General features: G+C 40.0%; 1 protein-coding gene across 1 annotated transcript; it reads right to left on the bottom strand.

The window, feature by feature from the left end:
* Nucleotides 1-91958: 91958 nt before the first annotated feature.
* Nucleotides 91959-235595, bottom strand: LY86 (lymphocyte antigen 86). Its single transcript, XM_036739112.1, has 5 exons — nucleotides 235446-235595; nucleotides 144144-144230; nucleotides 138435-138563; nucleotides 98151-98203; nucleotides 91959-93786 (listed from the first exon to the last, which is right to left on the bottom strand). The coding sequence occupies exons 1-5, from the start codon at nucleotides 235564-235566 to the stop codon at nucleotides 93703-93705; spliced, it is 474 nt and encodes a 157-aa protein (XP_036595007.1). The 5' UTR covers nucleotides 235567-235595; the 3' UTR covers nucleotides 91959-93702.
* Between the last annotated feature and the right edge of the window lie 52763 nt (nucleotides 235596-288358).

Here is a 288358-nt window from a genome sequence, read left to right as displayed (position 1 = left end):
ATGAAGAAGTCCTGTAAGATACACAACTGAAAACCATGGGCACAATCATGAGATTTTCTGAGTAACTGACAATGAGGAGTAGCAGAAAATCATTCAAAACAAAAGCACACAGTGTTATCAGAGATATTTAAGTCTCCATGAAAACACGTGTTTATATCCAATATAAAAATATGGGTAAAGTAGGTTTTGGATATAATGCCTCTAAACTTACCCAATTGATCTACTTTTTAAAGATTTGTTATTTAAGATGTTACAGGTTAACCCAGTGAGTTTTTCCATGCTTACTGTAGGGGTTCTCCATACCATAACCCAGGCCCCATTTAAGATGCAATTTTAAAACAATTTGGCAGGTCAAAGCAACAAAAAGCACCATGCAGATAACTTAAATTTTTTTAAAAAAATTAATAGTATTTTATTTTTTCCAATTATGTGTAAAGACAATTTTTAACATTCATTTTTTTGTTTGTTTTTTTTGGAGTGGGGAAGGCAGGGCAATTGGGGTTAAGTGACTTATCCAAGGTCACACAGCTAGTAAATGTGTCAAGTGTCTGAGGCCAGATTTGAATTCAGCCCCTCCTGACTCCAGGGCTGGTGCTTAACATTCATTTTTGAAAGATTTTGAATCCCACATTTTTCTTCCTCCCTCCCCTCTGCCTCCCCAAGACAGCAAGTAATCTGATATAAGTTATAATTGTGCAATCATGTTAAACATGTTTCCACATTAGTCATGTTGTGAAAGAAGAAACAGAACAAAAGAAAAACTGTAACACCCCTCCCCCCTAAAAAAAGTGACAATAGTATGCTTTGATCTGTATTCAGACTCCATAGATCTTTCTTGGAATGTGGGGAGCATTTTCTATCACAAGTCTGTTGGAATTGTCTTAGATCATTGTATTGTTGAGAACTAAGTTAATCATAGTTAATCATCCCACAATGTTACTGTTACTGTGTACAGTGTTGTCCTGGTTCTGCTCACTTCACCTAGCATCAATTCATGTAAGTCTTTCCAGGTTTTTCTGAAATCTTCCTCAGTGTGTAATAGTTTCCTTAGCAGGACCAGGGAAAATATCAACTCAGTTGTTAAGCGCTTTGTTCGTAGTAAGGGAATCTTAATGGTAGGTAGGATAAAAAGCCTCTCGGTAAATGGGGTAACAGGCCATTCCTAAGGTGGGCTGCCAAGAAGAGGCCACTTGTTTCTTTCCATATCTAGACTCTTAGATACACTAAGATCTCCCCAGCATTATGGTCCTGCTTACCAGTATCACAGCATAAAGTCATCTTTTGGTAATGAACACAATAGCTAACATATTTAGATAGCACTTACTAGGTACAGGCACTGCACTAAATGCTTTAAAATTACTAACTTGGGTGCTATTATCATCCCTGAGGAAACTGAGTCAAACAGAGGTTAAGCGACTTGCCCAGGGTCACACAGCAGTGTCTGCGGCTAAATTTGAACTCAGGTCTTCCTGACTCTAGGCCAAGCGCTCTACCCATTGCATCCATGTATGTAGTTCATTCGTTAAAAACAAAACAGAACAAAACACTATTTATTATGTTTTTCATCTGTGTAAATTTTAAAGACTCTCAATGTCTCTCATATATATGTTAGTATCATATAAGATTCTTTAACAGATGGGAACATAGAGAAGGTTGCCTAGTGGTAATAATACCCAGTATTTGCATAGTGCCTTTAGGTCTGCAGAGTGTTTTGTGTGTTATCTCGGTTGATCTTCACACCAACTCTGTGTGGTAAATGTTATTCATATTCCCATTTCACAGACAAGGAAATCGAGGCTGAGAGTATCTGTCCTAGGATCACACAGCTAGTAAGTATTTAAGGCAGGATTTGAACTCAAGTTTTCTCAACTCCTGGTCTCAAACCCTATCCTGTATACCACTTAGACTCTTACCAAAGGCATCTGTTTGCCAAAGCTGTTCACCAGGGTCATGGAGGATATTCTGTTCAAAGTACAAATGGATGAGGGATTATCTGTAAGTGGTGAGATTTTCCAGGGGCTCCTATTTGTGGATAACACGCTGATTGCAAACAGGCCCAGAATACTGGAGGCCCTCCTCCACGAGGTCCGTGGCCATTCAAAAGATAAAAAACAAGTAAATGAATAATGTATATTGCTCATACGATCACGAGCAGTCCCATGAGCAGTCTGTTAGACCATCAGGGCTCAGATGGAGTATTCTCCTGCTCCTATTTTTATGTTTACTAATTGGGAAACACCGATGTCTCAGAAGAATAAACATTTCTGGTGGCCCAAAGTACACGGGAGGGATTGGTTGTTGTCCTTTGCTCCTGAAGAGGACCAAAATGACATCTCTATGTTAGAGTCAAGTCACAGTGTGTCCGACTGGCGCTGATCTGACCATTACAAGGTCAGAATGCTGTACCACAGGTCAGGCACAAATAGCCCATGTGAACATTTGGGGTGGATTCTCTAAATTTGCACTTTTGAACTACTTCAACACTGTTTTGCTCATAGAGCACAGTGCCTTCTTTGATGAGGGCCTGACATGCTGGGCAGTCCTGTGCCAGTGTCTCCCATGTCACACAATCAATCCCGAAGTTCCTAAGAGAGATCTGGAGAGTGTCCTTCTTGTGTTGCTTCTTCTGACCACCATGTGAGCACTTGCCCTGTGTGAGTTCTCTGTAAAACAGTCTTTGGTAAGAGTATGTTTGGCATCCTAACAACATGGCAACTCATTGGAGTTGCTCTTTTTGCAGCAGAATTTGAATGCCTGGCAGTTTAGTTTGAGAAAGCACCTGGGGTCTGGTATCTTATCCTGCCAGGTGATCTTCAGAATCTTCTTAAGATAATTCAAATGGAAGCGATTCTGTTTCCTGGCATGGCGCTGGTAGACTGTCCAGGTTACACAGGCATTCAACAATGAGGTCAGCATGATGGCTCTGTAGATCTTCAGTTTGGTAGTCAGTCTAGTGCCTCTTCTCTCCAACAATTTCCTTCAGAGGCTCCTAAACACTGAACCAGCTCTGGTTCTAGCATACGTCCCTGGAGAGTACACTACCGAGGTAAGTGAACTTATCCACAGCACTCAAAACTTCTCCATTTGCTGTAACTGGTGGTTCCATGCACGGATGGTGTGGTGGTGGCTGATGGAGTGTCTGTGTTTTCTTGGGGTTAACTGTTAGGCCAAAATTAGCACAAACAACAGAGAATCGATCCGTACTTTGTTGCATCTCCGCTTTAGAGGCTGCATTGAGTGCACAGTCATCTGCAAACAGAAAATCAAGCACCAACACTCCCTCCACTCTGGTCTTGGCTTGTAGCCTTCTCAAGTTGAAGAATGTATGATACATGGAAATAGGCTGCAACATATTACCAAATGAGATGTCATTTATAAAGCGCTTTGCAAACCTCTCACTGCTATATAAATGCCAGCTGCTATTATTATTACAATGACGATTAAATGTGAGAATTGAGTATGGGCCAATGGAAAGCCCCGTGGCTCTGAAGAAGGTGGGGTCCGAATCACACCACCGAAATTCACTATTTGTGTGAGGCACAATTTTCCCAGACCTCAGTTTCTATATCTGTAAAATGAGAGCGTTGGACTAGATATCCTCTGAGGCCCCTTGCACTCTAGTTCTTTCACCTAAAAGATATCAATACATAACTGTATTATCAATTACGTGACTATAAAAGGAGATAGGTTGGTAGCTTAGCGAGAGTGAGAGACAAAAAAGTAGACAATGCAAATATTGTCCTGGTCTTGTTGAAATATAAGAACCAGAGAAAGGCTGATAGCACAGAGGAGATCCTGTAGAATAAGATGACTGGAAAGAAGGCATAGGACGAGAAAGCATGGATTGGTTGTAACTTGCACAGGAGAATGCTTCTATTCAATCCAAACTTTTGTTTTCTCCCCAGTCCCACAGTTCCATTCCAACCACCACAAAGCATCTCTGCAGGTGTTTGAAAGAGATGTCTCTTTTCCAGCTTACTCTAATGGATCTCTGGCTCCCATTCCTCCATTTCTCCAGCTGGGCATAATGGACCTCTTCCTCATGTCCCCTGAAAAAATGACTCTTGGAATTATGCTTTTCTTCCTCCTTTCCTCCTGCTTGACTAGGCTGGCACCTAAAGATTGCCCAAAGCTAATTCTATTTTTTTTTTTTTTGCTTTTTGGCAGGGCAATTGGGGTTAAGTGACTTGCCCAAAGTCACACAGCTAGTACGTGTGTCAAGTGTCTGAGGCTGGATTTGAACTCAGGTCTTCCTGACTCCAGGGCCGGTGCTCAATTCTCTGTGCCACCTGCCCTGGCTATTTCTTTTTTAGTTGTGTCTGACTCTTGGTGATCAAATTTAGGGTATTCTTGGCAAAGATACTGGAGTGGTTTGCCATTTCCTTCTCTAGCTCATTGCACAGATGAGGAAACTGAGGCAAACAGGGTTAAATGACTTGCCCTGGGTCACACAGCTAGTAATCATCTGAGGCACATTTTGAACTCAGGTCTATCCTGACTCCAGGCCCAAAGCTTTACCCACTGCACCACCTAGCTGCCATTTCTTAAGGCATTTGGTGTTTGTTCATCCTTCTCGAAGAGGATCAATGAGGTCCCGACTCTGGGAGGAGGGAATAAGGCTGAGGACTTTGCACAGCCCTGTCTTACTTAAATCTAATGGTACTCCAAAAGGGAGCCTCCAAAGAGGCAGAAGAAGCAACTCTAGGCCACAATATCCATGCTGGGGAGAAAGGGTCCAAATTCCCAGAAGGGAGAGGTTTTTGTAGTTCCTGTTTAGCTATCAAATGGAATAGGCTACGTAGAGAGGTGGGGTGTCCTGTTAGAAAGATCATAGGATTTAGAGTCAGAAAGAATCTCAGAGAGAACATCTACCCCCAACTACTTCAGTTTACATATGAAGAAACCAAGGCCTAAGGAGGCTAAATGAGTTATCAAAGGTCACACAGGTTGTAAGTAGCTGAGCTCTGCTATAGCATAGATTGGGACCAGTAGGCTCCTGAGAGCAGGAGCCTTCGGAGGAATGATTCCTGGTTGTAATCTGTCCATGACTGTCACTTGGTCAGACCATTTGGGCCACATAATTTTAAAAATTTTTGCTTGATTATTGTTTGATTTCTTAGAACTGTGGAGCAGTAGAACTGGAAGGAACCGTAGAGACAAGCTTTCCCACTTTAAAGATTAGGAAACAGACCACAAGAGTCCCAAATTAACACCGTGAGTTTACAGTGGTCAGGTCTAGAACTCAGGTCTTTTAGCTTCTTGTCCATTGTTTTTCCAATTAAAAGCAGCTTTTTCTTTTTGGTCTGTTAATTCATCTCAGGTCCTGTTCCTGTTATTCCCTCTAATTATCCTAGAACTGATGTTAATAGTACAATTAGAGTATTACACCCTTTCTTTCCATGTCTCCATCTCCTCTGATGCTGGCCAAAGCCCTTCCCTCAGCCTGACAGCAGTTCTGAGGTGAAAAAGAAGAAAAAGAGGCAGAGTTAGATCCTTTTCTAGCTCATTCGTTAGAAACCCTGTTTAGATCTGGCTCAAGATGTGCCTGTCAGTCAGTCATTAGTCATTATTGAGTGCCTACTCTGTGTCAGACCTGGTGCTGAGCTCTGGTGATACAAAAAAAGACAAAAGACGGTTCCTCCCCTCAAGGAGCTCACTAATCTAAATCTAATGGGGGTAGACAACATGTAAACAACTATGTACAAACAAGCTATATGCAGGAAAAAATGGGAAATAAGAAAAGGAAGGCCCTAGAACTGAGAGGGGTGGGAAAGTGAGATTTTAGCTGAGCCATGTAGAAAGCCAGTGAAAGAAGGAGACGGTGATGAGGAGAGAGAGCATTGCAGGCCAGTGAAAATGCCTGGAGTTGAGAGATAGAGTGCCTTGTTCATGGAACAGCCAGGAGGCCAATGTCACTGGATCAAATTGTGCATGATGGGGAAGTAAGATGTAGGAACAGTGGCAAGGTAGGAAGAGGGTGGATTATGGAGGGCTCTGAATGTCAAACGGGACTTTTGAGTCATTCTGGGAAGACTTTCATAACTAAAAATCCTTAGGGAGCATTTTGTTTAACCATTCAGAGAGGATAGGAGGCCCTTGGGTTCAAATTCCTCCTCAAGATGGGGAAAAAAGTCTCAGACTAAGACGAAGTCAGTCATTCAGAGGAACTGAAAGGCAGGCAGGAGTGGCTGCATCCTGTGGCAGGATCATGCCATTTGGAACCCTGGGACTGTGGGAATCTTCAGGCAACACATGGACTATGATGCTTCCCCACCTTCCCGGGCTGTGGGTTCCTTCTCATCTTTCCATTTCCACTCCCTCTTAAGCAGAGATTTCCTCTGGCTTCACACTTATTATTGCCCTTACTGTGTGACTGTAGGCAAATCACTTGCCCTCTCTGTAACTCAGTTTGCATATCTGCAAGATGAGAGAATTGAACTGAGGTACTCTGACCTCTAAAGCTATGATCTTATGACTTTCTTACTGTATAGGGGAGAAAGTCAAAGCAAAGAGAGGTTGTCAGTTAAGGAAACACAGTTAGCAGGAGAGCCGGGAGTAGAATCTGGGTTCTTATACCATCAAGCATAGCTTTCTAGAGATGACTTTTAGGAAGCCATTTTGGGGCTGGTCTGAAGGGTTGTTGAGTTCCCGCCTGCCACCTCCTGGAGCCAGCCAGTTATGCTCTGGGGTACTTGTTTAAGGCCAGGAAATCAGCAGTTGGCCAAGAATCTCTGTATTCATTTAATTGTCCCAGCCTGAAAAGGATCAAGCAGCACCCTGGCATGCCAGCATTCCAAAGACTATCCCCACCCTTCCCATTGAGGGGGGTGGGGGAAGGAGGAGGGGGACCAATCCTCCGCATTCCCTTATCTAGCCTGTGTGGCTGGCCGCCACCACTATCCTTTCTCATGCATCTCCAGCTAGATCCATATTAAACTCAATTTCCTTATGGCCCTAATCTTCCTCCCAGTTCAGAATCCCATGTTCCGTCTTCACTCAAATTTATCTGAATTTCACTGGGGTGGGGATGGGGGAGGGAACGTTGTTCTTCTAGTTGTTTAGCTGGAGGGTGGATCCCAGAGCAGCTGTCCTTGGGGGATGTGGGTGAGGTGGAAGGAAGGCTCTGTTTAAGAGGGAGTGGAGATGGAGAGATAAGAAGGAGCTCACAGCCCCGGGAGGTGGGGCAGTGTCTGAAGGCTGCCTGTATCGCCTGGAAGATTCCCACAGTCGCAGGGCTCCAAATGGCATGATGCTGTCGCAGGATGCAGAGACAGACCTCTGCAGCTTCTGCCTGCCTCTCAGTTCCTCTCACTCATTGGCTCCATCTTAGCCTTGGGGATTGCCTTCCCCATCCTGTTAGGCTCTCAGGAAGTCTCTGTATGTGTCTCTGAGGTGGTCTTGGCTGCTGGTCTGGGCCTCAAAACCTCCTTCAGGAAATTCAGTAGACATCAGGGTAAAATACAAGTGAGGGAGAATACAGCTGGGGTTCTGCAGGATTAGGGCCGGCCCTGCTGCTGATTTTAGACAGTCACTTAACTTTTCTAGGGCTTCTGGTAGTTCAGGGCTTAAGTGGGAGCTGGGGTGGCTACTTCGGCTTTATAGTTTCAGCACTTGAGGTTTAATACATTATTTTTTCCCCTGAAATTAGAGCATGTTACCATCAGGTAATGGTGGTGCTGTGAGCTCAGTCATAAAGTCTGAATGGTAAAGCTTAAGCTATAGGAATAGTTTGCCCAAGATAAAGAAAGGCATGCTCTTTTCTCACTCTCCTCCAGTCCCTGTTTGATTTATAAAAATAGTATCCTTTTATTAGATGATAAGAGTGATAGCATGGTGTGAAAACCTGTTTTGGAGTGAGGAAGAGCTGCCTCAGTCAAGTCCATATTGTGTGGCTATGGACAAATCACTTAACTTCTCAGTTTACCCCCAGACAACTTTCTCAATTATAGATGAGGTGCTGCTCTGTCTTCTTGGAGGGAGTTTCCACACAGGGAGTTTCCCTCCTAACACTGATGAAATCATAGGTTTGAACCAAAATATGCATAAATCATTATTTTACATTAACTGCCATTGAAGCATAAAAATACTTCTAAAACACTTTTAAACTTTTTGAGTATTTTAGGCTTAAAGAAATCCTTTAAACACTGAGGTACAATTTGTTGCCGAGGGTAGATTAATACTGATAGGTTATTTGTGGGAGTAATGGTTCATAAGAATATATTGCCACTGCTTACAGTTTTCATTGATAGAATGTAAAAAAAGCACGTAGTCTTCAGCACTTAGAGCGGGGAAGGGCTCAGCCAAGAACTAATGACTTGTAGTGAGTTGGGGGAGTGGTTAGATTTTTCTCTGAAATTTTAAAAGGGGATGTATTGTATTTATTAGTTCCAGAGTTCCTTCATAGCTCACCTTGAGCAATGAATGGGAAGCTAGGATAGGGATGCAGTGGAGTAGGGTTAGACCTAGAAAGCAAGTATAGTTGGGAAGGAGAGGGGAGACCATACTGTGAGCAGCATGGGAACTCAGTCTCTGAGACTGTGGCCAGACCATATGACCTATGTAGGGCATAAGTGGAAGAGATGACCAATAGTGGTACCAGTGAAGAATGTCTAACTTTTGGAAAAAGTTTCAGGGGGAGCAGACAGAATAAAAAAATCACATTGAATTATAGGATGGTGCATTTGTGGGTTAGTTTGCTGTTGTTGTTTTTAATTACATTAAATTAATTAAATTAAATTAAAATTTAATTTTTAATTTAAATTTTTAAATTTTCATTTGATATTGGGTTTCCCTCTCTCACTGAGACTAGAAGTACAGACACACAAGATCCAATGAATTCCAAACCTGATCACCCAGGAAGCTTTAACCCAATCCATTTTTTTCTTTTCTTACTTGGACTGGTTTGCCCCTCCATAGACAGCCTGATGCACCCCTGCTCCTGGGGACTCCTCATATTAGTACCAGACCCAATATAGACACTGGAATGGCATTAGCCCTCCTACAGCTCAGCAAACTCCAGTGATCCATCAGCCTCAGCCTCCCCAGCAGGAGGGGCTGTAGATATGTTGCTACCATGCCCGCCAGCAAAGATGGTCCATTTGGAAGATACAAAGGCCACTACTCCAACCCGATCTAAATAAGAATCCACTTTACAATATACACAGCTGATGGCTATCCAACTTTCACTCAAAGAACTCAAACAAGGCTGAACTTAGCACCTTCCAAGGCAGGACATTCTGCTTTTGGATAGTTTTAATTATTAGGAAGTTTTTCATTATGTCAAGCTCTGCTAGGAGGCCTGGAATGATGTGCTAATCCTGGGTATCAGCATGGTGCAAATGATTGGCATGGAATAAGAGAGACATATAAAAGAATAGGTTGATTAGCTTAGAAGGATGCAATTGTCGAATGCTAAGCAAGGATTCATATTTTTAGCTTATAGGTTAGTGCTTGTGCTGGTTAGTGCTGAGCTTCCCTCGTTTCCCTTTCCCCAACAGAGGCAATACTTACAATGGTGGCTAGAATGGGCCTGCATGGAGGGGGCTTCACGTGCCCCCATGGGGCCTTTTTATAGGGTCAGGAAGATGTAAGGGACCACATCACCAGTGCATAGCCTTCCATTATGCACAAAAGAAAGAAACCTTTATGGTCTATCTGCCTAAGTGGCAGGGGCTGCTATCCATGAGCATCCTCAAGTTCCCAATGGTGTGTAATCACATCTGCTCTACAGGCTGGGGACTTTCCTCTGGAAATTCTGTCAGTTCCCCAGAGTGTGCTCCTGTCAGGCAGACCTGGCCATTGTCTACCACACGAGCCTAAATCTCTCTGCAGTTCCCCTTCATTCCTCCACATTCTGTCCTCTGGGGCCAAGCGGAATAAGTCAAATCCTTCTTTTTCATGTCAGTGCTTTAAATACTGAAGATGAAGCTTGGCTCAAACTTACCTGGCACCATGTGACCTTTCCTGATCCTCCACTGACTGGTGCCTCCTCTCAAAATGGAATTTATTTTCATATACTTACATGTATACACGCTGTTTTCACCAAATTGTCTGTAAGCTCCTCGGAGTTAGGGGTGGTTTCATTCCCCCCCCCATTATTTCTCCAGAACCTAGTATAGCACCTGATGCATAGAAGATTTTTAATAAATGCTTGTTGATTAATTTATCCCAAGCCTTTCCTTTTCCATATACCGCTGCTGCTGCTACTACGATTACAATTACTACTACAGCTACTACTATTACAATTACTACTATTGCCACTACCTCACTCTCTTCCCTGCCTTGCTTTAGAAGCTCTTGTGTCTTCCAGAAGCAGACGTATTCGTTCGGATATTGCCTGACCAAGGCAAAGTGCATGTAGAAGGACTATCGTTGCCCTAGTTCTAAACACTAGGCTCATCTTAATGCAGGCCAAGACTGAGCTAGCTTAAACCCCAGAGTGGGTGCTATCTTTGGGTCAGGATAATGAGAGCTAGTGGCATTTATGTTGTGCTTTAAGGTTTTGTGTAGATGATCTCATCTGGTCCTCACAAGAATCCTGTGAGGTGGGTATTATTATCCCCATTTTACAAATGAGGAAACTGAGACCCAAAGAGGTTAAATCACAAAACTAGTGAATATTTGAGGGTAGATTAGAACTCAGGTCTTTCTGGCTTCAAATCCAGTGCTCTAACTGCTGTGCCACTTGGCTCCCTCTTTGTTGTTGTTCAGTCATGTCCAACTCCTCATCACCCCATTGGGTTCCCTTGGCAAAGATACTGGAGTGGTTTGCCATTTCCTTCTCCAGCTCATTTTACAGATGAAGAAACTGAGGCAAACAGTATGAAGCAACTTGCTCAGGGGTCACACAGCTAGTAAGTGTCTGAGGCCAGATTTAAACTCAGGAAAATGAGTCTTCCTGGCTCCAGGCCCAGTGCTCTAGCCACAAGGGTCACCCAGCTGCTCGGCTCCCTTTATCCAAGGGTCTTTCCAGATAGTAGCCAACGATCTTGGTTTAGTTTTATCAAGAATGGTCAAATTAGGAGGTGATAAGAGCAATATAGTTGCTTATAAGTCAGTCTCCACACTCATAAGTGAGAGCTAGAGAAAAAAAATGATTCTAGAACAGGGGTTAATAAACTTTTTTTGTTTCCTAGATCTCTTTGGCAGTCTGGCGAGGCCTTTGGACTCCTTAGAATGAGATTTTTGAATATTTGAAGGAAATGCTAAATTTCAGTTAGGAGTTAGTGAAAGTAAAGGTGTAGTTTTTGTTCCCAATCAAGTTCACAGACCGCTTGGGAGTTTATAGACCTCAGATAAAGAACTTCCATTCTAGAAGGCTGTGATATGATGAGTAGCCTATTCAGCCAAAAGCCTGACATGAATTAAAATTTAATTACCATCAAGATCATCATGCCTTGTGTAGCTGAGTGGCATAGTGGGCACATGGTGGGCCCATAACCTAGAGGCTGAAGGATGGAAACCATCTTCTGTTAAGCTTTTTTTTTTTCTTCTAGGCAGCTAGTTGCTATGATGGACAGAGCACTGGAATTGCAATCAAGAAAACCTTCACTTGAATCTCGCCTCAGGTACTTACTTGCCTGTGGGACCCTGGCACTTACCTGACTTCTCTCAGGCTCTTCTTAGGCCCTGGTCTCTGTGTGCTATTCTGACACAACTTAACTGTAATAAACCTACTCCAATTCTAGTTTTAGTCATAGATTTGGATTAGATTTACAACTTTCTAACCTATCCTCAATTCCTATCTTAGAGCCAAAAGTCTTTCCTATAAGTTAGTCTCATATTTAATGTCTTGACATTAAAAATCACTGTGGCTTCTTTTATCATACAGTATTAATTATTAATGATTATTTTCATCATCATTATCATCATTAATAGCTTGCATTTACATAGTACTCTATCTTAGAACGTAAAATGTTTTCACACCCATTATTTCATTGGATCCTTACTGGCCTCCCTGGCTTCCTTTAAGTTCCAAATAAAGTCCTATTTTTTTTTACTGGAAACCTCCCCCAAACCCTCTTAATTTTGTGCCTTCTTCTGTTAATTATTTATTCTCTATATAGCTTTCTTTGTATATATTTGTTTGCATGCTGTCTTCCCCACTAGATTATAAGCTCATCGAAGGCAGGAACTGTCTTTCGCCATTTTTTTTTTCCATATCCCCAGAACACTTAGCTCAGTGCTTGGCCCATAGTAGGCACTTAATAGATATTGATTGATTGATTACTATCCTGTGAGGTAGGGCAGCACAGTATTTTTCTTTTAGTTGCTCTCTCTCTTTCTCTCTTTCAAAACCTATATCAGGTTGAGAGGAGGGAAAAATCTCCTCCCTTTACAGATATACAGACATGTGTTAGATCACTGCCAGGCAGAGAAAGTCACACCCACCTCAAGAAATGCCAACGGCATAGGCATTTGCTATGCTAGCAGATAATAAAGTTACAGGCTGGAAACAGGAGCCACACCTGCCTTTGCAGGACCTGTAGTAAAGGCAGTTGCAAAGGATGCTGGAACATGGTATATGGTTGCACCATGGAAGAGGAGTTAAAATCTGCATTGATGTAGATGGGGCACTCATTCCTCAACTGATGCCCCTTTCTTTCTACAACAGTTTGCCCAGACTCTCAAAATATTCTATAGCAATTTATTGTTGGTGATCCAATATAGATCTTAAAGCTGCCTTTTGATGAAGCAACATTGCTAGGTTAAGTCACTCTTGTAGGAAAGCTGCACAAATATGCAGACAAAAAGATGTACAAGGTTTATGCCCCCAAGGGAAATTTCTGCCCATAGTATTTCTTGTTACCTGCTGCTGCCTGAGTTTGTATCTTCTCAAAAGAATTAGTGCCAGGAAAGAGTGTCCCTTCTGCTCCAGGGAAAATGGAGAGCCCTGCTGGGAAGGTCTATGGGTTAATCTTTTTTTTTTTTCAACAGGGTGCTTTTAGTTGGTCTTATAGCTTAAGAGAAAGTAGAGAATGAACTATGGCATTAGGTTAGCTAATCCAGGTTGTGACAAAAAGTGTGTCCTTAAGGTTCCCCCTGTCGCCACTTTTAATAAACTACACCTGGGGAAGACAACTTCCAGGCAGCTTGTTGCAGAAGTTAAAATTCCCCAAAGGTTTCAGCTCCCTCTTGTTTCAAGCTCTGTTTTGTCTCCTGCACACATCTGAAGCCTAACAAAAGGAGGAAAAAGTACCATGTCAGGCATTTGGACATGGAGAGCAGAAAATTTACTCTCCAATTAGAAGGTAATTTTCTGTTTTATTCTTAAAGACAAGTAAAAGCCTCTCTCTCATCAGCTATAAAACTGAGAGTTTGTTGAAGCAAATTTGCATATGATACATTCCTTAGCTTCTCCGTAGTAATAACTTGGCAACCTCCAACTTTTTAAAACTGCCGCTGTGAGAGAGGTCTTGAAAAGCTTAGCAAGCTTCTTCCTGTAGAATATTATAAAACAACAAATTTAAACAAATTCAATCAAATGCAATTTATCAAGGATTTATTAAGAGCCAATTATGTTCAAGGCATTGTGCTAGGTGTTAGGGGAACAGTACAAAAATTATACAGGCTCTGCCCTCCAGGAGCTTACATTCTACTGTGGAGAAATATCGTGAATGAAGATAAGTAGATACAAAATATGCAAAGTAAATACAAAGTAATTTTAGGGAAGGGGATTGAGTTCTAATAACTAATATGGGTGGGAAGAGAAATCAAGAAAGGAATCCTGAAGAGAACCAGGGATTCCTAGAGATGTAGGGGAAGAGGAGGAACATTTCCATACAATGGAAATAGCCTGTGAAAAGTCCAGGAATGGGCTGTATACAGGGAACAGCCAAGTAGGACAATTTAGATGGAAGATAAAAATATGTGAGGTGAAGTAATATGAAATCATTCTGGGAAAATGGGCTGGAACAGTGACTTCAGAAGGTTGATGTTGAATCATGTCTTCCATGGGTGGTGGATGAGGCATAGATTGTCACATATAGACAATGGGCTTTGTTTGCCTAACTATATTTTGGTACTTGGACAGCGAGGTGGTGCAGTGTATAGAGTGCTGGGCCTGGGGTCAGGAAGACCTGAGTTCAAGTCTGGCCATCACTTACTGGCTGTGTGACTCTGGGCTAGTCACTTAACCCTGTTTACCTCAGTTTCCTCATCTGTAAAATGAGCTGGAGAAGGAAATGGCAAACCACTTCAGTATCTTTGCCAAGAAAACCCCAAATAGGGTCATGAAGAGTCAGACACAACTGAAAAAACAACTGACCCACAATTTTGGTACAAGGTAGGGTTCTATAAGTGGGGGAGGGGACTGAGTAGGGAAAGTGAGGTGGTTTTTTTTAGAGTATCAATGAAATTTTTTTTAAAAAAGAGAAAAAGAAAGGTAAGCTGGTGTTTTACTGCAAAGGACTTTAAATGACATAGGAGACTACATTTTCATTCTAGAAGAAAAAGGAGCTGCTGAGGTCTGAACAGAGGAATCACATGGTTATGTGATCCAATGTGTTGGATCAAATGAGAGTGGGAGAGACTATAAGCAGAAAGCAATTAGGAGGAATTGCAATAGTCCAGGCCAAAGTTGATGAGGGCTTGAAGAGGCTGCGTGAGCAGGGAGATGGGGATAGATGTGAGGTACCGTAGAGACAGAACTGACAGGATTTGGCTGTTGATGGTTATGGGGGCTTAAAAAGATGGTGGAGTTAAAGATAATCCTGGGGTCATGAAGCTAGGTGATTGGAAGAATGATGGTGCCTTTGACAAACAGGATGGTAGGAAGGGGGAGGGGAGGGTGGGAGTGGAAGGGGAGTTCTGTCTTGAACGTGTTTTGATCGTAAGATGTCTGTATAGAAATGTCCAGTAGGGTGTTAGTGATATGATACTAGAACTCAAGAAGGCAATAAGGGACGAATATGAGATTTCAGAGTCATCTGTTTAAATATGACATTAGACCCCATAGAGCTGATGAGATTACTTTGAGAAAGGATGTATGGAAAGAAGAAGGCCCTGGACAGATCCCACGGGAAGAAGGAAGAAGAACAGTTAGACGCAGTGGAGGAGAATGAGAATAGAGCAGCGGACCCAAAACCCTGGGAGGAGAGCATCTAGAGCAGGGATGGGGAACCTGTGGCCTCAAGGCCACATGTGGCTCTCTAGGTCCTCAAGCGCAGCTGTTTGACTGAATCAAACTTCACAGAACAAATCCCCTTGGACCCAGTCAAAAGGCCGCACCTGAGGACCTAGAAAGCCACATGTGGCCTGTTCCCAATTTCCCTAAATACCACTCATGTTATAGTTTCCTTCAATAAATGTTTATGTTCTCTCTGCTAGCTCCTGTCTTATTTTCTTTTCTGTCCTGTGCTCTTCCTCTCAGACAGCTTTATCCTAAGCATCAGCTCTGTCCAGGGCTGAGACTAACTTGGTCTTGGCAGCTGCCCCTACTTACCAAACAGGCCTTGGGAAACCAGAAACCCAACAGTAGACTTCTCCCCTTCTCCCCCAAAGCAGGCTGTGACTAGGAGCCTCGTGTTGTTTTGAGAAGTGAGTAGGTTGTGAGAAAGTGGAGACAATGAATGTAGATGGCTTTTTTTTTTTAAACAATGTAAAGGAGGAGTGATATAAGATGGTAACTTTAGAGTCCATTACTGTTTGAATGGACTTTTTTTTAGTGATGGAAGAAATTGGGCATATTCATAATGTAGTTGTTCAGTCATTTCAGTTGTGTCCTACTTTTGAGGCTCTATTTGGCATTTTCTTGGCAAAGATACTGGAGTGGCTTCCTATTTCCATCTCCAGCTCATTTGATGAGGAAACTGAGGCAAACATGGTTAAGTGACTAGCCCAGGGTCCCACAACTAGTAAGCATCTGAGGCCAGATTTGAACTCATGAAGATGAGCCTTTCTGGCTAGAGGTCTGGCACTCTATCTACTGTGCCACCTAGCTGGCCATATGTTCATAGTAGAAAAGTAGAAAAGAAGCTCACAGATGCAGACAACAGGCAGGCAACCAGCAGTTATTAAATAATTACTATATACCAGGCATTTTGCTAAGTGCTAGGGATAAAAATACAAACAAAAAAAACCAAAATATAGTCCTTGCCTTTACGAGGCTTACATTTTAATGTGGGAAGGCAATGTATAAAAGGGAGCTGAAAAGAAGGGGGAGCCAGGAGAAGGTGCTTGTGTGAGGATGTGGTGGTGAAGTCTGGAGATTCAGATGCACATCTGGGAGGAGAATGAAACATGGCCTGTCTGGGTCTGCCTCCAAATGGAGGCCCCAGAAGGAACTCATCAGTCAGAGAAAGAACTCAGCAAATGGGAATAGTGGAGAGGTGTTATAGGATGAGAAAGCAGCTGAGTTATGGCCGTGAAGTCTAGAAAGACAGTTAAACTGATAAACAGAGATTTAAGATAAGAAAGAGAGGGGGGAAAGCTAACCAATGAGACAGTGAGGATGAGATAAAGGGCACAAGTAGAGAAGCTGGCCTTGCCAAGGAGAAGGACTGCCTCTTCTGTCAAGACTAGAACACTTACACCAATGGAATCAAGGGTCCAATCCTCTTCTCTTCCAGAACAATGCTCTTCAGCAGAAAGCAAGTAGTAATAAAGGAGTCAGGAGGCAGGAGTAATCCTGGGTTGGGGCTTGGAAAGAGATGAATGGTAATAGGCCAAGTGGTAAGGTATTTTCTGGTAGAGGACAGCATAAAGTTAAAATGATTAACTGTAGAACCAGGATTTCCAAGGAAGAAAAGTGAAGCTTTCTTGTCTTCATGTAGTTTGAGTCAATTTTTGGACAGTACAAGGAGGAAAGTCAATCTCTCTTATTAGCCTTTTATGTTGCTAGAAGGAAAAGCCCGAGGGGCACATGGGAGGCTTCTAGTCACAGCCTGCTTTGGAGGAGAAGGGGAGAACTCTGCTGTTGGGGTTCTGGTTTCCCAAGGCCTGTTTGGGAAGTAGGGGCAGCTGCTAAGACCAAGTTAATCTCAGCCCTGGACAGAGCTGATGCTTCTAAAGGATGAAATTGACTAAGAGGTAGAGTACAGAACAGAACAGAATATAAGACAGGAGCTAGCAGAGAGAACATAAAAATTTATTGAGGGAAACTATAACATGAGTGGTATTCAGGGAAATTGGGGACAGGTTGGTTTGCTAGGGTCCCTGGAGGAATAAGGTGCCCAAATCAGGAAAGTCTGGTGGATTTTTGTAGGGTTCTTTATCTGGGTCAAGTAGGACCAGGCATTGAGAAGAGGGTATGAGGAGCCTGGCCAGAGTGTGCAGGTCAAAGTTTGAGGGGCTGCTGCTGATCCATGATGAGCAGAGACCTGGGGCATCAGTGGAATAGTGGATATCCCACCCCGCCTACAGGCAGGCAACAGGGCTTTTGGCTGTTACTACAGACCTCTCTTTGGCCTGGTGACTCAGGGGATTTGAGCTTCCCTGGCTTCTTCATTTAGTGGGTGGGGAAATCTCTTCAGGTCCTTACAAGCCTGAGTAATGGTGCTGGATTATAAGAGCAGGAGGGCCAAGGTGATTGGTGGTTTCTGTGAAGACCAAGAATAGGGTGGGGCACATTAGGAGAGATGAACAGAAGATTGTAATCAGATAGAAGAATTTCAGAAATCTGGATTGTGGATGTGAGACACTTAGGGGCAAAGATGAGACACAGGGCATGATCTTCCCTTCACTCTAACCCCTACCTGTGGGTAGGGCAACGAAGGTGCAGGTGATTGGCATTGATACTGTGAAGCCAGAGTTTTTTGAGAGGACATTTAATATGTATATTGAAGTCCCCAAGTATAAGGTCAGGGTTAGAGACAGGAAGTCTATTAGCTGGGAACTGAACTTGAGAAAGGATAGGAGTGACCTAGACATAAGGTAGATAACTGCCACCAGAATTTGGAGAGAGACGTATATTTGGATGGACATGTTTCTGAGTGATGGTGGAAGGAGAAGAGCTGGAAGTGGCAGTGACGGGTTAGGACAGGGGTGGGGAACCTGCAGCCTTGTGGCCACATGTGGCCCTCTAGGTCCTCAAGTTTGGATTCAGTCAAATTTTGGATGCAAAGGGCCACACTTGAGGACCTAGAGGGCCACATGTGGCCTGGAAGCCGCAGGTTCCCCACCCCTGGGTTAGGAGTATGTATACTCTTTCTCTGGACCTACTGGATTAGTAGGTGGCTGTTGCTGCTCCTGCTGCTGCCCGCTGTTTGTCTTTCATTCTCCAAGAGGACAATGACATCAGGGTGGTGATGCCATGACTTGGCTAGTGAACTGGATTTAAGTGAGAGAGGGCTATGCAAAGTCACCAGCCTCATTTTCTGCTCTGGAGCCATCTGGGTCCAGTTGCCAAATATAGATTAGAACTACTGGAGATGGCCCTAGATGCACTGGGGACCTTGGCCTTTTCAAGCTAAGGTCTTTAAGAGGTCTCAGTTTGACTGAGACAAAGCCCATTCAGTGACTAAGGCTTAGTAAGAAATGAGGCAGAAAATGGCCTCTTCACCTGTAAAAAAAAAAAGTCAGTCTGGGAGGGGAAGATCCTCAGAGTTTCTGGCCAAAACCAGAAACAATGGCTATTTATATTCATTCTGAGCCAATCAGGGCCCAGTCAGTGGGTAAGAAAGCAGGTACGTCTAGTATTGGGGAATGTGACCAGGGATGCAGTGTTTTCTGGGTGGAGGGAAGCTATGTTTTCATAACTGCTAGTAGATGGAAGTCTTGTGAGATAAGGAGTTCTCATATGAAAGGCAATTCCTTAACAATAGATTGGGCTTCCTGAATACACAATGAAAAGAGAGGGCAGGACTAGAGAGCTGGGGCTGAACTAGATGAAGATGAAGGAAGGAGAATTTTCATTGAGCCTGCCTTTGATTCTGAATCACTGGGGTTCAGGAAGGAAGAGGAGAGAGTTTGTGAGCCATAGGTCAGTAGACAGTCCTGTTCTTGCCAGTCGCCCAGGGAACCATGCCTCAGGGTTCAAGCTGGGACACACATTTTTGAAAAGAAATTTAAACCAGCTTCATGACTAGGATAATTGTACCATTCATAAGATCATATGATTTAGAGCCAGAAGGGTCCTTAGAAATCATATGGTTCTACCATTTCAGATGATTAAAAACTGAGGTCCAATGAGGGGAATGACTTCGTCAAAGTTGCAAGAGTATGCCAGAAACACTGTGCTGGGGCCTGGATGAGATGTGACATTTAGATAAGCAATAGGGTCTGTATTCATGGAGCTGACAGTACAGGACCAAGCTGCAGCCCAGGGAAAGTGTGAGCAATAACTAACAACAACAAAAAATAACTTTTAAAGATTAAATGCCGTAAAGAACTAGAGTGGATAGAGAGGTAGATTAGAAGGTGAGAATAACCTAAGTTCAAATCCTACTTCTGACACATTGACTACATGATCAAAGTCACTTAAGCTCTTAAGTCACTTAAACTCATTGAGTCTTAGGTTCTTTATCTATAAAATGGAGATTATATCTATTCCACCAGCTTCACAGGGTTATTATGAAGCTCAAATGAGATAATGTCTATAAATTATCTTTATAATTTTTAAGGCTAATTATTGTCATTAATAATAAATCTGATTCAGAAATCTCGCTGGGTTAGCTGACCAATAGACAAATGGAACCCCCAAATGACTTCTTATCTGTCATCTTGAAATATCTTTCTTGTGTTGATTACAGGGGAGCATGTGCCAATGCTACTATTCTTCTATTCATGTATCTTCCTGCAGTTATTTCTTTTGCCACTTCTTTTGTGCAAATCTTCCTTGGTAATGCTGTTTGCCACAGCCTATTCGTGCTCTCCATGAGCCTTTCTGTTGTTGGGATAGCCACAACTTTAAATATTCCATGACTCACCATCCTAAAGCATCACTGAAAGAATGTTGATGATAACAAGGTGGGCATTTTTTCTTTTAAAATTGTTTTTATTGATATCCTTTGTTTCATATCACCCTCATTTCCTAGGATAGATTCTTCCTCCCCTATCCAGAGAACCATTCATAATAAAGAATAAAAAGAAAGAGAACCAAAGCAGTTCAGCAAAACTAATACATTAGCCAAGATCAGCTTTATATTTAATGTTTCATACTCTTGATCCCCTACTTTTGCAAAGAAATGAAAGAGGTCTACCTGATATCTTTTCTTCAAATCAATCTTGGTCATTTTAATGACCCAGTGTTGACTTTTAGGTTTTTTCTTCCAATACATTGTTACAGTCACCCTATATCTTTTACCTGCCCTGCTCACTTCTCTTTGCATCAGTTTAAGATATTTTCCCACACTTCCAAGTATTCTTCTTTTTCTTTTCTTTTTTTTTGGAGGCAATTGGGGTTAAGTGACTTGCCCTGGGTCACACAGCTAGTAAGTGTCTGAGGCTGGATTTGAATTCAGGTCCTCCTGACTTCAGGGCTGGTGCTCTATCTACTGTGCCACCTAACTGCCTGGCTTCTACATATTCTTCATTTTCATAATTTCTTATGAGACAATAATAGTTTACTATCTTTATGTACCCCAACTTGTTTAGCCATCCTTCAAATAAGGGGCATCGACTTTGCTTCCAGATATTTCCTACTACAAAAAATGCTGCTATAAAGATTTTGGTGTATATTAGACTTTTCTTTCTATCTTTGACTTCCTTGGGTCATATTTTGGGTCGTGGGATCTCTGAGTCAAAAGATACAGAATTTTAATCACTTTCTTAGAGCTACTTATTATATTTCATATTCATTCAGGCCATCATTCCAGGCTATCAAGATCTTTCTGGGTCTCTGTTTTGTTGTTTGATGTATTTGCTTTCCCTCTCAGCTTCTTGCCATACGCAAATGTGATAACAGGAATGTCAGGGCTCCACATATCTTTCTGGAACTCTGATATTTATTGGCAAAATTAAATGTCCGTGGACAATTTTCATATTCTAGCTCGAAATGGAACTTCTGGGTGATTTCTAGGGTAGCTCATATTATCTCTGAAATCCTTATCCCAACTCTCACTTGTACATTAGCAGGTTGGTTTCCTAGATAGAGGCTGGCTATATCTCCCTATCAAGGTTCTAGAGGTACCCCTGAAGCGTTGGGATGTCTTTCTAATGCTATTGGCATTTTCTTGTATTTTTTCAAATATCAAACACCCGTTACAGTTAGTATCTCCTCAATAATCCTCAACCAGGGCCAGTAACTAGCACCCTGATATAATTTAACCAATTTAACTGATTAACACCAACTAGCTTTGACAAAGATATATTCAATGAGAAGATATAGCAAGAGTCAAAGTACACACATCGGTGTATTGAGTGACTGGCCAATGAAAGCTCAATCTACATGAGCATTCACAACATGCTCTGCCTGATGGCAAAGTCCATATGGACTTTGGAGAATATGATTGTTTCCTACTTAGTACATGATGAAGAAAAGGCTTTTTGATTGGTTGATGAGACGAAACTGTGCGTACATTCAAATGGACAAATCATCCCCCTTTTTCTTGGCAGTGATTGAGGCAAGGGCTGCTGAAAACCTTGGTGTGAGGAGAGAGGTAGTAGAAGCAGCGGCCATGGCCATGTCCTCCTGCTACCAGCCGTCTATTCTCCCTACCTGGGCCAACATGGTGCATTTCTTTTCTTTTTGGTGTTTATTTTTCTTGATCTTAGGTGCACGTGTTTTGGAGATAGAACATACAAGGCTATGACCTTGTGAAATCTCAACAGGTCCAGGAATCGGACTCTATATCGGAGGTTTCTGGCCATTGAGCCCGCTGAAAAACTCCATATGGGATTCAGCTAAAGAGTGAATCAGATTGGGCAGCTGGGATGCTGGTTGCTGTAATTAAGAAAGAGTCTTTATCTGTTGGATATGCCACATTTGGAAGTGAACTCGGGGAGGGGGGTAGCAGGGAGTGAATGCCTTGTAGCAACCACTTGAACTTCAACTTACTCTTGCAGGACCAAGGTGGTTAAAAAATTAGCATTGTGAAAGCTAATTTATGCTATAATTGGTTAATTAAGTCATACTGAGCTGCTGATCATTGGGTCAAACGCTGTTATAGGAGAAATACTAACTGTAGCTGGCAATTGATATACTAGTGAGAACACACTAGAATGGGACATTGAGCTGATAGTATTAGAAACATACCCCACTTCCTCTCAGGGGCATCCTAGAACCCTAAGGGGGAGATATAGCTAGCCTTGCTCTGGAGCACCCAACTCATCAGTGTGAGTTGGGATAGGGTCCCCACCCCCCTCCATAGTCTATATGGGTTGTTCTCCCCTAAAGTAGCAACATACTCTCATCTATACCACCTTGGTCCCTGGAGTAAAAAGGTTTAATCTGTTTGGCATTTTTTTTTGGAGGGGAGAAGGCCAGGCAACTGGGGTTAAGTGACTTGGCCAAGGTCACATAGCTAGTAAGTGTGTCAAGTGTCTGAGGCCGGATTTACACTCAGGTACTCCTGACTCCAGGGCCTGTGCTCTACTCACTCCACCACCTAGTTACCCCAGAAAAGCTTAATCTGAAAGCAGTTCCTACAAAGCATTCTCCCCATCAAGTTCACTGAAGAATGTAGCTTGTTGAAGCAGGACATGGTATCTCAGAGTCGATCCATTGCTGGCTCAGGCAGGTCACTCCTCAAGGATGTCCTGATGCTTCACACAATGTAGCTGCTGGCAACCTTTCTGACTGGTCTTTTTTCCCACCTTTCACAAAGTCCACAGACAGAATAGATACAACAGAGACAGAAAACAGCCACAGCATCATGTGCTCCAGGCTTCATGGCAGCCCCAGGTGAGAGACGGCTGGAGGCCCCTCCCTCACCCAGAGGTCCATAGTAGTTTGTCCTTCCTGCTCCATATCAAGGAAGGAAGAAATTGAGTTGGCTCTGTGGAAGTCATCTGAAAAGCCATTCTTCACTTCACAATAAATGGACAGGAAATAGCCAAAGCATAATTCTGACTGCTCTGAGAGCAAGACTCTCTATTACACATGCCACCAAACAGCCTGAGGCTGAACCTTCACTGGCCATTTCTCTTTGATATCAGATTTCTCTTTTGGTCACTTTACCAGACTTAAGGCTTAAGGTCATGATTCATTCTGAGAGATACTGGGCAATTTATAGCATCCTGGTAAATATATTCACAAATATATGTACATATATGCCATTCATATAATGCAAATTCACATAACATACAATGCATATATATTTCCAGAAATGATACCTTTAGCATGTTATTTTTAACACTCTTTTTCTAACTCTCCACCTCGCTCTCATTTTCTCTCTTTCCCTTCTCTTGTCCTCTTCTCTTCTTTCCTGCCTTAGTGAGTAGCCATTATACCTCCAAGCAGGGGAAGTAGGCTTCTTGGGAAAAATAATGCAGAAACTTTTGGCAGGAAAGAACATCTTTCTTTGGACAATAGTTCTCATACTTGTTAAGAGATTGGAGATGCGAGGCTGGGAACAATTGCTAACCCTTCCAGTGTTTAGTAAATGACCAAGGCCCTGCCTGAATTCTGTGTCCAACCCTTCCTTAATGTTTCATTCCAGATCAGGGTGCCTTGAGGCACCCAAGAAACTAGTACAAGGGAAAGGAATTAACAGTAGCTGCTAGTTTCCTGTCAGGGAGCCAAATGAGCAAGACTGAACCTAACAGGCATTTCCCAGGGAAGATGAACCCAACTAAACAGCCTGGGACCAGCTTTCAAAGTCAGATTCTTCCTTCTATTTTTTTTCCTTTGGGTTTCAGCTCTGCATCTGCCTGGATGCCAGCCAAGAATCTGCGAACATTGAGGTGTTGGTATGCGAGGGTGAGGCTCACTGCCATAGCAACAGGCTGGATTCCTTGAGGAGTGAGCTCAGCGGTAGAAAACGTGGCTCCACCTGACTCTAGCATCAGGGCTGAGAAAAAGAAAAGGTGAAAATTCCATCTCCTCGTACAGTGTTATTGCTGCTATGCAACATAAATGCATCCTCTAACCCCTATGGGTCAGACTGAGGAGGTCAAGAAAATATCCAGAGTTTGGCTCCTCCACTAGGGAACCACAGCTTAGATGTTCTCCCTCCTCCTCTGCTGAGCAGGTGTCTTGGATTTTAGTGACGGGGACTATACTTAGCCCATTATCTTGTTTAGTTCACTTCAGTTTAATTCAATTTGATGAATATTTATTGAGAATCTACGAGTAACTGAGGCCATAAGGCCTAGTTTACAGAGAACTGAACTCAGAGTCAGGAAGACCTGATATTGACACACACCGTCTTTGTGACTTGGCTCTGTCAAGTCATTTAAACCCTCATTGTCCCATATAACTCTTCAGGTATTTAAGTCTCAGAACAGGTGATGATTCATATTGGTAGAAGGATTTTCCTTATAGGGAGTTTGCTACATCATATTATAGGTCTGGACTCTCTTGTTTTATTCTTTCTTCTCTCACACAAATTCTCATTGTCTCTGCCTCTCTCTCTCTCTCTCTCTCTCTCTGTCTCTCTGTCTCTCTCTCTCCTCTGCTTTCTCTCTTCCTCTCTCATTTTCTCTTTCTTCCTCTCACATATTCTCTGTCTCTCTATTCTTTCATTTTCTCTCTCTTCCTCCTTTTCTTCTCTCATTCTCTTTCTTTCTGTCTCTTCTCTCATCTCTCTCCCTTCCTCTCTCCAACTTCTCTTTACATATGTACATGTGTATAATATGTGTGTATACATATATAATAAATATAAATGTGTGTATATATATGTATATATATATATATACATATATATACTACATATACTAAAAAGCAAAAATATCACCTTGCCTCCACAGGTCGGCATAGTCAAAGTTATGGTTTTTCCAGTAGCAATGTATGGCTGTGAGAGTTGATCTATGAGGAGAGCTGAGCACTGCAGAAAAAATACTTTTGAGTTATGGTGCTGGAGAAGGCTTTTGAGAGTCCCTTGGACAGCAAGGAGAGCAAATCAGTCAAAATTAAAAAGAAATGAATTCAGGCTATTCACTGGAAGGTCAAATACTGAAGCTGAAGCTTAAATACTATTGGCTACATAGTGAGGAAGATAGGTCTCATTGGAAAAAAATCCTTATGTTGGAACAGAATGAAGGCCAAAGGAGAAGGGGATGGCAGAGGATGATATGGATAGTGTTATGGAGACAATGAACATGAGCTTGGGCAGACTTCAAGAGATAGTGGAGGATATAGAGGGGCTTGGCATGCTGTGGTCCATGGGGTCACAAAGAGTGGGACAGAGCTGAAGGACTGAACAACAACAATATACACATATATACATTCCAACATATAAACACATTTATCAGTTGTGTGTGTGTGTGTGTGTATACTAGTACTTGTGGAAGCTCAAGCTGTGTTTCCCCATTTCCTAGGCATGCTATACAACTAGATAAGAAAGGATGTTTTTCCCTGGTCTTGGGGGTTCCATTTGAATGCTGGAGTGAGGATACAAGTCCCATAGGCTTCCCATGAGTATTTAATAAATGCTAGCCAGCAGTGCTAAATGCAGGTGATACAAAGGCAAAAACAGCTCACACTCTTAAGGCCTATGGTGGGCTCTGCTGTACTGAGATACTTTTTGGCCTTCTCTTTTATGTCTGTTCACTGCCTATCCTATGGATCACCTGTTCTGAGTAGGGAGCCCAATTTCTCAGTGTTTCTCACTCTGGACAGTAAGTCATCTAACCCAACTGTTTTGTAGTTAGAATATGGAAAAAGTTCACCGATTAGATGAGGTTTGAACTTGAAGCAAATGACTGGTCTACAAGTACTGATCAAGGTGGTTGCAAAAGAATGATAGGAAACTGAAGACCCTGACTCCCCGTTTTCTACTTAGACTCCTGGACTTTGCCTTTCTGTCTGCAAAGCTTCCCCCTCAATGTTTCCTGGCAGCCTGTCTGTAAAAAAGTCCTATCTCTATGAAAAAGTGAAGAGTTGCTTGATGAAAGTGGGGACAGTTGCTTCTATATAAGGCACAGAGAGCACCCCATGTCCCAGTTCCATCAATCTACTGTTGACCTCTAGAGCTTCTTAGTCTGGGCAATTTTTCAAGTTGGAAAGGAAAAAAACTAGCAATGGCTAGAGAGGTTCCAGGTCAGACTCCACTATCCAGCTGGGGAATAGGGTGACTGCAAACGATTATTTTTTACTTCTAGCCATACCTACCACCCTGATAGCAGTGTGGCTACAGCTGATCCAGAGGGTGACTGAAATATCCAAATGCTGTAAAACCTGTTATTAAGGAAGAGCTAAGCTGCTTTTGACAGGGAAATAAAGGGTGACATTCTTGGTACTAAACAGTTGCATCTTTCTCCACCCTCATTTGTATCTTTCTTATCTTACCCTGAAACTCTAGGATCAAGGTACTTGTGATTCATTCTGGGAGGTCCCTAGAAAGGTCTGTCGATGAGGGATAGGGGAGTGAAAGCACTGTGAATTAGATGAATGCTGAAGGAAAGACATCGATAGAGATATTCAAGCCTTTCCTATTGCTTCAGTTTGGTGATGGCAAAGGAGCCTGGATGGAGGTGCCCTTTGGCTTGCATGGTCCCACCTGTCCGTATAGTATGTGTTTGAAAAACAAGGGCAAGAGGTAATCACATGAAATGGGAAGACTTGGATTTAAAAGAATCATCAAAAAAACAGATTATACTATATGTGTCACTCAACCTGGAGGGGGAGATAATTCAATATTTGCTTGCCGGACCTGAAATCAGAAAGACCCGAGTTCAAATGTGACCTCAGACACTTAGTAGCTGTGTAATCCTGGGCAAGTCACTTAACCCTGTTTGCCTCAGTTTCCTCATCTGTACAACAAGCTGGAGAAGGAAATGGCAAACCACTCCAGTATCTTTGCCAAGAAAGCCCCAAATGGAGCCATGAAAGGTTGGACATGACTGAACACCACCACCACATAAATAGTAACATCTAGAGTAGGAAATGCAGCTACCAGAAGTCCTTCAAAACACAACTGCTATTTTTCTGAAGGATTCAGCTCTTCACAACCTGGCCCCAACCTAACCTTTTCAGTCTCATTACATATCCATCCTTTTATATTATAAATATAATTATTACATATAATAATATAATTAATAATATTACATATTATTTTAGTCTCATTATAGATCCACCTCATTATATATTCACCCCTTCTTACATTCTCTGGTCCAAGTCTTCTTATTGCTCCTTATACCCAACACTCCATCTCTCTATCTTTGCACTGGCTGGCCAGATCCCATGCTTGAAATGTTCTTCATCCTTACCTCAAACTCTTAGAACCCCTTCTCTCCTTCCCCAAAATTTTAAGACTCAAAAGCCCAAGATGGGAGTTATTGAGTACTGAAGGTCTTGAAATGAGAAGTACCACCTCTTACATGAAGCCTTTCTCAATCTCCCACTTCCCCGCTCTCCTCCTGACTGTATGTCCTCCCTTCTTTAACTAGTATCTATATTTTATTCACACACATGTGTCCCTATATATGCATATATGTATCTGTGTGTATAATGTATGTGTATGTATATGCATACACATACCCATGCTATTTCCCTCAACATAGGCTCCTTGAGAACAGGGATTGTTTCATTTTTGCCTTTACATTCTTAGCACCTAGCACAGTACCTGGCACATAGTAGGCATTTAATAAAATGCTTAGTTGCCTGACATTGATTCCTGGTTCTCTTCACTACAAGATTTCCTGTGCATGTAAATACTATGACAAAAATTTAAGACCATAAGTTTGTTGAGGACAGGAAATTTATCATCAGCCTTCTGCTCTGCTGCTTTAAGCCAAGTAGGTGCTCATTAATTGTTTGGTGCTGATGATAAATTTAAATTCTGGGTTCAAGGGCCCATAATTCAGTTTGTTGTTGTTGTTTAGTTGTTTTCAGTCATGTCTGACTCTTCATGACCCCATTTAGAGTTTTCTTGGCAAAGATACTGGAGTGGTTTGCCATTTCCTTCTCCAGCTTATTTTATAGATGAAGAAATTGAGGCAAATGGGTGATGTGTCCAGGGTCACTCAGCTCGTTTCTGAGATGAGTCTTCCTGATCTTTAGGCCTGGCACTCTATCTACTTCATCACCTAGCTAGAGTCTCGGGCTTCAGAAAAAATTCTTTTTTAAAGTTTCAAAATGTTTTGAAGAGGAATCTTTGTCAGGCCAAAACACCTTGCTGTTTAGAGCCACAGGCACTGTAGGGGCTTAAGGAGCCCCTAGGTGGTAGCTGAGCCTCGGTTTTTAGGTATTCTCTTGGGGCATTACTTCCCAGCTCTACAGTGAAATAAGTAAGAGAGGATGCAGAGGGGAGAGGCCATAATAGTTATGTTAAGTGAAAGGAGGAAAATTGGTATTGTATGTGTGCCTATAAAAATAAAAAGGGGCTGTTGATGTGCACTGGGGATGGACACACAGAGGACAAGAGGAGTAGCTGGTTGACCTAGATGAGGTAGGATTAGGTTCACTTTCCAGAACATCTCTGAAAGTGCAAAGGTTTTCTCCCAGACAGATTGGGAACTATGGTGCTTAAAACTAATCGTACTAGAGAGGAATGTGGAGATGGGCAAAGGGAAATGCTTTTGCTCTCTGTCATCTCTTGCTTTCCTCTGCCCCTCCAAATCTCCATCCTATCCCTAAATCCTCAGCTACTAAGTCAGGCATGTAGAGGATGGTTCCAGATGGAATGGAGTTGGATTCTCCTCGTAGCAGCCTGCTTTGGGCTCTGATGTGCCTCATACAAAATGGTCACAAGCCTTCCCAGCAGCTGTTGGTGTTACTTGTGGTGTAAGGAGACTGGAAATATTTCCACGGACAATAAATCTCTCCAACCAATGTGGTATATTAATAGCTCTCCAGCCTGTCACATATTTACAATGTCTGACAATGACAACATCTCACTTTTTTTTTGAGAGAGAAAAAGAGGAAATGGGTTCTAATAGCTCCTTTGCCCCCCATGTGGCCCATCCCCACCCCCATTTCCCATAGCCCTGTGCAATTTTCCGTTTTAACCCTTTGTTGATTGGGAAAGTGATTCCTGAGGGTACTGCTTTCAGTCACACTGTTCCTTCCACACTTTCTGGGTTTGAGGGCCTGTGTTTGCTCTTGGATGCCCAAGAAATGTGACTATGTTGCCAGTCCTGTACCTTCATTCTTGGCCTAGCATCTTAACTGAAGAAATTTTATGTTATGCATGACATAATAACGGAGCTCGCAAGTGACCGCTGTATTCTTTTCTGATTTCTGTTGTATGGAAATTTAGGATTGCATTTCAGGAGTCTATTTATTTCCTTTTCTCCTCCGTTGATCCCTCCATGACAGCAACTTCCATTCTAAATGAAACAAAATGTTGATTTCTTTTTCCTCCTCTCACACTCCTACTTTACTCTGCCTTGAAAAAGCACAAGTAGCGTGTGGTAGGGGAGGACCAGGAGAAGTGTAAGAAGAGGCTCGACTAGTGATTTCCTGGTACTCAAGTCCTATATTAATACATACTAGAAGCCTGTGGTTCCTCAGAATTCGAGAGTAAGGCCTGAGATTAAACTAAAAGAATCTCTCTCTCTCTTTGTAGGTGGTATAGTCCATAGAGTACTGGGCCTGGAGTCAGGAAGACCTGAGTTCATATCTGGCCTCAGACACTTACTAGTTGTGTGACCCTGGGCAAGTCACTTAACTCTGTTTGCTTCATCTGTAAAATAAACTGGAGAAGGAAATGGCAAATCACTCCGGTATCTTTGTCAAGAAAACCCTCAATAAGGTCATGAAGAGTTGGAGACAACTGAATGATAACAATAATAAGGTTCTGAAGAGTGGAATCACACAAAATCATTGAGAACCCCACTGGGTTCGGGTTGGTCCAGGGGTAAGGATGCATCTTTATGCCAGCAAGCTCCACAAAAGAAGCTCATGCCTGGAGGTGTACAAAAGCTTAGGTTTTGTGTTTATAAACACAGACCGTCTTCTACTTTCATACAGCTAACTCATCCACGAGTCCCATATGCTAGCAGCCACCTTGGAACGGCGCCCTAGCTCAGTGGTCCGATGGCCGCAGGAATTCTCTTCCCTTAACTCTCTCCTTGGCTTGCTGCTGTCTCCCTCCTCCCCTTTCCTGCTTCTTGACTTCTCCCAGGATGATCTGAGGGGGAATTGAGGGGAAAAGCAGGACAACTTCTCCAGGAGGGTTTTCCTCTTTCTTCCCGTACTGTTACTGCTTCTTCATTTTAGCATCACCCCTGGGGGCCATTTCACTACATTTCTCTTACCCCTTTAGCCCCAAAGTTCCCCTCACTCCCTGAGATGAGATATTCAGTACAGTCTGAGTCTAGTCTGCTTTTCCTTTGAAATGTAGATGAATTTTCTATCCTTTCTATATACTAAAGCCCACTAGTACCTGTGTGAGGCTTTCTCTATAGTGAAAAAGGAAAGGGCATGGGGTAAGTACAGAAGTGAGGCTTTCAGTCTTGTTTCTTATTGTTGGTGGCAGAAAATCTCCAAAGGGCTGTGTGCTTACTTTAGGGACAGGAGATCAGGAGAGATAAAGCTGGAAGTCTGAGTTCTATTACACAGTGGAGCTGGGAAGTAACAGGTGGTAAGCAATGAAAATGGAGGCCAGCAGTCTGGTCCCTAGGGACTGTGGAAGAAAAGAGAAAGTGGGTCATTCCGAGAAGCATATCTGGAGATTGTAAAGGCAGGATCTGATCTCCCCATGGTTTTGAAGAGATTTTATCAAACGGACTGTTGGGATAGAAAGGAAGATTGGGAAGCATTTTATGGACATCACAATATAGTCCCTTATGTGAGAGGCCTGATGAAGACGATTTGTGTGAAGACCAAAGAAGAAAGAAACAGGTGATTGGGAAATAGTGTGGTACAGTAGAAAGGGGGCTAGATTTAGAATCAAGATGACTGGAGTTCAGATCTCCATACTACTTGCTACCTGGTTAGCTTTGGGCAAGTCACCCTCTCTGTGACTCTGTGTCTTCTGTAAAATGATAAAGTTAGACTAGATGACCTCTAAGGAACTTTCTAGTTCTAAATCAGTGACCCTGTAACATTTTGGTGGAAACTGACTGCATATTCCCGGAGACAAAAGTCCTAGACCTTCACCTGCCTCCAATTAATCTTTCTGCTTTTCACCAACTCTGGCCTCTGCCTTAGACTATGGGTTATAGGCTAACGCAGGTGGCCTGCAGTCAAGGGACTCCCTGCTTCCATTTCCTACAAGTGGAGAGAATGAGATATGAGGGAGTCCCATCCTGGGTATTCTCCCACATATCTCCCTACTGTTACTATTGGGATTGAGTGGATGTGTTCTTGGTGGCCTGGGTTAGAACTCCTGAGTGTATTTTCCTATAAAAAAATGTACTATACATATTAGTGTTTCGATAGTACTATGACTCAGGTCCATTGAATTAAAGAGGCTTTTGTGGGCTGGCCTGGAAAATTACATACAATTTATATTCCTGGTCCTGTAGGAAAACACATTCTAGATTTCAGATAAAACCTAAGCTGCACACTGCATTTATTCATTTTTTAAAACTACTCTTGTGTTTACTCTAGCTAACCTGTTCATTTTTTTTAGTAGAATGACCAAAATTGATTTATTTTTCCTTCATTCTTCAAGAAAGCTTTGATTCAATCCTGTTATATAGGCTCCTTTTGTTACTTCTTTCAATACCTTAAAGTTTGTGATCATATGTATGTGGGAGGCTCCCTTACTGGTGCAGACTGAAAATGTTTCACAGCCTAATAGATGGTCTTCAAGAACATCCGTGGCTCCAAATGTCATCATCCCCCTGCTACCAAGCTGGTGATGAATCTCTCCAAACAGTCCATTCCTGGGCCTGTACTCAAAGCCTTTTCCCAGACTTGTCCTCTGTTGTTATAGGCTGCAAGAATTCAGGCTTCAGTGGAGGACTCTGGACTTTCTCTGACTGTTACCGACACAGATTATCAAAAGGAGAAGTGGGTAAGAATTGTAGATTGGCAGGTGTGGGTTCAATATCAGGAAAAACCACCTAACAATTAGAATGACCAAATAGAAGACAAGGCTGCTCTGTGTGGTAGTAGATTCCCTCTTACTGGATGTTTTCAAGGTGAGGCTGGATGACCATTTGGGGATGATATACAAGTGATGCTTGTTTAGGTGTGAGTCAGGGAAAATCAACTTTGAGACGATTTCCAAAGGATCATCGATCCAGAACTGTGATGGACCTCAGAGGTCATCTAGCTCCTCCTTTCCCTCCTCTGCCCCCCCCCCCGCCCCCATTTTATAGATTGGGAAGCTGAAGCCCAAGAAGGTTACAATACTTACTGAGAGCACACAGGTAGTGTGTAATAGAACTACAATTCAAACCCAGATTCTTTGATTCTAGAGCCAATATTCCTTGCATTGAGCCATGCTGTCTGCCTCTCCTCCCCCTCCCTGCCCACCCAGCTACAAGATCCTTGGATTCTTTTGTACTCTCCGAGTTCATTTAGAGTTAGATCATTGGCCTGCTCCCAGTCATAATGAGCTGTAAGCCAACCCAGACCAGTGTATGCTTGTGATGGTTAAGAGAATCACCAGCGAAAGGAACAAGGTACTTAGAATGAGCCATAGTGTGGCAGGTTGGAAAAACAAAAAGCTCTGAAAGGAGAATTAGAGTTGAGTGTAGCTTGGAAAGGCCAAGATGAAAACCAAGGTACCAATTATCTTGGTGAAGGATGACATCACATCTTCAAGTCTAGGAGGATAGGCCTACAACAAATGAATGGCTGTGCCAATCTTAGGGATCCTATAAAACATTTGAAATGAGAATATGTATTTGAGGAGGTTGTGGAAAGGGTGATGAAACCACCTGGGTTATTCTCCCACAGAAGATCCTCTGCAGTTGCTGTTGACCCCCTTTGCTTTCATTGCCCAGGGAATGGGGGTGGGGTCCTTCTTCAGACCAAAGCATTGGCGCCATAGTTTAGCACATGCCTAGTTGGCGGTTGAGAGAACAAAGCTGCTTTGTTACTGTACAAGGACATATTGGGTACAAACTATCATTGTTGTTTTTCAGTTGTTCCAGTGATGTCTGGCTCTTTGGGACCCGATTTGGGGTTTTCTTGGCAAAGATACTGGAGTGGTTTGCCGTTTCCTTTTCCAGCTCATTTTACAAATGAGGAAACTGAGGCAAACAGGGTTAAATGACTTGCCCAGGGTCATACAGCTAAGTAAATGTCTGAGGCTGGATTTGAACACGTGAAGATGAATCTTCCTGACTGCAGGCCCAGCACTCTATCCATTGCTCTAACTGCCCTACACACCACCTGGTTGACTTACTAGACAGGTCTTCCTGACTCCAGGTCTAGCATTCTATCCACTGAGTCACCTAGCTGCTTCCAAAATGTAAGTGGATGCTAATTTTAGAGGGAAGGCACTAGCAATACCTGGGAAGGAGGTATGTAGGGAGAGGGGGAAAGAGAGGGAAAGGGCCTCTTGCAGGAGATAGGGTTTGAGCTGAGTCTTAGAAGGAAGCCAGGGAAGCCAGGAGGCAGAGGCAAGGAGGGGAAGAATGCTAGGTCTGGAGGACAGCCAGTGGAAATGCTCAGTAAGGAGTTGGAATATTATGTCTGAGGAATGGCAAGGAGACCAGTATTGCAGAATTGTGGAGTACATGAAGGAGAGTGAACTATAAGAGACTAGAAAGGTCGGAAGGGGCCAGGTTGTGAAGGTCTTTAAAAGTCAAATAAGGGAGTCTATATTTGATCCTGGGAGATAATGGGGAACCACAGGAGTGTATCGAGTAGGGAGGTGACATGGTTAGACTTGGGCTTTAGGAGGATCACTTTGGAAATTGAGTAGAAGATGGACCCGAGGGCGGAGAGACTGGGGTCAAAGAGCCCAACCAGAAGCCTATTGCAATAGTCCTATCGCAATGAGATGATAAGGGTCTACACCAGGCTGTGTGGGTTAAGAGAAGGAAACATCTACAAAAGATATTGTGAAAGTAGAATCAACAGGATTTGGCAACATATTGGATATGTGAGGTGAGGGAGTAGATGATGCTGAAATGTCAAGCCTGTGTGACTGGGAGGATGGTGGTACCTTGGGTGGTGTTCTGTTTTGAATTTGTTGAGTTTGAGATGTCTACAAGACAGGACCTTCGGTGCTCCAGGGGGCTGGTATGTGATGAAACACTATGGTAACATCTAGTGCTGTTTCAGCAGCAGGAAATAACACCCCTCCCTCCATCCCCCTTTCATATTTTCGGATTTGCTTTGGGAGGTCAGGGAGGAGAAGACAAAATGGAGGGGCAGAGAATATTCAGAATCACTTCAAGTTGCCTCCTTTTGGCTTCAGGAAATCTCATCAATCATTGGGGCTTGTCATGGACTATTGAGACCAAAATGGAGTGTGAATGAAGTCAAACAGACTGGGATGTGGAAGCTTGGCCCAAATATGCAAGAAGCCAGACTGTTGTACAGACAGTCCTCCCAATGTGGTAAAGAGATTTGAGATCAGAGTAAGGTTGGGAATTTTTGAGACATCTCTAATGGACCACACTCAACAAGGCCAAGTTATAGACAAGATAGGCACATCTAAGCTGGATTCTTTCTTCCTTCCTTTCTTCCTTCCTTTCTTCCTTCCTTCCTTTCTTTCTTTCTTTCTTTCTTTCTTTCTTTCTTTCTTTCTTTCTTTCTTTCTTTCTTTCTTTCTTTCTTTCTTTCTTTCTTTCTCTCTCTTTTCCTTCCTTCCTTCCTTCCTTCCTTCCTTCCTTCCTTCCTTCCTTCCTTCCTTCCTTCCATCTATTTTAGGGGATAGGGTTAGGGACTGAATCTTTGATTTCATTAATACAGGGAACTATCATATGACAAAACTACAAAACTCCTTTTACTCATCCAGGTCAATACCTTTTCTGCATTTTTTTTTTTAATCTTAGAGAGTTGCCTAGAGGAGAGACAGCAAACACAAGGCCCATGGGCAACACTACCCAAGTGTAGCCTGGACCAGATTAAAAGGTAATCCCTATCTAATTTTAATGTATTGATATATTAATAAAAAGAGAAATGCTTAGGCATATGTGATTTTCTAAGTCAATATGCAGCTCACAGAGATCTTTATGTACAGTTTAGTGGCTTCATTTCTAATTAAGTAGAACACCTCTGAGAAGTTAAATTACTTACCCAGGACCACACAGTCAGTATGTTTATGAGGCAGAACTTAAAAATAGGTTTTATTGGTCTCTGTCCAGGACACCACAGTGTCTCTCTTCCTTTGTTTCTCTTTTTTAATCACCTCTAAAAGAGGAGGTGAGACATTGGACAATGTCAACGATCTTGACAACTCATTACTTTCCAGTTATGACAGTATTCTAGCAGGACTATTCTAAGGGGGAGCTTTCTAACTGGATAAGTTATGAAGCATGAAAATAGGTTAACAATGAAGGTTATTAAACCTCATCTGTAAAATGAGTCAGAGAAGGAAATGACGAACCACTCTGGTATCTTTGCCAAGAAAACTCCAAATGGCGTCATGAAAAGTTAGACGTGACTGAAACAATTGAACATTTTATGTCAATAGCTTGCAACAGGAGTCTGCAGACTGAGCACTACCTATATTTGGATTATGCCACAGAAATTGGCATTCCTTAGAGAAGTGGTATGTGCCAGCAAGGTGTATGCCATGGTCCTGGTATGTCCACACCCAGCAAACTTTTGGGGGATTTTAGCATTGACTGGGACCAGTTCCAGCCCATTCAAAGTATCAACAGTGCCAAAGTATTAGGCTCAGTTAGTGAACATTCTGAAAATCTGTTCCTTTAGTGCGGAAGACAAAGGTAAAGACTTGCAGAGAGCATCAAGGAAGCACTAAACTCTTCAGCTCTGGGGTACATCCAGAGAAATTTCACTTTGTAGGTTCTTTAGTGTCTTAGTCACAGAATAATTACCTGAGAAAGAAGTTCAGTATAAAGGCTTTTGTGTTCTCATTGCAAAAGTGGGATGTGAGCGGTGCCCAATGAGAGATGAATGCCATCCACTTCACTGACTCCTGATGTTTTAGACAGAAGTGTCAGAATAAAAAAAAATCTGTATCTATATATTCTCAGGAACATTTATGAAGAAGCTAATGGTGTTCAGTCCAGTAGTTTTTAGTCCACACCCATAACTCTATAACACAGGTATAGAGAAGGCTGGAAAGATTAGGATGTATTTGCACTATTAGACTTTAAATAAAGGAATAAGATAGCAGTGTTCAGCAAGTCTACTGAATTTACCAGTAGGGAATTCACTGTCAGCAAGACTGGTTATCTCAAGCCAGGAATTCTTAGCTCTGGAGAGAGCTGTCACCGACAAGATCCAAGACTGTTTCTGGAGCTTGATTCTAAATATGGATGGACAACAATCCTCTGATATGTTCTCACAAACGCTAAGCCAGTTGTCTCCAGCCAGAGATGGGGAGCAGTGCTAGGTAACCATGAGCTAGTGTGTATTCCTGGCCTAGGAAGATTAATACGGATGCAAATGTCCCATCCGATGGGTTTTGTGTGTTCGAAGTCTTGGGAACCATCATGAAGGGGTGAAGATGACCTGTGAAGTGAAATGACACAAACAGCTACTATAAGATACCATAACACAAGTGTCTGGGACATTCTCTCATGGACTATGCTATCAGTTGAAGTAAGTGTTATGCAACGAGAACACAAAAGCATTGTTGATACTTTGATCTGGAACTGGTCCCAATCAATGTTAAAATCCCCCAAAAGTTTGCTGGGTGTGGACACACCACACCATGGCATACACCTTGTTGGCACATCCTACTTCTCTAAGGAATGCCAATTTCTATGGCATAATCCAAATATAAATGTTAGGTTTTATATAGCACCTACTGTGTGCCAGGTACTGTGTCAAGCACCTTACAAATATTATCTTATTTTATCATCACAACAACCTTGGGAGATAGGTGCTACTATCATTCCCATTTTATATTTGAAGAAACTGAGGCATATAGGTAGAGGTCAGGTGATTTGCCCAGGATCACCCAGCTAGTAATTATTTGAGGTCAGATTTGAATTCAGGTCTTCCTGATTCTAGGCCCAGCTTTCTATCCACTGCACCACCTAATAGCCTCTCAATATATTCTAATATTAAGAAACTGCTTGGCTGGATCCACAAGGGCTAGAGACCTGAATCACTCTTTGTTCTCTATTCAGCCACTATGGTTTGTGGACCAGGTTCAGTTTTGGGGAAACATGACTTGTAATTAGGGGAATTACGCTCCCTATTCTTATACCTTTCAGCTTATTAAGTTACTTGTGGTTTGAGTTGTGGCTCCAAATAAAGGTGTGGTATAAAGATACCTATAATACAAAATGAATCAAATGCAGGACAGGTAATTTATTCCTATGCAAAAAAGAAATGCTAACCATAGAAAGAATCACAGTGTGCATTGCCAGAATGATTTAAACAGGATTTAATAATTTATCACTACTATTAACAATCTGCTAGGAGGCTGTTTTAGTTAAATCTTATAAGGGCATAAAACAATTTGGAAGGCTTCTAATTAGTCATTTTACATCAATCAATCAATCAATAAACATTTATTAAGTGTCTGCTATGTGCCAAGCTCTGTGCTAAGTGCCAGAAACACAAAAAGGGGCAACATACAGTCACTGCCTATAAGCAGCTTAAAATATTACAATTTACCATGACTTGGTATTATCCTGATCAAATAAGATAACATTCATAAAGCACTTAGCACAGTGTCTTGCACACATTAAGTCTTTAATGCTTCCTTCCTTCTTTCCTTCCTTCCTTCCTTCCTTCCTTCCTTCCTTCCTTCCTTCCTTCCTTCCTTCCTTCGTTCTTTCCTTCCTTCCTTCCTGATCAAATGGCAAGATTCAGTCAATCTTTCTGGTGGCCACTCTTTCTGATGGAGAAGATGGACTAGATAATGGTCATTCTTCCTTGCCACCAGTTCATTTCTGCCACTGGAACCAACTACTCTAGCGGAAGCTGATTTAAATGTCAAACTGCTTGTATGCTTTCAGATGTTTCAGACTTGCCAGGTCACCCACTCAAGGAAAGGAAACACAGAAAAGGTATTGCTGCTGTCCTTAGTCAGGGAGACTGTTGATGGATCACTCAGACTCTACTTTGCCATATTAAAATGCCAACTCCTTTCAGTAATGGGTTATTACATGACTGTAAGCAGCCCCAAAGCTCCCTTGGAGTTGAATGGGCCAGGCAGAGAATATCTGTCAGTGCTCAGTATAACCCACGTTACCGAATATTTGTCAAATAAGTGAAGAAATGCCCCTTGTATATGGGAGACTAAGCAGGAAGGTTATGTAGACATGATGAGCTTTGAGAGGCTTAAGTGAATGACTGCACTGTGGTGTTCCTATGTATTAATCATCATGCTGGTATTTTAGCAGTTTATACTTCTGATTTCTGGCTTCTCCCATTTTACAAGGTCACTGGTTCGAATGTGTCCTAAGTAGCTACCCACTGGATTGAAAGCAATACCATAAAAGAGGGGACCATTTTCTTTACTCTAACGTGTCTGCTTTCCCATTGTCCTCTACTTGTTGATTAACTCTTGGGTCCTTTAAAAAAATCCCTAAAGCTTACCTTTTCCTTCTTTTCAGTAAAATATTTTTAAATCAGGAGTATGTGCTAAAGATTTATGTTTTGAGAGGGGATATATATATATATATATATATATATATATATGTGGAGAGAGAGTGTATATTTGTGTTTAGAGAGGATATGGTTTTCTTAAAGTTTTATTTTGATTATTTTGGGGATAATTTGGGCTGACACAGGGACCAAGTTTGTAGCTTGTTATAGAATAAAACTTCTTTGTATGGCATACACACACCTGAGGAATTTGCCCAACAAAGTACGAATAGGTTTGAAAACTTCTCAGGTGTACTTGATTATACAACAGTTCTCCCTATGGAAATTTGCTGTAATGTACTTAGAAAAGTAGAGAAGAGATTCAGTTACAAATCCCATAAGAATCTCATTAAAGGAAATCTCCTGGGGAATTTATACAACATTTTTGCCGAGATGTTTACATCTTTTCAAAGCAGTTGAGATATGCATAGCTGATATAGCTACTTTTCCCTTTCTGCTGATGACAGCCGGCTGCTAGATCAGCTGAGTCTTTTTATAAAAGTCAGGACAACAAATACTGATTAAATACCTACTATGTGGCAGACCTTGTACTAAAAGCTCTGAGGAGACAAAGAAAGGCATAAACAGCTCCTGCCTTTAAGGAGTTCACAATTTAATACAAAAGACAATAGGCAAACAACTATACACAAACAAGGCATGTACAGGAAAAATTGGGGGGGGGGGTGATCTCAGAAGGAAGGCACTGACCTTGAGGAGGACTGGGAAAGAAAGGTTTCTTGTGGAAAGTGGAACTTTAGATAGGACTTGACAGAAGCCAGAGAAACCAGGAGGAGGGGTTGAGGAGGGAGAGAATTCCAGCTGTGAGTGACAGCCAGTGAAAATGCCTGGAGTTAAGAGATGGAGGAACAGTCAGGAGGCCAGTGTCACTGGATCACAGAGTGCATGGAAAGGCATGAGGTATAAGAAGACTGGAAGAGTAGGAAGGGGTCAGGTGATAAAAGACTCTAAAAGACAAACAGAGGATTTTATATTTGATCCTGGAGGCAATAGTGAGCCACTGCAGTTTATTGAAGAGGGAAATGACATGGTCAGACCATCACTGGCCAAGTTGAAGTCACTTGTCTGGTTCTCAGCTGTGTCATTTGTATAATAAGGGAGTTAGACTAAAATTGCTTCAAAGATTGCCGTCTGTATTTCACAGTGGAGAAAAGTGAGGCCCAGGAAGTTCCTGTGTGACTTGCTATGCATTATACAGTTGGTACTTGGCATAATTAGGGTTTGAACCAAAGGCACCCCTCCTCCCCAAGGTACAGCTAGGTGGCACAGTGGATAGAGTGGAGTCAGGAAGACTAGAGTCCAAATCTGGCCTCAGATACTTATTAGTTATGTGAACCTGGGCAAGTCACTTAATCCTGTTTGCCTCAGTTTCCTCATCTGTAAAAGAAGCTGGAGAAGGAAATGGCAAATCACTCCAGTATCCCTGCCAAGAAAACCCCAAATGGGGGCGCAAAGAGTTGGACACGACTGAAACGACTAAACAGTTTTCGCCCTACTGCCACAGCCAAACAACAACAACAACCCAACAAACCAAAAGTAATTTAAAAAAGAATCTAAAACTGTTTCTGATGCTCAGATCCCATGATTCCACCGTTTCTGTCTTTGCTGCTATTGGAAGAAAAGATGGTATGTGTATGTATGTGTTGAGGGGAGGTAGGGAGCTGCTTTACCAGCTGGGCCTGTCCTTGCACATATGTTCCCTGCATTAGGTGTGCACAGGAGAATGGGAATCCAGCAGCTGGAATCTGCTTTAGAGCTAACTTCTCAAGAAGTCACAGGCAGTATTGCATTCCCTAAAGGAAGGTATACCCGTATACCCAACCTTAAAGGCCTCACCTTTTCAAGGAATTCCCTTCTATTGTTCCTGGTACTGTGAAATGGTCTATTGGTGATACCACAATGTTTGTGTGTGTGTGTGTGTGTGTGTGTGTGTGTGTATGTGTGTGTACATGCACAAACTCCAGGAAATGGAATTTCACAACCTCCCTTGTAAATCCATTTATCAAGATTTCACCTAAGTCCTTTCTCATCCATTAATGCTCAGCTTCCAGGCATTGTGGATGCCTCAAATTAAAAAAAAAAAAAGCTGAAGTGGCTGGCCCCTTGATTGGGGAAGCCCATTTGTTCTTACAGATAAAAATCTGGTTTGGCTCTGCTTTTTCTAGGATGGCTTCAATCCATCCCATCCCCCAAATCCTCCGTGGAAGTTTAAATCTGGATTCAGTTTTGGATGTGTCTGGAGGAGCACAAATGCTGGACTTTATGTTCAGTAGGAAGGGTGCAGCCTGGGGCTCCAGATCCTGCCTGTTAACCCCTCTCTTTCCATCTTGGTTGCTTATTCACTTTCAGGACACAAGCAGATAGTTCAGAAACAACACCTTGACCTGTTGTTAGTTACACAATAATCAGATCTTCAGGTGATGGAGCGTCGTCCTTACCTGTTTTCCCTTGGGGATGCTTGGACAGTATGAATTTAAAGGACCATGTGGGGAGGGAGAAGCCAGGCCACCAGAAGCAGCCTCAGCTCAGGATTCATCCACCAGAGAGTAGCACTCATTGTCCCACCCATTATTTAAACAAACAGACAAACAAAAACAACCCAGTTTACAAGCCTTTTTGTTATAACATACCTGAAGTGGAGGGAATTTGCTATTCTTGTTACACAGGTGGGGGAATTGAAGCAGGTAGCTAAGTGGCTCAGGGTGATAGAGACTGGAGTCAGGAAGACCTTGGTTCAGTTCCAGCAGCAGACACTTACTAGATCTGTGAACCTGGGCAAGGCACTTAAACTCTGCCTGCCTCAGTTTTCTCATTTTTAAAATGGGAATAATAATAGTCCCTACTTCCCAGGGCTGTTGTGAGTCTCAGATGAGGTAATATTTGTAAAGCTCTTAGCACGGTGCCTGGCACATAGTAGTTGCTTAATAAATGTTCTCCCTGAGGCCACAGATGGATATTCTCAACTATGTTGGGAACTGGATTCTGCGCTTCCTGATTTCGGTTACTGAGCCTGGCCTCTTACGGGAAAGAACCCCAGGGGAGAAGGAGGTGCCCCGTTTGCTCACCTTCCTGGTGTGCAGGGGCTGTGCTTCTCTCACAATGAGGAAGGCCATTTCTTGTGAGGCAGAGACAGGAATACATTACAGCCTACGTTCCAAGAGCAAGGGAGGGGATGGGGATGACTCCGAGGACGGCGCAACATCAAGGATCGGAGCTGTGTCATCTGTAGCGGCCTCTCGTTGACTGAACTTGCCAGGGAAGCCCCCGAGCGCCCAGAGTCCATCCACATCCAAAGGGTGGATCCCATTCATTTCTGCACAGATTCCAACCTCTCTAAGGTCCTATTCTTTTAAACATGCTTTTAAAAATTGCCTTTTTCCCTCTTCGGTAGAAAACCGCGTAACTTAGCCAAAAATAACTCCAGAGTCTGGTTTTCGCTTTTTGGGCGTGTGAAACCGATGCTATGTGAAAATATTTGATTTGCATGAATTTTGCCTGCACACAGAAATCGGGAGAATTAGTACAAGAGAACATGTTTCAACTCAGTGCCTTGCTTTTTCCCTGGGAAGCTCCGTTTCATTTGAAGTGGTAGAGGTGAAGCCTGGGGCGATCAATTCTTAGGGCTCTTAACCCCATCATAGCCAGCTTTCTACCATCCAGTCCATGACATCTACCGAGCTCCAGGTTATCTTCTCCTCCTTCCCATTCCTGAGCATCCCAGGCCTGATGGAGAAAGAGGGGAAGCGGCTCCGATGTATTCCTCCAAACTAATGCTATTGAAACTTTACACCATAATCCTTTTGTTCATTTCTTATTGATACCATATTAAAAATACCAATCCAGAACCAATGTGGAATAATACCAGTCTAGGACAACTTTTCTGAACTTTTTCTATTGTCCTCAGTCTTCCAACATTGTGCTCAATCTCTTTGCTCTCCAAGGATGATCTAGTGTCCTACTTCACTGATATCAAGGGGAAGTCAGCATCTTTACTCCCCCTATTCCTCTTCCTCAGCACCTTTCTGGTTCTTCACAAATCTTTTCTTCCTTTCCTCCTGTCTCAGCAGAAGAGGTGGCCCTGATCTTTGCCAAGGCCAATCTGGCTACCTGGGTTCTTGACCCCCAACTTCTTCCACCTCTGTTGGAATATTCCTCCGTTGATCAACTCTTTTCCTATTTTTGATCTTTCCCTGTCCATAGGTTTCTTCCCTTCTGCTTAGAAATATACCTAGGTCTCTTCTATTAAAATGAAATAAAATAAGAAATTGCTTCTCCCCTGCTACCTTCTCAAGTTACCAAAATTTTAAATTCCTTCTCTGCCAAATTCCTAGCAAGGTATTCTACAATCTATCTTTCCCTTCTTAGCACCCACCTACTCTTCACAAACTGGCTTCCATCTGCACTACTCTATTGAAATTATTCTATTAAAAGTCAGCAGTGACCTCATAGGTGCCAAATACTAAGGCCTGTCCTCAGTCTACCTCTTCTTCAACTTTTCTGTAGCACTTAGCACTAGTGTCTGCCTTCTCTTTTCTTATACATCTCCTGTCTTGGTTGCCTAAGCTGGCACACTTTTCTAGTTCTCCTCCAACCTCTCTGATAGCTCCTCTACCGTCTCTTACTCTTCCGGTTTTCTAAATGTGAGAACCCCCAAGAACGAGACAGCTTCTTCCTCTTCTTCCTTCACTCACTCCTGGTGATCTCAACTACTCTCACTGTTTCAATGACCATTTTATGTGAATCACTTTCAACTCCCTTTCTCAAAGCCTGACTTCTCCCTAGATCTCCAGGTCTGGTTGGCTTGATACTTAAAACTCATCATTTCTCCAAGAATATTGTATACAGTAACAGCAATATTATTTGAAGAACAAGTTTGAGTGACCAAGTTATTCTAAGTATTATGAATACTCAAAATAACTGTAAAGATCCTATGAAGGAAGATGTTTGCATCCAGAGAAAGAACTTTTATATATTTGTGTGTATATATATATATATATATACACACACATACACACACACATACACACACATACATACACACACATACATATATACACATATATGTGTGTATATATATTTACACACACATATAATATACACACACACATATTTGGGTCTAATGCCACCCATCTTGGAGGGAGGAAGAAAAAAGAAACATGATAACTTTGTTATATATTTAAAAGGAATAGCAAGTTGCAGTTTTGGATGCAATCCTCTTTTTTCTATTCTACTTTGTTATGAGGATGCTTGTTTTATTTCTTAAGTTTGGAATAATAAAAAAATAAAAAAATTTAAAAACCTTATAATTTCTAAAACTGAACTCGTTAATTCCCCCAAGTTCCCTCCCTGTCAACCTCTTAATTTTTTTTCGTTTTGTTTTCTTTCCAGTTATTTAGACTTAAAATCTCATCATTGATTCTTTTCTCTCTCTCACACCCCCTTCTCCCCCCAATGAGCTACAGAAGAGGTGGCCATAGCCATCTGTGTTTCTGAACTCATTCCCTTCTATCTCCTTTGGGACATTACTCCATTGATCATGTCCTCTCATATCTTCAGTCTCTCCCTGTCCAGTGTTTTTTTTCCTTTCTGCCTAGAATATATATTCAGGTCTCCCCTACTAAAATAGAATAAAACATTATTACGGATTTTCACGCTCCAATATCCAATATCCATATTTTGCTTTTTTCCCCTTCTGCTACAAGCTTATTTCAGGACCTCATTACAACTCATCTGGGTTAGCAGTGTTGTTGTTCCATCGTTTCAGTCATGTACAACTCTTCAGGGCCCCATTAAGGGTTTTCTTGATAAAGAGACTGGAGTGGTTTGCCATTTCCTTCTCCAGCTCATTTTACAGATGAGGAAACTGGCAAACATGGTTAAGTGACTTGCCCAGGGTCACATGGCTATTAAGTGTCTGAGGCTGGGTTTGAACTCAGGAAGATGAGTCTTTCTGTCTCCAGGGCTGGCACTGGAATATGTACACACACACACACACACACACACACACACACACACACACACGTGCGCGCGCGCACACACACACACACACACACACACATTTGTGTCTAACGCTATCCTTTTTGTGTATATTTAAAAGGAATAGCAAGTTATGCATATCTTGCTCCACCTAGCTGCCCTGGGTATAGCTTCCTAATTGGTCTCTCTGCCTTTAGATTTTCCCTCCAATTTATTCTATATATCACTATCAAAGAAATCTTCCTAATAAACAACGCTGATTATATTACTTCCCTTCTCAAAAGCTTGCAATGGTTCCCTATTACCCACTGAATAAAGTCCAAACTTTTTATCTTAGCATTCAATCAGACTTCAACCTACTTTTCCAGCCTTATCGCTCTATTCTCCTTCATGTGCTAAGGTTCTTGCCAAATGGACAACTCCCCATTTTTCAAACTTGTCCCATCCTTTTCTTGTCTTGGACTTTCTCATGTTGATTCCTCATGCCTAGAATGACTCTCTTCCCCACACCCTTCCATCAGATCTACTGCTCATAGCCTCAGACTTCTTGAGAGATGCCTTCCAGGAAGGCATGAATGAGCTGACTCCTTTAAAGTTTCTCGTGGCTCTTTCTTTGTACTTCCTCTGTGCTATCATTACATGTTATTTGGATAACTATTATTTGGATCTCTGTCTCTTATTAGATTGTAAACTCCTTGGGGACATTATTAATATTAAGATAATGATGAATCTCTTATTCATCTTTGTATTTTCTGCAGTGCATACTCAATAAATATTTATTCATCCAAATTGGACTCCAATATGTTATGGAGAAAAGAAAGAAAGACTTGGACTTGAGTATGAGCTCTGCTGTTCACTATCTATGTGGCCCAGGGAAAAGTTACTTAACTTTTCTGAGGCTCCATTTACTCATCTGCAAAATGGCGACAATACTATTTGTACTATTTTGCAATGGTGTCATGAGGAATGCACTGTGCCTACCTTAAAGTACTCTGTAAATGCGAATTGTTGCTCCTATAGCTTCCTTGCTAAATACTTACAGAGCTGTTTTGGTTGTTAGTCCTTTGTTTTTTAAGAGGACCAATGGCTTCATGGGGGGGTGTCCTGACTTGAGTGTGAATTGGATTTAAGTGAGGCAGAGTTGTGCAAAGTCACCAGACTCACTCTCTCTTCCAGAGTCATCAGAGTTCAGTGGCAGGACAAAAGTCAAGATGACAGGAGACAGCCCGGTGCAGTGGATGATGCTGGTGTCTTTGACGTCTGACCAAGCTGTAATGACTCCATAGCACCTGCTTCAGCTGCTTTCATAGCTGTTGGAATAAATTATTCTTAAACCCCCATTCTGCTGGGGAAGTCTTCACATGCTTGGGGTGGACACCCCCCTAACTCATCGACAGGTTTGAGGCCTGTTGGTTACCATCAACCTGGTTTAGCCTGACTGCTGAGACAGTTTTACTGGGGTGTAGCCCTGCACATGCTCCAGCTTCTTTGAGCCACAGGTGAGAATTGGGTGACAGGTGGACACCAAAGCTGGATGAGCAGCCCTGAAAAGGACTTGGCAACCCCTACACCAGAGCTACTAATTATCCCTGTACCCCATACATCCCCAAGCTTGTAACTTGAAGAGCTATAAAGCTGACAATTCTCTGATGAACTGATTATTTTGCTACTCCCAAATCATGAGCTAGCCTCATTTTCATGGAACCATTTTTATCCCTTTTATTTTGAATGTCATATGGACCATATTTGTCTCTATCATCCAAAGTCATCATCATTTAACCCAAATATTTAGACAGAGTCTAATGAGGGGAAAAAAACCCACTTTGTGGATAAATCATCATGAGCTTATATTACATTTGAGTTGATTTTTCTCTATTAATATTTTAATCCTTCTAAGTCTGTTCCTAATATATTCATGGAAAAATGTGTGAACCATCTTGCAATGAAAATACTACTTCTGAATTCCTGTGGAAGCCTGCCAACATTTTTGTAGCCTAGTTAAGAAAGGCTCAGCTTTTGAGAAGGGAGAGTTTTGATCTTGTCAAGGTTGTGTTCTGCATATATTTTGGTTAATTTTTGTTAATTTTGGTCTTTTCTGAGTGCATAAAAAAATCATCAAATGATAGTCGAGTGACAAAAATGTGTCATGTGCTATGAAATGTACAAGCCGGAAATCCCATTAATCCATTCACTCATTCACCATTTATAGAGCACCTTCTATATGCAAGTCACTATCCTAGACGCTAGGGGATAGACGAGGATAAAGTCACAGTCTTAGTACTCAAAGAATTTATAAGATGAGGGGACACATACGAAAACAAAAATAACACAACCTAGAATATAATTCACAAATAAGAACACAAAGGGTCAGAAGTTCAGATGATGGAGAGATTATTTAGAACTGGGGAGTTTAGGGAAGGATATTTGGGAGAAGCAGCAATTGAGATGGGCCTTGAAGAATAGGTAATAATAATATCTGGTGTTTTTTTTTATATAGTGTTTTCAGGTTTACAAAGCACTTTGCAAACGTTATCTCATTTAATCCTCATGACTACTCTGGAAGATAGGTGCTCTTATTATCCATAAACAGAGGCAAACAGAGTTTAAGGGACTTGCCCAACAGTCACACAATTGGTAAATGTCTGAGGCTGGATCTGAGCTCAGGTCTCCCTAACTCCATGGCCAGTGTTCTATCCGTGGAGCCACCTACCTGAGTATAATGCCATTTGGCAGAGATGCTCATAAATGTATTACCTTTCTAAAAATGGTTCGCTCAAAAAAACCCAAAACCCACTGATTTAAAGAGGCAAGTTACAGTTAGGGTCCAGTAGGTATTGTCCTCCTCAATTTGGTGTCCTATGTTTTTATTTATTATATTTTCAAATTTATTTTAGTTTAGAAATTTAATAGAAATTTTGATGTTCCTCCTGATTAGGGCGTATTTATTTACAATGCTTCCAACAAAATCAGAACAACCACTATTCTACCATAAAGATTATTAACTTCAAATGACTTTTCATAGGCATCAAACTGCATTCTTCTAATGCCCATAGTGTACTTTGAGACAGGGCACTGGTATACTCTGTTTTAAAGGACAATAGACTTTGGCTTTGTGACTATCGGAAATAGCAAATTCCATAGTTGAGATAGATCCATTGACTCCACTTTGTCTCAATCTTTTAATTTGGAAGCTATTTGTACGCACATTCTGTCAAGATCACCTCAGCTTCTGGGCAGTGGTGCTTATAAGAGGCTAAATCCCTGAAAAAACAAGAGAGAGGCACCTCCTCTACCTCACCCACCCTACAAAGGGGTTGTAATCCAAAGGTTTTCAAGTCAGTTATTTGGAACTCAGGACATATTTTCCCAGAGAAATAGTGTTCTACATCATGGTTAGGTTCTCTGGCCAGCCCACAAATGTCTACTTAGTCCATAATTATATAAAATATAAGACTATAGAACCTAACCTAGTTCCTATGTGAGAATACTTTCCAAGTTGTAACTTGGTGAACCCCTAACATCTCTTCTTAGCCTGAAAATGCAGGTAGGAACTCATTGGGCTGTAGTAACAGAAGTTTATCTGGGGGCTGTAGTGGGAGGAGGGTAGGTATTTCAGAAGGAGGTGAAGACAAAAAAGAAGAGTGTGTACATCAGTGATGGCACTGGAAGTGGGGAAGTAATTGTAATTAGAGTTACGGACCTTGATCTGGCAGGGAACTCAGGGTCATCTTCATTTACGGATTAGGAAATTGGAGTATAAGGAATCTGCTCATACAAATCATACAAATAAGCATCAGAAGTGGGATTTAAACTCAGGTTTTTTGGTACCAGACTCAATGTTCTTTCAACTATATTATACTGCCCAGGAACAGGAGTAAGATCGTGTCTCTAGACTGTAAGGAACCTTAGAGGTCATCTAGCCCAAGACCCTCATTTTACAGATATGGAAATTGAGGGCCAGAGAGATGAAATTATTTGTCTGAAGTCACACAAGTATGAAGTAGCAGAGCTCTTATCCTGTGACTCAAACTTCATCACTCCTTTTACGGGTCTCAGGGATGCGCTGGTAAATGTTTAACACCCAGCTCTCTGGAAAAAAAAGGGGGGGAGGGGAAGTGCGCAACAAATTTTGAAGTTTAGTCTTTTAATCTATTAAATATTCATTAAACTTTTAAAAGTCGAACATTTCATCCATCACTTTCTTTAGTCAAGACAAAAAAATGATAAATGAAGTCCTGTTTTATAGCATTTGCTGATTTTCAAGGTGTAAAGGCTCATATGGAAAATTGAACAACCAGCTCTCCTGAGATAGTGTGAGCCGGCTCCTGCGCCTCCTGACTACCCCTTCCTGCCCAAGTTGCTGAGTAATGGCAGTAGGTAGAGGATCTGGAAGAGGTAACTAGGAGCACAGGGTAAGACTACACCTCTTTCTTTCAGGTCCTATATGTAGAAGCCACAAGAGTAAGAACAGTGAATACCTGAGAAAGTGATAAGGGATGAAGCGTCATTCTGAGGGGACTGGGTTTTCCTGAGAGCAATGAATTTTGTTGCCAATAGTGCTGGGTTCTAGAAAGCACAAGAGAAAGGGCATTGACTTGGGAGGAGTAGGATTCAAGTGCATGGGGATGAGAAGTCAGGGTTTTGTGATCAGGAAAGGGGCTTTTTTTTTTGCCTCAGGAGGTTGAAACTGAATCACTGGGATCAGGGGAGGAAAAGGTGACAGCTGTATCGATAGCCATAGTTTGGGCTATTCGCCAAATGACTAGGGCACCAATTTTCTAGAATCTTATGGTGGCAAAGTATAGTATCAAACTAGACTCTCACACACAAAGGAAGAAAAGATTGAACCAGGAGGGACCTCAGGCAGGGTCTTGTCTCAGTAAATACCTAGGAATTGGGTCCCTTCAGGGGCCAGACTGAACTCACACCAGGCTACAGAATTCTTTTGTTTATCCCAAATGATACATACTCACACAGAGGAAATCTTGAATATCCTTCCTGTGGGGCCATAATAGTAATAATAGCAACTAACATTAAATAGTACTTTAAGGTTTGCATAGTTCTATATATATTTTATCACATTTGATCCTCACAACAGCTCATGAAGTAGGTGCTATTGTCAGTTCCATTTTACAGACGAGGAAAATAAGGCCAAGAGAGGTTAAATGACTTGTCCAGGGTCGCATAGTTATTAGTATCTGAGGCAGGATTTGATCTCAGGTCTTCCTGACTTCAAGTTTAGAGATCTGTACCACGTAGCTACTCCTAGCGTCTGAGGCTGTGCTTCTGGATGTTATCCTGGTTTCAAGAGAACCGGAGTCTGGGAGTTTGATGATTATAGAGGGCTGGTAGGTTGACGCTTTTTTCAGATGGCGTGTTGAAGCAGGGAGAAGGGAAGGGAGAAGAGAACAATCATTTATTAGTCACCTACTATGTGCTACACTGTGCTAAGGGCTCTACAAATACCTCTTTTGAGAGTAGGTGGTATTTGCAAATGTGGCAGAAGTTTCCTATGTGAGGAGGCTTCCAAACCCAGTACCTGGGATGGTCTAGGGCTAGCATCTCACTCTCCTTCTCAGACAGGGTAGTTAATGTAAGAGGCAGGTCCCGCATGCTGGGATGGTCAATACTCTCAAATATTCAAATGCACTTGGGATCTTATTAGTGGAATATTCTATCTATGACTGTCCATCCCACGTGACTCTTGGCCATGTCTTCCTATGTGTGTTCCAAAAGGAGTTCACCCAGTGTCCTGAGGGCCTTCCTCACTTTCTCCTAAAATCATGAGAATCCTAGTGGAATACTCAGCCTGTCTACCTTGTCCTTACTGTGTGACTAGTCCATCTTTTTTTTTCCTTCCCTCAGACATTTTTCCGATTACCTCTCTTACTTCTGTTCCTTTTAGAAGTTCCTTATTTGTTATATGTTACATGCTACTTATACCCACCACACACCTTTCCATTGCTCTGTGTTTGATGAGCATTTTTCATTCTTTGAAGACTGTAGTAGTCCCTGTCTCATAGATATCTAATGATATTGGAAAAATATTGATATTGAAAAGATAGACTTTTATTTTGGGGAGAAGTTTGGGATCATTAAAAGAACTTTGTAATTTCTTAAAGATAATCCAGCTTGCTCTTCTCCTTCTGCTTAATTCTAAGTCCAAAGCCTTGTTCATTTAGAATAACAGGCCAAGATAAATTAAATCTGGTCAATTGGCATTCTTCATCCACTTAGTTTTTCCCAAGTGCATAGATAGTTAAACCCCCTTTTTGAATAATTATGGATCTCTTCCAAGAGGTCCTTCAGTGATACAGGGCTTGCCGCAACCAGTGTATTGCATGCAGATAATTTGGAGGACTATTCACAGGGAATCCTGCTTCAGCTCGTACTTCATGCTAGATTGTCAGCAAAATAGTGAACACCTTTGTTTTATGCTTCACCTACTGTTTAAGGTCATTCAGGACTATGGGTTGCCTCTATGCCATGATAAAGCATCAGAATAAGACTTTGTGGAGGCTCAGCACTAATGGAAATCTGGTGTATATATTTGTTTTCCATCACACAACATATATTTAACCACCAGGTGGCATTGCTAGCCACTAACCTGATCCTATCCACTACAGAGGACCCTGGCCCTGGGAAGTCCTACATTCACCATGAATGTAAGCACTCCATCCATTCTTTGGGGGTATTCTAAACTCTTTATGGTTCTCAGAGAGTTGGTAAACTTATATTCCTCAAATTCATATCTCTCTGGGTGGCTGTACTTTTCTTATTAGTCAAAGGGATGCGATTAGTGTGGATTTATCCAATTATAATTAACTCTTGAGTCTCCATCTAATGGAAACCTTACCTCTTCCCTTAATCTGTTATATTTTACTCAAACTTAATTACACGACCGTGGTGGTATTATGGAGTCAGCCACCAACAGAAAAAGACATGCTTACTGCATATAGTGGTTTTTTTTTTTAGGTTGGGGTGAGGGATATACAGAGTCAATTAGAAAAATAAGACAATACACAATAAAAATATCTACCATATAGCTGCATACCTGTAGCTTTCTGAAATCTAGGCAGCCCTAACCTTGTATGAGGACTGGTTCAAAATCTGGGAGTTTTAGGATAAATTCAAGGTATTCAGGTTCAGCCTTGAAAATTCCCAGTGGCAGGTATCTCAAATTTGAAAGTCATTAAAATCTACCCAATGCAGAAATTAGTACACATCTCCGGTACTACCACCAACCCTCTGTACCCCATAGTACAGCCTACCTGGGTACAATCTGGGTCTGGAGGGTGTATGTAGCTGGTGTTTTTCCATTTGATGTTCTGCAGCTGGCAGGGATCCTTGACTATTTCTCACCATGGCTAGTTTATTGCTTATGGAGCAGGGGGAATGAACTCAAAGGCAGGCCCTGGCACAAAGGATGGCTCTTTCAGCTGTCATTCATCTTTCTCCCATCCCTGACCTTGAAACCGCCCCACAACACATTCCCTTTGGCTTCTGTGTCTTGTCATTTCCCTCTCTGTCTCTTTGAGTCAGCATCCAGACTCATCTAATTCTCAGTCAGGGAAGTGAGGTTGCTACATATATATAGATGACTTAGAAATGTCCCATACACTAACTGAACCCTAATTAGGGACCCATCTTTTCACTGTAGCTGTTAGAATCCTTGCCCCTAGTCACCCATGTGCAACAATCCCTAGTATCGAGGAGCTGTAATGGGTGAGACAAAAGGCTGGAGAAATAGAAGATAATCTCAGAAGGAAGGTAGTATTAATAGAGGAGACTGGGAAAGGCTTCCTAGAGAAGACGAGATTTTAGCTGGGACTTACAAGAAGCCAGGAGATAGAGATGAGAAGAGAATTGCAGGTATAGCTGATAAATACCAACCAAAACCTATATCTTTCCTATCAGGGCTGATTAAAATTGGGATCATTCTCTACTCATTGCTACTGAAGATTCTTGGGATCCTCCCTTGTCCCCATCCCCTCTCTGATAAAGAAAGAGGAGAAGGGGGAGATTGTACTTCTACCTTTAAGATTTAATAGGGAGAAGGATGGGGAAGATGTAGTGGTGGGGAAAAAAAATTTCTGGTATTGAGAATTGGGAAATGGGAATGAGTTTTCTCATAGAAGTAATGTTACAAATGAAATTTAGGTTTTTCTAGTACTATAATAATACTATTCAGTTATACCATAGATTACCTAACCACTTTTCTGGGAACCTAACCACCATTATTTATATGGAAAAACAATAATTTCACAAATGAACTTCTGGGACCCAATTTGTAAGTTTGTAACTATCTCAGTAGGCCTTAGTAAGTGAGCTATGCCTGGTATACAATAGGCATTTAATAAATGCTTGTTGAATTGAGAAGCAGTATGGCATAGTGAATAGAATGCAGGCCTTGGAGTCAAGAAAACCTGAGTATGTGTCATCTGTGACACATATCAGCTTCATTTAGCCTGGGCAAGTCGCTATCTCTCTTAAAGTTTCAAACAGCTCTGTAAGACTGCTAAACTGCGGAGAAGGTGCTGATCTGTGCCGGTAGAGGGAGTTTCCTCTTCTGGGATAGCAATGAAAAACATAGGTCCAGTCCCTATTCTCATGAACTGAAATAAGTTCCATTAAATTAGTTTGACTGGATTGGCAGCTAAACCTCTTATTTTTGTAGGGCCCCTTTTATAGCTTTGGAAGTTCCCACGTGGAAGGTTGAATCATTCTATTCCTCACTCGACTTATTTGGATGTGAAGTCATTTGGAATAGGTTCAGGCAAAAGTTGATGCCACTGGCTTGGTGCTCGCATAAAGTGGTCTAAGTTCTCATGAGAGTGCCTGGAGAACAAGGTCAACATAACACATTTCCATGACTCAAAACAATAGACAAATGGCACACCTAGTTAGTTCATTTATAAAGAACACCTGGTCCTGCTTGGAAGCTGATTCACAGAAGGTAATAGGTGTGAAATTGATATGTACTGGCTCTCCTTTTTGGCTCTATCACTTCTGTTCATCCCAAACCACTTCTGCTGTCTTGCTTTGGCATAATATTAAGATGTATTTATGGTTATGTTAAGGGTTACTAGTGCCCATGTAAGGAAATATTTTACAGGATGAGTTTTAATGCTGAGGATAGTCATTGAATGGAGATTTTCATCTGGTTACAGGGAAATCTACTGATTTCAGCTAAGTAAAGGAATGGAACCTAGGGGTGCTGGGTCTGGAGCAAATCACACCCTGTGCCAGCCCAAACAATTTTGTACAGGTGAAATCAAGTTAGAGCCAGATGGGGTAAGGAAGTCACATAATAGGAGAGCCTGAAGGGAGTGTATGTGGAAAAGGGAGGGGCTGAGCTTTGGAGATTGGAGGGCAGGGTGAGGGTGGGGAGGTCTTAGGGTTGATTGCATGTAATAAGCCTCAAGGTTTTTTTTTTTTTTTTTTTGAGATATTAGTTGGCTAGAGCTACCTACATCCTTCTTCCCTGACCTGCTGTCTTCCTGCCCTACTACTTAGGGAGAATGTGCCCTTCCCTGGCCACTCTACAGTAGTACCAGGCTTGAGGCAATACCCTCCTTTGTAAAATAACAGAATCTCAGAATCAGAAAGGGCATAAGAGGCCATCTAATCCAACCAGTACATAAACAAGAACCTCATTTACACTATGCCCTGTCCATCCGGCTTTTGCTTAAAAACCTCAAGTGAGGGAGAACCCACTATCTAAGTGTGTTGCATTTGGAGCCAGAGACGATGAGTTCAAATTCCTGGAATCTCACTTAGTAGCTGTGTGAGCTTGGGCAAGTCAATCAATCCTTCTGGGTTTCCATTTCCTCATTTGTAAGATGAAGAGGCCTCTGGAGTATCTCTAAGGTCCTTTCCAGCTCTAAGTCTATGATACTGTGACTTCAGATTATCAGTCCACATTTGCACAGCTCTAGAACTTAGGCAGCCAGGTGATAAAGTGGTTAGAGTGCCTGGCCGGGGGTCAGGAAAACTCAAAGTTTGAACTCAAATAGTTTAAATCTGGCCTCAGACACTTAATAGTTGTGTGACCCCTGGACAAGTCACTTAACCTTGTTTGCCTCAGTTTCTTCATCTGTAAAATGAACTGGAGACAGAAACGGCAACCCCCTCCAGTGTCTCTGTCAAGAAAACCCCAAATGGGCTCACAAAGAATCAGAGGACTGAACAATATCAAAGAGTTTAAGAAATTTTGTCAAACTTACTTTTGCATCTTTGCCACTTTCATAATTTGGTTCTTCCCCTGAGTCTAGACAAAACAAATTGAATCCCTCTCTTATACCACAGTCTTTCACGTCCAGTGCTTCCTGTTCCCTCACCTAGTCTTCTCCAAGTTAAACCTCCCCAGTGTCTTCAATTTTCAGATCTCTCTCTCAATCAACATATTCATCCTTCCTACCACAATCCTATCACCACCACCACCACCATCATCATCATCTTCATCCATAAAACATTTGAAGGTTGGCAAAGCACTTTACATGCATTATCTGCTTTGAGTCTGTGAGGTAGGAGTTACTATTGGGGCCATTTTATACATAAGGAAACTGAGACTCAGAGAAGTTAAATTACTTCCCCATGTTCTCACAGTTAGTCCAGGCCCATCAGCATCCTCATTGTGCTCTTTTGCATGCTCTCCAGCTTATCAGCGTCCTTCTTAAAAGAGGCTCTCAGACTAGGACAGCAGGATTCTGACCCTTATCTAGCTACCCCACCGAGTTCACCCAGAAGCAAAAAAAGGTCTCACTAAACCCAGAAATCTCCAGCCTGTTTGATGGCCGGGGCGGGGGGCGGGGGGTGGGGGGGTGGGGTAAAGAAACACAGTGCTAGCAAAAAGTGTTGTGGTTTCCTCTGCTCTCCTTTTACAATATCATCAGGTCAGAAATAAAATTAAAATAGATGCAGCTGAATGCTGAACCTCTGGCAGAGACCTGGTTGAATCTGGCAGGGTCCAGTTAGTGACAGTTGCTTCGGAGAGAGAGCTCTGATACTTGGATGGGAGTGACAGCTTGGAAAAGGGTTTGGATTCAATGACTCAGGAGTCTCCCCGCAGCGAGGGAGGTGCTGGGGGAGGGGTGTCCTAGTAGAGCCTTAATCTGTCCTTCAGGGTCATTCAAAACCATCAATAGCCCAACAAACCAGGCAGTGGGATTCATCTGTCCACACTTAATGATAATGTCCGTCCCTTCTGCACAACCAAAGGCTGAGCTGGTGATGAAGGGTGATGGGTTTCTGCCCAGGAAACCATTTTACAGGGAAGACCTCAGATCTTAGCTGTCTGGTGAAATACAACATGGAGGGTGGCCTGGGGACAGAAAGGTTCGGGGACTTGTCAGTTCTGGCTTCTCTTTAGCTGCAGGATGGAGTGAGTTTCTGTTTGTTTGGGGCTGGTGTTTTTGAAAGGATGAAAACTGCTTTCACAATCATCAGATCAGAGAACCAGGAAACATCACACACACAATGAAAAACTGGAGGGCTTCACAATGGCAAGACTTTGTCTTTGGGTCACTCCTGCCACCTACTGGATCCTATCTGAACTGCAGAATAGATTGCAAAATTCAGTTCAATTCAGTTCAATCAACTTTTGCTAAGCATCTGCTGTGAATCCCATGCTAGGCTGTGGGAGGAAATAAAGTTTTTAGCCTACTTTTCCATATTTGAGGATTGTAGATTTAGAGATGGGTAAGGGGTAATATGGTCCAATCCCTTCAACTGAGACCTAGAGAGGTTAAATAACTTGTCTTAAGTTATACAGGTATATATATGTATATATATATAAATATACATATATAACATATATGTGTGTATATGTATATGTGTGTATGTATGTATATTTATGTGTATATATATATATATATATATAAAATACATGTGCTGAAGATAAAAAGACAAAAATAAAAGCCTGCGGGTGGGTAGAAGGAGATGGTTGGGATATAATTTATAATCTATATACAAATAAGTAAATATGGAATAGTTTTAGTGGGGAAAAAGGCTTAGTGGGGGGAAGGGGGAAGTAGGATACTGGATTCATGGAGAACGTGGCATCTGAATCAAGCCTTGAAGGAGGATAACGATTCTTAGAGGCAGAGATGAGGAGCGAGTGAATCCTGGGCACCTGGATAGCTTGCTAATGTCATGTTCCATGAACATTTAGTCAGTCCAGGTTGGTAGTGCAGAGTATTTGAAAGAGTAATGTGAATGAATGAAGCTAGACAGGTAGATTAGCTATAGAATGTGGAAGCTCTTAAATGTCAATTTGGGATAAATGCGAAGTCTTACACCTATATTTAAAAGAATAGGAACACTACAAGTATGAGAGAGCTGGTATGGCGAGATAGCAATTCACCTAAAAAAGATGTGAGAGATTGGAAGCTCAGTGTGATTCAAAAGTATGATATAGTCAGGGGTGTCATGAGGCTCAATGCGATAATGGAAGCAAGACACTTTGCAAATTTTAAAGAGCTATATAAGTGCCGATTATTATTACTATTATTGGCATTAGCCTACAATCACTTCTACAGGCATCTAGTGGGATGGTAATTTCATTCCCCAGCCTTCTATTGCACTCCTGCTGAGCTCAAGCAGTGTTTATAGAGCAATAGAGGGATGCTGGTAAATGCAAAGAAAAGTATCTATATTTTAAAGTTTAATCTGCATTATTAACATCTTCTAAAAGCCTAGACAATCAACAAAACAGTAATTCAAGTCCTAATTGGTAGTGATGGCCAATTTCTGAGGTACAAATGCTCACACTGAAAATTTAACATCTCCAAGGTGTGCTAGCTGTCTCCATAGTACCCCTGGAAATAATCATCAGTGAAACGATGTGATCATACGGTGCATAAACAAAGCATAGCGTCCAGAACACCGAGGTGACATATAGTCTCAGAGGACTCTGCCCTCATCAGACCACATCTAGAGTATTTTGGTCAGTTTAGTCAATTAGATTTGAGGAAGGACATTGATAAGCAGTCAGAGGGTGGTGACAAGTGTGGGGAAGCAATCATACCATATAAAATTGATCAAATAAAATTAGTTTACTTAGTTCTGAGAAGATAAGACTTGGGGACAGGGGATAGAAACACGTGAGAGTTGGCTTCAAATGCTGGAAGGACTGCCCCTATGAAGAAGATCAGCTCAGCTTGGCTTCAGAGGGGAGAACCAGGGGCAATGCATAGAGGTTACAAAGAAATAAGGAAATAACTCTGTAATAATTAGAGCTATCTCAAAAATAAAAATGTATGCCTTAGAAGATAGTAGATTCCTCCTCACTAGAGGTCTTTATAGGAAGACTGCATGATCGTTCATCTGTAATGGTGGGAGTCAATCGAGTCATTCAATCAGTCATCCCATTTCACTTGAAAAACAAGATGCTTTGGTCCTGATACCTTTATCAGTTGAGAACACCTCTATTGATTCACTCACTCAAAGACATCAGATTGTTGTTGTTATGGGTTGATCCTGTCCAACTCTTTGTGACTCCATGGACCACAGCACGCCAGGTCCTCCTATTCTCCACTGTCTCTCAAAGTCTCTCCAAGTTCATGTTTGTTGTTTCCATGGTACTCTGCCATCTCCCTCTCCTTTTGCCTTCAATCTTTCCCAACATCAAGGTCTTTTCCAGTGAGTCCCATCTTTTCATTATGTAGTAAAAGTATTTAAACTTCAACTTTAGTATTTGGCCTTCCAGTGAACAGCCTGAATTAATTTCAACAAGTGATGATTGATTTGATATTCCAGCTGTCCAAGGGACTGGTGAAAGTCTCTTTTCTCCAGCACCACAATTCAAAAGCTTTGATTCTGCAATACTTAGTTTTCCTTATAGTCCAATTTTCACAGCCATACATTGTTACCGGAAAAAAGAACACATAATTTTTATGGACCTTTGTTTTTGAGTATGCCGTCCAGATTTGCCATAGCTTTCTTTCCAAGGAGCAAGCATCTTTTAATTTCATGGTTGCAGTTGCTATCTGCAGTAATCCTTGAGCCCAAGAATATAAAATCTGACACTACTTCCATTTCTGCTCTATTTGCCAGGAAGTGATGGGAACAGTTGCCAAGATCTTAGTTTTTTTTAATGTTAAACTTCAAGCCAGCTTTTACACTCTCCTCTTTTACCCTCATCAAGAGGCTTCTTAATTCCTCTTCACTTTCTGCCATCAGGGTGGTATTGTCTGCATATCTGAGATTGTTGATATTTTCCCAAGCAATGCTAGTTCCAGCTCTTGATTCATCCAGCCTGGCATTTCACATGGTGTACTCTGTATATAAGTTAAATAAATAAGGTGACAATATAAAGCCTTGTCATACTCCTTTCTCAATCTCAAACTGATCAGTTGTTCCATATTCAGTTCTAACTGCTGCTTCTTGGCCTGTACACATGTTCCTCAGGAGACCAGTAAGATGATCTGGTACTCCCATCTATTTGAGGACTTGCCACACTTTGTTGTGATCCACAAAGTCAAAAGCTTTAGTGTAGTCAATGAAACAAAACCAGATGTTTTTCTGGAACTCCTTTGTTTTCTTCATAACTCAGTGAGTGTTGGCAATTTGGTCTCTGGTTCCTCTGACTCTTCAAAAATCCAGCCTGCTCTTCTGATAATTCTCAGTTCAACTATTGCTGAAGCCTCACTTACAGAATCTTAAGCATAACCTTGCTGACATGTGAAATGAACAAAATTGTTCTGTAATTTGAACATTCCTTGTTGGAAGTTCATCAAACTTAATCCTTAACCAATTTGGAAGAAGCAAAAAATATCAAATGGAATGAAATAATTCTATATAGATAGTATATCGGGATTGGCTGGGGGAGATTCATTCATGCCATGTGGGGCTTATATGAAAACAACAAGCTAGTTTGGAATTGGCTATTTCTAGCATCCAACATATCAGTGGAAAGCAGTTCCAAGCTATGCTTTTGAGAGGGAGTGCCTAGGGGGAAAAGGCGGAAAGAGAACTTTTGTTTCCTTTCTTATACCCTCAACCAGAGCATGACCTTGTAAAGTTCAAAGGGTTGGAAGATTTGGAACTTCCCAGAAGGTGTCCTAGTAGTATTCTGGACACAGCTGTGGCTGATGGCATCATCTGCATGGGGTGGTGAAGATAAACTAAACCAGAAGTGGCAAACTACAAATGTAAAGACCAATTTGAACTTGTGGGCTACACAAAAAACAGATGGCAGGCCATGGCTGACCCACAGGACAAAACTAGTTTGCTGATGCTCAACTAAACACACTGAAGAAAGGCAGATTCAGGATTCTATTAGATGCCAACAGAACACTATATCATGCTTAAGGGGAACTTAATGAGAAGCCTATATGGAGAGAAAAGAACTTTCAGCAATTGGGACCTTTTTGATAGATTTGCTCTCTGGCTTTGGGCCCACTTTCCCATGGACTCTGTATATTTGTGGAACACTGTGCCTCCAGTTTGGAAGGATGTTTTGTACTACCTCTTCTCAGTATGTGACTTTAGTAAATGCCCATTTCTAAATGCTAATTGTTGGCCTGGCTAATTAATATCAACTGATAGTTAATAAGGGAGCATGCTGATAGGGGTTCAAGTACAACCCCAACTCCTCAGGGTTAATGCTAGAATTCTGAGGGGAACAGGGGCATCTAGCCTGCCAGTTTGAGTTGGCATTCAGAGAGTGAACTCAGAACCTGTGCTATATGTCAGTTATGTTATAGAAGGGATTCTTGATCAGGTATGGATGGGCCTAGATGATCTTAAAGATTCTATCCTATTATAGGATTCCATGATTCTTTGATTCTGCATTTATGTTTTGATCTAGGAGAAATAGGGAGCTACTGAAGATATTTTTTTTAACAGGTGAGTGATATACTAATAAGCTAGGTAGAGAATTGTTTGTCTCACTTTGACATCAACAAAACAAATCAGGTCATGAATTCTGAATAAAATGGTCATTAGGGACTGTCCTCATTCCTGATAACTAGGGACTTCTAAGTGGTCATTTTAATAGTTATCATTTCAGCATCTGCTTGGACACCAACCAAATCTCAGAAGAAACATACTTGTAGTTGACATTAAGGGTAATGGAAAGATGAATAGTGGGCACAAGTAAGTCCGCAGCCTATCACCAACAATGAATTTTTGGAGATAAATATCTAAAACTAGGAAATAAGAGACACAGGCAATGGGGCGCAGAAATTTATCTTGCCCTGCAAGAAAGGAAGGCAAAAGGGGATGGGAGGGGAGTGGGGTGACAGAAGGGAGGGCTGACTGGGGAACGAGGCAACCAGAATATACACCATCTTGGAGTGGGCGGGAGGGTAGAAATGGCGAGAAAATTAATAGTTCAAACTCTTGTGAAAATCAATGCTGAAAACTAAATATATTAAATAAATTGAATAAATAAATTAAGAAAAAAGAAAATAAACAACAGTGTGCCGGGCTTGCTGTTGTAAAGGATGGGATTCAAATCCCTCCTCTGACATCTATTAGGTGTGTGATCCTGCAGCTATTTCCTTTTTAAGACCACTAGCTTTCTGAGAACTTTCACATATTTTGGGGCCATATTATAAATAACAATAAGTAATAAATAATAGATTTTAGTAAAAAAAAGTACATTTTCTTTTTTTTTTCTTTTTTTGGGGAACGGGGTAGTATTCAGGGTCAAGTGACTTGTCCAGGGTCATATAGCTAGTAAGTATCTGAGGCTGGATTTGAACTCAGGTCCTCTTAACTCCAGGGTTGGTGTAAAATATATTTTCAAGCATTTGCATTTCCAGAAAAGGATGTGGTTTAGTCATATAGCAAGAGTTAACAATAAGATACGGGTAGAGAGAATGCTGTATTACTACCCCTGAAATATAAAAATAATCAGAAGGCCTTAGGTGTGTTGAATGAACCTTTAATGGAATCTTGATGGCAAGACTCAGAGAAGAATCTAACAAGGTCGTGGGATCTTGTAGGGTCATAGACTTCAAGTTGGGAGGGACCTTAGTGCTAGAAGGGGAAAGCGAAATCCAGAGAGGTTACTGACCTGCTCAGGAAAATTAAAGTGGAAGAGCTAGGATTTGAACCCAGGTCCTCTGACTTCAAATCCTATACTTTCCAGCATACACTGATGATGAGAAAGTGGAGAAAAGTTTTCATCTGCACTGGTGGAAAGAAAACCACCAGTGAGGCTTTAGCTAGATGTGCAAATGTGGGGACAACACTCCATAGGTTTGACATGGAGTATGAATGCCTTTGAGGAGGAAATGTTAGGTACGCTGATGTTTCTGTGAGGACTGTTGGCTTTCCTGGGCCAGTTGCACAGAAAACTGTGATATTGCCAAAAGCTTCAGTAATTGTTTCCTCTGTTACAACTCGGTACGGTGGGCCGTGTAATGGATTTGGAGTTGGAGGATGTGAGTTTAAATCCTGGCTTTGACATTTAGTGCCTTTGTGACCTTGAGCAGGTCACTTGACTTCCTCTGTTTCCTCATCTGTGAGATGACAGTGTTGGACTCAATGACTCTTAAGGATCTTTCCAGGTCTAAATCTGTGATGCAATGAATTATGTGGTAGGATGATCACACTGGAAAAATGTTTATTGCATTATACTATCAATTTTTATTTTTATTTTATTTTGTGACTTTGCGAATAGTGTTGCCTTCTAATGGAGGTCTTTCATGATTCCTCACCCCTCCCCAAAGTTGTTAGTGCCTTCTCTGCTAAGATTTCCTTAAATTAGATTTGTATAGGTCTTGCATATTTCTAGCTATCATTTGTTGTTTTTGTTGTTGCTGAATTGTTTCAGTAGTGTCCAACTCTTTGTGACCCCATTTGGAGTTTCCTTGGCAAAGTTACTGAGGTGGTTTGCCATTTCCTTCTCCAGCTCATTTTACAGATGAGGAAACTGAGGCAAACAGGGTTAAGTGACTTCCCCAGGGTCACACCACTAATAAGTGTCTGAGACTGGTTTTGAAGCCAGGTCCTCCACACTCCAGGGCCAGTGATCTATCTACTCTGTGATCCAGTTGTCCCTTATCTATCATAGAGACGCTTATTGACTCAGACTAGCAGGGGCAGACAAACTGCATCACTCCCTACCCTATTTCCATCCTGTAGCCATTGAGGTTTTTGTGGGTTTAGCTCTGGAGAAGCCTGGCCTCTAATTAGGGAGATTAGGCTCCCATTCTCGCTCTCCTTGACTAACACCTCCTCCTCCTCCCTAGTATCCCAAGGTTAATTATAGTTTGAATTATGGCTCATGTCTGGGTCTCACCAAAGAGGAAAATAAGAGGGATTTCCAATGTAAAATAAGAATCAGGTATAGGACGGGTAATTTGTTCCTATAGAGAGAGCAAACAGTAAAGCTAGATAAATCACAACATGCATTAAACAGAACAATTTAAAAAGGATCCAGTGACTTTACATATCTGTGGGAATCTGGTAGATTCATTAAGACATAAAATAATTTGAAAGGCTGCTAATTAACCATTTTACATTCCACATCAGCACCAGGCACTGTCCAATCCAATAGTTAAGCTTGATAGTCTTTCAGGTAGCAGTGGCCTTTCTCTCCATACACCAGAGTCCATGCTTCTTGAAGTTGCTTCCTTTGTCAGTTGACTGACTTTCTGAATTCTTCTATCCTTTCTGTGTCTCCCTGCTCCCAGTATAGATACTTCCCAAAGGAACTCCTTCTACCGCCAGAGCCCACAATCTCCAGACTTTTGAAACTTATAAGATTGTTGCCTATCTTGAACATCTCCCCCACAGGATGTGAGTTCAACTAAGATTGTTGTTGCTGAGTCATTTTCAGTTGTATCCAACTTTTTGTGATGTTGTTTGGGAGTTTTCTTGGCAAAGATACCGGAATGGTTTGCTATTTTCTTCTCCAGCTCATTTTACAGATGAAGAAACTGAGGCAAACAGGGCCACACAGCTAGTGTCTGAGGCCAGATTTGAACTCACAAAGATAAGACTTCCTGACTCCAGGTCTGGCACTCTACCTGCTGTGCCACCTGGATGCCCAACTAAGATTAAGAAAGAACAAACAAAGAGTCAGAGGGAAAAGACAGCCCAGCTTCAGGAAGGCAAGAGAGAGTGACAGAGATGTAGTTTGCAGTCAGTAGCCAATTAGGGTACTCTTCATCTTTTTCCCATGGCAAGTCCTTAAGTCATAGCCAGAAGAAGAATTACTCTAAGTTTCTATGTAATCTTCAGGAATGGCAACTGAGCATGCTCCAAAGAGGGCGTATGTATTGTCTTCCCTACTAGAACTGCTTGAAGGCAGGGATTGTTTCACTTTTGTCTTTGTATCCCCGGTATTCACAGTTTGCCTGGCACATAGTAAGAGCTTAATAAATGCTTGTTGACTGATTGATAGGTATATATGTATATTCCTTTATTATGCACTTCCTGAATTGGGGATGGAATTCTAGGAACAGGATCATTGTATGCTGCAGATGACAGAAATACTCCCTAAGCAGACCTATGATTTGGACACCATTTACATAAAACCTGTATTAAGTTAGAAATGTTATTAATCGGGGCAACTAGGTGGTGCTGTGAATAGAGCACTGACCCTGGAGTCAGGAGGACCTGAGTTCAAATCTGACCCCAGACACTTACTCACTATGTGACACTGGGCAAGTCACTTAACTCCTGATTGCCTCCAAGGGAAAAAAAAGAAATACTATTAATCAACTACTTTTCATTACTCTCAGTAAGTCAGTCAACAAGCACCTACTATACATACCAGGCACTGTGCTAAACCTTGGGGATGTAAAGAAAGGCAAAATACAGTCAGTCCCTGCTCTCAAGGACTAGACAAATGGGGGAAACAACATGCAAATAACTATGTATAAACAATCTCGTTAAATAGGAGATGATTGATAAATTGGAGATAATCGACAGAGGGAAGGCAGTCGCATTATGTAGAATTGAGAAAGACTTCTTGCAGAAGGTGGGACTTAAATGGAGAGCTGAGAGAACCCAGGGAAGCCAGAAGGCAGAGATGAGGAGGGAGAGAGTTCCAGGAATGAAGAATAGCAGCCAAAATGCCCGGAGTCAAGAGATGGAGCGTCCTGGGCAAGGAGCGTTGGGGAAGCCAGTGTCACTGGATCATAGAATAGGTGGAGTGGGGCCGTATCGGGGCAGGAAGACTAGAAAGATAGGAAGGGGTCAGATTATGGAGGGCCTTATAAGCTAAAGGATTTCATGTTAGATTTTGAAGGCAGTAGGGAGTGCTAGAGTTTTTTGGATGGGGGGATGACATGGTTAGACTTGCACTTTAGGAAGATCATTTTGACAGCTGAGTAGAGGATGGACTGGAGTGGGGAGAGACTTATGGCAGGGAGAGCAACCAGCAAGTTATTGAAATAGTCTAGGTATGAAGTGATAGGGGCCTGCATCAAGGTGTTGGCAAGGTCAGAGGAGCAAAGGGAGTATGTATAAGAGATGTTAGAAAGGTAAAATCGACAGGACTTGGCAATAGATTAGAAATAGGGAGCGAGGGAGTGAGGAGTCAAAGATAATAGCTAGGTTGTAAACTTAAATAACTGGAGGATAATGATACCTTCTACAATAATAGGGACGTTAGGAAGAGGGGAGGATTTGGGGGAAAAGATCAGTTCAAATTGAACTCAAAAAGTAAGTTCAGTTTTGGACTTAGGATGTTTATGATACACCCAGGCATGAAGATAGATGAAGATGTAGCAAAGGAGAATGAGGAGAGGTCAGAAGGGTAGAAGGAGAACCAGGATGACAAAAACCCAGGGAGAAAAGAGTAATAAAGATAAGTGGGTGATAGTGTCGAAGGCTGAAGAGAGGCCAAGAAGGATGAGGACTGGAAAAAAGCCTTTAGATTGGGCAATTAAGAGATCATTGGTTATTTTGGAGAGAGCACTGTCAGTGGAATAAAGAGGTCAGAAAGCAGATTTCAAAGAGTTAAAAAGAGAGTGAGAAGAAAGGAAATGGAGTCAGCTTTCTCAAGTTTAGCCACCAAAGGGAGAAAAGATATGGGACAGTGGCTAGAGGGGATAGATGGATCAAATAAGGGCCATTTTTAAAAAAAGGATGGGTGAGATATGAGCATGTTTGCAGGTAGTAGGGAAGTGACCAATACACACACACACACACACACACACACACACACACACACACACATATACACACAGAGAATGGAGATGCCACCAAACACCTATCATTAATCTCGATGATTAATCTTTAAATATAAAACTTGAAGAAGGTATCCCTCGCTTAACATCATTCTGAACTTAAGGAAAGTGATTAAGTCCCACATATATTATAGAAACCAGATCCAATGGCTTCCTCTTGTTGTGGTTGCCATTTTCTCCTCTGTTGCTGCCAGCAGGACTGCTTGACTTGATTACCTCCCATGACATGTACTTTGACACAAGCAGTTGGCAAAGATATGACAAATAGCAAATAATTACCAGGTTCCAGATTCCTGGCTCCAAAGACCCTAAGAGGATAATAGCTCTCAGTCAAAGAAACCATTAAGTTGGGAAAGACATTTGTCTGACATCAGAACAAGTTTCTAATTTGTAAAGCATTGTTGAGTATTCCCAGGTAGCTAGGCCACCAACAAACAATTGGAGTGAGGTTCCGCTGGCAATCAACAGATGTCTCAGTTTTTGGCTTTATATTGTTCCCATTCTTCCTGTTCAAAGTTCCTGTAACATATTCTGTAAATTGGCCATTATGTTTAAATGATGGCAAAACCACAAAAGCAAAAAACATCAGCAACAAATTGTAAATGAATTAACTTGGATGTCCACATTCCAAATTTCAAGATCAGAGCCAGCTGGGGCACATGGATGGCAAAAGCAGTTGCCTATTTATACTATAAAATTTACAGGCTACTTCAAGACCCCTATGGTATGAGGGTCTCCCAGACACCGAGCTAGCTCTGGCAATGAGCGCCTCAACCTCATGTGTACATTTCTGGGAAGTATACTGCCAAGGTAAGCGAACTTATCCACAGCATTCAAAATTTCTCCATTTGCTGTAGCCAATGGTTACACATACGGATCGTGTGGTGCTGGCTGATGGGGCACGTGTGTTTTCTTGGTGTTAATTGTTAGGCCAAAATTAGCACAAGTGGCAGAGAATCGATCCATACTCTGCTACGTTTCAGCCTCAGAGGCTGCATTGAGTTCCCAATCATCTGTGAACAAAAAATTGTGCACCAACTCTCCCTCCTCTTTAGTCTTGGCTTACAGCCTTTTCAAGTTAAACAATTTATAGTCAGCGTGGTAGCTATTCAATCCTCATTGAAGGTGTCTGACAACATCACTGAAAAATTATACTAAAAAGCACGGGAGCGAGCACACAGCCCTTCTTCACTCCACTGGTGATTGGGAAGTGCAAGAACGTTGTCCATTATCTAGGACCCGGGCAAGCATACTGTCATGAAACTGACATACAATATTGATAGATTTCTTGGAGCACCCAAATTGCCATGATCATTCACAAGCCCTCACGACTCACAGTATCAAAGGCCCTGGTCAGGTCGATGAACATTGTAGACAGACCTCTGTTCTGCTCCTGGAGTTTCTCCTGGAACTGTCAAGCAGCAAACACCATGTCAACTGTTCCTTGGCCCTTTCTGAAGCCACACTGGCTCTCAGGTAGATGACCATCTTCCAGGTAAAGGATCAGCCTATTAAGGAGGACTCTGGCAAGAATCTTGTCTACAATGACTAAGAGAGAGACCTCTCTATTATCGTTATAGGACAATCACACAGTTAGGGTCACACAGCTAGTAAGAGTCCGAAGCCTGATTTGAACTTAAGTCTTTCTGACTCAAGGGCTGGCACCCTATCCACTGTATCACCTAGCTGCTCCTGATAATATTTGGGTAGGGTTCACACTACTAGAGTTTAATTTTTCCATTAAATATATAGTTTAAAAATATAACCAAAATGAAATTGGCCGCCTCATGAGGTAGTGCCTGGTATTTAATAAATGTTTATTGAGTGGTTTGCTAAATTTAAGTGTGATTTATCAAAACAAGGGCCAACATTTTTTTTTGATACCCACAATATGAGTCACTTTATGACTGAAATCAGTAGGGAATGAAGAAATGGGAGATGGGGATTCATTGAATAGGAATTAGATGTGATTAGAAATTTTATTAAAGCAAGGATTGCCTATGGTCATCATTAAGTCTTTGTGGCTGTTTTTATTTTTAAATAGGCAGTCGAAGTTAAGTGACTTGCCCAAGGTCACACAGCTAATAAGTGTCTGAGGCCTGATTTGAACTTAGTCCTTCTGCTCCAGGGCCAGTGTTCTATATGCTATGCTACTTAGCTGCCCCTCATTTAGGTTCTTACGCAAAATAATGCAAGGAACTACACCAGAAAAAAAGTTCCATCTATCTATCTATCTAGTTATTTATTTTTTGGAGGCAGTATGCAGAATGGATAGGGCATTGGGCTTGGAGTAAGGGATCAGGTAGATTTCGATTCAAATCCTGTGTCAGATATTAACTAGCTATATGATCCTGGACAATTCCTTTAATGTCCTTGTGACTCAGTTTCCTTATCTATAGGATGAGGGGGTTGGAGTCAAAGATCCTATGACTTCTACTATTGCTTTTATGATCATATATATGTATATATACATATATATGTGGGGAGAGAGAAAGACACAGAGAGAGTCACTTAGAGGAAGAGAGAGAGAGAGAGAGAGAGAGAGAGAGAGAGAGAGAGAGAGAGAGAGACACAGAGAGAGACAGAGAGAGAGAGAGAGAGAGAGAGAGAGAGAGAGAGAGAGAGAGAGAGAGAGCGCACAAAAGGTAGGGCAGAAAAAGGAATCACAACTGTTGCTCCTGAGGGTCTTTCAAAACTTTGTCATAACAGCCTGAAACTGAAAGCCGTTAAAATACCCCATTGGGTATAACAACAGGGAAATGAGTTCCAGGAGCAAACTGGGTTTGCTGAACTGGGAGGCGAAGAATGTTGTTTGGAAAGAGCTTTTTATAAGTATCTTCAGTTTGGTTCTATCAAGCCTATAAGAAATGCCTCTAAGGGTGAGACCAGTTATCCCTCTCTGGACCTTTTAAAACACCAAGGAAAACTTTGTGGAGGGCATCTTCTTTCATGTTTTCTCTAAACCAAGGCATGATGAAGTCCTTAGTAGGTCTGAGACACTTTTGTTTCATAATTACTTTGGTGGAGTTATTTTTATAAGTATATCTGGCTTGGGCAATCAGGTGGTGTGGAGGATTGGTACAGTGGATACAGCATTGGGCTTGCAGTCAGGAGGACCTGAGTTCAAATCCAGTCTTAGACACTTAATAGCTGCATGACCCTGGGCAGGTCATTTAACCTTGATTGCTACACACACAAAACAATAATAAATATATCTGACTTTACAGGACAGGTTGGGAACTGAACTTGTGATTTCCTTAATATAGGGAACTTCTTGATGTGTAAACTCCCAGTATCAATGAAAGTCAGTATCTTTTCTGCAACTTCTAGTCTTTAGAGAGTAGCCTAGAGAGGTGGTGTCAAACTTAACCAGAAACAGAGGGTCACTATTCCATACATAAGAATATGTATAGGTCACATATTGATTTAGTCTTAAAATATAATGGTATCTATGTTTTACTATATTTTTATTTATTTTGTTAACTATTTCCCAATTACATTTAATTCTGGTGTGGCCGCACTGGGGAATGTTGAGGGCCACTTGGTTGAATGTTTGACTTCTCTGGCCTAGGGGATGGGAGAGGTTAAGTGACTTACCCCAGGACACAGAGTCAAGGGAAGACTTGTACTTGGGTCTTCCTACTTTCAAAACTTTCTCTCCATCTACTCTAGCACGCTGCCTTTTATCTGATTTTATAATAAAAATGAATCTGAAAAGTTTATCTGTATTATAATTTTTATCATAATAAACTGTCCTGGCGTCATTTTCGGAGGCCCTTAGACACAGTCCCTACAGAATAATAGATAGGTCTTGCCCCTGACATCCAAATTTCCCGTAATAAGCAGTTATGGTTATATAATCTCTAAATATACTTAATCTGGTCAAGCTCATCTACTCTTTGAGATAGACCTTAATCTTCTTGTCTCACAGCCTCTACTACTGTTTGTTGACTTCCAATGGCCTACATTCTTCTTTCCAACAAAAAGAATAAAGCCAAAAATTGGAAATATTTAAAAGAAATTTAATCTTCTAGAGGCATAGAAACATCACAGAGAATGGCATGTAACTGATCTGAATTTATTGTCTAAACTGCAGAGACTTGGAAAGCTGTGGCTATCTCTTCACAGGCCTGAATGGCAGGCAGAAATGCTGTACAGGGAAGATTGGGAAGAGGGGGTGATTTAATATTGAGAAAAGCTGTAGCAACAGACATGGAGGAGTGGAGGGATCTAGGAGTCTATGGAGAAACTAACTGAAATGGGGAAAAAAAAGAAAAGAAAATCAGGTTTATCAGACCACAAGGCAATGGATGACCTGTTGGGTGAGAAGCTCCTTGTGAAGAAACAGTGATGCTCAAGTAACATTAATCTATCCTTAGCAAAAAAGGTGGCATTTTAGACCAATTTAAGGTACAATTTTACTCACTTATTCTTGACTTTTCCTTTAGGAATTCTCCCTGGATTTTAGGTTGTGATCAAAATCCCTACTTGGTAGTTTTGCCTCATTTTTTCGAAGACTGGTTTATAGTAAAAACAAACAAACAAACAAACGAATGAATGAATAAACAAACAAACAAATACATAAATAAAACATCCTAGGATGCTTATTTGTGTTAGACTAGAAAGGATGGTATAGTAGAAAGAGGTCCAGAAGTCTTGGGTTTGAATTCTGCCTCTGATACTTTCTAGGTGTATGATGGGTAATTAATTTCTTTAACTTCTGATCCTCATCTGTAAAAATGAGGCTGATAGTAATGATAATAATGATTCAAAGTTTGCAAAGCTCTTAACCAATATCTCAGTTTATCCTCACAAAAGCCCTGGGAGGCAGGTACTGTTATAATTCCTATTTTATGGATAAGGAAACTGAGGCAGAGAGAGGTTAAGTGACTTTCCCAGGATCACACAGCTAGTAAGGTTGGATTTGAATTCTGGTCTTCCTGACTCCAAGTCAAACATTCTATCAACTGTACCACCTAGATGTCAGCATAATACCTGTATAAGACATACCTCACAGGGGTCATATAAGATTAAGCGCTATGTAAATGTCAGTTATGATGATGATGATGATGATGATGATGATGATGATGATGATGATGATGATGTTGGTGGTGGTGGTGGTGATGTGGAGGCCATCCTGTGAAGCTAAATTACAGGGCCTTTGGCCCCTTCTGGTTGGCTCAGTGCTGAAGGACTCGGCACCTCGAGACAATGGAGTCTTCTTACTGGCCACTGAGCAGGAAGAGCTGTTCCTCAGTTCTGTGGACTTAAAAGAAGAACAATTCCTACTATTGCTTTTTCTCCTACTCGCCTCGATGTGTGGACTGAAACTCTTCCTGGGACATCCTGTGAGGGGTAGTCCTCGAAAAAATGGAGACCACTCACACATAGCATGTGCTTATTCAGGAGCGCTCTACCTGAGATCAGGTATGTTATAGTGGGGATGTAGAAGTTGGATTAGATGACAACCGAAGACCCTTCCCAAGTCTCAAATTCTGTGATTTTTTGTGTGTTTTTTTTCACCTGAGTCCAGGTGACCAAACATTCATTCTTAGAGGGATGTTCTTAGCTTTGGTTTTACTCCATTAAAGGAAATATTTCTAAGACTTCTGAAGCATAGACTGAAAGTTGAAAGAGACCTTAGATGTCACTTATTCCTCCCCTTTCATTTTAAAAATGAAAAATGTGGGGCCCAAAGGGGAGAAGTGGCTTACCCGAAAGTCATGCAGCTAGTAAATATCAGAGGCAGGATTCAAACCCAGGTCCTCTGGTTCCAAATCCAGTGCTCCTTACCCTGCATCGGGCTGCCTCCAATCCAATCTGATGACAAAAGTCTGAAAAGATTTGTATGCTATTTTATGTGTCAATATCAATCATGAGAATACTGGGAAGAATAAGCCAAAATATTAAATAGTCATGGCTCTATTCTCTTCTCCTTAATAAGTAAGAAAGTTGGGGCAGCTAGGTGATATAGTGGATTTAGGAGGACCTGAGTTCAAATTTGACCTCAGACACTTACTAGCTTTGTGACCCTGAGCAAATCACTTAACCCTGATTGCCTACAAAAAAGGTCAGTTTTAAAAGTCAGCTTTTCCGCCATTTTCCAGGCATACTTCTCCAAAATGATTAGAAAGTAAATGTAAGCTCTTTTTGCTTACGTTTGAAGATAGCTCTAAATTTCTTCTATAGATTTTGTGTCCTCATTTGAATGCAAGTAATCACAACTAATTTAGTTTGCTTAAAGTAAGAAATTAAAAACAGGAAGGATTTCAATTAGACACCAAGAAGATTCTGACTCTAAGAGTTGCTAGGAATTTACATTGTCCTTTTCAGAAGAACTTAAAGATTTCTTTGTTTGGTACAGTTTGGTATAGTATCATCCTGTCTAGCTAGATCTGTGTGTGTCTATATACACATACATGCACACATACATGCACATGTATGTATACATATGTATGTCAACATGATATAAACACATGTATATGTAGATAATATATATTCCCATCTATATTATTAAACCTGTATCTATCTAGATACATATACATAGGATTATATGTATATATAAATAAATACATATATACATACATGAATATTTACATGGTATAAACGCATGTATGTAGATAGATACATTTATTTCTGTCTATATTATTGTACCTGTATCTATCTATATACGTACATGTATAGTGTTATATGTATGTATATATAAATCAATATATGCCTATATATTATTTTGGAAATCTTAACATGCTATATAAATGTCAGTTACTTTCGGTGATTCCAAGTTAGAAGACCCTTTATTTTCCTGCCATTTTTTTTAATGGGAAAAGTTAACTTTAGTTTGGACAAACAGCAAGTTAAGTCCTTGTAGATAATCTTACTGTTTTCTTTTCACCCTTTTTTTCTTACTCTAGTCCTGTGGGAGTAGAGCTCTGATTTCACCAGCACAATGAATGGACCACTTGTATGAAACTCAGGTCAATAAAGTGTTCACACTATTGTGAGGAGAAGAGGGATATTCAGTGGGGGCAGTCTGCTCTTAAACGTGATTGGTCATATCACAGGATCATCTTGAAGCACATAGAGATTGAAAAGGTAACAGATGGTTTCCTAATGAATGTATGGACAGGAGGACAGTGTGGCCAGAATTGTGAGAAAAGCCTTATCTGTCATCTTTGATAGAAAAGACCAAATCTCTGACTGTTCTGGCTCATTTTTAACTGAATTCTGATAATAACCCCTGTAACTAATGTTTTCTAGAACCAGTTTGTTACCTTACTGGGTCTGGTCCAAAAGAAGAACAAGGAAGGAAGTCAAGTCAGGAAATGGGGAAAAACATCATGGGTAAGAACAGGGATCATCTCACAGAGCAAGGAAGTTAAAGTTAGACACTTCTTAGGTTTACAAGATGGGCCATTACTCAGGGGATGTGGATTATGACAAACTAGGAGGTGGGTGGCTTCAGTCCAGTAGAACTACTGCATATTCGTTTCTCTAGAGTCAATTTTCAGACAGATTCTCAGCTGTGGCACTGTCATATTAGGCATTTTGCCAGGAAAAGACTTACTCAGGGAGAGGAACATCCTAAACATGGTAAGTGTCCTTTGCATAGCTCTCTTTACCCTTGGCAGATGGAATGTGGCAGGAGAGGAATCCCAAGCATTGGCACATTGGGTCCTGGTTTCATCACATCAGAGAGTTCACACTCTTTGAAACAAAGCCAGCTGGACACCAGGGTAATACTGCACAAGAAGCACATATTATCACGTTGCAGCCTAGAATGGTGACAAAGCTTCTTGATGTCACAGCCAGCTTATTTACATATTCCCATCTGATTGGCTTAAGTATGCTAATCCTAGTGTGCTGGTCTGATTCTCTGCTGCATGACTTTGGTCTCATCTGTCTAAAGCTGAAAATATTCTTGAGGCTGTGACACCGGATGGATGGCCAGGAATAAATGTGTTTCCACAGAGTGGGTTTGAAGATGAAAGGAGAGAGAGGGAGATAGTTGAGAGCGAAAGTACACAAAATGGGCCTCTGGTTAATATTTGCTAATGTATGAAGTTCCAAGGGGAAAATTCAGGCTGAAAAGTTAAGAAACTTGTGTTGTGGCTGGCAATCCATCCCTAAGTCTAATGGATTAATCCAGTGTTAGGTAACTCTTCAAGAGAAAATGGAAAGGGCCATCGAGTGACCCTACGTGCTTAGGGCAAGTTTTCCATGTTGTAGCATACAGGTAGTAGTGAAGATTCAATCATTTGCCAATGATGGGTGAGAATACTAATAGAAAAAAATACTAATTATATCATATTTACATGAAGTACAAGAGAAATATTGTAAAGGGTATCATCAGAGAGATGTATGACTGGAGAAGTAGATGAGTTAGTCGTATGTCAAGAATAAGGGATAAGGGATGGATATTCATGTGCACCATTGGTACCCACATAACATCAAGAGAACCATAGAACTTTAGAGTAGGAAGGAATTCAGAGCCATATAGTCCAACTCATGCCTCCCCTAAGAATCCTTGCTACAACATACTTCATAAATGATCAATCAACCTTTTCTCAGACTTGGATCTCCCAAGGAAGTTCCTTCCATTTTTAGACAGCTGTAATTGTGAGGAAGTTCTTCCTTACATCAAGCCTAAAATTTGCCTCTTTGGAACTCCTACTCACTGATCCTTGTTTCTGTCCTCTGAGGATAAACAGAACAAGTCTAATCTGACAGTCCTCTGATTACCTGAAGACGTGTCCCACCTCCCTCCTCCACCCCAATCTTCTTTTTTTTTCCAGGATCAATATCCTCAGTACTTTCGTTTGATCCTCATATAACATGAACTCAAGGCCCTTTGCTATCCTGATAATGATGCTCCAGTGTGGAAATACTATCAAGGCAACCAGATGGTGCAATAGCCCTTGAAACAGGAAGGTCTGTTCAGGAAGACCAAATTTGGCCTCAGACCAATGTGGGACCCTGGGCAAGTCCCCTAACTTCTGCCTCAGTTTCCTCAACTGTAAAATGGAGCTCATAATAGCATGTACCTCCCAGGGGAGTCTTAAATGAGATAATGCTTGTAAAGCAGTTAGTGCAGTGCCTGCTGCATAATGGGCACTTAACAGATGCTTTTTTCCTTCTTAAACTAGGACAACCAGAACTGAATATCATACTTATGTTGTCTCCTCCATTAGAATGGGAGCTCTTTGGCAGGGACTGTTTGGGCTTTTGTTTGTATCCCTAGAGCTTAGCACATTCCCCCGGAACTTAGTAATAGATCAATAAATGCTAGCTGACTGATTGATTCTCTTGATTTAAAGTTTAGTTACTTAGTCAAAAAAGAGAAAAAAAAGGTTAGTCTGGTATGACTCATTCCTTTTTTCCTTTTTATTCTTTTTCTTAAGGTACTGACTTGTTTTTTTACTGATACATAAAACTCCCTATGAATTTGGGCCTGGTTTGCAGCTTAAAATCTTCAAGACTTGCCTAGATTACTAAGAGGTTATGTGATTTATCCTTGCTCATGTAGTCAGCATGCATCAGACTTGGGGCTTGAACCTTGGTCTTCTGGACTCCAAGACCAGATCACTATCTGACATGCCAATGGGCTTCTCACATGACTTTTTTTCTGAAGAAGGCATGCTTGGATCTCTGTGATCAGTGTGCTTTTTTTTTTTTTCCCAGAGAAACAGAAACTTCATTAACCACCTCTTTAATGATCTATTCCATTAATTTGCCAGGAATCAAAGCCAAGTTTACTGGCCTATATTTTGCAGACTCTATTCTCTTTTCTTTGCTTTTGAAAATAAGGATATCTGTGCTTCCCTGGCCCTGTGGCATTTCTTTCTTTCTCCACTATCTTTCAAATATCACTTATGGTGGTTTAGCAATTACCTCTTCCAAATCTTTTAGTATCGAGATTGTAGCAAACCTGGTTGATCAAAGGTAGTTATCTCCTAATATTCTAGGAAGCTATTAGTCCAAAGGTCACTCTCCTTGGCAGAGAAAACAAGCAAAACAAAAACTGAACAATCCTACCTCTCTGTTGCCTTCCACCCACCCTGAGCAGCAATCTTCTTACTTCTTTGATCTTCTTTCCCCTAACATTGCTTATTAAAAACTCCCCAAATCCTCCTTGTTGTCCTAAGCTTTTCTTGACAACCTAAGCTCATTCTGAGTTCTAGCCCTCCTTATTTACATGCAATTTAATACTCATTGGTTATATGTTGCAGCCTGCTCATATCTACCATGTACCTCTTCAGTGACCCCTGTGCAATATTCATTTACAATTCTTTGGAAACTGTTGTATTCCTTGTCTTTTTGCCATATAGCAATATTGGCATGAAGTTCATTTAACACCTTTATTTTCTCAGGAAACTGCATCACTGACTTTATACAGTTGGACTTAGAGCCCAAGGCATTGCACTATGCTTTGGGGGCATAATTGCAACATAAAACTTGAGTTTTAAAGGCAAACAATGAAAATAGGCAATGAATGCACAGGGAGCTCCTTCTCCACAACTGTAGGGTGAACAAGATGAGGGAAGCAATTAGTAGGATGTTGGCTGTTTCACAAACTTGTGCTCATCAGGCCTCTATTTTTTTCTCTACTGTACATAGCCACGAATGTGTACAGTTGTCAATATGAAAGTGAAAATGAAGTTGCTGATAAAATCATGTCAATGCCCCCCAAATTAAATGCACAAATGTTGAGGATTTTCTGTACTTTCTGCCCTTGTGTGCTTTCCTTTGGATTGGATGGTTCCTCCCAGAATCTCCTTGTGAGGAGGGTGCCCAGACCACCCGTAGCTGCATTCCTCTCCAGGTTGTACTCCAGACTTTCTCTACTATGCCCCCATGTAGTGTACTTTCACGTCCTTCTCTCCCTCCCTTTTCAATATTGTCTTCTTTATTAGAATGTAAACTCTTTGAGAGCAGGTAGTCCCTTCCTTCCTTCCTTCCTTCCTTCCTTCCTTCCTTCCTTCCTTCCTTCCTTCCGTCCTTCCTTCCTTCCCTCCATCCTTCCTTCCTTCCTTCTTACCTTCCTTCTTTCCTTCCTTCCTTCCTTCCTTCCTTCCTTCCTTCCTTCCTTCCTTCTTCCATCCTTCCTTCCTTCCTCCTTCCTTCCTTCCTTCCTTCCTTCCTTCCTTCCTTCCTTCCTTCCTTCCTTCCTTCTTTCTTTTCTTCCTTCCTTCTTTCTTTCCTTTCTTTCTTCCTTCCTTCCTCCCTCCCTCCTTCCCTCCTTTCCTTCCTTCCTCCTTTCTTTCTTTCCTTCTTCCTTCCCTCCCACTTTCTTTTTTTAAAATGTTTTTATAGATGTCTTCAGTTTTTTACATTATCATAGTTTTCCCCAGTATTCTTCCACCTCCCAAAGAACCATCTCATATAACAAATAATATTTTTAAAAGATATAAAAAAAGAAAAAAAGAAAGAAAAACCCAGCAAAATCAATCAGTATATTGAAAAAAAGTCCAAATATATGTGTAACATACACCTGTGGAGCTCCCACCTACTCAAAGGGTGATGTCTTCTTATATCTCTTCATTTGAGTCCTGTTTCATATTTGTCATTTTGTTACATTCACTTTTGATGAGTGTGTGTGTCTTTTCACTTCCATTGCTATGGTCATTTTGTATAATGTTTTGGTGGGGTTTTTTTTGTTCTGCTTGCTTTACTCTGCATCAGTTCATGCAGATCTTTCTATGCTTCTGTTTTCATCACATCTGTCATTTAGCACAGTAATATTGCATTACATTCATGTACCAAAATTTGTTGCTGCTCTTCAGTTGTTCAGTCATGTCTGACTCTTTACCCCCCCATAGCATGCCAGTTCCACTGTTCATCGGGTTTTCTTGGAAAAGTTGTTCAGAAGACCTGAGTTCAAATCTAGCTTCAAATACTGGATTATCCTGTGCAAGTCATATAACTTCTTTTTGGCTTAGTTTCCTCAATTGTAAAATGGGAATAATAATAATACCCCTCCCCCAAGGATTGTTATGAGGATCAGATGGAATATTTGTAAAGTGCTTAGCATAGTACCTAGCACATAGTAGGCACTATATAAATGTCCATTCCCTTCCTTTCTTCCTTTTCCTTCCCATTCCCCAATAGGTGGGCATCTATTTTGTTTCCAATTCTTTGCTAACACAAAAAGTGCTGCTGTACATATATGGTGTATATAGGAACTTTCTTTTTGCCAATGGCTTCCTTGGGGCATAAGCCCAGTAATGGAATCTTTGGTTCAAAGGGCATAGCCATTTTGGTTACTTTATTTGCATAATTCCAAATTACTTTCCAAAATAGCTGCACCATTTCTCAACTCCACCAACAATGTATTAGTGTGCCTATTATCTTATAATCCTTCCAACATTGACTATTGCCATTTTTGTTATCTTTACAATGAGCTGGGTGTAAGGTAAAACCTCAGAGTTGTTTTGATTCGTGTTTCTTTTATCATTAATGGTTTAAAGCATTCATTCATGTGGTTGCAAATATTTTGAAATTCTTCTTTTGAGAACTATTTGATCCTATCCTTTGACTACTATCTTTATTGAGGAATGACTATTAATTATATATATTCATCTCTTTTATAAGGATCATATATAGATATATAGTGATCTTATACAAAGATAAAAATTATAAAGATTTATGTATATACATAATACACATATATATGTATATATGATTTAAATGTCTTGGATACCAAACCCATATCAGAGAAATTTGATATAAGATTTTTTTCTCACTTGATAACTTCCCTTCTTATTTTAGGTGCATTAATTTTATCTGTGCAGAAGCTTTTCACTTTCATGTAACTAAAATGATCTATTTTATCTTTTGTAATTGCCTCTATCTCTTGTCTGGCTAAGGATACATCTCCTGCCCATAGCTTTGAGTGGCATATGACCGACTTCTCTTCTAATTGTTTTATATTATAATCTTCAATATTAAAGCCACATTTCTATTTAGATTTTATTGTGGAATGTGGTATAAAGCGTTGATCTAAGCCTAATTTCTGACAGACTGCATTACTGTCTTTCTTCTTGAATGTATTTGTATTTCTGGCACTTAGCATAATCCCTGGCACATGGTGAGTGTGTAATAAATGCTTGTTGACTGACTGAGTATCCAGGGTGGGGTGAGAAAGGAGGGACCATCATTAAAAGAGATGTACAATTTCTTAAAGGCAATCCTGACTTTTCTTTTCCTACTGTTCAACTCAGGGCATGGACTATTGTTCATCTATACTGTCTATTCAAGATTTACATATTGGCATGCAAGCTATATAGGCTTTCCATGCCAATTCATGTCATAATCTGAACAATCCACTTGGTATTTCCTGTGTGGATGGCTAGGTAAAACTTTCTGGATCTCTTTTTGGAGGCTGTGTAGTGTTCCAGGTTTGATTCAATTAGTGCAAAGCCATCTTCAAACAGGAGCATAAAGTGGACCGCAGCATCCTTAGAGAAACCCTCTTCAACTTGGACTCTGCTCTGGATCTTCTTTATCACAGTTGTAAACAGTTGTTGGTGAGCATACATCTCACTACTTCGTGCCCCTCTTGATAGTTACACTCAGAAGGCAATTGAATAGGCTTACTTCTGTTGCTATTACTTTCGGGGAATCTTAAATGGTTCTGATGGATAGATGTATAACCCTTGACCGAAATAGTTTTGCATGGGATTCTCTCCACATTGGGGGAGGTTGATTATTCAATGTTCCACGCTTTTGTGTGGAGTGGAATTAGTGAAAGCTACAGGGAAGAGACATTCTAGTTTTTTGGGCTTCCAGCTACAAGAGAAAAGATGCACTATTATAACCTCTCTTGAGGTCCCTGAAGGGAGAAAGATTCTGGGATGAAACTGACAAGTGGTGAAGCTGGAACTTCAATCATGTCCCTATTCCCAGCTTACTAGGTTTGAGACTTTGGGGAATTTCCCCTTGGGTGAGATTTGAGAGCTCTCTCTTGAGTTATCTTATTCCCAATGGGATAGCTCATTCATTCTGTATTGTTGGATATATATTCTCCTTCGTATACTTTCTTTGATTTCAGTTTGTTATCTTTTTGGATAAATTAATATATTTGCTATTTGCTGTGTGTGTTCATTGTGGAAATGGTATCTACTGGGAAGGGAGTTAAGTTTTGGATGTATGAGTTGGGGTGATTCTTTCCTGTTAAGAAATAGCATCCAAGAGTGTGGCTCAAGCCTAAAATATAATTTTCCCAAGAATATTTAAGAGAGCCTATATAATTCTAGCCTGGTATCCCCTCTCCCTGAGAAGAGCAGAGTGGCCACCGTTTGGCCCCAACTTCTTGCTTCACCTCCTGGAATAAATCAAAGTTTCTCTTGCAGGAGGGTGAAGGGAGATGCTAGAGATATATATTCTTGCTTCCCTGTGAACCACATCTACACACACCCATGTGGACACACACCTACATGGACCAAGCAACAACAATCTCACTCATATTCTCATATAGATAGAAGATTTTTATTGGCAAAAAAGTCATTAAAGTAATGTTTTGCTCTACCTAATCAAGTGCTCTTTCATAAGCAACAAACTATTGTTTGTTGTACTAGTTAGTACAATGGCAGCTAGGTAGCACAGAAGTTGGACTGGGGCAGAGTGCCTGGAGTCAGGAAGACCTGAGTTCAAATCCAGCCTCAGATACTTACTAGCAGTGTGACCTTGGGCAAGGCACTTAGCCTCCGTTTGCTTCAGTTTCCAAAACTGTAAAATGGGGATAATAATGTAGGGCCTTTGTGAGGATCAAATGAGCTAATATTTGTAAAGGGCTTAGCACAGTGCCTGGAACATAGTACGTGCTATATCAATGCTATGTGCCATTATTATTCTTACAATGGGACCTTACATTCTCTACATGGTCCAGTCAATTATTAAAGTGGTAAAGATATGGTTCGTTGTTGAATAATGCTTGAGAAAGCCTTTAAGATGTTCTCCATCTATTGGTGTATCATTTAACAATGACTTCTAATCTTGAATTTTTTAAACAAGTAATTAGAGATAAGAAATGGGAAATGGAGATCAGAAACAGTATTGACACTGATTTTTATTGTTGTGTAGTTGTGACCCATTTGAGGTTTTCTTGGAAAAGATACTGGAACAGTTTGCCATTTCTTTCTCCAGCTCATTTTACAGATGAGGAAACTGAGGCAAACAGGGTTAAGTGATTTGCCCAGGGTCACAAAACTAATAAGTGTCTGAGGACAGATTTGAACTCAGATCCTCCGGACTTTAGGTCAGGCACTATATCCAATATGACACTGATTATAATACCTATATACAGAAATTTAAACACTATAGATTTGTTGCTACAACAAGACCAGAAAGTCCTTTAATAAATATTTGATGTACTTGCTAAAGCAGATGGTAGGCAAAGGTGATACTAGTTTAGACTATGAAGGGTGATACATAATGATGAGTACTATTGTCTCACAAAGTCTAGAGAAGCAGTGCAGGATGAAAACAGTTTAAAGAAAGCTTGGCAAGAAGTCCAATTAAGTGCAGTTATCCTAAGGGTGAAAATGGAAGGAGAAATAGAAGGAAAATGGAAAAGATCCATAATGCTGATTGCAAGAAATTGTTTTTACCATCAAGTTGTGGTAATTAAACAGGTTCAAGAGACATAATTTCTGGGTAATTTAATCATTTTATTAATAATGCCAGCATTTTAATAAAAGGATAGTCATTTGGTTGTCTCTCTTAGACCAAGGACCATCATGGGTGGGTTAACAGTGTATATACCATTTGAAGAGTAGGTGCTCCCCAGGGTGGGAATCAACCCTGATTGGTTAACAATTAATGAGAGAATGAATCATGTCACCCTTGGATAGAGAGACCATCTTTATAGCCAGACCACCCCCAGCCTAGGGTAATTTAGACAAAGGGTCTATCTCTACCCAAGCTTGATTGAATGGAATTCACCATAGATTAGAGATTCTTTGTAAGGTTGGGTGGGATTGGATATAGAAGAAGGTTGACTAAATGTTCAGAAACTGAGGTCTTGAAAATAGAAAAAAAGGGAGAACTCAGAATCTCCCCAAATCATTAGTTATTAATAATTGTTTCTCTCAAAGATCAGTGCAGCCTCTGTACTTGAACCTTAAAAGTCCCAGATATGCCTTTAGGGGAGCTAGAAATAGTTCTAAAGAACACAAAGATGGGAAAAGCAGCTGGATTGTAAGAAGTATATGTAGAAGAAGTCAGTGCTAGGAGAGAATCAATTCTGATATGCAAGGTGTCTGAGGGAGTGGAAGAGTCCAAAAGCATGGAAAAGATGGTGGACAGCTATTAAGTGTCACTTCTGAGCTTTGAACCCATGTCTAACTGAGCCAGGTGCTCTTGCCAATACAAAATAACTAACATTTATTTATATACAGTACTTTGCAAAGTACTTTGTGCACATTACCTCATTTGATCTTCACAAAAGTCCCATCCTACTATACATAAATGGTAGAAGGACTAACAACAAAGTCATGTTGCAGGAAGATGTACATCTAAATGGAAGGCTAGATTCTGTGAGTGAAAGCATAGGTGAAGATTTGAATGATGATCAAAGGAGGAAGAAAAAGGGGGTGGTATTGTGGAACTATATTACATGTAGCCTGGCCAGACGAAAGATATGGATAATGTTTTCCTTTGAGGGGTATGAATAAAGTTTTTGGAAGACATAAATGATGCTTTACAAATCACTGCCCTATACAGACATATCTATGTCTGTGTCTATGTCTATGTCTATGTCTATGTCCATGTCTATGTCTATGTCTATGTCTATATTCGTGTCTACATCCATATCCATATCCATATCCATATCCATATCCATATCTATATCCATAACCATTTATACATATACCTAGCTACTCTATACATACATATATATGTATATGTTTACATATATACAAATGTATACGTACACAACTACATGTACATATATGTATACACAAGCACACAGATAGGATTATATATGCATGCATGCTTGTATCTATGTATATGTGCATGAATGTTCATGTGTACATGCAAACACAGCTATACCCTCCTTCTTTATGTGAAGTAGTGAGTCTTTTGATCAGAGGAGGCACCTCTGGAAGCACTGGAGCTATGACCATTCTGGGGAAGGAAAATAAGAACAGGAGTGACAAGTCCTAGCACAGGGTGAGAGATTACAGTTGGGGTGCTCGCATTGCCAGGAGTCTGGTATATGTTTCAGATGGGATGGGAAGAAGCAAAGTCCAAATATGTAAAACATTAATGAAATGCAATTAAAAAAACCCTTTTTTGCCAATGAAAAACAAACTGCAGAGGTAGAGAGAATTTGGGTAGTCTTGAGAAGGAAAACAGGGCACCAAATAGGATGATTCCATTGGAAGAGACAATGAGTAAATCCAGGATGAAAAATGAAAATTTATAGCCCAGTAAACCAGCCAGAGGTAACAAGGACTAGACATTTATTTGGCTCTGGTATGATTTGCCTCCCCAAATCTGTGACTAAAGGAGAAAACTCTACTGGCAGAAGAGGTGCTCAATCGAGGTTTGGATTTCCAGTGAAAACACCATTACGACTGATATCTCTTCAGCTAAGAGTCCTTCATGCTTTTATTCTTTTTCCTTCCCAGGATGTTATACTGTGTTGCTTCCATCCACCAAGATAGAAGTTATAGGGAAAGGAAGGAAAAGTAGGCAGTGAGCAAATTTTTTGTGTGTGCAGAGGATCATTATTGTTGATTGTTTCTTGCTAATGACTTTATGGTGTGTCCATAGCACTTTTAAAACACAGGAAGTGGAAGCTCAGCTGTCAAATCTGGATGACAGATGAAACACAGGATGAGGTGAGGCTGCTTGGGGGAGAAAAGAACACAAAAGGAACAATTTAAATAGGTTCCCAAAGTGGGTGATACCACCCCCCGGGGAGCACTAGAATGATTGGGGGGGGGGTGCCATAGTAGCCTCAGGTGCAATTGGGGGGCATTGAATTAAAAAAGGGGGCTGTGGAAGCATAAGAAAAGAAGAGAAGAAAAATTTGAAAAACCGTTGGAACATGTTTCATCTCTTGTATAAGAGAATTAAAGTCATGGTGATTACATTATTTTTCAAATAAACACACAAAATGCAAATTATAACCAATCAGTGGTCGAGTCAGCCAATAGGTCTTAATAAGCAAATGTTGGCAGGCGAGTGTGTCTTACACTGTTGCAGAGTCCAGTATGCATCATCAGGAATATGAGCATGTAATGACTTGTTTACAATACGATACTATGTGGTTACATGATGCAATATTGCATCATCAGAATTTCAATGCAGGAAAACCCCCACAAATTTACAACAAATTATTAAATTTGAGGTGTGTCATTTTTAAAAAAAATTGATGTTTTTTGAAATGATGCAAATTAAAAAAAATTAAGTGGTTAAAAAAAGTAGATTTCCAGGGGGGCACTGAATAATTTTTTTTTTTGAAAAAGGGGCTGTAGGCCTAATAAGTTTGGGAACCTCTGGTTTAGAACCATGAAATGGAAAGCTCACAGAATCTCCCGGTTAGAAAGGCTCTCTTTGGCCTTGTGGTCCAATCATCTCATTTGAAAAGATGAGGAAACTAAGAGGTTAAACAACTTACCCAAGGTCCCATTGGAAGAGAGGAAGCAGCAGGGGTAGAATTTGAACTCAGGGTAACTCCAGAGTCCATGCTCTCTCCTTTGTGCCACACTGGCTTCAACCCTGACCTCCAAAAGAGTGCCCACTGCAACATGCACCTGATAAATGGTCATGCAGCCTCTGCTTGAAAAACTTCAAATAGGAGGAACCCACTACTTCCTGAGGCAACCTGCTCCATTTTGTTCCTGATTTCCTCTAGTTCAATATGGAAACCTTCTTCCTTAATGCTTTTAGTCAGTATTATCCTTTTACCTGTCATTTTCAAAATTTCCAGATTTACTATAAAGTTCCCTTCCTTTTCTTCCCCTTCTTCCAACCTTCTCACCTTTCTCTCTAGGATCCCCATTTTCTCATGAACATTACTGTTTTTGGAATATCTCAATAGGATTACTTACTAATTATTCGCCCCACTCCCTTCACAAGCTTTTTGTACCTAATGGGTTACTCCTACCCCAGGTTGAGAACCCTTGTCCTATGGCCAAGTGTGTTGCAATAGATAGAATTTCGAATCGAGTCAAAGATCTTGGTTTAAAGTTGGACCCTGCCACTTACTGACTAGGCCTTGGGTTTCTCAGATGTAAAATGAGCGGGTTGGACTAGGTAACCTGGAAGTTCTCTTTCTGCTCTAAGTCTTTGAATCTTTAAATGTCTAATCCTTTTTTTCTCATCACAGACCTTAAAATACTTGAAAATCTTTATTACCCACCCTGCTCCTTAGAAAAGAGAGGGTAACCCAGAATGGCGACAATAGCAACAGGGTGTGTAATGATTGTCATAGTAATACTGTGCATTTATACAGTGCTTTATAATTTACCAAGAACTGTGGACATAAATTAGGGCCATTCACTGCAGTAATTGGCTCTGAGACTTCAAAGAATTTTAAAATGATAAGGGGATTTGATCAATCTCTCCTCCCATTTCGATTCCTTTATTTGGCAGCAAATGCCTCTCCAATCGAGGGATTGTGGGATAACCTAAGAGCCTGTACTAGGGGAGAAAAAGGAAACCCACACACAACACTGATGTGTCCAAAGGAGATTTATTAAAAGATTTTTTTTTTAAACAGATCGAGATGGGAAAGGGATACTGAAGGTCTCCAAATCTCTGCTGAGTTGGGGGCTATGGTGCACCAATTCTCTATACCGGAGTGCTTTCTTAGCTCCAAAGACTACTTCCTAGATTTCCCATTTTGCATAGGAAGAGTCATGTTTCTCACGTGTATTAGAGATGCTTCCTCCTTTTGGGGGTTTCCAGGATTGCAGTTTTGGAGAGTAGGAAGTTATTTGCTATCTCTGTTATCTATATGTTGGGATCTTTGATCTTACTAATTGATTGAGGGGAATGGTATCATGACACTGATTTACGCAAGGTTAGCTAATAAGCAGGGTGTGGAGGGTCCTCTCTATGATTCCAGATTCTTTGGTGACATCTGGGCCAAGGTCAATATTTTTAGCTTCGAGGTTATTAGGTAGTGAGGTTGTATAGTGATAGAGTGCTAATCCTGGAGTCAGGAAAACCTGAATTCAAATGCAGCCTCAGACACTTATTAATTGTGTAACCCTGGATGAGTCACTCTGTCTGCCTCCATTTCCTCATCTGTAAAATGGGGATAATATTAGAACTTACCTCAAAGGGTTGCTGTGAGGACTAAATGAGATAATATTTGTAAAATGCCTGGCACATAGTAGGAGCTTAATAAATGCTTATCTCCTTCCCTTGTTATAAAAAGACAGAGAGAACATTTTGTCTTCTTTTAGTGGGGAAATGAAAAAGCAAGGGGCAACAAGCATTTACAGCATAATTGTCTATATCTGTCAGGAGAGTGGCTTTGAGTTATTCTCTCAGTTCAGGAGTGAAAGGGTTACCAAGGAGCTTATGTGTTTTTTTTGTTTTTTTTTTTTTTTACTAATGTTGTTTGTTTTGCTTTTATCTGTTTGGTATTCTAAATGGGAAACATCATCTCAGATTCCCGAGGTGAGAGAGAATAAACTTCCAATATACATAAGTCCTGAAAAGGTTTTACTAATTAATATTGCTGTGTAGAAATGTATGTGGGCATGTATATGTTCCATATAGTAAGAAAGAGATTCATTTTCATTCATCTAAGGGAAGGACAGGCAGCACCGGAAATGACACAATTCTAAGAAGCAAAGAAAAAGCAAAGAAAAAAAACAGAAGCAAATATAGTTTCCTCTCCACTAAGTTAAGCGACCTGTCCAAAGGTACAATAAATGCTACATCAGGTTCCACGCAAAGAGTTAACAACCACTTGTTGAGTATGTTGCAGAGGAGAAATAATAATGATAATACCCAACATTTATATAGTGCTTACTATGTGCCAGGCACTGTGCTAACAACCACCCTGGATGCTGTTATCATCCCCATCTTACAGAACAGGAAACTGAGGCAAACAGGATTAAGTGGCTTGTCCAGGGTCACACAGCTAGTGAGTGTCTGAGGCCAGATTTGAACTCAGGAAGAAGAGCCTTCTGATTACAAGCCCGGCACACTATCGCCACTGGACCGCCTAGCTGCCTCACTGTTGACTTTAAACCAATTTTGTGCTACTTAGTATTTTCAATTTATGCAATCTTTCGTGATCATAGAATCAGAGAACCTCAGAGTTGCAAGGGGTCTCAAAGTCTGTCTAGTCCAATGTGTACCTGAAAAATCCCCTCTGCTGCAGACTCAAGTGGTTTTTGAGTCTTTGTGTGGAACTTGATGAACTTATTCTATCTTTGGAGAGGAAATTATATCTGTAGTCAGGAGTCAGGAAAACCTGGGTTCAAATCCTTCCTTACGTACTAGCTCTGTGACCCCAAGCAAGTCACTTAACTTTTCTATGCCTCAGTTTGCTTATCTCAAAAATGAGGGCATTAGAGTTGGTAGCCACTAAGGTCCCTTCTATATCCAAATCTGAGATCATTGTCAATTATTGGGAAGTTGTTCCTTAAGCCTAATTTATCACTCTGTGAATTCTACACATTGCCCTTAATTCTGCCCTTTAGGGACAAGCAGAACAAGCCTATATTCTATTTTCCATGTGTTACTCATTATACAAGAAACCCCTTAAAGACTCTGGGCTTACACAGTCTAGCTCAGATTCTGAGGGCTGACCCCAAGTAGGTCATTATCTCTCCTTGGCTTTTTGCCCCTATACCCTTACTGTGTGACCTTGGGCAAGTCACTTAACCCTGTTTGCCTCAGCTTCCTCACCTGTAAAATGAGCTGGAGAAGGAAATGGCAAACTGCTCCAGTATTTCTGTCAAGAAAAGCCCCAATGGAGTCACGAAAAGTCAGACATGCCTGAAATGACTGAACAACAACAACCTGGAGTTTTTACTCCCGGGAAAAATCTCCCACCTAAAGTTTGTGTATGGCCTATGTCATACTTCCTCCAAATGTGAACGATAGGATTTTTGACTTCCCACATAGGATTTCAAAGTACAATGTGAATTTTGGGTATGAGACAGTCTTTATTTCACTCCACAGAGAATTTATAAGGCAGAAAGGAATACTTTAGACAAACATGTAAAACACAAAAAGCATTCAAATCAGCCATGAGCTCCCCCAGGAGGGGAACTGAACTTGGGGCTGCTATCGAGGGAAACCTCTGTCATTCTAGTGTTTTCTTCTTCCCTATGGAGGGTTACATAGTCTCTACAAGACTTGTACCATGTGATAATTTAGACTCCCCCAAGAAGCATACATTGGAACTTGCTAAACAAGCCCACTCCTTCTGTTTTGTCCAAGAAACCAAAGAACCATGTGTTCTTTTTTTTCTGGAAGCATACTGTAGGGGAAATTGTCTTTTTTGTCTAGAAAACTTTTCTTCTTTCCCCAGAATGTCTTCTATCTGAACCTTTGAACCGAAGCACTCTACAACTTAGGATGTCACCCAGTACCATGTGCTTCTGCTGTTAGTCACCAATACCACACACTGGGCAGGGTAAGAAGAAGGGAGGAGTACTCTGACCTCTTTCTCTTGATGCATTGTAGAAGACTGTTCAGGGGTTTAAAAAAAAGCAAGAAAAAAAAAAAGAGAAGTCTTGGAGAGTGAGAGCATGTGAACAGCTTGTTTTTAATTTTATTTAAAAAAATTTATAGGAAGGCTGGCTGAACCTCTGTTTATTCCCCTTTAACATTAAAAGTAAAGGACTAAAGTCTCTTCTACCTCTGATTCTTATGAATCTCTGATCTTTCTCTGACACAGCAGCCCTCATTTACTTCTGTAACTACTTAGATGCAGGACTTTTCCTTCCACAGTGGGAATAAGGCCAAGAGGCTCTGAAATATGAATATGGTCTTGAGGTTACAGTCAAAAGAAAATCAGGGTGAAAGACAAAAGCTCTCTTGAAGGCTAGCACCTTTGAAAGATAGCTGAAAGTTCTTAACCTTTAAAGTGGTTTCCAAACTAAATGTTATGTTTAAGAAATGCGAAACCACCAATCATTTCCTTTCTAATTTGTGTAAACCTCTTAATTTCCAGATAATAGAGACTCAGAAGTTCAGAAGACCTTGTTTTACTGAGAGAGGAACAATTATATAGTGGAGCTTTGGTGGTGATATACTTTCCCTTTTTATTATATCGAAGTTATCATCAGAATGTGTTTTCAATTTCCATGTTGGCCATTACCATCATTTAAAAATATGTAAATGAAGTTAAAATTTCAGGCATCACAGTTAACTCTTTCACTTCATGTGTGTGCTTCTTGTACTGTTAGGAAATGGAGGTTTAATTGAAAACAAAACAAAACAAAATACCAACCTTATGTCAAATAAATCCATTTTCCTTGGGTAGGGCAGGGTTGAAAACATTAGACTAGTACCTTGACTGTTATCATTTAATTAATTTAATCTGCATTTCATGAACTGATCAAAGAACATAGTGCAGAAATACCCAGGACATGAGATCTGTAAATCCATGTATATATGATTGTATGTATGTATGTATGTACACACATGTATCTATGTCTATATATGTGTGTGTATACATGTCATGTACTCATCATATATGTATATGTGATGCATATGAATATATATTATCCAATGCATGTATATTACATCTATATAACATAATCTATGTATCTGTATGTGTATAATATATGTAAACTATTCACTTATTTATCTATTTAAAATATAATCCATAGATAAGCAAATATATGATACAGGCATGCGATTTCACTAGGGTAGGGATCTCTAGGTGAGTGCAGAGGCTCTACCAGTGCAGATCAGCAACTATTCTTGAACTTATAGTCTTACAAGTCTTATATCATCTTATATAGTGAGTTGCCTTTGGCCCTGAGAGGTTATAACCTGTTCATAATCACATGCCCAGTATGTATCAGAAGCAGGATTTAAATCCTGGTTTTCCTGACTCAGACTAGCTCTCCATCCCTACACCACACTGCCTCTCACACCTTCTATAAACTGAATAAATAATACCCACATATTTGAATACATGTATTACTATTTTTCAAATGTATGTAGATGTTGTTGCTATTAATGTAAAAAGGACAGGGATCTTTAATTAGACAGCAAGAATGCAGAGCCAAAGTGGCCAGTTTCATCCGTCTGCTGTTTAATTTTATTAAATGTTTCCTCATAGCCTTAGAAGCTTAGACATTTTGCATATCAATCAACCAATCAATAAACATTTATTAAGTGCCTGCCGTGTGACAGGCACTGTACTAAGCTGTGTCCTGGGCACTAGGTGACTGGGACAAGATGGGAGCTGAAGAAGCAAAAAGATAAATAATGCATGTATTTATCCCCAGCGCTGATAGACTTAGCAGGAGTCTGCACTTTGTGGTCAGGAATAGGTGAAAGAAACTTATTCATCCTAACCAGGCTGGATGGGGACCTTTCTAGAGGAAAGGGTGGGGTTGGGGTGGGGAGGGTATAAGCAGTAAAAGGCCTTAAGAAGTTCTCTGAGAACATCTGTGGGATTGGCTAGGCTTAGTGAATCCTTTCTAACAAAAGGGTTGACTCATGTCCCTGGGCAGTCTCACAAAAAAAGTCCCACCCAATGATAACTGTCCTGAGTAAATGGAGGGCTGTCATGTAGAAAAAGATACTGGACTTATTTTGGTCATTCCCATACGGAAGTAGGAGCCATGGGGGAAAACATCAGAGGCAAACTTAAGCTTCACACTAGAAGGACGAGGCCCATGGAAATTTTTTTTAATTAATGGAAATGAAGTTAAAATTTCAGATGTCACAGTTAACTGCTTCAAAAAGCAGAAGTTTTATTATAATTTTACTTTGAAATAAATGTTTTCAGCCTATATTTTCTCTACTATAAGGACAAAAAATGCATTGCATCAATGGATGCATTTTGGTCTTCTGAGATACTCTTAAATTTTAGTCTTTGTAAAGAAAAACTTTTTTAAATAGAGTGATCACACATCCCAACATCTCGTGGTGCAAGAGGTCCTCCTTCACTTGAAGTCTTTACACCAAGGTTAGATGACCATTTATTGTTTGTAAGTTATGAAGGGATTCTTTTTTCATGTATGGGTGTAAGGTTAATGGGGAATAAGATCTTCCCCATCCATCAACAGTCCTCATGTGGAGCCCATTAAGGAAAGCTTGCGTGATTGTAGGAAGGCTCACACACCTTTTGCTAATTAGGCACTGAGTATGAGGGTTGTGATGCCTTCTGGCTCTGAGCCTATTAGCTGGAAGAGTGTATATTCTGAGAGGTGAGCTTTTGCTTTGGGGGCTCCCTTACAAGAAGGATCTTGTGATTCCCTAGTTGAGACTCTGAGTGGCCATACGTTCAGAGCTCCCCTACTGCTCAGAGGTAAAGGCTCTCTCGATCCAGTGGTGAATGTAAAGTATATGTAGCAGTAATGTTTTGATTCAGGAAGTAGAACCCCATCTGTTGGTCTTTATTTCTCTTCTCTGTATTTTCTCTGTTGTGTTTGTGTAATTAAAGAAGATTGTTGACCCTTGAAACAGCTGTCTTTCCTAGTAAAGTGGATAAAAGAACCTGCACTAGCAGTCATCCTGGGTATGTCAGTGTGGTTGCCGTTACAATGGGTTAGGGTAGATGGCCCTTGAAGGCTCTTCTAAATTGAAAATTTTGTCATCATATGTTTTCTGAATCAGTGGGCACTACTGGTACAACCAAGGAGCTGCTGGTAAATATTTAACATCTGACTCTCTCCCTACCCACACCCTGTCCCCCCCCAAAAGAAAAATAACACCCATGACACACTTTTAAGCTTAATCTGGAAAAATCTGATGATTTTCTCCATCGATTTCTTAAGTCTAGAGAGCAATGAAACAACAAATCAAGACCTGATTTGTAGCATTTACTGATTTTTGGAGTATAAATTCTCACACTGAAAATTTAACAATTGACTCTCATGAACCAGTTTGAGCTGGCTTCAGCATACACCTGGGGACAACTATTAGTTGTTGGAATCTGAGAAATTTCCTGATATTGAAACAAGGCCTTTATACTTTAAAAAGTTGGGAACCATTGTGCCATGATAAAAGGACCAGAGCATACACATTTAAGGTATAGATCATATGGAGAAGCTTTATTGTTATTGCAAGACACAGCAGGGAGAGATTAGCTCATTCACAGCTTTCCTCTGTGAGCCAAGTGAACTCTCAATACAAACAATCTCCTACCAATAAATATAATGTAGGAAACAGAAAGAATGGAGGGAAGTCGGTCTGGGTTTTGGAGGCTGGCCAGAGGTTTGCTAATCAGGCATTGGTCCCTGGGGGAGTCAAGGCAAGGTAGTTTTGCTGTGTGAACATACAGTAGGTACAGCTGGGCTTGGAGTCAGAAGACCTGAGTTTAAATCCTTCCTTAGATTCTTGCTAGCTGTGTGACTACAGACCAGTCATTTAACCTCTCTGGGCCTCAAGTCCCTTCTCTGACAAAAGGAGTTGGATTAGATGGTCTCCAAGTTCCCATCACATGTTAAAGCTATGAACCAATGTCTAGTACAGCATGGGAACCAGAAAAAAGTAAGATATAAACAAAGAAAGGGGAGTGTCTGTTTATCTTGTGCTGAAATGAAGGCTAGTTTGAAGACAGAGTCACTTGTATACAAAGAGGTACAGGGCCCCCTCTTTCTTTATCTTCACAACTGGTAGCATATGCCCATATGCCCAGGGTTCAGCAAGGGTGGGGAACCTGCAGCCTTGAGGCCTTCTAGGTCCTCAAGTGTGGCCCTTTGATTGAATCCAAACTTCACAGAATAAATTCCCTTCATAAAAGGATTCATTCTGTAAAACTTGGACTCAGTCAAAAGGCCACTCCCAAGGACCCAGGAAGGCCACATGTGGCCTTGAGGCCACAGGTTCCCCCCCCCCACCCCTTCCCGGTAAAGAAACTGAACCAAATAAAAAAAATTCAGGACAGAGAGAGTTAAAAAAAAAGACAAGAAGTTCTCTTTCTTTCTTCCAGGGTTTTGAAGAATATGGGTTTGTGGGAGAATAAATTTGTCATAGGGAGAACCTTGTGTTCAAAATCACACTGACCTATGAGAATGAAGATACATGGTAAGTACATTTTGAAGGGAAGGAAGGAATTGCATTTATTAACTAAACATTCACCCTCATATATTATCCTTCGGGGGTCTCCTTTGCCTGTGTGAAAAAAGTTACAGCTGAATGGGAAATTCTACAAATGAGCATTCAGTCTGTGGTGTCATTTCAGATTTACCTCTAATACCCTGATGATAGCAGATTTATCCCAGACTCTGTGGGTGATGGGCCTCTGGCACCGTTTCATTTGCAAGAATGGTAGGCATCTCTGTAAAGCCCCAAGTTTAGTCTGAGATCTGGTTGCACTCCTTTAACACCAGGCATTAGGGAGATGAAATTAAATTTCAAATCCAATATAGTACCAAAATTCTTTGAACAAGCCACAGGTTAACACTGTGGGCTGGATTCCTCATTCTATTTAACTCCTTGGATAGATCCCTGAGGACTCAAAAAGGATGAGCATTTGGTCTGTGATGATCAATTAGGAAACAGCAAATGAGGACCTGGGAGTGTTTAACTACTATGCTGGGCTCATTTGAAACAGATAGCTAATTTCATGGGATTAATTACACCTGAGGGTTCTGGGGACATTTGCTCTTGGGGTTTAAATCAGCACCTGAGGCTTCTGGTGGAAATTGGTTCTTACAACTCCTCTGTTGCTGACATTGGGGTTTCTTGGATCGTTTGCTTCATGGTAGGGATTTGGGCTTTCCATACGGCCATGCTTGGCCATTCTCTTGAGCTTGAGAAAAGGGTGGTCAGTCAGTAGCTAATGACAGTAAAGTTGGCACAAACAATGGTGAAATTGTTTTCATTGTATAGTCTCAATAAGATGTGATATTCTCCCTACAAGAAACAAAAACAAAATATTAGGCTAACGTCCCTTGGCATGATCAAAATAGAGGCACAAAGGGCCATGAGGAAAATGCTTTGTTTAGAAGAATGGCGTGTGTCTGAGGATTCTCACCTCACTGCTGACCTTTCAGAAACACTGATGTCTCAGAATGTGTACTTCTCCATCCCCTCTGCCCTTGGAGCTAGTGTTTAATCAGTATGAGAAAGATCCCAGTGGATGGGTAGCTCATCTCCCAGCTATCTTATTGTTCAAGTATTGAACTGCTGTAGTTCAAGGTAAGGTTCTGTGATTTTAAGAAAACTGACATGAAAAAGAGTGTGCTAATTATGAGCAAATGCTCACCTTAAACTTTTTCATTTTCTTTGTTTAAATTTTTTAAAAATTCTACTTTCTTTAGTAGACAGCCTAGGGTGAGGTCTATAGGAGGTACTCACAAAAGACTCACTAATGGGAAACATACTTCATTTCTTAGTGGTGAAGCCATTAGCTAGGAATATTTTTATTTGAGGCAAGGACCACAAATAAATCACACCTTGGATAAATGGCATGAAACTCACTCTTTTGTTGAGAAGGTGCAATACTACCCTGAGATGGAAGAATAGAGAATGAGGGATACTGACATTAAGTCATTGCCATTAAATATAGTGGGGATGGAGTGGGGGAATGGAGAATAGGGAAGGAGTGGGGATAAGTTTGAATTTAAGTGTGTCCTGTTAGTTTTTCTAGTTTTGATTCTTCCTAACTGGATATTGAGCTCTGTTGTTGCTATATGACTTACAGATGACAAATACTATCAGTGCCCTCTAAATTTGGCAAATATAGTGCCCTGGGGCATTCCACCATGATGGAAATAAGAGATGTTGAGATAACTGAAGGATGGGACATGAAGTTTGTAGTTCAGTAGTATATGGTCCAGTTTAGGAAAAGTCTACAAGGAGGGTATGCCAGGTTGGAGGTGATGGGGGCCAATTGGATCCATGTTGAGAAACTAGAGTCTTTCTTTCCTTTCCTTTCCTTTTCTTTCTTTCTTTCTTTCTTTCTTTCTTTCTTTCTTTCTTTCTTTCTTTCTTTCTTTCTTTCTTTCTTTCTTTCTTTCTTCCTTCCTTCCTTCCTTCCTTCTTTCCTTCCTTCCTTCCTTCCTTCCTTCCTTCCTTCCTTCCTTCCTTTCCTTCCTTCCTTTCTTTCTTTCTTTCTTTCTTTCTTTCTTTCTTTCTTTCTCCCTTCCTTCCTTCCAGATAATATTTTTTCCTCAATTAAATGTGAAAACAAATTTTAACATTTGGGTTTTTTTTTTGAGTTTTGAGTTCCAAATTCTATTCTTCCATCTCTCCCTGAGAAGGTAAGCTATCCAATATAGGTTATACATGTGCAATCATGTAAAACATGTTTCCAAATTAGTCATTTTGTGGAAGAAAACTTGAACCCCCAAAGAAATGAAAAAAGAAAGAGAGAAAAATAGTATGCTTCGGTCTGTATTCAGATGCTGTCAGTTCTTTCTCTGGGGGCAGAGAGCATTTTCATCATGAGTCCTTTGTGACTGTCTTGGGTTGAAGCTCTGGTTTCTTGGTGTTCGTAATGCCTGTGCTGCCAGAGTAGTAAGGATGGGAGTGAGAACAGTTAACCTGTGTTCTCCTGAGCAGGGCACTGGTCTTAGGAGCTGGGAGTCTGGTTCCTTTCTTGGCAATTGCATGGATGAGGTCTTTATTCACACCGGATAAAATATTGGCCTTAGAGTCAGGAAGTCCTGAGTTTGAATATTGCCTCAGTCATCTGTGTGAACCTGGACATCACTTAACCTTACTCTGCCTCAGTTTGTCCATCTGCACAATGAGGATGACAATGTCATCTCACAGCGTTGTTGTGAAGATCAAATGAGATAATTTACACAACTAGAAACTTTTAAAGAACTGTTATGGAGGAAACAAGCATTTGTGAGGCGCACATTTATTTTGTGTCAGGCACTTTACAAATGATTATCTGATTTGATCTTCACAACAGCTCTACAAGGTACGTGATATTATCATCTCCATTTCACAGTTGAGGAAATTGAGGCAAATGGAAGTTAAGTGACTTGCTGAGATCACACAACTAGGAAATGTCTGAGGCCAGATTTGAACTCAGGTTTTCTTGGCTTTAGGACCAGTACTCTATCCACTGTGCCACCTAGCTGCCTTGTTGTCACTGTTGTTGATATGATTGTGATGACAGATAGATGATGATGATTTTTTTTGTTGCCCATGTGCAATATGGGACCTTAAGGGACATCTAGCCCTGATTAAGAGAAAGAGGATTGGAAGGAAGCCCTGGCTCTGCTTTTCTCTCTCTACAACCAGAGGGAGATGAAGAAGGCTCTGGCTGGGCCATGGATCTTGGTTTCTATCTGATAGTCTGGGATCTTATCTGAATCTCTGGAGACAGGGGAAAATTTGGGGATTCCTCTTCAGTTTTGTGACTAAGGGAGCTTTAAAGACCCAAAATCTCCAGGTCTTACATCTTTACCACATTCTTGAGCTTAATCTTGGTCAAAATCACTTCAAGCATATCTTTATTGATCAAAGGATTGTATAATGACCTGCCTATAAATATATACGTATAGATGTGTATATTTAAGAATAGCTCTCTGCCTCTCAGTTTTTTCATTAGGAGAAACTAGCCATTATTGCAGAAAACACTGTATACCAGATGGTAGTAGTCAGTGGTGTCTTCTCAGAAAGGAAAAACATTCCCTTAATAAAAGAAAAACAAAAGTAGAAAACTCCCCTTGTGATCAGGGGATGTTTTCTATAGGCTTATGCATTCCTAGGGGTGAAGAGACTCTTTTCCTTGCTCATGGCTCTATAAGATTAGACTGAAAGACAAAGAGAGGAAAAATCTGGAGAAGGGACCAAGAGGGGAAGAAATCAGAAACTGCCGGCCAAGAAAGAAAATGAAAGCCAGGGGCCCTCAGTGAGATGATTCCCCAAGGAAAAGGAACTCAGAGCTGGAAAATGAAAAGAAGACATATACATAAAAGAAAGATTTGAGGCTAAATGAAGGATGGGAGTTTTTATAAGAGATGTTTCCCTGGAGTCAGGTACAGGTTTGAGAGGGATGAAGTGGTCATGTGAACAACAGGTTTGTTGTTGTTGTTTGTTTGTTGTAGATTATGATGTGTACACGTATTTTGTTCTCTGTTCCTCTAAGGACTACCCAAATCCAACCCATGGTTTTTCAGCTTGGGCAATTCTTATCCATCCCCTGATGGATTCATCCAACACACTGGAGTGTATGGTGATCCTCTCACTCTCTGCTCTCACTCCCAGCCAGCATATTTTTAATGGTCATACAGGTCCCAAATGATGTCTTACGACTCATATACAAGTTATCGTTAGGAATAACTTGTATATGGGTTATACTCACTATGACTCTTCTGTTGCCCTCTAGACCACTAGCATTTTTTAATCTTTTGAGATTTTGATGTTCCTAACCATAAACAACATATGGCCGTGGTGACACATGAAACAGATAAAATACCAAAAGATACCCAATCCTTTTCTAAGGAGCATCGTCTTTAAAATGTGGTGCTTAGAGTTAGGACAACCTGACTTAGTTCAAATCCAATCTCAGACACTTCCTATTTGTGTGATCTTGGGCAAGTCACTTAACCTCTGTCTCCCTCAGTTTCTTTGACTGTAAAATGGGGCTAAACATGGGGATTCATCAAATGAAATGATACATGTAAGTGCTTAGCATAATTCCTGGAATATGGTTAAGTGCTTATTTAAATGGTTTGGGGCAGCTAGGTGGAGCCATGGATAGAGTGCCAGGCTTGGAGTAAGGAACACTCATCTTCTTAAGTTCAAATTTAATCTCAGACACTTACTAACCGTGTGACCCTAGGCAAGTCATTTAACCCTGTTTGCCTCAGTTTCCTCATCTGTAAAATGAGCTGGAGGAGGAAATGGCAAAGCACTCCAGTATCTTTGCCAAGAAAACCCCAGATGGGGTCACAAAGAGTTAGACTCAACTGAACAGCAACAGCAACAACAAAATAAATGGTTATTCTTTTCCCTTCTCCCCCAGCCCCTTTCAGCTTGGTGGAATTCTCCAAAGCTAGGGCTTCATTGGCAAAGCCTTCAAGAACCCAAATTCATCTTCATCTCACAAGGGGGCATTGGGGAAGAACTTCTATGGGAGAAGGGAATGCAGGCAAGATAAAACAGGTAAAATATTGAACAGCAATGAAAGATATATATACATACATATATATATATATATATATATGTATGTATGTATGTATCTATGAAGGCACAGCTGACTCAAGGTAGGCATTTGTGTGCTTGGGAGAACTTTAAGCTCCTAGGAAATAACCTACCTTGCCAATTGGAAAGGCAGGGTTATTGATGTCTCCAGCATAGTAGATCTTCTCTGGAAAACAGGTAAAAGACAGAGAGGTGTTATTCAGTATAATGAAAGAAAAACAAGCCATTTGAATCTCTTACGATCACAGTGTGCCATTTTTCTGGATTAGAATAATAGTAATGATAAATATGAGTTCAATATGAGAATAGGGCAAGGACAGGATATGAGTGTGGAGGTGACCTGTGTTTGTTCCTACCATCGCTACCTCTTGCCTGTATCACATGGGGCCAAGGGCCAGAGACTGAATTGCTTCAGCTTGAGGAGTAGTATTGTGTGTCTATGCATAGTGGTGGGGTGGAGTGGACTGGAGTTATGGAAGCTTCCCCTGTTTAGCAGAGTAGGGAGTTTGGAATGGTATTACATAAGAATAGAAAAGTCTAGTCCTGGGTAAGCAGGTCAATAAATGCAAATTAATGGTGCTGAGTAACCTTTTTAAGAGATCTATTAATCCAAGATCTTGTGTGTAGTGTCCAATAGACAGTATGATCTTGTCCCAAAAGTCTTAGTTCAGTTTTAAGCTTTAATAACTTCAGAAGTATAAATGCCATAAACTTACAAACAACATCATTTGAAAGTTTAATTATTTAAATTTCTTTTACACTTATTTGGTTTTATGAATTTTGGACAATAAATTTGTTTGCAGGTATAAAAATTTCTGGATGACACTTTCTCAGACTAGTGAAGCAGCAGAGGAGATCCACTTTTTTGCTTCCCTCAGTCACCTCGTATCTCCATTTGACTTTTTTTTTTTTTTGGTGAAGTCATGTCAAAATTGTACTGTATGCATCCAAAGAGGAGACAGAAGGGAAGGGAAGGGAATAAGCATTTTTTAATATAGCATCTACTATGTGCCAGGCATTGTCCTAAGCATTCTTTACAAATGTTATCTTATTTGATCATTCTTTGGATGATCTTAAGGCTAGCATTACAAATCCAATCAGTAACACTTTCAGTGGCAGCAATTTTTACAAAGTCCAAAAATTAACTAGAGCCAATATTTATAGTATAAGATGGTAGTTTTATTGAACTTTTATAAGAAACATCATTTTTTAAAAATATAAGTAATTAAGCTTTCAAATGTTCTTTTTTTATAAGTTTGTTTCAGAAGTCATTAAAACTTAAAATTGGATTTGGACACCTTATGTATCTATTGATTAATTAGAGGATTGTCTGACAGAATATCAGTTCCTTGGAAGAAGTTACCTTTGTATTCCCAGCACCTAGTATATACGGTGACTGGCATATGGTAGGAACTTAATAAATATTTATTGTTTGATTGGATTAGGGCTGCTGAAGTATCTTTCAGTGTCAGGAATCAGGAGGGATAGTGTTTTTCTTCCTTTTAAAATAGTATTTTATTTTTCCAATTATATGTACAGACAATTTTTAACATGCATTTAAAAAAAGATTTTAAGTTCCAAATTTTCTCCTCCCTCTCTCACCTCCCCCTTCCCTAAGACAGTACACAGTTTGATATAAGTTATGTGTGTGTAATCATGCAAAACATATCCCCATGTTAGTCATGTTTTGAAAGAATAAACAGGCTAAAAGAAAAAATGACAAAAAAATTAAGAAAGTGAACAGTATGCTTCCACCTGCATTTAGACTCCATCAGTTCTTTCTCTGGATGTGGATAACATTTTCCATCATGAGTCCTTTGAAATTATTTTGGATCATTGTATTTCTGAGAAGATCTAAGTCATTCATAGTTGATCATCACACAATGTTTCTGATACTGTGTATAGTGTTCTCCTGGTTCTGCTCACTTCACTTTGCATCAGTTCACGTCTTTCCAAGTTTTTCTGAAATCTACTTGCTTGTCATTTCTTATAGCACGATAGTATGCCATTACATTCCTATATCACAACTTGCTCAGCCCTTCCTCAATTAATGGGCATCCCCTCAATTTCCAATTCTTTGCCACCACAAAAGAACTGCTATAAATATTTTTGTACATGTAGATCTTTTCCCCTTTTTTAATGATTTCTTTGGGATATAGACCTAATAGAGGTATTGCTGGATCAAAGGCTATGTGCCGGGGTGAGAAACCTGTGGCTTCAAGGCCACGTGTAGCCTTCTAGGTCCTCAAGTGTGATCCTTTGACTGAATCCAAACTTCACAGAACAAATCTTCATAAAAACATTTGTTCTATAAAACTTGGTCCCAGTCAAAAGGCCATACCCAAGGACCTAGAGGGCCACATGTGGCCTTGAGGCTGTGGGTTCCCCACCCCTGTACAGTTTGATTGTCCTTTGGTTATAGCTTCAAATTGTTTTGCAGAATGGTTGGATCACTTCACGACTCCACTAAGAGTGCATTAGTGTCCCATTTTTCCCACATCCTCTCCAACATTAATCATTTTCCTTTTCTGTTACAGGAACCAAAGGGAATAGCTTTTTGAGCAGATGAGTGACATCATGCTATGCATGCTATGGTTTCAGGGGTACCCTCCTTGTAAAATCACTTTCCCCACTGCCTTATTGATGGTTGAAATTCCCAGTCTATTCTTTGGGTATAAGACTCTATCTTTGGTTAAAGGTCATCAGGGCAAGCCTTAGTGTTAAGTACTCTTCCAAGTGAAAGGTCATCTGATCTTTTCCTTAAGTTAGATTTTGATAAGAGGAGAGGCTGAAGGACTAGGAAGGCTGTGAGATCCTTGTAAGAAGGACTCTTGCAAGGAGAAAACATATCATGGTATGTCAGATTTTGAACAAATTATAGAGATTATTTAATCCAATTCTCCAATTTTATAGGTGATTTGCCTAACGCCATTCAGCAGATCAGGCACAGAGCTGGAGGCAGAACTCATGGCTCTTGATTTCAAGGTCAGCATCTTTTCCCACTTCACATGATCTTCAGGCAACAAAGGGAGCCTGAGTTGCTAAAGACAACATTGACTTCCTTCACAGTTTTGTCTAAGGCTGACCCTATGTGGAACAACTTTTACCTCTGGAGTTCTTTTGCCTTCTGTTGTAGTCAGACCCAAGAGATAGGAGAAACTGAAGGATCATAAACCCAGGGAGCCTCTAGAAATTGTTGGCAGAATAGCCTCTAAACTGAGGCTGATTGATTGTGGTTTGGCAGTTGTAATTAAGTAGGGAGCCATTTGGAATTTTCAACTCAGAGTGAGGCTTCTGACAAAGATGATGCCTTGATGTCCAGGAAGTCAAGAGGTAAAAAAAATAAATAAATAAACGTAAGCCTGGAGGCACTAGTTAGCTGAAATAGCTCTATGTTCTAAAAAAGAAACTTGGCACTTAGGGAGAGGAATGTGCTTCCAGAGAGGGAATGCCCATTCTATTCAAGGTTCATAAAGATGGACAAGACTTACCCCATCCCCCTCTTTACTGGAAGAAAAGCCACTGTTTTTTTTTTTAATATCCCTTCCCCACCCCCTATGCTTCCCCCATCTGATGACTGGGTATGTGTGGTTTCTAGTGGCTTTTCTAAAAAAGATCTACACCAAACAGAATATTAAGTTAACTAAATGAAGATAGGGACCCCTCTTCCTCTCATGAGCAATAATGAGTGCCTTATTTTAGGACTCTAGATTTTGTTTTTGTATCCACAGCGCCTAGCATTGTAGATGTTTAATAAAGGTTTATTAATTAATTGATTGATTGATATACCAAGGTACTTCTCTATTGAAGACAGTTATCATTTCATATATAAACTTTGTACCTATCTCTTCCAGGGACCTACTGTATATTGCTTTGTAAACAATAAGCACTTAATAAATGTTTGTGGTTGTTTTAACACATTGAGACACCTTGAAAGTCAGTAACTCCTACTTCACGTAAGAGAAAGAGGCCTACTGAGTCATTGCAAATTGCCTGTGACCCCAGTAATTGCACAATGGGGATCTTAGCTGTTACTTTCTCTTCTTCTTGAGGAATCCAAGGGCTTTTATCTTACATCTATCATCTCTGCCAAGGGAGAAAGGATAATAAGTGTGGCATGAACCACTGCTGAGAAGCTACCATGGTCACCGTGTCTTATTGTCCTATGGTATGTGTCCTGCCCCCTCCCTTAATATTTCCCTTTTTCCTCACAGCCTCTACACCTCACCTTCCTGTGTAAAGGGCACGTGAAAACCTGAGAAGGCCTAATTTGTGAAAATGCCATTTCACTTATTCATTCAATAAATACTTATTGAGAATCTACTATGTGCAAAGCACCACAGAGAAAGCAATGGAGTATAAGCACATGGTTCTACCCTCAATGACTTGCAGTCTAGAGGAAATATTATACATGTAAAATATATTTAGCTCTAAATACCAATATAAGATAATAAGATTAATTCCATGTGAGTAGGGAAACAATATGGTACTGTGGAAAGAATACTAGATGTGGAGTCAAAGGACCTGGAAAAGAATCAGACTCCTCTGCTCTGTGTGACCTTGGGTGAGTCACTTAACCTCTATGGACTACAGTCCTTCATTTGGGAAAAGAGAAAGATAGATTAGGTAACCTTTACCGTCCCTTCCTTCCCCAGACCTGTGGTCCTATGTTCCTGGTATAGACAATAATGTTTTATTCGGAAGAATGTTAGTGAATGATTAGGGTTCAGAAGGCTTAACAGAAGGGGTGGAATCTGAGTGCACCCTTGATACTCGATGGAAGACCTAATTATTGCTAATTCAATTCCCACAGTATTTCATTTGCACCTGGCAAGTAGGTTCTCCCATGGGTCTGACAAATCCCTCTGAGATAAACATTAGACTGGCAAGGCTGCTGTAGGCATCGCCACATTTCAGGCCCTTGAGAGCTGAGTGTGGGAGTCGGGAGGGGTGCAGAAACTGAGCTGAAAGACCCAGGTGGAGAATTGTACTCCAGTTCTGGCTGCTCTGGTTCGATGTCTTAGACAAGTTCCATAATCTATGCTATGCTCTCTAAGATGGAGATGTCTTCTCCCCTCTGGGTGTTGTGGAGAGAAACTCAATTAACCCAAAGCCACAGTCATTTGGTCAATACAGAATCCTGATCATTGATTCCAACTTTCTTTTGTGGGTCTGTTCTGGACTACCATTCAGTTGCCTTGTGTACCTTTCATTGTTTGCTCCCTCCCAGTTGGGCAGGATCCAGCTCTGACAAACATCACAGACAGCTAACATGTCTACTATCCTTCAATGATCACTTGGGGTCCCCACATCAGCTAGTCTGTGCTCCTCACTATTGACACGTTCTTAACTGAGGTGAAATATTTTCATTAAGTAGGTCTCTGGCAGTTTCTAATTTTAAATTGAGCTTTTTTTGGGGGAGTCTGAGAATTGCTACAAGTAACTTAAGAAGCTTCCTCACCTCCTTCCTGCGCCCCATCTTCCCCCATCAAGCAACACCTAAAATTAACTTTTCACTCCTTTCCTTCTCAGATCTTCTCTTGTGGCAAAATTCTTTTAATTAACATTCTCACACTACTATAAAAAGACCCCCTAGTACATCTGCACCCACTTCTTCCTTTCCTTCATTGGAAACCTTTATTAATTTTTAATTGGGTATAATGTTTTGCTGGATTTGGGGTTTTTGGTGGTGAGGTTTAATTTTTTTTTTTACCCTAGTCAGTTTCTTGTGCTCTGGTTCTTTTCTTGGAGATTTCACTGGGGTGGGGCATAGCATCATCTTAAAGGGAAATCGCTGAATTAGGAGTTCCTGAAGGCTTTTCATTTTAGATCAACCTGATTACATTATGGGATATTTTAAAATCCTGCTTAGTATTGCTTTGTATTCCAGTGTAATGGACCCTAGGATAGCCTCAGAAATTTTCATTTTTGGGGGGGCGGGGGTTGGTTGTTCAGATCTGCATTTTTCTCTTCGATAGAGACTCTTTCCCTGATTCAAAGAAGTATCCATAGTCTTAGATTGTAAGTTCCTTGAAGGCAAAGACTGTCTTGCTTCTTTTTGTATCCCCAGTGCTTAACACAGTGCCTGACACATAGTAGGTACTTAACAAATGTGTATTGATTAATTGATTGAGAATTGCCTAGAACCAATGAGAGGTTAAGTGACCTACCTAAGAAGGTAAGTCCTGGGGGAGAGACCTAGCATCTACCTCTCCTCTGGTGCCCCTTGAGGGGTCACTTTCTCCCCTCTCTTCTCTCCAGAAAAGACTGACACTCACCTCCTAGCTTCCTTCAGCCACGTCCTAGGCCTTTTCCAGTGTTACTTACCTCCATCTTCTGTGACCTCCTGGGTCTTTTCCTTTATCTGCCCCAGGAAAAGAACCCCCTCCACATATACCTTTTAGGGTTTCTCCAGCAATGGCTTCTCCAGCCCCTGACAGGGCTCCCCTACCTGCTTTTGTTCCTGTTTCCAATGAAACAGCCTTCCTTATTAGGACTCACAGGATGCAACATTACCCACTGCCTGTCATGATTTTGAACCTCAGAGGAGGACCTCTAACAATCTTATTATATGCCTCTTTCAACAGAACTCTCTCGGGCACTGATAATCTTCCTGAACTCACTCCTCAATGCTTAAAACACCACCTTATCTCTCCCCCTCCTGGTGATTCTTAACCTCAGGCTGCTGATGTACAGATCCCAACTACCAGATCCCTTATTCCTAAACACGTCCCTCCTCCCCCACCCCACCAATGATGCCTTATTCTAGATCTTCCTGCCCTTTCTCCTGTGCTTTCTCCTCCTCCATAATTAACAAATTTTCCTTTCATCTTATGTCTTTCTATTTCTCTCTCCATTCATCTTATAGTTCTCACTGTGATCTGACTTCCCTCTTATAACACCATTTTAAATAAACATTTATTAAATGCCTAATTTATTGCTGTGTTAAACACTTCACAAATATTATTTCATTTGATCTTCACAACAACCCTGGGAAGTAGGTGCTATTATTTTCCCTATTTTACAGTTGAGGAAACTGAGGCAGATGGAAGTTAAGTGACTTGTTCAGGGTCACACAGCTAGTAAATGTTCTAAGGCCATATTGGAGCTCAGGTCTTCCTTACTCCAGGCCCAGCATTCTATCCATGGTGCCATCAAGCTGCCAGCACTCTTTACATTGCTGGCTACATTTTCTCTCATGCCTCCCCTTCCTCCCCAACTCACCCAATTCCAGTGGTTGTGGTGGGGAAGTTGGAATACTGCTTATTCCACAACCATCACTCTTTTGAAGTTCACTCTAACAAAATCTATTACTTTTAGATTCTGGTGGTGGTTATCTATCCACTCGGGACATTCTCCTTCCTTCTTCAGTGAGTTCAGTGCCTAGCTCACACACAATCTTTCTTAACCAATATTTCCCTTCTCAATAGAGGACTTCAACTCACATACTGATGCTCCCTCAAATATCCTAATTTTCTGTTTTTTCAATAGATTCAGTTTTCCTGAATCCATCTAATCAACACACAAAGATGGTTATACCCTTGATCTTGTCATCACCCACAAGTATCCCACTTCTATGTTCACAAACTCCAAAATTCCTCTATCAGATCATAATCTTTTGTCCTTGCATCTTTCCCTACTAACTGCCTTTCTGGATTCTTCAACTTCACCTTGACTCCCATTACTTCATTGTTCAGTTCTTTTCTCAGGCCCTTGGTCTTGTACTCTTCTCCATCCTCTGTTTCTACACCTTGGTCAACCAGTTCAGTTTAATGCCATCCTTGATTCTTGAATACTTTGCCCACCTCCAAACCCGGATCACTTCCACTTCCTGCCTTCTTTACTCCTGTTCTGTTGAATGGAGGTAGAGGAAATGACAAGACTAAGTCTACTGGATTCAATATAAATTTATGTTATCTAAGCTCAACTTGGCCATCCCAGCAGCAAGTCAATCATTCTCTACCTACCGAATCAATTTGCTAACCCACTTTTCAGAGAAGTTGTTTCAAGCCTTCTCCTCTCTATTCAAGCTTCCTTCCCATGGTGCTCCCATTCACATCCTCTCAGTTGAATGCTTCAACTCATACTTACTTCACTTCCCTCATTAGAATACAATGTCTTGGAGAGTGGGGCCCACCTTATTTGCTTGTTTTTGTATTGTGTTGCTTAGCACATGATATAGTAAGCACTTTATAAACGCTCTGTCTATCTCTCTATCTTGCCGACTTTCAACTCATCTCTTTCTCCATTATGTTGTGGCTGCTTCTCAAGTCACACAAATGATCTTCACATTTATATAGTATTCTTCATATTTATATTTATATATTGATTGAAATGATCTCTGAGGTCCCTTCCAGTTTTAAATACCATAATCTATTTAAATAGATTTTTAAAAATATAACATTTAATATATACTTAATATATAATATATTTAATACTTTAATAATATTTAATATGTAACATTTAAAGACAACCTATTTAAATCTATTTAAATAGTATGATCTATTTAAAACTGGAAGGAACCTCAGAGATCATTCAGTCTAATCTCCTTGTTTTATGGATGAAAAAATTGAGGTTCAGAGGGATAAAGATATTTACCTGTGGTAAATATCACAGTTCTTAAACATCAGAACATGAACTAGAACGTGGTCTTATGACTTACTTCACGCTCAAGGATCTTTCCTCTATATCACAACTTTCCTTACTTTCTCTGGCTCTTATCATGTGTCTTTTGAGATACATGAACCAGAGCTGCACATAGTTTTCTGGGTACAGATGTACCCTGGTTTTGTGTATGATAGGGCAATGTCTTATATTTTGTTTATAAAACCTTTCCCTAGATGCTCAGCAGTTTGTTGGCACTTCTTGCCAACACTCTTGTTGGAGTGCCATCTTTTGGGAAGAGTTTTTTTATGTTGACTATGAGATCTATTTCTTGCATCATAATTTCTATCTCAGAGCCTTTAATCTTATTAGTATAGTTTGGTTCATTTCTCCCTTAATGTACTAGTTTACACTGCCCCTGAACTGTATTGGCTGTTTTTCCACCCCCTTATGCAGATACATGAGCTCTTCCTTGTCTCTCTTTTGGCTTGATATTTTACTATCTGGGGTGGGAGGGAGTAAAATAGATCTGGAGATTTTACTGTTCACTCTTTCAGATTGTTTATAAAATTGTTATATAAACCCTACATCAGGACTGATGCCTGGGTGATCACGCTGTTTACTTTTCTCCATCCATTGACGTGCCCATTTATTTATACTCTGTTTGAACTAAGCTACTTCCCCATATATGAGAAAACAATTCCTCCCTGGTGAGGTGTGCCTATAGTTGGTGTTGTGGAAAAGAATATTGGATTTGAAGTTGGAAGATTTGTGTTCCGATAGTAGCTCAGCCATTCACTACTTCTGTCACTTAATCTCTTTTAGCATCAGTTTTTTTTTAATCTGAAAAATGAAAAGATAGAACTCAATGACTTCTAAGGATATTATACAAGGCACCACTTTCCACGAATCCCAATTTTCCTGTATCTACTTTTTCTGTTGAGCCTGGTGCTAAAATGTACACAACGACACTGACCCTGCCAAATATACTTTCTCCTCTTAGCAATAATCTCTAATGGGAGGCTCTTGGTGGAAAATAAAAGCATTGTATTAACCTAATCAGCTTTATATATGCCACTGTATGGTAGTATAGGTATCCCTTCCATATCATGGCTGTCCCCATCACAGTTTCGATATATCATGGGTTGGCATAAGAAATTAAATAGGAATTTTTTGGGAGCTTTGTGGAAGCTGCAGATGACACATGGAGGCCGGCAGATGACATAGAAAAAGTTTAGAAACTCAGAAATACATAAGAAATATGTATAGTATTGTATAATATCAAATATTTTATCCTTAAATACCATAATAATTCAGACTTCTTCTCTGGTATGAAGGGAGGGCCAAAAATTTTTACATAGATTTTCCAGATCACGGGGGTGCTGCACCCCTAACCCCCATGATGTGGAAGGAATAACTGCAGGCTACTTATATTCCACCTATGACACAGTATAGAATGTATCAGATGAGAGGATTTTTCAGGGATTTTAATCCTCTGGCATTTCAATTAAAAAAAACAAAACAGAGTTTATGGTTTTTGAGTTTTCATTACATGATACTCAAATTTGAACAATTCATATTTGAGTGATTATGTTTAGAAGACCAGGCAAAGAATGGTCCTTTTATACTCAGGGATGCCAGCCAAAGAATGGTCCTTTTCTACATAAGGGTGTTGGGAGAGAATCTGCTCTTTTAAAATGTAATGCCCAACAAAATGTATAATCCGGGCAAGAAGTATTCTTCAGTTTAGTGCAACTACTCTGACCTTCTTATTAATTTAGATTTTCAGTCCCTACAGGGGAGATCCAGTGGAAAGTACCAGAGTGAAAGACAGGAGATCTGGATTTTAGTCCTGCCTCTATTAGTTGAGTGACTTTGGAAGGCTGTGGTTTTGGGAAAGAACTTTGGACAAGAAGGCAGGAGGCTGGACTTTTATTCTTGCATCTGAATCTGTTTTACCTTGGTCAAGTCACTAAAACTTTCTGAGATATCATTTTCTCATCTCTAAAATGAGGGAGGTAGACTCCATGAACTCCAAAGTTTTTAGTGGTTATATTTTATGGCTCTATATTGGATCATACACATAGTCCAGGACTTATATAGAAAAGAAAGGCCTATTGAGAGTCTTTTTGTATGTGTAATTTCCAAAGCCCAAAATTCCAACAGATTCTTCTAGTAGCTGCCTATTGCCTTGAAGATAACATGCAAACTCCTCAATCTGGCATTTAAACCTCACCACAGCTTGGCTCAAGCTAAACTTGCCAGTCTGATCTCACCTTGTTCTCTTTCACCACTCTATGCACCCATCTCATTCTGTACTCTCTCATCTATCTTCGTGATTCCTAGAAAGTCCTCCTTCCTCATTGCTTCCCATTGAATCCCCTCTATTCCTTCAAGACCCAGCCCAGCTGCCACTTCCTCCACAAAGCCTCCCTGATCCCCGCACCTGAGAGATTTTCTTAGAATTCTTTGTTTGGATCTCTCTTTTGCTCTGATGAGATGTTAGCTTATATCACATTTTCTGTGTTCGGTTTTCTCATCTGCATTTACCATTACCCAAGACTTAACCTGATACCACAGCTTCTGTAAAATCACACACAAACCCAATGAGATGGATAGATAGTATCATAGAAATAATGAATATAACTTGGACAGACTGAGAGATAGTGGATGACAGAAGGACCTGGTGTGCCATGGTTCATGGGGTCACAAAGTGGGGCACAACTGAATGAACCACAATAACAAAAGGATGTAAACCTCTTGAGGAATCGTTTCATTTTTGTCTTTCTTTCCCTACCAGTGCCTAGCTCTGTGCCTGCCATGTGGTAGGTGCTTAAGAAATGCTTATGGATTGACTTGGTTTCTTTTCATTTTGCTTTGGAAAGAAAAGCTTTTCCTTAAGAGTCTAGCCATTCTTATTCTCTGCTCCAGGCCCACCATATTTTCCTAGTTCTGAACAATTTCAGGGAAGGTGCAAGAGATTTCTGCTACTACAATGATTACATCACTGTCATCTCTGGTTCTGAGTGAATTTTTGAAGTAGTTCCTAAGCTATGTACACTCAAGGGAGTGAAACTTATATGACAGAGAATAAAACATGAAGGAAACAAAGGGGCAGAAGTCCTAGGAAATGGAGTCTGTCATTTGGGTACTTGAATCTTTGCCTCTATAAGAATGATAACAAGGTTCTCTCTCCTGAAGGAAGGCCAAGAATAACAGTCTTTGTCAGCCATTAGAAAAGGACTGTTTGGGGCCCAGGCCCTTCTCCCACCAGCCTAAGAAATAAAATATCATGACCTTCTAAACCTGCCAAGGCTTTAGTACTGCCCCAGGGACCTTGTTAATATAGGCTTATATTTCTAAGATAGATCACCCCAGGAGCTTGGAGTTCATTTTTCAGAAATCCCTAATCAGCTTTATTTACCAGGTTGCATGTAGGCAGTGTAAACTTCATAGGCGTAAGCTGGCAAGTAATGGAAGCACCACAGCTGTGATAAGAATTATAAGGGAGAACCGTTCTATAGTGTTATTTTTTTTCTCCCTTAGCAGGTCTCCCATAGCTACCAAGTAAGGTCATGAATGATTACGGTGGCGTGGCATGTACCCTTAGCAGCTAATCAGTCCATAAACATTCAATAAGTACTTCTTATGTTCTGGGTACTGCTGGGGATACCACAAAAGACCAAACAAAACAAAAAACAACCCTTGCCCTGTAGGAATTTCTATTACACAGGGAAGATGGTAAATGCCTAGGTACATACAGCTAGGTGGTTCAGTAGATAAAGCTCTGGGCCTGGAGTTAGGAAGAGCTGAATTCAAATGCATCCTCAGAGACTTACTAGTTGTGTGACTCTTGGCAAATTACCTGACCTTTATTTGCCTCAGTTTCTTCAACTGTAAAATGGGGATAATAATAGCATCTACCCCCCAGTGCTGTGAGGTTCAAATGTTTGTAAAGCACTTAGCACCATGCCTGGCACATAGTTGGTACCATATAAATACTTGTTATTTTCCCTTTCTCATACAAGATGTATATAGAACGGATGGTGGTAATCTGAAAGGGGAAGAGGACCAGAAAAAAAGCCTCCTTCAGGAGGTGGGATTTGAACTGAGTCTTGAAGGAAGTCAGGGGAGCTAAGAGATAAAAGTGAGAGTATACAGTATTTCAGACATAAGGGACATCCAGGGCACAGGGATGGAGACTGGAGATAGAAAGACGTGTTCAAGGGACTATAAGTAAGCCAACTGTAAGCTAGCTTGGAGGGGAGAAAGGGGTAAAAAGGCTGGAAAAGTAGGACCAGGTTATGAAGAGTTCCAATACCAAAGGGAGGACTTTATATTAGATCTTGGACGTAAAAGGAGTTACTGGTGTTTACTGAGTGACTGTGTAGGAGGATGGTCAGGTCTACTTTTTGGGAAAATCCTTTTGGTAGTTGAGGGGAGGGAGGGAGTGGAGCAAGGAAAGACTTGAGGCAGGGAGATTAGAAGGCCAATGGAGTCATCTAGGAGACAGGAGATGAGGACTTTTACCAGGAGGGTGGTTGTGTGAGGGTAGAAAAGAGGTGTGCATGGGAAATGTTGTGAGAGTAGAAGGAAGCAACAAGATTTGGCAATGGATTTGATACATGGAAAGAACATGAGTGGGAAGTCAAGGAAGACACCAAAGCCTGGGTGACTGGGAGGATAGGGCTGCCCTTGACAGTAATAGGGACATTTGGAAGACAGAAGCATTTTTGGAGAAAGATAGTGAGTTCTCTTTTGGACATAATGAGTTGAAGATGCCTATGAGATATTGAGTTTGCAATATCCAAAAGGCATTTGGTGATGAGGTGCTAGAAATTAGGAGAGAGACTATGGCTGGTGATCATTTATGTAGAAATCACCATTGAACTCATGACAGCTGATGAGAGCACCAAGTGAAATAGTATAGAGGAAGAAGAGAAGAGGGCACAGGACAGAGCCTCCAGGGATACACAGGGGTGTGGCTAGAGCCAGCTTGGTCCAGGTTCCTGAGAGCTTATTGTTAAATTTTCAATGTGGGCATTTATGCCTCAGAAATGAACAAACTTGGGGCTTAATTTGTTGTTTTGTTGATTGTCTAGTCTTGAGAAAGTTATGGAGGAAATATTAATGCAGATTAAACTTAAAAGCATGTTGTGTGTACATTTCTTTCTTTGTGAGGGAGTTCACAGTTAAACATTTACCAGTACAACACTAGGGACACCCATGGTCAGTGGCTATGACTTAGATGAAGAGCCAGATAAGGAGAAAGAGAAACATCAGTCAGACAGGTAGTAGGAGAAACAAAAGAGAGTGGTGATGAGAGCCTAAAAAGGAGGGATTATCTAGAAGGAAAAGTCCTTTAACCCTACTGAACTTTACAAATAAATGCTGAGCTGCTTTGGAAATTACTGGAGTAACAACATTGGAAGCAGTATGCCATGGTGAATAGGGAGCTAACTGGCTTTGGATCAAGAAAAACCTGAGTGAAAGTCCTGCCTTTGACACATACTGATTGTGCGACCCTAGGCAAGTCACTTAAGGTTTCCATTAAGACAACTGCATAAGTTGAAGATAAGGTGCCAATCTTCATTGGTCAAGATCTTTATCAGGAGTTCCCTACGACAACAAAATCAAAAGCATAATAATAATCAACAACAATACACAGTGATAATTCAGATAAAGATAGGAAAGAATATTTCAATCCTCTGCTCCTACCACAGTGCTGGGCCCATAACAAATCCTTAATAAATGTTTTTGAGTTGAATCAAATTAAATCGAACCCCAACAACTAACCAAGTTTTTCCATTGCCTTAGTTGAACTGGTTGGTAAACTCATGGGGTTTGTGTGTGATATTACTAAAACCAAGGATGTGGTATCAGATTAAGTCTTGGGCTTAAGTGGAGTGCCAGTACAGGTCTGGAAACCAGAACCAATTGACCACAGTGGAGGATTAGAGAAGGAAGTATAGGATCAAGCCAAGAAGATGGTTCAAGATCCAGGAAGTTAAAAAATTAGTGGTGATCAAAGATGGAGTAGAAGGTCAAAGACAGGACAGTACCAGTAGCACTGGGTTACAAAGACTAACTGACTACGGGCTTGATATAAAGAAAAACTTGTTAACATAGGACATAGTAGGCTTCCTTCCCTGGAGGTATTTGAGTGAAGACTAGATGACTATTTTGTGGGTCATCTTGACTTTGTGCTGCTGAAAGTACCTCGATTACTCTGGAGGAAAGAGAGAGGCTGAGGCTTACTTAAACGTAGTTAATGCATCTCTTTGAGAGCAAAAGATGGAGAAGGAGAAGGAGGAGAAGGAGAAGGAGAAGAAGAGCAGCATCAGCAACAACAACAGACAACCATTTGTTGGGTATATTGTAGAGCAAGTGGTATCTCTATCCCTGTAGATCACATATTGACTTAGAAAACCACAAATTAACATCACATATTGTATTTTATTTTGTTAAACATTTTTATTACATTTTAATTTGGTTAGGGCCTCAGGACCTTAGGCACAAGTCTGATACCTCTGGTCTAGACAATCAACAAAACAATAAAACAAGTTCTCATTTGTAGTGTTTGCCAAATTCTAAAGTGTAAATGCTCACACTGAAGATTTAACAATTGGCTGTCCTGATCTAGTTAGAGCTGACCCCAGCACATCACTGGATCAGCCCATCCTGCAGAGATGCTGCACACCGTTAAGATAACAGTGATTGAGCAACTCGTCTGATCCATTCCAGAAGCATCTGAGTCTAGTGAGGACCCAGCCCAAACACTGAGTAATCTGCTTAGCTCAGCTCAGTAGCAGATCAACCTCTTCAGCTAAAATGTCACACCCTCAGAAGAGCAAGGCCAGATGAGCTGCCTGTCTAGCAGAGACACTGTGTTTTATGAGGAGCCACTTCATCCTATCAACAGAATCATTCATTTATCATGGACTCTGATGCTCTGTCTCTCAGTAAAACTCTGGAAGACTCTTTGGATAAAAAAGTGGGCATTGATGCTGTTCCATAGTTAGCTGTCTTGGCTACATATGCTCCCTGCAATTCTGCCTCACTTCCATTGTATTTTGAGGTTGTACTTACTCTCCTTCCAATGGATCCCCCCAGGTTATGAGGGGAAATGCATCGTAATTATTATTCTTGCTATTTGAGTAAATACTTTTTCTAAAAACTAATTGTCTATTGGCTGATTGTTACTGGGAGGTACACCGGTGAGGGCTCATGAAGTAAGTAAGAAGCATAGTGGATAGAATACTAGGCCCGGAGTCAGAGAGACCAGAGTTCAAATGTGGCCTCAGATACTTCCTAGCTATGTGACCTCCAGCAAATTGCTTAGCTTTAGTTTCCCCAACTGTAAAGTAGGGATAATGATAGCGCTTATCTCCAAGGGTTGTTGTAAGGATCAAATGAGATATTTATAATGTGTTAAGCACAGTTCCAGGCTAGTTAGCAGGTACATAATAAATGGTGGCTTTTCTTATTGTTTTTATTAATTAAAATATGAAGGGGGTAGCCACCCACAGGTATCCCCAGGACTCCAGGTAGCAATTGCTCCTCCGAGGTGTCAACCAGTCGATGTCAGTGTGATTTGAGGGAATGAGCCCAGAGGGGATGTTACATTTGCATTTCAATTCAACAAAAAAGTATTAAGTGGTGATTGAAGTGGTGAGAGAACACTGGGGACACCAAGAGGAAAAATTACATAGTCCTTAAATCTGGGAAGTTTACAATATGGTGTGTGGGAGTGGGGTGGGGAAGGGAGACAAAGAACCATATTATTTGTTGTTCAGTTGTGTCTGACTCTTCATGACCTCATGGCCATACCATGCCAATGTGGTCCATGGGGTTTTCTTGGCAAAGTTACTGAAGTTGTTTGCCATTTACTTTGCCAGTGGATAAAGGCAAACAGTGTTAAGTTTGTGACCCTTGCCCAGGGTCACACAGCTAGTAAGTGTCTTAGGCCAGATTTGAACTCAGGTTTTCCTGATTCCAGGCCCAGCACTCTATCCACTGAGGCATGTAGCTGCCTCCAACCATAACATTAGAATATGATAAATAGATTCAATGCGGTAAGCTTTGAGGGATCTCCTATGGGTGGGGCAATCAGGGGAAGTTTTCTGAAGGAGACAATGAGTTGATCCTTGAAGGTTTTCAAAAATGCTGAAGTTAGAGGAGCAAGAGAATTTGTCCCAGGCAAGAGAAATGTTCTAAACAAATACATAGAATTGAGAGATTACGTGGCGAACTAGGGGAACAGTTAGACCCAGTTTGGTTAGCGTACAGCATGTGTGAAGGGGAACATGGTATACGGGCTTTTTGAAACGAGAATGGAAAAACAGTGATATACTAGATTCTGTAGGACCTTGGATGGAACCCTAAGGAATTTGTGTTTTATTTAGTAAGCAGCAGGGAGTCATTGACACTTTTTTGAGTAACAAAGCAGAATAGTGTAATCGAATGTATAAATATTAGGAAGATTACTTTGACAGTATTGTAAAAGATGGATTGAAAGGGGGAGCGACATAAAAGATATATACAGCATATTCCAAAAGCCTTAATGCCATTTTAAGATTTTAAATTTTAATGTCTTAAAATGGTACTCAGACTTTTGGAGCTCTCTATATGGTTGATTCTCAACATTCACAGTTGTTATGTTTTATGTAGTCATGGTGAGCACTGAATTAGCGAATACTAAGGTACTGCTCTTAGGGGAAATAAAGGGTTAGGTTCCTGTGAGCCTCTGTTCACATCATTTACTTTAGCACTTTTAGGAATGGTCTTATACACAGATCAGTGAATTTCCTCTCCTTTTTTCTCAGTATACCATATCGTTGATTCATTAACATTGAACTCATGGCCAATAGCACTATACCTCATGCCTGAATGAAGCTTATCTAACACACGTATTTTCTCTGTAAGAAACATCACAGCCTTCTTGCGCTTAGAAACTCTAGACAGTACTTCAGCAGTAGGCTTGGGGGCCATCTTAAATAGCTGAATCACAAACAAAAAGCATAAAGAATGCAAAAAATATGTCACTAAATAGACCAAGAAAAGAACGCTTGTTTACAGTATGAGTTGAAACAAGAAGGCAAAGCCTCACCTTGTTTGACCTCAGCTGGAAAGGTGCACATTGGGTGACTCAAATTTTACACAACACTGCTCAAGTCAAAGAATGATAGTGAAAGTTCCATGAGCATGGATTTTGGGATTATGAATAAATTTTAGTGAGTAGGTGAATCTGCAAATATAAAATCTGCACATAATGAGGATTGAGTATATAGAGATATACAGTGAATTTCATTGTCATAGAATATCAGAGTTAGAAGAGACTCTGGAGATTGTAGAAGAGATCACAGAAGAAATTGGAGGGACCTCTACTTTCTCATTCTACAGTGGCAAATTTAGACCCAGGTCCTCTGCTCCTAGTATTAATATTTTTCCTATCATACTACACTGCCTTTATATACTCTCTATGTGACCTGAGTAATTGGGCCTCAGTCTCTCCATTTGTAAGACAAGGAGCAGATGAATTTTGTCTCATTTGAGCATCTCTTGGTCTCATTTTCCTCATTTGTAAAATGAAAGAGGTGGATTTGATCTTTCTCGGGCAAGACACATCACATCTCTTGGTCTCTGTTTCCTCGTCAGTAAAATGAGGGAGGTAGACTGGTATTATCCTCAACTCCTATGTCCTTGACCATGGTCATTCAACTTCTACTTGACTTTTTTGGAAGGGAATTAATTATATCACACCTTTCTACTCAGGCTGGACTGTAAATCCTTTAATCTCGTGGATAGGATTTGTTTTTTAACATGAGAGTAATTGCATTCTATTCCACACTATGAAGCTCTGGTCAACATAACCATTGGAGGCAATAAACAGCAAGGCTCTCAGCTCACTTTTTGGGGCAGTGTATCAATGGCAACTGACAAAGTACCGATCCAGATCTTCTTGTCCTTTTAATGCAGGACCGTTAGTGTGCTAGCTTCCATTTGACTTTCATATGGCTCTGACAGCAGTCTGGGTGTGAATAACCACACTGTCACCAATCAATCAACAAGGATTTTTTGAGTCCTTAGGTGGCCAAAAATGAAAAGCCAAAGTCACTTTAACTTGGATGAGGTTCTGTTCTGAATAATACAAATGGAGACATAACCAAAACCATTTTGGCAAGTCAAATGTCCAAGATAAATATTTCTCTCTAGGACCTGCAGTGTTGATTTTGTATCCTATTTATTTTCTGGCCTCAATCTGTTCCTCTGTTCAAATCTTCTCTGATTCTATTCCCAATTAGAAATTTTGTTCCATCTGTGCAGTCCTACCCAATGATATTCTTTCTAGTTTCAAACACTGATCATTTCAATTTGACTTCATTTTTACCCCATTGCCTTTATTTCTACCTCAGTTTATTCTTATCCAACTTCTTACCTAGTTCCCAGATTAGGCATCATCTAATTTCATTCCTGCTAGACAGATGGCCAATTAATTTGTGCCTCTGGCAAATTCTTCTCTAAATCATTTTCTTTCTCAGATGGGATAGTTTAGGAAACACCCAGATTCTTCTGTAATAAAGAACTAGACCTCCATGAAGCATCTTCATTCAGAAGAGTTAGGAGCCAATCAGTACTGGTGTTGTTATAGGTCCACTCCCAGTAGAATTACTGTCTGGCCAAAATTGCCTCCTTTTCTCAAGGTTGTTTGGCAGACTAAGTCTAGACATTCCGAAAGGCAAGAAAAAAATTACCACTCTGTGATGTGGAACATTTTTTTTTCTTGTGTTTTGGCTCTGTACAGTTAGATAAATGAACTTAATAGGTCCTGCTGATAGAATGATGAGGAGCAAGGGTTTGTCTAAGGATTCTTTGAGCTGATAGAACTTATGGTCTCTAGAGCTGTGAGTGATTTCCTCCCTACTCCCTCCACTCTCTTGACATTTATGTGGTATTTTAAGATATACAAAGCTCTTTACATGTCTCCTCATTTGCTCTTCATAGCAATCCTGTCAATATGTGCTGCGGCTCATTCCAACACTAACTAGCGTTGTGATGTTGAGCAAGTCACTAGATTGCTCCATGCCTCAGTTTCCTCATCTGCCTCTAAGGTCCCTTCCAACTCCAAATCTATAATCCGTTGGTCCCTGATTTTACAGATAAAGACAGTGAAGCTGAGAGAATGTGACTTGCTCAGAGTCACTTGGTAGTGGCAGAACCAGCGTCTTCTGAATCAAAGTCCATTGTTTTTCCTATTTCCTATTTTTCCTTCTGCTTCCTTTTTCTCTCCCCCTTACCACGGGAGAAAGAAGGGTTTTCCCTAAAAAGAGGCTGTTTTGCTAGTGTAGGCTGAATGGGCAATTTTATCGCTAAAATGATATTCTAGTTGACCAACTTCAGAAATTTGTCTGTTATTTCATAGAGACATAGATGTCGGAAAGCTACTGCCAAGTAGTTTAAGAAACCATCTGGCTTAGCCTCCTGCCTTCAATATAGCCAACCAGTCAACATTTATAAAGTGCCTACTATGTTCCAGGCATGGTGCTAAGGGCAGGGGATACAAAAAGAGGCAAAAGACAGTCCCTGCCCTCTAGAGCTAGTAATCTAATGGGGCGAATGACAGACACATATATACAAATAAGCTATAAGCAGGATAAATAGGAAATAATTAACAGAAGGAAGGCAATAGAATTAAGAGGGGTTGGGATTTTAGTTGAGACACAAAGGAAGCCAGGGAGGTATCGTATTTCTCCATGTATAAGACGCACCTTAATTTTGGGGCCTGAAATTTGAAAAAAAAAGTATTACGAGTTAAAAAAATGTAAATATGAGTTATTGAACTCGTTTTATTCATCATAAAATTCATACAATAATACGATGAAATTCAAGGACCTTCTGCTCATAGCTTTCAGGCATCTTTTGGGCAAGTCTGGTGCATGTACACATGCTTAGTCCATTTCGTTTCATGAACCTGAAGCACCAATTGTGTCCTCCTTTGAAATCAGTAACTTCTTTTTCATCAGCAATTCTTCTTGCCTCATGCCGAACCATCTTTGTGGACACAGGAATTCCAATTGCCCTTTGCTCTTCAATACATATCTTCAATTCCCTCTCTAAGTCAGGCCATTTTGCTGACTTGCCTCTCATGGCCTTCTTCTGCCATGGCATTTTCAGTAGGGTTTCTCCTTCTGGTAGCCAGTCTCAGATTGTTTTCTCAGTTGGAGGAAGACCAAACTTACATTCAGCAGCATGATTTCCTTTCACTTTTGCAAACTGGATCACTTTTAACTTGAATTGAGCATTGTATGAAAATCTTTTCTGTGCCATTTCTGGGCAGAACGTGGCAAAATGTAACCTAATATACCGGTAACAAATGTGAAGCAATGAGCGCAAAGATAACAAGTGTGAAAAAGCAGGAAATTCAAGTAAAAAAAAAAAACTACAACCACTGTATAAGATGCACCTAGCTTTTAGACCCCAAATTTTTCGGAAAAAGGGTGCGTCTTATACATAGGGAAATATGATAAGAAGGCAGAGATGAGGAGAAAGAGTGTTCCAGGCGTTAGGGTCAGCCAGAAAAAAATGCCCAGAGCTGAGAGATGGAGTGTCTTGTTTGAGGAATAGCCAGGAGGCCGGTGTTATCGGATCAAAGAGTACATGTCAGGGAGTAAGATGTAAGAAGACTGGAAAGGTAGGAGGGGGCTGGGTTAGGAAGGACTTTGAATGATGAACAGAGCATTTTGTATTTGCTACTAGAGGCAATAGAGAGCCACTGGAATTTAGGGGGTGAGTGAGTGAGTGTGTGTGTGTGTGTGTGTGTGTGTGTGTGTGTGTGGACATGATCAGACCTGTGTTTTAGGAAAGTCGCTTTAGTGGTTGAATGGAGGATGGATAGGAATGGGGAGCGACTGGAGGCAGGTAGACCCACCAGCAGGCACGAGGTGATGTAGGTCTGTACCAGACTGATGGTCATGTCAGAAGGGAGAAGGGGGCATATTCGAGAAATGGCTCAGAGGTGAAATTGACAGGTCTTGGCAACAGAAGAAAAGTGGATCTGTAGAGGGATCCCCCTAGGGCAGGCATCAAAAAATGACCATTGTACAAGCAACTTGAGAGAACCAGAGAAGATCTGCACAAAGTCAATGGAAGATTTGCATCACTGTCAACCTCCTACAGGTGTTGGAAAGTTCAGGTGTCATATTGTCCAATTAAAGGCAACGACAGGACAACAACAAAAGAAACACATGGAAAAACATCTGGGAACAAAAGCACATTAGGAATTCTAGACTCCATTGATTAGTTATTGAGAGCAAGTAGTGCTTCCTATATATCAAGGCTGTCCAAAATATGGCCCACAGGCCCGCAGTGTGATTTTATGCGGCCTGTCTGTGGGTTTTAATTTTCACGAGTGAAAAAATACGATAACAATTTTCATGGAATGCATATTAGATTTTTAAATTCCATCGCTAATAAATAGTCTTGTTGATGTTATTTTTCTTTGGTGTTTTTAAGCAGTATTACAGACGGAACATATCGCACAGAATTTTCAAATGATCTGTGGGATGCGTTCCGTCTGTACGATGCAGACAGCATGCGCCTACCTTTATACTGTTGTGTTGTCACTGTGTTGTTTTGTTTTTGCTTTCGCACTTCGCACCTTCGCCTGTCATGTTGATGACGCGCGTTCCCCCACTTTCTAATAGTGTACTGTGTTTTTTATTTGGGTGAGGCCCTCAAATAATTTTAATGGGGCCCTAAGATAACCCAAGGTTGGACAGCCCTGCTATATATGATGCTTATATGTAATACTTATATAGGTTGCTTATATAGTATTTTCTTCTGTTTATAGGCTCAGTACCACGCAAAGTTCTTTTTCTCTATGACATGAAGTTGCTAAACAAAACACAACCAAACAAAAAATGACAGTGAAACTGATGAGTTAGCACTATGTTTGAAAACATGACAGAATTCTGATGAAGCCTAAGATGATTTAATCCATTTGATGTGATGCCAACAAATGAATTAAAAGTGACTTGGCCGTCATGAAAAAAGAATGAGTCAGAGATGGCCCATGTCAATCTTTTCGTAATGTGCCTACTCCTCTAAGAATGAGGCTTTGGATGCCCCAGGGAAAGGTAAAAGAGATATATTAGAGTCATTCATTTATTAATTTCTAAGCATTAGAAACTATTGCTGGGCCTAAAGGGCTGAGGCAATATATTCTCTCCTCCCCTAAGGCGGGGTTCATCTTCTCTGGACCCATGCATAGGGTGACCAGATTCAGTTTTTGTGGATTCTGATCGCCTGAAAAGAGGTATCAGATTCACTTTTTCTTGGCTCATTATGCCCTCATCATCCCTTTGGGAATATTTACTTAAAGCTGAGGTTTGTCTCATGTCTACACCCTCCCCAAAGCAGGGTGTAGAAAGATAGTCAATATGCAGTGGAAACCAGATATGGGCAGGTAATTATTTCCTCGATGCAAAAAAAAAATACTTAACACAAAAGCCTCTCAATAGTGTACATTGACAGTAAAAATTAACAAGCATTAATATTAACCACTATTATATTCTTCAAGGCCAGGGTCAGCTCGTAAGAGCCAATTGCTAAATTTTCAGCGTGAGCATTAATACTTCAGAAACTGGTAAATACTACAAATTAGGGCTTGATTTATTGTATTGTTGATTGTCTAGACCAGGGATGGGGAACCTATGGCCTCAAGGCCACATGTGGTCTTATGGGTTCTCAAGTGCAGCCCTTTGACTGAATCCAAACTTCACAGAAGAAATCCCTTAATAAAAGGATCTATTCTATAAAACTTGGACTCAGTCAAAAGGCTGACCCCCAAGGGAGGAGGCCTCGAGGCTGCAGTTTCCCCACCCTTGGTCTAGACTTAAGAAAATGATTGAAAAAATTTTAATAATATCCATTAAGCTTAACTGTGAATCATGAGTACATTTTTTCAGAGACTTGGCTATTAAACATTTGCCAGTGTACCACTCACTGGATAGAGCTCAAAGACTTATAGATTACATAGAATTCTAACACTTATACAACATGAATAGTTTCTTCAAGAAAATAAGCAAAACATGTTAGACATGACAGATGTCAAATAAAATTATAAAAAAGATATCAATCATATTTTAATGAAAAAAATGGAATAATTACTACTGTGGGAATCATTCTTGAATCATCTATCCGTGTCTAACCAGACTGCTGCCAATTATTTAGAGCAAAGATCAAAAATTTTAGTATAAAACCAGAAAAAGGAATAAAAATTAGGAAAATGTATAGTGTCTCATAAAACAACTGTAATTTGACCTATTTAAATGAGTTTTCATGAAGAAAAATGAGATATGGTTGGAAGAAATTATATATAGATGATAATAATTTCATACTGAGGTTCAAATAATAGACCTCAGTTGCCATGATGAAAGAGCTGAGTGGCACCTAAGCCAACACTTGATTACTTGCTACGCAGAGAGGCTGGGAGGAAGGTGAGGAGATACCAAGCTCCTACTATGTGCTATAACTCTGCTAAGTGCTTTACTAATATTAAGTCATTTGATCCTCACAGAAATCCTCAGAGGTAGGTACTGCTGTTATCACTATTTTAAAGTTGAGGAAACTGAGGCTGTCAGAGGTTAAGTGACTTATTCAAAGTTTTTTTTTTTAAAGTTTTAATGTTTATTTCCCCGTGACAGTCTGGCCTACATGCTACTGGGATAAATTTTATAAGCTAGTTTTCTGGGGCCTTTCATTTTAAACTTTAACCATGGCCTGATGACAAGGAATGCTGCAAATGTCCTCTAATTCAACAAAGAGTTATGCTCCCACAAAAATCTTTTTCCATTCTACAATGTTTCAGAATTACCAGGTGATTTTTAAACACAAAATAGATAACGCTAATGGTGGCTGATCAAGTATGTTGTTCATGCAACACTTATGCTCAAAGGGGAAGGCAGAGGGTTTCCTACAATGAGCCACTTTATAAAGAGTTCTCTTTTTTGTACAAATTTACTTTTTTCACATTTAATTTACTGTGTGGAATCTCAAAACCGAGGTGATATTCCAATTTATAAAAAAATCATTTGCATACCTTTTATGGAAGTTTTAAAAATACAAAGTTTTCTCCCTAAAGTAACAGAAATTAGATTGTTTATGTCCGCCTACATATAAGATAAAAGGATTCTGAAACAATTGAACAGATTAGTTACATAGCTAGTAAGCACCTGAGGTTAGATTTGAATCCAGTACTTCCTGACTCCAGGTTCAGATCTTTGTCTACTGAGTCACCCAACTTCCTGAGAGATGTGTCCAAGGTCATATAGCTAGTAAACATTTGAGGCAGAATTAGAATTCATCACTTCAAGTCCACAGTTATCCTTTATGCTATCTAGCTGCCTAAATGAAGGGTAAAACTACTTTAAAGAAAACTTGGTGAAAGACCCTACTAAGTTAAGTGTTATCAAGGGTAGTTATGGATGAATCTGGAAGGAGCACAACTATGAGATAAAAATATGGGAAGATCTACAAGAGATTTTTATAACAAATTTTTTTTACCATCAGGGAAAATGAGTCAAATACACTTGAACTCTCACATTGAAGTCACGAATATTCTTACAGAGAGGGCAGAAATGGCACCAATGAGAACAAAGACAGGAAAAACAAGTGGGTTTGACCAGTCGTATATGAAGATCCATGCTGGAGGTGATACACCTTTGAGGGTGTGGAGCGATTGCTTCACAAGGTATCTGAAGGTGGGCCTGAAAAATATCTTGGACCTTATGAATGCCCCCAAAAGGCAATTGGGAGAATATCAACCTCTCTGCCCACATTTTCATCTATATAACATTTTATGAGAATATTATATACATATCCAGAGCATCTCTGATGAGGGTATTAGTAGGGAACCGACAATCATTTGAAAGAAATGTTCCAGGGTAGATCACATTTTTATAATTGCACAACTGATGGAAAGTTTTAGAGAATACAAAATCCCATCATGCTTCTCTATTTATTAACTTTATATATACATATATAACATGCACACATATATGTGTGTAAACCTTTGGAATTATTAGAATAAAACACTATCTTAAAGGTTATCTTCCAACAAGGTGTCTCAAAAGCATATCTCCAAATTATACAAGATTCCTTGAAATATTTAACATGAGAGATAATAGCCCTCTGATCAATAATATGAGGAATCAGTCAATTTATAATTAACAAACATTTATTAAGCACTTACTATATATACATTGATAAACATTGGAGTTATAAAGAAAGCAACAAACAAACAAAAACAACCCCAAACTAAAAACCACAAACTAACAATTAATAGCTCTCGCCCTCATGGGGCATGCATTCTAATGTGGGAGACCACATGTACTACTAGGTAGAATAGACATGCTCACCAAACAAAGGTATTTGGCTCTTTTTAAGAGGGAATCCAAATACATTGAGAGGCAGTGAAGAGTAATAGATAGGCAGCTGACCTCAGGGTGAAGTCTCATCTTTGACACATCCTTGCTATGTGAACTTGGACAAGATACAACCTCTCAGTGATCTAGACTGATGGTGTTAAGCTCAAGTTGAAGTGGGGGCCATTAAGCCATACGTAAAGATCCCTACAGGTCATGTATTGACAATTTAAAAATGTAATATTGTCTATTTTTATTTAATTTTTATTTATTTTGTTAATATTTCCTGATTACATTTTAATCTGTTTTGTGCTACACTCAGGACTGTTGCAGGATGCATGAGGCATGTGTGTCACGTGTTTGACACTTCTGATTTAGACAACTCTCTAAGACCACAAGTTTCAGAGAAAGTGCCTAAGAGTATTAGTAGAGAGTTTCCTCATTTGGGAGACCCTATATCAATGAAATCCCATGTACAGCCCCTATATTTCTGTAGATCATGAAGAGGTATCTAGATGGCTCAGTGGATAGGGAGGTGGGACTGAAGTCAGGAAGATCTGAGCCCAAATCTGACTTTACTAGCTGTGTGACCCTGGGTAAGTCACTTAACTTCTCTTTGCCTTAATCTACTGGAGAAGGAAACAGTAAACCACTCCAGTATCTTTGCCAAGAAAACTGTATGGCCAATATTGGTGTGCTGTGGTCCGTGGGGTTGCAGAGTTGGATACGACTGCTTGACTGAATAACAACAACAAAAGATGCTCTTATTTTTGGCTGACATTGTACTGGTTCCATCATACCCTAGAACACTGCAGAGTCCTCCGGACAAAATTCGAAATCACTCAAAATAGTTTACTCTACCTATCCACATGGGAAAAACCAAGTGGATGAAAAATGTTTATCCAAATTATGACCTGCAATTAAATAGACCAGGCATAAAGCTCATCCATTGATCTATGTAGTAGAATATGGGAAATGAGCAACTAGAAATAAACAGGAAGAAGAGAGTAGCTGAATTGCTTACGGGAAATTTTAGAGTTTCTTTCATGACACCAAATTTCTCTCTGAAACGAGGGACTGCTTTTAAAATAACAGTATTAAGCCAGTGTCTTATGCCTGTGAAGCACAGAACTCCATAGTCTTTGAGAATTGAAATTAATTATTATTCAAATGGCAGTGGAGAAACACACGGTGGATATGAGCTGTCTGTAGCACATAACAAGTTAAAAACTATGAAGAACTGGAATAAAAGATGGCATCAAAGCAACGTATGATCAAAAAAGAAGATGGGCTGATCATATGGTAATAGTGGAGGGTAATCAGTTAGCAGCTGCTGCACTTCACTGGTTATCAACCAGATGTTAAGAAATAACAAGGAAGGTGCCCAACACATTTGGGTGAACTCCCTGTTGCTGACCTATGGGATAATACAGACAAGATTTAAAGGAGACATGGTCATGCAGGGGTTGCAGTGTGCATCCTTGGAAGTTATATCTGCATTGATCGGGTCACAAAACCATTTGATTGTATAAATTTCGAGTATGAGCTAGGAGGTAAAGATACAATGATAAAAATGATCCTCACAGAGCTTTTTCCACTGGAGTGTAACAGCATGTATGTGGCAATTGGGTGGTGCAGTGGATAGAGTGCTGTGCCTGCAGTCAAGGAGATCTGAGTTCAAATCCAGCCTCAGGTACTTATTAGCTGTGTGACTCTGGGCAAGTCACTTAACCCAGTTTGCTTCAGTTTCCTCATCTGTAAAACGAGCTGGAGAAGGAAATGGCAAGCTGCTCCAGTATCTTTGCCAAGAAAACCCCAAATGGGGTCAGGAAGACTCAGACATGACAGAGGGCAGCTAGGTGGCGCAGCGAGTACAGCACTGGCCCTGGAGTCAGGAGGACCTGAGTTCAAATCTGGTCTCAGACACTTGACACATATACTAGCTGTGCGACCTTGGGCAAGTCACTTAACCCCAATTGCCCTGTCTTCCCCCTCCAAAGAAAAAAGAGTCAGACATGACTGGAACAACTGAACAATAGCAACAGCATATACACAGATAAATCCATATAAAATGCATACAAAATACAAAGTAATTTTTGTGGGGTGGGTAGAGGAATAACTCTGGGAATCAGAAAAGACCTCCTATAGGAGGTGGCATTTAAGTTGAGACCTGGAGGCTAGGATTTCAGAAGGAGGAGGAAGAGAAGGTAAGGAAGCCAGATGTTTCAGGAATAGGTGACCTCTCCAGGACCTCTTCAACTCTGTGATACTGTTTGTTTGTTCTCCATCAGAGCTAACATACTTTTTTAGCAGATTTATCATCGTTGAGTAAAGAATGATATTGTGAAAAGAGGGCTAGACCTGGAGTTAGGAGAGACCTATGTTCATATCCTTGTTCTCACACTTACTAGGCATGACACTTCATTTTTGTGAGCCTCAGTTTTCTCATCTATTAAGTAGGGACAATGGTGTTTGCAGTAGCTAAATGACGGAGTCATTGTGAGGAAAGCATTTTTAAAAATGTAAAGCGCTATATAAAATTTAGGCTGTTAATATTATGCACATTCTATACAAAGAGATAATTCTATTTAATACTTATTGATTTATGTCTGTCCTAGGGAGACTTTAGGAAAGCTGAGAGGAAGGGTGGAGAGGCAGAGATGTTGAAATGAAAAAGCAGGCCTTTAGGTGCAAAAGAAACATTTCACATTGGGTCTGAAATTTGAATAGGTCAATTGTGAAGAAGCCAGCAAAGAGATAAGGAACCTCAGAGCTGAGGCACTGAGGGAGTCAAAGAAGAGAGACTTTTCTAAATCCTAAGGGTAACGCTCGACTAGTGTGCCTAGTGTGAGGCCCCACCATTTAATAGGTCTGTGGGGTATCTGTTAATGTGGACCCTGCAATGTCAACCCTTTTTAAAACCAGGATTATTGTGAGTCTCAATGAGTTAATCAATATAAAGCACTCTGTACACCATAAAGCATACCTTAAACCTTGCTCGCTATTGTTATTGTTAGTTATTAATTATCATCATTAGCCTATAGTCACTTCCCTTTCAGTCTGGTGAAAACTTCATTCCTTTCTATCGCACTCCTGCTGAGCTTACGTCGTATTGAATACAGCAGTACAAAGGTATGCTGGTAAGTATTTAACAATTGGACTCTCCAAAAAAAATGTATGCACACATGCTTTTAAATTTAATCTGCTGTTAGGAGCACTTTCTTAAATCTAGACAATGAACAAAATAGTGATAACATCACAGACACTCATGTATTAAAGCGAATGCAACACTCTCTGGAGAAAGAAAGGGCGTATAAGTCAATTCTCACTACTTTAATGTCTGCTTTTTCCTCTATGTGTATTTGTGGGAAAGCACACTACAGGTTTTTAGGGGAAATGTTTCATAGCTACTATTCTTGCTATATAATTTGAGTAAATAATTGTTGCTAAAAAGCTTAGTCTACTGGCTGATTGTTAGGCAGAGCACACTGGTGGGGGCTTGTGAGCTAATGTTAGGACCATAGCCACTGACAGGGTTAATCCTAGCATCCTCAGAGTAGTAGCAGCTGTTCTTCTAGGGATCTAAGAGCCCAGAGACCCAGGGTGTTATACTTGAAATGCTCTAAATTTGAACATCTCCAAATCCCCTTTCTGACTCTAATATTCTATGATTATCTGTGATTCTTGCCATACGGAGAAATGCTCAAACAGCACCATCTGGTCATAGTATGGGTTGCAATATGCATCTTTGGAGGATACTTCTGCATCCATCATAGATTTAGAGCTAAAAGGGACTTTTAGAGGCCATCTAGCCCAAATCCCTCCTTTTATAGAAGCAATTCAGCCTAATTGGCCTTCTCTCTGCTCCTGACACTCCATCTCCCACCTCCAGGCCTTTGCATTTGCCATTCCCCATGCCTGGAATGCCTTCTTACCTCTATCTCACAGAATCATTCTTTTCTTCAAGATTCAGCTCATATCTTACCTTCAACAGGAAGCCTTTCCTGATCCCTTCCTCCCCATCTACCAATGTCCTTCTTTCCAATGTAATTAATTATTTTGAATTTCTTTATATATTTCTTTTTATATTTATTGTATGTATATGTGTATTTATGTATAAACACCCAAAATTGAGATATCAATTTCTATGCTTACTTTTCCATCTATATAACATTTTTTTCTGAGAATAATACACATTCACATCCAGAGCATCATTTATATGGGATATTAGTAGGAAACAGGCATTTTTTTTTAAAAAGAAACATTCCATATGAACTTGTCTTTTCCATTAGAATATAAGTTCCTTGAGAACTTGCTTCATTCACTGCCTTTGTATGCCTACTGCCTAGTACAGTGCCTGGCACATAGTAGGCAGTATGCTTGTTAATTAATTGATTGATGGGAAGCTGAGGCCCAGGGAAGTTACATGACTTGTTCAAGGTCACACAGGCCATATCCATCAGTGTGTTCATTCAGTCTGATTTGTTTGGTGCCTTAACACAAATGGGCTTAAATGAGAAGGAAAAGGGAAGTAAATTTCAACCATACTTGCTCTCTAGGCCTGACCCATTTCCTAGTTTTATACAGCTTGGGAAGCACTAAGTGACACTCTGGCTGAAATGACATGAATATTAATGCTCCAAAAAAAAATATCCAAACAAATCATCTACAATTGACATCATAATGTACCGCACTCAGTGAAAACAGAATCTTCCCACTACACTAAGCCTAAGGACCTGCAAGCCCCAGAGGTTCTGGATTTGTGGCTTAATATGTAAACAGCAGCTTGTGCCTGGTTTGGGATTGACTTTCATTCTCCTTGGTGTCATGTTTTTTCTTCCCAGGGTCTTATTATTAATCACTCCTTTGGAGTAGAATCAGACCTTCAGCATGCTGGTGGGTGGGCTTTTTTTTTTTTTAATACCCTAAGAAGCCTCTGAATTGAAGATTTCTATTTCTCTGGCTTACAGAATTTGCATAATTGGTTGCTCGTGCAGCATTTGTATATCACTCTTCTGATAACTCTCTGCTACAGGAAATTTGCTGGCAATTCCCAAGTGCCATCTTACCAGCAGGACTGCCTGCAGTTATCCTCACCCCCGCTCTCAAGCAATAGAGCAAATGAAAGAATACCACTTGATGCAGAAGCCTGGCATTTGCACAAGGCAAAACCCAGCTTTCTGAGATTTCTAGCTGAAATGATCACCGTCAGAAGCTTTGCTGGGACCAAACCTAGCCTCTGTCGCATCAGCTGAATGGAACCCGTGTTTAGGGTTCATGGGCCCCAGGTTGATTATTCCGTCTCCCTCGCTCTGATCCAACCAAACTGGCCTCCTCTCTGTTCCTCATCCATAGCTCTCTATCTCTCATCTCTGTGCTTTTATTCTGGCTGTCAGCCACACTTGGAATACACTCCCTCCTCATGTCCACTTTGTAGAATTCCTCCCTTTGTTTAAGACACAACTCAAGCATCGATTTGTAGGTGAAGACTTTCTCAATCCTCTCAATTACTAGTACCCTCCCTCTCAAGCTACCTTGTCTTTGTACCCCCCTTCCCCCAGCAGTGCCTGGCACATAGTATTCTTTTAATAAATGCTCACCGATCACTGATATAGTTAAGCTATGGTCCATGTTTGGGATAGTAGTGGGTGCTAACCTTGGTCTAGGCCCGAGCTGCATGTATTATTGAAGAAATGGTGTCATCACTTAATTATAGGTACATAAAATCACAGAATATAATCAACCTTGTTTTTGTATATCTGCCATAACTTCCCCACTAGATTATAAATCTCACGAAGACTAGGTCCATATTTTATTCATCGCTGTATCCTCCAGATTTCCTAGAACAGTGCCTTTCCCATAACAGATACTCAATAAATTCTAGTTAAATGAACAGCCCACAAATAGCCTCCTCTATTCTGTTCATGTGGTAGCACTTTCAGTTGTTTTTATTTTCAAGTCTCAGTGCCAGGATGTTTCTTAGTGGGGGGTGGGGTAGACAGGAAGACAGGCTTAAGACCAGAGGATGGGAAGTTGGATGAGAAGTTGGAGATAAACAATGCCCTTAGGAACGTCACCAGTCCCTTTGAAAGCAGATCTTTCCCAAGACTACTTGATCTCTTGTCTCACGCTCAGGGTGCTTTGGATTCAACCACAATATATTATGTTGAATAAAAAAAAAGATATATATCATTAGGAGAGCTTAAAATGCAGCAAAGAAGCATTATTATTGTTATAACTTTCGCTATAGCACACAAAAAGAGGTCTGAGGCTACTGAGTGAACTGAACCCCAGGACAGGTGGGACTATTTAAGTGATTTGCCCAGGATCACACAGTGAGTTCCTGCAGCTGGACTTCAACCCAAGTATTTCTGACCCCAAGTTCAGTTCTATTCACTGTACCATAACTCCTTTAAGTAATATATTTCTGATGGCTTCCTGGCAACTTAACTCCTCTGAGCCTTACTTTCTTCATCTCCAAAACAGGGATAACAATTGCACCTATCTCATAGTGTTAGTGTGAGACCCAAATGAGCTAATGCATGTAGGGGAAGGGAAGGGGATGAGCAATTATTAAGTGTCTACTGTGTGCCAGGCACATTATACATGTTATCTCATTTCGTCCTTTTATCAGCCCTAGGAGAGGGATGCTATTATTATCCCCATTTCACAGGTGGAACTGTAAGGTACTTTTTTAATTAAGATTTTTTATTTTTAGTTTACAACACTCAGTTCCACATGATTTTGAGTTCCAGATTTTCTTCCCTCCCCCCCCCCACTCCCTTCACAAGATGGCATGGAATCCAACATATCTTCTACATATAACTTCACATTGAACTTATTTACACTATAGTCAAGTTGTAAAGAAGAATTATGTCCAATGGAATGAATCAGGAGAAAGAAGAAACAAAACCAAAAAAACAAAAACAAAAGAGAAAAAAAAACAAAAGAAAAAAAGGAGAGCAGTTTGCCTCAATCTGCATTCAGTCTCAATAGTTCTTTCTCTGGATGTAGATAGCTCTCTCCCTCATGAGTCCTTTGGAGTTGTCTTTGAACCTTGTATTGCTGAGAAGAGTGAGGTCTACCAAGGTTTGTCATCACAGAATCCATGTATCTGTGGTTGTGTATAATGATCTCCTAGTTCTGCTCCACTCACTCAACATATCATGTAGGTTTTTCCAGGTTATTATGAAGTCCGTATATTAAATGCAAATCCAAACAACTCTTAGGTACCACATCTCTCCTGTCAGATTGGCTAAAATGACAAAACAGGAAAATGATAAATGCTGGAGAGGATGTGGGAAAATTGGAACACTGTCTGATCCAGCCATTCTGGAGAGCAATTTGGAACTATGTCCAAAGGGCTATAAAAGTGTTCATATCCTTTGATCCAGCAATGCCACTTCTTGGGTTGTATCCCAAAGAGATCACACAAGTGGGAAAAGGACCCATATGTACAAAAATATTTATAGAGGCTCTTTTTGTAGTAGCAAAGAATTAGAAATCAAGGGGATGCCCATCAATTGGGAAATGGCTGAACAAGTTATGGTATATGAATGTAATGGAATACTGTTGTGCTATAAGAAATGGGGAAGATACGGACTTCATAATAACCTGTAAGGTACTTTTAATGTCACCTCTGATTACTGACCCTTATCTCTGATCCCTTCCGCTTTAGCATGCCAGGCATCTCACTTGGTGCCTTCTTCTCTCCTAGACCTCCACCCTCACACTTTGGCTGTTGTTCCTCACAGCCCTTCCCTCAGACCATTTCTCACTTCTTGTTACTTGATGCCTAATTCCCAAATAAATGGCTATTGATTCAGAAAACTCTCCAATTTGCTTCCTTAGTGCCTCGTCTGGTAATCCATTCTTCTTCTAGGTGCAGAATTTGACCCAATTATGGGTACTTAAGCCAATAGCCGAGGCACTGATGATCACTTACTTCAGATCCACTGTCTCTGAGCTGCTCTGCTCTACAGTCAATTCCTAAGACCTTAGTTAACCCCTTAAAGTCTTGGGCTGCCTTGGGGAATGGCAAGAGGAAGGCTTGTAAAGCCACTTGTGGAAAAGGCCAAATTCTTCTAACAGGTTTAAAAAATATTAGAAAACAAAACCAACAGCAAATCTCTATTGAATTTTCACATTATGTATATTAAAGGTGATAGAAATAATGCCTGGGAAACCCTTCTTCTTCTGGACTCCTTTGCACTTCATTTCTACTACTTAAAAAAACGATCGTGTGCTGTCTTATAGTTATCAGTATACATGTTTTTATTTCTCCTTTGGATTTTTAAGTCCCCTTTTCTGAGATCAGGAGCTCTGTCTTGTTCACTTCTATAACCTCCGGCGTGCTTAGCATCAGTCCTTACTGAAATGAAATATTTAATGAACTATTGAATGAATGAAATTGAATGAATGAATTAATTGAATGAAAGGGAGTACTTAGTGGTAAAGATGGCCCAGGGCAGGCAATGTTAGACATTCACTAAGTGCCTATATTTGCAGACTGTGTTGTGCACTTTGGAGATACAAAACTTGGATAGATATCATTCTTATCTTTATGCATCTTATAGTTCAGTAGGCAACAAGGTGGCACAGTGGATGGAGTACCAAGAGTAGAGTGAGGAAGATTCATCTTCTTGAGTTCAAATCTGGCCTCAGACTTTTACTAGCTGTGCGACCCTAGGCAAGTCACTTAACTCTGCCTCAGTTTTATTATCTGTATAATGAGCTGGAGAAGAAAATGGCAAATCATTCTAGTATCTCTGCCAAGAAAAGAAGCCCCAAATGGGGTCACAAAGAGTTGGACAGAACTGAAAATGACTGAACAACAAGAACAAAAAAAGGGAGATAAGACACAAATACAAAATGTTGTTGTACATAAGAAGCCAATAAGCCTTTGAGAGATATACAGAAGCAAATGCTGTGGGAGGTTCAAGTGGAAGGTTGTTATTGACAGGGGTGGGGGGTGGGTGGGAATTTGGTTTTCTTGGATGGGTAGGAATACCTCATCTGGCTTTATTGGATAGGTAGGAACACCCCTTCTGGAGAGGATGGAGGATGTTCTAAGTATGTAGGGCCAATGTGAGCAAAAACCAAAAAGACTGGGATAAGCTGGGAATGTTTTGTGGAAACACAGAGTGATATCCAATTTGATTGGAGTATAGCGCATGAAAGGGAGCTATAGGTGAGATAGGTAGGGGGGCATTAGTTGGCCTTGACCTCAAGAAAAAGGAGCTTCGCTTGACTTTGGTTGGCAGTCGGCAGCCACTTAAAATTGTGGAGCAGGAGAAATAACATGTTCTGGCCCATGCAGAAGGAATATTGTCCTGGCAGTAGACAGGATGTGTAGGATCATTGGGAGGAAGGGACACCATGAAGGAAGAAAGGACTGATGGGAAGTTTTTGTAATAGTTTGGCAGATGGTAACAAAGAGCAAAGAAAGGATGAATACAAGAGATATAGTAGAGGTGGAGTCATCAGGATTTGACAACTAAGAAGCGAGGAAGTAGGCAATAAGCATTTATTAAGTGCCTACTATGTGCTAGGCATTGTGCTAAGTGCTAGAAGAGAGGAAGATTTTGAAAAAAAAAAACCAACCCTATATTTTGAACATAGGAAGCTGGATAAATTTTGGTGCCAATGACAGAAATAGCAAAGTTAAAAGAAAGAGTGAGTCTCGGGGAAATGTAACAAATATGGTTTTGGACATGTTGAGTAAGGTGACAGTGAAACCTTCAAGTGGAAATGTCCTGTAGGAGGACTGAGATGTAGGTCTGGAGCTTAGTACAGAAGTCAGGATTAAAGGTGCATCATTTGTAAGGAGATGGTGGTTGAAGTCTTAAGACTAAATGAAATTGCCCGAGGGGAGAACATTGGGAGAGAAGAGAAGACGAAGAACAGAACTTTAAGGAACATCCACTGAAGAGTCAAGAAGGAGGCAAAGATGCAGTAGAGAAGGAGAACCAGGAGGATGTGGTATTTCTGAAGCCAAGGGAAAATAGAACATTACAGAATCATAGTCTTAGGGTTAAAAGACACCTTAGAGATGGCTGAGTCTAACCCTCTCATTTTACAGCTGAGGAAACTGAAGCATAATCAACCAATCAATAAACATTAATTAAGCACCTACGTGCCAGGCCCTGTGCTATGCTCTAGAGATACAAATACAACAAATGAAACAATTCCTAATTGCAAGTAAGACACCAAGGATATCTATATATCTATCTATGATTTATATTTATCTATACTTTTTATATTCAGTATGTAATTAAATCTAAAATGCATACATATGTGTATATATGTTATTTTTTTTTCAGGGGGGGAGGCAAGGCAATTAGGGTTAAGTGACTTGCTGTGTCGGTAGGCAAAATGGCCTTTGTTTTCTTTGAGTGACTCAGTCTATCTCATTGAGCCTTGCTGGGTGCTGGGCCCCTGTTAGGGCTAACTCCGGGGAGGGCCTAGTTTACATCTCTGGGACAGCAGAGGATTTTAGACCACCTGGGTTTGGGTCTGCCTCTTTGTGAGATTCATGGGGCTGGCTAAGGGGAGGTGTTAACTCCAGAGCCATTCCCCATTGGGTGTTAACCTAGTCTACGTGGATGTGAACCTCCCAGGGTCCTAGGGGGAGGGGCCAACTCAAGAACCAATCGGCTCTGGTCATTCAGGCTGCACTTGATGATGTCAAAAACTCTATAAGAGGGGAGAAGACAGCTTGAAGATCCCTTTTCAGTTGGAGCTACAGCGGTGGCGAGCGTGACTTCGGGCCAGCCCTTGTTCCGAGCTTTCGGGCTGAACCTAGATGTTGGTAACTATGAATTGTATTGGGTCTGTCTGTTGATATTTGTAATTTGTTTGTATTTTGTTCTGAAGTCTGGGGTGCTGGTTTTTTCCCCCCGAACTAAATGAATGTTCTAAAGTTCAGGGTGCTGGCTGTTTTTTCCCCTGAACTAACTGAATGCTGTCTGTATGCTCCCCTTAACTAACTGAATGTAGTCTGTATGCTGGATTAAAGTAAGCTGTGCTTTCCCAGCGTGCCGGCAGCCTCCTGGGTGCTGGCTGTGGGTGGATCTTACGCCTCCACAGAAGCTGCTAGCTGGATTGTTAAAACACTTGCCCAAGGTCAAAGAGCTGCTAAGTGCCATATGTCTGAGGCTGGATTTGAGCTCAGGTCCTCCTGACTCCAGGCCTGGTGCTTTACTCACTGTGCCACCTAGCTGCCCGAATATGTTATGTTTAAATATATACGTATAAGTATGTATAAGTAAGTTTAAGTTACATGAGTTAAGTCAAGTTATATAAGTATAAGTTTAGGTATAAGTATTATATGTAAGTATATAGAACATATTACATATGTATGTATGTTGTATTTAATTACATACAGAATAAATAAATACAAATAAATGCAAAGTAAATACAAGGTAATTTGAGAGGGAGGGCACTAGCATTTGAAAGGATTAGGAAAGATTGATGTAGAAGGTAGTATTTCAGCTCTATCTTGAAGGAAAAGAAGGATTCTAGGAAGCAAAGATGAGGAGAAAGTGTATTCCAGGCCTGGGGTGGTGGGGGACTCTTAGAATGGAATGGGAATGGGAGATGGAATGTTCTGCTGGAGAAACAGAGAGAAGGCCACAATGGCTGGATCACCTGGTGTAGAAGAGGGAATAATGTACCATGATGTTGCAAAGATTGAACAAGGATGTGCAGGGGCTTGAGTTTGTGTTTGATCCTAGAGGCAATAGAAAACCATTGGCCTGACTGAGGAGAGAAGTGACAGGATCATATCTATGCTGAAAGAAAATCAAAGAACATGCATGTCCAGGGTGGAGGAGAGGGACACATGGGTAGGGAACATGTGACCAGAAAACATACATGTTCGGTAACTCATGTTTCTAATATTTTCCACGCTGGGGCCTTTCTCTACCTCCCTAGTCCTGGACACATTGCATCTTATTAACTTTTGTGTCATGGTGCCTGTGAATGCTGAATAATGCACTGCTTTTGTTTGCTCCCAAGAGCTATAGATTTCCTCTGGTCATGCCTTTAGGCTGCAGGATGCTTTTTCTTCTGACGTGGGGGTGGGGTGGGGTGGTGTGTGTGGGTCCAGGCAAATGTTCTGTCAATGCTTCCTATCCTCTTTGCTGTGCTGCTCTCTGCTGGCATCTCCATGCAACTATTTACTGCTGCTCTGCTGGTCTTCAGCTGTCTGGAAGCCTTTTCTTCCATTGAAGAAGGAGTGACCTAGGGTTATTTTTTTTGGTCGGGGGTGGGAGGAGGGTGGGGGGGGGAGCCGTTAGTGATTCACACCAAGGCCATTGCAGGACAGAGAAGTCCTTAGTCTTTAAATCTATCTTTTAAACTGAGTTTTCCTGTTGCTCCTCACTCAGACTTTGTCATTCTAAACTCTTATTTGAATTATGATCAGGAAATTCCTTTGAACTCTCATCATATCACAGGGGATCCGCTTGGGTTCTTGTAAATCACTTTGAGAGCAAGACTGGGAGGAACTGGGTGGAGTTAGTAAAGGCGCTGATCTTCTATGCATTGTGGATCTTTGTAAACTTTATTTTATACTATCCCCAGCCCCCAACCCCTAAATCCCTCTACTGCCTGGACCATCCAACAAACAAACACTTTTACAACAAAGAGTCCTCAAGAAAACAGTTTGATTTATCAATTATTAACAGAACAGATGGTTATATTCTTTAACTTTGGAAATATGGTACTAACATTGACTATTGTATCTGTGACTTTCTTCTCTGACCCATACTGATTATGAGACTTGACCATTGTATTTGACTAAACCTTTGTCCTCTTTCTAGTTGACTTTATTTATATTGTTGTAGTCACTGTATATATATTCTTCTGTCTCAGTTTTCTTTATTCTGATCATATAGAAGTGTTGGTATGACTTACTTTTTATGGGGCCATGTTGTCTCATAGTAATTTCTGCTTCCTTTTAAAAATATTCTTAACCATCCTAATAATGCTTTTTTAGGATTTTTTTCTGAATTGAAGTCAAGTGCAATAGCCAATAATTTGTAGGCTCCTTTTTCTTTCCTTTTTTAAAATTGAAAAATTTCTTCTTCCCTAGTCCTGTTGTTCAAAATCAATCTTTCTCTTTTCCTTCCTTCCTTCCTTCCTTCCTTCCTTCCTTCCTTCCTTCCTTCCTTCCTTCCTTCCTTCCTTCCTTCCTTATCATGGTTAAGTGACTTGCCAGACTCACACAGCTAGGTAAATTTCTGAGGCTGAAAACTCAGGTCCTCCTGACAGTGGGTACTCTATCCACTGTGCCACCTAACTGCCCCTTCTCCATGATCTTTCAAAGGCTACCATTTCGGAAATTACATCTATTTATTCTTTCATTCAGTCTAGGATGCAGTTTATCTGGGCTCAGTGACTTGAATTCACTAAGGGCAGCTTTATACTTTTATACTTTACAATCTTACTATTTATTTTAGAATGCTAATGGCTGTGCTGTGATTCAGTCACTGTTTTGGCAGAAGTGAGGTAGAGAGAAGAAAGTCTTTATGGGTCATTAACAGAAGGGTGGTTAATCATGGGAGAATGTTGGGAGGTGGCCTGCTGGTCACTGGACAACAGCAACAAACATGGGCATAAGGTGATATAAAACAGAATACCTGGACTTTAGTGAGATGAGATGAGAAAAGGAAGTAGGGAAAAGCCCATTTAAAAACTAACAAGAACTTAGGGATGAAAAAAGACAATTTATGAAATACTTCATTAGCCATCGGAGAATAACCAGAGGTCATCTCAATGAGGGAAGTAATTTTGGAACTAGGGAGTAAGGGAAATGATCTCACTTTGAAACAAGTATTGTGATAAGCCAAGCAGAGCTTTTAAGTAAGAATCAGAATTTTAAATTTAAATAACTACTATCGTTATTTAGATGGAAAAATGATTGGCTGGTGAAAAGTTATTTGGAATAATAGAATCAAAGCCTATCTCCACAGCTGAGGCTCAGGCTGAAGGAAGCTGAAGGATCTATAAGTCAAATTTGTGGTTCTTTGATCTGCCAAATTCACTTCACTGCTTTGTCATTTCTCTTTTCCCAGCATAATTGCTTCTCTTGGTCCCCAAGGTCCCTGTTAGTTCCTTCTGTCCTACATGATTCTCTGTCTGTCTCTCTGTTTCTCTTTGTCTCTCTATGCCTCTGTCTCTCTCTGTCTCTCTCTCTCTCTCTCTCTCTCTCTCTCTCTCTCTCTCTGTCTTTGTCTCTCTCTCTCTCACCTGCGTATCCTCTTTGCTCTTTACAGGCAAACCTAACTTGATGTCTCATCATGGTACTGTTGCTACCTTCCATTTTTCAACATCAGTCACAGGCAGTTAGCACAATAAAGAACTTACCTCCTTTCTTTCTTCCACAGAAAGAAAACTTTGGGAAATCCACTTCACATACAGGGTATGAAAACGAATACAAGGACTTTTTCATTATGAAGAGATCGACGTCAAGAAACAGCTCTTTGATGTCGTATCCTAAACAGAAGAGAAGAGTGGCTTTACTGAAGTTGTACAGGTATAGGAAGACCTATTTTTGCTTTATACAAAAATCTGTATTAGCGTGAATCAGAAAATCATTAGTTTTCAGAAAAAAACCACCTAGTATCTATAGTGTTTGGATAGTGTTGTAGTGCTCTAGTGTTGGATAATGTTGCAATAGATAAAAGCTCGTGGGGTAAAAAGAGACCTCTATAGCTTTGTATTTGTGATCAATCCTCTAGATTCCTCATATTACAGTCTTCCAATCTGCACAATGCAACAAATTGCCAAGCCTAGAGTTTTAGAGTCTTTCTATGTTGTATCTGTATGATCGGCCACAGATCAAGAAAAATGTGGATAACATTACTGCTAGCCTCCAGGAATTAAGCCATTTGAGGGAGTGGTAAGGAGAAAAAAAACCAATACCTCAAAACTTTTGGTGTGAGCTTGTTAAATTCCAAACATTAAGAATGAACATTCCAAAACAGTTCAAGCAAAGGTTTAATTTGTTCACCTGTTTTTTGATCTAAACAATAAACATGTGGAAAGCAGGGACTTGTGCGAGCTCCCTGCCCAGGTCCCTCCAAAAACCTAGAAATGCAGAACCCACAAAATAGCAGAGGGAAGCAGGGTTCCAGCCCAGGACAGTCTGAATGGTCTCTGGGTAAGAGCTATCCCACGCAGAGCTGGGAGCAGAGTGGAGCAGAGCCCAGAGTGGGCAGCAGCAGGACCAACCAGACCGGGAACCAGGCAGAACAGCCCTAATGCCCTAAATCAGTGAGCTGTGGCAGTTACCAGACTTCTCAACTCACAAACGCCAAAGACAACAGAGAAGGTTAGTGGGAAAAGCTGCTGGGGACAGAGTGGAAGGAGCTTTGGCCACCGCCCCAGGGGGAGCGGGGGTGGTGCAGCTACAGAACTACAGCTGCAGTTACTCCCGGCCCCAGGCCCCCATGGTGGGAGGAAATAAGTGGCAGATCAGAGCGGGAGTGCAGAGCCTGCTTAAGATCTGAGTTTGGTCTGGGTTGGCAGTTCTTGGGGGAGGAGGAGTGCTGGTGTGGCAGAGCTGACTTATAGAAATAGCTCTGAAACCAACAGCAAATCCCCTCAAGCTTGGGACAAAGTACTCTCTACTCTACAAGCAGTCATACCCCCACAAAAAACTCAAGGGTCAAGTAGTTGGCTGGGATCATGGCCAGGCAGCGAAAACAGACACAGATTCAGACTCAGACTTTGGAATCTTTCTTTGGTGACAAAGAAGACCAAAACATACAGCCAGAAGAAGTCAACAAAGTCAAAGAGCCTAAATCAAAAACCTCTAAGAAAAACATGAACTGGTCTCAGGCCATGGAAGAGCTCAAAAAGGATTTGGAAAAGCAAGTTAGAGAAGTAGAGGAAAAATTGGGAAGAGAAATGAGAATGATGCAAGAAAACCATGAAAAACAAGTCAATGACTTGCTAAACGAGAACCCCCCAAAATAGAGAAGAAAACAACACCTTAAAAAATAGACTAACTCAAATGGCAAAAGAGTTCCAAAAAGCCAATGAGGAGAAGAATGCCTTGAAAGGCAGAATTAGCCAAATGGAAAAGGAGGTCCAAAAGACCACTGAAGAAAATACTACCTTAAAAATTAGATTGGAGCAAGTGGAAGCTAGTGACTTGATGAAAAATCAAGATATTAGAAAACAGAACCAAAGGAATGAAAAAGTGGAAGACAATGTGAAATATCTCATTGGAAAAACCACTGACCTGGAGAATAGACCCAGGAGAAATAATTTAAAAATTATTGGACTACCTGAAAGCCATGATCAAAAAAAGAGCCTAGATATCATCTTTCAAGAAATTATCAAGGAGAACTGCCCTGATATTCTAGAGCCAGAGGGTAAAATAGAAACTGAAAGAATCCACAGATCACCTCCTGAAAAATATCCCAAGAAGAAAACTCCTAGCAATATTGTTGCCAAATTCCAGAGCTCCCAGATCAAGGAGAAAATACTGAAGCAGCCAGAAAGAAACAATTTGAGTATTGTGGAAACACAATCAGGATAACACAAGATCTAGCAGGTTCTACATTAAGGCATCGAAGGGCTTGGAATATGATATTCCAGAGGTCAATGGAGCTAGGATTAAAACCAAGAATCACCTACCCAGCAAAACTGAGTATAATGCTCCAAGGCAAAATATGGATTTTCAATAAAATAGAAGACTTTCAAGCTTTCTCAGTGAAAAGACCAGAGCTGAATAGAAAATTAGACTTTCAAACACAAGAATCAAGAGAAGCATGAAAAGGTAAACAAGAATGAGAAATCATAAGGGACTTACTAAAGTTGAACTGTTTTGTTTACATTCCTACATGGCAAGATGATGTGTATAATTCATGAGACCTCAATATTAGGGTAGCTGAAGGGAATATATATATATATATATATATATATATATATATATATATATATATATATATATATATATATATACATATATGTAGACAGAGGTCACAGGGTGAGTTGAATATAAAGGGACGATATCTAAAAAAATCAAATCAAATCAAATTAAGGGATGAGAGAGGAATATATTGAGAGAGGGAGAAAGGGAGAGATAGAATGGGGTAAATTATCTCACATAAAAGTGGCAAGAAAAAGCAGTTCTGTATGAAGGGAAGAGGGGGCAGGTGAGGGGGAATGAATGAATCTTGCTCTCATCAGATTTGACCTGAGGAGGGAATAACATACACCCTCAGTTGGGTATCTTACCCCACAGGAAAGAAGGAGGAAGGAGATAAAAAAGGGGGGACAATAGAAGGGAAGGCAGATGGGGGAGGAGGTAATCAAAACCAAACATTTTTGAAAAGGGACAGGGTCAAGGGAGAAAATTGAATAAAGGGGGATAGGTTAGGAAGGAGCAAAATATAGTTAGTCTTTCACAACATGAGTATTGTGGAAGGGTTTTACATAATGATATGCATGTGGCCTATGTTGAATTGCTTGCCTTCTTAGGGAGGGTGGGTGGGGAGGGAAGAGGAGAGAGAATTTGGAACTCAAAGTTTTAAAAACAGATGTTCAAAAAAAAAGTTTTTGCATGCAACTAGGAAATAAGATATACAGGCAATGGGGTATAGAAATTTATCTTGCCCTACAAGAAAGTAAGGGAAAAGGGGATGGGGGCAGGAGTAGGGTGATAGAAGGGTGGGCTGACTGAGGAACGGAGTAACCAGAATATGTGACATCTTGGAGTGGGCAGGAGGGTAGAAATGGGGAGAAAATCTGTATTTCAAACTCTTGTGAAAATCAGTGCTGAAAACTAAATATATTAAATCAAATAAATCAATAAAAAGCAATAAACACTTTATGTATTAACCAATAGCAAAGTTATAGAATCTTCAGGTGGAGATGGAAGTATGGTGTTATTGTCATTCTACTCCCAGGATTCCTGGCAATGTCTGTAAAATTACAGAAGAGTGTTCATTGTGAAATGTAGTGCAACAATCCAAGAAATGATAATTGTCAAATTCAAGTGTCTGTAGTTGCCATGTTTAACATTTACTAGATACCGGTGTTGTTCTAGGTGTTTACAGTATGCATGCCAGGGCAGCTTGGTTTTTAAAATACGATTTTAAAATAGGACTTCACTAATTCATGATTAGCTAATAATTTGTACACCATGTTGTACTTTCAGAAGACACTTTCAAATCCATTACCTCATTGTGTTTCCATAGCATCTCTGTAAGACAGAGAAGGTGGTATTAATCCCATTTTATGGATTAGAAAACTAAGGCTCAGAAAGGAGAATTTGGTTTGCTGCAGATTACTCTGTGAGTTAGAGACAGAGTTGGGATTAGAATCTAGGTTTTTGGAATCTGGGGGCAGAGTTTGGCCATTTCATTTGGACTATGGTTTAAAAGGAATCATATTTCCTTCCTTCCTTCCTTCCCTCTCCCTCTCCTTCTCCCTCTTCCTTTCCCTCTCCCTCCCCCCCTCCCTTCCTCCCTCTCTCCCTCTCTCTCTTTCTCTCTCTCTCTCTCTCCGCCCCCATCGCCCTCTGTCTCTCGCTGTGTTTGTCTCTGTCTGTCTCTCCTCTTTCTCTCCCCCTTGTCTCTGTCTCTCTCTTTCATTGCCTCCATTAAGCAACTTCATAAAATACATTTATTTAGTACAAGCATGTGGTGTTTCAATTAAATGCAGATTATTTTAGTGGCATCTATGGGTAATGACATAGACCTACACGTGACCAAGACCTATTTACAGCGCAGTGGATAGAGGACCAGTCCTAGAGACAGGAAGATTCATCTTTCTAAGTTCAAAGGCCCAGGACATCCATATTTACTTCTCTCCCAGCTCCACTCCTGACTTTCTGGACTTTTTCACTTGATCACCAATAATAGCCTGGCTCCTATAGATACCATTTTATCTCTCCTCTTTTACAGCTCCCTTCTAACTGAATCTTCTCCCATCACAATGTAAGCTCCTAGGGGGTAGGGACTATCTTTTTTTGCTTGTATTTATATCGGTAACATTTAGCACAGTAACTGAGATGTTAACTACTTAATAAAAGTTCTATCATTCTGTCTATCTATCTATCTATACACTTGTTTGTGTGTGTATGTATCTATCATTTATCTCTACACACTTGTATATGTATATATGTATGTATGTATGTATCTACATACCTGTTTGTCTGTGCATGTATGTTTGTATGTCTGTCTTTCTATATGTATGTATCTATTGATCTATCTACATGTCGGTCTACCTACCTACCTGCCTGTCTGTCTATGTATGTATGTATGTATGATATATCTATCTTTCTATCTATTACAGTCTTAGAGAATTGTCTGGGGGCACTGAGAGATTGAGCGACTTTCCAGGATCATACATACGGCATGAATTGAAGTCTTATTGACTCCTGCGTCCTCTTGCCTGGCACATGATAGCTGTTTAATAAAGGCTTGTTAAATTACTGTTTGACCAATAGGTTTTTAAATATGGAGTGATCCTACGTGCAAAATATAGTAAAATCCTTCCACTTGAAACTTGATGAAAATGTTTCAATGAAGACCTTTTGATAATTATAGCAACCACAGGGCTAGACTAATTTCAGAGACATAATTACATATAAGTTTAAAAAAAGCAGAAATCCAATCCCAGCTACACCGTCTAGGGGTCACTCCTCTTCAGGGGTCATGCCAGTGTTTAAGACTTTCCTTGTAAGGGAGAGGTACAAAACATGCCGATGGTGGAGGATTTGCATGTTGCTGAGATAATTGCTCACGTCAAGTTGTTGAGCAGATTGACAGTCATAATTTATTAAACGTATTAAGCTCCAAACACTTAACTTATTGTTGAGTCTTCTGATTCCAGTTATTTCTATCATTATGCTTATAAATGAGTGCCTAAAGCTCATATTACTTGAACAGATAATTAAATGTGATTCCTGCCCATTGAGTTTATCATCTAAATAGACAAATGAGAACAAGGAAGAAAATACAGTGCATTGCAGAGAAGCCAGCCGTGGCAAATCATCCTGGCAGTCAGAAGATATATGAGCTCTTACTTTCAATGTCCAAGCTGGTAGTTTTTACTTACTTAGAATGGTTCCAAATCGAATTTTGAGATTTTTACTCAATGGATTGTAACAATGGTCCACAGAGAAGCCAAAGTCTTGTAGTGGATCTGTCAAAAGGAAAACAATAGATTGGCTTTATTTCCATCACTAAATCCTATATTAGATAGCTGCGTAGTATTATTCACAAGACTTTGGATTTAGAGTCAGAAAGATTTGCCTCAGACACTCAGCTACTATGACTCTGGGCAAGTCATTTAACCTGACTCAGTTTCTTCATCTGTAAAAATAGGCTGAAACCAGTACCTACATCAAAGGGCCGTTGTGAGGATCAACTGCTTAGTAAACCTTAAAGTGCTATATGCCTATTAGCTATATATATATGTATATATATGTATATACATATATATGTGTATGTATATGTATATACATATATATGTGTATATATGTATACATATATATGTATACATATATATGTATATATATATTAATTAGCTGTATTTAAATTAGCTGTATATAGCTGTAGCTATGTACAATTCTTCTACATAGGGTTCTATTTTATGGCATGAAGGACAGAACACTGGGCTTGGGAATCAGGAAGACCTGAGTTCAAATCCAGCCTCAGAGCCTTACTAGCTGTGTGACTCTGGGCAAGTCCCTTAACTTCTGTTTACCTCCGTTTTCTCAACTTTAAAATGGAAGTAACAGCACCTACCTTATAGGGTTCTTGTGAGGCTCAAATGAGATAATAAAACGTAAAAAAACATTTAACACAACCATCCTTTGCGGTAGGGGTTAGTTTTAGCTCCTTTTTACTGATGGGGAAACCGAGGGAGGTTAAGGTAAATGTACATAGTAGACACTGAATAAATGCTTATTCCCTTCCCTTTCCTAAATACCCTTCTTTAAAAACTGGTTAGTCCACTCTCCATTTCTTTTATTGTCCTATGAAATTGTCGTAAATCTTTAAAGATTTTTCTGTTTCATGTAGATACTGAATATTTGCATTTGTTTACAGCAGACATCATTTCTTCTTTGATTTTGCACCCCTAGCATTGGTGCGAGGAACCAGTTCCTCATGCTTAGTAAATGCTTATTGATCAGTTGAATTTACTAAGCACTCTCACATACTTTATATCTCATTTGGTCCTCCCCAGACTCTGTGAAGTGGGCAGAATAGAGGTTACTTCAGTACGGCCAGTTCTGCCATAATGCCCATTTCGAAAACTCACATTTCTCTCACTGTGATTGCTATATTAAGAAACAATTTGAGTCTAACATGAATTTTGATTTGCTTATGCACAGTTTCACCTGAAACACTGAGAACATAGAAAATGATGACACCCAGGTGAACTGAACCACAAAAGAAATGAACATAGTGCACACATGTATACACCTCAGACATCTACCTCAGTTCACTGAGTGTATTATCCTCCAAGGTTGCATTTTGATATTCTTTCAAATTTGTGAATTTTTCTTTATTAAAATGCACTTTTTCAACACCACAAGTTAAATGAGTCCTGAAGTTACAGCTCATGAAGGGCTCTCCTGTAACCTTCAACTTTGTCAGCCTGGAGTTATGGGTATGTAATGGCAAGCAAAGTGAGACTTTTTGTTGTCTTTTGTTTTGGAGTACTTCTCAGCACTAGGGCAATCAAATACCTTTGGGTCTTACCTTTGTTTGTAGGAAAGTCCATACCCTTTTGCTAATTAGGTCATGAGAGGTGTGAAGCCCTCGGGCCCTGAAAAGGGGTTGTATATACTCTGAGGTTAGCATTTTGCTTGGGGATCACTCATTGGAAGACTGTTCCTGTGATTTGGCCAGGAGACTCTGGGTAGCTGTTAAGGAGTTCCCCCTCCCCTTCTTGCCTCCCCTCCACTTTGAAAAATCCAGATGTTGATTCTTCTCTCTCTGGTAACTATGTATGTAATGTCTTGGACAGACAACTAGAAGCCTGTCTGCTGATTTGTGTTATTTTGCTCTGTTTATATAATTTCTGCTTGTAATTTCTATTTGCGTTTGCTCTGAAGTTCAGGGTGCTGACTTTTTCCCCTGAACTAAATGAATGATATATGTATATTTAATTAAAGTGAGACTGTAAACCCCTTAAAGTTGCTTTCTTTAGAAAATCAGATCAAAAGAACCTGTGCTAGCAAGCCCTCCTGTGTGCTGGTGTTATTGATCTTACGCAGGCACAGTTGTGGCAAGTAGCATTGTTGTTACAAGGTATGAGGACACAGTCTGAGCAATGGGCTGAAGCTGTGGGTTTGTTGTTGTTCAGTCAATTCAGTCGTGTCCAACTCTCCATGACCCCTTTTGGGGTTTTCTTGGCAAACTTATTGGAGTGGTTTGACACTTCCTTCTTCAGCTCATTTTATAGATGAAGAAACTGTGGCAGCTAGGTGGTACAGTGGATACAGGGTTGGCCCTGGAGTCAGGAGGACCTGAGTTCAAATCTGGTCTCGGACATTTAATAGCGATGTAACCTTGGGCAACTCACTTAGCCCTGTTTACCTCAGTTTCCTCATCTGTAAAATGAGCTGGAGAACTACTTTGGTATCTTTGCCAAGAAAACCCTAAATGTGGTCATGAAGTCATAGACATGCCACTATTTATTGTATTACTTATATATTTCTTAACTGTTCAGCATGTGTAAAACCATGTCACTATTTTTATTAGGTTCTTATCTTTTTTTAAGGTGTCACTGATGAAGTTTTGGAATATTGTACCCCAAATTCATTTTTTCCAATTTTTTTGCTCCAATTTTTTCTCAATTATGGTAGTGATGAGTTTTAGGAATGCATGCTTCCCATTATAGCAGAACTTATTGTACTTTAAAAGGTCGTGACTTAATTAGTAAGATCAACAAGTCAAGTCAACAAGTGTTTATTAAGGCTTGTTGTGTGCCAGGTACTGTGCTAAGTGCTAGAAACATATATGTATGCATATATGTGTGTGTGTGTGTGTATGCGCACGCGTGTGTGTGTATAAAATCAGAAAGAGAGTACCTGTCCTCAAAGAGCTTACATTCTAATGGAGAAAGATGACATACAAAATGGAGGCTGAAAAGTGGAGGTAGAGAGGAGGAAGATGAAGGGCATGGTGGGGAAACTTCAAAGAGTCAGGAGTGTAGCCTAGAGAGAAATGGAGGCACTCATTGATATAGATCACAGCTTCTCCAAGACTTAGTTGATGGTTTCATGAGTTTTTGTGGCCCCAAAATTAAAATAGCTGGAGTCCAACTTTTCTGGCTATCTGCCTTTCTAAACTTAACCAAGATGGTCTTCAGATAATAGACATCCTGTCCACTGATGGGCCAGTATTAGAAGTCTTCTTGGTAGGACTTTCCAGAACTTATATTCTATTGTCATGACCTTTGAAAATCCAAGGTCATTTCCAGGACTTCCAAGGTCTATGACATAGGTTCTATAAGCCTCAGTTTCCCAGCCTACAAAATAGGGATAATGCCTGTCCATTTCAACTAAAAGCCTATTCACCATGTGCCTATTTAATAAGTACAACCTATTTGGCACATTTTGAATTGCTATTTAATTTTTCCCATGGCTTCATTTTATCTACTCCATTTGAATAAAAAACAAAAGGTTAACTTGTATAAAGCAGTCCTCACAATAAAAAGGCCAAAATAGACCAGAAATTGCCTTAGCCAGCCAACACTTGATATCTCTGCCAGATGGAGAGAGATGGCAGCCAAGGATAACACTGGTTTAGGATATAAACTCATTTGTACAACACTATAGATGAGACTATTGTGAGGTTGCAAACAAAATCACCTCATAAAAACCAAAACAATGAAAGTGAAAACAATCCTATGGAAGGACTGGCATAGGATCTGACTGAGATATGTACTGTTAAATGAGTTGAAAGATGAAACTGAGAGGACAAAAGAAAGATGGAAAATTGAACAGATAACCTTTCACAAATGATTTTCTGTAGTATGTCACATCTTTATGGTAACACTAAAGGGTACAGGGAATACAATATTCCAATTGGTTTGTTTGTTGATTGCCCAAAATAACCCACCCCCAAATATTTGACAATATTTGTACAAATATTGGTACAGCAAAAAGCTTCTTTAACTAGCCTTCTAAAATTAAGACTGTCTTATCTATACGTTAGGATCATAAAAGATTTCTTTATAATTGCAACCACTGAGATAACTCTGCTCAGTGACCACTTTATTAATATCAAGTGGAGGACTAAGCATTTATATAGTGTCCACTTGGGGTAGCTAGGTGTATCAGTGGATAGAACCTGGGACCTAGAGTCAGGAAGACTCATCTTCCTGGTTCAAATCTAGCCTTAGACACTTACCAGCTGAGACACTTACAAGCTGTGTGACCCCGGACAATTCACTTAACCCTGTTTGCCTCAGTTCCTCATCTATAAAATGGGCCAGAGAAGGAAATGGCAAACCACTCCAGTGTCTTTGCCAAGAACACTCTAAATGGGGCTACAAAGAGTTGGACACAACTGAAACAACTGAACAGCAACAAAGATAAAGGCTAGAACTCAGGAGAAGAGTTAGGGCTGAATATGTAGACTGAGAGTCATCTCAAAGAGATGTTAGTTGAATCCATAGAAGAGAATCCAGGAAAGAGCCCTAGGGTATATCTATGTATAGAAACACAATGAGATATGAATGATGAACCTCCAAAGGAGACCATTAAGGATGGATCTACTTGTTAACCTCCAAAGGAGACCATTAAGGATTGATCTACTTGGTAGGAAGGAAACCATGACAAAGGAGTATCATGAAAACTTAAGGAGGAGATAGATCCAGAAAGAGGGGATGGCCAACAAGGTGAAATTCCCCAGGAAAGCAAGAAGTATGAGTGTTGAGATCAAGCCACTGGATTTAGCAATAAAGAAATCATTCGTAAATTTGCAGAGACCGGTTTTCGTAAAGTGGTGGGGACAGGAACCAAATTTCAAGACATTGAGGATTAAGTGGGAGGCGAGTAGGTAGATGTACTATATGAAGACAGATTTTTCTTTACAAGTATAAAATGGAAAGACATATACTCAGTAAAGGTGTTCACCACTGTTATAGAGATGTTAGACGGGGTCTTGATGAAAGAGGGATTACAGATGGCTGGTAAACTTCAAATGCTCCTGAAAGGGATTTGTTAAGTGCTCAGTACTGCACCCATGTGTGCAGCAAAGAAAGAAAAAGCGACTTCATTTTGCCTTCTGTTTCTCTATCTTGTCCCTGACTTTGTTTATATTATAGCTGCTCCTTCACCCTGCCCCTGCCCACCCCCAGCCCCCACCTGCCCATGCTGAAACAGCAAGGACAGTCCTATCTATCAAGGTAGGATTATAAGAGATAGCTAATCTAGAGAAGAGCCTTTTCTGTTACCAGTCCCAGCAACAGGCCTGTCCAATTATAGGATACCACATTCCCTATTCCTACCCACCAACAGCCCTGTCCAATCTTAAGGTACTGCATATCCAATTTACCTCCCACCTAAATTGAAACCTATATAAGCCTTTTCCTTTTCTTCCTTGGGGATTTTCTGCCTGTGTGGGTGAGGCTGCCTTGCTGGCAAATTCAATAAATCCTTATTGGGTCCTAAATTTATTGTATTAGGTTTGGGTTATAGTTTTGGTTTGGATGTGTTCTAGTTTGTTGTGGCACCAACAATTTTACCCAAACTGGTATATAACAGGTGCTTCATAAATGTTTGTTTCCTTCTTCCCTTCTCCTATTTATAGATGTTCTCATGTTAAGGGTATCAAGCCTCAGAACATCTCAGGGCCTTCTCAATGAGACGGATGATAACTCAAAAGAAACTGTTTTAACAATCTATACTAGAAAGACCAAATGGATGAAAAATGTCTAGTGTCTGGATTATGACATGCACATGAGTGACCAGTCTATTGAATAAGTACATCAATGTGTATTTTATGGATGTCTTCTGTATCTCTATCTCAATATCCCTATTTTAATATTTCTATTTGTATTTATATATTTATCCAGAATAAACAATGCAGATACAAAATGAGCTGATGAACTGGACTCAGAATTGAAAAGGAGAAAGTAAAGTTTGCTTTTGAGAAATTGTTCTGTGCTTTCAATTTCCCTGGGTGGCAATACCACACCAAACCCCAGCTTTTTAAAACACACGGATCACTTAACCTCTCTTGGCCTCAGTTCCCTCACCCATAAGATGAGGTATTGGACTCAGTGACCTTAAGGCCCATTCCACCTTTAAGTCTATAACTCTACGATGGTCAGAAGTCTTAGCGCTTGTGTGGCTACATGATTAATTTTCCTTGTGTACTCCATTTAAATTCTGAATATTCTAGTTTTATTCTTTTACATATCACTTTCCAACCTTCTCTGAACTCAGAGTTTCACACTCTAGAAAACAGCAGCAGCCGGAAAACGTAGGGGAATTGCTGCAGTTTATTGTTGCTTTGATTGGTAAGATTGCTGTATTAGTAAGGCAATAATCACAGTATAGATGATAAATGTCAACATGCCAATGTAGTTCTGTATTGCAAAATATAAGAGACTCTCCATATAGGAAGGTAGAAGAAGTAAACCATATATTCAGACACCAGAGAACCAGATTCCAAAACCAATAAGCCCAATCCATCATGGCAGCAAAGAATTCAATACACAATATCACAGCAGAGATCTACTCCATTCTAAAACCTTCCCACCCCCTGCTGGGGCCTTGCCACCAACAAGCTCACAGCACAGCACAGCACAGAACATGTCTGCTCTTTCCCTCAGCATTAACTGTTCTCTCAGCATTTCCTGTGACATACTTTCCTGTTTCTCTCAGCAAGCTCCTCCTACCACAAGTGACTTAGGCTTCTTGTGATGTAAGCAGGTCACATGGCCTATTAATGGGTGGGAAAGATCTCCAAATCTAAACTGTCATTACAATTGCCTTGGTAGAATATTATCTATTCTGGTATCTGGTATTATTCTGTACCATATTTGTCACAAATCAGGTACCATGGTGGTGTGTGTGTGTGCACACATATGTTTATATGTATTTGTGTGTATAGATATACATTTTATATAAATATATATATATATATACATATATATGTATATGCATATGTCTATATACACCTAGACCAATGAAGGGAATGAGATAGTTCATAGACAGCCAGCCTTAAAATCAGGAAGATCTGGGTGTTAAGTCCTTTCTCTGGCACATATTGTTAGTATGGCTCTGACCAAATCCCTTGCCATGTTAAAACTCTTAGCAACTCTCTACGATGGTAAGTTATAAAACAGTTACTGATCTGCATTGGTGGAAGGACATTCATACATCAATGAAATCATAGGCTAGGGTCACAAATAACAATAATAATAATAAAAAAACTGATGCGGAAGCCTTTAGAGAAGAGTAACTTTAAAAATTTAGGGGAATATAAATCCACTTTTGAAGAAAGATAAAAGAAGCTAAGTATGTATTGCTTGGTTAAATGATCAGAGTGATTCTTCATGTTTGTAAATATTTAAAAGGTTTAGAGAGGAAGAAGGACATAAAACTGTAAGAACAGGTAGAAGAAATGAAAGAAAAGCATCTGTTTTGATATCAGGCAAGTGGTAAATCTGAAAGTAGTATCATGAAGGAAACAGTGGAAAAAAAACACACACACACACACACACGAGATGGACTGCTAGAAAGTATTTTCCTCAGTTTGAATGGAGGAAGAGGCAAGAGATTTTTTCCTGGAAGGGTCTTTGTATCTTATAATTTCTGTAATGAATTTTAAGAATGAGCTGTTGAGTTTGTCTCCAAAGAAGAGATGAGAAAATGCAAGTCCCTCTCTTCTTTGAAGAGTTGAGGGACCATGAGTATGAACATTGCATGCACATACAAATTTATTTGATTTGTTGGTTAGTTTCACCAAACTGATTTTCCCCCCTTTTTCATTTTTACTCTTTGTTATAAGGGCTGGCTCTTTGGGTAGGGCAGAGGAAAGAAATTTATCTGGAAGTGAAGGTGATGTAAAAAAAAAGGTATCAATTTTTTTTTAATAGAGCAACTTGATGGACTGTGAACATGCAAAATGTCTTAAAAATTTTATTTTTTATTTATAGATTTTACCTTGGCATATCCTATGTTTTTAAATATATACTTTCATTCTCTCCCCCTCCCCAATCCAGCAAACCATCCCTTGTTACTTTCCCTGTTTCCCACACATAGCCCTCCATCTCCTGGCTCCAAGTCTCTGCAGGAGCCATCTTTTATGGAATGCACTCCCTCTTCATCTCCACCTCCTACAATCCCTCACTTCCTTCAAAACACAGCTCAAATACTACATTATATGTGAAGCTTTTCCTGTTCCACCATTTGTCAGCAACCCCCCTTTCAAACTACCTTGCATTTAATTGCTATTTGTTTTATATTAATTCTGAATATATTTATTGATTTATACATCATCTTCCCTGATAGAATATATGCTCTTCGTCATCAGGGATTATTTCATTTTTTTGTTTTTATATCTGCAGTGCCCAGTACAGTTCCTAAATCTATAGTACCTAGTATAGTACCTTGCATTTAATTGCCATTTATTTTATATTAATTTTGAATGTACGTATTGGTATATATGTCATCTTCCCTGATAGAATATATGCTCTTCGTCATCAGGGATTATTTCATTTTTTTTTGTTTTTATATCTGCAGTACCTAGTACAGTTCCTAATGTTTTGTTAGCATTTAATAACCATTCAGTGATTGATTATTTGAAAAGAAAAAGCTAAGCAAAATTAACTAGCCACTGAAAACATAATATTTTTAAAGATAATGTGGCACCCACTCACCTCATGGTGATTCTCTGTAGATGATCAGATTTTAAAAATATCATCCTTTCATTTATCAACCTGAGCCTATGCTATGAATACCCCAGAAATACTTACAGAATTATAGCTGGTAGCATATCAGGCTGCTAGGTGGTGCAGCGGATAGAGCACCAGGCCTGGAATCAGGAGGACCTGAATTCAAATCCAGCCTCAGACACTAGCTGTGTGTGTGTGATTCTGGGCAAATCACTTAACCCTGCCTGTCTCAGTTTCCTCATCTGTAAAATGAACTGGACAAGGAAATAGCAAACCACTCCCATATTTCTGCCCAGAAAATATCAAATGGTTGGGGCAGCTAGGTGGCGCAGTGAGTAGAGCACCAGCCCTGGAGTCAGGAGGACCTGAGTTCAAATCCGGCCTCAGACACTTGACACATGCACTAGCTGTGTGACCTTGGGCAAGTCACTTAACCCCAATTGCCCTGCCCCCCCCCAAAAAAGAAATAATTTAATATAATTTAAGAAAATATCAAATGGAATCACAAAGAGTTGGGCATGACTCAACAAACTACAGTAGAACATCAGGTCAATAAGCATTTGTGAAATGCCTACTATGCGCCAGGCACTGTGCTAAATGCTGAGTATTGGAAGGCAACACACACACACACACACACACACACACACACACACACACTCACATCAAACTTAGTCCCTGCTCTCAAAGAGTTTGGGAACAACAGGAAACCATTGGGATATGTTGAGTAAAGGCAGGGGGCTGACATGGTTGAAACCTGTGCTACAGGAAAATCTCTTTAGTGGCTGAATGGAGGGTAGACTAGAGCGAGGAGAGACTTGAAGCAGACAGACCCACCACCAACCTATTGCAGTAATCAAGGCATGAGGAAATGAGGTTCTATATCAGAGTGGTGGTGAAGTGAGAAGAAAGAAAGAGACCTATTCAGAGAATTTGCAAAGGTGAATTTTACAAGTTTTGTAACTTCTTGGATATGGGGGTGGGGTGGGGTTAGAGATAGTGAAAAGTCAAGAATGATGCCTAAGTTGTGAGACTGAGGGTCTTGGAAGATGTTGGTGCCCTGTGTAGTAATACAGAGGGTAGGAGGTAGGAGAGGGTTCAGAGACAAAGGTAATGAGTTTTGACATGTTGTTTGATACTACTGTTGACATCCAGTTTAAGATGTCTGAAAGGCAGTTGAAGATACAAAATTGGAGGTCAGCAGAGAGTTTGCAACAGGATAGGTGGATTTGAGAGTCATCAGCATAGAGATAGTAATTAAATCCAAAGGAGCTGAAAAGATTGCCAGATGAAATAGTATAGAGGGAGAAAGGAAGAGAGCCTACAACAGAACCCTGAAGAACACCCAGAGTTAGAGGTGTGACCTGGATGAAGATCAACAAAGAACACAGAAAAGGAGGAGTCAGGTAGGAGAAGAACCAGGAGAGAGTGGTGTTCTGAAAACCCAGAGAGAAGAGAGTATCAAGGAAGAAAGTGTGATCAATGATGTCAAAGACTCAGAGAGGCAAGGACAATGAGGATTGATAAGAGACCATTGGATTTGGCAACTAAGAGATCATGAGTAACTCAGGAGAGAGCAGTTCTGGTGGAATAATAAGATTGGAAGTTAGATTATTAAAGAATTAAGAAAAAAAGTAAAAGGAGAGAAAGTGAAGGCACCTATGTAAACCCTTCTCAAACAGATTAGTCACAAAGGGCAGATAAAGGACAATAGTTAGCAGGGATGGAAGGATCAAGAGAGGGTTTTGGAAGGATGGGAGAGACATGAGCATGTTTGTAGGCAGTAGGATATGAGCCACTGGACAGTGAGAGATTGAACATAAGAAGTACCCACATAAATCATCAGGATTTTCTATAAATCATCACTAAATCCTGCAAGAAGGGATAGTAAGAGATACCCCCATTTAAAATAACTGTAGACTGTATAAAATACCTGGGAGTATACCTGCAAAAGCAAACACAGGAACTACATGAAAATAATTATATAACATTTTTATACAAATAAAATCAGATTTAAATAATTGGAGAAATATTAATTATTCTTGAGTGGGCAGAGCCAATACAATAAAAATTACAATTCTACATAAACTAACCTACTTATTCAATGCCATCTAATTAAACTACCAAAAATTATTTTATTGAGCTAGAAAAAATAATAAAATTCATTTGGGAGAACAAAAGGTCAAGAATATCAAAGGAACTAATAGAAGAAATGTAAAGGAAGGAGGTTTAGCAGTACCAGATCTTAAACTATATTATAAGGCAGTAATTATCAAAACTATCTGGTACTGGCTAAGAAACAGAAAGGTGGGTCAGTGGAACAGAGTAGACATACAATACATAGTAGTAAATTATTATAGTAACCTTGTGTTTCACAAGTGTAAAGATTTAAGCTTTTGGGATAGAATACATTATTTGGTAAAATTTCTGGGCAAACTGGAAAGGACTCTGGCAGAAATTGCTCATAGATCAATATCTTACACCAAGATAAGGTCAAAATGGATACATGACCTAGATATAAAGGGAGATATCATAAGAAAATTAGAAGAACCTGGAACATATTACCTATCACACTTATGAATAGGAGAAGGATCTGTGAAAAAACAAGAGATAGAGACCATGCTGAGATATAAAATGGATATTTTGGTTAAAATTTATTAAAAAGTTTTTGTACAAATAAAACCAATATAGCCAAGATTAGAAGGAAAGCAGAAAATTAGGGGAAAATTTATACACAGTTTCTCAGGTAAAGGTCTCACATCTCAAATATATAGAGAACTTCTTCAAATTTATGAGAATATGAGTCACTCCCCAATTGATAAACGGTCAAAAGATTTGAACAGGTAGTTTGTGGAAGAAGGTGAAGCTCTACATAATAACATGAAAAGATGCTTTAAATCATTATTGATTAGAGAAATGCAAATTGAAACAACTTTGAGCTACTATTTCACATCTATCAGATTGGTTAAAATGATAGAAGGGGAAAATGACAAGTGTTGGAGGGGATGTGAAAAAAACTGGGAAATTAATACACTATCGATGGAACTGTGAACTAATCTGACAGTTTTGGAGAGCAATCTGGCATTATGCCAGAGGAATTATAAAACTGTGTATAACTCTTTGATCCAGCAATACCACTATTAGATCTGTTTCCCAAAGAGATCAGGGAAAAGGAAAAGAACCTATACATTCTCAAATATTTATAGCAGCATTCTTTGTGGTGGCAAAGAACTGGAAACGGAGGAGATGCCCATCAACTGGGGACTGGCTAAACAACTTGGGATATATGATTGTGATGAAATAGTACTGTTCTGTAAGAAATGATGATCTGTTTGATTTTAGACAGACATGGAAAGACTTGCATGAAATAATTAAAATTGAAGTCAGCAGAAACCAGGAGAACATTGTATATACATTTACAGGAATACTGTTTGAAGAATAATTGTGAACAACCGAGCTATTCTGAATACTATAAATGCTCAAATCAGCAATAAAGCAAAAAAATGAAGGAAGATGCTATCCACTCCAGAGAAAGATAACTAGAAGTATGCATAGTATGGTTTTACTTATTTTTATAAATCTGTGTCAAATGGTGGCCTTCTTTAGTGCATGGTGGGAAGGAAGACAGTTCAAAACAAAATGAAACAAAAATAAATTAAAATATTAATAAAAAGAAAATAAGCGATAGAGGGGGATGACAAAGGGAGCAATCTGTTGGAGGAGATGGGATGGGATAGGATCACTTGAGTAGATAGAGGAGTTAGCTTTCGGAAAAGAGCAAGACCACTTCATGATGTGAAACAGAGGTAAAGGAGGAGATAGTGGCAAAAAGCATCTTGGTGATATGAGATGAGGAAGAGGGACCTCACAGTGAATAGCCTCAATTTTTTTATAAAATGTGAGACAAGGTTCTCAGCTGAGAGGGTACATGGAGGGGAAACCCTGGGAGGTTTGAGGAGGGATGGAAAGGCTTGGAAGAGCCACTGTGGAGAGTGGGATAGTGATTAAAGAAGATGTAGAAAGATTGTCTAGGGGCAGTGAAGGCCCAGTTGAAATTTTTCAATAAAAATCTGTAGTGCACCCAGTCAGAATGGTTGCATGATTTTTTCTACCTTTGTACAGCAATATATGTGTAGGAGTGAAGGTGGCGAATGGTGGGGATGATCTGAGGCTGAGGGCTGGCAGGGTATAATCAGTGAAATGATAAGGGGGCTAGGGATTTAAGAGAGGAAGATAGCGTAGAGCTGAATTAGTTCACCCAGGGGTCAAGATAGGGGAAAAAAAAGGAAAGAGAAGCAAGTATAGGAAAGATGGCTTGGGAGAGAATTTAGGAGTCACATGTGTGAGGTCACAGTGTGAAAGAAAAGTAAGATTTCATAAGGGAAGATGAAGGGAGAGGTGAAAAGCCATTTGATAAGAGGATTTTGGAATTCTGGAACCTGGAGGTGGTATGTTTGTGGGTGATGACAAGATCAAGGGCGTGACCATCTTTATGTGTGACTGAGGTAGATTAGAAGAAGAGGTCATAGGAAGTGAATAGACTGAAGAACTGAGTGGGTAAAATTTTTGAGGGACAGTCAATATGTATGTTGAAGTTCCCTGGTATGAAGGCTGGTGGGGAGGAGAAAAAAATTGTGAGCCAGATACAGAACTCACGGAGGAAGGAAGGGGTGTACCCTGAAGGTTCATACACAACAGCCACCAGGATTTTGATTGTGTGGTGGATATAAATAGGATGAACTTCAAAAGAGAAGTGATTACTGAGTTATGGTGGTAGAGGGAGAACCTGGAAGTGGCCAGGGGGGAACAAGGAGTATTCTAACTTCCTCACCTTCACCAGCAGGGAGAGGGGAGTGAGTGAAGGTCCAGCCAGTACTGGAAAATGTGTTATCACTGAGGAGCCAGGTTTCAGTGATAGCTAGTAGATGGAAGGAGTGGGAGAGGAAAAGATTTAGGATGAAGGGAATTTTGTTGCTAATGAAATAGGCATTCCACAGGGCACAGTAGAAAAGCCATGTGGTATTTGGTTGGATCTTTGGGGTGGAAGTGTTGAAGGGGATGAGAATAAGGAATCATGTGGTTAGGAATTGGAATTGGGGTTCACATGATGACCTATAGGGGTTCAGAATAGCTGGGATGTGAAGCCTATAACCAGGTGTCAGAATACATATTATTGAGTGGAGGGTGCCAATTCTCTTCCTAAAGGAGACTGGAGATCACACTGGAGACAAGTGTGGTATGAGATGGGAGGCATACTGTCAGACGGTAAGCCTCATTTTACTACTCCTCTTCTTTGAAAAGGGTGGAAATAAGGCAGGAAAGGCCTAAGAGATGAAAGTCGAACCTGCATAGCAGGAGAAAAAAGTTCCTTTCCTCACCAACTTTCCTCTTTCTTTTCCCTTAAAGGACAGCGACAGTGGAAGATGTGAGGCCTAAAGTCAAAGGTAGGGGTGCTCTTTATTGCATAATTGGTTTTCCACATCCCAGTTAGGAGACTGAGCTGGAAACAGGAGATGAAAATTGCCTTGTGCTGGTATAGGTAGAAATGGTTGCTTTGGGGCAGATGGAAGACATATAGCCTGGCCCCTTCCCTCAGGGGACGTGCTGATCAGTAGGAGATGGCAGATGAAAGGCTTGCAGTTAGAGGAAGGTTTGGCTTCTCTTCTCAACAAAGAGACTGGAGATCAGGTGGTAGCAAGAGGCAGTGATCTCCCATGCAGGGGGAGGTTGCTTTGGGGCAGATAGAAGAACTATGTAGATGAATGTGACTTATTATTGTCACACTACAGTCAGATAGACAACATGTAGAATTCTTTCCTTCCTTCCTTCTTTCTTTCCTTTCTTTTTTCTTCCTTCCTCCTATCTGTTTGTACAACCATGCACACATATGTTACATATATTTTATACATAAATTTATTTTATATTAAATGTCAACATATATATATATATATGTACACACACACATATACACAATTTACATATAGATATATACACCTTGGGCAGACACTGGGTCCAACAAGTTGGACCCAGAATTTAATCAGAGAAAAAAAATGGGCTAGATATCCTTTAGGAAATTGTTAATTTCTCTTAATGGCCCTGAACTTCTCCCTGAATCAGAGGCCCATATTTTTAATACCAATATTCTTCTAGAGAAGTTCTATGAGAGTGAGACATGGAATGCTATAGTCTCCAAAGAATTGAAATTGAGTACCGTCCCAAGGGCAATGGAGAGGTAGATGGTAGGTATGAGAATTTGTTACACATTACAATCCAATACTATCTATCTATCTATCTATCTATCTATCTTTTAACAAGCATTTTTAAGTGCTTACTGTGTGCCAGGCACTGTCCTAACCACTGGAGATATAAAGAAAGGCAAAAACATGCTTCCTCCCTTTAAGGAGCTCACATATTAATGGGGGTGATGGGACAACATGCAAATAACTACGTACTTGTTATTGTTGAATCATTTCAGTCATATCCAACTCTTAGTGACCCCATTTGGGGTTTTCTTGGCAAAGATACTGGAGTGGTTTGCCATTTCCTTCTCCAGCCCATTTTATAGAAGAGGAAACCAAGGCAAACAGGGTTACACAGCTAGTAAGTGTCTGAGGCCAGATTTGAACTTATGAAGATGAGTCTTCCTGACTCTGAGCCCGGTGCTCTAACTGCTGTGCCATTTAGCTGCTTTAGCTATGTACATGCAAGATTTATATAGTATAAATGGGAGGTAATCCCAGAAGGAAGACATTAGCAGTAGGGGTGGGAGGGAAGTATGGGAATGGCCTCCTACAGAAGGTGAGATTTTAGTCGAGTCTTGAAGAAAAGCTGGGAAGCTAGGAGACTGAGGGGAGAAGGGATGAAGAAGGGAGTGAAAAAGCATGGAGTCAGGAGATGAAGTATTGTATTAGAGGAACACCAAGAAGGCTAGTGTCCCTACATCATAGAGTATGTGGAGGGAAGTAAAGCGTAAAATGGTCAAGAAGTGATGCAAAGGCTGTTATCAAAGAAATGTATGATCAAAATAAAAAGAGGCGGGACATGTGACAAGGACAAGGGATAATTAGTGGATAGCCTGTGTCTTTCATTGGTATCTGTGTGATGTAGAGAACTCAAGGAAGGCTCCCAGCACTTTGTATGTACACCTTGTGATGAACTTGTGTGAAGATTTGGACAGGAGTTGTGTGGGATGAGCTGGCGTAGGTTGGTTGCTATCTGTACCATTTCAGGGGACACCCAGGACAATGAGATTACAGCTGAGGATACCAGAATTCTAGAATGTAAGTACAGTGCCCAAAGTAAGGGAATGCTGGCCCCCCTGTGCTTTATCTTGGTCAGACCATAACTTGTCCTGGGAGCCCCATCCTAAAAGGGACCTTAACAACCTGGAATCTATCTAGAGTACAGTGGTGAAGGGACTGGAAACCTTGTTATATCAGGATCTGATGAAGGAATTGGGAGGGCTTCATCTTGAGAGAGCTGTGGGGGTATATGATTCAAATATAATGGACATATGGAAGAGGCATTGGAGGGCAGAATGAGGACCCACTGGTAGAAGTTATAGGGAAGCATTTTCAAGTCAACGTAAAGGACAATTTGCTAAAAGTTAGAGCTCCCCCACAGTGGCCTGCTTTTGAATATAGGGCATTCCCCATCACTGGATGTCTTTAAGCAGAGAGTGAGCAACCCATCTATTGGGGGAAGCTGTAGATAAGATGATTTATTTATATGAGTCAGTTTTAAAGTCCTTTCTAACTTGGCTCCTTCCTGGCTTTTCAGTCTTTTCCCACCTTACTTTCCCCTCCAAGGACTTTGCTATCTAGTAACATTGGCCTCCTTCTTGCTGTTCCTTGAGCAGGACACCCCAGCTCCCAACTCCGTTTATTTTCACTGGCTATCTCCCGTGCCTAGAATTCTCCCCTCCCTCATCTCTGCCTCCTGGCTTCCTTCCAGGTCTTAACTAAAATCCCTCCTTCTACAAGAGCCCTTTCCCATTCCCTTCAATGCTAGTGCCTTTCCTTTGTGATTATTTCCAATTTAACCTGTATATACCATGTTTGTACATAGTGGTTGGCATGTTGTCTCCCGCATTAGATCATGAGATTCTAAAGAAAGTGACCATTTTTGCCTTTCTTTGTAGTCTAACACTTAGCACAATGCCTGACACATAACAGGCTCTTAATGATTGTTGACCTGCCTTGATTTAACTTTAATTTCTGAGGTTCCTTCTAATTTTAAGCCCATTAGCCTTTGGTTGTTTGATCATATTGATGAATTTTTAAATCTTCCCACCTATTTTTTTACATTCCTACCTAGTTTTAATATTCCCACCTCCATTTTGTTGACTTCTTCACTTCTTCCTCAAGCCATCTTAAACTTTAGAACTTTCACTTAAGAATGGGATGGCAGGCAACATATGCGAACCTAGACTATATTCGTAACTCCCTGCTCTCGCCACCCAGGGACTTCATATGTGTCTGTAATATAGTCCACACTATAAACAGAGTGAAAATCCTGCTGACAGTGAGAAATGTGCTACAGGAAATGTCAGCAGCTTCAGCTTTGAATACAAAGGAAAACAACATATGAATAGACTATAGAATTCTGTGTTTCCAGTATACTTAGCAGGACTGTCTTGGATAACACAAACAGGGCTCCGTCATATTTTTGCATACTGTTTTGCTGAAACAGGAGCCTATGACCCTGGAAGAGGTTGGAGCTGGACTTTTAAATTTTTTTTAATTTTTAAATCCCCCCCCCCACTTAATAGTATTTTATTTTTTCCCAATTACATTTAACGATAGTTTTCAACATTCACTTTTATAAGATTTTGAGTTCCAAATTTTTCTCCCTCTCTCCCTCCCACACTTCCGCAAGACAGTAAGCAATCTCATATAGGTTATACATGCACAATCATATTAACTATGGAATCTATCTAGAGTACAGTAGTGAAGGGACTGGAAACCTTGTTATATCAGGATCTGATGAAGGAATTGGGAGGGCTTCATCTTGTTATAAAAGAGAATTAGAACAAAATACCATGAGAAAGAAAAAGAAAGACAAAAATAATATGCTTCAATCTGCATTCAGACTCCATATTTCTTTCTCTGGATATTGATAGCATTTTCTATCTGGAGTCTTTTGGAACTGTCTTGGATCATTGTACGGCTGAGAAGAGCCAAGTCTATCACAGCTGTTGCTATCATTGTGTACAGTGTTCTCCTGGTTCTGCTCACTTCACTCAGCATCCGTTCACGTAAGTCTTTCCAGGTTTTTCCGAAATCTGCCTGCTCATCATTTATTATGGGACAATAGTATTCCGTTACATTCATATAGCACAACTTGTTCAGCCATTCCCCAATTGATGGGCATCCCCTCAATTTCCACTTCTTTGCCACCACAAAAAGTAGAGCTGGACTTTTAACACGGAAGAGAGGAGGCTCGGACTGAATTCACATTTTTGTCTTGCTACTTTGTATTCAGGATTGTTATCCAGTGCTCAGGTATTTTCTGTTCTACTCTGACATTCAGCAGGAGCCAGGAGAAGAAAATCAATTATAAAAATAGTTTACATTTAAGAAGTGCTTTACGGTATACAGTGCTTTACTCCTAATTGCCTCGAAAAGTAGATAGTGCAAATATCATTGCCCTCATTTTATGGAGGAGGAAATCAGAGCTCAGACAGTAAAGTGATTTGCCCAAGGTCACAGAGCTTTAGTGAATGTCAGATGTAGGACTAGAGATCCATGGTCTGTATAGTTTCCCTCCATCGTGAAGCAAGAGAACAGCCTCCGAAACTAGCTCCATCAAAAACAAAAAGTGCAAAGCGGATCAAAGCTTGATGAGCGCTAAGGTACAATCAGGATCTAAGCTGAGAAGTCTTGGGTTGCCTGACACTGATTTTCTTGGTTCACTGGATTCAGTAGCTTAAGAGTTGGAAGAAATCCTTTAAAGATCATCTAGTCCAGGACTTCTTAAACTTTTTTCACTTGTTACCCCTTCAGCACTTCTTAAACTTTGGGTCAAGAGAATCTATTCCCTTTCTCTCCCATTTTGCAGATTAGGAAATCAAGGCCCAGAAAGATTAAATCGGCCTGGCTAATATCACATAAGAGAAAGTAGAAGTGCCTGGATTTGAACCCAAAGCCCTCGAGTGCTAATTCCAACCTAGAAAGAAAGATGACCCTTACCATGTTTTGAGTAGTATGGATAACAGCTATGAGTAGATGGTTAATTTCATATATTATATAATCTCATTTCAGTTTTCAAAGCTATTTCCAAGTAAGTGAAGAAATGAGACTCCTACTCTTGTGGGAGGGTTATATTCATACTCTATTTCTATATTAGAAAGTTTCCTCTCTCCTTGCCTGTCCATTCTTAACCAAGCTCACCCTGGACTCCTCCCTCCACCAACATATTTCCTCACCTCCTCCATCTCTCTGTCTCTGACTTTCTCTCTCTCTCTCTCTCTCTCTCTCTCTCTCTCTCTCTTTCTCTGTCACACACACACACACACACACACACACACACACACACACACACACACATATATACACTCAGTGGCCCATATCCTTTTTGGCACACTAGGCCATAGACAGCAAGGCATTACTTCTCTTTCTCACTTCTGTATTTAGCATCTGTCAGAGTCACGAGATGCAGAATACAAGCATTCCTCTCCTGACAGTGTTAGCCCTCAAAGGCTCCCCCTTCCCCCTCTAGGCTGCCTGCTGTTGGCATCATACAAGTTGATGCTAGTAGAATGTGGGTGATTATAAAAAGGAACTCCATGGGAACTCCTCCTCTAGCTGCAGAGATGGGGGTGGGAGTGAGGAGGGGAAAGGAAGGAAGGCAAAGAAGGCTTTATCAGTTTTTTTAAAATAAGGCTCTGGCTAGCCTTGGCTTGTGGTGGGAAGGGGCGCCACAAGAGAAAACTAAAGAGTGTTGAAGTTTGGTCTTTTACTTGTTAACACAAACTGAGCAGGCCTTATTCTTTGTGGTTTTATAAAAGGGGAACTTTGTGAAATAGTATTTGAACCCACAGAGTGCAGGGGCCCCTGCCCTTCCATCTAGGTCTTTGGTTTCCTTTCCGTCTTGTTCTTACAGTCATCAGTGGATACAGGGCTCTAAGTTATAGCCTCCCCTGGAGCTATGCCTTCTGTAGCTTACTTTTTAGTGAAGTTGGGTGTGCTATCATGCCATGTGGTCTAAGTGAGCAGGTCACTGGACTTGGAAGGAAGGAAGACCAGGGTTCAAATTTTGCCTCAGATATATACTAGCTGATTAAGTCATGCCATTTCTCTATGACTCAGCATTCTCATTTGTAAAATTTGGACTCAATGGTTTTCTTTCCTGTAACAATCTAGAATCTTGTGATAAGGCCAGGTATTTGGCTGGATCAGTCTCCCTTCTTCACTTTCTCTCTACATCTCCTTTACTTAGTTCTTCTGCTCTAAGCCATATTGGTCTGCTCATTGTCTCCCAGCATGCCTTATATTTGCTTCTCTTTTGCCTTTTGCTCATCCCATCTCCAATTTTCTGTCATCACCTGTCCAAATCTTACCCACCCTTCAAGGGTCAATTCAACTCCCACATCCTTCCCAAAGCCCTTGTAGGATCCTACTTTAGAGCTGGAATGAAGCTGAAAGGTCATCTAACCTAGCCCCCTCATTTTAAGACTGAAGAAACTGAGGCCCGGAGTGATGAAATGATTTGCCCATGAGGACCCAGATAGGAAATGGCAGAATCAAGATTAGAACTTGGGTGCTTTCACTCCATGTCCAGTGATCTTTTCACCATGATATGCTCAAGGTTACACATGCCTGATTCGAGCCTCACTCACTATACCAGCCCAAAGTTCCTCTCATGAAGGAGTACCTATGATACTTATTTATAGAATTCATGTAGCATTATTTGCTTCCTGCCTTATGGTTTGGTATCTTGTTACATAGACATGTCTTAATTTTCCGCACAGATTATAAGCTCCTTGAGGACAGGAATCTATGTCTTATGCATCTTTGCAACCCTCATTATACTTAACACAATGTCTTGAACGTATTAGATGCTCAATAATTATTTAAATGACTGACCAAAGCCCTTGTAAATTCTGATTAAAAAAATAAATCTTTCACTTTGACACTGTTTAAGAGGCAAGAGAATTTAGGACTCTTTGTATATTTCTAGTAATTGTTTTATAAGAGTTTTATGTCACTAGATAAATGGTTAGAGTAATAGGGTAATAGAATAATAGGATACATGAATGCAAAAGGTGAATAGAGCCTAGTTAGACTGTACAAGTGGCATTGAAAAGTCTAGTTTTGCAACCTCACACAAGTCACTTCATTTGCCTCAGTTTCCCCCAGGCCCCTCATCTATGAAGTGGGAGGGGGGGGGTCTGTAAAAGTCACTTCCATTTGCAAATCCTATGATTCTAAGGCCCAACTCCCAGTCTTTTGGGATGACTGATGAATTTGGTGATACTTTTCTTTCCACTCCATTGAAGGTCCTCTTTGGGAGTCTCTGTTATTAATAATAAAACCAAAGTGCTAGGTCAGGTTACTTGTGCAGTCAAGATGGGATTTCTGAGTTTGCTTAAATGTCTAGTTTGGGGTCAAGAGGACTCCAGTATTTGTGACCCATGTCCCCGCCATCATTCTTAACTCTTTTTCAAACATGATTAATTGGCTTGTATCTCACTCCTTTTTTCAGCAGCATTATTTCCAAATCTGCAAACCAATAATATTCTAGAGATAGTGATAGAAAACTGGGGTGTGCTGGAGCCAGCTCTGACTAGGTTGTGGTTGTTGATCTTTAAATAGTTTGTGTGAGCTACCTTGGAATTCAGCCAATGATACAAATCAGGGCTTGATTTATGGCTTTCTTGATTCTCCAGAGTCTCTCTACACCTAAGAAAGTGAAGGAGAAAATACTAATAAAACAGATTAAAGTTAAAAGTGATTTGTGCAAACAGGTTCTCCCCCTTCTCCCTCCCAACCCTAGAGTTGGTTGTTAAACATTTACCAGCACATCCCCATAGAGAACATACGAAGGGATCCAGGAGCTCTGAGAATTTACCTTTTTGGAACATCCCAGTTTAGTGGAGGGGTTAACTGAATCATGGTGGTAATAGCTGAGGCACAAGAGAAAATAGCATTTCAGAAAAATAATAATAATAGCAGCCAGCGTTTATATGGCACCTACTATGTGCCAGGTGAGCAGCTATGTGCTACAGTGGATTGAGTTCTGGGCCTGGAGTCAGGAAGACTCCTCTTCCCGAGTTCAAATCTGGCCTCAGACACTTACTAGCGATATGACTCTGTGCAAGTCATTTAACCGTTTGCCTCCGTTTCCTCAATTGTAAAATGAACTGGAGAAGGAAACGGCAAACCCCTGAGAAAGCCCCAAATGGGGTCACGAAGAGTCAGACGCGACTGAAATGACTGAACAGCGACAAATGTGCCAGACACTGTGCCGGGTGCTTTACAAATATTATTTCATTTGATCCCCACAAAACGTCTGGTAGATTCTATTATTATTATGTCCATGCTATAATTGAGGAAACTGAGGTGCCCAGGGGTTACCACAGCTGACTCTCAAAATTCATTTTTAATCCTCATCCTTTTTTTTTTCTTTCTTCTAGTTTTAATTCTCCACCCTTACACCCAGACTTGTATGGAAGAAAAATCGCTTAGAATAATATAAGCATATTCCAAATCTGTCCTCATGTTTTTCACTATTTTACCTTCTATGTACAGATCATATCCTACAACAACAAAAACTGTGATGGTGCAAAGTCCTTTCACAGCAAAAATATATCCAAGTGCCAGCCTACAGCCTGCTTGTTTCAAGTGAGAGTATAAACAAATTCTGCTACAACCAGATTCCCCTACAACAAAAGAATGCAGGCAGTTTCTTTGTTAGAAACAGGAAAGGTCATTTTCACATGAAATCAAAGCTAGGTGTCAGGCTTGGCTTAGTGTTTCTCAAATTCTTTCCTTATGTGTATTAAATTCAATTCAACAAACATTTGTTAAATGCTTAATATCTGCAAGGAAACCATGCTAGGGAGGTCTTAGGGATAGAAAAAAAAGAAGTAGTGTATGTGTACCAGGAGCTACCCTGGAGCAAGGGTGAGGGTACAATACAGCATGTACAGAGATTTAAAAAAATCCAAGGTAATGGGAGGAGAGAACACTAACAGTTGGGGATCTTGGAAGACTTCACAGAGAAGGTGGCAAGTGAGCTGATCTTGAAAGAAGATAAGGATTCTGGGACGTAGTTGGGAAGAAGGAATTATATTCCCAGCATAGAGAAATAGCCTGTGAGATTCGATGAAAGCAGGAGTTGGCATGTTGAGCTTAGCTATTAGTCCTTCGTGGATGGAAATAGAGGGCATGGAAGGGACTAAAATGAAATAAAGCTATAAAAGCACAAGGAAGTCAGATTGTGTAGGGCCCTCAATGCCAGGCTAAAGAGTATGACTTTTACGCTCAGCGGCAATAGAGAGCCACTGAGGATTTTTGAGGAGGGCAGTGACAGGGTCAGGCTAGTGGAGAAGAAAAATAGGAAGTTTATTTTGGCCAGTGTGGGATGGATTGGGAGGGGAGAGAGTGGGAGCAGGATGACAAATGTGGAGGCTATTTTTGGTAAAAGATGATGTGGTTCTGAATTAGGGTAGTGGTCATAGAAATGGAGAGGAGGGCAGGGATATGAGATATATAGTGGAGATAGAGATTAGAAACAGGTTACATGTGGAGAGTGATGGAGAGGGAAAGTCAATGATGACAAAGGTTGTGAACTTGGGTCACTGACAGTGTCATGGCACCCACCACAGAGCAAGGGAAAGTTTTCTTTTTTGTTTGGAGGGGAGCATGTTGAATGGGGAAGATTGTGAGTCAGTTTCAGATTAGTTGAGTTGTAGATGTCTACAGTATGTATAGGGAGAGACTTCCAGCAGGAATCGTCAATGTAGGGCTAGAATTTAGGGGAGAGACTGAGGTTCAGTATCTAGGTTTGGAAGTCATCAACAAACAGATGATGTTTGAATTCATGGAGCCATGTAGACAGAGAAAAGAAAAGGTCCCAGGACAGAGACTTGGGAAAATTAGAGGGAAAGGAGGGATTGGGAACCAGCTAAGGACACTGAGCAAGAGTGGTCAGACAAATAGGGGGAGAACAAGGAGAGAGCAGTGCCATGAAAGACAAGGGCAATTTCTCTGGGCCATAATGATGACGATGATGATGATGATGGTGATGATGATAAAAATTAGAATTTATATTGCACTTCAAGATTTACAAAGTGTTTTATTATTATTATTAGGTCTATGTTTTCTTTTGCAACATGGTTAATACGGAAATGTTTTATATGAGTGCATATGTATAATCCATATCAAATTGCTTGCCTTCTGAGGTATGGGGAGAGAAAGGGAGGAAGGGAGGGAATTTGGAACCCAAAATTTAAGAAAAATTACATGTAAATGTAATTGAGAAAAAAATAAAATGAAGATTAAACATAAGAAACAAACAAAATCAAAGTGCTTTACAAATATTGTCTCATTTTATCCTTATAACAATCCCGGGAGGTAGAGATTATTATCCTCATTTTAAAGGTGAGGAAACTGTGGCAAATAGAGGTTAAATGATTTGTCAAGGGTCACACAGCCAGTATGTGGCTAAGGCTGTATTCAGACTAATGTCTTCATGACATTTGATTTATTATTAATTTTTGATTCTCTAGAGTCTATACTCTAGACTTAAGAAAGTGATGGAGAAAATATTAATAATACACATTAAAGTTAAAACTGATTTGAACAAACAGGTCCCCCTGTCTCCTCTTCCCATTCCCAGAGTTGGTTGTTAAACATTTATCAGCACATCCCTATAAAGAACTTATGGAGGGATCCAGGAGCTCTGAGAATTTGCCTTTTTGCAACACCCCAGTTTAGTAGAGGTGTTAACTGAATCATAGTGTTTTGTGAAAGCTGAGGTGCAAGATGCCTCTTTGTATTTAAGATATATGAGGGGAGAACATGGTTAATAGTTTCAAAAACTGTAGAAAAGCGGGGGAGAATTGGGACTGAGTAAAGTCCATAAGAATTAGCAGTTAATTAAAATGTCTAAACATGTTTGCTCTCCTTTAGGAAGTATTGAACTGGCTATGTCACAATGGAATACATTCTGTCCTGTGGCTGAGAGGGAGTTTTTTGCAGGCCGCCGAGTGGTCCTAGTGGGTATATTTTGGGGGTTGGGTTAAGATAAGCTTTGGCTGTAAAACACTGGATCCCCAGCTGTCAGCTCCAGGCTGCAAAGGAAATTACCAGTGAAATTTCTGAAATCTTCCAAGTTCATTGGAATGGAATTTGGCCCCTAAAGCCCTTTTGGATTTGGAATCCTCTGGGAGTAACCTGAATATACATTTTATCATCTGTTGAGGTGAAGTTCTTTTTATCTTACATTTTTTTAAAGGAGACCAGAAAAATGTAAACGGCAGTGAACCTGAGCATTTTTCAGCTCTTTTCAAATACCTGGCAAAAGGTTCTCCCAGCTCTTGCAAAAATGTACTGTCCAAAGCTATTTCTTAGTTTTTTTGATCTTTCACATATACTCTCTTAGGAAGATATTAAATATGAGAGCTGAGGGGCACATCTTCAGCTTTCTGTCATGACATCACAGAGTTATAAAGGCTGGACATGGTAACAGGAAAGCATGAAAAGAAGATTAAAACACAAAAAGTGATAATTCCTATGCCCACCCATGACCCAATTTTGGGGAAGGCTGTAGGACTTTCTAGGATTTAAGTTCAGTTTTCTCTCCTTCTTTCCTCTCTCCCTCGTTTCCTTTCTTTTCCTTCATTTTATTCTCCCTCCCCTCATTTGTTTGTTCATTTTTTTTTATTCCCTACAGGCAGCTAAGTGGCACTGTGGATTGAATGCTGGGCCTGAATTCAGGAAGACTTAAATTCAAATCCAGCCTCAGACTTTTACCAGCTGTGAGATCCTGGGGAAGTCATTGAACCTGGGACTGTCTCAGTGGCTTCAACTCTAAAATGGGGATAATAATAGCACCTGCCTTCCAGAGTGGTCATAAGGGCCAACTGAGATAATATTTGTAAAGTACCTAGTATAGTGCCTGGCATATTGACAGCACTTACTAAATGCTTGTTGCCTTTCTTTCGTTTCTCCTTTTTTATCTTCTCTTTATTCCTGTCTCCTCCTGCTCCCCCAATTTTCTTCCTTCTCACTCTTCTTCCTTCCTTCTCATCCTTCAAAGCAAGTTAATTGAACCTCTACCATAAGCAAAGCACTTCACCCATGGGATCTACAGTGAGGATCAATCTAGCTTCCTCCCCTATTTATTCCATCTTAAGGCTCATTACACTTGATGTAGCACGAATTTCCTGCAGATTTCCTTTTTTCTGGTACAGAAATTCTAGAAGATGGGAGGTTTCAGTGAGAGAGGCAAAGGTTCAAGTAGATGGGAGCGGCAAGATGTAGAACTATGGTTAGGTTATGGTTCCCTTACTAAGTGAGGAAGGATGATCACCTGGGTTGGTGATCATGGCATCCTGAATCCTGGTGTTCCATCTGGACTATGATATTGAGAAGAACTGAGGGGAGAGGAGAACTCACTATGTGCTAATCTTATCTTAAACTCCCTTAGACTGTGAGTGTAAAGTGACTATGAATAAATGACTATGTCCTTTGACTATATTGGGGAGTTAGAGAGACTAAAGGAGAATTAGATTATAGCTCCCCTGAGAGTAATGATTTGAGGCATCGTGGTGCATTGGAAAGAGGGTTGAAGTTGGAGTCCCTGGATCCTGAATCTTGGTTTTGCTACCTACAATCTGTTGACCCTGGGCAAGTCACTAAAGCTCCTTTGGCCTTAGTTTCCTCATGTGTAAAATGAGGTATTTGGAGAAAGGACCTCTAAGCTTCTTTCTATGAACCTATAATTCACCCAAATTCACCAACACCTTTGTGTGTAGATTCAGAGAATGTTTCACCATTTAATTGACTTCCTTATTATATATATATATATATATGTATATAGATGTGTATGTGTGTGTATACATATGTATGATTTCATGTCTCAGTCAAATTCTTTGGCAGTTGTATTTATATGTCTTTGGTATGTATAACAATAGAGTGAGACATTGGATGGGGGCTTGGACTATGATTTGGGTAGTTATTTCCCTTCCCTTCAAATATGACATGGAATTTTTGAGTAACTAAGCAGGCAGAGTGCTCTATTCATATTAGAAAATGACCTTACAGATGGAATTATTTACTAGTGGTGTTCATGATGTCTTCTCCGTCTTGGGAATCTGATGGCAGGCAAGTTGCCCTAATAGAATATTATCCTCTGGATGATAATAGCAGCAAGGAGCCTTTCCTTAGAAGCTCTGCCTACTGTTCCCAGAATCCAAGACCTTCTCAGTTGGGCTTGGTGGAGATGTTCTGAACCCTAGTCACTGATCTAAATGCAGGCATTCTTAATCTGGGATCCATGACCTTATTTTTGTATAACTATGTTTTATTATACAGCTAGGTGGTGCAGTGGATAGAGTGCTGGGTCTGGAGTCAGGAAGAACAGTCTGAGTACAAATCTGGCCTCAGACATTTACTAGCTGTGTGGCCCTGGGCAAGTCATTTAACCATTTGCCTCAGTTCCTCATTTGTAAAAAGAGCTGGAGAAGGAAATGGCTAATCACTCTAGCATCTTTGCCGAGAAAATCCCATATCGGTCACAAAGAGTTGGATGTGACCGAAAAATACTGAAAAATAGCAACAAATTTCATAATAATCTTATAATAGAGTAACTTAATATTATAACATTTAATAATTTTAAATATAAAATTTTGCAATATAGGTGATATTATACTGATATTTTGAAAACCGTATATAATTGGTTCCTCTTGTAATCCCATGTATTTTATTTTATGCATTTAAGAACATCATTCTGCAAAGTGTCCACATGCTTTTATCAATAGCATCAATATCAAAGGGGTCCATGATGCAGAAAAGATTTAGAACTCCTGTTTTAGAGTCAGAATTTGAGGTAGAAAAGCTTGGTAGGGTTAGCCCTTTCCCTCCTAAAAAATGTATTGCTAAATGTGGTTCTCCACTTCAAGTTTGGGGGAATAGGTGACTTTGTAGCCTGCTTGTGTTCTGCCCCAATCCCATAAGAGGTTTCTTCTGGTGAAAGGGAACTTAGTTATTCCCTTGGCTATTTCCTGTCTTAGGAACAGATGGAACAACGACAGTGATCAGTGACACTGAGGTGCAACCAGCATACATCTGTCAGACTGCATTTCTCTGTTTTCCTCACATCCACACAGCTTCTGACAGGATAGTGCCGTGCCTAGTAAGGCACAGGGACAGGGATGTCACGGGGTGCCTGGCTTGCTTGTCTGTGCAGTATGTGAAGATGAAAGCTGTAGAAGAGGGCATTTCTTTGGATGAGATTGCTTCTGCGTATGAAAAACAGCAGCGGTGCTTAGGCTGTTTGCGTGCAAGGGGATGATTTACAAGACACAGATGAGACGTTTGTTCTTGGCATCAGTCTGGGCACAGTGAGTGTTGGGGAAAATGAATGATGAGCAGAGTTGTCAGACTAGCTCAGATAACATCTGAAATCAGCCTGGTCTTTGCTGGGGCTGTTTTTTTTTAACTGGACTGGAACCAAAATTCTTGGGAGTTACTGAAAGATGTTTGCGTGTTCTGCTTCCATCTTGCTATTCCTTCTAGAGCTCTAAGTAATGGCAAACAATGTAAAAGCTTCTTTAAATGGTTTTTGTTTAGAAGAAAGTTTATTGGAAGTGACTAGAAAAAGCTTTAATAGCTTGTTTGCTTGTTTTAGGGAGGGATATGTAAAAAGTTTAACTCATCACTGTGCTCAGAACCTTAATTTCTGTGCTTCTCCTATAATGGTGGTAGTATACTTAGTCCATTTGTGGGAGAAGTTGAGGTAACTGCATACTGAGTAATAGGTAAATGGGAGGAAAAAATCTCTAGGCCAATTTTCCTCTAGTGATAAACTCTGGAAGACTTGTCTATGTTAAGAGTACTCTAAGTTCTACAGAAGGCCTTCCTTTGGCATCTTCCATTTGTGGAATACATTATCCCAACAAATCTTGAGAGCTACGAGGTCAGATTTACTTCTTGGTCTTAAAATCTCCACTAAAGTCTGACTTGGATACTTCATTGTGGTGTAGAGGCTATCCTGGTTCCCTGCAGCCTATACCAGCTCTAACTGGTGTTGCTAATCTGGAAAGGCTAGGAACCTTGTCCAGGTGACAAGCTGTGTTGGCTGACCGTAGTAAGACAACGATATGGTCATTTCCTTCTTAGATCATCATTCCCAGGAACCACGGCTACATTTACTCCCTTACAAAGGGCAGAGACACTGATACCATGAACACCATGGTCATTAGTGGTAACAACTTTTACATCAGCATGTATATTTATCAACTACCTTCTACAAGAACATCTTTGTGACCAATGAGTGATCCTGGCCTTCCATGTCCTCATAATCAGCACTCTATCTCCTAACTCCCATGCCTGGAATGCTTTCTATGCTCACCTCTGTCTCTTGGCTTCCCTGCCTTCCTTCAAGCCTCAGCATAAATCTTCCTTTCCATGAGAAACCTTCTTTTTTGGTTCACCTCCCCTCTACCCCAGCCTCTGAGATTACCTCTATTTCCACTGTAAATATTTTATATGTACACAATTGATTACATGTTATCTACCTTGTTAGAATGAAATCTAAGAGTAAGAGTGTATTTTTTCTTGAGGGGAGAAGGCAGGGCAATTGGGGTTAAGTGACTTGCCCAAGGTCACACAGCTAGTCCTCCTGACTCCAGGGCTGGTGCTTTACTTACTGTACCACCTAGCTGCCCAGAGTATATTTCTTTATTACCCCCACTCACCCACCTACCTCCACCCCAGCTTAGTACAGTGCCTGGCAAATGGTAAGCACTCAGACTGACTTAGTACTACCCTAGCTAAGTATGAAAAGGCTCAAAACCATCAGGTTGGCTAATTAATTCCTTTGGCCTTGGCAACCCATGAAATAGATAAAAATATGTAATGTTTCTAAGTGTTGTGTAACTCCATTAATGATTCTACTGTGGTGGTTGCATGGTAGTAGAAGAGGGAATAGAGGGTGTGCGCACAATCACAATTTAATTCAATTTAAGAGAAATCCTTTGCGCTCCCACTATATGCCAGGGATTGTATTAGCTGTGGAAGATTCAAGGGTAAAGATGAAATAGTTCCTGCCCTCAACTTACACTTTACTGGGAGAGTAAAGCCAGATTGTGGAGGGCGTTAAAAATCTGACTTAGTTTATACCTAGCTCACAAATTTTCTCTCCAATTCCTGCCCTCACACAATGGGACTTCAACATACATATTGACTCTCCTTCAAATATCCTAACTGCTCAGTTCCTCAACCTGCGCATTTCCCATGAACTACTCTTCTGCCTCACCTTAGCCACACACAAAGATGGTCATACCCCTGATCTTGTCATCACCCACAGAATACCCACTCTTCTATGTTCAAGAATTCTGAAATCCCCTTATCTGACCATAATATATTGACTTTTCACCTCTATTCCAAACCCTGATCTTCATCCATACCTTGATCTCCAATTGCTTGGTCCTTCATTTTCTCTCAGGCTATCTGACCTATGTAGCAACTCTCTCCTCTTCTCCTCATCTTGATCCCTTGGTGAAACAATTCAACTGTATACTCTACTCCCCTTGAATCCCTAGCACCTTTATTATATTCCCAATTATGCCCAGCCAAACGTCAACCTCAGATCATTCCCGTCATTCATTACCTTTATTCCTATATGTATGCTACTGAACAGAAGTGGAGAAAATCATGTAACTATTCTGATTGCGTCCACTACAAATTTGTTACATAACTTTAACTGGGCCCTTACTGCTGCTAGGAAATTTTACTTTACCTCTCTTATCAAATCATTTTGCTACTCTCCACAGAGGCACTTCCAAATCTTTTCATTCCTACTCAAATCTCTCAGGGTCCCCCTTCCCCCTTGCTCTCTCAGCTGAGAACTTTGTCTCATATTTCATAAAAAAATTGAGACCATTCACCATAAGTTTCCTCTTTGCTTTTCTTTCTTATCTCATGTTACTCAGATGATTTCTGCCATGATTTCCTTCACCCTGTCTCATCTGATGAAGTGGCTTTACCAAAGTTAACCCCTTTACTTGTTTAAGTGATCCCATTCCAGCTGGTCTTCAACAGATTGCTCCCATGGATATCCCTACTACATCACATATTTTCAATTTCTCCCTGCCTACTGGTTCATTTCCTATTGCTTAAAAAGATGACCATGTCTTCCCCATCTTCAAAAAGCTCTCACTTGATCCTTCTATCCCTGATAACTATTGTCTTTTTTCCCCTTTGTGACTAAACTCCTTGAGAAGGGTCTTGAGAAGGTCCTCTCACTTTCATCTTGACCCGTTACAATTCAGCTTCCAATCCTATCATTCCAGCATAACTGCCCTTTCCAGAGTTACTAATGATCTCTTAGTTGTCAAATCCAATGGCCCTTTATCAATCATCAATGTCCTTGACCTCTTTGTAGCCTTTGACACTGTTGATTACCCTCTCTTCCTTAGTAGTTTATTCTCTCCAGGTTTTCAGGATACCACACTGTCACTTGGTTCTCCTTCTATCTATATGACTCTTCCTTCTCTGTCTCCTGTGCTGAATCCTCTTCCAGATCATATCCTCTAACCCTAGATGTCCCAAAGTGTTCGTTCTGTCATAGGCTCTCTTCTCTTCTTCCTCTATTCCTACTTCATTTGATTATCTCATCAACTCCCTTGGATTTAATTGCAATTTCTATGCTGATGATTCTCAAATCTACCTATCCTACCCCCATCTGTTTGCTAACCTCTAATCTCACATCTCCAACTGACTTTCAGACATCTCCAACTGGATATCCAGTATACATCTTAAACTTAGTATGTTCAAAATAGAACTCATCTTTTCCCCAAAATCATCTTCCCCTCCTACTTTCCCTATTATTGTAGAGGGCAGCACTATCCTACTAGTCTTTTAGGCTCACAACTTAGATGTCATCTTTGACAACTCACTATATTTCTCTCTCTCTCTCTCCATCCCTCCCTCTGTCTCTTTCCTCCTCTCCAGTATCCAAGATCTTGCCAAGGCCTACTGATTTTATCTTTGCAACATCTTTTGAATATAGCCTTGTTTCTCCTCTGACACAATTACTACTCTAGTCCAGGCCCTCATCACCTCACATCTGGACCACTGAAATAGCCTCCTGGAGGGTCTGCCTGCCCCAAGTCTCTTCCCATTGTAATCCATCCACCATTCAGCCACTAAAGTGATTTTCCTAAAGCACAGTTCCAATCATGTCACACACACACACACACCCCACTCCCCTTCAATAAGCTCCAGTGGCTGCCTATTGCTGCCAGGATCAAATACAAAATGCTCCATTTGGCATTCAAATTCCTTTATAATATAGCACCCTTTTATCTTTCTACTCTTCTTACACCTTACTTCTTGACACATACACCTTAATCCAGAGACATTGGTCTCCTGTCTTTTCCATGAATAAGACACTCTATCCCGGGGCTCCAGGCATCTTGCTGTCCCCCATGCCTGGAATGCTCTTTTACCTCTGCTCCAACTACTGACCTCCCTGTCTTTAAGTTTCAATGAAAATCCCACCTTCTGCAGGAAATCTTCCTCAACCCCTCAACTTTAGTGTCTTTCCTCTGTTAATTACTTCCAATTTATTCTGTACACAGGTAGCTTTATACATGTTTGTTTGCATGTTTCTTCACCATTAGATTGTAAGCTCCTTGAAGGTAGGGACTGTTTTTTCCTGTTTTGTATCTCTAATGCTTAGCACAGTGCTTGGCACATATTCATAGGTGCTTAATAGATGTTTGTTGATTAATTGATTGATATTTTATCCTAGGGGCAAAGGGAGCCATTGAAAATTCCTTCGTAGGAGTGTGACTTGTAAGTGTCTAAAAAGACAATGATGTCCTCAAAGGGCTTTAGACCACCTACAAAGATGAATTTACTTAATCGTGCTCTACATCATTGTCCAACAAGTCAATCGCTTCCATATTGACAATCATAAATTGAATCTGAAGGCATACCAATGTTGCATCCGTATAAAAGTCTAGCTCACAGGCTCTCCTCGGGGCATTGGTTGAAGGAGTTAGTGGAATTGGTATGGCTGAAGGCACCAAGAAGTATCTTCATGTTAGTTATATTGCCTTGCAGTGCCCATAATAAGTGCCCATCATCATCATCACTGCGGCTTCTGCACCAACATCTATTGCAAAGGATGAAGAAGTAGAGGGATTCTATAAGGAATGTGCCAAGATCGACCAAAATGAGTTCCCATATACCTTGATATCAGCAGCTATTGACTCACATGCCTACTTGTTCAACTCAATCAATCAATAAATATTAATTAAGCACCTGCTATATCCCTGGCACTGTGCTAAACACTGAGGATACAAAAAGAGGCAAAAGACAGTCCCTGCTCTCAAGGAACTTACAATCTAGTGGGAGAGACAGCACGCAAACAAATATATACAAAGTAAACTATATATAGGATGAACAGAAAATAATTTACAGAAGGAAAGCACTGGAACTAAGGGGTTGGAAGGATTCCTATACAATACAATTCTAGTAACTACATTGGGAAGATAAGAACAAGGGAAAATACAATTTACAATGGAGAAACTTAAAAAAAATCAAGGGCCTGTTGATGGCTATCGTAATGAGGTATTGGCCAGTGAGGGTCCAGTTCTCAGAGCAGGCACAATATGCCCTACCTGGTTCCAGCCCACACGGTGGCTTGGCGAACCTACTTCTGAGCATAACTAAAGGAGGGACCTTTGCCTCTACTTCAGAGCACGTAGGTGTTCTTTGATGTTTCCCATAAACTTACTGTGTGATGACAGAAAGCCTTTTAATTGGCTTCTGAGCTGCATCTGGGTGTGCACGCAATCCTGGTACGAGCATTACAAGCACTGCTATATACTGCTGGATGAGGGAGCTCCTCCCCTACTTAGCCACCTTATGGCCATGAATACCCAGTGCCTCTGTCTTTTTGGACTCTTGAGTCTATTCTTTTCTGATTTCCAGTGAATCCAGAGACAGAAAAGATTGAGTTACAGTCTTAGTAACTTCAAAAGAGGAGACACAAGAAGTCCCACTGCTGGTTTTGACAGCAGAGTTTTCCGATAGCCAGAAGCGGCTGAGTTCAGTCAGGAGCCATTCCTGAGGAGGCTCTTTTCCATGAAAGAGCCAGCTGAGCTAGGCTACAGACCAACTTATCCATTGGCTATTCCATATTCAGAAGGGGACTTAGTGGGGACACTGAAAAAAGGAGAAAAAGATACCCATGACCAAGAAGTACTGCCTGCCACCCCCCACCCAGTTTGGGAGGGGGTATTTGTTGGCAACTGTTTCCTCAGCGACTTTGTGTACGTGTATGAAGGAAAATGTATCCTGATTTGGGGGTGGGTATGGGTGAGAGGAATGGAGAATGTTGTATACCAATCACTGCAAGTTTGAGACCACTCTCCACAGAGACTGTGTGGGTGTAGAGGGGTAAGCATTCTTTTAAAAAAATTTTTTTTTGCGGGGAGGAGTTGTGCTTCTTTGTTTAACCTTGATAAATACCCCTTTATAAAAGCTAATTGATGTTACTTGGTTAATTGTGATTGAAGAGATGTCAACTGCCGAAATGATATTGGGAGCACATTGGTGGAGGCTCATTAGCTTATTATATGTTAGATAATGTGATATTAATTGATAATAATATAATATATAATATCAAATATTACATTAGATGCTATATCACCTTAGACTTATTCCTAGCTAAGGGAGAAGAAGGGGCCACCTTCTGGGGACCTGACCTGCTACTCCAAGTCTAAGTTGGGAGAGTAAGTCCAGAGAAGATTCTCTGTTCTCAGAAACCTTTTACATGTGTCCTGAACAAATTCTTCAAGGAGAAAGTTGGAAGACACTGAACCACATAACAACAATGACACTGAATACATCTAAATTGGATTGGAAATGACGGGGCGCTGTCACTTTAGAACCAATTATCTGTGTTCTGTCAGATCATCAAGTGGTAAAATGAAAGATCAAACTCTATAGTAAATGAGAAGAAAAGGCTAAAGAGCAAATGTGAAGAAAACATTGTTGACTCTGAAAAACGGGAAATGGACAAAAGTGCTATAAAGACACTGACTTTATTTCCTTTCTTTCACAGAAATGTTTAATTTATGTAAAACTGTGTGCCTTGTGAAGAGACCGAAAGAGTCTGAAAACTGCATCAGCCAGCAAACATTAGTTCTGTTTGATAAGTGGAAAGCCACGGCAGCCAAAAGTAAGACTCACTGACAATACAAACTCAGTTGTAATACCTTACAGAGGAGGGGCAGCTAGGTGGTGCCATAGTGCACAGAGTCCTGGGCCTGGAGTCAGGAAGACATGAGTTCAAATCTTACCTCAGACACTTACTAGCTGTGTGACCCTGGGCAAATCACCTAATCCTGTTTGCCTCAGTTTCCTCATTTGTAAAACGAGCTGGAGAAAAAATATATGAAGCCACGCCAGTATCTTTGCCAAGAAAACCCCAAATGAAGTTATGAAGAGTCAGACACGAACAACAGAAGAGGATGCAAAAGACAGTAAACAGTTTTGTTTCACAAAGCATGAATGACAGTGGAGAGAGAAAATGAACTAGTAGAAAACTTAGCACATGGTCAGCTAGGCAATATCACCTCAAAAGCATTTATAGAGAAAAGGAGAAGGAGACAAATCTAAGTTAAATGGAATAGATTTATTATCCTCCCCCTTTAGAGTGAAACCCTCTTGAGGGTAGACGCTTTCACTTTTGCCTCTGTGTCCTTTGTGCTTGGACAGTGCCAGGTACACCGTGGGCACTTAATAAATACTTGGCCGATTGATTGGTTCATTGTTAACAGTGGAACTTCCACCTGTGGGTTCTAACACTGCTATAGTTGAAGTGCCAATGAGGATTATAAAAAAGGCACCCAGGAAGATGAAGTCAGGAAGACTGGCTATATCCCATCAAATGTATAGAGAAGAAATCCATATTAGAGGTGAATCAATTTTAAAGGGATCAGTTTTCAAAATATTTCAAAGAGGGGAATTTTTTAAGGGAATGATTACAGATGGTACTATTACCAAAAAAAGTGAGAAGATATCAGCAGACTCAGATGTCTAATTTCTCAACTCTAAAATTTTTGTGAAAATGGCCCATTCCTGTTTTGAGGGTGTCCTTGATGAAAATATAAGAAGAGAAATGGCTGTCTTTGGAATATGATTTTCTGCAACCAGCCATGTGTTTATAGTCACACAACTGACTGGCAAGTGAAGGAAATACAAGACCCTTGTTATGTTTATTGTTTTTCGGTTACAAAAATGTATTTAACTCAGGACAACAGAACATCACTTGAAAGGCTCTCTTCCAGCAAGGTGTCTGTCTTATGTATGAGATTCTTTGATGGATGCAACAACAAAGAAAACCTTGTTTAAGGAACCCCCCTTATTTTACACATCATAGGGCAACTAGGTAGCTCAGTGGATAGAAAGCCTGGTCTGGAGTCAGGAAGACTTGAGTTCATATGGGACCTCAGACATATACTAGCTGTGTGACTCTGGGCAAGTCACTTAATCCCATTTGCCTCTGTTTCCTCATCTGTAAAATGAGCTGGAGAAGGAAATGGCAAAGCACTCTAGTATCTTTGCCAAGAAAATCCCAAATGGGGTCATGGAGAGTTGAACATGATGGAAAGTGAATGAACAGCAAACAACAATAAAACATTACCCATATCAAGCAAGGCATAAAATAAGAGGCAGAAGCTGACTAAAGTTTTGCTGGGGCATTGAAGGAGAATTCCACATTCAGTACTTGGCATCCCAAATGGAAGAAGGATTCCATATCGCTATTGAGGTTCTCTAAATGTTCCCGTTTGCAGATCATAGGAACATAGATTTAGAGCTGGGAGGGACCTCAGGGGTCATCTATTTCAATCTCATTTTACAGACAATTAAAATCTTGAGGAAGTATGTGATTTGCTGAAAGCCATATAATTGTAAAGGCAGATAACACTGGGGCTGACAGCACCATACTCCAGAATAGTACTAGATCCATGGCAACTCAAAAGATATCTTTAGTAGCAATCCGTAAAGGAAGAATCAAGTGGATGAAAAATGCCTATTCTGATTATGTAGTATAGTTAGAATCAACTTTAGAGTCATTCTGGCCTGCCTCCTCTTACCTCTCATATCTCCTCATCTACAATCAACGACCTAGACTTGTTGATTCTTTCTCTATAATACTCCTGTTATCTGTCTGGCTCTCTTTATTCACGTGCTCACCACTCTAATTTGGGTTTTAATTACTTCTCATCTGTCTATCTGCCTTCTCTGCTCTCCTCTCCAGTCATCCTTCACACAGTGGCCAAATTGATTTTCCTAAAGTATAGGTCATTCCAAACCATTGCCTTGATCAAGAATCTTCTATCCATACTTTTTTCTTTATGGCATGGAAGGAAGGAGGCATTTATTAGGTACTCACTATGTGCTGGGCACTTTACAAATACTGTCTCATTTGCTTTTCACGACAACCCTAAGAGGTAGGTGATACTATTATCCACCTTTTACAGCTGAAGAAATTGAAGCAGATAGAGGTTAAGTGACTTTCCCAGAGTCATGTAGATAGTAAGGATAGGTAGAATTTGAGGTAGGATTTGAACTTAGGTCTTCCCAACTCCAGGTCCAGTGCTCTATCTACTGTGATACCTGGCTGCCATAACAAATAGTTGGTCTTTGAAAGCAGTCCATAAATACTTGTTGAACAAATGAAAGAATGAAAAAAGGAAAAAAGGAAAGGAAGGAGGAAGAAAGGAAGGAAGGGAGGAATGATAGATCAGAGAATGAAAAGGCATTGAACCTGGAGTCAGGGGAAACCTGAGGTAGAGTCTTGTTCGCTGCTTACTGGTTGTGTGATACTGGGCAGGTCACCCAATCCTGTTTGCCTCCGTTTCCTCATCTATAAAGTGAGCTGGAGAAGGACATAGCAAACCACTCCAGTATCTTTGCCAAGAAAACCCCCAGTGGGGTCATGAAGAGTCAGATATGACTGAAAAGACTGAACCAAAAAAGCTGTGACTCTTCGTAAATCCTTGGACAGCTTTGAACTTCAGTTTTCTCACCTGCAAAATGAGTAAAATAATACCTACATCATAGACACTGCGTATGTGGTTGTGACGAAAGCACTCTGCAAGCCTCCAAACACTCGTGGGCTAGCAGCAATAATAAAACTGCTTTTGGTAACAGGAGTCCTTCCTCTCCAGTGACATGAATAGAAGGGGAAAATAGCAGCCACCCAGGTGCTTCCCCTGCTTGATAACGCCCCTGTTTCCTCTTTGACACATCTTAACCTGCTTGTCCTAGACCAGCCCGTGGTCACACAAAGTCTTGGTGCTGCCCTCGGTATTCAGACTGTGGTATCTGATATTTGGTCCATTTCCCTATGATAACATGCTATGTGGAAGTTTTCCTTGAAGTCAGAGAAGATAGCAAATTGGATGACTCATCTAAGCCCTTCTTTCTGATGGATGCAGAGGAAAGGGACTTAAAGATTCACTCTCCTAATAGAGAAAGCAGGAAATACAAAACCTGCTGTTTATCATTAAAGCCGTAAGATAAATGGTCAAGTCATCTTGAAGTTAGGGGTGTGTGAGCACATGTGCGTGAACACATGTATACATGCATGTGCTTATTTACATATATGCACCAGCATATAAATTCACAGAATCAAAAGCATTCAAGGGTCTTTAAAGGACACCTAGGCCTCATTTCATGTTGTTTCTTTTCACACACTCTTGGTCTCAGTCAAATTATTCTACCAGCTAGTCTCCAAACTCAAGATTCCATCTTCCTCTTTTGAACATTTGCTGAAGCTGTTCCACACACCTATAACATACTTTCTCCTGCCTTCTGAGGATACTTATCTTCCTTCAAAGCTGATTTCAGGCCTCTTTTATGGAATCTTTCCTGATTGCCCCAGGTGTTAATATTCTTTCAGTTCAAATTAATTTTTTTTCCTGTATTAGGGTTATGTTTTATCCTCTGACTCAAATGTAGATTGGGGAGTGTTACCTTATTGTCTTTGTATTACTGCTGCCTGGCATCAATGCTTTGCACATAATATGTACTTAATAAATGTTTGTTGGGTTGGACTTAATTAACAAGTGTTTGTACTAACCTATTTTCTCTGACTTTAGATAGTACTGTACTTAAAACCAGCCTAGAAAATAGTTTTCTGCATTTTTCTTTAAATATTTCCAAAGAAGATAGACTTTTTGGGTTTTTTGGTCTATGGATACCAGTACCTATAACCCTTACAGACAGGAAAAATGTACTGTCTAATAAAAATGCCCCCTGTGGCCATTCAAGCCTATTCCTCCTTGTCCTGTTCTTGAAAACAAATCTGAAATTTGGTTGACTTGTCTCTTTCATGAAGTCAGCTGAATAGTTTTAAGTAGTAAAGATAGTGTTTTTGTTTGTTTGCTCCCCCCACTCTAACTACTCCAGCTTGCTCTTTCTAGAGGTGCCCAGGAGAGCATCTGCTGACTTAGTTCAGGATCCTGTAATAAAGCATATCAACATCATTGAACACATGTTGGGTGCTGTGCGGTTTGCTCTAGACAGCAGGCTTTGGCCATGTGGAATCCACAGTAGACTCCACAAAGCTCTATTTAGGAAGCTCCTTTGCCATTTGACCTTGGGCTCAGGGGCTGGAGGAAGGGAAGACTCACAATCTATCCGTTTGTCAATGAAACTTACCCCATGTAGGAAAATCTGAATAGACACACAGTGAAGTGGTAGGGTGAAATTCAAGGTAAATGGTGGTGTTTTTTATCTTGCCTCAGCCTTTGGCTTCTGCAGTGCTAAGAGGGTCATGGCATAATAACATAATGGAATGAAAAGAGATGTTTGGGTAGAGGGTGATTTATGAAATGTGCTGTAAGATGCATAGAGGTTATAACTGATATCTCTACTTTAAAAAGTAGATTTTATCGATATTCAAAAAATTTTTTTACGTTACCTAGATTTTCCCCTTCCAACTCTCCCAGAGAGCCATTCCTTACAACAAAGAATAAAAAAAAGAAAGAAAAAAAGGAAGGAGGAAAAAAAATTCAGCGAAGTGGATGAATATATACCCTCTTGCCATTCTCATATTAATTGTAATGTTCTGCACCTGAGGACCTTCTCGCCTCAGCAGAAGAGGTAGGAAGGGAGATATCTTTTCATATCCCTTTTTTGGGACCAAGCTTATATAATTGTATAATTACATAAACTTGTTTAATTTCACAACATTCATTTTCTATGGTTTTGTGCTGGTTGTTTCCATGTACTACTGTTTTTTAATCTCTAAGATCAGGGTAATGGTGGGGGTGGTAGTGTGTAATATAATTGACAGCTGGGTGCCACTTTTAGCCACCAACCTCTTCTACCCTATACTACATTTAGGGTGCCATGGGTGATTTTGATCAGAGCTATTGCCATTTTCAAACTCTGCCACCATAACTCACTAACCTCTCCAGTTTGGGAGTTTCATTCAATCTATATTTATCACCCAATCAAGTTTCTGATAGCTGTAATTCACCAGTTCCCAGGACACTCTCCTTCCTTCCTCAATGAGCTTAGTGATTCATAATCTTTCCTCCCCAATTCCTGCCCATGTAGTAGGGGACTTCAGTATAGGTACTGATATTCTCTTAGACACCCTAACTTCCCACTTCTTCAATTTACACATTTCTCATAACCTACTCTTCCACCCCACTTCAGCTAAATGGTCAATACCCTTGATATTGCCATTACCCACAAATGTTGCATTTCCAGGCTATAAACTCTTAAGTTCCTTTATCTGATCATTAATTTTTTTTATCATTTTATCTTTCCTTCTGCCTCACAGCTCTTACCCCTGCTCTTCAATCTGATTGTGACCTCCAATCCTTCCACTATCCAATTCTTACCTGGGCATCACATCTGAACTGGCTGTACTCTTCTTCCCTCCCCATCTTGACCTTTTGATGAACCAGTTCGACTCTACAATGTGGTCTATTCTCAAATCTCTTGCACCCTTGTTCTATCAAAGATCTTACCCTACCAAGTCCTAGCCTTAAATTTCCCCCACTATGTCTTGGGTTTGCTTCCATCAATTTTCTGCTGAATGGAGTTAAAGAAAACCATGAAACCATGCTAACTGGGTCCACTACAGATTTATGTTATATAATCTCAACTGGGACCTCACTGCAACAAGGCTCTGTATGACTCACTAGCCCACTCACCATAATGGCTTTTCCAAACCTTTTCATCTCTTCTCAGACTTCTCATAGCTCTCCCTCCCTACTTTCTCAATTGAGAACCTTGACTCATATTTCTCTGAAAAATTGAGGCCATTAGCCTCCCTCTTCTACCTTCCTCCTCATCTCATCATTTAGTTTCCTCCCCCTACTATCCCTTCTTTCACTCCTATGTCATATAAAGAGGTGGTCCTTGTTCTTGACAAGGTACATGCCTTCAAATGAACAAGTGATCCCGTTTTATCCTGTCTCCTCCAGGAGATTTCCCCCTCTTTCATCCCTATATTCACACTAATTTTCAATCTTTCCTTATCTATTGGCTGCTTCCCTACTGTCTACAAACATTACCACATCTCCTCCAGACTCAAAAACCCCTCACTTGACCCATCTATCCTGGCTGAAAATGTCCATTTCTCTTCTCCTTTTTGTGGATAAACTTGAGAAAGCTGTCTTCAACTGCTCTCTCAAAGATATCTTAATTGCCAGATCCAACGGCCTTTTCTTGGTCCTCATTCTTTTCAATCTCTTTGCAGCCTGTGATACTGTTGATCACTGGCTTCTCCTGGATACTCTCTCTCCTCTAAGTTTTCATGACATAGCTGTGTTCTGCTTTCCCTCCTACCTATCTATACACTCCTCCTCAATCTCCTTTGCTGAATCTTCATCCAGGTCACTTCTGCTAAAATCGGGTTACCCCAAAGACTCTGTCTGAGCCTTTTTCTTTTCTCCCTTTTTACCATTCACTTGGTAATATCACCAGCTCCCATGGATTCAATTATCATCTCTATGCAAATGATTCTCAGGTCTGCTTGTCCAGGCCTAACCTCTCTCCTGATCTCCAGGCTTACATCTCCAATTGACTTTTAGACACCTCAAACTGGATGTTTCATAGACATTGTAAGCTTATGTTCAAAACTGAACTCATCTCCCCTCCCAAACCCTTCCCTCTTCTGAACTCCCCATTACTGTTATGGGTATTACCATGTTCCCATTCATTAAGACTCACAACGTAGATGTCATCTTCAGCTCTTCACTTTTCCTTACTCATCTCTAGTCTATTGCCAAGTCCTGATGATTCTACCTTTGCTACATCTCTTGAATATTCCTCCTTTTCTTCTTTGACATTGCCACCATTCTGGGGCAGGATCTCATTGCTTTACACCTGGACTATTGCAACTGTCTCCTTGTTTCTCCCCAATCCAGTTCATCTTCCACTCAGCTTTCACCATGTCAATCCGATATTCAACAAACTCCAGTGGCTTCATGTCATCTCCAGAATCAACTATAAAATTCTTTGGCTTTCGAAGCTCTTTATAACTTGATCCCTTCTTACCTGTCCATTCTCTTTATACTTTACTTCTCTCCAAGCATTCTACAATCCTGTGATTCTGGCCTCCTTGCTGTTTCTCATACAGTACACTCCATTTTCTGACTCAGTGCATTTTTACAAGCTTTCTCTCATGTCCATAATGTACTCTCTCCTCTGCTTGGCCTCTTGGCTTCCTCCAAGTCTCAGATAAAATCTACCTTCTGCAGGAGGCCTCTCCTGGTGTCCCTTAATTCTAATGCCTTCTCTCTGAAATTCCCTCTAATTTACCCTGTATGTATGTTGCATGTGCATAATAGTTTGCATGTTTTCTCCCTTGTTAAAGGGTGAGCTTTTGCCTTTCTTGGTACCCTCAGTGCTTAGCACAGTGCCTGACACATATTAAGAGCTTAATAAATGCTTGTTGATTGATTGGGTTGTTGACTGATGACCAGTGTCATAGCAGTCTGAAGGACAATTCTTTCTTCCTACAACTGTTCCACAGATGCTTTCTTTCCCAGGTCCAACCAGATACAAGTTCCAGTTAGGTGAAAAATGCCCCAAAGAGTGCTGTCTGTCCCAACATAGCTGCTTAGATTGATATATAGAGTGGTAATGAATTGGCTCCCGTCATTTCCTCTACCTTGCCAAAATCATATAAAACAAAAACATTCAATTTACACATTTCACAAGGAGAAACCCTGTTGAAATAGCTGACAAGAAAAGAGGCCCCATCTTTCCTGTTTGCCTCTCAGCAGTGGGACTAGACAGTTGTGCTGTTTCTGAAACTTGGCCAACTGAGCTACAAAGTGAGTGGGAGTAGTTCCTCCATGTAGGAGCACTTGAAGGAAGCATAAATATTTAAGGATGATCATGATGATGAGAAAGAATTGCCCTTCAGGGTGCAGTGGACAGTGGACAAACTCTTCATGAAGAAAACCTAGGAAATTTCCTTTGTATAGCTAAGTCATTATTAATAACCCTTGCTGGGAACTCTGTCTAATGTGGAAAATAAGGAACCAGAGCTTTGTCCCCCAACAGGCTGTTTTCCCCTCATGTCCCTGCCCCCTGTACTTCTTTTGCCTTTCACACCAGATGAAGCCAAAATAGATGAGGTAGATGTTCCAAGTCTGTAATGAAGCTCTCCCTGAAGGAAAGAGGAAGGAAAATGTTTCCATGGGAAACTCTCTCACTCTTGTTTATGCTGCTGGAATTTGTGCAACATAAGATCATTAGGGAGTGGGGTCATGTGGGCTTGAATAATTTAGGACTAAGAGCAAATGCTTGAGGATGCCAGAGGGGAAAAGAATCAGGAGCATCTGGCAGAGCTTGGCTGCCAACAAAATAACTCTCTTTTAAGGAAGTACCCTCCTCAACTGAGCAGTCCCAAACTTTTTCTTCAAGGTTTAGAGGTGGGGCTTTTTAACCCATTTAAAACAAAAACAAAACCAGAAATAGCTTTAGGGCTGAAGTTCTTAGTGTGTGTGTGTGTGTGTGTGTGTGTGTGTGTTTGTGTGTATGTGTGATGGACTCCTTTGCAGTCAGGGGAAGCCTATAGATCCATTCTCAGAATAATGTTTTTAAATATTTGAAGGAAATGCTAAATTCAGTTATAGGTTGGTGAAAATAAAGACGAAAAGAAATTTTCCCAGCCATGTTCAGAGACCACCTGAAATCTTTTCATTGACCGAATCCATGGACTCCACATTAAGAACCTTTGGTTTAAGAAAAATAGAAATGTGATGTGAAATCAATATTAATGAGAGAAAGGGGAGTCAGACTTCTTTCCAGGAAGAATACCATTACCAATAACCCTATTCTTGACTGCATTACACAGTTCTTTCTTTTATTCAACAATCATGTCTTAAATATATATATTTAATGTATCATAAGTTAAATTCTGTGCTGAGTATGAAACTCTGTTCTAGATTTGAGGGAAGATACAAAGACAGTTAAAGCACGGTCCCTACTCGCTTGGACTTTGCATAATAGCAGGGAAGATACAATATGTGCACACAAAAAAGAAATATTCTATAATATGATAATAGTAATAACACATTTAGCTAACACTTGAAGGTTAACAAAGTGCTTTCTTCATGAAACTCTTGGGAGTAGTTAGAGCTGACATTGTTCTCCACATTTTAAAGATAAAGAAACAATTTCAGAGAGACTAAACTATTCGATGTAGTAGTCAACAGAAGTATTGGAGTTAGGATTAGAATTCAAGTCCCTTGACTCCAAGTCCCACGGGCTCTTCCCTACACTGACTCTTCATAATGCAGAATAGAATATGATACAAGTATAAGAGATATGTGAGTACCACATGAGATCAGAGAAAGAAGTGATCCATTCCACCATGAAAAGAACCAGGCAAGCTTCATGGAGGAGGAGGCATATGAGGCGGGTGTTAAAGGATCATTAGGATTTCAACCTGTGGAGATGGAGAAAGAGATGAAGAGAAGGCATTCAAAGCACGACCTAAGCAAAGGATATGGGAAAGCACCGAACATGTATAAGGGAAATTAAGTAATCTCCCTGGTTGGAGCAAACCACTCTGGTGCCTGCCAAGAAGACTCCAAATGGAGTCATGAAGAGTAAGACACAACTGAAACGACTCAACAACAACAATTTGGCTGGAGGAGCATAGTGTGAGATGAGGCCAGCAAAGCAGGGAGCTAAATGACATCTAAAAGTCTTGTCCTCGGCTTTCGGAAGCAGGATGAGAATCACCATCTACTCCTTAACATCAGAACAGTAAACCTTTCGATGTTGAGATTTTCTTTAATGTGTTTTCACAGACTCATATTGAAATTTTGTTGTTGGTATATATATATATATATATATATATATATATACACATATATATATATATATGAAAGGCCAAACTGGAAGTATGTCGATTACTTTTTAAACATTCATTTTCAGGATTATGTTTAAGAGAAGCATAGGAAAGAGGTGTTTTCATGGAATCTTAGAGTGGAGAGGTGCCATATAGGTCATTTAGTCCAACCTTCTACCTCAGTGAAGGAAATGTCTCTGCAATAGCTCTGATGATGGTTGTCTAGAATGAAAAGATGTTAGAACTGAAAAAGACCTTAGAGATCACTTAGTCCAACCCCCTTCTAATTTTACTGATGAGTTCAAGAGGTGAAGCATCTTATCCAAAGTCACACTTCATACATATGGCAGAACCAAACCAACCTGGGCAGCTGATTCCAAATCTGACGCCCTGTCACACTTTCTCCTTAGCCTTTGCTTAAACACTTCTCACGATGAACTCACTATGCTCAGCTTCACATTCTTTATCTCTCCCTCATGGAATGATGCAACAAAAGAGGAGCAGAGTCCATTTTTACCATAGTTTTCCAAAAATACCCTAAAATTTTTAGAAGCCTTCAATTTCTGGTAGTGCTTTACTACTCCACAGAATATCCCTTGAGGGCAGAGGCAAATGAAACATGGAAAATTTGGTTTCCTTCAGCATCTCATTAAATTATACCATTTCTGTTGTCGAATATTCTCTAAACTGTGGTGTGGGAGTTAACTTTTAAAGCAAGAAATACACACAGATGTGTTCCTTGTCTGTTTGTAGCATACATAGTACATCTGAAATAGGCATTTTGATGATGCCTGGAGATCCTAAAAAGCGATTTAGTAATTTAGGTCAATGATAGGACAAAATCTTACCATTGACTGAGCAGGTACAGGCTTGGCGGAGTCATGCATAACAAAGCATAAAGTCTTGGTAGGTACAATATTAAGAGCAGTCAAAGTTAAGTGAGTAGACCTCTTACATAAAGTCATAATAATAATCACTGATACTTATGTATAGTATGTTAAAGCTGGCAGAGAATTTAACATACGTCATGTCAGGGAGGCACCATGGGACAATGGAGAAAGAAATGGATTTGGAGCCAGAAGACCTAGGTTTAGGTCTTTGTTTTGCCACTTGCTACCCTGTATAAACTTCGGAAAATTCATTAGCCTCCCTAGGTCTCAGCTTTGAGTTCTCTAAATTAACGAAGTTGGAGTAGATGTCTGTAAGGTTTCTTTCAGCTCTAAATCTATGACCTTACATCACCTGAGCTTCAAAACCATCCTGTCAGGTAGGTACTATAGGTATTATTACAGTAGATCCACTTTATAGTGGAGGAAACTGAGGCAGACAGGTTAAACAAACTGCTGAATCAGAGCTAAGATCTGAACCCATGTTCCTGCTACCAAGTCAATCCCTATATCCATTATATCAGAGGTATCAAATGCATGGCCTGCAAGCCATGTGCAGCCCACAATACTCTTGCGTGCTGTCCAACCAGATTTAAATGTAATTGGTAAATATCTAACAAAATTAACAAAAATACAATAAAACATAGATACATTTTATAGGCAAGAGCATTTAACGCATGACATAAGCAAAAGTGTAGAGGTGGGAAAGCACTGAACAGACACGAGAGAATTCAATGTATTTTTATCTATAAAATGGGGATAATCATAGTGCCTACCTCCCATGGTTGTTGTGAGAATCAATTATGATAATATTTGTAAAGCACTTAGCCTAGTACCTGGCACATAGTAGGCACTATATGTTATTATTATTATTGTATTAATGTGGCCCATAGGGATCCTGCTGCATGTTTTATTTGAGTTTGACATCATTGTGCTACATCGTACTGGCTCATGATAATTGTCATTCCTAGATGTATACATTGCAATATTAATTTGGCAAGGAGAACTGATGAAAATGAAATTGTAAGACTGTATTCAGAGAAAGTTTTGAGTCAGATCAAAGGGGAGTAGAGGGAGTTGGAAGGAGGGAATGAACAGGTCTCACAAAGATATATTTTGTTTATATTTTTCTATGTAGTTTTGTAGATGTGGAAAGGTGTCTTAAGAGAGGGAAAAAGGCTGAAATTGAGTAGGATACATCTATCTAAATCTATATTCATATCTGTATGTCACACCACCTTCAACAGCTTCCCCCACAGAGACTATATAGATACTGTTGCTGTACATTTGAGGAAATAAATTCTTGGGGTAAGTAGATTTAACTATCATTCTTATTCAATTTCTTTTTCTGAAATGGGGTCAAGTATTTTATTTCTTCTTCTGTTAATCTGGGCAATTTATATTTTTGTAAATATTCATCCATTTCTCTTAGATTGTCAGATTTATTGGCATGCAGTTGGGAGTTTAACTATCATTCTGAAGAGATTGCATTGTTGTGGCTGATAGAGGTTATGTGAGGTATAGGAAGAAAAGACAAAGAAAATCTCCTTTTTGAGACACTAAATGAGTTGTCATCTCTAAGAAATGCTGCAGAGATGTTTTGAGAGAACTGAGTTGAATTCTTAACCTGGAAGGAAGATATACTAGATAGATAAGAAATACTGAAGAAAATTCGTGAGAGAATTTGCCAACCTGAGAAAATTGAATGGAGGGATAATAATTCTGAAGAAAAGTCAATAGCTGCAGGTGATGGTAAGAAGTGACCGTGATCTTTCCCACACTTGATCCATTGTTAAAACATTTAAAGATGATTTTGTATTGTTTGTTACACTGATAATAAATTACAATGTGATAATTGTGATGTTTAAGACTTTGAGATGAGAATTTGATATTGAGAGAGATCAGTGAAAGTATATAAGAAAAAATGTTCCTCCAGTTTATTTATAAAAATAAGGAGGGCTGATTAATTAACCAATAACAGAGATTTTGTAGTTATGTTAGTTAAGCCCTAGAGATGGCTACCATTAGACACAAATATGTGTGTGTGTAAAATTATTCTATACATATTTCTATTTATCAGTTCTTTTTCTGGATGCAGATAGCATCTTTCTTCACATGTCCTTCATAGTTAATTTGGGCATTTATAAGAGAAAAAATAACTTCTTCACTCAAAGTAATTTTAAAACAATACTGCTGTTACTGTATACAATGTTCTCTTGGTTCTGCTTATCTCACTCTATTATTTAGTGCAAGTCTTTCCATGTTTTTCCAAGATCACTGAGCTCATCATTTCTTGTAGCACGGTAGGATTCCATCACAATCATATACCATAATTTGTTCAGCCATTCCCTAACTAATGGGTATCTGTGCAATTTCCAGTTCTTTGTCATCTCAAACAAAGCTTCTATAATTTATAAGGAAGTATAAAAGAATATTTCTTTATTGCCTTAAAACCTGGGTACAAAATTAATAAGGAAATATGCCAGTAGCAATGAGAGATATGAGGCTTATTTTGGTTGTTGACTAGTGCATAATTCAGCCCATTGAGGTACCATGTAGTAGGAGTGGAGCTGTCTGTCCCTAAATCCATTATATTATGTATCTATATAATCTATATCTATATTTGGGCAGCTAGATGGTGCAGTGGATAGAGTGCTGGGCTTGGAGTCAGGAAGACTCATCTTTATGAGTTCAAAATTGGCTTCAGACACTTACTAGCTGTGTGACCCTGGGCTTCATATTGTTTGCCTCAGTTTCCTCATCTGTAAAATGAGCTGGAGAAGGAAATAGCAAACAGCTCCAGTATCTTCACCAAGAAAACTCCAAATGGAGTCACACAACTGAACAAGCCCCTCCCCAATATTTATATTCTATATTTAAATCAATATCTATGGCTATATCTATATATAAATTATAGTGTCTATTTTGATACATATAGAATTGCAGAATTTTGGAATTTAAAGGGACCTCAGTAGCCATCTAGTATAATCCATACATAAAAGTTATTCTCACTTTAGAATAGTGGTAGGTGATCCTCCAGTCTCTGCTTGAAGTCCCCCAAGAAGGAGGAACCCACCACCTCTTGATGTGGCCCATTTCATCTTAGACAGCTCAATTCTTTAGAAAAGTTTTCTTGACATGAAGCCTAAATTTGACTCCTTTAAGCTTCTATCAACTAGTCCTGGTTCTGTTCTCTGGGACTAAACAAATGAAATGTGATCACTCCACCATATGGCAGCCTTTCAAATACTTAATGGTATATTCCCCTGAGTCTTCTCTTTTTGAGGGTAAAAATGCTTAGTTCCTGCAATGATCCTCATGGACTTGAGGCGCTTCACCATCCTGGTTTTCCTCCTCCACATATTCTTCATATTACCGATGTCCTTCTTAAATCACGGTGCCCAGAACTGAACAAAATACTCCAGATGAAGTCTGACGCGGCAGAACATAGAGGATCACATCCCTATTCCTGGAAGCTTTGCCTCTCTTAATGCAGGCCAAGATGAAATTAGCTTTTTTTGGCTTCCATGTTACACTGAAGACTTATATTGAGCTTGCAATCTACTAAAATACTTAGATATTTTCCAGAACAACTGCTGTCTAACTATGACTTACCCAGATATACATATGGCTAGATATACTGATAGAAAATAGATATGTAGATGTAGTTATGTTGATCCTGCTAAATTTCATCCTTTTCCATATATTTACAGTATGTATATATGTATCTATCTGTAGTCTAAAAACCTCTGGGTTTCTGAGCTTAGCATTTCTTATGACTGGCTCTCTCTTTTAGACACAGTCTCTTCCAGGCTGGCATGCCTACCCTGTTCCTTTTCTGGAATTCCCCTCCCCATATCTAGAACATTCTATGATCAATATAACCTCACAAATTGGTGCTGCCCTGTCTTTGAGATGGTAAACCAACTAGATCTGCTTGATTGAGACTCCATCCCCTTCCATTGAAATCCTGGGCCTTTGTCTATGTCCAGAACAACCTTGTTGCTCGGGATGACCTAGCTGTTTTCCCATTGAACTGACTTCACAAGAGTCTGGAACAACCTTAGTGCCAGGTCAGGAGGTCTGTCTCTCAAAAGATCCCCTTATCCCTCCTTCCATAGTATTAAATTAATCTTACCCAAGACCTGGATCTCTGTTTGCTGGTTGGATTGTGAATGTCCTTGTTGGAAATCTGGTTCCTTCTTCCATTGCCCCCAACTTCATGCTCCTAAATGTCTCAAGTTAAGCCACAAGCCTTCCTTTTTGTCATTAAAATGCACTGAATAGAGGCCTGTTGCTTTTATTGTCATTATCCAGTCTACTTTTCTGGTGTGGACTTGAGTCCCCTAAAGCCATCTCTGCTTTTCTCTATCATGACAAGAGACTATGTCAAAGGCCACTGGTGAGTAAGAACTGCTGATTCTATCATCTCTCTCTCTCTCTCTCTCTCTCTCTCTCTCTCTCTATCTATCTATCTATCTACACACACATATGTATAATTTCCCCCAATTGCATGTTAAAACAATTCTTAATAATTTTTTAAGTTTTGAGTTCCAAATTCTATCACTCCCTCCTTCCCCTCCCTGCTCCCTGAGATAGTGAGCAATCAGATATAGCTCATAAATGTGCAATCACGTAAAACATTTCCATATTAGTCATTTCATATAAGAAGACTAGAATAAAAGAAAAAGAATGAAAGAAAGAAAGTGAAAAATAGCATGCTTCAGTCTGTATTCAAACAATATCAGTTCTTTCTCTGAAGGCAGTTATAATGCTACATCATGAGCCCTTTGGGATTCTCTTGGATCATTGTATTGCTGAGAATAGCTATGTCATTCACAATTCTTCGTCTAACGATATTGCTGTTACTGTGTATAATGTTCTACTGGTTCTGTTCACTTCACTTTGCATTAATTCATGTAAGTCTTTTCAGGTTTTTCTGAAACCAGCCTGCTTATCACTTCTTATATATAGCACAATAACATTCTATTACAACCATGTAATATTCTATTAAAATCATCCCATTCTTTAAAGTGAGAGATAATTTATGTTGTTGCCCAATTTTTTTCTGTCAGCTTGGTATTTTGGAAGCCTTCAAGTCTTTCCCTTGGGACTTCCTGAGAAAGGAGACTTCCCACACATGGCAGTACTTGTGTGTACTCGTTGAAACCAGTGACTGGACTGCAGTCACTTCTGTTCTGTATTTCTGGGCATAGGTGGCTGAATAGCATTTGTGAGAAGTGGACTTGAAGTTTGTGGATTCAAAATGTATGTTTCTCAAAATTGATTTTCACCCCCTTATACTCAGAGAAAGAAATGAGACTTGAGGTCTAGTCAAGGCTCATTTAAGCCAGCACATGTACTCACTGCTATGTGAGGGCAGGTGTCCTTGCTGTTGACCAGAATGGGATAGCTGGCAATTCCTTTCACCTGTGTCAGAAGTCCAAGGAGAGGCTTGAACTCAGCAGACAGGAAGTGATCAAAAGGGGCAATTATTTTCCCTTTAAAGACTATGGAATAGACAGCTCTTACAGATCAGTAGCCAATCCTCTTCGGCACAGCCCCCTGTGATAGTAGAGGTAAGAAAGGAAGAAGGGAGAGCAGAGGAAACAAGTGGGGACCAACCAGAAGTGTCTGGTTTCACAAGAGACGAAAGCACACGACTCACTAGAAGTGGTCAGGATATAGGTTTGGCTCTTTGGGTTCTCCGCTGGATGCCCCCTTCCTCCCTGACTCATCCACAAATGTGCTCCATGGAGTGGGCTCCAATCGAACCCTCCAGTGACATATGTGTATATGTACACATATACAAACATTCATTCATACATGCCTGCATGCACATTTATGTATGTTTCCCCAGTGCCTGACACATGTAATAGAAGGTGCTTAATTATTGCTTACTTGATATATATCTTCACATACATACATACATACATACACACACATATGTGTGTATATTATCTACGAAAATCCTGCCTTGATGTCTCATGGTGGCACAGAGGTTACCCTTTATTCTTGAAAGTGATGCCAGCGGAGGGCAAGCTCTGGCAGGTACTTATATGCTGGAAAGACTTCAAGTTCAAGTTTAAGCTTGGTGACAGATTATGTCTGTCAACTGAGCACCTGTCCAGGTAAGGTCAGAGAGACTCATAACTAGGAGTTTGTTCACCAGGTGATAAATCTTTTGGTCTCAGCAACTCATAAAACTGTCTGCTAAGTTCTGGAGGGGTTACAATCAGCTTTGGTGAAAGGATTACCTACTCTGGTAGTAATATATATTATCTGTATTATATAGAACATATATTACGTGTGTGTATGTTTATATATATAATATATACATGCTTATACACACATAGACACATTTCCTTTTCTCTTTCCTTTTCTCTATTGACAGTGGGAGAGTACGTGTGTACACACATCAACATACATATGTATATATACATATGTACATACATATACATATATGTATATACAAATACATATAACTTGTATAGATGCATATACATATACTCTTCAAAGGTGACATATACATGCCACATATACAGATATAAGCGTATATATAATGCAAGATATATTAACCTAAGCTCACGGAAAAACCTGGGATAATATTCATAAGATAAAATTTTTCCTCTGGCTAATTCTAAGAGAGTACTTAGTAAAGCTTTGAATAATGTTTAGTTTTTCCTTATGATACATTGATGTGATTTCAGAATATAACATTTAAAAAGCATTAGTGTAAGTGAGAACCTTCTAGGAAAAATTAGAATGCCAGCTATTACTTAAGATTTAAAATTCTAGTCTAATCCAATCCAATCCAACAAGCATTTAGTAAGCATTTATACACCAGTATATGTTATATTATAAATGTACAACATATTGTGCTGGGTGACAGCATTTTATACTTGCATAGTAGCTTTTGCTTGAGAAATTAACATTACTTTACAAATATTTAGATTTTTTTTCATGCTAATTGCCTTCCCATTCTCCCTCAGGTCAAGAATAGAGTACAAATAAAAGACAAATTTTGAAGTTTGTCTCTACACCTCTTTTAGGAATTTCATTTCTTATGTCATCTACTTGACATACTGCCTTAAGCTGAAATTTCACTTTATATCCAGGAAATTTGCAAAAAGTGAAAAAAGATGTAAATAGTCAATGTTGGAGAGTCTGCAGAATCCAGGCACACCAATACACCAGTGGAGGAGCAGTGAATTCTGAACATTCTGGAAAGCAATTTGGAATTTTGCTCAGAAAAGGGTCTATATACCCTTTGAGCTAGAGCCAACTGCCAGGCATATTCTCCAAGGAGGTCAAAGGCAGGAAGAAAGGCCCCTATATACGTAAAATTAGTCATAACAGCTCCGTGTGGCAGCAGAAAGTGGAAACATAGTAGATGCTCCTCAAATATTGATAGTTGCAGCTTATAAATGTAATGGATTATTACTGAATGGTAAGAAATGATGAATATGGAAAACTTAGAGATGCACGGGAATACTTACATGAACAGACGCAGAATGAAGTAAGTAAGAAGTTGATATGTCTACAAACCATTTAAGTGTGAAAAAGAAGATAAAATGGAAAGCTCAGTAATTAGAATGACCAAGTTGGCCCTGAAGAAGTCAGAAAATACACTTCCCCACTTTTCAATGCAGAGATGGACCACTATGGATAAGAAATATTGTATATTTCTTCAGACTATATCAATTAGTTTCACTGAATTACTTTTTTCTCTTTATTCTACAATCTTTGCTACAAGGGATGGATTTTGGGGTAGGTAGTGAGAAGGGATATATTTAGAGACAAATATGATGCAAACACAAGCTTATCAACAAAGATAAGATAATTTAAAAACCCATAATCTATTAAGCAAAATGGGCTTTTGAATGCTATTCTTCTAATAATATTCAATGCCTTTAGGATACAATGCATCAATGTTGGTACTCTGTTTTACAATGCAGATACCAACCCATCCATGCCTACCCTAAAGTGTTGAAGGCTTTCCTTTAGATTGATTGTCATGGGACAACAATAGAACGTATAAGCTGTCCATCTTTTCTATCTTTCTCTTTTTGTGTGACCAGCCTGTTCTGCTTTTTGTTCTTTTAGTCATATATCTCTTAGATAACATCCTTTATGTCAATTCTCCTGTACGATGCTTTGCTTGCAACCTTTTGCAGCTTGTTCATGTTGACCATAGGCCTCTCCATGGTCCTTTGAGTGCTGCTCAAATCCTATTTGACTAGCTAGTGGATAAAGCACCAGGCCTGGAGTCAGGAGTCAGGAAGATTCATCTTCCTGAATTCAAATCTGATCTCAGCCACACTACCTGTGTGACCCTGGGCAAGTCACTTAAACCTGTTTGCCTCAGTTTCCTCATCTGTAAAATGAGCTGGAGAAGGAAATGGGAAACCACTCTAATGTGTTTGCCAAGAAAACCCCTAATGATGTCTCAAAGAGTCAGACACAACTGAAACAATTGAACAATAACAACAACAAATCCAATTCCTTGTAAAGTGCAGTTATACAACATCACTAGAAAGATGCTGGTGGGCCTTCCTCCCCACTCCCCTCCTGGAAGAACATGGTTCAATCTGCCAAAGAAAAGCAAGTCTGTTCTCCCTTCCCCGTCTAACATTAGAGCTCATTGTTTATTTAATCATGTCTGCACATACATTCATATATAAACATACATACATATATGCATATATATGTATACACACAGACTGTGTACAACTTTTGTGGATTGCCCATCCAACTGCGCATCAGTTTGGGCAGTATATTTTTCATCTACTTTGTTTTTCCTGTGTGGACTATTCAAATGAATTTTTCTCAATGATTGCAAGTCCTGTCTAAGAGACTCTACAGTATTTCAGGACTTGGTAGAATTAAGAGAATATCATCATTTATAGGGAAACCTCTTTGATTTGGACTCGGCACCGGATGTTCTACATGACAATGGTGAGCAGATTCGTCAAGCAGACACCTTTCCTGTGCTGTATATAACTTGATATTGAGAATCGGAGGGTTATTGAATAGTTATCTCTGCTGCCACATGTTTCAGAGAATCTTGTGCGATTTCGATACATGCATATATGCATATATCCTATATGATATGTGACAGTTTGTTGGAGTAGAGTTTTTATGGCAGTGTTTTGCTTTATCAAACCTGACAATTTTTTGTAGTTAATAAATAATAAGCAGTGAGATCATGTATTTTCTGTACTTTTTCAGTTAATTGTATTACTGTAAAGATGTAATGTGCAATAGAATAGCATTTCTAAAACCTGCCTTTCCTTCATTAAGCGTGTGTAGATTCTTCTCATAGAGAACCTGAAGACATAAGGAAGTAGGCGCATGGATGAATAGTTATTGATATTCTCTCAATTGATTTGAGGGGGTGCAATAATGAGGTGCAAGATTACCTCCATTTCCTATCAAACCTTTGGTATCCTCTCCCTTTTTCAAATGCCTTGAAAATTGACCCTTCAATGCCTTCACAATGATGTCACTTCTAGCACAGTCCTCTGTGTATACATATATGTAGTCTAGTTCGATTGCTTTTTCCATCTTGTTTTCTTCAGGGACGTATCCACTTCTGGGTCTGTGATATTTGAGTCCAAGTGTGGTAGTTCTATTATCACGGATGGTGAAAAGAAAAATCTTCATGCATCCTCTTTATTTTTTTCTCTATTTGTTTTTTCTCCTTTCAGTTTCCCCCTTTAATGTCCTCAGTTGGATCTGTAACCAGGCTTTCTGTAAATCTGTCTTTTCATCCACTGTTTCTCACTGTTTGATGAGTTGACACTGCTCATAGTCTTCCATCATTCTCTTCAGTAAGATTTTACAAACCTGTGTTGTCTTTGGCTGCCATATCTTGGCCAAGAAATCAAGGGTTTACTGGCTGTTACTGGCTGTAACATTCTAGACACTTTTGGCGGCCCCATTATGATGATTAATTTACATTGGTTAAACTCCTTTAGGAGAAGGTGATAGTCTGTGTTGACTTTTTCCTTTCAATCAATCAACAAATAGTTACTGTGTACCTATTACATGCCAGCTACCCTTTGGGAGAAGAGGAAGAAAAAGAGCTGCTCTGTAGCCATGCTTAATTAGATGGACCTTCCACTCTGTTTGCTACGGAAGACTTCATTCATATGCAGAAGATGCCAGTGGAAAATGCCATGAACACAATTGCTGAATTGTTGGAGGGGCACAAGAGCTATTTAAAGATGGCATCTTTCCCCATTTCCCTAGTGTTTATGCCCTTGGAGAAGTGTATTCGTGCCAGGAACCATCAGAGAAGAAGAAGGAAGTAAGGTAGATGGAGAGAGAAATTTGGGGAAGGAATAAGGCAGAAGGGAGTTTTGCATCCTGAAGAAAGTACACCATGCCTTTCTTGTCCCTACCCCTTACTGTATAGTATTTCCAGTGTTGAGAAGGCCAACTGAGATGATGGCAGTGGTTAGAGATAATGGTTGTGCTAATTAAATAGCAAGTGATCAATAAATCATTACTGGGTGAATGAATAAATGACAACTCTGCCTCCATAAAGTTACCCTAACTAATGTGAATCAATATGTTGTGATGGAAAGAGTGCTGAACTTCCTTAGCAGAGGACCTTAGTTTGAGACCTGGTTTTGCCATTTTCCAGATGCACAACCTCACGCAAGTTATTTCACCCTCCTGGGTCTGAATTTCCTCCTCTGTAAAATAAGAAGACTCATTTAAATGATCCCTAAGGGTCCTTTCAATTCCATTGGCTTATCACTTTGTTCATGATGTCATTAAAAACATTAGACCTTAAAGCTGAGCTTTTCTGCTCTAACTTTAGTTGGTCTCTGAGACTAGCCCAGCTCTGGTGCCCATTGGAACCTTTGTTAATCACCTGGATTATTAAATAACACAGAGATGTTGAATCACAGATTTAGAGTTGGAAGAGGTCTCAGAGTCTATCTCTTCCAACCCCCTCATTTTACTGATGGGGAAACTGAGACCTAATGTTGCTAAGTGACTTGCCCAAGATAATACAGCTAGTAAGCCCCAGGGATGGGATTTGAACCCAAATTCTAACTTCAGAGCCAGGGCACTTTTCATTACATCTGGCTGACTCCCTCATCCTTTGTAACCATATTTACTACAAGGAGGCATAATGATAATCATTCTATTTTGCTGCTTCTGGAATGCAGAGAAGATAAAAATGGGTGAAAAAAGGCTTGAAGCTCAATTTCTGCTAGTTAAAAGTGGCTTTATTGTTGATCGTCCTATTCCTCCAGTCTCCTGAAGAAGGGAGTTGCAGGGATTTGGATTCTGACTCCTCTAGGCTCCATCTCTAATCAATCCCCTTTCCCCTTCCATGTGTTGAATTATAGCTCAGTCTCTATTTCCTTTCTGTGTTTTTCTGGAGAGACAGATTATACCTTCCCCCAGATGTGACCAACAGATTTTTTTTTGGTATAAGCAGTGTTTAACATGATCTGTGAATGGTCATTTCTAGATAGATCTTAAACTAAGCCTTTTCTGATCTATGCCCCCTTCCCCCAAACTAATGTCCCCCCCTCCAAAATTACTCTGTATTTATATTATATACATATATTACATATGCATATATGTAAACTATATATGTCATATTTATATAGTTATATTTGTATATGCTATTTCCCCTTCCCTACTCCCCTCTCCCCTGTAGAATGTAAGCTCTTTGAGGGCAAAGATTATTTTATTTCTGATTTTGTATCTTCAGCACCTAGCACCTGGTCCATAGTAGGTGTTTAATAAATGCTTGATAATTGATTGAAAAGAAGGTTAATTAAGCAATAGGGGAGGTAACCTTTGTTCCTACATACTTCTCAGGACATCAATGAGTTCTTTGCTTTTCGTTCTCCAGCCATCTACTTCCCTACCAACATCTCCCCCTACACATGCCTTATACCTCTAATGACTGGTGTGCCACCTAGGATTTTATTTTTTCAGACAGTCCAATCTTACCATCTTAGAATGTTGTGTCTCTGTTAAGACAGATATGAAGCATTTGGAATCTAGATTTTGTCCACCTCGGGATATACACACACATGTGTATATGTATACATACATACACCACATATACATATATATACACATATATATTTATAGAAATCCAATCTCATTAATCAACTGAGTTTTTTCAGTTATTAATGATCCTTTAATCACCAAGTTCAGTGGTCATTTCTCAATCCTTGTCTTTCTTGACTTCTCTGTAGCATCTGATTCTATTGATAATTACCCTTTCCTTCCAGATACTCTGGCACAGTCCCTAATTATGGGTTTACCCACAATGCTCTGCCCTGGGCCCTTTACACTCTCTGGATGTCCTTATGGGTTCCTATGGTCTTATTTATCATCTCTGTGCTGATGACTTCCATGTACCCAGCCCTAAGTATTCTCTCCTGAGTTGCACTACCAGATCACTAATTGTATATTGGACATTTCTAACTGAAAGTTTCATAGACATCTTAAAGCAACATATCTACAGTGGAACTTACTACTTTCTTCTCTATCTAAACTTTTACTTTTATGAATTTCCTTATCTCTGTTGAGAGCATCACCATCCTTCTAATCACTGAGGCCTGCTACATTGAAATCATCATTGACTCCTCAATCTCCATCATCCCTTGTGATGGGCCATATGGTCCCGCTTCTCGCACAAACCACATAGATTAGGTTAGTCCTCTTCCTAAAAGCCAAGAAAATGTTCCAGGGCATGACTGAAGAAGTTGTGGTATTTGGTTGTGATGAAATAATGCTGTGCTGTAAGAAAGGATAAGCTTGATGATTTTAGAAAAAAATGGATAGACTTGCATGAAATAATGAAGAGTGATTACTAGTGCATACAGTAACAGCAATGTTGTTTTAAGAACAACTTTGAGCGACTAAGTCATTTTGACTATTATAGATAACCAAATTAACTACAAAGGACCTATGAAGGAAGATGCTCTCTGCATCCAGAGAATGAACTGAAAAATAGAAGTATGCATAGAATGATTTTGCATATATAGATATTTATTTCTAATTTATGTCTGGGGCAGGGTGGGGAGGGAAAGGGAGAAAAAAGAAGAAAGTTACATGATAATTTTATTATATATTTTAAAAGAATAGCAAGTTGTACCTAATAGATTTGTAGTTTCATATGTAATCATCTTTTTTTTTCTATTTTACTGTTATGGAAATGCTTGTTTTATTTCTTAAGTTCAGAATAAAATAAATTTTTAAAATGTAAACCTTAAAAAAAGAAAAAGAAAATGTTTCCAAATACTTGATCAGATCAGGAGGATAAGGACCAAACACCACAAGCAGCTTCTTGGTGGGTTTTAGGCCATATGGACATTGCTTCCTGTTTACGTAAGGGCATAAAAGGCTCACTCTTGTGGAATCAGGGCTCTTCAGAGTTGGCAGTTGTCCTAAAGACCCTGCAATCACCACACCCTGCCTTACTGACCACACATATGGAGGCTAGAATAGGGAATGGGGCTATGTCTACCCAAACTAAATGATATATTCTTGTCCAATATCCTTTCTATTCTATGTCTAAAAGGAAACAAATCTCATTTTGTTAACAGTTGGATAACTTTCAAGCGTCTTATTTTGTTCTAATATCAGACCTAAACTACCAGGGGATCAAATCAGGGCAAGCACATTATATTTCCATATCCAACCAGTTGCCAAATCTTGCTGATTCTTTTTTGAAGACATCTCACATCTGGTTTATTTTTTTCCTCATTTATATGGCCACCACTTCGTACTATTGCAATGGAGTTTTAATTGGTCTACTTGCCCCAAGTCTCTCCCCTTTCTAATTTGTCCTCCACACAACTGCCAAAGTGATATTTCTTTTTTTTCTCTCTTTCTTTTTTTATTAGATTTTTTATTTTTAGTTTATAACACTCAGTTCTACATGTTCTTGAGTTTCAAATTTTCTTCCCTTCCCTCAACTCCCCCCTCCTCCTAAGACGGCATATGAAGTGATATTTCTAAGGCATAATTCTAACCATGTTACTCCCCTACTCAAAAAATGTCCATGGCTCCCTATTACTTCTAGTATCAAATGCAAATTTTTTATTTTAAACTCTGTGAAACCCAACTACAGCCTATTTTTTAGGCATTATCACTTCCCTTCACATACTTCTGGTTCAGTTAAGCTAGCTTTGTTCCTGTTCCTCATCAAACACATTTCATCTTTGTTTGCATAGGTTATCCTCCATGCCTGAAATGCACTCCCTACTCACCTTTGCCTTTTAGAATTGCTAGTTTTCTTCGAAGCTCAGATCAAATGCCATCTCCTTACGTGAGTCTTTACTGGTCCTCCCAGGTGCGAATGTCTTCTTCATTAATTTGAATTTATTTGGTATATACTTAAATTAATGAATAAATGAAAAAATAATCTATTAAACACTTATGATGTGCTAGCCAGGAGTGGGGAACCTGTGGTTTTGAGGCTGCATGTGGCCTCCTACGTCCTTGGGTACAGTCTTTTGACTGAATCCAAGTTTTATAGAACAAATCCTTTTATTTAGGGGATTTGTTCTGTGAAGTTTGAGTTCAGTCAAAGGTCTGCACTTGAAGACCTAGAGGGCCACATGTGGCCTCAAGGTTGCAGGTTCACCACCACTGTGCTAGGTACTCTGTTAAGTACTAGGGATATAAATTCAAACAGCAAAGACAGTCTATGTCCCCCCTTTTAATGGGGAAGACAACATATATGGAGGAATTGTGGCTTGGAAAGCCTCCTTGGTCTGGAAATTTATAGCGATAGGATGTGGGGCCATAGGAGAGTAGACTGACATATTCCATCCAAGAACAATGGTGAAATGGATTTGATCATAGTACATGGTGGGAGACAAGTGGAAAGGGTACATGCTCATGGTGATTGGTGAGTCAGTGGAGAAGTTGGCTAGAGAGGAAGGAGTGAAGTAAAGTATGGCTGGAGCTTTCCTTAAACAGTGGTCCAGGAGAGTCCATCACAAATCAGTACAATGGGATCCCATAAAAGAAATTTCTAAGGGTATGGCCTCTGATGTGGGCATCAAGGTGATTGGTGAGGCTATGGAGGAGATGGGGAGGCCAGGAAGTAGGGACTTGATATTCATTACCCCTCTGGGACGTAAGATCTTTAAGAGAAGGAATAATTTCATTAATTATGTTTTTTTATTTCTAGCACCTAATACAATGCTTATCATAAAGCAGGCACTTAAAAAATTCTTGTCATTTGGTTTATTGTTGCCATGGAGCTAACTGCCTCCAGAAATGTTGTGTTACCTAAAGAAATGTTTTGCAAAACCAAGTTCAAGATCTTAAATGGGTTTTTGGCTGAATATAAACCTGGCAAAGGCTAGACTAGCCACAATTACTTTATACTGAAGTAGTATTTACCTGGGCAGCTAGGTAGCACAGTGGATAGAGTGCTGGGCCTATTGTCAGGAAGTCTGAATTCAATTTCTGAATTCAAATGGGGCTTCAGACACTCACTGGTCGTGTGACCGTGAGCAAGTCACTTAACCCTCAGTTTCTTCCTCTGTAAAATAAGCTGGAGAAGGAAATGGCAAATCACTCCAGTATCTTTGTCAAGAAAACCCCACATGGGGTCACAAAGAGTTGGACATGATGAAAAACGATGCAACGGTATTTACCCAGCAGTGTGCTAGTAAATAAATAACTAGCTCTCAGAAAAAAATGCATCCCCCATGCACTCTTATTTTTAATTTGCTTTGTTAATATTTTCTCCATCACTTTTTAAAATCTAGATAACTAACCAAAAGAGAATCAAGCCCTGATTTGTAGCCAGTTTCCAAGGTATAAACACTTATGTTGAAAATTTAACAACTGGCTCCGGAGCTGGTTTGAGTTGGCTCAAGCACACTCCTGTCATGGGTAAACTAGTGAATTACAGGCATATTAAGCAACAAATTCTGCAACTTCCAGTACATTTGTGAAGCTGGCGAGTTAGAGAGGTGTTTATGGCTGAGAGAGAATGTGTGTGTGTGTGTGTGTGTGTGTGTGTGTGTGTGTTTGGAAGTTCTGGAAAAAAGAGAACAGCGGTTACAGCTCTCTTTCTTACTCTTTCACCCTGTGCCCTGAACTGAGTCTTGGGGTATTGTTGTGATATCCTCATGGTTAATCAAGCAGTACATATACCAAGGTAACCAACAAGCCTCAAAACCATCTGTGAGTCAGGAGAATGTCTACCCCAAGCATGTTAAGACTTCCCCTAGTGGAATGGGCAGATGAGAACGATTTGTTCCAACGGCCATGAAGGCAGCTGAAGCAGGCCCTGTGGAGTTCTTAGAGCCTGGTCAGACAACAGCAATGCCAAGGTCATCCACCACATCCCAGGCCACAGCCAGTTGTCCTGACTTTTGTCTTGCCACTGGACTTTGATGACTCTGGAAGAGAGAGGCTGATGGCTTCGTGCAATTCTGCCTCACTTAAATCCAATTCACCAATCAGTCAAGTCATCATCCTATGATGTCATTGGTTTTCTTCCAAAAAAAGGACAAACAACAGACTAGGGGCAGCTAGGTGGTAACAATGGATCGAGCACCAGACCTGGAGTCAGGAAGACTCATCTGCCTGAGTGACCCTGTTTGCCTGTGTGACCCTGTTTAACGCTGTTTGCCTCAGTTTCCTCATCTGTAGAATGAGCTGAAGAAGGAAATGGCAAACCATTGTAGTATCTTTGCCAAGAAAACCCCAAATGGGGTCACAACTAGTCAGACACCACTGGAAATGACTGAACAACAACATATGCTAGTCTGCTCTGATATTCTGGTTATTGACTTTTAAAACCTCAGACACGTTTCTCTCATGGAACTCAATCCTTGTGAGCAGGCCTGGAATATGTGCTCAACCACCAATTCAAATAAACCTGAGAGCAGTTTGCAATTTTTTTTCTTCAGACATTTTTTGGAAACACAAACAAAAATTGGCTCTTAATCTCGTCAAAGCCAAATGTGATGTGTAAAAGCTGTTTTCCTCCCAAGAAAAACTGCTTTCCTTTCCAGTCCTTCAACAAAATGGGCTCCACGCAGCCTGGTATAGGTCAGGCTGAACCAGGAGACAGCCCTGAGGTTTGGTGTTTCTTTTGTGTTTGCCTATTGGACAGTGTTCCACTTAGAGATATTCCAAACTCAGAGCGACATTGCCCTAAAGAGCATTTGGGCATCTGCCTAGAAGTTTGTGCCATGAATGACCTGGGCTTTTTATGCATTTCCAAATGGGAAGGAACAACAGTTTCCTCATCTGTCAAATGAGACTTTTGGACCAAAATGATAGAATCACAGAATCTTGGCATCAGAATGAACAGTAGGGGTTATCTGTTCCAACTTTCCACCCAATGCCGAGATTCTCTATACAATATTCCCTACAGCTGAAACACTTTCATCAACAGAAAACTCTCTGCCTTACAAGATGGCTTGTTTCATATTTGAATGTCTCTAATTATTCAAAAACATCTTCCTTATATTTAGATAAAATTCTTCCTTCTATAACTTCTACCCTCTGGACTTATCCTGTCCTCTGGGGCTACACAGAATATATCTTATCTCTGTTGTATAAAATAGCACTGCAAGAAAAACCTAGAAAGACTTACATGAACTGATACAAAGTGAAGTGAGCAGAACCAGGAGAACATTATACACAGTAACAGCACTATTGCAAGATGAAAAACTATGGATGATTTAGTCATTCTCAGTAATACAATGATCCAAGACAATACCAAAGGATTCATGATGAAAAATGATATTTGCCTCCAGGGAAAGAACTGATGTTGTTTGAATACAGACTGAAGCATACTATTTTTCTTTCTTTCTCACTATTTGTTTCTTTCTTTCTTTCTTACTTTCTCACTTTCTCACTCTTTCTTTCTTTCTTCCTTTCTTCCTTCCTTCTTCCTCAAAATGACTAACATGGAAAGGTTTTACGTGATTGCACATGTATAACCTATATCAGATTGCTTACTGTCTTAGGGAAGGGGAAGAGAAAGGAGGGATAGAATTTGGTACTCAAAACAAAAGAAAAAACGAATGTTAAAAATTATTTTTACATGTAATTGGGGAAAAAAAAGGTTATTAAAAAATAAAATAGGGGGCGGAGCCAAGATGGCAGCAGGTAAGCAGGGACTGGAGTGAGCTCCCTACCGAGTCCCTCCAAAAACCTATAAAAATGGCTCTGAACCGATTCTAGAATGGCAGAACCCACAGAACAGCAGGGGGAAGCAGGGCTCCAGCCTAGGACAGCCTGGATGGTCTCTGGGTGAGGTCTATTCCACACGGAGCTGGGAGCTGGGAGCTGGGAACGGAGTGGAGCACAGCCCAGCCTGAGCGGTGTGGAACAACCAAACTTGGAGTCGGGCGGATGGGGCCCCTAGCGCCCTGAATATGTGAGCTGCGGCAGTTACCAGACTCCTGAACCCACAAACACGAAAGACAACGGAGAAGGTTAGTGGGAAAAGCTGCGGGAGTAGAAGGAGTTCGGGGTTCGGCTTTCAGCCCCGGGGGCAGCGGAGGTGGGGCAGCTACAGTTGCTGCTGCTTCTGGCCCCAGGCCCACCTGGTGGGAGGAATTAAGTGGCGGATCAGAGCAGGAGTGCACGGCCTGCCGAAGATCTAAGCTCTGCCCGGGCTGGGGGTTCTTGGGGAAGGAGTAGTGCGAATGAGACAGAGCTGGCACCTCCCCCCCAAACATGGAACATAGAACTCGTTAGTCTACAAGCAGTCATACCCCACTGAAAAACTCAAGGGTCAAGTTAGTTGGTTGGGAATATGGCCAGGCAGCGAAAACACACCCAGATTCAGTCTCAGACTTTGGATTCTTTCTTTGGTGACAAAGAAGACCAAAACATACAGCCTAAAGAAGACAACAAAGTCATAGAGCCTACAACAAAAGCCTCCAAGAAAAACATGAACTGGCCCCAGGCCATAGAAGAACTCAAAAAGGAGTTGGAAAAGCAAGTTAGAGAAGTAGAGGAAAAATTGGGAAGAGAAATGAGAAGGATGCAAGAAAACCATGAAAAACAAGTCAATGACTTGCTAAAGGAGACCCAAAAAAATACTGAAAAATGCACTGAAGAAAACAACACCTTAAAAAACAGACTAACTCAAATGGCAAAAGAACTCCAAAAAGCCAATGAGGAGAAGAATGCCTTGAAAGGCAGAATTAGCCAAATGGAAAAGGAGGTCCAAAAGACCACTGAAGAAAATACTACTTTAAAAATTAGATTGGAGCAAGTGGAAGCTAGTGACTTTATGAGAAATCAGGATATTATAAAACAGAACCAGAGGAATGAAAAAATGGAAGACAATGTGAAATATCTCCTTGGAAAAACCACTGACCTGGAAAATAGATCCAGGAGAGATAATTTAAAAATTATTGGGCTACCTGAAAGCCATGATCAAAAAAAGAGCCTAGATACCATCTTTCAAGAAATTATCAAGGAGAACTGCCCTGATATTCTAGAGCCACAGGGCAAAATAGAAATTGAAAGAATCCATCAATCGCCTCCTCAAATAGATCCCAAAAAGAAATCTCCTAGGAATATTGTCGCCAAATTCCGGAGCTCCCAGATCAAGGAGAAAATACTGCAAGCAGCCAGAAAGAAACAATTTGAGTATTGTGGAAACCCAGTCAGAATAACCCAAGATCTGGCAGCTTCTACATTAAGAGATCGAAGGGCTTGGAATGCGATATTCTGGAGGTCAATGAAGCTAGGATTAAAACCTAGAATCACCTAACCAGCAAAACTGAGTATCATGTTCCAAGGCAAAATATGGACTTTCAATAAAATAGAGGACTTTCAAGCTTTCTCAGTGAAAAGACCAGAGCTGAATAGAAAATTTGACTTTCAAACACAAGAATTAAGAGAATCATGAAAAGGTAATCAAGGAACGGAAATTGCAAGGGACTTACTAAAGTTGAACTGTTTTGTTTACATTCCTACATGGAAAGATGATGTGTATGATTCATGAGACCTCAGTATTAGGGTAGTTGAAGGGAATATGCATATATATATATGTTTATGTATATATATAAGTGAATGTGTATGGATGTATATATCTATGGGTATATGTATGTATATATATATGTGTGTGTGTTTTTATTTATTTATATATATATAAGAGAGCACAGACACAGGGTGAGTTGAAGATGAAGGGAAGATATCTAAAAGAAATAAAATGAAATTATGGGATGAGAGAGCAACATACTGAGAGAGGGAGATAGGGAGAGATAGAATGGGGTGGATTATCTCGGTAAAGGTGGCAAGAGGAAGCAGTTCTGTGGGAGGAGGGGAGAGGGCAGGTGAGGGGGGAATGAGTGAACCTTGCTCTCATCAGATTTGGCCTGAGGAGGGAATACCATACATACTCAGTTAAGTATCTTACCCCACAGGAAAGAAGAGGGAGGAAGATAAAAAAAAAATAAAAGGGGGGGATGATGGAGGGGAGGGCAGAAGAGGGTGGAGGTAATCAAAACAAACACTTTGGAAAGGGGACAGGGTCAAGGGAGAAAATTCAATAAAGCGGGATGGGTTGGGAAGGAGCAAAATGTAGTTAGCCTTTCACAACATGAGTATCGTGGAAGGGTTATACATAATGATACATGTGTGGCCTAGGTTGAATTGCTCGACTTCTTAGGGAGGGTGGATGGGAAGGGAAGAGGGGAGAGAATTTGGAACTCAAAGTTTTAAAATCAGATGTTCAAAAACAAAAAAAGTTTTTGCATGCAACTAAAAAATAAGATACACAGGCAATGGGGCGTAGAAATTTATCTTGCCCTACAAGAAAGGAAGGGAAAAGGGGATGAGAGGGGAGGGGGGTGATAGAGGGGAGGGCTGACTGGGGAACAGGGCAACCAGAATATATGCCATCTTGGAGTAGGGGGGAGGGTAGAAATGGGGAGAAAATGTGTAATTCAAACTGTTGTGAAAATCAATGCTGAAAACCAAATATGTTAAATAAATAAATTTAAATTAAAACAAATTTATGCACCAAAAAAAAAAAATAAAATAAAATAACCCGGCAAATATTTTGAAGAGAATTATTGTGTACTGCTTAAATCTTTCCTTTTGTTGAAATATCCCTAGCTACTTCTACTCTTTCTCATATGATATGATTTCCACATCATCCACCTTGGTGCATCATCTGAACACTCTACAGGTTGTGATTGCTTTTCTTGCATTGTTGCAGAGGAACAGAATATCTCTCCATATTCGGCCTGACTAGTTGGGGAATAGAGGGGGATCGTTGCCTTCCTCATTCTGCACATAACAGTTCTTTCTATATGTAAGGGTTAGGATTGCACCAGCCATGTAGCATCATGCGTCGATGACCTCTAGCATTCAAAGGGCAGAGCAGCCCCTCTGCCCTTTGCTCCATGCCAACAATGCCTGTTGGGTGGGAGCATACTGAGCTCCCTGTCTCCCTCCTACAATTCTGGAGCATGACACCCAGGCAAGCATTCTGAATAACAGGGGACTATTGTGACTGCTCTGGCTTGCCAGCTCAATTTCAGTGCTAATTAACAGAAATTGACACAATTACGGGTATATAAACATTTTGCAGGCAACAGCTAGGCAAAGTGTCAGCAAGCCCGGCTCCTTCAGCCCTGAGAGTTGGCACTCACAGAACACAAAAGGGATACTTGAGAAGCTCAGGGGCACTTAACCACAGCCTGCGGCTGCCTGCTCCCTTCCCCTTCCCCTTCTCCAGTGTGTGGGCCCTTTGTGTGCTGTAATTGACAAGACCAAAGGCCTTTGTTACTGAATAGCCGAGAGAGAGTTGGCCAGTCTTTGGAGTACTATGTTATTTTCATCTCTTTGGGAAGGGAGAGAAGGGTGGGCTGTGAGGGCAGAGGAAATCTGCCAATTACCGCTGGCCTCTTCTGCTAGGCCGGTAGGATGGCATTAAGGATTCCAAGCATGCCTGGCCAGCAGCAGCCATAGCCGAGAGCTCTTTCAAGAGCTTGTCCTTGTCTCTGGTGAATTTCCTTTAAGGAGTGACTTCGGGGAGGTGTCTGGGTGATGCAGGTTTACCAAAAGTAGGAAAGAAACTGGGTCACGTCCCGACCATCAGCCAGGAATCCTGCAGCTGCTAGCCTCCTCTTTGGCCATTGGAGACTTCGGATGGTGACTATCTCTATGATCCCAACTCTAACAGGTCCTCCAGTGTGTGCCTTTAACAGGCAGGCTTGGAGAGCATCCCAACAATTAAGAGAGGGAATTCCTGCTCTGGATGCCCCAGACTAAAAGTTTACAGCTAGGTGTCGTAGTGGATAGAGCATTGGGCCTGGAGTCAAGAATATGAGAGTTCAAATCCAGCCTCAGACACTTATTAGCTGTTAAACCCTGGGGAAATCACTTAACCTCCATTTGCCTTATTTTCTTCATCTGTAAATGGGAATTATCATAACACCTACCACCTAGGGTTGTTGTGAAGCTCAAATGAGATAATAATTGTAAAGCACTTGGCACAGTGTCCAGCATATAGTAAGTACTCTATAAATGTTAGCTATTATTATTATTTATTATTATCATTATCATGCAGAAAGACTGGGGTTATATATATATGTCAGGCTTTCAAATATGGAAGGTCACTGATTTAGCTGAGTTGGCTCAGCTCTAGGAGCAAATTGTGTTGGAAGAAGCTAAGGAGGTTTTTGGGCCATTGATCTGTTTACTCCAGGTTCCTTATTTCTACCTATCATCTCTCCACTTTCCTGCACATCCCCCAGCCCCCCAACCTCCAGCATCTTCTCTTTCCAATGGGGAGAGACACTAGAAGGTGATACCACTGAGGCTTTAAGAGGAGCCCAGTGATACCTTCTTAAAATACACAGCCACCACAGAATGGCAACAGCTGTTCATTTACACATTGCAATGACTCAACATAAACTACTTTAGCTACCCATCAGCCTTGACTAGACAGCATTTAAACACATTTTCCCCACCCCAGTAGACACAAAATGACAAAGCCATCAAATTTCCAAGCTGGAAGGGGCCTCAGAGGCCTGTACAAGACTGCCCTTGACAACATACCTGAGAATTGGTTGTCCCACCTCAGCCTGAAGACCTCTGTCATATTGCCAGGGTTAGGGGGAAGACTGGGAGTAGTGGGAGGGGAGACCCCCTATTTCCTAAGGTAGCCCATCCTATTCCTGGATTGCTCTAATTATTAGAAAGTATTTCCTGACTTAAATTTGCTTCTTCGCAAAGTCCATTCATTGCTCCTAGAATAAGTATAATTCCTATTCCTATGACAATCCTTCAAACATTTTAAGACAGCTCTTATATGCCACCTAAGTCTTCTCATTTCCTGGCTAAAAATACCCAGTTCCTTCAACAAGTTTAATATGGCATGAACTTGAGACCCTTCACCATCCTGGTGGCCCACCTCTGCATAGTGCCTAGCACAGTGCTTGGCACATAGTAGTCACTTAATAAATGCTTATCGATTGATATTCACTCTGGAGCTCATAGATTGGACAATAGGTCCCTGTTCTCCTAGCACAGAGTGAATGTAAATACTATATAGTAACTGTTTCTCTTTTGGGCAGGAATCCTGAGGGTCTTCCCCTCCCAGTTTGATTTTTTTGAGTTTTTGATTAAAGGGGGTCATCCTTTCAATAACTTCTTAAAGAGGCCTATTCATTGAAAGGGTATTACCTCTCTCAAAGTGAGAACCTGAAAAGACCTTAGCCTGAAAGGGCCAGGGTCTCCCAATGCATCTTGGGCCATCTCTAGTCATCCTAGTGAATATCAGACCACCGGACTCAGATGGCTCTGGAGGAGAAAGTGAAGCTGGTGACCTTGCACAGCCCTCCCTCACTCAAATCAAAGTCAACTGCAAGTCATGTCATCATCTCCCTGATGGCCTGGTTCTCTTTGAGAATGAAAGACAAACACGGGAATGATACATATATACATACACATATACATATACATACATACACACATATGTGTGTAGATATAGATATAGACATAGACAGACAGAGATATAGATACAGATATAAATATAGATATAGATATAAAAGCAACTAGTAACACAGTGGATAAAGAGTTGAGCCTGGAATCAGGGACACCTGATGAAAAATCTGGCCTCAGACAACTATCTGTGAGACACTGAGCAAGGCATTTAGCCTATTTCCCTTGATTTCCTCATTTATAAATTGTAAATTGTAAATAATAGCATCTACCTCCAAGAGTTGTTGTGAGAATCAGATGAGATAATATAATGCCTGGCACATAACTCGCTATATAAATGCTTATCCCCTTCCCTTCCTTTCCCAATTGCACCTCAAAAATATTATTTAGTGGCTATGTGAAGGATGGAATGGAAAGAGCGAAGACCTAAGGGAGGAGACCAGGAAAGAGCCTAATACAGTGGTTCATGAAAGAGAACACGAGGACCAGAGCTTGGGTAGTGGCCATGGGAGTGGAGAAAAAGAGAGACATTGCAGAGAATTTCTGCAAATATTTATAGGATCATACCTCCAAGTTGTTGTGATGATCAATGAGATAATTTTAAAATTCTTAGCACAGTGCTTGGCACATAGTAAGCACTATGTAAATGTTAGCTATCATTATGATCGTATGTGGCGTGACTAGGGTGGCGTACACAAAGACCCATCCTCTACCTCTACCTTTCCTTTAGAAGCCTAGCTATAACCTACAATGGCATAACCACTTAAAGGTATCCCCAAAAGAGAACAAAGGCTTTAAGACTGGCCTCTGTTCCAAGGAGGTACCTGCTCTCACTGGAGCATATGTTGGCCCACTTGTCTGTGGTTCTAAATAAGAAACATGTGATTCCCTCCGTATTTGCCAGCCTCTCCCCTCATCCTCTGGCTTTCAGATCCTCCATCTAATATCGGCTGGTGGAGGCTCTGCCAGCTGCCTTGGCTTCTTTATGGCCCAGGAACACGTGGGTTCCTCCAGCGAGACATAGCTGCCTTCCGGGGAAAAGGGCTTTCTTCTTGTCTGGGCTTTCTTAGGCACTGAGGCAAAGAGCTATTTCCATTCCCTTACCTCCCCTAAAGGGCCCGGTGCATCTGGCCTCCCAGTCTGAACTCTCACCCACTGTTTGCTTAACTTGGGTGTGAGGAGCAGACTTGTGGCTGCCTTGAGGGTGGGAGGGGAATGGGGGATGTCTCGCCTGTTCTAAAATTTTTGCAAAAATAACTACTGGGCTGGAAGACGGCCCTCCACCACCCCCAAACCCTCAGTAGACTCTCCTTCCACTGCCTGGTTGGGAAAATGAATAAACATGAACAAGCGAGAGCTTCGTGACTTCTCTTCAGGATGTAAAAGAAAATGGGAATAATATTTGAGAAGAAATTTCTATAACTAGTATGGAGAAGCTTCCTTCAGTGTCCCACTCACCTCCCTTCCCAGCTCCTTGTTAACTAATCCCCTTAATGGCCCTGGTTAAAAGGCCTTCCTGAGAGTTCAGTCTATTAGAAATTGCAATGATAAGCACTGTAAAATTGTATTTTGTACATTCAGAGGGAAACTGGGAGAAATCCCAGTGGCTTGGCAGTTTGAGGAGATCTAAAGTGGCTTCTTAGTCTATTCTCAATTTGCCCTTTTGGAAATGTAGACAAATGCTGAGATTTTAATAGCTATAATACAGTTTTCTTTGCTCAGTTCTCTTCTTTGAGATCTGTACAGGAGGAAGACAGCCTGGCTGTCTTAGAGAGTGTCATTTAGCTCCATACACATAATTATATCATTGTGGATCTTCATTGTTGCCTCCCTAGGTATTTGTGGCACTTTTCTCTGTTGTTTAGTATTTATATCCTTGTGGATTTGGAACATGGACTAAGAGGGAAATTGCTTTCTGTGCACAATGTTTGAAATTATTATTGCAGGGCTTCTTGGCTTATGTTTTCTTGCTCCATTTACTTCAGAATTAGTAGGTTATAGGGAAAGGCATTTTCCCTCCCCTCTCCTCCACTCCCCTCCCCCTATCATTTTTTTTGTGTGTTGCTATAAATGTTTAATCATAATAACTCATTCAATGTGCTATGTTGCTCTGTCATTTGTGACTCATTCTCTATTTTGGGTTGAAGGAGACAGTTGGCAGCACTGCTTTGCATTTTGGGAACCTGTCTTGATTCCCATACTTTACTATCTTGACGGATTGTTCTGGACTATTTGACCTGATTTAGTCTGTGTATCATCTGTGGTTAAAATATGGCTCTGCCTTTGAAAAATGACCATTGGGTCAAAAACCATGGTGACATAGAAAACCACATAACTAGTTGTCTCCAGTGAAAGAGGAGAGTAGGTTTGTATTAGGGAGTATTCATTGTGGAGGGATTCCTTCCAGGTACTGAAGTAAATTTCCAAGGTGTGGGGTGGCCTCTCTAGGCCAAGAACTTTAAGGGAAGGCAAAAATGTGTTGTTGATTCACTCGCAGAATCCATCATAGTGGCAGAGGTGGCCAGTCCTGAGTAACAGCACTGGCAACTGCCATTTCTGTATGTAGCATATTGTCCCCTCTCCATCCTTCAGCCACCACCTAGTCTCAGCTTTCAATGAAGATTTCATTGGGAGGGCTCTCCACGCTCAATAGGTGATCTGTTTTTGTGAAAAGACTGTCTATCTAATGTGCTTTCCTTGCTCATTTTCCCATTCTGTCTACTTAATTTGGGATGCTTTCTATTCCAATAGCCTTACAACAAAAGAGTTCCTATATATGCAAGGCATCTTTTCTCTTTTGCATTTTTGACTGTCCCAGTCTTATGTGCATGCTGAGGGAGAGGAAGGGCACTGAATTTCTGAGAGCCAAGGCACAGGTGCAAGGGTCCCTCTGGATTAAAAAGAAAGGAAAGCATAATTTTTACTAAATGACAAAAGACTTGGTCCTTCTACTGCTTTGTTTGATCCCAGATTCTTTAGAATTTTCTATTAACAGCACAGAGAGGACCAAGTTAAGTGCAGGGTTTCTTCTTTCTGTTCCCACCCAATAGTTCTGGGATCATGTGACATACTTTTCTCCAAACTCAAATGTACGAGTCTAGTTTGAATGTGCAAGGATGAGTTAAGGTGCCTTTTACATCTGTTGTATCTGAAACCTACAAGTCAGACTAGTGCTATGGCTAAAATACTTCTGATCCCAAGTTTGTTTGCCGCTTTTTGCGCTCCGCCCCCCACACCTTTCCCCTCATCATCCCAGGAGAATGTAAAATCCTTGAGGTCAAGAAACAATTTCAGTTTCTTGTCTTTGTATCTCCAGCCAGTACAGTGCCTGGTACATAATAAACACTAAGTAAATGCTTGTTATATTGAAATGAATTCTCTGAAAACACAGACATATGTACCACCCAAATAGCCTCATACATTGGTAAAGGTTGTTTTTATAAAGAACAGAACATTTTTGTCACTGCTTGAAAATCAGCAGCTATTAGATGTCACTTGTATAGATGATCATGGATTCATAGGATTTCAGAACTAGGAGGGACCCTCAAGACCATCTAGTTTGGGGGTTCTTAAAGTGGGGTCCAGGGATGCCTTGGGGTCCTTGAGACTCTTTCAGGGGATTCATGAGGTCAAAATTATATTTGTAATACTAATAAGGCATTATAATTTCTAATATGGTAAATGTTGATAGATGTAACCCACAAAACAGAAGCTCCTTCGGAGGGGGTCCTCAAAAAATTTTATGAGTATTAAGGTGTCCAAAGACCAAAAAGTTTGAGAACTCCTGGTCTACTCCAGTTTCCTTATCTTATAGATAAGGGAACTGTGGCCAAGGAAGGTTAAGTGATTTGCCCAAATCACACAAGGAGTTTATAAAAAATCAAATCCCAAACATAGGCCTCTTAGCACTCAGCCCAGAGCTCATTGCATTACAAACAACTCATGTTTTTATAGCACTTTACATTTTGCAAAACCATATCCGTATGTTATTATGTATGTAGGCATCATACATACTCACAGTATCTTAGTCTCATAGCAACTTGGTCAGGTAGATATTGAAGATATTTCTATCCCCATTTTACAGACGAGGAAATTAAAACTTGAAGACATTGAGTGTCTTGCTCATTCCCTTAGAGAATTTATTTTGGCAACTACATGAAGGATGGATTGGAGAGAGGAGTGACTAGAGGAAGGGAGAACAGAATTGAGGCATTTTTTGCCAACCATCTGGGCAAAACATGATGAAAGCCTGATCTAGGATGGTAGATGTATGAGTGAAGAGGAGGGCTGGATGAGAGAGATGCTGTGGGGGTCTAGGCTTTGTATCTGCTCCGTACAGCACAAAGCCTTTTTTTTCTACCTGTCATTCACCAGACATAAAGAAAGACATTCTGCCCTCCTACAGCTGACAGTGGAGCCAGGTCAGGCATTGGTTGTTCTTTTTAGAAATTTAGATGATTTCCTGATGAGTTGACATCAGTGAGAGGGCTGTTTCATTCTCCAAAATGCTTTTGGATAATTCAAGACAGATTCTGGTGCAAAGTGAGATAGAAAGAAAAAATAAGGAAGAGAGAGTGGAAAAAAAAAATCCAATGATAGAGTACCAACAAAAACCACTCATTCTTTTTCTCCCTGACAGACCCTACCACTTGGGAATTCCTATTGAAGTATAGATGGTCCCAGAGAGATTGAATACCTTATATAGGAATGCCCTTACATAAGCAGAAAGCCTCACAAGGTACCAGTTTACTAGGCAATTAATTTTGTGGTAATTATTGGCAGACAACATCATGGGGGTGGGATCTGAATTCAATAATGAAGGAGGAATGGAGAAGTGGGTAGTTCTCTGTGTTGCCTCTGCATCAACAATTGAGTTAAATGAAACATTCTCCCCTCCTGGGGGGAAAGCAAAAGAGGCAAAAATGGGAAAGATGATTTGGGGTGTGGGTGTTCCAAAGATGAAGAGAATTTTCATAGCCAGGTGTGTTAGCACATGCCAGTAATCCCTGCTTCTGAGACAGGCAGAGGCTGGTGGATCTCTCGCCCACTCTTGCTTTTCTTGTAGACAAAAGGTCCAGATCAGTGTTTCTCAAGCTCTACAACAGAATCCTGAAACACTCCAAGTTTGTTTAAGTGAAATTTATGTTTTTTTTAAAATAGGCATCAGAAATAATAATTTTAGGAGAGAATTCTGGGAAGATGACAGAGTAGGGCGGAAAATTCCAAGCCCTTGAGATTTCCCCCACAAACAAGACAAAAAACACCTCAGGGTGCACATAGAGTGGTAAAAATAAACAAGAATTCGGGCCGAACAGTAGTCCTCCTGCGACAACCAGAGAAAATCTGAAGAAAAATCCCAGGACCAAAGTTTGGTCCCTGTGAAGTGTAAACACCTCCAGGCTAGTTCTGTTGAAACAGCAAGTGATGAACCCTGAGGCTATCTGGGTTGGGAGGTAGCCTCAGCCCCAGCCACAGGAATTTTCACCTCCTGGACAGTGTGGGGAGTTGGGAGTCTGAACGGGGGAAGATTGAGGGAACCTCTGCTGATGAGGAACTCCAGGCCTGGCTGTTCTGCTGAGACATGGGGAGGAGGAACCAGCACATGCTTGGTGAGTGCAGAAGCATGGGGCGAAAATGCTGTGGGCTATGGGCACTTACAGGAGGGCAGAGTTCTTGGTTTCAGTTCCAGGCCAATGGGGAGAACTGAAGGAAGATCTGAGGCCAGAGGCACAATCTCCCACACCCCAGGACTAGAGGTGATTATAATAATAAACCGCTACAATTTTTTAAAATGAACTGGCAAAGGAGAAAGAACGCAATTATAGAAAGTTATTGTGGGAATAGAAAAGACTTAGGTTCATCTTCAGAGGAGGACATTGAAGCAAAAGAAGCCTCTCTTACCCAAAGAGCAATGTCAAATGGTCACCTGCCCCAAAAGAATTCGTAGAAGAACTTAAAAAAAGACTTAAAAAATCAAATGAGAGAGATTGAGGGGGAAAAAAATAAGAACAATCCAAGAAAAACAAGAAAATGATGATAAGGAAGTCAACCAACTGGAAAGGAGATCCAGAAACTTAAGGAAGAAAATGACTCCTTGAAGATTAGAATTGGATGAGGCAAAGCCAGTGAGGTTATAGGAGACCAAGAAATAAAACAAAATATAAGGAATGAAAAATAGAAGAGAATGCAAAACATCTCATAAGAAAAACAAATGATCCGGAGAACAGATCAAGAAGAGAAAACATAAGAATAATTGGACTTCCTGAAAGCTACTCTCAAAAAAAGAATCTCGATACAATAATACAAGAAATAATTAAAGAAAGTTGTCCTGAAGCACTAGAACAAGAGGGGAAAGTAGAAATAGAAAAAATCCACTGATCACCACCTGAAAGAGACCCTATGAGGAAAACCTACAGGGATATCATAGTTAAATTGCCAAACCCCAGCTCAGGGAGAAAATATATGAGCAGTAAGAAAAAAATAATTCAGATATGGTGGAGCCACAGTTAAAATCACATGAGGCCTAGCAGTGGTGACACTAAAAGACCGCAAGTCTTAGAACACTATATATCGAAGAGCAAAAGAACTGGGGTTGTGGCCGAAAATATCAGACCCAGAAAAGTTAAGCATAATCTTGAATAAAAAAAAATTGGATTTTCAATGAATTGCCAGGCTTTCAGAATTTTGTTGGAAAAAAAAAAACAAAACCCCGAACTTTTTAAAAGAAAATTTGACATACATGATACAAGAAAAATATATCATACACAAAGAAGACGACTTACAAGGGACTCAATAAGGACAGACTGTTTACTTTTTATAAAAGGAAATGTAAAACGTACATCTAAGATTGTTATTAGTAATTGGGTAGTTTGAAAGAAAGATTGGGGTAGACCTGAGTATGATGTGATTCTAAAAAATAAAGCCATTTAGGAAAAGAGAAAAAAGATAATTATCTTATACAAATGAGATACTAGAGGAAGAACTGACACAGAGGAATTAGATGGGGGAGGAGGGCTGGTAGTTCTGGAAACCTTCTCTCATTGGGAATGAATTAAAGAGGGAATAATGCACATATAGATATGTAACTATACATATGCACATATATAGATACATATACATAGCTAGAAGGATACAAAAGTCTTCTAAATCCAGAAAGAAATAAACGGCTAAGGGGATTTTTAGAGGGAACCCTACTCACATCAGATCTGGGTTAAAGAGAGAACAACATATACATTTAGAAGGGAATAAGTCTTCTGAATTTATAAAGAAATAAGAGGGTAAGGGAATAGGATAAAGGGGATAAGCCATAGGAGGGTGTCTAGATTAATGGGAATTGGATAAAGAAGGAAAAACATATGTATTTGGAAGGCTATAAAAGCCTTCTAAATTCAAATAAAAACAAGAAGATAAACAAGGGTAAGTGGGAGAGGATAAGGGAGGGATCTTTGAAGGGGGTATAGGTTAAGTTAATGGGGGCAAGAGAGTGGGTAGAAGTAAAGTAGAGGAGTCAGGAGGCATAGGAAATAAGAGATACACATAAGCATAAAATGAAGATCAGGAGTAGAATTTATTAGGAAAAAAAGCAGGGGTAGTAATCATGATCTCAGACAAAATTAAAGCTAAAATAGATTTAATCAAAAGAGAAAAACAGGGAAACTATTCTATTAGCCATATTATTCAATACTGTTTTAAACTATTTAAAATAACTAGACAGTATAAGGTTGGAATATTGCTGTGGTATAGGAAATGATGAATTGGTGGACTTAGGAAAATATGGAAATACTTGGACTTAGAAAGGAAGATATTATTCACCCTCAGGGAAATAGAGGACAAACAAGTATAGTATAGTCTTACTAAGAAGTATATGAATGTATATGTCTACATATGAGTACGATTATAGAGATGTAAGTATATGTATGTGCGTATGTTTGTGTACATGTATGTATAATGTATATGTGTGTATATGTGTGTATATATGCACATATACACATACACATACACATATATGTATGTATGTACAATTGTGCTTAATTGTAGCCTTCTTGAGGGAGGGAGAAGGAAGGGGAAGAAAAAGAACAAAGTAAAAACTGCACAGAAGAGAACGAAAGTAAACTTATGAGGAAGCAAGGAAAAGATGGACAGCTCTGAACACAATGTATAGTATTTATTATACAGACTTTTTTGAAATGGAAATTTACTGCTGTATCTTTTGAATCCTTGCTTACGTTCTGTTGTGCACATGGCAATGAGTTTTTTCTTTTCTTATTTTATATTTAAATTTTAGTATTTAAGTTTATAATATATTTATTTTACTGTTCTTATTGTGTATTTTATTTTAAAATAAATTAATTTAAAAATAATTTTATGGGGTTTTACTACAAGCATTCTGCCAAATTTTTGTCTAAACTAGAAAGTTCTACTTGTGAAAAAGTTGGAGAACCTCTGGGCTGGACAATAACACAATGAGGTAGATCCAGAAGTAGTTGAATGAATCCAACAAACATTTCCTAGTGTTCAATTGTTTTGTACATGTGTGCATTAAATAGCTCTTATGTGCTAATCACAGCATAGCATGGTGGATACAGGACTGGTTTTGGAGTCAGGAAGAAATAGATAAAAGTCTTGCTTCATATATATATATGTGCATATATGTATATATATATGTATATATATATGTGTATATACATATACACACACATATATGTGTGTATATATGTGTATATATGTGTGTGTATGTATATATCTATATATATCTATATATCTATATACAGATATATATATTTATACTAGCTACATCACTGTGGGAAAAACACTTTTTAGTGACCCAAGAAACTCTCTAAGACTATTATATTCAAGTTGCTGGTCTATACTAGTAGAAGAGGTTTTCAGACTGAGAGTTCCCCACACTGATGAAATCCTTGGTTAAAACCATTTCCTAACCTTTCCCCCCAATTAAATTACATGACATTATGCTAGATGATGGGCATATAAAGATAAAATGCCAAACTATCTCTGCCTTCAAGGAGCTTGTATCCTACTGTGCATAATGACTGTTGCCTGTATCGAATACTTCCACTTTTGCAAAACATTTCACATGTATGTGATCTCATCTGAACTTTATAATGACCCTGGGAGGTAAATACAACAGGCATTATTATCTCCATTGTAGAGTGAGGCAAGAATCAGTGCATATATCTTCATCAGGAGCAGATCACATCAAACTAATCTCATTTTCTTTATTTTTTCCAACAGGATTGTGATTTATTTTCAGCCACACCCAGAGAAAGTGGACCCAGCTTTTCCTACTCTGGGTCCACTATCTACATATTGTACCAAACTGTCTTTGTTTTGACTTGGAAGGAGCTCCTTAGTGGAATTCCCCATAGAGATGTCCTTGGCCATCTGTTGTTTAATCATTTTTATTAATAATTTGGATGAAGGGATAGATGGCATGCTTATCACATTATTAGAAGACACAAAGCTAGGAACATGTTGGATGCCAGGCTGTAATGTGGAGTTGATTTACAAGAAGAAATTTAATAATAAATGTTAAATTTTATGCTTGGGTTAAAAAAATCAACTTTACAACTCAAGAAGGGCAAGGTTTTTCTTGAAACAGTGTTTTTCCTGAAGAAAAATAAACCTTGGGATTCTACTAGATTGTACATGAGAGCATTTTCTGGATGTTTTCAGGGCGTTCATGTGTAAGACAGATTAAATTTGCTCTACTTCATTCTAGAGTTACAATGGAGTAAGCAGTTGAAGTTGAAGAGATAGATTTTGGCTGGCCATCAAGAAAATCTTCCTAACAGTTTGAACTATCCAAGAATAGAAGGAGGTTATATGGAAAGTAGTGGCATACCTCTAGTACAGGTCTTTAAGCAAAGACTAGATGACCACTCATCTAGTGTGCTGTATAGGGAAATTGGAAGCAGTAGAGGGGCTGGATTTGACTGGATAGGGGAACTAAACCTGGGGTCCACAAATTTATTTAAAAAATTTTTTGATAATTGTATTTCAATAATTGGTTTTCTTTATAATCCTCCATGTTTTATTTTATGCATTTAAAACCATTATTCTGAAAAGGGGTCCATAAGTGTCAATTGCTGAAAGGGTCCAGGACTCAAAAAAAGTTAAGAATCCTTGAATTAAAGGGACCCTGAAGTCCAATTCGGACCTTCTGTCATTCTGAGGAGAAGAGTTTAAAGAACATGCTTCTTCCTTCACTTTACCAACATGATGCATTAACTACAGTTTGTTTGGGAGTTCACCAGTCACCTGTCCTGCCTCCCTTCAGTCCCCCACTTCCCTGATTTATGAAAGTTCTGTACATATGCTATAGTGGAAAGAACATTGGATTTGAAGTCAGAAACCCTGTATTCAAATATCAGCTTTACCGCTGATTAGCTGTATGTGACCTTGGGTAAGTAATTTAGCCTCTCTAGGCATTGGTTTTTCCATCTGTAAATTAATCCTAAATTATCTCTGCAGTTCCTTCCATTTCTAATACTATGATCCAGAAACTGTCAGAACTTACGTTCTGTTGCTGTGGTTTTCAATAGTCCAGGGTTGCCTCATGATAGAAAAGGCTATTCCTCCCCTGCTGGAATTCCCCTTCCTGTCACTGATGTGGGCCAGCTAGGTGGTGCAATGGACAGAGTACTGGACCTGGGAGTCAGGAAGACCTAAGGTCAAATCTGGCCTCAGACACTTACTAGCTGTGTGATTCCCCAGAAAGTTACTTAGTTTGCCTTAGTTCTTCATCTGTAAAATGATCCGGAGAAGGAAATGGCAAACCACTCCATTGTCTTGAACAAGAAAAGCCCACGTAGGGTCACAAAAAGATGGACATGACTGAAATGACTGAACAATAAAAAAATCACTGATGTAGATGCCTACGATCTTTATCTCCCCCCCCAAAGCTCCTGGGAATTTCATGGACCATTTTTACCGCAGAGGTGTGTGCTGGTCAATGTCTAATAACTGACTCCTGGGGGAAAACAGTACATGTCAAACTTTTCAATTTAAATTGCACCATTAACATTTTTTTCCATCCCTTTCTTAAGCCAGGAAAAGCAACAAAACAATAAATTGAGCTCTGATTTGTAGCTTTTGCTGACTTCTAAGGTATAAATGTTCACACTGAAAATTTAATAATCAGCTCTTCCAAGTCGGTTTGAACTGCCTCCAACATACCTCTGCTCTATCATTACCCCTGAGATTATCCAGGATCTTCACTGCTTCTGTATTGATTTCAGGAATCTCATTACTGCTAGTCTGATACAGACAAGATAGGATTTGATACCCAGAAGGGACCTTAGAAGTCATCTAGTCCAATCTGGTCATTTTACACATGAGAAAACTATTACAAAAAGAGGCTAGATATCTTGCCAAAGTCATGTGGGTGGTAAGTAGAAGGGCTGGAATTCAAACCAAGGGCCCCTAACTCCCAATGTAATGCTCTTTCAACTTCACCACTCTGTCCTCCACGTAAAGGGAAGTGCTTGACAGGAAATGCATTGATAGGCAATATGGCAGCTAGGTGGCACAGTGGATAGAGCCCTGGACTTGGAGTCAGGAAGATCTGAGTTCAAATCCTGCCTCAGACATTTACCTTGATGAGACCTGGGTAAGTCACTTACTTTCTCTGAAGTTCATTTCTTTGTCTATAAGGTAGGGATAATAAGGTTCAAGTGAGATAACTTACATAAGGTGATTTATAAACCTTAAAGTGCTATATAAATATAACAATGATGATGGTTGACATGTTTCTGTTATCTCAAGATGGAGCTTGGCATAAGTTTTCCCATAGAAAGAATGTTCTACCATCATAGGTATCTAACTTTAGGTATAGTATTGGTTAAATGGATTTTTGTGGGCTAGGTTGGTAACCTAAGTATTAGTCCTCAAGAGATTGGTGAGAGTGGACTTTTTAGTGAAAGACTGCTGAATAGCTTTCCCTATTGCCAGAGTGTCAGAGCAGTATTCTCTCTCTCTCTCTCTCTCTCTCTCTCTCTCGCTCTCTCTCTCTCTCTCTCTCTCTCTCTCTCTCTCTCTCTCTGCCTCTCTCTCTCTCTCTCTCTCTCTCTCTCTCTGCCTCTCTCTCTCTCTCTCACTCTGCCTCTCTCTCTCTCTCTCTCTCTGCCTCTCTCTCTCTCTCTCTCTCTGCTGTGGGGAGGGAAGTTCAGAGAGGGAGTTTACCAGAGGTATACTCAGTCTTTCTTCCATAAAGTCCTTCTCTCACTGCCTCATCTTGACATGAGGTGACATTGCTTTCTTGAAGACTACAGCAGTGGAATGTGAACTCTGACATTGTCTACCATAATGGAAAAAGATCAAGTCTGTTTTCTGAGGACCAACCTAGATAAGTACGGATAGGCATATCACTGCTAAGCTGGTTGCAGATGATTGATAGTTTTGATTTGCTATGGCAACCCATGAAACAAAGGAAAAAAATCAATGACCCTCAGTCCTAGGAGACCCTTTTCTTCTTCTGTAGTGGTGGCAGGGGGGCAAAATAAGCGGTAGAGGATGCGAAGAATTACACAATTTCTAGATGGTCAATAAACAATCATTTGACAGATGGCACTTTAAACATGAAACCTTTGTCCCAACAAGAGGACATATTGTTGGAAAAAGTGAATCATAATCAATTGCATTAATTTGTTTTTATGAAAATACAAAGAAGGAGATTGTAGCTTTGTAGAAGGAGGTGCTCCTTGGAGAGTCAAAGAAAGGAGTTGGCAGAGAGGGTTTTACTATATGTCCAGAGGCAACCAGAAACGTTATTTCCTGGGATATTTGGTCATCAGGCATTGCAGAGCTAATTATAAGTATCTGCAAAATGCCAATGTGAAAATAATTTCAGCTTATACTCAAATATTGGTTGCTGAGGACAAAGAGGTAGAGTAATTCTATGAAAACTTGAATAAGACTCTCCAAACCAAATCAACATATATTCTGATACTTGGTGGCTTTAATGCAAAGGCGAGAAAAGGTGAGGTTGGGAAGAAGCATATGGGAAAATAAAGTTCAGGAGGAAGAAAAGTGAGAGGCCAAAGATTTTGTAGATTACAAAGAAGCCACAGACCTCTATAATATGAGCACTTTCTTAAAACAAACAAAACCCCAAACCCCCAAAACCCCAGGACTGCTAAGTTTTGGACATAGTGAGAATGAAATGGCACAATAAAGAATGAACTAGGTTATATTTTAACAGACAGGAAAAGACTTGTTATTCATGTGGGAGGCATACTGTGTAGCTCTCTGTATAGAATCAGGCTAACAACTCATCAAAGCTAAGATCAGAATTAGTAAGACAAGAAGAATTAGAAAAATATATAGCATATAATTGAAACAACTTGACTCTGAACTATTTAAACAAATAATTAAAAATGTAAAAAATGAGAAATAGTCAACAGAAATGACATTGATGTGAACTATAATAATTTTATCTAAAGTTTTAATCAATGGAAATTAATTGCCACAGCAAGGAGATTTAAATAGCCCAGAAAGCATCTTAAGTCAGTAAACATTTGACTCTCAGCAAACAGCATGAGATGCCAAAGGCAATACTGAATTAGAATGTAGGTCCATTTGTAAAATCATTCAAGGAAGAATTATGAATAATTAGGAGTACAGTCATCTCATAAAGTGAAAAAGAGCAGTGGAGAGTAAGATGAGTTTAAAGAAAGCTTACTTAGCAAGATATCCATCTAGGCAAAGTCATCTCAAAGACATTCAAGGATGAAAATGGAGAGATGACTACAAATAGAAGAAAAATGGAAAAGATTTGCAAAAATGAATTTAATAAAATGTTTTCTCCATTAAGGATACTGGAATCACCACAGTCCTAGATATACTTCCAGATGATATAGGAATGACATGGGGAAAAGCAGGTGGATCAGAGGAGGAGATCTGAGATATTACAATTACTAAGGCATTCAGAGATCAATATACAGGTTAAGTAGAGAAAGAAACCAAAAGTGTGGGGGAAAAAATCTCAGAACTTACTAATGAGGACAAAAGGCAATTGGACAATGCCAATGTTCTCACCATATGACTGCTCTTCCATTTATGAGTCATTTATGCATGAATTGAGTGCATATTCAATTAAAGAAGAAGCAGGCTTTTACAGAGGATATTCAATAATCAACCGTATGTCTTTACCATTTCACAATTAACTGAAATCTATAGAGAATACATCTTTTTAATATACTATGTAAGGAAAATGCTTGTTTATTCCATAAATTAAAAATAATTTTTTTAAAAAAAGAGAATATGGGTAGTTGGTATAGTAGATCAGGAAGATTCATTTTCCTGAGTTCAAATCTGGTCTCAGACTCTTACTAGCTGTGCAACCCTGGGCATGTTACTTAACTCTATTTGCCTCAGTTCTTCATCTGTAAAATGAGCTGGAGAAGGAAATGGTAAATTGCTCCAGTATCTTTGCCAAGGAAAAACTAAAATGGGGTCACAAAGAATTGGATGTGACTGAAATGACTGAACAACAACAACAAAATAGAGAATATAAGATGCCATTGCACTTATTATGTCTTAATTATGAAAAAACCCCACATTTGATTCAGTAGAACAAAGCAGCATTACCTTTTAAGGTGTGTGTGTGTGTGTGTGTGTGTGTGTGTGTGTGTATGCATGTGCGTGTACTTACAAAGTATCTCCATTCATACAGAAAATCATTCAAGATTCCTAGGAAGATGTAATAACAGAAATAACTTTGTTCAATGACACTGTGATAATAAGCATTGGATCAAGCATAAAACAAGGAGTTTTTGTCTCAGGTATTAATGATTGCGATGGAGGAGATACAGCACAGAATTTAGGTAGAAGAGCAATTCCCTGGGGATGGTGGCATCCTTCACATGCTCTTGCTTGTGAATGACATTGTGGTGATTGCATCTAGCCACAAAATGTTGCAAAATATTCTGAGAGAGATATGAAATCATTCAAAGGAGTTTGGCCCGTCCATCCACACAGGAAAGACCAAGTGGATGAAGAATGTCTCTTGCCCAGATTTCAATATGCATTTGGATGTAAGCCCTTGTTTACAAAATAGAACTTCTCTATCAGTATGTGTATCTCAGACAAATAGTATAGAAAGACAATTAGTTAGGCCCAGACTTGAAGAGAATAGGAAGAAGAGAATAGGATGGATTGCTTTAGGGAAATTGCAAAGCCTTTTCAGTGATCTCAAGCTTCCCATGAAAGCAAAGGCTCATCATTTAAATACTAAAATTACATTGAGAAATCTCTGAAAATGTAACAGTGCCTATCATCCAGAGAAAAATGTGAGGTTTGTGGTGAGTGTGAGCAGGCTGCAACATATGACTAATGAGAGCTTGAGTAAAAGGTACCATCAAAGCATTGTATGGTTGGAAGCGAAGATGAGGTGGTCATATGACAAGAGAATAGCTAAGGCCCTTCACTGGCACCCTGCTAATGTCAAGAGAAAGTGAGGAAAGCCCTTTGGGTGGGCCCTTTGTGGTGAATTTTTAAGAGACCATAGGGCAGGCATGAATGATTGTGGTCTGCATTGGTGGAGGGAATTCCTCATCTGAACATTTGAGTGCTCACCCTGTGTCAGCATGCATTTTTGGTGAGCATTCCTCAAGATGCTCAGTCTACTAACAGAAAGCAGGTTCCTGCAGGCTGAAATCCCTTTGTAGGTTGTAGCTAGGGTATTAAGAGGAATTCTTGTTTTAACCAGACCAGAAGGTACCCAATGCCTCAGGAAACTGTTGTCATGGTCACTTTCTTTCCTATTGCATTTGTTGGAAAACTTCCTTCCTCTCTGAGCAGTACTTGGGATACAGAACAGGCACCATATGTTCACCTTTGCTTCTTATCTCCAGGGGAAAAGAAGAGAACTGTATCCAAGGTCCATACTTTCCACTGAAACTTCACAAAACCCTTCTCTATGTTATCATTCCATATTTTGATCCAATAAAAATACTGTATAGGATAACTGTAGTCATGATTTACTCTTGTTTGTTAATTAGCCATACACAGATGGTCAGGAAGTTTATCAAATTCTTCCTGCCTTAATATTATTGCATACTTATGACATATTCTTTGCCTCCAAGCCCCATACTATGCTTCTACTGACCATATTAGCCTTATCAACATCCAAAGTCACCATTTAACCTTACCTCTTTCCACTCCCACCTCCCAAATATATCAAACATTGTCAATTATTTCCGTCTTCTTTTCACAACAAGCTCTTTCAGTGTTTTTTCCAGAATGCCCTGCCTCTTGTAAGGGAGCCAATATGGTGAAGTGGAAAAAAAAATATTGGATTTGGAGTCAAAAAGACCTGGATTCAAATCCTGACTTTGCTAATTAGTCCTATGAAACCTCATACAATTCCTTTAACCAGTGAACCTTTGTTTCCTTATTTATAAAATAGTGACAATAACACTTGAAATTCCTGTTCTCCTGGGATAATTAGGCAGGTCAAATGAGATTATAGTTGTGAGCGTACTTTGTAATCACAAAGCAAGATGTAAACATAAACTATGATTCTTCCTTTTTTCCCTAAGATTCTTGGTCTAGTCCAAATCTATCTGAACTCCTCTGTCTCTTTCATCTTGCTGTTTCTCACATCCTTTTCCTCTTATCCCCGGCAGTTCTATCATTGAGCCCCACTTCCCATGCTGGGTCTTTGCAGCATGCCAACGTTGTCCACCAGAACATTCGTTATGGATTAACAACAGACTTAAAAATGAATTTTTTTAGCAATGAAGAAACAGGCTGAGAGAAGTAAAATCCCTTGCTCAAGATAAGACAATGAGTCAGTGGCAGAGCTGAGGTGGAAAAGGTGGGATCGGGGAATCTTTGCAGAAATTGAGAATAGATTCTGAAATTTGCAGTGGAATAAGCTGCAATGGCCTGTGGGTCACACCTGGGTTCAAAATATGCCTCACACACAATCTGTGTGATTTGGGGTAAATCACTTCATCTCTTTTGGCTTCTATTTCATTTGTAAAATGAGGGGGTCAGACTAGATTGACTCTGAGGTACTTTCCAGTGCTAAAACTGTGATCTGATAATTCCATTACCCAGAAGTGTACAGGTAAATGTTTAACAACTGGCTCTCCAAAAAAAAAAGTTTGCCTGATATGCTTTTAAGCTTAATCTGCATTATTATTTTTTCCATCATTTTTTATAAGTCTAGACAATCAACAAAACAACAAATCAAGCACTGATTTGTAGCATTTACCTATCTCTGAGGTACTTATCCTGAACATTTAACAATCCGTTCTCCTGAGTCTATTCAGCTGGCTCCAACGCGCTGCAGCACATTATTATCCCTTTGAGAAACTCAATCACAAAATCCCAGCTCCCTTCAGAAGTGGTGTTATAGTTCTTAAATCTCAGATTTTATACTCATTATTTCTTGCTAAATAATGGAAAATAAAACCCTTGAGTTACCATCTTAATGCAGACATCTTGAGATAGTTTACTGAGAGTGGCTGAAGAGGACTCTGATACCCTAGAGGATTTATTAGAAATAGGCACTGGCCTGTGACTTCATTGGAATATGGGTCTGTACCAAGCAAGGGAATTTCCTTTATGAATACAGGTTTGACACCTTCTCTGTGACTTAACAGTCTTAGAGTGTTGTCTAGAGTGATGGTGTCAAACTCAAATAAGAACAGGGGCCACATAAGGATTCCTGTTGGCTCCATATTGACTTAATTTTAAAATGTGATATTTTATGTGTTTTATTATATTTTTATTTATTTTGTTAAATATATTTCCCAATTACATTTTAATATGGTTCAGGCCTCACTAGAAAATGTGGGCAGCACATAGCCTATTTGATACCAAGATTAAACACCAAAATGTGTCAGAGGTGAGACTTGGACCTAGGTCTTCCTGACTCTGAAGCCAACTCTCATTCACCATACCACACTGCTTCTAGAAGCAGTATACATTTGTGTGTGTGTGCATGCATGTATATATGTATGTATATAATACATGTATATAAATATATAATGACATATAAATATATCTAATTATAAATATATAAACAAAATTTAATAATCAGAAATGTAATCGTTATACTTAGGTTTAAAAATTTTGTTTCACAAGCACAACATTGAAGAAATCTGCTTATAAATAATTTTATCTGCAAAAGATCTAGGGTCCGCCCTTGGTGCCTGGGTACTTTTCACCCATCCACCGACATTGGCCCCCTTCTCGCGTTGGTACGCCTGTGATGTCATCGGTCCTCTTCCAGAAAGAAGGACAAATAATGACAACTGCCATGTCCTTTGAGGACCTCCCTTTTGGGAATGGGCCCAGGCTGGCCACAGTGCATTCCCTTCCCCAAGATGCTTTTGCCTCTCTAGACTTTGCCACCATGTCCCTTCAGTCCTCTTTTATTGTTCTGTTCCTGCATTAGACTATGAGCTCCTTGAGGGCAGAGACTACTTTCATTTTTGTTTGTGTTTGTGTCCCCACTGCCCAACACATGGTAAGCACTTAATGGATTCTTGTTGCCTTCTTGTGTACACTTCAATAGTGTATCCCTAAGGGAGGAAACTCCCTCTACCAATATGAATCATCATCTGTCACTCTTGGTTTGCTCATAGTCACCCAGTCAGAGGAGATCTTGAACACAGACCTTCCTAGTTCTGAGACCAGCTCTCTCTCTATCCACTATGCCACTGCTTCCAATACTGGAAATATGGAAGAACCTAGGTACTGTGGTCAAGAATCAGCCCAGCATCATTTAGTGAAGCTGGGAAACAAACCTAATTCTGTTGCTTTTAATCTAAGGTATGAATTTTGCTCTACTTGCTTCACAGGAACTGTAGTCAGGGCTTTAGAGTGTCCTCAAAGCCAAATTTGCCCAAATCACCTCTATTAGTTTGGGCAAAAACTCTTGTTTCACGAGAAACATCTTTTCCAAGGAATTCCTTCCACTCAGCTCTCATATTCTGGCCAAGATCCTGGCTGACAAGAGGAGGCTTCCCAACTGCACCTTGCTGTTAGCCAAAAGGTATTTATCCTGGGATGGCTGAGTGTCTGCTTGTTGGAGGAATGAGGCTGACACTGCTTTCCCCACTTTCCCTTAAAACCTTAAGGCATTTATTGGAATCCGTTCACAAGGCAGAGATGAGAATAAAAAGGCAAAGTCTGGGCAACAGGACAACCTTGGGACTCTAATAATGATGACAGCTAACATTTATATAGTGCTTTACATCCTATGTATCTATCCTATGTATATCTATCTATCTATCTATCTATTTATCTATCATCTATGTATCTATATATCGATGTATGTAACTAGCCTATCTATTCTGCCTTCTCTCTCCTATCCTATCTTTCTTTGTATGTTTGTATATCTATCTATCTATCCATCTAATCTCTCTTCTATCTATCTATCTATCTATCTATCGATGTATGTAACTAGCCTATCTATTCTGCCTTTTCTCTCCTATCCTATCTTTCTTTGTATGTTTGTATATCTATCTATCTATCCATCTAATCTCTCTCCTATCTATCTATCTATCTATCTATCTATCTATCTATCTATCTATCCATCTATCCATCTAATCTCTCTTCTATCTATCTATCTATCTATCTATCTATCTATCTATCTATCTATCTATCTATCTATCCATCTATCCATCTATCCATCTAATCTCTCTCCTATCTATCTAATCTCTCTCCTATCCATCTAATCTCTCTCCTATCTATCTATCTATCTATCTATCTATCCATCTAATCTCTCTCCTATCTATCTATCTATATATCTATCTATCCATCTAATTTGGTCCTCAGAGCAACCCTGTGAGGTAAGTGCTATTATTATCACCATTTTACAGATGAGGAAGCTTAGAAGAATCTTTGGGAAGAGGATGAATTAGAGTAAGAATCTCTGGCCTCCCCATTTGTCTTCAGCCTTGCGGTCATTTCATGTACATGAAAAGAAAGGGCCTTGAAGGTCCTATTCCGTCTATCCTGGTAAAAGTGTCCAAAGTGATAACAGCCACAATGAAGGCAGGCAGCAAGAAAGGCTATATTTTGGCATTCAAACATTTATAACTTCTTTTGTGAGGTGGAGCCATCCTAATGTTCCTCTTCTTTTGGGGAGGGGCAAAAGGAAAACAAAAGAAACAAAAGACAGGTAGTTTTAACTGTATCCTGGGCATCTTGCAAGTGCATCAACTCTGTGGTCCTTTAGATGGTGGAATCACTAGAATTTCATTACTTGGATCAAATTCCACCAGGAGTTCAAAGGCAGCCAAGAAAACCATCTCATCCTGCTCTGTGTGTATGCTCTCTCATCTTGGTCAGGACTAAGTTTCATCGGCTTAATGAAAGGCCCTTCATCTCCCTTTCACCCAGGCTATCCTGGAGGGGATTTTCTTTAACCTTTTCAGAGTTCCCAACAAAGGCAGGGGGAAGCACCAGATTCAAGACCTGCTAAGATCTCGACCTACCTTAAGTGAATTGTTAGTGAAAAGGAAAGTAATCTGCAGGCCCCTTCTCCCTTTTTGGAATGATTAGTAATACGGAGAAAGAAATGATATTTTTTTCACACAAACTGCAAATCCAGTAAACTGAAAAAACACCACCATTACACAGCCCTCTGTTGTTAAAGTGTCTTTGAACTGGGTAGTGGGTGCTTTTCCTTATTTCAATCTAGTAAACTTATGTACTTTGTTAGATTTGTTTTATTCCTTTAAGAGCTCTCCTGGGTAACAGGATCTCTCTCCTCCTCTTTCCTCTTCCTCTCTCTCTCCCCATCCTTTCTTTCTACTCTTCTTTGCCCTCCTCTTCCCCTTTCTTTTCTTTCTCTACTCTTCCTTTCTTTTTCCATCTATTTTCCCCCTTTTTCCTTCCCACTGTCCCTTGCCTCCTACTTTCTCATTTCTCTCGCCTTTCCTTCTCCCTTTTTCTTTCCTCCCAAAGGAGCAAGGCCCATGTTAGACAGTAGGAAAAGAAGGTTTGGTGGTAGTACTCACCCCCTCCCCCCACTAAGAATTTATTCCCCTCTGTCGGTAGCCTTAATTTGACCATAAACACAAATGGATGATTTTAAAGACCTCACCGCAACTCTGGTAAAGCACTTCCAATTTATCATCTTTGCAAGCAGTGTGTGTGATCCATTTGCTGCTGTAGCTGGGGCAGAACAGAACCGATGCAAAGAAAGGAACCATAAAAATCTTCATGATGGCAGGGTGTGGATGTGCACCCTCAGACAAACCAGACAAAAAGAGGGCTGTTCCCCCTTCTCCCCCCTGCAGAGGGGAAATGTTAAGTTTCACTTCTCAAATTTTAAGCTCACAGGGACAGCAGGAAGAAGTTGATCAGTTAGCTGGAGAATTTTAATATTGAACCCTAGAGCAGACTTTGCAGTTTAAGACAACAGGCTGATGCCTCATTTGGGCCTAGAGAAGCTGGGAACCTTACTTTCTAGTTCACATTTAAAGCTCCAGTCAGTGCTACATGATCTCATGCCTCAGGCAACCCCAAACCCTGCACTCCAGGAGCTCATTCCTTGACTGGAGTAAAAATGGAAACTCTGAAGTAAAAAGAGAAAAAGAAATCCACAACCTACCATATGTTTTCCATTAGTCAGGCTCACCCAAATCTCAGGGCATCTTTAATACTTGGACCATAGGGCTGAGATCTGGTTATAATTTGGCACACAGCCCTTGGCACTGCATCCTCTGGCTAGGGACTGGCATTTGGGACCTGGAGTCAGACTGTGGCTCCATTAGCTTCTTGCTCTCCTTGGGGTTTCAGTTTCTCACTTAGTATTATTATTTCAGCAACGAACAGTCTGGCTGCAAGAATAGGACCCTTTGTGTCTTGGCTTGTGCTTTGGGTGGCTAAGCTTAGGGACAGAGTCCTGGGCAATAATCAGAGTTCCATTGCTCAGTTTGGCTTTAGTAGGATGGTCCAAGTGTATGTGGCTCTCCTCAGCCCTGTTGGTTGAATTATCCTTGGCACTGTAAAGATCATTAAGGCTGCTTCTAATTTCTCTTTAAAGCCAAGATACTAGCATCTTTTCTTCCATCCACAAACCTATAAAATGCGTATCCCTGGAATCCATGAGATTCACCTACTCTATACCTACATGTTTTCTCCAACGTAGAATACAAACACATTCATGTATCTTGCTAGGCAAACATATGCCTGTATCTTATGAATGTAATAGAAAAAGAAAGCTATTTTACCTCCTGAAAGATGACTTGGGTTTTTCCAATCCAAGTTTCCATGTAGGAATTTCTAGGATATAGGACAGAATTGGCAGCATTTGATGGCATCCAATTGTCAGCTCAGATTTTTATTCCTTCTCCAACCCCCAACCCCCAGTCCTTCCCTTCCTGCCTTGCAGTTTGGCTGGGTGATTCCCTGTGACATGCTTTCTTCCAACCATTGAGTCAAATTATGGGCATATGGTCTTCAAGAATTTTTCTTTTCATTTTCAGCAAAAGTGCCAGCTTGTACAGGAGTTCTCCAAGTTTTGTGCCAGTAGACAAACAAATGTCTACCTGAGGTGTAAATTTGCTTCTTTGTATTTGATTGCTTTTACCTAATTACCACCATCATTTAATAGTTAATAACTTAACCCAGGCCTATAATACCTGGGCTGAATCTTACCAAGGCAGCCTCCTGCATCAATTCTGTAACCAGGTACAGACAAAGAGAAAGATGGTTACATTGGGCTATGAAACACACACACACACACACACACACACACACACACGTACACATATGGTATGTAGACTGGTATACAATGGAAATCAATTGTCTACAGTTTTTGTTGTTTGTCTTTCATTCTCAAAGAAGACCATAATGTCAGGGAGGTGATGCGGATTGGATTTGAGTGATGGAGGACTGTGCAAAGTCACCAGCCTCACTTTCTCCTCTAGAGCCATCTGGTTCCAGTGGCAAGATATTGATTAGGTTGACTGGAGATGGTCCTGGATGTAGTGGGAGACCATGGTTTTTTAAGCTAAGGTATTTAACAGGTCTCAGTTTGACTGAGGCAACACCCATTCAGTGATTAAAGCTCGGTAAGAAATGAGGCAGAGAATGGCCTCTTTGACCTAGTCAAAAAAAAAAAATTCAGTCTGGGAGGTAGACATTGTCTACAGTGAAATTACATGAATAGAAACACAAAGGGTTATACTTCACCCCTTGGCCCTCTTCTATGGAAGAAAAACATGTTATTGAGATTCTCCTTTGGTAAGACATTAATAGGCATAAAGGAAGGCATTGAGGAGTTTCAATTTGGGAGTGTGCAGTAGCAAAGAATGGAAGCAATTTTATGCAAAATAAGAAGCTGGAACCCAGTTTATTGGCTCTGATCTTAAATTCCCCACTCAGGGTTGAATGTCATCTTCTACTTCTAAATAACCAGGGATAGATTCTTATCTCCAAGGCAAGCAGTTTATCATTATGACATTTGTGTTTTTTTATGAAGACTCTGAAAGAGTGAACCATTTTTCCTGGCATGTTTGGAGCTGATATGAAATAGTTCACTCATTCATTAGAGCTGGTCCTCCTTGCTTCTATACTCTATGCAGTGGCTGCTGACTAGAACCAGGGGTCTGTTAAAGAGCTAATCTTTTGTAACTGTGAGCCAAGAGTAACTCTTTAAAGAATTTTCTGGGCTGGAGGAGAAATCACAGGTCAATCTATTCTTGAACAAAAATCACCTCTACAATATACCCAACAAATTGGCACCTAGCCTTTGTTTGAAGACCTCAAGTGAGGGGGAACTTATTACTTCCTAATACACCTGGCTATACTTTTAAATAGCTTCAGGTATTTGTTTCATGGCATCAAACTTCTGAAAATGTCTCTTTGTAACCTCTACCCTTAGTTCTGTCCAAGAGCCAATCATAACAATAGAATTCCATTTTCTCCCTTTCCCTACAAGTTTTCTCTTTGTGATTTCATCAGCTCCCAAGGGTTCAATTATCCTCCCTATGCTGATGACTCTCAGATCTATATATAAAGTCCTTGTCTCTCACCCAAGCTCTAGTCCTACATAATGAATTGCCAAGTGGACAATTTCAAACTGGATGTAATGTAGGTATCTTGACCTTAGCAAGTCCAAAACAGAATTCATTAGCATCTTGCTCCCCCCACTCCCAACCAACCCATCCTTCTTCCAAATTTCTTTATTATTATTGAGGCCACCACCATCCTTCTAGTCACCAAGGTTTACAACCTCAATTCCTCATACTCCCGTTTCCCACATATCTAATCAGTTGCGAAGTCATGTTATTTCTATCTCCACACCATCTCTGGCATGTATCTTACTTTCTCTACTACATAGCTACCACCTCACTTCAAATCCTTATCACCTCTTGCCTGGTATTGTTACCACCTCTTTCATGTCTCTATCTCAGGTTTCTTCCCATTCCAATCCATTCCCCACAATACCAACAAAGGGATTTTCCTAACACACAAATCTGTCCACATCAACTCTCTATTCAGTAAAATGAAGTGGTTTCCTATTACTTATAGGAAGAAATAAAAACTCTGAAATTTAAAGACATTCATAATTTGGCCCCTTCTAGTTATCCTCCTCCTCCTCCTCATCATCATCATCCTCATCCTCTTCACTGCTTCCACACACTCTACAATCTTGACATTCTGACTTACTTGCTGTGCTTCACATACTCCCTGCCTTTGCGTTCTCTCCCTTCTATGCCTGGAATGCTCTTATTTCTCACATCTGACTCTTGGATCATTTACTTTCTTCAGTATTCAGATCCTACCATATCTTTTACATGAAATCTTTCCTGATGTTCCCAGCTATGAGTGTTCTTCCTCCTCAAAGTATTTTGGATCCATTTTGTACATATTTCTTATATACTTATATATTTACCTGTAGTTTCAGCCCTTCCCACCAAGAAGGCAAGGACTGTTCCACTTTTGTATTTTTATTTCTAGTATTTATAGCACTATGCTTGGCACACAGTAGGTACTTAATGTGCATTCTATGTGACAGCCCTACAAATATTTGAAGACAACTATCATGTTCCAGCTGTTTGTTTTTCTCCGAGCTAAACATCTCTAATCTCCTTATGTGGTTTTGAAGTTGAATCCCTTTATGATCCTGGTTGCCCTCCTCAAGACATGTTCCACACTATCAATGTCTTTCTTAAAATGTGGCACCTCAAACTAAACACATTAATCCAGATGTGTTCTGATGGGACAGGGTACACTAGGTCTCATCACCTTCCTAGTCTTTGACTCTATGTTTCTCTTAGAGAGTCCTAAGATTTTATTAGCTTTGTTGGTTGCCATATCATATTGTTGACTTGTTGCTTTGCCTGGCAGGAATTTAGAAAACTGACTTACGATCCATGAGTTATCTTGTATGTTTTTTTTTGATGGAGCCATCAGGACTAACTTTTGAATTCTACCTCCAATCCTTCCCAACTTTGAACTCTATTGAAATCAAAAGGAGATGTTTCCTCCCCTAGGAAGCTTGGTTCATCCTGGTGTAATTGTAATAAAGATGGGACTTTTTTTTTTACTGTTTTCTCTTTTAGAATGCTAAAGTAATCAAGTGCCTTTGATTAAGTCTTACTAGGTGCAAACCCCAGGCCCACACCTTTTTGCTAACTAGGTGTGAAGCCCCAGACCAATATCCTTTTGCTGATTAGGTGCGGAGCCTTTGGGTCCTAAGAAGGGTGTATAAACTCAGAGGTTAGCATTTGGTTTGGGGCTCTCACTCACTGGAAGAGCGTTGTGTGATTTGACCAGACAAGACTCTCGGTAGCCGTTGTTAAGGAGCACCTCCGGCTTTGGAAAAACCCAGATGTTGGTGCTTCCCTGGTAACTATGTACTGAGATGTTGGACAGAAAGCTAGAAGCCTGTCTACTGGTTTGTGTTATTTTGTCTGTTGATATTTTCTGTTTGTATTTGCTCTGAAGTTCAGGGTGCTGGCTTTTCCCCCTGAAGTAAGTAAATGATATATGTATGTTTGATTAAAGTGAGATTGTTAACTCCTTAAATTTGCTGTCCTTAGAAAAGCAGATCAAAGAACCTGTGCTGGCAGCCCTTCTGTGTGCTGGTGTTATTGGCCACACTGTTGTTACACCTGGTCATTTGATCCGAGGAGCTTGATTCCACTTTTTCCCTGCCAATACAAAGTGGCAGTAGACCAGTGGGAATCAAGAAGAATCCAATCCTGGGAGAAGAGCCTAGGACCATGACCACTCATGGTAATAGAAAGGTGCAGCAATATGAGAGTCATCTGGTAATCATTTGGCTTTATCTTGTCTATAGCCCAAGGCCTGGCCCAAATATGCCAGAATACTGAATAGCCAGGTAGGAAAGACTTCTCTGGAAGATTAATATAATCTCTTCAGTGGGAATGTAAAATGACAATTAGAGAGAAAATGAGGACATTGGAAGCACAGTAGGGAAAGAGACATTCTAAATGATGTGCTTGTTGGTGGACTCTAATGAGTGGCACCTTTTTATACCTACACTGAATGCAGCTGAAACAAAGGGTCAGAAGCTTTAATAATGAGGTACTTAATATTCATAAATTGAGCCCTTCGACATTCCTTTGAAGCATTAACGTGCCAGCTGCAATTGTAAGGTTATTGCTGAATAAAGTGGAGAAAGGGACCTTGTACTTTTCAGACAAGTTACTCTACCTTCTCTTCACCTGGACTTTAATTGTGCTAAAAAGCTCAGGGCCCTGAGGTGTCATTTCTTATTAAACATGCAGATTTTTCACTCATTTATTCTGGCTTATGACACATAAAGCCAATTTCAAACCCCACCAAATTTGCAGACTTCTTATTTATGAGTCAAAGGTGCAGAAACCTTATAGACCTAATATAATTATAGTTCAACAGTCTTGCTTTTTTCAGTTTCCACTGGTATGTAGTCACTTGGACTAAGATGGGATATTATAAAAAGAGTAAGGGGAAGTATCTGCTCTTCATAGTAAGCTGTAATTCAACAGACACTTGTACAAAGGATATTAAGGTAGATAAATACAAAGTACATAAATACAAAATACAAAAAACCCCATCAAATAAGATGGTATTTCTGCCTTCATGGAGCTTACTATCTCATAGGGGATATAATCCTCGAATGTATAATTAATTGTATTTGGTGTTTTAAGATTCACCCCCCTTCTTTGTATCCCCAGTGCTTAGCATAACTTCTGACATGTGATAAATACTTCATCAGCGCTTGTTGACTGGCTTACTGACTGACAGTTACCTCTTTATTCATCAGTTTGAATTCCATCCCATATTGAGTATGAATATATCATGGTTACCTTGTCAAGAGGAAATTGACAATTCTTGATTGGTTTCCAGTGTTTGGGACTGTCCCCAAAATGTACAAAATGGGACTCAATAGGACATACTTTTATTTTAGGAGGCAGCTTTTTGTGCTGGCCTATAAATGAGAATGATAGACTGCTCTTGGCCCTTTTGTCTTTTTGCTTTCTCTTTTCAGAGGAAAACAGGAGACTGGACAAGATGGTAGGTAAGGAAGAAGCAGTGTAACCTAGATCTCCCCACAGCTGTTGCAAAAGCAATGTAAGAAGAGTGCCAGACTAAGTAGTGTTTGGGAATCCAAGGAGAAAATACTGTGAGTCATGTTTCCAACCTATAAATCAGGGCCAACCAACAGCCATGTGACCCTGACCATAAATGAGGGCTGCAAATTCATTGTTGACTTAGGAGGAGACCTGAAGCTAGGCACAGGGATGACCTGCCACTATGTCCCAGGACAAGAAAAAGTCATGAATCCACCAGGGATTGGACCAGACTATACAGGGAGCAAGGAACAACTTATACCTGTATAGCTCTAATCCCAGAGCTGGATTGTGGACACAGGGTGAATTTAGAAAAAGACCTGTAACTAGATGTGGGATTGACCTGTACCTATGCTCCAGGGCAGGGAAATAGTTGTCTGTCTAACAGATGCAGTTCAAATGTGTCCTGAGGTTGTTTACTGGGCAAGGATAAAGAACTGAAGTAAGCAATAACAGTGTGGCTGCCAGAGTGTAGTTACAGATTTAGCCCATAGCCCACACTGTGGCCTGCAGCTGAGTGATAAAAGCAGGGATCTCCGACAAAGGAGGATCTTGTTGTTCTGCCATGCTAACTCTACAGAACAGCATGACAGGGCCTGAGACCAGCATCAGTCTACTGGACCTCTAACCAGGGGAAAGCCTCTATTGCTTATACTTGTATTGCTTATACTTAAATTAAGGTCAGAAACTTGCAAATCTTTGACCAGAAAGGGAGCGATCAGAATTTTTCCTAAATTAGACCTGTCAGAGAGTGTTGATTTTTTTTTTAAGTCTCCAGCCTGAGCCACATCTGAGATTCTTGGAAAACATAGTACTTAATATCTGGAGAAAATAGTAGAAGGACCCCAGGATAGAAGAGAAAGACAAATAGAATACAAAACTAAACAAGAGCCTGATGGTCCCTCCAGAAGTGCTCAGACACTATATAAGCCTTAATAAAAAGTTCTAATTCAGGAAGTAAGGCTGGAGAAATGAGTAAAGAAAAAGATTACCCTGAAAAAGAATTATTATGGTGTTAGGGACACCCAATATACAAACCCAAAAGAAAAATAAATAACTTAAAAACATCTACAAGCAAAGCCTCAAGGAAAAACACCACAAGTTGGACACAAGTTCAGTTAGAACTCCTGGAAGAAATGAACCTTTTTAAAGAGTTAAAATGCTACTATAAATGAGAGCTTTAGATTAGAAAAGAAATAAGAAAAGAATAAGAAATTCTTAAATTAGAAAAGAAACAAGAGCTTTGGAAGGAAGACTTGAAAAGAAAATTTGCAGCTCAGTAAGAGTCAAATCCTCATCTAAGTAACAGACTCCTTGAAAATTAGAATGGATCAAAAAGAAGGTAATGGATCCATGAAATACCAAGAAATATTATAAGAAAGCCAAAACCAGCAGAAAATGCAAGGCATATAATATCAAAAAACAGCTGACCTGAAAATAGATCATGGATAAGATCATAGATCAGGGAGAGAATTATTTTACTCCTAAGAACAAAGGTGGGGAACCTGCAGCCTCGAGGCCACATGTGGCCTTCTAGGTCCTCAACTGTGGCCTTTTGACTGAATCCAAACTTCCCAGAGCAAATCCCCTTAATAAAAGGATCTGTTCTGTAAAACTTGAACTCCATCAAAGGGCCGCACCGAAGGACTTAGAAGGCCACATGTGGCCTTGAGGCCACAGGTTCCCCACCCCTGCCTTAGAACCATGATGAGAGACAGACAGACAGACAAAGACAGATACAGATAGATAAAGACACAGAGACAGTGAGAGACAGAAAAGCTATTCACATCTATTAGAAGCTGGTTACCTCTTGAAAGAAACCTCAAAATAAAAATTCTCATAAATTTCATAGCCAAAATCCAGAAAAAAAATATTACAAGCATCCAGAAAGAAAGAATTCAGATAGTGCAGAAGCACAGTCAGGATCACACAAGATTTCATCACTATTACTATAGCTGGAGTGGAAAGCTTAGAATATAATCTAAAAGGAAAAAGATATAAGCTTACAACCCATAATTCTACAGGGGGAAGGAAATGAACCTTTCAGGAAATAGAGAACTTCCAAGCATTCTTGATGAAAAGACAAAAACTGAATAGAAATTTTAAAATACATATATCAGTGAAGGGAAACATAAAAAGAGAAATCTGAGCTTAAGACGGAGCCAAGATGGTGGCTGGAAAGCAGGGACTAGCATGAGCTCCCCTCTGAGTCCCTCCAAAAACCTATAAAAAAATGGCTCTGAACCAATTCTAGAACTGCAGAACCCACAAAACAGCAGAGGGAAGCAGGGCTGCAGCCCAGGACAGCCTGGATGGTCTCTGGGTGAGGTCTATCCTGCATGGAGCTGGGAGCAGAGGGGAGCCGAGCCCAGCCAAGCCCAGCTGAGCCCAGCATGAGCGGGCCATGGACCAACCAGACCAGAAGCCGGGCGGAACATGCCCTAGCGCCCTGAATCAGTGAGCTGCAGCAGTTACCAGACTTCTCAACCCACAAACACCAAAGACAGTGAAGAAGGTTAGTGGGAAAAGGTGCAGGAGTGGAAGGTGGTTCAGCCACCCCCCCTCCAGGGCAGTGGAGGTGGGGCAGCTACAGCTGCTGTTGCTTCCAGCCCCAGGCCCACCAGGTGGGAGGAATTAAGTGGCGGATCAGAGCAGGAGTGCCTGCTGAAGATCTAAGCCTAGTCCGGGTTGGGGGTTCTTGGGGAAGGAGGAGTGCTGGTGTGGCAGAGCTGGTGCATCCTCCCCAAACGTGGAACATAGAACTCCTTAGCCTACAAGCAGTCATACCCTGCTGAAAAACTCAAGGGTCAAGTTAGTTGGTTGGGAATAAGGCCAGGCAGCGAAAACGCACTCAGATTCTGTCTCAGACTTTGGATTCTTTCTTTGGTGACAAAGAAGACCAAAACATACAGACAGAAGAAGTTAACAAAGTCAAAGAGCCTACAACAAAAGCCTCCAAGAAAAACATGAACTGGTCCCAGGCCATGGAAGAGCTCAGAAAGGATTTGGAAAAGCAAGTTAGAGAAGTAGAGGAAAATTTGGGAAGAGAAATGAGAAAGACGTGAGAAAACGATGAAAAAGAAGTCAATGACTTGCTAAAGGAGACCCAAAAAAATACTGAAAAATACACTGAAGTAAACAACACCTTAAAAAATAGACTAACTCAAATGGCAAAAGAGCTCCAAAAAGCCAATGAGGAGAAGAATGCCTTGAAAGGCAGAATCAGCCAAACGGAAAAGGAGGTCCAAAAGACCACTGAAGAAAATACCACCTTAAAAATTAGACTGGAGAAAGTGGAAGCTAGTGACTTTATGAGAAATCAAGATATTATAAAACAGAACTAAAGCAATGAAAAAATGGAAAACAATGTGAAATATCTCATTGGAAAAACCACTGACCTGGAAAATAGATCCAGGAGAGATAATTTAAAAATTATTGGACTCCCTGAAAGCCATGATCAAAAAAAGAGCCTAGATATCATCTTTCAAGAAATTATCAAGGAGGACTTCCCTGATACTCTAGAGCCACAGGGCAAAATAGAAATTGAAAGAATCCATTGATTGCCTCCTCAAATAGATCCCAAAAAGAAATCTCCCAGGAATATTGTCGCCAAATTCCAGAGCTCCCAGATCAAGGAGAAAATACCGCAAGCAGCCAGAAAGAAACAATTTGAGTATTGTGGAAACCCAATCAGAATAACCCAAGATCTGGCAGCTTCTACATTAAGAGATCGAAGGGCTTGGAATACGATATTCTGGAGGCCAATGGAGCTAGGATTAAAACCTCGAATCACCTACCCAGCAAAACTGAGTATCATGCTCCAAGGCAAAATATGGATTTTCAATAAAATAGAGGACTTTCAAGCTTTCTCAGTGAAAAGACCAGAACTGAATAGAAAATTTGACTTTCAAACACAAGAATCAAGAGAATCATGAAAAGGTAATCAAGGAACGGAAATTGCAAGGGACTTACTAAAGTTGAACTGTTTTGTTTACATTTCTACATGGAAAGATGATGTGTATGATTCATGAGACCTCAGTATTAGGGTAGCTGAAGGGAATATGCATATATATATATATATATATATATATATATATACATATATATATGTGAATGTATATGTATCTATTTATTTATGTATGTGTGTGTGTGTATATATATATATATATATATATAGAGAGAGAGAGAGAGAGAGAGAGAGAGCAGACACAGGGTGAGTTGAAGATGAAGGGAAGATATCTAAAAGAAATAAAATCAAATTAAGGGATGAGAGAGGAATATATTGACAGAGGGAGATAGGGAGAGATAGAATGGGGTGGATTACCTTGCATAAAGGTGGCAAGAGGAAGCAGTTCTGTGGGAGGAGGGGAGAGGGCAGGTGAGGGGGGAATGAGTGAATCTTGCTCTCAGCAGATTTGGCCTAAGGAGGGAATACCATACATACTCAATCGGGTATCTTATGCCACAGGAAAGAAGAGGGAAGAAGATAAAAAAAGGCAGGGGGGGGGATGATGGAGGGGAGGACAGATGGGGGTGGAGGTAATCAAAAACAAACACTTTTGAAAGGGGACAGGGTCAAGGGAGAAAATTCAATAAAGGGGGATGGGTTGGGAAGGAGCAAAATATAGTTAGTCTTTCACAACATGAGTATTGTGGAAGGGTTATACATAATGATAGGCATGTGGCCTATGTTGAATTGCTTGACTTCTTAGGGAGGGTGGGTGGGAAGGGAAGAGGGGAGAGAATTTGGAACTCAAAGTTTTAAAAACAGATGTTCAAAAACGACAAAAAAAAAGTTTTTGCATGCAACTAGAAAATAAGATACACAGGGAATGGGGTGTAGAAATTTATCTTGCCCTACAAGAAAGGAAGGGAAAAGGGGATGGGAGGGGAATGGGGTGACAGAAGGGAGGGCTGACTGGGGAACAGGGCAACCAGAATATACGCCATCTCGGAGTGGGGGGGGAGGGTAGAAATGGGGAGAAAATTTGTAATTCAAACTCTTGTGAAAATCAATGCTGAAAACTAAATATGTTAAATAAATAAAGTTAAAAAATAAAAAAAAAATAAAAAAATAAAGTAAAAAGGGAAATCTGACTATAATGGACAAAGATGAAATGTTTATGTCCTAATAGGGGAGGTGATTCAAATGTCTTTTCAGAACTCTAATATCATTAATTAAGATAGAAGGCCTAGAAATGATTTTGGTGTTTTTAAAACTTTAAAAGACGAAAGGAAAGGGAAGGCAAAATAAGTCTACCTTTTTGGAGGGAAAACCAGAGTGCAGCAGAATGGGAGAGAATGTCAGGAAGCCTATGTATGCCTACAAGATCTTCTCTTCCTCCTCCTCCTTTCCCCATCACTGGGTGATGGTTGCCTTGGCAGATGTATCTGAGAGTTAAATATGCTTGCCAATATGAGGTGGGAGTGAAGGCAAGGGGGAAGTATGACAGAGATTCATTCCAAGCAGAGAGAACAGTAAAAACAAAGTCAAAGAGGTGGGTAAGTACAGAGTATGAGGAACAGTGAATAATCTATTTCAGCTACAGTGAACTTTCAATCTTAACACTATGTAACAGTAATCTAACTTTCAGAAGTTGCTCTAAGATCTAAAAAATACAAAATAGGATGCATAACAATGTTAAATTTAAACCCATAATAAAAGATCATAGAATCATGTGGATTTCATGGAATCATAGCAATATAGCAATTTCTCAGTGAATTTCCATCTTCTTTTCTTGATTTGGACCTTGGGAGGTAAGCACTATTATTATCCCCATTTTTGATAGATGAGGAAACCAAAGTAGAGGTTAAATGACTTGCCCAGGGTCACACAACTAGTGAGGTGTGTTGGTAAGCAAAATGGGCTCCTTAGCACTTAGTTCAACCAAGTGCCCTTGAAGAGTTTGGCTTTTGTTCCCTTTGAGTAATTTGGTGTATTTCATTGAGCCTTACTAGGTGCTAAGCCCCAGGCCCAAACCCCTATTAGGTGTAAAACCTTAGTGGATGTGGATTGGCAACTAAGGTGGGGCCCAAAGTGGGGCTAACTCCAGGGAGGGCCTAGTTTACATGTCTGGGACAGCAGAGGCATTTAGACCACGTGGGTTTAAGTTGCCTCTTTGTGACAATTCTAGGTCACATGGGTGAGTCGCATGTGTGACTCACCCCTGACGCTGAAAAAGATATAAAACCAGGGGTTGGCTTTCTCTTCTTTGGAGCTCTTTCCCACAGCAGTGGTGGCGCGTGTGACTCTGGGCCAGCCCTTGTTCTGAGCTTTCAGGCTGAACCTAGATGTTGGTAACTATGAATTGTATTGGGTCTGTCTGTTCGTAATTTGTTTAGGGCTCTCACTCGCAGTGGTGCTGATGCAGAGACTCCGGGTAGCTGTAGCTAAGGAGCCCTCCAGCTTGTAACCCAGATGCTGAGACTTTGTTGAACTCTGGTAACTATGTATTGGGATTTGAATCAGACAAGGTCTGTCTGTTGATGTTTGTACTTTGTATTTTGCTCTGAAGTTCAAGGTGCTGGCTTTTCCCCCTGAACTAAGTGAATGATATTTGTATGCTGAATTAAAGTAAGCTTGTCAACCCCTTAACCTTGCTTTCCTTAGTTAAGCAGATCAAAAGATCCTGTGCTTTTGCAGCGTGCTGGCAGCATTCTTGTTGTTGGGCTTTCACCACCACAACAGCTGCTAGCCGGATTGTTAAAACATGAGGCCAGATTTAACTGAAGACATATTCAATAAGAATATTAGTAGGGAACAAGGAAACTTTAATAAGCAAAATTCAACAATTGGTCACATCCTTACCATCTCACAATTCATAGAAAGATATGGGGAAGAATATGGGGCTTATTTTTTTTTGTTGCTTGTAAAAAAGCATTTGATTTGATAGCTCGAAATGACACCAAACTTTTTTCCAACAAGGTATCTTCAATACACATATTGAAATATTTCACAGTTTCTTAAAAAAATATGGCAAAAGGAACAATCCTGTTCAGCAATTCTCTGATCGTAAACATTAGGACAAGCATAAAACAGGGCTATTTGTCACTGGGATAGAGGGTTGCCAGAGCAGAATCCAAGTTGAGGAGTGATTCTCTGTAAATAGTGATGTTCTCCAAATGTGACTTTTTGCAGATAACATTTTGCTCTTTGCACCAAGACCTAGAAGGTATCTATAAGCACTCTCTTTAAAAAAAAATAGTTAATTAATTTATTTTTAGTTTTCAACATTCATTTCTGTAAGTCTTAAATTTTCTCCTATTGCCATAACCTTTGAGAAATCAGGGTCACCTACTCACCGCAATGATGCATTGGAGTAGGATTTTGTGGAACGTATTATAACAAGGAAGAAAACTGCCCTATAACTTCCAAAATTAGGGGAAGTAGAGAATATTTAGCTATGGTTGTTGTTGTTGTTTGTCCTTCATTCTTGAAGAGGACCATGATATCAGGAAGGTGATGCCATGACTTGCAAGTGAGTTGGATTTAAGTGAGGGAGCGCTGTGCAAAGTCACCAGCCTCACTTCTCCTCTGGAGCCATCTGGGTTGAGTGGCAAGATACAGATCAGGATAACTGGAGATGGCCTCACCTAGCTACAGTATATTAGAATGAAGCTACTAAAAAGTAAAATGCCAATTATGGAATAATCTTCAGCAACACTTGTTTTCATATTTTTCACACGTGGGCAGGGTTAGTTGTTCTCTTTGTAGTATACAAGCATATCTAGGTATTGTCGTTTTTTCATATGGGTTATAAAAGATTGATTGAACTTGATAGGCAAGATCAGAGAGACACTGGAGTGGAAAAGAACCATAGAGAGTGCTGAAATATTCTTTTCCTGCCTTTACTTCTCTCATTTGAGTAACTAGAGAAAATAAAAGGTCTTCATCCAGAATTATGTATGATGATGGGTGCAGCTGGTAAATGAGAAAGATTAAAGATGGAAGAAGAAGAAGGGCCTTGGGGGAAGAAATAGCAGCACCTAGAAACTCTGGGGAATTTCCTTTTATTTTGCCAAGAGAAAATGGTTTAGAACAAGGATTCTTAACCTGGGGGTTTGTGAACTTACTTTTAAAAATATTTTGATAACTGTATTTCATTTTAATAGTTTTCCTTTGTAATCCTGTATTATTCTATTTTATGCCTTTAAAAATATTATTCTGAAAAAGGGTCTATACCAGATTGTCAAAGGGATCTATGGCACAAAAAATTAAAAGAACTCCTGGCTTAAAAGATGAGATTTATCATCACCAGAGTACCTGAGTAATTTTGGACTTTATGGTAGTGCTACAGAGCTGGGAACACTTTGATGGTCAGTGGGAAGTCGTAGGAAGAGAGAAAATATGAATGGTACCTACCTCCTTTCTATTGGCCAGGAACTGATCAATTGATCAAACTAGGACTTTGAATGGGCTGGGGGGAGGTCTTCTGCCAGAAAGGCATTTATATTTGAAACCAGAAGTTACCGGGGATTTACATATATCATTGTTTATTTCCAGAATTTCTATTTTGTTTCTCATTTAATATTATCTTCCTCTATGATATTATAAACTCTGTTCCTCTAAGCGGGTAGTGATATTGGGGGCAATTCGTTTGCATGGATTGTTCCAAATGGTCTGTGTATAGGACAGATAGGCGGTATAGTAGAGAGAGTGCCCAGACTGGAGTCAGGAAGACCTGAATTCAAATTCAGCCTCAAATGAGATAATTATTTGGAAAAAATGCTTAGTATGACATCTGGCACATAGTAGGTGCTATATAAATGTTAGTTATTGTTAGTATTAGCCAAATGAGAGAAATCCCTGGCAAAGTATATCTGGGCCCTGAGGCCTTTTGGCTTTAGTTTCCAGACTGCTGGATTTAGATTCAAGTGCACCTGCACTCATAGCCTCCTCTGAGTCCTTCTTTGCTGTGTGACAATGGAAAATTAGGAAACTCATTTTTCTCATCAGTAGAATATGGATAACAATATCTGTAGTACCTACCTCATGTCGTGAGGTTGTTGTAAATCTAATGAGATAATATATGTAAAGTCCTTTGCAGAATTTAAAAATATGACATATATGTGTCATAGTTTTTTAAATTGAAATTTTATTTATTTTAGGTTCTTATGCTATAATGGAAAAAGACAGGTGCACACTGGATAGAGCACCAGGCCTGAAGTGAGGAAGACCTGAATTCAAATCCAGCCTCAGACACTTACTAGCAAGATACTTAAATTTTTGTTTACTTCAGTTTCCTCATCTGTAAAATGGAGATAATCATAGTACCTACTTTCCAGGATTGTTATGAGGATCAAATGAGACAATATCTATAAAGCACTTAGCACACAGTGTTTGGCACATAGTAGACGATATACAAATGTTAACTAATATTTGTAGTCAGAGGTCTGTCCGGAGTTCAAATCCTGGCTTTGTCATTTATGAACTTTAATGTGACCTTGAGTCAGTTTCTCTGGGCCTTAGTTTCCTTCATCTGTAAAATCGCAAAGTTGGATGTGATGATCTCTAAGTTCTTTCCAGCTGTAAGTCTATGTTTCTGTGATCCTGTGTCATGGTTCAGTCTCTGATACAAGGTATAGCTAGGACATAGTCATGAATGTATGGGGTTCAATCTTATTTCTTTCAAAACATTGTTGACGGATGTCTCCCACCAGGTCTAATGGCATTTGTTAATGTGGAGGTGGCATTCTGAGCATGCAAGAGACAACAAAGGACACAAATAGTAGGTGCAAGTAGAAATTATTACTTCTTCCCTCATAATGACTGTCAAGCCACCAAAATGAGCTAGTCTCCCTTGGAGCACTGTATTTTCTACATCTTCCAAGTTGTGGACTTGTCAGAGCAAGGGAAAAGGCTTAAATGCTCTGTTGGAGTCTGGTAAGTTTTTGTATATTGTGAATGTTTGCAACTGCAGTGACATATTGACTGTCCAAGTGTTTGAAATGGATTTGTCAGAAAATATTTAAATAAACTAATATTTGTAGTGAAGTGTAAACTGTTTACATGTAAACATTTCCTCTTTTATTGAAAAGCCAAAGCAATTCTGAACTGATCATCCTCCAATATCTACATACCTTTTAAGAATAAGATTTCAATTTTTGCCAATAAATCTGACAGAAATTGATGAATATTTACCTAAATATAAATTATCTAGATTAACAGATCAGGAAATGGAATGGCTAAATAACCCCATTTTAGAAAAAAGAATTTGAACAAGCCATTAATGAACTCCCTAGGAAAAAATCCTCAGTGCCAGATGGGTTCATGAGTGAATTCTACCAAAATATTTAAAGAACAATTACCTTCAATGCTATATAGACTATTTGGAAAAATAGAGAACTCTTACAAGCTCCTTTTATGACACAAATATGGTGCAGATACCTAAACTAGGAAGAGCTAAAACAGAGAAAGAAAATTATATGCCAATTTCCCTAATGAATATCAATGCAAAAATTTTGAACAAAATACTAGCAAGGCAATTACGGCAATACATCAAAAGATTATACACTATGACTAGGTGGATTTTATACCAAGAATGTAGGGCTGGTTCAATATTAGGAAAACTCTTAGCATAATTGACCATATCAATAACAAAACCAACAAAAATCGTATGATTACCTCAGTAGATGTTGACAAAGCTTTTGACAAAATACAGCACCCATTTCTATTAAAAACACTAGAGAATATAGGAATAAGGGGAACATTCCTTAAAATGATAAGCAGTATCTACCTAAAATCATCAGTGAGCATTATCTGTAATGGGGAAAAGCTAGAAGCCTTCCCAATAAGATCAGAGGTGAAGTAATGCCTGTTATCAGCATTATTATTCAACATAGTACTAGAAATGTTAGCGTTAGCAACAAGAGAAGAAAAAGAAATAGAAGGAATTAGAATAGGCGATGAGGAAACAAAGCTATCACTCTTTGCAGATGATATGATGGTATATTTAGAGAACCTTAGAGAATCAACTAAGAAATTACTTGAAATAATTAGCAACATTAGCAAAGTTGCAGGACATAAGATAAACCCATATAAATCACCAACAAAACCCAGCAACAAGAGATAGAAAGAGAAATTCAATAAAAATAACAATAAACAATATAAAATACTTAGGAGTCTACCTGCCAAGACAAACTCAGGAACTATATGAACACAATTACAAAACAATTTTCACACAAATAAAGTCCAATCTAAACAACTGGAAAAATATCAATTGCTCATGGGCAGGCCAAGCCAACAGAATAAAAATAACAATTCTGCCTAAACTAATTTACTTATTCAGTGCCATACCAATTAAACTACCAAAAATTATCTGATAGAGCCAGAAAAGATAACAACAAAATTTATCTGGAAGAACAAAAGATCAAAAATGTCAAGGAAATTAATAAAAAAAAACCACAAAGGAACGTGGCCTAACAATACCAAATTTCAAACTATATTTTAAAGTGGTAATTACCAAAATTATCTGATACTTGCTAAGAAATAAAATGGTGGATCAATGGAATAGATTAGGTACAAGAAGACACAGTAGTAAATGAAAATAGTGTTTGATAAACCCAAAGACACCAGCTTTTGGGATAAGAACTCACAATTTCACAATAACTACTGGGAAAGCTGGAAAACAATAGGACACAAACTAGGAGCAGGGGTAGGGAACTTGTGGTCTCAAGGCCACATGTGGCCCTCTAGGTCCTTAAGTGTGGCCCTTTGACTGAATCCAAACTTCACAGAACAAACCCTTTATTAAGGGGATATACTATGCCATTTCATACCATATACCAAGATAAGGTCAAAATGGGTGCATGATTTAGATGTAAAGGGTGACGACCATAAGCAAATTAGAAGAGCAAGGAATAGTCTACCAGTCAGATCTATAGGGAAGGGAAGAATTCATGACCAAATAAGAGATAGAGAGCATTACAAAATATGAAATAGATAATTTTGGTTATATTAAATAAAAAAGCTTTTGTACAAACAAAACCAATGCAACCAAGATTAGAAGGAAAACAGAAAGACAGGAAACAAACTTTACAGCAAGTGTCTCTGATGAAGGCAGCATTTCTCAGATATATTGCAAAGTGAGTCAAATTTGTAAGGGTACAAACCATTCCTCAATTGATAAATGGTCAAAGGATATTAACAGGTAGTTTTCAAACAAAGAAATCAAAGTATCTATAGGCATATGAAGAAGTGCTCTAAGTCACTTTTGATTAGAGAAAGGCAAATTAAAACAACTCCAACCCTATCAGGTTAGTTAATATGACAAAAAAGGAAAATGATAAATATTGGAGAGGATGTGGGAAAATTGGGACATTAATGCACAGGTGGGAGGATTGTGAACTGATCTAACCATTCTGGAGAACAATTTGGAACTATGCCAAAAGGCAGCCAAACTGTGCATACCCTTTGATCCAGCAATATCACTACTAGGTCTATATTCCAAAGAGATTATAAAAAAGGGAAAAGACCTACATGTACAAATATATTTATAAAAGCCCTTTGCTTGGTGGCAAAATATTGGAAACTGAGGGGATGACCACCAATTGATTGGGCTGAATAAGCTGTGGTATATGAATGTAATGGAATACTATTGTGTAAGAAGAAATGATGAACAGGCAGATTTCAGAAAAACCTGAAAAGACTTGCACAAACTGATGTGGAACCAAGAAAACATTGTACACAGTATCAGCAACATTGTATGATGACCAACTATAAATGACTCAGCTCTTCTCAGCAACACAATGATCCAAGACAAGTACAAAGGATTCACATGGGAAAATGCTATTAATATCCAGATAAAGAACTTATGGACTCTGAATGCTGATCAAAGTGTATTTTTTTCACTTTATTCTTTTTCGTATTTTTTTATCTGTTTATTCTTTCACAACTATGACTAATATGGAAATATGTTTTACTTGATAGCACATGTATAACCTATATCAAATTGCCTACCATTTTTGGAAGAGGGGAGGGGTGGAAGGGAGGGAGAAAAATTTGGAACTCGAAATCTTGTAAAAATGAATGCTAAAAATTGCCTTGACATATAATTGGGAAAAATACTATTTAAAAAAAAAGAATGAGATTTCAAGCTGTTAGTGAATATGAAGGACTCACGTATGGAAGAAAATACCTTGATAATTTGATTAATTGGTGATCTTGTCCATATGGTACTCCACCCACTGGTAGAGATTACAAGTCACACATATTTTCTTATCTTGTGAGATAATAGGTCCACCAATAAATTCTTCACAGAAAATTTAACCAATGGACTGAAAGTTTCCTATGGTTATTTTTACATTTCATGGGTATAAGTGCAACACTGGTGCCTGCTTACCTGTAACCCTCAGTCTTGCAATATAACCTTTTCTGATTGTACATTTTCTTTAAAAATAATACTTTTGTTAATATTTTTATTTTTTACATCCCCAGAATTTCTCAATAGGCTCAAAGAGAGCCATTGCATGTAACAAATATAATTTTTTTAAAGAAGAAAAAAGTGAAAAAAATCACAAAACCATCTGTTCTTCATTTTCTTGATTCTTTTATGCAACTTCTAACACCTAAGTCATTGTATGTAATGTGCTTCAGCCTACTTGTATGTATCATGTACCTCTCTGTTACATTTTTAGTCATTCATAATTTTGAGTCTTCAAATTCTTCCATGATCAAATTAAGCAGTCACTTACATTCAAAGTACTATGGTATGTTATATTATTCTATAATATACAATAAGTTATCATGTTAGATATAATACATTTATTGTATTATTCACTTCTGGAGAATCAAAGACAAAATCCAATAGAATCTTCTCCCTCAAGAAATCTACGTTATATTAGGGGGAAGGAAGGGAATATGTTAAGTACACAAGGTAAGAAGTGATGGGGTAAAAAATAGAGGTCTGGGGGGCAAAGCCAAGATGGCAGCTGAAAAACAGAGACTTGCTTAAGCTCTCCCCCAGGTCCCTACAAACACCTATAAAAATGGCTCTGAACAAATACTAGAGCTGCAGAACCCCCAAAATAGCAGAGGGAAGCAGGGTTCCAGCCCAGCACAGCATAGATGGTCACTGGGAAGGGTCTATCACACGGAGCTGGGAGTGGAGTGGAGCAGAGCCCAACGTGGGCTGTGCCAGGACCAACCTGACCAGGAGCCAGACAGAATAGGCCGTAGGGCCCTGAATCATTGAGCTGTGGCAGTTACCAGAGAAATGAGAGTGATGCGAGAAAACCATGAAAAACAAGTCAATGACTTGCTAAAGGAGACCCCCCAAAATACTGAATAAAATAACACCTTAAAAAATAGACTAACTCAACTGGCAAAAGAGCTCCAAAAAGCCAATGAGGAGAAGAATGCCTTGAAAGGAAGAATTAGCCAAATGGAAAAGGAGGTCCAAAAGACCACTGAAGAAAATGCTACCTTAAAAATTAGATTGGAGCAAGTGGAAGCTAGTGATTTATGAGAAATCAAGATATTATAAAACAGAACTAAAGGAATGAAAAAGTGGAAGATAATGTGAAATATCTCATTGGAAAAACCACTGACCTGGAAAATAGATCCAGGAGAGATAATTTAAAAATTATTGGACTACCTGAAAGCCATGATGAAAAAAAGAGCCTAGATATCATCTTTCAAGAAATTATCAAGGAGAACTGCCCTGATATTCTAGAGCCAGAGGCTAAAATAGAAATTGAAAGAATCCACAGATCACCTCCTCAAATAGATCCCAAAAAGAAAACTCTTAGGAACATTGTTCCCAAATTCCAGAGCTCCCAGATCAAGGAGAAAATACTGCAAGCAGCCAGAAAGAAACAATTTGAGGATTGTGGAAACATAATCATGATAATACAAGATCTAGCAGCTTCTACATTAAGAGATTGAAGGGCTTGGAATATGATATTCCAGAGGTTAATGGACCTAGGATTAAAACCAAGAATCACCTACCCAACAAAACTGAGTGTCATGCTCCAAGGCAAAATATGGACTTGCAATAAAATACAGGACTTTCAAGATTTCTCAGCAAAAGGACCAGAACTGAATAGAAAATTTGACTTTCAAACACAAGAATCAAGAGAAGCATTTAAAGGTAAACAAGAAAGAGAAATCATAAGACTTACTAAACTTAAACTGTTTTGTTTATATTCTTACATGGAAAGATGATGTGTATAATTCATGAGACCTCAGTATTAGGGTAGCTGAAGGGAATGTGTGTGTGTGTGTGTGTGTGTGTGTGTGTGTGTGTGTGTATAGACAGAGGGCACAGGGTGAGTTGAATATGAAGGGATGATGTCTAAAAAATAAAAACAAATTAAGGGAGGGAGAAAGGGAGAGATAGAATGGGGTAAATTATCTCACATAAAAGTGGCAAGAAAAAGCAGTTCATTGGGAGGGGAGAGGGGGCAGGTAAGGGGGAATGAGTGAATCTTGCTCTCATCGGATTTGACTTGAGGAGGGAATAACATACACACACAATTGGGTGTCTTACCCCACAGGAAAGAAGGAGGAAGGGGATAAAAAAAGGGGGATGATAGAAAGGAGGGCAGATGGGGGAGGAGATAGTCAAAAGCAAACACTGTTGAAAAGAGACAGGGTCAAGGGAGAAAATTGAATAAAGGGGGACAGGATAGGAGGGAACAAAATATAGTTAGTCTTTCACAACATGAGTATTGTGGAAGGGTTTTACATAATGATACATGTGTGGCCTATGTTGAATTGCATGTCTTCTTAGGGAGGATGGGTGGGGAGGGAAGAGGGGAGAGAATTTGGAACTCAAAGTTTTAAAAGCAGATGTTCAAAAAAAAAGTGTTTTTGCATGCAACTGGGAAATAAGATATACAGGTAATGGGGCATAGAAATCTATATTGCCCTGCAAGAAAGTAAAGAAGAAGGGGATGGGGGGGAGTGGGGTGACAGAAGGGAGGACCGACTGGGGAACATGGCAATCAGAATATATGCCATCTTGAAGTGTGGGGGAGGGTAGAAATGGGGAGAAAATTTGTAGTTCAAAATCTTGTGGAAATCAATGCTGAAAACTAAAATACTAAATAAATAATAAAATAAAGAAAAAAAGAGAGGTCTGCTCAAAAGTCTCTAAGTATTTCAGAAGAAAGAGAACATTTTCAATTTGGAGGACAAGGGAAAGCTATGTGGGGTAAGTAACTGTGTTTTTCTCTCTCCAGAATACCTTCCCCAGCCCTTTATACTTGCTGAAATTGTTCATACTAATCAGCAGATTCATGTATACATTTATGGTACCCCATAGGCATCTCCCCCCCTCAGCACTCCCCTGCCCATTAAGAACTTTTTGTGAGTGTCCATACTCATTTCTATGCACATCCCTTTAATACTTGGGCAGTCATGGCTTACTTATTCCACATTCTCTTTTCCCCTCCCTCCCACAATAACCTACAACAGTATATTCTCCCTGGGCCTATATCTGACTTGAAGTTTTCGAGGGTATTGCCATGAGAACCACATTTAGTACAAAAATCCTATAAATGTACATGCATATATGTGTGTCTGTATACATATTCATGTATGCATATCTACATGTTACATTTATAGATGGACACATTCATATGTCCATAATGTTGGATATGTTCCAGAAGGAGGACAACAAAATCTAATTCTTGAATCTCTCTCTTGACATGAAGGACCTAAGTACATTTGAGGGACCTTCTCCTTCTCTGAATCATCACCTCCACATAGATGGAACCTGAGAACTTTGGTATCTGATGCCTCTCACAAGAGCAGATACCAGTTTCTTTTATCAATGCTGAGACTCATGAAGTTTAAAAACAGAACAGTTTTATTTATACAGTAAAGGACACAGAAAGGGTTCCCATCAAAGACTGTAAAAATTCAAGTGGCACAACTTTTTTTCCACTGTCTGCTTTTGTATCCAGGGATCTGTAGAGGATTCCTGAACTTCCCACACCCTTGGTGATTATTCTTGAACTTATGACATGCAGTCTTATATTCCTGATACCTTAAAATGCACATGTCCTTTCAAACCAAATTGTGATTCTCATGAAAGCAAAGACCATTTATATTTCACATTTTGATAGCCCCAGTAATGATCACAGTGCTTATCGTCTCATAGTTGACATCTAATAAATGTACATTAATGATAGGATGGGGAGAAGGAACAAAACAAAAGAATCTTGAGTCTATATGTGCTGAAAATGTGTTTGTATGTAGAAGAAAAGAGATCACAACCAGTAGTCTTTCTGAAACAGACCTGGACCCCTATATAGGGCTCTTTGTTTTTATGAGCTAGGCCCACTGGTTTAAACCTATAGGAAGACAGGACAGCTAGAGGGTGCTGTGGATAGAGCTCCAGGCCTTCAGTCAAGAAGACTTGAGTTCAAATGTAAGTTCAGATACTTACTAGTAGTGTGACCCTGGGCAAGTCACTTAACTCTGTTTGCCTTAGTTTCCCCATGTGCTGGAGAATAAAATAGCAACCATTCTGGTATCTTTGCCAAGAAAACCCCAAAATGGTGTCATGAAGAGTTGGATATGATTAAAATGAGTGAACATAGGAAGACAGCATGCCACTTTATTAATTATCCTGCAATAGAATTTAGTAGGCTGAATACAATACCTAAATTGCCCACCAATAGGATCTATTCCTTTAACTGATGCTTTTCCAACTTTAGAACTAGAGTAGCCCTTAGAGGCCATTTGGTCCTATAAATACAAACATTAAACCCAGAGATATAAAGTGATTTGTCAAGATTGAGGCAGCTAATAAATGTCTGAGGCAGGATTGAAATGAAAATCTTCCTGACTTTAAATCTAGTACCCACATTGTCATGCTGTTAATTACTCTCTGGTTCATGTATGAACCGTGTATGAGCCCATTACTAAGAGGGTATAGCCTCCCCTCTGGCCACAAGAGAGCTCTCAGCTGGGCTACTCTTCTCTTCCACTCTTACCACCACCCCCATGTTGCAGCAACACTGACATAGTTAATTAGCATTCAGAATACATCAAATGCACACATAGCAATGGTATATGCATACTCTTAGTATATAAGCAAACGAGCATTTTAAAATAAAGCCCCCCACAAATATAAATTCTATCTAACTGCATACATGGCAACAATACAGGCATAAACAGTGAAAAAATGGAAAACAAAAAGATAATAATTAAATGTGAAGCAACATATTCAGACATTTTTAGTAATTTCTAAAGCATTTCTTGTCATGCATAAGCATTGCATGTTCAAATTGCTTATTTCCACTTCTATTTTTCCTGCTACATCATAAGCTAGTCTGTTCACTGGTAGTGTGGTTCTAGCTCTTCTGTGATCTGCCAATCTTTCTTCACCTATACTTCATAGCTTAGCCTCATTGGCAACCTCTGCAAACCTACAAAGCCTAAATTCCCAAAGTGGAAATTATAGATGACCCAGGCTGGCTGTCAGCTTTATCAAAGCCTATGGATTTTTTCCGTAGCTGAAGCAATAGACTAGAAAGAAGCTGCTGTTGGGTCCGGTACTTCTCCCATCTGAGTCAAGGTTCTCTTCAGTCTAAGACAGAGTTGGTGGGTTAGAATACACAATATCTTTGTCTGAATCATCATATATCTTACTCTTTCTACAATTGGTGATCATAGGATCATAGGTATAGAGCTGGAAGGGACCTTGGAGATCACTGAGTCCACCCCCCCCCCCATTTTATAGAAGAAACTAAAGACACAGAAAGATTGAGTGATTTGCCCAGAGTCAAGCAGCTTATTAATGTCTCAGTTAAAACAAACATTAATACTATACTCTGCATTTTAATCCAAAACCAATTTTATTTAATTTAACATTACTCTAATATCCAAGCCATTTCTTTTTTACAGAGAAGTCCAAACTTAAGAGAGAGGTCCATGCCCTCTGATATGATTCGCTACCCCAAGATGCTTTGAGATACTATTTATAGGAATCTTGAACAAGGAAAAGATTATAATATGTTAAATACAGTTTGGGGGGTTAACATTACAAAATAATTGTCACTGCTTAATCCTTTACTTGCCATTCCCCTCAAGTATTCTCCTAGAATAAACAAAGGGTAATTCCTTGGGCCAATTACTTCATGAGAGGACAAAGATGAGATTGTCTCTTTTTGGTCAATAGCTCAGACTTCAAGTTTGGGGAAGGCAATGATCTAAACAAGACAGGGAGTACTTTTTGATTTAAGTTTTGGTTACCACCTTTAATTCATATTCCTAAGAAAGGCCTTTTGTCATCAAACTAACCCACCTTCAAAGATGGAATTTTGGAAAGGGTCTAGAACAGAAAAATATTTACTGATATTTTCAGTTTCACTAAACAGGAATCTTCCTGACTCGATGCGCAATGCTACTTCTAAAAGTATGCTTAACAGATTATCTATTATCTTTCCTTTTTGTTCATAATGGAGTACAGCTAATTCCCCTATGGCAAGAGCTGGTTGTGATGAATTATCAATTGAGGTTCCCACCATATTTTGAGGTTATTTTGTAAATATACAAATTTCTCAGTTTCTCAACTATACAGCTTTCCATTGGTCCACTATTTATCTTGAGTATTTGCTGAATGCACAAGATTCTTCAGTAAAACCATATTAACTTGCTGAAATTCTTCACAATGAACTTGAGTATCAAACCATAATTTGTTTCTATTAGAACTCTTCTGAGTTGAGGTCATGACTGGGTGGTAGCCTTCTTTTGGCCTATGTCTCAGCTGAGAGATGTACTGGTCATGAGTCTTTACATCTTCTCTATCTATTAAAATTCCAAAGCACGAGTTTATGGGCAAGAATGGCTCTTGCCTAAACATCAGCAAGTATGGTGAAAAGCCCTTGGACATTCTTGGAAGTGCTGGTTATATACACTGGCCACACATGTGGCCTTTTGAACCCATTGAAATGTCTGGTCAGGTCTCCTTGTTCCTAGTATGTTTAACAATGTGTACCTAAAATGCATATGTCATATGGGTCCCCTTGGGGCTGATAGGGTCTATTTAAATTTATATATTTAGGCTGATAGGGCATTTATGTACCCTATATTTAGGTTATATTTAGCAGAACTTTTTGATTCCAACCAAAACTAACATGTTCTTGAATAACTTGCTCTCAAAGTCTCCGCCTTAGTCAAAATGGATGTTGGCAGGAAATCCATATCTAGGGAAGTACTTCTCCCACAATACTTTGTGCTTTTCTTTGCATCCCAAACATTTAGCATAGTTCCTGGCACATAATAAGTCCTTTATAAATGCTCGTTGACTAACTGAATTCAGCAACTGTTGGAACCTTCTGATTCCTGGTTGGGTATGCACCATATCGGGTGATACTTTCTCTAGGATATAAAAAAGCAATGCTTATGAGCTCCAAAGGCTGGCTGATACTTTTTTTTTCTGCACTGAGATTTCATGGGTATCATGAAGAAATTCCATCTCCAATACAAACTGGGGACTTCTCTGCAAATTATAGTCTTAGGTTTAGGGGATTGAGAGATTAAAAAACATGCTCAAGGTTTGGCACAGTATGTCAGACATAGGTCTTTATTGCATTAAAATTTTAGTTAAAATTATATTTAGCAAATTAATAATACAAATAGCAAAAAGTAGGACCAAAGAGGAAATAAAAGCAGGGAAACTGATAATCAAATGCAAATGAAATGAACAGAACGGTATGCACCGACAATTAGCAAATCTTGGCCAGGCCTAATTCAGATCAGTCTGGTGCATCAGTTTCAGAATTGGAATGAAATGAAATACTCATTGGCCACCTAACAATTAAGAAGACTAACCTAACCTACTTGGCAGAGATTGCTCCAACCACACTGGAGGTAAAAAGACAAGTAGTATCAATTAATTCAATGCCAAATGCAAATAAGTAGCAATGTTATTGATGGCACATAACTTCAAGTAGTGCTGATTATCAGCACAACAATATTGCTAAAGGCAAGAAACATAATGCATTACTAACCAATAATATTCGCAGGGGAAGGATACCCTACCCACCCCACCCCTCACCAGTTATTCCAGCTCTAAAACTAGAAGGGACCTTAAAAGTCATTTAGTCCACCTCTTTATTTTTAGATGGATAATCCTATGGAGGCAGGGGGGTCAACCATAAGAGCAGATGATCCCACAGGAGAGAAACATTACATTTTTTAAAAAAATCAAAATCTAGATTGGAAAAAAAAAAAACTTCAAATGAAGAAGCAAGATAGTATCTTAAAATAGAACCAAAAGGGAGATAAACCAGAAAAAAAAAGCAGTTGGAAAATTTCATCTAAAAAACTCATGCGACCCAAGGTGTTAAATAGAACCCTTTGGTTGTGTGTCTACTGATGCCTCTCTCAACCTTATAGGAAGACATAATTTGACTGTGTTCATTATCCAGCAAGAGAGTTTATTTAGTTTAAATAGTATTATGATAAATGTTTGCTGCCTCCTGTTAGTTATTCCAAGTATGGACTGGTGTTGTGGCTAAAAAATTATTTAACCAAAGATTATATTTCTTAAGCAATTGTGATGCAGTGAATATTCTCAAATCGATGTTGTGGAGGAACGACCTGTTGAATGCAATATCAAAAAATACCCACCGGGTGCTGCTCTTGTTGAGCTACCCCCACTGTCCTTGTTGGTTACTCTCTGGTGGTGTGTGAGGGATCTTTCTCAAGAGGCTGGGCTATCTTCCCTGGGCATAAGAGAGGACTCAGCCTTCACATGCCTAGGCAACTGCCTTCTGGAAGAAGTCCATACTGCAGTGGCACTGAAGCAGCTTTGATTAACCCGTCAGTAGCTGGATCCCAATATAATCTAATAGATTATTACTCAGAGTATTAATATATGAACTCTTCTGCCCAGAATTAGCTCTTATGCTTCATTGCACGAACAATTTCATTATCTAAGGTCACTTCCCAATTCTTTCATAGATTCAGCATGCTGTGATCACATAGGCTTTAATAACATGTAAATAAATGCAAATGAAATATATAAACTTACTTCATTGTACCTACTCCCTCCAAGATCTTCCATATGGACAGGAAACGCTCCCAATCCATTCCAATCCATAGCATATAAAGGTAGGAATGAGGAGAGGATTCCAATCTCAGTCCCCACCCCCAGGTCATAGGATCCTAGACCTAAAACTGGAAAAGACCTTATCTAGTCCAACCCCATTATTTCACGGATAAAGAGGCTGAGTAAAGCGACTTGCCTAAGGTCATACAGATAGCAGTTGGCAGGGCCAGGATTCAAATTACAATCCTCTGGGTCCAGTGCTGTTTCTAGTATTTCATGAAGTTCGTGATTTTAAAGAAATGATGGGCAGGAGATTACTCACCCTCCAGTTCACCAGTCATAGTAACTTTAGCAAACATAGTCTTCTTTGGCTCTAGGAGAAGTGGGTCTGTGGACCCTTTGACTTGAGAGTGTCTCCTGACTGAGCTGACTCCATGGCTTCCCCCTCCCCCTATCATGTGCTCTCATGGCACCAAAGTTTCTTGTGGTGGTATCTGAGCCTTTTCACATGGTCATTTATCACCCTGATCACTCCACTTTTATCTGAATGTCTGAATGGAAAGGTCAAAGGAAGCAAACAGAGGGTGCCGAGACATACTGATAACATCTCTTCTTTTTTTTTTCTTGTTGCCTGTTTTTTTTTTTTTTGCCAGAGATGACACTTGGGTCAGGCTAGTTTGTCATCTTCCCTCTGTCCTAGAGCTGGGGCAGTTATATTTCCAGTGCTAGTCTCACAAATTTGACTCCATTTTTCTCCCCTGTATAAGATTTCTTGCACCACAGAGACGAAAAAGATGCTGCAGAGGCATTGGGCTATGTTAATATTGTCTTTCAGGTTATAGAGCCAATCTGTACAGCCTGGCTCAGTCTGCAGTTCTGTCTCTTGGAGACCAGTCTGTCCAAAGTGCTACCCAGAAACACTTGATCCATCTCTTATTACCTTATGCCAGGTTGGTCTGCCAGGTGGTTTCCCAGGAGCCACCAGCTAGATAGCATCATTTGAAGTTATGTTTCAGAGTCCCTAAAGTAGTCCTTCTCCTCACTTTGCTTACAGACATTTTACTCTAGCTCCTCACCCAGCAACTGGCTAGGTAAAGGAGACATCTGTTAGCCTTATACTGAACATATTAATCTTATACTAAATTGGTAGGGCCCTGAATTCTATAACCTATGTCCTTCATCCTGGTTCACCTTACGATAAACCTCAGTATGTTTTATACAAAGGCAAATTATGTTTTTTTCTGAGGTCCCCAAACCTTCCATACACTTTTCGTGTAGCTTTGAGGTGGCTGTTCAGCTTGTCTTGGGCAAAGTTGCTTCTAGGTCATTAGGTAATAATGTTGTAATTGGGGAAGGCTAAATCAAATGAAATTTCATTAGGTGAAAGGTATTGGCTTCAATTTTAGATCTTTCCTCCACATTATAAATCTGAGAATACACCATCCACTGATGACAAGTACTTTGGAAACATAATCTTTGGTTAAATAATCTTTTAGCAACAATGCTGGGTTGTACTTGAAATAAATAACACAGGAGGGAAAAAGTACTCATTATAATACCATTCACCCAATAATACCAAGATAAGATCCAAATTATTTCAGGGACTTAAATCATTTTTATCTAGCTCAGTAAAGGAGAGTAATTTAATTTCAAGAGATTGGATGCATTGATTGAGCTGTGGGTCCCTAAGGCATTTATTAGAAGAATGAGACCAATGAAAAATAAATGTATTTTTCATCTTTAATTTCTGCACAGAGATTTATAGCTAATTGTGGTAGAGATGATTTTTAAAAACCTATTATCTCTCCAAAAAATTGACACCTACAGAAAATTCTAGGAAAGGATATGAGAAAAACACTGACCACAGTATAGATCACTCACCTCTTGCCCAGGATTATGCTCTGTTTCATCTACTTTTAAATCCATATTTTTTGTTGCTAAAGCAAATGACAGAGAACTTTATCAAGAACCTAGAAACATTTATCCCACAGCATTTTGCATATTAGTTATAGGACACATGGGCTTCATATAACTTATTCTTTCCTTCTAGAATGAAAGAGTTCTTACACACACACACACACACACACACACACACACACACACACCCCACCATAGTTAAGTAATGCTAGGCAGCGCAGCAAAGCGGTTAGCTTGAAGTCAGGAAGGTCTGCCATCTCTGGCTCAGACTGGCTGTGTGACCCTGGAGAAATCACTTCACCTCTCTGGGTCCTGCATAACTCATTACTATTATAAGTTGCAGAGCAGGTGCTGGTCTGGAATGGAACAGGGAGTTTCTTCACTGGACCTTGATAGAGAATTTTTCTCACTAGGAGTTCCTTATACTAGTGAAATCACAGATCTAGTCCATGCCCTGCCAAAACTCAACCCTATTTAATACATATTTTTAAATGTTGTGGTTCTCTTATGACTCTAAAGGATTCTTCCTTAGACTTTGGCCTAAAAAATCCCAACACTATTTAATACATATTTTGAAAATGGTGTGGTTTGCTTATTACTCAGAGTGATGATATGATGTAGGGGAAGGAGGGTCCTGCCTCTGACCATTTTAGTAATCTAGGAAATTAAGACTATAAATTGCAGAGAAGGTGCCAACTTGCAATGGTAGGCAGTTGGTCAATAAACATTTATTAAGCACCTACTATGTGGCAGGCACTGTGCTATGCACCCAGAATACAAATAAAAAGAAAGAAAGATAGTCCCTGACCTCAAGGAACTTACAATCCAATGGAGTAAGACAACACACAAAAAGAAACTAAAAAGGGGAGGGGAGATACTGGGGAAGAAGATACCTAGCTCATGGAGCATGGCTTAGTCAGATCCAAGGAGTACAGGTGGTAGGAAATGAAGAGTTGGCTGGCCTGGGGGCCCCTCATTAAATGGAGACTCTCAGAGGAATTCTTAGCTCTGCCCTCCAGCCAAACAGAGGGGTAGAGGGCACTGAGGGCACTAGAGGAAGTTTCTCAGAGGAAGCTCTCTAAACCAGTGAAATCACAGGTCCATTCCCTATTCCTGGATCATCAGGCAGTTTACCATTCTTACCTGGGCATTCTAAGCATGTTTTTTCTTTCTGCTTTGACACCTGGAATGTAGAATATGTGCCCTACCTTCTTTAGGCCTTCAAACCTCAAGAAAAGAGGTAGACAGGTCTGGGTATGAAGGTACAAGTTACACTGGAAGGTGGGTGGGCAAGGCAAGTAGAAGAGCAGGTAAGGAATCTGTTGTTTATTGACCTCAGAGTCTTATCTGTTGTGTTATTCTGTCAATGAACCATTGCAGGCTGAAGAGAAGGGAGGGGTATGGGGCATTTGATGAAATATGCATAGGGGAATGGATATGAACAGATAGAAGGGTCTGAGGGACCTGAACTGGAGAAAGCATAGGGTCTAAGAGATGACTTGGAGAAATAGTCAGGGAGTTCTAGATCAAAGAGCTCTAGGGCATGGCCTATGCAGGGGATGGAACCCAGATATCTCTTGAGGACCCTAGGATGGAGAGGCAACTTTATCACTAATGTCAGGACCAGCCATTACAAATGATTAGTGAATTCAATTAAGGCATGTCAACCAAGACCAAGAAGATGGCTCAAAGACAAGAGACAGAACTATCAAAAAAGAAAATCTAGGTCCCTGCACATTTGCAAACAACATCAAGATGGATTATTAATATTTTGTAACTTCTCCCCTTACCGTTTTCCCTGTTGGGCTTAATAGTAAAGACTTTTAAATTAATCAAAAGAAGGGAGCTATTTTTAAGAAGCAGAACAACAAGAAGGCAATGCATATTTCTCTCCTGTTAGACAAGTAAACCTTTTTCCTTTATTCATATGTATAATTATCTAAGATGATAGCTCTTATATAGATTACATATCTGTAATCTGTTATACAAACATGTGTGTATATGTGTGTATGTATATGTATGTATGCATGCATGCATGTATACATGTATGCATGTATATATGTGTGTATGTGTATGAATGCATGTGCGTATGCATGCATATGGTTAGGTGGTGCAGTGGATCAGACTCCAGGCCTGGAGTCAAGAAGACCTGAGTTCAAATTTGGCTTCAGACACTAGCTACGTGACTATGGGCGAGTGACTTAACTTTGCTTGCCTCAGTTTCCTCAGCAACATATATGTGTGTGTTCATATACATATATACACACATACACATATGTGTGTATATATTGTGTGTGTGTGTGTGTGTATGATTTCTAAGATACAGGAGCCCTCTTTTTTCCTATTCCTGTCTTCTCTACCCATATGGTAATCTAGGGATCTATCTAGCCACATCTCTAATAATTATTTTTCCAAACATACCCCTATAATCCATTCTCTGTAGATGTATTATCTGATACACCAAATGCAACCTGTTTATGTCTTAGCAAATTAGACTTAAGGAATTGGCTGAGGAATACAGAGGTTGAACCACTTGCTCAAGGTCCCACAGCTAGTAAAAGTCAGAAGCAGGATTTGATCATAGGCTTTTCTGATTTCAGGCTCAGCACTTTATCTGCTATATTTTACGACTCCTAGATAGGAGGTTCTTTACCCTTTGGCAATCTGAGACAGAATAATATTTTAAAAATTAATAATTTAAGGAAATGCTAAATTTCAGTTAGAGGTTAGTGAAAGTAAAAATTTTGTTTTCATGTAAGTTCACAGACCTCCTGCAATCCATCCAGGGAGCCCATGGGGCCCAGGGACCACCAGTTAAGGACCCCTTCTCTGGCTGTAGATGTATTACACATACACAAAAGGGAATGAGGCTAGTAGTGGGTTATGTGCCCTTGGTTCATATAAGGTTTTCAGACAAAGCGTTTGCCATGGCAGCTGGTAGATGAAGGGGTCAGGAAGCATAGACCCCTAGCAAAAGGTGAGGTTTCTACAGATTGACCAGGAAGGACTACTCAAAATGAGGAAGGCAGAATTATAACTGTGCCTCATTAAGTTTTCTGCAGAGCTTCAGCAACTAATTCTTTTCTTCTTTTAAGTTTATTTATTTTTAGTTTTCAACATTCACTTCTACCAGTTTTAAACTTTCTCCTCCTCCTTCCCCTCCCTCCTCCCCAAGATGGCCTGCAATCTGATATAGGCTCTACATATACATTCCTATTAAACATATTTTCACATTAGTAATGTTGTAGAGAAGAATTAGAATGAATGGGAGGAACCATGAGAAAGAAAAACAAAACAAAACAAAAAAAGAAAATATTCTGCTTCGCTCTGCATTCAGACTCCATAGTTCTTTCTCTGGATGTTGATGGCATTTTCCATCATGAGTCCTTTGGAATTGTTTTAGATCCTTGCATTGCTGAGAAGGGCTAAGTCTATCAAAGTCAGTCATTACATGCTGTGGCTGTTACTGTGTACAATGGTCTCCTGGTTCTGCTCACTTCACTCAGCATCAGTTCATATAAGCCTTTCCAGGTTTTTCTGAAGTCGTTCAGCAACTAATTTTTATTAGAACCATAAGCAGACCAGATTTGTGTAATAGGAGACAGCCCTAAGAAAATGGCACCTTAGACTTCTCTGGTTATTCAATGTTGCTAGAAGTGAGCTCAGGTGAGGGGAAGAATCCAGAAGGGTTCTTTTTCCCCCTTAATATCTGAGAAATGAGCAATAGACCACATTCAGGGAGGAAGTAACTTATTTCTCCAAAGTCTTTATAAAAAAAAGAAGATGAACAGTTTGATAAGTTGTGAAGTGTGTAATGGAAAATGATATGAAGTGAATTTTCTGGCAAGTTCCTAGACGCTCAAGACAGTCCTTTGTGTGGTATGTACAGATGGTCTGAGCTTATTAGGGCCTCTACTTTGAGAGGGTTGGATATGGAGGTTGACTCCTATCACTCCATGTTCTCTGTGCATTGACATCTTTACCCTCTACTTAGCTTTTAGTGATCAGGAGAGTTTAGCCACTAGAAAGTTGGTGGATGAACACGTCTTAATTGGCTAATTTTTCACATAGTGGGCCATGCTTTGTGAATTCTCTATCAGTACTTCTGCGCAAATTGGTATTTTGCAAGCTACAGCAGTATCCATACAGTGAGTGTGAGACTAATATCAGCTATGGAGTCAATGAACAGATCAGTGTCTGCAATCAACTCAGCCAATAGGTGGATTGTGTTTATCCGTCCATAGGCTAATGAAGGTATGGAATGTGGGAATCAATGGGACACTGTGCTCCATAGACTGAGTTATCTATTGTCCAGGATAATTATATATATATATATATATATATATATATATATATATATATAGTTTTATTATACTAACATCATATATTAACTATGAATATAATTATATATTAACTTATAATATTTATATAAAATAAATGTTATGTAAATAACAATATAAGTTTACCTAATATTTAAATATAATTTAACTTCATATAAATAAGAAATAAAACTTAACATAAAATTAAGATCGAACATAATTTTATAAATATTAAATTTCAATTTAAAATTATATAAAGTAAAAATTTTTAAAGAAAAAAGAAAAAGAAGAGAAAAAATCAGCACAGTTGATTAATACATTGAAAATTTTGAAAAAAAAATTTGCAACATTCCACATTCATGGTCCTCTCATTTTTGCAAAGGAATGTATTGGGGATCCCTTCTCGTTTCTCTTCTCTGGGGCTATATTTTTTGGTTGTTTTTGATTGTTCTTATTTATGTTGTTATAATCATAATGCATGTTGTTTTCTTAGCTCTACTTTGCTCTGTATTGGATTATATAAATATTTTCAAGTTTCTCTATATAATTTCTTACAGCACAGTAATATTTTATTAAATTCAAGTATTATAATTTGTTTAGCCATTCCTCAACTGATGGGTATCTACTTTGTTTGCAATTCTTAGCTACCTTAAAAAGCGCTACTTGAAATATTTTGGGATTTATGAGGACTTTCTCCTCATCAATGACTTCCCAATACTAGGAATAGAATCTCTGGGTCAAAGGGTATGGATATTTTAGTCACTTTGTTTCCTTAACTTCAAAAATGATTGTACTCATTCACAGCTCCACTAACGATGTAAAAGGGTGCTTATGTACTATGATGCCTGTTCAGTCATGGTGTGAGAGGTTTGGAGGAAACAAGAGTGGTGAAATTCATTGAAAAAAATGTCATTTGCACACGTGGTTGAGGGTACTTTGTTACTAGAGGAGAAAAAGCCATTGGTTTGGATAAAACACACACACACACACACACACACACACACACACACACACACACACACCCCAAACCAACCTTAAGTCCAAGACAAAATAAGGGCATTCTGACCCAGAGTAGATAATCTCCTTGTAACAGGAGATCATCAGACTACTCCTGAAGCAGCACCATCACTGTCTCCTTTTGTGATGTGTTATAGAACTCTGGCCAACAGCTCTCTGAGGAGTTTATTCTGGTTATTGTCAGCCTGACAAACTTGGCGCAGGATAAAACAGTGGAGGTGTAAGTGTGGGAGTCTGACTCTTCACCAGAACTGCATGCAGGAACAGTTAAGAGTGTTTACAGCCCAGGGACCCGCCATCCTGGAAGCTTCAAACAGCCCCAAAGCATTTTCATTCTCTGGGTAAAGTTGGATAAAATTGGCCAGAATTTTCAGGATTTTTTAAAGGATTGGCTTACGTGCTATAAATTATAAGATGAAGCCATAGCTTCCATGCCCTTGGTGTGAAAATTTTCATCCTCAGAAGTGCTGATGTTGAGTGAGATCCTAAACTATTTTAAAGATGGCCCCTTGAGGTCTGAGGGGTAGAGGAGAAGTATATAGCTAAGATTCAGGTATTATTATTATTATTATTATATGCAAATTCTCTAAACAGCTAACCAAAAAGTTTGTATTATTGAGAGTGTGGTTGTCAGTGTTTTTCAGTGTGACTCTTTGTGGCCTCATTTGGAATTTTCTTGGCAGAGATACTGGAGTGATTTGCCATTTCCTTCTCCAGTTCATTTTAGATGAGGAAACTGAGGCAAATAGGGTCAAGTGACTTGTCCAGGGTCACACAACTAGTAAGTGGCTGAAGTCACGTTTGAATTCAGACCCTGTGGTCTATCCAGTGCACCACTTAGCTGAGTATGCTATTGAGCAAAGTGCTGTGCCTGGTATAGTGGGAGAAAAAAAAAGAAAAACACATGATTCCTTTCCTTAAGAACCTTAAAATCTAGTTGAGGGAGATTAGACAGAAGTATGTGGAAAGTTAGAGAAAAATGCAGTACTGAGTACTAAGTGAATAAAAGTTGTTGCTCTTCGTGACCTCATCTGGGGTTTTCTTGGCAAAGATTCTGGACTGATTTGCCATTTCCTTCTCCAGCTCATTTTACAGATGAGGAAACTGAGGCAAACAGAGTTAAGTGACTTATCCAGGGTCACACAGCTCTTACGTATCCAAGTCTAGACTTGAACTGGGGTCTTCTTGACTCCAGGGCTGGCACTCTACCCACTGTGCCATCCAGCTGCCAAATGAAAAAATAGTACTGACATTAAATGCCAGAGGAGTCCTACACAGGAAAAGAATTTCCAGGAAATGACTCAGTTTAACATTCATGGTAGGGAGAACCATAGCCAAATCTGCATGACTTTGGGCCAATCTCTTAACATCTCTGGGCCTCAGTATCCTCATCTGTAAAAGGAGGCGGTTGGAGGTGGTTGTTAAGGTCCTTTCCAGCTCTGTCTCTATGATCCTCACCATCCAAGCTTGGAAGGCTCTCCTTGACATCTACCTCTTGCCATTCCTAACTCTCTCTATGGTTAAGCTGGCTTTGAAAACCCAGATGTTGGTGCCTCTCTCTCTGGTAACTCTTGTGATTGGTCAGATAGATAAGAGGCCTATCTGTCGATCTCTCTCTGTTATTTGCTCTGTTTATATAATGTATGCTTGCAATTTCTGTTTGTATTTGCTCTGAAGTCCAGGGTGCTGGCTTTTTCCCCTAAACTAAGAGAATGATATATGTATGTTTGATTAAAGTGAGATCGTAAACCCCTTAAAGTTTCTTTCCTTCCAAGCTCCCCCCAACACTATTGTTTAGCTATGACTATAATTCTGCAACTTAATTTTTGAATCTAAGTGTAGAATTTTGCAGTCACCTCTACTAAATTTTATCATCATTCTATCTAGTCTGTCAAGACCTTTTGAGTCTGTCACACAGGGTGTTAGCTATCTAAATTAGGAGTACTCATTGTAGTCCAGGGCTCTCAGTTGAAAGTATCTACATTTGACAGCAAAGGCCTCTCCTAATGAATGTTTAGGTGGTAACTCAGTGTTCTCACTAGCAAGGGGGAAAAGAAGGAAGCTCATGCATAAAATGAATGTGTCCAAAAGAGATTTGAGGATATTCTGAATAACTAACTGAGGCCTTGGAAGGATTGGAGATAGGAACACAGTAGTTCTAAAGATGGCTTCTAAACATTCTCTTTTTGTGTAGGAAAAATTCAATTTTGTCCATACATTAAAGGTACTTCCTTCTTTTTAGGTGGTCTAAGATGGTTACTGGTTGGGGGTTGGGAGGAGTGCAGCAAAGTTTTGGTTGTTTCCAGATCTAAGCTTTGGGATCTTTCAATGTAGTTACTAAATTGCCGGTGGGTTCGGGTGGTGGATTATAGTACTTAAGCGTTTCCCAATTTACTCAAGGTTTGCTAACAAAAGAACTATGGAGAGTCTTATCAATGTTTCCAGGTACAAGGCTGTTTGGGCCCAGATGGAAACTTACCTATGAAGGAGATAGGGGAAACTGGAGTAGAGTTTGGCTGATTTCAAGGGTTAAAGCAAAATGAAGCAATGAGCAATTAAAATTCTAAAGGCATGTAGGATAGTATCCAATTCATATGGACATGGATCTTCCCAAGGAGTTCTTCCTCTTTAATTGCCTGGACAGTGCCAGGAGAATGGCCTTGGGTTGCTCTCTCAAGTGAGAACCAATGCCTTTATCAAAGTGATTATGGCTTTTCCCCTCAGAACTTTACATAGTGATGCTAAGATTTTTTTTGGGGGGGGTGTGTGTTAAGTTTGTAATACAAAATATCCTAATAAGAGGAGAAAGCTTATCGTTATTAATATGGCTACAGAGAAATGTGTATATATATATATATATATATATATATATATATATGTAGGGTGGTTTTTTTTTTTTAGCAATTAATAGCAATTCATTTATATTCCTCAGTGAAGGATAGCACTTATAATATAAAATTCTGAGAAACAAATATGTCCTTTTTTACCTATAATAAAAAGGATCATCGAAACCACAGACCAGGTACTACAAAATGAGTCATGGGAATTGGTCTATAACACCATCCCTCCCAGCTTTCAGCATCTACAAATCTGATAAACATGCTTCTATCTTTTCTCGAATTACCTTGTAGCAACTGATCTCTATCTATCTATCTATCTATCTATCTATCTATCTATCTATCTATCTATATTGTATACTCTAACAGAATATCAGCTCATTTTTGTCTTTGTATCTATAGGAATACAAAATGTCTTGTATGTAGGAGGTTCTTTAAACATGTTTGTTGATTTAAGTGGAATGGAATCAAATTCATCCATGTCATGGATAAAAAAATATAGAACAAAAGAAAGATTCTTGAGTAATCCTCTCAAGATTCCCCTCCAACTAGTCATTTAAGCAGTTCTTTTTGGAATATTTTTGGAGGGGGGGAAGGCAAGGCAATTGGGGTTAGGTGACTTGCTCAAGGTCACACAGCTAGTAAGTGTATCTGAGGCTGGATTTGAACTTAGGTCCTCCTGACTCCAGGGCCAATGCTCTACTCACTGCACCACCTAGCTGCCCCCATTTAAGTAGTTCTGAATCAGGGAATCACAAAATCTCAGCAATGGAAGGAACCTCGATGGTCATCAAGTCCACATGATACCTGAATAAGAATCCCTCAATAAAATACTCGTGCTCATCCAGTCTTCATACAAAGACCTCCAAGTGAGGGAGAAATGTTCATTTAAATGTTCCCTATCCTGCTCTAGTTCCTGGATTTCCTAAACTTTATATATAAAATGCCATTCCCCACACTTCCCCCTCTTCATATTAGTCATGTGAAAAAAACAAACAAATGAATAAACAAACAAACAACACCACCAACCTACCCAATATGCTTGATCTGCAGTCAGATTCCATCAGTTCTCTCTCTGGAAACGGAGAGCATTTTTCATAGTGAGTCCTTCAGAATTGCGTTGGATCTTTGTACTGCTGAGAATAGCTAAGTCATTCACAGTTGATCATCATACAATATTGCTATTACTGTGTACAATGTTCTGGTTCTACTTACTTCACTTTGCATCAGTTCATGTAAGTCTTTCCAGGTTTTTCTGAAAGCATCTTGCTCATTATTTCTTAGAGTACAATAGTATTCCATCACAATCACATACCACAACTTGTTCAGCAATTCCCCAATTGATGGGCATGCCTGCAATTTCCAATTCTTTGCCACCATAAAAAGAACAACTAGAAATATTTTTGTACATGTAGGTCCTTTTCCTTTTTTTTTTTTCTTCCAAGTCTCTTTCCCCACACTTTTTTAGCTCTGGAAACAGAGTCAAATCAACACTGCTACTGAAAAGGGCTTATCTACCAACCATATATGACTGCACTAATAATAATAACATTATAAAATAATAATAATAAAACAGTTCAACTTTAGTAAGTCCCTTGCAATTTCTTTTTCTTGTTCTTTTTCTTGATTACCTTTTCATGCTTCTCTTGATTCTTGTATTTGAAAGTCAAATTTTCTATTCAGCTCTGGTCTTTTCACTGAGAAAGCTTGAAAGTCCTCTATTTTATTGAAAATCCATATTTTGCCTTGGAGCATGATACTCAGTTTTGCTGGGTAGGTGATTCTAGGTTTTAATCCCAGCTCCATTGACCTCTGGAATATTGTATTCCAAGCCCTTCGATCTCTTAATGTAGAAGCTGCCAAATCTTGGATTATTCTGATTGTGTTTCCACAATACTCAAATTGTTTCTTTCTGGCTGCTTGCAATATTTTTCCCTTGATCTGGGAGCTCTGGAATTTGGCGACAATATTCCTAGGAGATTTCTTTTTGGGATCTATTTGAGGAGGCGATCGATGGGTTCTTTCAATTTCTATTTTGCCCTGTGGCACTAGAATATCAGGGCAGTTCTCCTTGGTAATTTCTTGAAAGATGATATCTAGGCTCTTTTTTTGATCATGGCTTTCAGGTAGTCCAATAATTTTTAAATTATCTCTCCTGGATCTATTTTCCAGGTCAGTGGTTTTTCCAATGAGGTATTTCACATTGTCTTCCATTTTTTCATTCCTTTGGTTCTGTTTTATAATATTTTGATTTCTCATAAAGTCACTAGCTTCCACTTTCTCCAGTCTAATTTTTAAGGTAGTATTTTCTTCAGTGGTCTTTTGGACCTCCTTTTCCATTTGGCTAATTCTTCCTTTCAAGGCATTCTTCTCCTCATTGGCTTTTTGGAGCTCTTTTGCCATTTGAGTTAGTCTGTTTTTTAAGGTGTTGTTTTCTTCAGTGTATTTTTCAGTATTTTTTTGGGTCTCCTTTAGCAAGTCATTGACTTGTTTTTCATGGTTTTCTCGCATCCTTCTCATTTCTCTTCCCAATTTTTCCTCTACTTCTCTAACTTGCTTTTCCAACTCCTTTTTGAGCTCTTCCATGGCCTGGGACCAGTTCATGTTTTTCTTGGAGGCTTTTGCTATAGGATCTTTTGATGTGTATGATTCATGAGACCTCATTATTAGGGTAGCTGAAGGGAATGTGCATATATATATATGTATATGTATATATATATAAGTGAATGTATATGTATCTATATATGTATGTGTATATATATATATATATATATATAGAGAGAGAGAGAGAGAGAGAGAGAGAGAGTGAGAGAGAGAGCGGACACAGGGTGAGTTGAAGATGAAGGGAAGATATCTAAAAGAAATAAAAATCAAATTAAGGGATGAGAGAGGAATATATTGAGAGAGGGAGATAGGGAGAGATAGAATGGGGTGGATTACCTCGAATAAAGGTGGCAAGAGGAAGAAGTTCTGTGGGAGGAGGGGAGAGGGCAGGTGAGGGGGGAATGAGTGAATCTTGGTCTCATCAGATTTGACCTGAGAAGGGAATACCATACACACCCAATTGGGTATCTTACCCCACAGGAGAAGAGGGAAGAAGATAAAAAAAGCAGGGATGATGGAGGGGAGGGCAGATGGGAGTGGAGGTAATCAAAAACAAACACTTTCGAAAGGGGACAGGGTCAAGGGAGAAAATTCAATAAAGGGGATGGATTGGGAAGGAACAAAATATAGTTAGTCTTTCACAACATGAGTATTGTGGAAGGGTTATACATAATGATAGGCATGTGGCCTATGTTGAATTGCTTGACTTCTTAGGGAGGGTGGGTGGGAAGGGAAGAGGGGAGAGAATTTGGAACTCAAAGTTTTAAAAACAGATGTTCAAAAACGACAAAAAAAAAGTTTTTGCATGCAACTAGAAAATAAGATACACAGGGAATGGGGTGTAGAAATTTATCTTGCCCTACAAGAAAGGAAGGGAAAAGGGGATGGGAGGGGAATGGGGTGACAGAAGGGAGGGCTGACTGGGGAACAGGGCAACCAGAATATACGCCATCTTGGAGTGGGGGGGGAGGGTAGAAATGGGGAGAAAATTTGTAATCCAAACTCATGTGAAAATCAATGCTGAAAACTAAATATGTTAAATAAATACATTTTAAAAATAAAAAAATTAAAAAAAATAATAATAACTGGCATTTATGTAGCACCTGCTATGTGACAGACACTGTGCTATGTCTTTTACAAATATTCCATCCTTACAATAACTCTGGGAAGTAGGTGCTACTATTATCCAAATTTTACAGATGAGGAAACTGAGGCAAATAGAAGTTCAGTGACTTGTTCAAAGTCACACAGTTAGTAGGTGAATGAGGTCGAATTTTAACTAAGGTCTTCCTGCCTCAGGGCTGAGTGTTCTAGCCACCTACCTGACTCTTATCGTCTCTGTGACTTCTCAAACCAAATTCTTCCGTACACACCACACCCCTATAAGTGTTCTCTCCCCCTATTAGAAGTATACTCCTTGAAGGCAAAGACGATCTAATTTTTGCATTTGTATCCTCAGTGTTTAGCATGATGTAGCCTTTTTCATTCATTCATTATTTATTCATCTATTCATTCATTCATCCTCTTTTACTTAGCATTTCTTTTGAATAAGGTAAGCTCATGAGAACCATTTCAAGTCATGTATTATCCCACCAAGTCTCTTTAATGTGTAGGACATCAAATTTATTTCTTTGTATTAAGATTTCTAATTTATCCTTCTTATCACCCATTCTTTGTACATTTGTGTACAGATATCTGAGGCCATTGCTTTTATTGCTGTCTCCTTTCTTGGATTTTTGTCTTACATGAATCCATGATGATTTCAAGTTTCTTCCCTTCTCCTTTCTTTCCTTCTACCTGGGTTCCAGGATGTTTCAGGGATTCTAACACTCTCTGGGGTAGATCCTGAGGGTGGTGGCTGAATCAAAATATACCCCTTCATAAATCATTGCCTTAAGGCATAAAAGGTAGTTTTACCCTCTCCCCCCAAACAGTTAACTTAGCTTTCCTAGGGGCCAACCTAGTCTTTCAATTTGGTTTATTCATGGAAAGATTCTAGCTAAATAAATACTCTTATATATTCAAAATAATGTAAGCAGCTACAATAACTCATCAAATTAATAAGACAAATTTACAGCTTAAGAATGTTCTTATGGTGTTCATAATTAATTCTTAGTCAACTTTTTATTTCATAAATATCATGTCACTTATCACTGTCACACCTAATATTTCCCTGACAAGACAATGGTTCATTTTCTTTCCATTATCAGCCCAAGTCTGTACTTGTAAGGAATTCAGAGTCAGGGCTGCGCATGCATGCATGCATCTGTGTGTGTGTGTGTGTGTGTGTGTTTAAAGGCAATTTGTATTGTACTTGCACACGGGATATTTTTATCACTTATTATTAATAAAAGTTTATTAAAGTTCACTTAGCAAAGTATGAATCTAAACTCTACATCGATTTAAACCACCAGATGCATGTTATTAAAGTTCACTTAGCAAATTATGAATCTGAGCTCTACACTGATTTAAACCACCAGATGTATGTGGACAAAGAAGGCTTTCCCAGCTGATTTGGCTAGAATACAAATTGGTGGTAGATAGTTCTTTGTACTGTATTTTTGGTCTAGTTACCACCACCCCTTCCCCCCAATTGAATTGCCTGCTGACAACTCATACTGTGTAATTTGGGTGCAGTGTAGTAGTTTACAAATGTTTTTATTTCACTACCCTGATCCAAGAACTCCTGAAAAGAGAACCTTATTTCAGGCCAACTGTCACTAACAAATCCATCTAGACCTTTCAATTAACACGGTTTACTATAGAATAGAAGTTAGTGAGAGACAGATTTATTTTGAATCCCATCTTATAGGATTTTCTTATGGAAGTACAAAAAGGGTCATATTAGAAAGCAATTCACTATAAAGTTGGTCTAGTATCTAATGTAAATCCACATGTAGGATGTATGGGGAATTCTAGATCTTCTATTTTGCAGATTATTACTATCGAACATATAATATTGAATGTTCTAGGTGTCTTAGAGCCAGCTCATTGGGATACAGATACTGAAAGAAAAATATCTTTAAATATCACGAATTTATAGTTCACGACAGGTAACAAGTACTGACAATTTCATCATTGTACTCAATGACAAACCTTTCTCCTCCTCCCCCTCCCACAGGGCATATTCAGGCTGCTGCCACCAGATGGCACTGTTTGTTAAAGATGCGGACGATGCTCTGGCCTCAAGATGGAGAGCCATCTGACCTGAATGTAAATCTTCCCTAACCCAGTGCATTTAATTCAAAAGCAAAACAGAAGAAAAATGCCCTGGGTTTCCAGTGAAAGTCAGGGTATATAGCATCACACTCTTACTGCACCAAGGCCTCGAGGCAAGCAATCTGTAGTTACTTAAACTTTGATTTCAGGAGAGACAGACAGACAGACAGACATGTAAGGGAGCCAGAGTCAGTGAGCCCGGATGCCAGGCTGTACACGGGAGCACGGGCATGCTCAGGTTTTCCCTCTTTTATTTTGCATTCTCCCCACACTTTCCCAACGAGGTTCCTTCCAGCAGCCGCCTCCTCAGCTGCACACGTCTCTAGCTAATACTGCAGCATAGAAGTGGAAATCTCCTTTGGACTTCGGGTGTTCCATTTGCACCATTTTCAGAAGCTGCAGAGGTTTTCATTGCCTGTCTCTGCATCCTACTCCGCCCACCCCGGAATTAAGCGCTGCGGAGGAATCAGTTCAGCGAATTTTCTGCTGTCCCCTTCGTGCACCATCACAGTACCCTGGGTGGAGCGGGGGATGTGCCCAGGGACCACATAGGGAAAGCAGCAGGTTTCTAAATCAGAGGAGGCAGAGCCCCAGGACTCTCGGGACGCGCGTGAGCGCCCGAGTTTTGGGGCTCTGGGGTCTCCCAGCGCCTGTGGGGTAATTCTCCTTGACGTGGATGGGGATCACACCTGCAGAGGGGAGAACACAGCGGCCCTCCACTGAGCTCCACAACTCCAGCCTGCCGCCCAATGTCAAAATTTTGGGGAGCTGTGAGCCCTCTGGGACACGTCGGGGGAGGATTCAAAGCCCCCGGGACGGAGCCGTCGTGAAAGTGGCTGTGGCTGCAGGGGAACCAGCCTGCACTGTTCGTTCCCCAGAGCATCGGCCAATTCCCGGGCCCACAGTACTTCCTAACCCTAAAGGCGTCCACCTAGCATTGTTTGGAGGTGCCCCGGGGCCCTGGAGCGTTTGTATCTTCTCAGGTCTCTACTGCAGCGGCTACTGCTCCATTCTAGCGTGGGTGGAGGGGGTTTCTGCAGAGGTCATTTGCTCGGAACCTTCACTGGGCCACTTACAAATAGAAGTTGATGAATATTTCATAACCATTCGCCAGGAGCTCTTATTGAAGCGTAGCTTTTGTGGCAGGGAGTCAATAAGTGACGAGACTCAACCTTAAGCTGCTGGCTTGCTGTTCCTCTCTCTGCACGCTAATTACTGGCGCTGGAAGGGAATTCATGTTTCTTTCATCAGGGCACTTATTCTTCCATTTCCGCCATGTTAGGTCTCCCTAAGGAAAGCCACATGCTACTGGGGTGGGCTGTGGGGGTTGGAAGTGAAGCCGGGCAGCAGATTGGAGTCTGGGGAAGGATGGAACTGAGCACGGGCTGCCTCTGCTATTCTGTTAACAAGGACTTAGTGCCTTCATGCTGAGAGGATAGAGGAGTCATACAAGACAGTTCCTACCCAAGTTAGAACTTAGTTGTGAAAACAAGATATATATGTAAAAAGCAGGTCACATAATGATAAAAACTGTATGATAGTGCTGAGGTAAGTGGTACAGAAAGGGAAGGATTGCTGGGGGTGGTCAGGAGCTGATTTGGATGAAGGCATAGATGTTAGGGTTAGCAAATCTGCAGATGACAGGAAGCTGGGAGAGATAGCTAATCCCTCCTATGCGAAAAGAGCTGAGTGGTCTAGGACGAGCCTAATCAAGGCATGAAATCTGATGGGTATAAATGTAAAATACCACACTGTTGAGGGTTGACCTGAGGAGCAGCGTGATCATCTTGCCGAAGTTACAGGGTGGTGAACCATTTTTGGGGACTTTGCTTCTTTTTTCTGGAAGGTATGGACGCAAAGTAACTTCTCTTTGAGAGGGTTGAGGACATTTTTTAGGCCTGGGTACTTGTTGACAACCAATCACACTTCATTGAGGATGAGTGCTTAGTCTCTGGCTTAAAGATGATTTGATTGGCTCAGTCTATTATGGATAGAGTTAATCTTTTCTGCTGGGCAGATAAAAGGGAGAAGAGACGTTTCAAAATGTGGTCTCATTGATAACTGGAGAAAGAGAATAGCAGTGGAAGACCTGGGTTTTGGTAGGAGTTGAAGAAAGGTCCATCCCCTTCTTTGTCCTTCACCTCCCACTAATGCAGCCTTGGAGAAGTAGGGACACAAACACTTTGAAGCTGCTTGTGTTTTCATCCATGTACATGGGAAGAGAGGTGGCAATGAGGGATAGTTTGACAAGTCAATCAAAAAGTGTTTATTGAGCCAGGCATTGTACTAAGTGGAAGGAGCTTGTAAGGACTTCAGTAGTATCCTTATCCTGCTAATGAAGAAATTTCAGGGGAGACTCAAATGCCCTGACACACTTCCTGTCAAAGTAAGTCCTGCAGCAATAGCTGAAAACCCTCTTTTCCCAGGCATTTCCCTTAACATGATTATCATCAGTCCCCCTAACCTTGACCTGCATGTCACGGCCAGGGTTTTTGATCAATCTCTCTAATACCTGGTCCTGCTTGACTCAGATAATAATCCTATAAATACCCAGTGGGCTCTACCAGTTTGAGGCTCCCATACTTCACCCAGGAACCCAATGGATTGGCCTGTATCCATCCTCCATTACTGATCCTTCTTATTTTGAATATTTCCCTCAATAAAACTTGGTTGCTTCACATTCCCTCAGCTAGCTCCCCTTTTGTGCTGTGTTCAGTCTTGTGCTGCACTGCATTACAAATATTAGCTGTTGACCAGGACTAGGGCTAACAGTCTTGGCAGCCAGCCACCCCTACCTCCCAAGGTGCATCTCAGAAGGGCTGTATTGGGAACCTCTATTCTGTCAGGTAAGACCTTCCCTTTTCTCCCTGATACAAGGGCTGTGAGGAGGGACTTGCCTGAACCACGTGTTTCTCAGGCTCTTTCCTCTGCTGACTTAAGTGGCATATAGAAGAGACTGGTACCTTTCCTTTTTCCCTTTTACTGTACACTAGAATCTCAAGTTTCCTCTTATTTTTGAGGGGGAAAAGCAGGGCAATTGGGGTTAAGTGACTTGCCCAAGGTCAAACAGCTAGTAAGTGTGTCAAGTGTCTGAGGTCAGATTTGAACTCAGGTCCTCCTGACTCCAGAGTGGGTGCTCTACTCACTACACCATCTAGCTGCCCCAAGGAGTCTCAAGTTTCAAACTGCATTAAGACAGGGCTCCCAACTGCATGTCCCTAGGAGAGGATGGACCCACATAACCCAGACTTGGGTAGAGGGTTGGGGAGTTTCTGGACCCCAAGTTCCTAAACCCACTTGTGGAGACCCTCAATCTGAGAGATGTCAGTCTTAGAAAGGGAAATTATGTTGACTGCCTTTCACTTCCCCCTCTCTCAGTGGGTGAGATCTCATGTGATGGGAGTGTTCCACCTCCATTAGAGACTCCAAAGGCTGGAAAGCTGTAAAAGAAGCCTGGGCTTCCACCTCATGCCACCATGATGCAGATTCACTCAAGCTCTACTTTTTCTCCAGTTCTCTAACTCTTCCCCATCTGAAGCTTTTCTGCTACCTATTTAATAGGCCTACTACAAAGAGTTGGCTCTATCCACAAAAGCCTGAGCCAATTAAATTATCCTCACTTGATGAGATTAATCATTCATATTCAAAGAAGTGTGAATAGGTCAACTGGTGCCCAGGACTGGGAGATATCTTCAGCTCTCTCAAGATGTTAAAGGGCATATACACATCTTCCATGGGGAGATGTAAAGTCCCAAATGACTCACCTCTCAAGATGACCAGACCCCAATAAATCAACTTTACAAGTACAGTTGGATAAGAGATTCCTAGAAAACTACCCATGGGGAAAAGATCTGGGGGTTTTAGTGATCTAGTTCAAAATGAGCCAAGTGAACTGTCCAGGAGGAGGGAGGTAATGGGCTTATTCTACTTTGTCTTGCTCAAACCACATCTGGAGTATAGTTTTTAGGTCTGGTTAGCATATTTTAGGAAGAACATATGGAATATAATCAGAAGAGAACGGCCAGGATGATGAATGGAATGAAGACCATGCTATAGGCAGATGGTTGAAATAACTGGGGCTGTCTAGCATGGAAGAGAGAAGACTTTCAGAGACAAGATTAGTATGATCAGGCAATTTTCAAGATTGTCATGTGGAAGAATGGGCAAACTTGTTCTCCTTGAATCCAGAGGAAAGATGTAGGAGCAACATCAGCCATATTGTACTGGTGTTATAAAGCTATGAGATATGGAACCCGAGTCTCCAAAGAATTGAAAATCAATATAGCAAAGATGGCAATGGAGTGTATAGTGGACATGATAGGGTGCAAAATAGAACAAATAAGGAAAAGGAATAGAAGTAAAGGATATCATCAGGGAACTGGATGATAGAAAATGAAGGTGGTTTAATCATGTGGAGTGAAGGCAAAGAATAACTCATGGACAGCTCTAGTGTTCCTCAGTATCCTAATATCAGGAAAGAGTGTGGAAGATATCTATCTAGCACATCTGTTGTGTTTAGAGGAGGACAAGGGAAATTTTTAGTCATCCAGATGTAAGCAAAGTCCAGATGTTCATCCAGATGTATGTGGACACAAGTCTAGATATACATGTTCACATATACACACATGCACATCTGGATTGTGTACATGCCTATATCCCCGCTAATGGCCCATGTGCAAGTGTATGTCTGGACTTCTGACACATAACATTTGTGCACATATACATCTGGACTCATGACACTCATTACATGTATGTACAATATAATGTGTGGGTTTTATGGCATGTGCACATATACTTCTAGAGTCATGATATACACAGTACTCACGTCTATGCCTGTGTGGACTCACATCTGAGGGTAAATTATGGAAGTACAGATGAACATGTACAAATGTTTAGGTGTAGGTGTACATAAGTCAAGATGCATATATCTCTGTGTCCAGATGTACATGTAAAAATACACAAGTCCAAGATGTGCTTCTGGGCACATGTTATACAAGTCCAGGTGTATGTGTATACATGTACACACATACCTAATCCAGATATATTTCAAAATGTTACTTATGCAAGTCTAGATATACACATACAGAAGTCTAAACATATGTACAAATGTACGTGTACACATGTCCAGACACTAAATGCCATTTTCTATTAGATGCTTTTCTTGATCCCCCTTAATCTAGTGCCTTCCCCCTATTGATAATCTCTTATTTATTTGTATATATCTTATTTGTTCATAGTTGTTTGCATGTTGTTTCTTTCCTTAAGACTGTGAGCTCCTTGAGAGCAGGGACTGGTTTCTTTTGTTTTTCTTTGTATATTTAACCTTAGCATCATGCCTGGCACATAGTTGGTACCTAATAAATGCTTTTTGACTGAGTAATATAAAAGTAAAATGAATCGATAATACTTTAAAATAATTTAAAAACCCAAAGTATTGCTTTGAGTCACATTTCTGTTGGCCATGCTACTACTAAATGGCTTCCCTGAATACCTTTCTTTGACTCCAAAGTGAAAAATACATCTTAGTAGGTACTTTGATTGAGTCTTTTCTTGCCCCATTTCCATTTCATCCTTTTGTTGTCCATACAAAGCACCATGGCCTCAAAACCATTCAAGATTTCATTTGGTTAGGTTATAATATGAAATATGTACAATAACATCTTTTTATTGTTAAGCCAAATATATAGATTTTAGCCAAGCTCTGGAAACTTGGGTTTTCTCCATGTACTTGTTTCAGAACTGATCACATATTGTCCAATTCCTAAATGTTACATCAAATTCTCTGATGCCCAGGATTTGAGTCATAGCAAATACCTCCCTGGACACCATTCCCAATGAATTATTGCCTAGGCAAGGACATCTGGGGCTCGGAGCAAATCATCACACTGACATTGAGCTGCTGTTGTACTGTCTCTGCCTCTTTATCCTTTCATTTTCACTGGTACTTACTAAAGTTGTTCACTGTCACCTTTGGTCACACCAAATTTGATGAATTGATTTCAGAGCATTCATTTTCTTCAGAGAACTTGTCCAGGAAAGTCAAACCCCCAAAATGTTCTACTTTATTCTCTTTTCTCATATCGTCAAATACACTGTGGTCTTGAGGGATAACCCATTTGTTTTGTTCATTTTTACTGACTTAATGAGTACTTTTTTACAAGGAACTCTGGACCAAAGATGGGGTTGTCCTAATAATAAAGTCTAGATCAATGGAGAAAATCCAATGTATATGAACTTGAACCGATTGAGGTTTTTAAGGACAGTATCCTTAGAAATTGATGCTTCTTTTCTACTGTAGGCTATTGTGGTATTTTGTTTCTAATATGTTTCCTAATTTGTTTATTTTTCCAATCAATAAACATGGCTATATTTGGAAGAGCACCAAAAATCTGGAGGCAATGGGAGTCTAGTTCCAGCTTGGGGAATGGTTTGGTATTAAAATAAAGGTGCCACTTCTAAATTGTTTTCTGATAAAAATGATGACCAGATTGTGTCTCATTGCTATATTATTAATGAACATCTGGTATTAAGACATGTGGGTCATTTGTATTTAATTATTGAGGGAGACTGTCATATTGATGTATTTCTGAGGAATATAATTAAATAATTCAGGTCTTAGAATAATCTGTTTATACCAACATGGTTAACATTAAAGGCATTCATAGAAGCAAAGTCATCCATTTGATTTTTCTCCGCAAGGTTTGTTTGTCATCAACGTTAGGAAAGAGATAATAGGAACTCTCTTTACCCAGAGAATCACAGTATCCTATAGTTACATCTTGTACATAATCTTTTTCCATTATGTCTTTTGAAAATTGTTTCTCTTTCACTATTTTCTGGTGTTAACTGGTATCTCTTGTGTCTGGCCCTCAGATTAGCACCCTTAGTCTGCACTGAACAGGAGCTCTCTAGGCCTGGTGTGAGGCTCCCTACCCTTCCCTGAGCAGGGATTTAGGGGCTCAGCTGGTTTGCTCCCACCTTGGGAAGCCTCATCCTGCAGCATAGGAGACCCTTGGTTCCAGCTCCTGACAGGCCCCATCCTTAGTGCCACACAAAAGCACTCTAGTGTTTGCCTTCCCATGTGAACGTAAAGATACAAATCAGCTAAATTTCGATATGGGAGGGGGGACCCCCTAGCAATATTTGTGACTTTCTTCCTCTGAGGAATTTTCTTGCTTTAGATTTCTACATTTTTAGGAAAATATATAACTCTTCAAATATGGAGAGAGAAAAACAGCATAACTGCCCTCATTTGAAAAGGCACGTGAGATGGGCCCAACTTGTTTTCCATTTCTTCCCAATAATTACAGAATCCACTGTACCATTAAAAAAAATACATCAAAATGAAGCAAAAAAAATGAAAACCCAAGAGTAACTTTTCATTTGGAGTTTGAAAGCATTTAGGGTTTTGCAAAGCTAATAATACTTTTGTTTCATTCTTTTGGAATTTTAGAATCTTAGAGTTGGAATGAACTTAAAAGTCATCTACTTTCCCCCTCTCCCTGATATTGGAAATCTACTCTAGAAATAGGAGGCAAGGTGGTGCAATGGATAGAGCTCCGGGCCTGGAGTCAGGAACACCTGAATTGACATTTAGCCTCCGACATTTATTATCTGTGTGACCCTGGGAAAGTCACTGGGCCTCTGTCTGCCTTGGCTTTCTCATCTGTAAAATGGGTTTAAAAATAACACCTACCTCTCAGGGTTGTCGTGAGGATCAGATGAAATGATAATGGTGAGGTGATTAGCACAGTGTCTGGCACGTAAGAAGCACCATAGCCACGCTAGCTACTATCATCATTGTTGTTATTATTATTTAATGTCTGCCTGCCTCAGTTTCCTCAACTGCAAAATGAGGATAATAATAGAACCCACCTCCCAGGGTTGTTGTGAGGACCAATTTAGATAATGTTTGCAAAGTCCTTAACACAGTGCCTGGCACATTTTTTTTTTTATCATGACTGACTGTCACTCCAATGGGGTTTTCTACTCAAGTGGGTTACCATTTCCTTCTCCAGCTCATTTTACAAATGAGGAAACTGAGGCAAACAAGGTTAAGTGACTTGCCCAGGGTCACACAACTAGTAAGCGTCTAAGGCCAAATTTGAACTCAGGTCTTCCTGATTCTAGGTCTTGTGCTCTATCTACTGTACTACCTAGTTGCCCCGGCACATTTGATTAATTCTCTGTATTGCTTGCTTTGTGTATATTTGTTTTCCTGTCATCTTTCCCATTAGATTGTAAGTTACTTGAGGGCAGGGATTGTCTTTTGCCTCTTTTTGTATTGCTATTGCTTAGTACAGTGACCATCATGTAGTAGGCGCTTAATATACGCTTATTTATTGACTGCATATAGTAGGTACTTAGTATATGCTTATTTATTGATTGATTCCATGTAGTAGGCACTTGATATATGCTTATTTATTGATTGATTGTATGAGGTGCGTTCCAGACCCTCCACCATCATTGTCACTCTTTTATGGATAGGCCTCAGTTTGTCAACATC

This window comes from Trichosurus vulpecula, chromosome 1 (assembly GCF_011100635.1).
Source record: "Trichosurus vulpecula isolate mTriVul1 chromosome 1, mTriVul1.pri, whole genome shotgun sequence".
In the NCBI taxonomy this organism is placed as follows: domain Eukaryota; kingdom Metazoa; phylum Chordata; class Mammalia; order Diprotodontia; family Phalangeridae; genus Trichosurus; species Trichosurus vulpecula.
The sequence above is the reverse complement of the archived record's forward strand: the minus strand, read 5'-3'. Positions and strand labels throughout refer to the sequence as shown.

What these genes read in the sequence shown, in the direction of transcription:
- LY86 (XM_036739112.1), bottom strand. Translation starts at nt 235,566, where the DNA reads ATGAAGATTTTTATGGTTCCTTTCTTTGCATCGGTTCTGTTCTGCCCC. An exon ending in TCGATTTGGAACCATTCTAA is followed by an intron (nt 138,564 to 144,143) that starts GTAAGTAAAAAC and finishes TCTTCTGTTTAG; the next exon opens with GATACGACATCAAAGAGCTG. An exon ending in CTGTGGAAGAAAGAAAGGAG is followed by an intron (nt 98,204 to 138,434) that starts GTAAGTTCTTTA and finishes CCTGTTTTCCAG; the next exon opens with AGAAGATCTACTATGCTGGA.